Source organism: Bradysia coprophila, unplaced genomic scaffold, assembly GCF_014529535.1.
Source record: "Bradysia coprophila strain Holo2 unplaced genomic scaffold, BU_Bcop_v1 contig_87, whole genome shotgun sequence".
Lineage (NCBI taxonomy): Eukaryota > Metazoa > Arthropoda > Insecta > Diptera > Sciaridae > Bradysia > Bradysia coprophila.
Window position 1 is genome coordinate 619,352 of NW_023504014.1, and position 209,258 is coordinate 828,609.

At 37.1% G+C, this 209,258-nt stretch overlaps 10 protein-coding genes and 8 long non-coding RNA genes across 23 annotated transcripts; 8 read left to right on the forward strand and 10 right to left on the reverse strand.

Annotated features, from left to right (window-relative positions):
• Positions 1 to 1,207: 1,207 nt before the first annotated feature.
• LOC119084570 lies at positions 1,208 to 16,236 on the forward strand. 2 transcript variants are annotated; one of them, XM_037194609.1, is made up of 3 exons: positions 1,208 to 1,276; positions 13,960 to 14,662; positions 15,655 to 16,236. In XM_037194609.1, exons 1-3 carry the CDS (start codon positions 1,250 to 1,252, stop codon positions 16,170 to 16,172), a joined length of 1,248 nt encoding a protein of 415 aa, XP_037050504.1. In that variant the 5' UTR covers positions 1,208 to 1,249; the 3' UTR covers positions 16,173 to 16,236. The 2 variants fall into 2 exon arrangements, with proteins under 2 accessions (XP_037050504.1, XP_037050503.1); XM_037194608.1 differs by lacking the exon at positions 1,208 to 1,276 and having other exon boundaries at positions 13,849 to 14,662.
• On the forward strand, positions 6,342 to 7,419 carry LOC119084580. The gene is made up of 4 exons (XR_005089088.1): positions 6,342 to 6,381; positions 6,449 to 6,514; positions 6,595 to 6,963; positions 7,034 to 7,419. It is a non-coding gene; the product is annotated as an uncharacterized LOC119084580 (long non-coding RNA).
• A 3,186-nt stretch (positions 16,237 to 19,422) lies between the features above and the next one.
• On the forward strand, positions 19,423 to 20,197 carry LOC119084574 (ferritin subunit-like). The gene has a single exon (XM_037194629.1). The coding sequence runs from the start codon at positions 19,517 to 19,519 to the stop codon at positions 20,135 to 20,137; it is 621 nt and encodes a 206-aa protein (XP_037050524.1). The 5' UTR covers positions 19,423 to 19,516; the 3' UTR covers positions 20,138 to 20,197.
• A 3,230-nt stretch (positions 20,198 to 23,427) lies between these two features.
• LOC119084576 (guanylate cyclase 32E) lies at positions 23,428 to 52,351 on the reverse strand. The gene is given in 24 exon segments (XM_037194631.1): positions 23,428 to 23,972; positions 24,032 to 24,131; positions 24,191 to 24,349; positions 24,415 to 24,621; positions 24,723 to 24,915; positions 26,252 to 26,392; positions 26,449 to 26,499; positions 26,568 to 26,697; positions 26,761 to 26,930; positions 26,989 to 27,299; positions 27,474 to 27,571; positions 33,588 to 33,651; positions 33,724 to 33,835; positions 33,898 to 34,073; positions 34,143 to 34,283; positions 34,347 to 34,575; positions 34,643 to 34,751; positions 35,351 to 35,500; positions 35,570 to 35,687; positions 35,756 to 35,860; positions 35,930 to 35,960; positions 39,100 to 39,446; positions 39,883 to 40,383; positions 52,149 to 52,351. Coding segments are annotated over 23 exon segments (3,849 nt in total). The 5' UTR covers positions 40,117 to 40,383; positions 52,149 to 52,351; the 3' UTR covers positions 23,428 to 23,499.
• Positions 52,352 to 59,412: 7,061 nt separating this feature from the next.
• LOC119084573 (D-3-phosphoglycerate dehydrogenase) lies at positions 59,413 to 71,079 on the reverse strand. The gene is made up of 7 exons (XM_037194628.1): positions 70,776 to 71,079; positions 67,226 to 67,276; positions 66,876 to 67,030; positions 60,168 to 60,387; positions 59,970 to 60,102; positions 59,769 to 59,907; positions 59,413 to 59,705 (listed from the first exon to the last, which is right to left on the reverse strand). Exons 1-7 carry the CDS (start codon positions 70,857 to 70,859, stop codon positions 59,489 to 59,491), a joined length of 999 nt encoding a protein of 332 aa, XP_037050523.1. The 5' UTR covers positions 70,860 to 71,079; the 3' UTR covers positions 59,413 to 59,488.
• Positions 71,080 to 84,374: 13,295 nt separating this feature from the next.
• On the reverse strand, positions 84,375 to 104,256 carry LOC119084563 (E3 ubiquitin-protein ligase MIB2). Its single transcript, XM_037194577.1, has 11 exons — positions 103,782 to 104,256; positions 98,522 to 98,724; positions 87,928 to 88,095; positions 87,688 to 87,859; positions 87,521 to 87,615; positions 87,249 to 87,455; positions 86,991 to 87,186; positions 86,815 to 86,932; positions 86,701 to 86,745; positions 85,818 to 86,641; positions 84,375 to 85,761 (listed from the first exon to the last, which is right to left on the reverse strand). Exons 2-11 carry the CDS (start codon positions 98,577 to 98,579, stop codon positions 84,402 to 84,404), a joined length of 3,243 nt encoding a protein of 1,080 aa, XP_037050472.1. The 5' UTR covers positions 98,580 to 98,724; positions 103,782 to 104,256; the 3' UTR covers positions 84,375 to 84,401.
• Positions 104,257 to 107,097: 2,841 nt separating this feature from the next.
• Positions 107,098 to 110,492, forward strand: LOC119084565 (protein hook). The gene is made up of 8 exons (XM_037194582.1): positions 107,098 to 107,501; positions 107,566 to 107,772; positions 107,835 to 108,052; positions 108,130 to 108,253; positions 108,319 to 109,040; positions 109,097 to 109,235; positions 109,294 to 109,470; positions 109,535 to 110,492. Exons 1-8 carry the CDS (start codon positions 107,351 to 107,353, stop codon positions 109,762 to 109,764), a joined length of 1,968 nt encoding a protein of 655 aa, XP_037050477.1. The 5' UTR covers positions 107,098 to 107,350; the 3' UTR covers positions 109,765 to 110,492.
• Positions 110,493 to 120,620: 10,128 nt separating this feature from the next.
• On the reverse strand, positions 120,621 to 121,654 carry LOC119084582 (uncharacterized protein C1orf50 homolog). Its single transcript, XM_037194632.1, has 4 exons — positions 121,453 to 121,654; positions 121,129 to 121,389; positions 120,989 to 121,059; positions 120,621 to 120,921 (listed from the first exon to the last, which is right to left on the reverse strand). Exons 1-4 carry the CDS (start codon positions 121,514 to 121,516, stop codon positions 120,730 to 120,732), a joined length of 588 nt encoding a protein of 195 aa, XP_037050527.1. The 5' UTR covers positions 121,517 to 121,654; the 3' UTR covers positions 120,621 to 120,729.
• A 1,056-nt stretch (positions 121,655 to 122,710) lies between these two features.
• LOC119084584 lies at positions 122,711 to 139,990 on the reverse strand. Its single transcript, XR_005089089.1, has 3 exons — positions 139,883 to 139,990; positions 122,783 to 122,786; positions 122,711 to 122,722 (listed from the first exon to the last, which is right to left on the reverse strand). It is a non-coding gene; the product is annotated as an uncharacterized LOC119084584 (long non-coding RNA).
• On the reverse strand, positions 125,577 to 138,601 carry LOC119084583. Of its 3 annotated transcripts, none has more exons than XM_037194633.1 (7): positions 138,266 to 138,601; positions 129,259 to 129,471; positions 127,208 to 127,476; positions 127,094 to 127,142; positions 126,794 to 127,034; positions 126,589 to 126,733; positions 125,577 to 126,523 (listed from the first exon to the last, which is right to left on the reverse strand). In XM_037194633.1, exons 2-7 carry the CDS (start codon positions 129,314 to 129,316, stop codon positions 125,678 to 125,680), a joined length of 1,608 nt encoding a protein of 535 aa, XP_037050528.1. In that variant the 5' UTR covers positions 129,317 to 129,471; positions 138,266 to 138,601; the 3' UTR covers positions 125,577 to 125,677. The 3 variants fall into 3 exon arrangements, with proteins under 3 accessions (XP_037050528.1, XP_037050529.1, XP_037050530.1); XM_037194634.1 differs by having other exon boundaries at positions 125,583 to 126,523; positions 138,284 to 138,601; XM_037194635.1 differs by having other exon boundaries at positions 125,583 to 126,523; positions 138,512 to 138,560.
• A 6,816-nt stretch (positions 139,991 to 146,806) lies between the features above and the next one.
• LOC119084587 lies at positions 146,807 to 161,294 on the reverse strand. Its single transcript, XR_005089093.1, has 3 exons — positions 161,281 to 161,294; positions 156,325 to 156,330; positions 146,807 to 147,011 (listed from the first exon to the last, which is right to left on the reverse strand). It is a non-coding gene; the product is annotated as an uncharacterized LOC119084587 (long non-coding RNA).
• Positions 152,441 to 181,475, forward strand: LOC119084589. The gene is made up of 3 exons (XR_005089095.1): positions 152,441 to 152,582; positions 181,386 to 181,396; positions 181,465 to 181,475. It is a non-coding gene; the product is annotated as an uncharacterized LOC119084589 (long non-coding RNA).
• On the forward strand, positions 167,230 to 175,454 carry LOC119084588. Its single transcript, XR_005089094.1, has 3 exons — positions 167,230 to 167,242; positions 170,963 to 170,964; positions 175,279 to 175,454. It is a non-coding gene; the product is annotated as an uncharacterized LOC119084588 (long non-coding RNA).
• On the reverse strand, positions 175,345 to 185,600 carry LOC119084585. Of its 2 annotated transcripts, none has more exons than XR_005089091.1 (2): positions 185,590 to 185,600; positions 175,345 to 175,483 (listed from the first exon to the last, which is right to left on the reverse strand). It is a non-coding gene; the product is annotated as an uncharacterized LOC119084585 (long non-coding RNA). The 2 variants fall into 2 exon arrangements; XR_005089090.1 differs by lacking the exon at positions 185,590 to 185,600 and adding an exon at positions 177,761 to 177,771.
• Positions 176,547 to 177,031, forward strand: LOC119084586. The gene is made up of 2 exons (XR_005089092.1): positions 176,547 to 176,727; positions 176,796 to 177,031. It is a non-coding gene; the product is annotated as an uncharacterized LOC119084586 (long non-coding RNA).
• A 6,153-nt stretch (positions 185,601 to 191,753) lies between the features above and the next one.
• On the reverse strand, positions 191,754 to 192,409 carry LOC119084590. Its single transcript, XR_005089096.1, has 4 exons — positions 192,359 to 192,409; positions 192,202 to 192,301; positions 191,872 to 192,132; positions 191,754 to 191,808 (listed from the first exon to the last, which is right to left on the reverse strand). It is a non-coding gene; the product is annotated as an uncharacterized LOC119084590 (long non-coding RNA).
• Positions 192,410 to 198,934: 6,525 nt separating this feature from the next.
• LOC119084591 (COP9 signalosome complex subunit 8) lies at positions 198,935 to 199,928 on the reverse strand. The gene is made up of 4 exons (XM_037194637.1): positions 199,716 to 199,928; positions 199,579 to 199,646; positions 199,339 to 199,517; positions 198,935 to 199,262 (listed from the first exon to the last, which is right to left on the reverse strand). Exons 1-4 carry the CDS (start codon positions 199,782 to 199,784, stop codon positions 199,006 to 199,008), a joined length of 573 nt encoding a protein of 190 aa, XP_037050532.1. The 5' UTR covers positions 199,785 to 199,928; the 3' UTR covers positions 198,935 to 199,005.
• A 2,678-nt stretch (positions 199,929 to 202,606) lies between these two features.
• Positions 202,607 to 207,072, forward strand: LOC119084592 (MPN domain-containing protein CG4751). Of its 2 annotated transcripts, none has more exons than XM_037194638.1 (7): positions 202,607 to 203,019; positions 203,090 to 203,447; positions 203,512 to 203,614; positions 203,677 to 203,846; positions 203,903 to 203,993; positions 204,053 to 204,091; positions 204,150 to 207,072. In XM_037194638.1, the coding sequence occupies exons 1-7, from the start codon at positions 202,906 to 202,908 to the stop codon at positions 206,809 to 206,811; spliced, it is 3,537 nt and encodes a 1,178-aa protein (XP_037050533.1). In that variant the 5' UTR covers positions 202,607 to 202,905; the 3' UTR covers positions 206,812 to 207,072. The 2 variants fall into 2 exon arrangements, with proteins under 2 accessions (XP_037050533.1, XP_037050536.1); XM_037194641.1 differs by having other exon boundaries at positions 202,607 to 203,010.
• The last annotated feature ends 2,186 nt before the right edge of the window (positions 207,073 to 209,258 follow it).

Sequence of the window (209,258 nt, forward strand, 5' to 3'; positions counted from 1 at the left end):
ACGGGGCGAATCTGGCACAGTCATGACTTTTCGATGCATGTAGTAAAAGGGCGCATACTCTCATCGCATGTGCTAGATTCCCCGATGCCCCTTACAACCTAATCCAATGACACTAATTCCACTAAAAACAATTAATTCTTCGGCACGAATTTTATCTAAAAACATCCTCATTTTGCATCATTTTTCACCTTATATAGTTCTCTATAAGCATTGAATATTTCACTACTTCCAAAACAACATAATAAAGAACCGAATCAAGTAATACACAAAACCTAAACCGTAAGGAGTCGTAAGAATCGTTAAAAAATATGAAATCTGCTGACAACAAAACTTTGTATAACAAAATGGCTACTGACCGCACATAATGCTTTTTCAAGGAGCATCGTCACCAAAAATGCTGGTTCCCTCTAAGAACTAGCATTGCCATAGAAAAGCACCATCTTGCCAACTCTCGAATATAGATCTATGGTTGTAAGTATAAAGTCAACACACTTATAGCTTATAGCATTAGTGGTTCTCTAAATAGGGTACTGAAACTTGACAGTGTGTCCAAAAGCTGTAAAAACATTTTGATGTAAACTAAAGTACTTTCTGCAGCTGACAATTATGATCAGTTTTGCTTGAAGTGCGTTGATAAATAGGATAAAGGATTAGGATCCTAAGAGGGTAAAACTATGATTTGCACATTTTGAGAGAAGAATCATGTATGGCATAACCTGGTATATCATAACATTACTGTTTTTCTTCTAATTGAGTGATGTCAAAGTGATTCGGTGCTTGACAGTGCTATGGTAAAATACATCCTGGAGGTTTACTTTTTCGGGAAAATCACTTTCATTCTGCAGTTAGTACTACTTGTTTGCGAAGCTGAAGCTATGTACTGCTTTTCCAATATCAAAGACTGAGGTATTGGTTTGCTCATTTTTGTGGAGACAAACGTTTCAAGATAAGAAACAACTTCATTAATTCATTATGGTCTGAGAGTTTTGTTGACTCGTGAAATCAAACTAAGACGACTGACGGCAGAGTATATTAGAGTGGCTGTGAAGTCTACTCTAAACAAATCATGAACGCTGTTCTTTAAATTTAACATTTTTTATGAGTCCTAAAAAATGGTGTTAAGATAAGCTTAGAATTGATTATTTAAACAAGAACACTGACTGCATTCATTCAGTACGTGACCTGCTGTTGTATTACAACGTTCCCAGTGAAAAGTGCATGAAAGGTTTCCGAATCTTAATCATTAAGAATGAGCGAACAAAGAATTGACATTGTGGTTGAAGAACGTCAAATATTAACCACGTACGATTTCACCAAGAAGCTAGACGAATTCAGAAAATTTTTGATCGAAAAAAACTACATAACAATCGACGCGGACGACGGGGACACTTGGCGATTCGCCATAGTTGAAAATGGTAAAGTGACTGATACAGTTCGCCTGGACGCAGAACAATACATTCCGGTTAGCGCATACATCTACGACACTAACAAGATATTCGTGTTCAATCTCAAGAAAAAACTTGATGTGTTCGCTGACACACTTCGACAGTACGTCAGGTTCGATGTTAGTCATAATCTTGATGACTTACGTAAACTTTTGACCGAAAAAAAATTCATCGACGCTGATACGGACACGAGTGCTTGGCGATTCGTGTCACCAAGTGCAAAAGATTTGGAAGATATAACTGAGGCAATAATTGGGATAGAAAGTGAAGATCAGATGGTGGTCAAGAATTTCCTCTACGGCAGTAATAAAGTGCGTTTGGCAGACATTCAACGCAAGAAGAATCCGGACCTGATTGGTGTTGGTGCTGATTATTTCGAAAATGGAGATATTCAAGTCAGAATCCTACGGAATGATAAACTTTCATCAAATAAAATTGTGCCGATATTGATGAAAAATGTAAGACCGGCCAATAAACTTGGTGTGGTGGCGGATTTTGAAAACGCCGTTCTCTGCGAAAAGGAAACAGCTATAGGTATGTTTGCAATCTACACTGCCGTTTTCTGAAAACACACATGAGGGGACATTAACAAATTACGCATTCACCTAAGAGTAGGGGGTCAGAATAGCTGGTGGAAAAATGTTGTCTTCTCGGAATCAAAGAAAATGTAAAACTTCCCGTTTTGTAAGAAAAAATTTTGAATTTACCATCAAATACGTCGACAGCAGTGAGAGCTTCCCTCAATTTTTGGCATACATTGCGATTAGCTAGGTGTAGCTTCAGAGTTTTAGACCATCTATTTCGAGAATATGTTTTTACTTTGAACACTGGCCTATTTCTGACCTTTTATCTTTTACTGCACATGCTAAATTTGACTATACTCTTCAAGGGATTTAATGATTTCAAATTTAAACGAACATTTTCCTACAGTGAACGACATCTCAAATGTCTCACTGTCAAATTTTTCTGAGAATTTTATTGTGTCATTGCAAATTCACAATGACATTCTCTGAAAAAAATGACAGTGAGACATTTGAGATGTCGTTCACTGTAGCAAAGTTTCAATGTCAACAATCGCACTGTATCTAAGTTTTGGTTATAACCGAGAAGTTTCACTCTCTAATCAAAAGATTTAATTCATTTTCCGAAAAAGTGTTCACACACTTGTTGGCATTTGTCCATTAAATGTTTAAATTTTTTATTTAATAGGCTTCCGCATTAGCACCAAAACCCATGGAGGGTTTGGATACAGTATAACAGTGGACAAAGGAGATCCTATACAGGGATGGGACGTTATACCATTTACAGGATGGACGACGTGGACGATGGATTGTTGGTCGAAACATGCGATTGTAGTTACGTCGGCTAAAGACTTGGGCATTCCAACGCAAGAAGCAATCGGACATCGTCGTGTATATATTAAAGTTTGGAGATACATTTCATATAGAGATCAAAATGGTGTACACCAAGTGGACGAAAACGCGCCGAAACCGAAGGCGATGTCGATTCTGAGTGGCGGCATTGATGTTGCAGGTGGTGATGATGTAGAGAGTGGTGCATTTAAAGAAGGTGAAGATACAGATAATCCCATCGGGGGTGGTTGGATAGCTGATCAAGTGGAAGACAAAAATGAAATTTTGGGTGTATTTAACATTGATTTCTTTGTATTTAAAACGGTGGAAGCTGCACAAAATATGGTTGAATCAAGAATTAATCCAGTGTACGACTAAGGCAGATGCATCTTTAAATATCGAGAAATAGATGTGACCCTTTGAGAAATAAATAGAAAATTAGCCCAAAAAACCGATTTTTTAACATCATCCCATACTTAAGTATGGAAAAAGGAGAGTACGACTCGTACTGTACGAACCATGTTAGAGCTAAAAACTAGGCCCCACCTTATGGGTGGGTCAGGTCAAGAACTGTCAAGTTACAAATTCTTTAAAGTTACGAAAATACGACAATCTGCACTCTGGGCGCCGATTCTCGTGAATTTAAGAATTCCAGTTGTCACCTTAATGCGAATGTCCATACGATTCGTAACTTTTAAGATGTCAACTGTCAAGTTACGAAATCTTAAATTCACGAGAATCTGCGCGCTTCTTATTTTCTTATAAATTGCGCATTCGATTTATTATATTCCAATTTTTTTTCTTTCAGAAAGTCCCATTGTCTGCTATAAGCGGTGGTGAAAAGATTTCTTGATTATGTATTGAACAAAAATGAATTTTTTAATAACAGTATTTTACTTGCCACCCGAAGGTGACAAGAACACTCTTTTGAGAGACAAAAGATTGAATTTGCGTTCCTGATGCCATAAAACTGAATTTGGTTTCTTGATACCATTTTCAGCAGATCAGTACAAAAGATTGCTAAAGTCATTCTGACCATTCGCTCTGGCCGCAAAGTTCACACTCGTTGATATTTTTTTTCTAGCATATACAACAATAAATGACACATAAAAGTCTTTTCGGAATAAATAACAGATTATTACTTCAGTATTTTCCATTAACGAACTTAACCCGAGTTATTTCAGTACTTATCAAACAAAATTTTCTTGGAAAGTCGAAAATTACTCCGTGTGATAAGGAGACTATTATTTAGACAGATAATCTTTCTTTTTTTTTTTGAAATCCGTTGAGGATTACTTAAGTTATCGTGTTATCAAGACAAAAATTCTTTTGGGAATATCTCAGAGATCAGCCGTCCGTTATAACCCATCTTCGAACTTAACCTCAGGAATATAATTCCCCGTCGAGCAAAAAAAAGTTTTTGCAAATCCATTGAAAATTACTCGAGTTATCCTGTTATCAAGGAATGAACAAAGTGTGACAAACATTTTCTGTATTTAAGTTTTTCGGTCATAATTCATGTATTTTCAATCATAGTAGTGAACATTGTGTGACAAACATTTTAGAGTGTTTATCATCCGTAAGACCCATGACTTTCAGTCAAGGGAACAATGTGTGTTGAGAGATTTCTGTGAAATTTCTAATAAATTTTTGATTAGAGGGATTCTTTTGAATTTCGACTGGCCGAAATCGGCACTATTTTTTCCGGGACTTTTTTACATATGCCTAGTTAGGCCTTGGTGCCTATGCCCCAAAACCAGTCTCAGATATTTTTGATCTTCCATACCTGGTTGGTTGTAAGTGGCCAAAAGTCGAAAAATGGGGTTTCGTAGTTCGGATTTCATTTCCGTAAGGTGACGAGGACACGGGCGTGTGTGGGTTCGTTGGAAAGCTGAGGTCAAATACTCCTGGGGCAAATATTAATTTCATAAAATTTGCTGATTATCGGACGAAAATATGACTTCCGGAAAATTTCTCGAAATCGATGGAACCTCCGTGAACTTTGATGAGAGCTGTGACCTCACTAATGCAATTATTTGATTAAATTATTACTTATTATGAATGTGGAAGGCCTCAGCTTTACAGCGATACGCATTTTTAGTAGTTACAGCATTTTTACAGCCTTCTGTTGAATGATGTAATTAGCCATTGTCAAATTGTCTGATGCATAAATTCGGTTATGTGATTCCATGCCAACTTCGCTCAATTTCAACTCACGATGAGCGAAATATTGTGCCATGAATTCTCGTTTGAAGATAATGGATAAAAATTTCACGAGTATCGGTGCATTTGTGTCGGTCCCGAAACGGAATATATTGTTCACTGCCGATAGTTTAGCTCTAAAACCAATTGTCGTTGCGATTTGATCAAAAATAGAAATTAGGCTCTCGTTCTTCATTGTCGGGATGCCTCTCAGCAGCACATCGTTTAACTTCGCCAACCTGTCGGTGTTTTTTTTTTCAAAGTGTATTGCTTTGACTTGACCAAAATTGTTGAAAAAATTTCTTTTATTCAACGAAGGGCGAACGAAACGTTTTACCGTTTACAATCATAATGTGGACGAACAACAGGACAAAACAATGCTGATTTCGGCGTATCACGCCATCAGTGCACCTATGTCTTAATGATTTGCACGAAGACAATGGTGCAAAACATTAAGGTGAAACGATCGGTTTTAATGTTTTGCCCCATTGTCTTCGTGCAAAACATTAAAAGAAATCGATATATTTAATCGATACCATTAAAAGATGATACCAGAAAGTAATTTGTCTTGCGATGACTATGTGCATATCAGCACGACACAAACTGAAGTGAGCAATCACTTCAACTGTACGAGCATTATATACACTTTTTCGTCATTTGTTAAAACTCTTTGTTTTGTTTTTTGTGCTATATCTCTCACATACAGCTTTTGTGGATCTCTCACATCCGACAATTTGTTTTTCGGTAATTTTAGTGACAATAAATAAATTGTTACTAAAACCGCGCAGAGTATGGCAGCCGTGGCGCCACCCACAGCTGCGATGCCAAACTTCAAAAAGCATCGATACAATTATTAATAAAATTGTTGTATTGCTTGGTCAGTAATTCAACATTGACAAAGTGTTGTATTGCTTTGACTTGACCAAAATTGTTGAAAAAAATTCTTTTATTCAACGAAGGGCGAACGAAACGTGTTATACGATTCGTGACGAAACGATTATGATTGTAAACGGTAAAACGTTTCGTCACGAATCGTAAACGGTAACACGTTTCGTTCGCCCTTCGTTGAATAAAAGAAATTTTTTCAACAATTTTGGTCAAGTCAAAGCAATACAACACCTTGTCAATGTTGAATTACTGACCAAGCAATACAACAATTTTATTAATAGGTGTTTTTTTGTACTATTGATCGAGTGTCTCCAGGGTCTTCAGTCACATTTCAAAAATTCCTGCTAACAAATCACATTTTAAAAATGATGTCATTTAATGTTGTGAATTTTTCGCGCAAATCAGTCGTGCCAACCGCACCACTACACTAAGTAATTTGACAATTCGTATAAACAAACTTTTTTTTATAAACAAACAAACTAACTCGGTCATCGGTCTGTTATCATTTCAAAGAAAAATCGTATCGTAAAACTAGTGATTGATAATTTCAACTGTTTTCAGGCTACTTTTCCAGGTTAAAGAATAATGCCTGTCAGAGGTGATCAATTCAAACATGAAGGGGCTAATGTAAGTTTAAACATCGTTGACGCTCTGTGATGAATTCCATCAACAAGAACAACCACCAAAATTGTCTTTGTACTTTGCAGTTGCAATTCAATTCGATCAACAATATATCGACCATTGCATTGGAACTTGGAGAAGAAAGAACTCGTAACGAGTTGATCCCTCGCTTAACAAAAATCAGTTACGATGAGGACGAAGACTTGTTGGCTTTGACTGAACTGTTGGGAACATTCACAAGTGCGTAACCGGATGTTTTTGTCATGTTTTCCGATTTTTCGATCAAAAGCTATGCGGACTGTGTATTGGATGGTTGAAAAATAAAATATATCCGATTAGAGAGGGTGCCATTTTCAACATAGTGCAACTGGTTAAGGTCTTCGGTTCAGCCTGGGCCGAACTAGCAATTGTTCCGAAAATTCTGTTTATGGCAAACAACAAGAATTACATGCACAGTAAGTCTTGCATCACATAGATCTTATCGTTCGTTCTCTAATCGAATTTTTCTCCTTGCATACGCATCAGGGTTAACTTTTCTGTTATGCATCAGTGATGTCGCCCGAAGTTTGTGGCAAAGCAATCACCTCCACAATGCTCTTGCCAAAGATATTACTATTGGTTGACGATCCAGTTGGCAAAGTACGATTTCGAGTTGCCAGAACGCTACAGACGATAAGCCCGTTTGTAAATTCGTCCGTCGTGCGTTGGAAAGTTGAACCGGCGCTGGACATACTACAGGACTTTGTTGGTGACTAAAATTATGAGTGAAACAAGTTTGGATTTGGTGAATATGGACCGAAAATTCAAAAGTGTGACAGAAATGTACGAGAAGAGAATTAAACGACTGGAAACCTACGAGATCCTAACAACAGACTAAATTTTCCACACGAACAATAAATGTAAAATTGAAAAACCAAAAATCGTTTTGCTAACTTTTTCAAACATATTTCCATCAGACTTCAAGTGCAGCGATGTTGCCTCGTGAGAGATCAATGCACACTGAAACAAAAGCATAACTCCAATTACCTTTTATACACTGCTTTATTCTTGACTGGTTGAGGTATAGATCGGGAACCTGATTCATACTGGAAGGTAGTGTAAGAAAGTATAATTTCAAATACTTTTATACACTGATCCATGTTGAGCTGGTTCAAGTAGACAACCTGATTCATACTGAAAAGACAGTGTACGAATGTACTCATTCTTCAAATTTTTTCTCTCGGGTAAAAATATAATATTTCAAAATGTGGTGCACATGATTCTTCCTCCCAAACAAGGATTGAAATAGACAGAAGCATTAAAAATCAAAATTTCATTTTAAACCATTTCTTTTTTCAAGTGTGATCAATCACATTGATTTTGGTACCTGGCTGTACGTTACATTTTTAACGTTGCGGTTCTTGCAACGGACCGTCAGAGTACCAAATGAGTATGTGTAAATGATTGTAGTGTGCTTGTGGACATGTAATTTGAAATGATTGTATTTGGTACACCGCTGTACGTTTCATTTTTAACGTTGTCAATTTACAACGAACTAAAAGCATAATCAGCCGTTAAGCAACAGTCGTTCCAAATGAGTACTCTTATTAAAAGTTCCAGTAAAAGTAGGATTTGAACTTTAGTTCGAAATAAGACACCGCTGAGTCGATAGCTTCAATGAAATTTGTCAAATCATGGGCGCGCGTTAGCATAGCGGCCGTGACGCAAGTCACTAGAAAAAATTTCAAAAAAAATTTTTCTGTCGTAAACTGCAGAACCATATATACAACAAATATTGAAGTTCTACAATTCAAATACAAATGACTCCAAATTACCATTAAAAAAAACTAGGCGTCCGTACGAGTTCAACGAGCTATCACACGTTCTTGCAGCTTAAAATTTGGCCACGCAAAAAATCTTCCAAGAAGCCCCATTTCCATACATTTTGGTCAATTTCAGTACTTTAAACGAAATTAAAAAATCCTACGTTACTTTGTTAGTCCGTCCGTCCGTCCGTGTTTCCTATCTTCTAAAGTGGTCTTTAGATTTTGTTGAAATTTTGGGAGTAGATTTTAGTCGTCATTCTAAGACATTCCAGAAAAAGAAATTTGGGGGAACCGGCCTCGTTTCGGAGCTAGGGCTCCTCGAAGTTCCCATATAGGCCCCATATAAGAACAACTTTAAGTGTGTGTGTGTGGATGGGAACAAATTTGTTCGCTTTTGGTATTTGGTAAGCTCTGCTCGCCTCAATTTTTTTCCTAAATTTAAAATTTTTTACATTTTTTTAAATTTTTCAAATTTTTCAAATTTTTTAAATTTTTTTAAATTTTTCAAATTTTTCAAATTTTTTAAATTACCAAAATAAAAAAAATTTGTTTCTAGAATTTCTTTGGTCAAATTTTTGCTGGTTCAGTTTTTGCGTACAAGCGCAGAATGCGTCACCTCCAGCGATATCAGTTGTTTTGGAAGTATGCACAGGGACTTGCGTCACTTTTACTCTTTTGAGTGTTTTTGACTGATTAAAAGTTCCAGTAAAAGGAGGATTTGAACTTTAGTTCGAAATAAGACACCGCTGAGTCGATAGCTTAATCAATGAAATTTGTCAAATCGTTTATCACTGCAAAAACGAGTGTCGTTATAACACATACAGAGAGATGATAATATGGCGACTAGGATATCGCCTTATTATCTCTCTGAACCCATTCAAATTTCATTTCTCATGCGCTGCGAAGCGTGAATTTTCTTAACCACGTCAAACGTTTCTCTTCGAAACATACTCTGCCAACGTAATTGTCAAGGGCAGAGGCTTCACTCCATTTGTGTATTTTTTTAGCCGTTACGATGTCTTCCGAAGCGAAATGGACACTCAACACTTCATTTCAATTAAATTAAATTTAATTGATGAAACTCTCATCCCATCCATAAGACGTTTTGAGCGATAAAAAAGCCGAAAATAGTCTTCAACCAATTTTTGTTTACCTTAATGCACTAGTCTCAAATGTTTCGGTTATGCGATAAGATTATGTTTGTAACCTGTTACATGACACTTTTAGACCCGTACGAAGTCAAAGGCTTATAGGATTACTGTGCAGTATTTCATTTCATTTATTTTTCATAATAATAAAACATAACAAGTGACCTGCGTAGCTCCAGTTTGTAGACAATTCTAAGGAGCCACTTTACAAAAAATTGTAATTGTAATTGCTGGAATTCGATATCCGTCACGTCGATATATTGAGTAAATCAAATCCGATTGAAATAGTGAGGCTAAGTTCGAAGATGTTCGGGTCGGCCTCTACGTGAGTTTTTGGGGATATTTAGGGCAAAATAAACGATGGAAATGTTAATGAAACGGCAAATGATAGGTATTGCAGATACCGATCTAGAAAAAAACGTTTGTCGGGTAGAAGGTAATCGAACGCCAATTAGAATGTTGTTGAAAAATATATTAAATTTGAGTCTTTGGACTAAGGCCGCTACTCCGCCCCAAGTCTATTTTACATATAACTCAAGTAAATTTCATCAAATTTTCCTAATTTTTGTTTTATTTGTAAGGTAATCGAAGGCCGAATAGAATGTAGTTGAAAAAAAAAATAAATTTGGATCCTTGGATTGAGGCCGCTACTAGGCCCTATGTGTATTCGATAAATTAAAATTTTAGGTCAGTTTGAAGTTTGTGTTACATTTGAAAGGAACGTCGTACTGGGCTTCGTAATTACGCTATGCGAACGGGGCTCAGTCGCAGCAAATGCTCCGACTGTTCTGATGGCTCGTTTTTTCTCGAAATTGTTTCGAGACACAAGTCAAGAGATCACATCATCATAACTTTCACTATCTTTCATTCAGACCAGTGTGTCGCACAACTTTTCGGATTTTCGGTGGATCGAATTGAATCAAGGGAATCAAGAAGGCTGCTAGGAATTTCGCGCCACGTCATTCGCAATAATTGACAAAATGACACATTTTGTTTAAGGAAAATGTCACTTTGTGGGTTATTGTGAATGACACGGCGCGAAATTCCTCAACACAGATAGTTCAAAGTGTGTGAAGACGAAAGTAAATAACACATTTAAAGTCCCCGACGCTCGCTTTTGTCGTCACCACGGCAGAGTAAAATAAACCAGGCAGGAGCGGTTCATTTTCGAAACGTCAAATAAGGGACCTAATACACTGTACGAAAATGAACTCAAATTAACACTGACATAAATTGAAAAATTTTATTCGCAAAAAATATAGGGCTAATAGATTGTTCAGATCCCTAGTCAAACCAGCGCTCATGCCTGGTTAACTTTACTCTGTCGTGGTCGTCACCAACATTTTCTCAGTTTGGGCAAATGCTTCAAGGTAAGAAATAGTTTCTTTATTTCACTGAACTGAAATACGCTCAGTGCATTTGTTTTAAAATAGTTTTGTTGGTTCTTGAAGTGAAACTAACGACTGTCGGCAGAGTATATTGTATATATTTGTGTGGCTGTGAAAATTACTTTAAAAAAAATTAAATCAAAAATTCGAAAAGTTGATTAAAAGGGGCGATCATGCTGTTGCTTAAAATGAACATCTTTTATGAGGCATAAACAACATGATTCGGAGATAGTTGTGCATGGCCAGACCAGTATATAGATGTATATCGGAGCTTTGAGCGTCACTCTTTCTGATATCACTACTTTTGTAAGTGAAGGACTTCAATACGCTTCCTCTTCTAAGAGGTTCTTGTCTGATCCGATCCAGAATAGGGTGTGTCGATTTCACTTTTTTTAAGAGATTGCGGATTCCGACCTACAGCGATTCATCATCGCACTAGAAATAATAATCAGCAAAAAGTTTTTTTTAGTAAACAGTACAAGCTTGCACCGCTGCTCTTTTAAAAATTTTCGAGCTGGATTGTGGGTCCGAACCGAAAAAAAATCTACAGATGCTTTTGCACTCTGTACGGCATCTAGACATACAAAAATTAAAAAAGTTTAAAAACATAGCTAACGCCGACCCGTACGAAACACCTATTCGTATCAAAAGCCTTTAATGTGAAACTCTTCATTTCTCTTACTTCATTTTCTTCTCTGCTGAAAAACTATTCTCCCTTTAAAATCACTTACATTATCCACTCTTTGCCTTGTTATCATATACAACTAAATTGCCGGAGGCAATATACACAGCCCCGTACGAAGTCAACTTTCAAAAATTCCTATTTAAACAGCTATATACCGCTATATTTACCTATATTTCACTGTAAATAAACATTTCACAGATAAATATATGCTATTATATAGCTCTATATGCCTGTATATAGCTCAATATAGCTGTATATAGGTATATATAGATGTCCATGTATGGAATCCCTGAAACCCCTCACACTTAACACATTATTTCCATGTTAACAGAAACTCTCTAAGTACCATTTTTCCCACTTTATATCGTTTTACTAAAATCCAATATGGCCGCCGGCAGCCATTTTGTTAGGAGACCGGAAATAGTACCGACGCTTTACATTCGTTAATACCTTTCAAACAAAAAAAAAATCATGAAATTCGGTCAAAATTTACTCGAGATATTGTCAAAATACACCACGTTCACTGTACTTCCGAGTAGCCAGATAAGAGCTCACTCCAAGAGACCTAGCTCACGCTCCGGAGAACATAATTTCATAAAAAAAAATTCCCTGATTGGTACGGTCAATACCTATCTAATAAAGCTAAAACAGACGAAATATGTTCAAATGTGGCCGACCTACAAGCAAAAACTGCCCTTCGCCCTGTGCCTGTTCCACACCAAGGGGTCTAACTCACGAGTCGGTCATCCGATTTCCATAAACTTTTTTTTTGTCGATCGGTATTGTAAACACCTTTTATTTGACGTATCACTTACAAGTTTAACGTTTAAATGTCCGGAGATATCTTCGAAAAACCGTAAAGCACTTATTGGGCCACAGCTCGGGAGGGGTCGTTCCAAAATCACTCATCTTCGAACTTAGCCTGTCTTTTGACATTACCAAACGGGAAAAAAAGAATTTTCAAAATCGGATGCGTTTTACTCAAGTTATCGTGCAGACAGACGGACAGACGGACAGACGGACAGACGGACGGACAGACGGACAGACGGACGGACGGACAGACGGACATTTTTTTTTTCGCGGATTTGGCATCTCTAGACAACCACAATAGGTTTCCCCTTACTCAGGGAGTCCAATTCGACGTGTTACAAACGTATGCGTAAACCTATAAGACCCCAGTACTTCGTACGGGTCTAAAAAAAAAAATTTACCGTCGTTTTGGTATAGCACCAAGTTTCACCGAGGTGCAATTTTCAAGAATTTTATTACTAAAAAAATCATCTCTTTTGGGTGAATTTTTTTAAAGCTTTTGTTGTGATAGCTCATTTTGTAAGTATTTTAATGGCACATACGCAAACGTACAGTCGATAAGTAAATTAAAACATTTTTTGATTTTGCTGTTGGAAAGCCCGAAAATGGGGCATTTTTTCGAGTATGGAGACAGCCAACATTTTAAATACAGCGAGTAAATGAAAATTTTTGACAGAAATTCAAATATTATTCATGAATAACACTGAAGCTGAAAATAGTAAAACTTAGTTTTTTAAGAGAAGGTAATTTGATATTGTTTCGAGAATAAGGAAAATTTGGGCTAATGCTCAATAAATTGACATCTTAAAACTTGGTCAAGTAAATAACTTTATTTTACCTCGCTCGTAAAGTAAAATAACGTACTAGAGACGGGAAATAATTTGAAAATTTGGTAACACGATGAGTATATTTAGAAGCCCTCGGATACTTTTACTCTTCAGGATACGCCTTGATATAGTTATACTCTATATCAAAGACTTACAGGTCGAACTTGCAGTTTTGAGATTCTTCCTTAAAAACATTGTCAGCGGCAAATACTGTGAGCAATACGCAATAGCAAGCCATAAATGTTTACACCGCAATCTATACCACACGCGATTTATTGCCGACCTTTCTACGATGAGTTTGAGAGAATTTCGCGTGACCTGCCTTACCACAAAATTTGTGTTGAATGTTTTAAACTCTGAGCTTCGAACGGGCTTCGAAGTCGTCGCCGACATTTTTGAATATCGGTTCCGCCGTAATTTTTTGGCCAGCGCTCGGGTCTAACTCGAGGTCTAACTGAGACTTCAGTATATTTGGTTTAAGAGTTTTGTTGAAACTAAAACTACTGTCTCGGCAGAGTATACTTGAGTGGCTGTGAAGTCTACTCTCAACAAATCATGACCGCTGTTGTTTAAATTTAACATTTTTTATGAAACCTAAAAAATGGTGTTAAGATAAGCTTAGAATTGATTATATAAACAGGAACACTGACTACATTCATTCAGTACGTGACCTGCTGTTCTATTGCAAGGATCTCAGTTCTGTCTTCATCAGTGAAAAGTGCACGAAAGGTTCCTGAATCACCGAATTTTAATCATCAAGAATGAGCGAACAAAGAATTGACATTGTGGTTGAAGAACGTCAAATATTAACCACGTACGATTTCACCAAGAAACTAGCCGAATTCAGAAAATTTTTGATCGAAAAGAAATACATAACAATCGACGCCGACGACGGAGACACTTGGCGATTCTACGTAGTAGAAAATGGTAAGGCGACTGATACAGTTCGCCTGGACGAAGAACAATACATTCCGGTCAGCGTACACATCTACGACACTAACAAGATATTCGTGGGCAATCTCAAGAAAAAACTAGATGTGTTCGCTGACACACTTCGACAGTACTTCAGGTTCGATGTTAGTCATAATCTTGATGACTTGCGTAAACTTTTGACCGAAAAAAAATTCATCGACGCTGATACGGACACGAGTGCTTGGCGATTCGTGTCACCAAGTGCAAAAGATTTGAAGGATATAACTGAGGCAATAATTGGGATACAAAGTGAAGATCAGATGGTGGTCAAGAAGTTTCTCTACGGCAGCAATAAAGTGCGTTTGGCAGACATTAAACGCAAGAAGAATCCCGACCTAATTGGTGTCGCTGCGGATTATTTCGAAAATAAAGATATTCAAGTTACAATCCAACGGAATGATGGCCATTCATCAAACAAAATTGTGCCAATATTGATGACAAATGTAAGACCGGCCAATAAACTTGGTGTGAAGGCGGATTTTAGCAACGTCGTTCTGTGCGAAAAGGAAACAGAAATAGGTATGTTCGCAATCTACACTACCGTTTTCTGAAAACACCAACGCACTTCATGCATAAGCGTTACTCTAAATAGGAGTCATATAACTGTAAAAAACAATTTCATACAAAATAGTATTCTATTTGGCAGCTGCTGACTATGATCACTTTTGCTTTGTGCGCTATGTGTGTCTCATTACACAGGTGAACAATTCATTTCGACTTCGACGTCGAACTCACCACGACTCCATATTTAACCTTAAATCAAATGAATTTTTGGCATAGGTTTCTTCCAAGCAACGGTTAAGCCGAACAAAAAGAACCGAACACGAACCGTCACCCATAGAACCATAACCAAAACTTTTTTTTGTTATTTTGACAATTGCATTGTTAATAGTGTTGGCGTTATGGCTATATGGATGATGTTTTGGCATTTCATTTGACCTTGGACCTATACAGTACGATTAACTAGGTATACAGAGTTTCCGACAATCTATTTCGAGAATATGCTATGCTTTCACTTTTAACACCGTCTTTTTTCTGACCTTGTATCTTCTACTGTACATGCTAAATATGACTATACTCTTCAAGGCCTTATCAACGCAATTATGTGTAGAGTGTTGATTATGGGAACTACTAACACATCGGCTTTAATAAACGATTTTTTCTCTTCAAGGGATTTAATGATTTAAACTGTGACAAACTCTCTACATGACAGTCTTTTTCTAAATTTCTTATTTCTTCCATTCTTCTCTGATTTCTCTGTATATTCGTTATCCAAAAAAAAATGTAAAAACTTGCGTCACGCCCGCTTACTAACGTGCGGGAATGATGGATAAATAAAAGATTTAGAAAAATATGGTCATTTAGAGAGTTTATCACTGTTTTAATGTCAACAATGGCACTCTCGATATCTAAGTCTTTTGATTCTAACCGAGAATTTTAACTCTCTAGTCAAAAGATTTAATTGATCTTCTTCACTTCTCCATCAAATGTTTAAATTTTCTATTTAATAGGTATCCGCATTAACACCAAAACCCATGGAGGTTTTGGATACAGTATAACAGTGGAAGAAGGTGATCCTATACAGGGATGGAATTGTGTACCATTTACAGGATGGACGACGTGGACGATGGATTGGTCGAGACATGCGATTGTAGTTACGTCGGCTAAAGACTTGGGCATTCCAACCCAAGAAGCAGTCGGACATCGTCGTGTATATATTAAAGTTTGGAGATACCTTTCATATAAAGATAAAACTGGTGTACACCAAGTGGACGAAAACGCGCCGAAACCGAAGGCGATGTCGATTCTGAGTGGCGGCATTGATGTTGCAGGTGGTGATGATGTAGAGAGTGGTGCATTTAAAGAAGGTGAAGATACAGATAATCACGTCGGGGGTGGTTGGATAGCTGATCAAGTGGAAGACAAAAATGAAATTTTGGGTGCATTTGACATTGATTTCTTTGTATTTAAAACGGCGGAAGCTGCACAAAATATGGTTGAATCAAGAATTAATCCAGTGTACGACTAAGGCAGATGCATCTTTAAATATCGAGAAATAGATGTGACGCATTGAGAAATAAACACATAATTATCCTAAAAAACATTTTTTCATCCTGGATTATCAAAAACGTCACATTCACTCACCAAATTTAGTACCAAAAGAGCAACATTCTCCCCTACTCTTTTCTCTCAATTTTCATTCCCGCTTATGTCATTTTCGATCCTATGTTTATTATTTCCCTGATGTGTCAAGTCGTTGTATGCAAGGATTGCTTTCGGCATTCATACGGATTGCTTTCGGCATTTATACTTGCTTTTGCACTGCTACAATGTATTGTTCAGTTTTGTTCGGAATGTGACTTTGGTTCTTCAGGATGAAAAATAGTATGTTACATACCTCGGATAAAAACGGTGTTGTTTTCGACTACGGTGGTGAAAACCGTCCTCGGACTCCACACCGTTTTGATCCTTGGTATGTAACATACTATTTTTAACATCGCCCCATTCTTAACCTGTTACAGATAGATGGTATGACCAGTAATCGATGGAAGTACTAGACCCGATAATAGGGTCTACAAGATTTGAAATCAACCGATTAAAAATACTTTGATCGATGGAAGTACTAGACCCTATTATCGGGTCTAGTACTTCCATCGATCAAAGTATTTTTAATCGGTTGATTTCAAATCTTGTACTTCTATGTTTTTCACATCCGTTTTACCACAGGCTCTCTAGAAAGCCTTTGGTTTTACTATATTATAGAACACCATGTTACACAGAGCTTGTCATTATTTCTGTTATCGATAGCAGATGAATTGCCGTATATGATAGGCTAACTATGGAAAAAGAGAATACGAACCGTGTTAGACCTAAAAACAATGGATGTGGTGATAGATTTTTTGGAAGCTAACAGCGCGATTCTTCTCAGATTTCTAATATATTATTATCATCTTTTCACGGGGCTAGCTGTTCGTGTATATGGTAAAGGTGTCAATCGTCTTTAACAAAAAATACTTGCTTTGATCAAAAGATGGAGTGTGTGGTGTCGTTTGGAAACTGATGGTCCCAGCTTAGCGATACAAGTAATCTATTGCCGTCTGATACGTCTATACGTTGTAGGGGCATGACAAAGTTTGCCGAGGGCTGGAAATTCAAAGATTTTAGCAGATTTTGGGTCCTGAAATTTTTTTAACGAAAAACTGTTTTTTTATGGTTTTTAGACCATTTTCAGCAAACCCACTTTTTCTTCGATGAAAACTGAAACTAGTTGCTACAGTTACGGAAAACCAAAAAACTTTTACTTATTACTTGGTCAAAAGTTTGGAAACTGGATGCGGAACGATAATACAGAAAAAAAGAGTTTTGGAACAAATTTTAAAAAATATTTAATTTTAACCTCAAATTCAAAACTTTATTTTTAAGAAAAGTCGGAAAAACTATGAGAAAAACGGAAAAATCCGAAAATTTTTGTGCGCTAAACAAAACTTTAAACCTTTAGCTAGTGTTCCCATTCGTCCTCTTTTTAGAGGACATGCCCTCTTTTTTCGTCTCGTTCTTCTTTTTTACAAAAATTCTGAGAACATCACTTTTTTGTTGAAAACGTCCTCTATGTCCTCTTTTTTCAGGTCTTCTTCTTTTTTAAGTAAATTTGATGCAGCTCATACCTAAAGATCGAAAAATTTTCGCTGCGCGGCATTAACTATAAATCTTCTCTGTCAGATAATCTCTGAAAGGTAATACAACGAAATCTTAATCTCAAAAAAAAATTTCGCTCCGCTCGCATTACAAGAAATAAAATAGTGTAGCGTTGTGTAAGATACCAATGATCACGCAAGCAAGGTTAAGGTTAAACGAAGTCTGTATACAGGTAATATGGAGTGGATGTTATCACTGAGAAGGAATCCAAAAGAATATCAGGACGACTTCAGTGCATATTGAACAGAGCATTTTTGAATATTTCTGTTTTCAGCATGAACTGTGGTGTAAGTTACGCAATAGTTGCACAAAGTGCATGTACATGTACAGTCGTTGTAATTCCGCGTCATAACTGCACTTTTCGTCCTCTTTTTTGAATGTGAAAGCGTCCTCTTTTTTGACGCCGAAATGTCCTCTTTTTCAAAATTCAAAATGGGAACCCTACCTTTAGCTTTCATTTGAGCCCAATATCACCTATATGTAGCTTCTATGGACGCTTCACACAAATTCATCAAAGTTACCTCTGCATCGAAAACTTCAACCGGTCGTAGATGACGCTGGTGGTCACTTTTTCAAAGTCTCTTAATCGTTTTGGAATGCCCAAATGAGAGGATAAATAGGTTAAAAATTCACGCTTTTATACCAAAATGGACGAAAATACATTCGTAATTCCCTTGACTGAAAGTCAGGGTCTTATGAAAGAAAATAACCTGAAATGTCCGTAACGCTAAGTTCACTACGATATTTTGAAAACGTTCTACATTGGCAAAAAATACAGAAAATGTCCGTAGACTTGTTACCGCTATAACTCGAGCAATTCTTATCCGATTTTCAAAGTTGTTTTAATCGACGAAGATTGAAATTCTTGAGGTTGAACTCGTAGAAGTTTAATTTTAAAACAACGAGATGGGTCAAACTGAGCAACGGAAGGCATATTCCATCTTGTATATCTAATGCGCCTAAGTAAGTAGACACACACCAACACAAGTGCCTCTTATTTTTAGGTTTCGTGTCTTTGATTTACGCTCTATCTATGACCGATAAAATTATCATCTATACATTTCGTAATAGCTATATCGATGATTGCCATCTGAAACGTACACAAATCGTCTGCGTCTGACATGCCTGATATGACTCAGCAGACTTGCTATAACCGAATACACAATTTTCATGGTAGCGGGCGAAAAATCGCAATTCCAATGATCTGTTTACAGGGTTTACAGCCAGTGAATCTGCGTTACCATTTCACGAGTTCGTGCTTCGCAACAGGAGGGCAGATATATTTCGAATGAAGATTGTGACAATAACTATGACACGACGTTAGTAAATTGTCGCCTAGTAATTTGTCGAATTGTAGTGCTAGCACAATGCATGGCAAAAGTCTGCATGTACTTAGGTATATTAGATGACTGTAACAGAATTGGTTATCATTTCGAATCGCTGGCGAAAACAGAACTGATATGCTTCTACGCGAGCTTTTTACGTGACTTTCTTCAATATTGTTATTATCAATTTATCAAGCATGAGATTACTATCATTCTGAATGGGATGACGTTATTGTTGAAACCAAACATTTTGATTCAAAACAGTCGAGTCCAGTTCAGTGTGTCTCGATTGCTAGTGTAGTGCAGTACTATTCGAATTAATACCAAAAATTAATTCCTTTGAGCGTGAATCATGAAACCAATTATTCTCATCGTTATCGCATACGTGACCATTGCCAGCGGTAAACTGCAATGCGATATACGACCATTACGTCTGCCAACAGATTGGTTGGACATGGAGGGAGGCTGTGTAGGTGCTGTGAAACGACAAATTCAAGAAGAAATCGATGCTTCCATCAAGTACATGGCAATGGGTGTACATTTCTCTCAAGACGTGGTTAGTCGGCCTGGATTTGCTGAGTTTTTCTTTCAATCAGCTACGGAGAAGCGTGAACAGGCCGTCAAATTAATTGAATATTTGTTAATGCGCACACCACTTAGCCAAGTGGCCGATCTGATAAAGGTCAATGCACCGGAAGTAAAATACTGGAAAGGAACAATTGCCCTAGAAGACGCTTTGAAGACCGAGGCCGCCATTACGAAGAAGATCAAATATGTGATACAGAAATGTGAAGAAGACGATCGGAGTAACGATTATCATATGGTGGACTTTTTGACCGTGGAATTTTTGGACAAACAATATCATGACCAACGCAATTTGGCTGAGAAGATTTCCACATTGAAAAAGATGATGAAATCGGCAATCAACGATTCGATTGGAGAATTTTTATTCGACAAACAGTTTTTGGCTTAAAAATAAAAACGACGCGATGATCAGTGGATGTTGTCGTCCGATCAAATTGAGAGTAATAAACAAATTTTAAGAAATTTTGGTTTTCTCTGCTGTTAGCGAATTTCATCTAAACATTGTCAGCAGTAGTTGTTGATAATAACATGAAGACAATGCTCTCATAGCAACCGTCGAAGTGTCTCCGTCATTATCTCTTTTCGATGTTTGATAAACAGATTTGAAATCTCGTTGTTGGTGAGAATATCAGACAAAGTGAGTAGAGTCCAGCAATAATGAGAAAATAGTAATTTATGGAACCGAGTGATAATAGTTATCAGTCAAAAAATCCTTAAAGGGTAAATGTGACGCAAGTCCTTTATCTTACTTACAAAATAACTGATATCGCTGAGGGGTACGCATTGTACGCAAAAGTTTCATCAACAAAAATTAATCCAAAAAATTTGTGAAAGAAAATTTTACAACAAGAAATTTGCGTCACAAGTGGCAGATGATTCGGTTTTCTTCCGTTTAAATTCTTTCAGTACATTTTTTAACCATTTTCCTACTAATATGTTCCTCAACATCTGCCAGTTGTGACGCAAATTAATTTTTGTAAAATTTTCCTTCAAAACCCAAATCCATCGAAAAATCCGATAAGAGTTAGGAAGTTCCAGAGGAATCTGAAAATCTATAGAACCAACCTTGGAAAAACTCACTTATGTCGAAAATAACCCAAATCCATCAAAAAAACCGATGAAAGTTAGTAGGTGCCAGAGGAATCATCACTCATCCCAAATTTTAGGAACCAACCTTGAAACACTTCACTAATGTCGAAAATTACCCAAATCCATCAAAAAATTCGATGGAAGTAAGAAAGTGCCAGAGGAATCATCTGTCATCCCAAAATTTAAAGAACCAACCTTGAAACACCTCACTTATGTCGAAAATAACCCAAATCCATCAAAAAATCCGATGGAAGTTAGGAAGTGCCAGAGGAATCATCTGTCATCCCAAAATTTATAGAACCAACCTTGAAACACTTCACTAATGTCGAAAATTACCCAAATCCATCAAAAAATCCGATGGAAGTTAGGAAATGCCAGAGGAATCATCTGACATCCCAAAATTTAGGAACCAACCTTGGAACGCCTCACTTATGTCGAAAATAACCCAAATCCATCAAAAAATCCGATGGAAGTTAGGAAGTGCCAGAGGAATCATCTGTCATCCCAAAATTTATAGAACCAACCTTGAAACACTTCACTAATGTCGAAAATAACCCAAATCCATCAAAAAATCCGATGGAAGTTAGTAAGTGCCAGAGGAATCATCAGTCATCCCAAAATTTAGGATCCAACCTTGGAACACCTCACTCATGTCGAAAATAACTCAAATCCGTCAAAAAAACCGATGGAAGTTAGTAAGTGCCAGAGGAATCATCACTCATCCCAAATTTTAGGAACCGACCTAGTGTAAGTTAATGCTTAATGATCCCAACAATTTCCAACAACAAACACATCCCACAACAACACACACCATTCACCACATTACCATCCATATCATGCAACAAAATATACAACAAACACACACATATACACATACAAATTGGCTTTTATATGGCATTTGTATGGAGACTTTGGGGAGCTACAGCTCCCAAGATATGGGTTTTTTTCCAACTTTTGAAAATTCCATTCTTATTTTTGGGCCATTATTACCCTATAACCAAAATTTTAGGAAAATCTATAGAAACGTTTAGGAGTTGCTGGATCCACTTTTCCGTAGGAACTAACTAACGTAGGCGATTTGCATTATCTGAAAATTCGAGATTTTGCTTATTTTCATACAAAAATCAATATCAATCAAGCTGCAATAACGTGTGATAGCTCGTTGAACTCGTATGGATTCCTAGATTCCAGATATCTTAGTTTGGGGCCATTGGAGCCAAGGAAGGGGAAGAAGCCAAAAAGTTGCTGTAAATTGCTGTCCCCAATTTTTTTTTTAAATTTTTGTAGTGGACTTGCGTCACGCCCGCTTACTAATGTGCATGATTTCTGTAACGGTAAGCTGCTGAGAAAAGTGAACTTTCTCATGCCTGACTTGGGAATTGGAATTGGGATTGCGCTTATCCTATAGTATGTTGTACATATGCTAATTAAATGTGACGCAAGTCCTTTATCTCACTTACAAAACAACTGATATCGCTGAGGGTGACGCATTCTGCGCCTTTACGCAAAAGTTTTATCAACCAAATATTAACTCAAAAAATTTTATTGCCTGCCCCATGCGAAAATTGACTATTACACGGCTGTTTACCCTCTGCGAAAGTGATCCATTACACTAGGGATATTTGGGGTTTATTTCAAGCTGACAGTTCTTTCAAGTAAAATTTGCCTTGCTTTCATTTTATCTTTTTTGTTGAATGAATCGATCGATCGAAAAAGAATATAAGAAGTGTCGGTAAAATAAAAAATTTTTGGTAAAAATATTGATCGATGAACACAGTTATTTGAGAAAAACTTGTTGCGCAAGTAATCTGGTTACAACACACTTTTAGAAGAATTCGCAACACAGAATTGTCGGCCATATTTATTGTAACAATAAACACTTTATGGCCACACATTTCGTTGTAACACTTGTAACACTAAATGCTTTTGCTTTTAGTACAAACACTACACTTTGTTGCACATTTTTTTGAAAACATTAAAAAGGACTAACAAAATATTGCACAAACAATGCGTCTTCATCGATACTAACTGCGAAAAACTATTCAATGTCAACATGTCAACATGAGTGCTGTTTTCGGGATGAATTTTTTAGGAGACGTGTAGCGTGTGAGCCGATTTCGTCAGCACACTAGATTTGTTTGTAAACGTTTTATCGGAAGAACAGATTTATTTTTGTTTTGTTGGTGTTGGTTTGAGATACTGAATTTATGTGGAATTTCTGCAGAACAGCCGTGTAATAGTCAATTTTCGCATGAGCAGGCAATAAACCAGAATACGTTGGATGCTGCGACGTAATTCATTGCTCTCGGACACAATTTTGTAGAACTCGCAAACTCACTCGTGTTTTTGAGCAACAAGCTTCGGTAACTGTTTTCTCGCCTTTGGCTCGGATATGCAAACTCTACACTTGCCTCGAAAACAGTTACCGAAGCTTGTTGCTCAAAAACTTACTCGTGAGTTTGCTCGTATCACAAAATTGTGTCCTTGTGTATTGAATTACTTTCGCAGCATCCAACGTAATCTACTATTACAATCCACTCACCAACCCGCAAATATAGGCTTGAAATGAATGAAATAAAACAGTTGAATTGCAGGGATGTAAATAGTTGATTTTATTCGATGTGTAACAGCCATTCTACAAAAATTTAGTTAACATTTCCCTTAAACTTCCATAAATGTTATATGAGGCGCTGATCGAGGCCATCTGTTCACTTCATAGCAAACTTTCCTATTATGCTGACTGTTCCAAAAAGTCTGAAAATTGAACATACAAGTGCAATCGCTCTGTTCGTGCCCATCCAAATTGTCCAAGTTGTCCACATTTTCCTTCAATGATTGCAGCATGTTACAGTTTATCGACGCTGAGCCGAGTTTCGTCGATTTTCTGGAAAGTAGCGGCCTCATGTGAGAACTGCATAAAGCGCACGGTCGCTGAAAGTCTTGTCGTTGATATGTCAAAGTTAGCGGATCCATCCAGGCATTTTTGGGCAGATTATCGTTCAGCAGGCCAATATAGGATGATCGTGCCCGTTGTCGAATGAATTTGTGATTTTCAGCTGGTGCCCTATCTAGTTGTTCCGGTGACGAATCAGCGTTGACATTACTGCTGATCAGATCAGGAGCAACATTTTTTGCTGAAATGTTAAATAATTTTAGTTTGCTGAACGAGAGCTCAAAGACCGCAGAACCATACGCAAAGAGTTCTGCTGCATTTCGCTATTCGAACCGAATCTTCGTTGAATACGCTCGTCATCTTCACTTAACAGCCAGTATGTTCTCATGTCTCCTTTGCCCTGAAAGAGACGGAATCTTGCGACTCATCATTTCTCAATAGCTTCGTCACAGAACTCACTTTGATAAATGTTAGCCCGCGCTCTTTACACTTAAAACCACCAACCAGAGTGAGTAGATAGTGGGTCGTTTCAGATATGTGAATTTTTAACTCTTCACCAGAACTTTCCATACGCGATGCTGTGTTCACCGTGTCGCCAAATAAACAGTATCGTGGCATCTTGTGAAATGAAACGAAATTCGTCTTGATATATCCCCTCCAGTCCAACAACGCATTTCTATTACCTTCAATCCAACAACACCAGCAACACACTGGCCAGAATGTATTCCGATACGGATTTTCAGCAGTTCTCCCGGCCGGTGTTTTATTTCCAATTTGGCAACTTTATCTAAGATGTGCAAGGCCATCGAAGCAATTTCACTAACATGATCGTTGTCGTTCCGGATGGGCAATCCAGACACAACCATGTATGCGTCACCGATAGTTTCAACCTTCAAATGTTAAAGAAAAGCGTTACGGTAGATCAACGCACTGCAAACCAAGCACTATTTGCAGTGCGTTGGGTATAAGTGGATGAAGTGCGTCAGCTCACCTTGTAAACGTCATAATTCGAAATAATCGAATCGCAGCAAGTGTACAGATCGTTCAGCATTTCAACCACTTCAAACGGTGTACTCTGAACGCATAGTTCAGTAAAACCAACCAAATCACTGAAGAAGATGGTCACACAATCGAAATTTTCGGCTTCGACCTTTTCGCCTCGTTTCAGTGATTCAGCTACAGTTCTGTTCGGATTAGCATGTGAATGTGTGGGCTAGGGCGTATCGAATTTTGCAAATTTTATGGACCGCCATAGCCTGTGTGCGGAAAACGTAGATCATCGAAAACTGTGTCCGGGCATGTGGTTGATGGATCCGATGGAGCCCGGGAAGAAGTCCCCCCGGACGACTTTAAGTTTCCGATGGTCATAACTCGGAAAATTGAAAGCATTTTTGAAAACAATGTTCTAGTGAAATGTAGAGCTTTGAAAACTCTACAAAACTACCGAAGAAACCGATGGTCCAAAAGGTGCCACTGCCAAGATTGTCTAACATCGAAAATGTGACCTTTTGGTTTTTAGCTTATATTTCCTGAGAGACAAATGATTTTGTTTAGCCTGTGGTATGAGGTGGTAGAGGAGGTCGAGCACTGCCAGTACACTAGGCATGTCCCGATCGGATATACACTTGAAATCACTTTTTTACATTTTAGAATGGAATTTTTAAGAGTGGCCACGTCGCTTGTGATGTCGATGTGGCACACTTTGTACTACAAAATCTGAATAAAGTGAAATTTATGAGAAAAACGAGAAATAATCGATTTAATTAGTTATTTCACCCACGAATAGTACTAATAAGTCGATTTCGTTGCAAATACACAAATTATACACATTTTTCGATATATTTACGAAAAATTGAAGTTCGTAGCATATTGTTTCAATACAAGCGCCACATCGACATCACAATTATTTTGTGAAAGAGTTCAGCTACTGTCATGGAATATTATGTATACTTATTGGCCAAGGTGTCCTCGACTCAACAGCACCGGTTGCAGTGTCTGCACTTGCTTCGTGGGCGACGTGGCCACTCTTAAAAATTCCATTCTAAAATGTAAAAAAGTGATTTCAAGTGTATATCCGATCGGGACATGCCTAGTGTACTGGCAGTGCTCGACCTCCTCTACCACCTCATACCACAGGCTAAACAAAATCATTTGTCTCTCAGGAAATATAAGCTAAAAACCAAAAGGTCACATTTTCGATGTTAGACAATCTTGGCAGTGGCACCTTTTGGACCATCGGTTTCTTCGGTAGTTTTGTAGAGTTTTCAAAGCTCTACATTTCACTAGAACATTGTTTTCAAAAATGCTTTCAATTTTCCGAGTTATGACCATCGGAAACTTAAAGTCGTCCGGGGGGACTTCTTCCCGGGCTCCATCGGATCCATCAACCACATGCCCGGACACAGTTTTCGATGATCTACGTTTTCCGCACACAGGCTATGGCGGTCCATAAAATTTGCAAAATTCGATACGCCCTAGTGTGGGCACTCTGGCAGAAGTTTACTTTTGAATGCAACTCACTTTGGCAGCATTCGCAGGAGCAGCGTTTCCGTTTTCTTCTTTTCCTCGTACAGCAAATTCGTTCGCTCTTGAACGAGACCCTCGAGATTGTACGCATACTTTTCCATGATCGCCAGCATGTTGTCGAAAATATTTGGCTTTCTGAAAGCAAGAAGTAGATCAAAGCATCGGAATAATTGGTCAGTGGAACCACATACAGTCCTGACTGCATTTCCTTAAGTTTCACACGAATCAATCGAATATCGGGTCTGCGTTCCAAGAATTTCAATTTGCTTTTTAGTGGTCGATGAAATGATTTTTGACTAAAGAGTCTTACCGTTCGTCCGGCTCTTCTTCCCAGCAAAGTTTCAGACACTGTCGCACATAGTCCGGCATGTTAAGGTTCTTGATGGGTGGTCGAAAGAATCCTCCGACCAAAGATGGTGATTTCACCCGTTCAACGATTTCTGGTAATGGAATGGAATAAAGGAACAAAACAATTGGGACACAGACGGAAACAATTTCCTTACTTTCGTTTGATAGGCTGGTCACACCCCAGGGGCCATTTCGTCCGATAATTTCAAATAAGACAATGCCGAAAGAGTACACGTCCCCTTTTTGCGTACCCCTAGCTGGAGGATTAGCGAGTCTGAGTAATTCTGGTGATTTCCATAGGCTACGCTTGAATTCCATTTCATCCCTAACACACCATACAAACAGGAAATTATTCAGACATTTTTCATTCAAAATCCGATTACCTGTTCGGCTCCTCCTGACCGAACTTGAATTCATGAAGTCCAAAATCAGTCAATTGGCACACCCATCTGCTGTCGACCAAACAGTTACTGGATCTCAAATTACCATGCGAAACAATGTCACTGTCGTGCAGATAGATCAAACCCTTCAAGATGTCACTGACCAACGACGAAATAAACATTTGGTCTAAGTACAAATCGTCATTCATTAGGACATCCTCTAAGCTTCCACGTGCACAGTATGATGTTAGAACGGCTACCGAACCGTTATCAACTGATGCACCAATGAACGTAATGATGTTCTCATGATGAACCTTATGAGTAAAGGAGTCTTTGTTAACCGGAAACGGAAATACAAGAGCCAACATCCACAAGATTTCGATAGAAAGTTGAAAGACACACAGCACAGACAGTAAATTATAGTTCCACAACGATGTACAACGACTGTTATAATATTTAGACATTTAAGAATGATTTTGGGTTCAAACCTCTCGCATTTGTTTGAGTTCTTTACGTATTGTCCTTGTCAGGTCTACACATCGCTTTTGTATGCGCTTAACAGCAACAATATTTCCCCGATAAAGGCCTGTATTGTGATTTAAATGTAAGTAGAAATGAGATTGGAATAGTTGATTGAGTTTGGCTATTCCGTTTCGGGCAGTTTATAGAGCTCCGTCTCAATAACTAATAGACAACGTAACGTCTTCCTTTCCAAATTGCTGAATAGCCGAACTCAATCGTGGACATAGTTTACATTCAACCATTTAATTTTAGTCATTAACGATACATTTAAAACAAAATGTGGATGTGGACATCAAGTGGAACACAGTCGTCTTAAATCATCTTTTTCAGACGGACTTTATGTAGTCAGTTATCAACACCTATCTGACAAATAAAAGCAATGACCTGCAATAGGGTGGGTCGTATTTTATTAGACCCGTACGAAGTGCTGGGGTCTTATAGGTTTACGCATACGTTTGTAACACGTCGAATTGGACTCCCTGAGTAAGGGGAAACCTATTGTGGTTGTCTAGAGATGCCAAATCCGCGAAAAAAAAATGTCCGTCTGTCCGTCTGCACGATAACTTGAGTAAAACGCATCCGATTTTGAAAATTCTTTTTTTCCCCGTTTGGTAATGTCAAAAGACAGGCTAAGCTCGAAGATGAGTGATTTTGGATCGACCCCTCCCGAGCTGTGGCCCAATAAGTGCTTTACGGTTTTTCGAAGATATCTCCGGACATTTAAACGTTAAACTTGTAAGTGATACGTCAAATAAAAGGTATTTACAATACCGATCGACAAAAAAAAAGTTTATGGAAATCGGATGACCGACTCGTGAGTTAGACCCCTTGGTGTGGAACAGGCACAGGGCGGCAAGCAGTTTTTGCTTGTAGGTCGGCCACATTTGAACATATTTCGTTCGTTTTAGCTTTATTAGATAGGTATTGACCGTACCAATCAGGGAAAAAAAAGTTTATGAAATTATGTTCTCCGGAGCGTGAGCTAGGTCTCTTGGAGTGAGCTCTTATCTGCCTACTCGGAAGTACAGTGAACGTGGTGTATTTTGACAATATCTCGAGTAAATTTTGACCGAATTTCATGAATTTTTTTTGTTTGAAAGGTATTAACGAATGTAAAGCGTCGGTACTATTTCCGGTCTCCTAACAAAATGGCTGCCGGCGGCCATATTGGATTTTATTAAAAGTGATATATCTTGGGAAAAATGATACTTAGAAAGTTTCTGTTAACATGGAAATAATGTGTTAAGTGTGAGGGGTTTCAGGGATTCCATATATGGACATCTATATATACCTATATACAGCTATATTGAGCTATATACAGGCATATAGAGCTATATAATAGCATATTCATCTGTGAAATGTTTATTTATAGTGAAATATAGGTAAATATAGCGGTATATAGCTGTTTAAATAGGAATTTATGAAATTTGTCTTCGTACGGGGCTGTCTATATTGCCTCCGGCAATTTATTTGTATATGATAACAAGGCAAAGAGTGGATAATGTAAGTGATTTTAAAGGCTTTTGACACGAATAGGTGTTTCGTACGGGTCGGCGTTAGCTATGTTTTTTGTTTTTATTTTAAAAAGCCTGACCCCACGTTGTACGCAGAATTAACAGAGGAAGCTGAATCAGGAGAGAAACAAATTCATGCCTAACTCTTTAGCACTTGTATTTTTCGTATCGGCGTTCTTCTTGGAAAAAGTAGGACCATCGTTTTGTGTTAAAAAATGGTGGCTTTGAGTAATCCTTTTTGAAAAATGTACGACCGCAATAACGATCACGAATGTTTTGGCTGTCAAAAGAAAATAGATTTGGTTGTAGCAGTTTGACCAGCCCTGAGAACATGGAGCAGTTTATGAAAATTTCGATAAGAGCGCTCACCCCTTGGCAAAATTCTAGCCTCCATTTGTGCGCAAAAATATTCGTTTTTTGATGATTTCTCTGAACGAAAATCTTTTTTTGAAAAAGTAAAACCATTAAAGCATGCAAAAATGTGTTACGTTTAAAGGAAAAATTGGTTTGTTGGTGATAAGTTATCCCACTTGGAGAAACCTTTGCAAAATGTGTAAATCACACATTTTGCAAGGGTTTCTCCAAGTGGGTAACGTTATGACCTACAACCATTTTTTTCTTAAAAAGTAACACATTTTTGCATGCTTTAATGGTTTTAATTTTTCAAAAAAAGATTTTCGTTCAGAGAAATCATCAAAAAACGAATATTTTTGCGCACAAATGGAGGCTAGGATTTTGCCAAGGGGTGAGCGCTCTTAAACTGCTCACGTTTCTCAGACGACTACAACCAACGCACTTCAAGCAAAAGTGGTACTCTAAATAGGGTACTGAAACTTGACAGTGCTCCATACAAAATTTTACACTGTAAAAAGAGTGGGAATAAAATTTCATACAAAAAGTACTCTATTTGGCAGCTGTCAAAAATAGCACTTTTGCTTGAAGTGCGTTGCTACAACCAAAACTAATTTTTATTGAAAAGCTACCCAAGCTACCACATTCGTGGTCGTTATTGAAGTCGTATATTTTTGAAAAAGGTTTCTGATATCATCAAAAACGAGACACACAAATTTTCATAAACAGTTCAGTTTTCTCGTATCTGGTCAAACTGCTGCAACCAAATCTATTTTCTGTTAAAAGTTAAGAGGCGCCGATGCTTTGCTGAAAAGCATACATTTGGGCGTTTCTTAATACTGGATTCTAGTTTACTTTTGATGATATCTTTTCATCAGAATCCTTTTCGAAAAATGCACGAATGTATACGCAAATGTATGCAACAATTTCAGCTATGCACCGATGCCTCTTAACACATTCCAGGTCGTTATTGACGTCCTATATTTTTGAAAAAGTATTCTGGTGGAAAGATATCAAAAGTAAACTAAAATCCACTATTTGAAAAACGTCAAAATTTATGCTTTTCAGCAAAGCATCGACGCCTCTTAAACATGAGGGATGCTTTTGTGTAAAGCATACATTTGGGCGTTGTCAGGCCTCTCACACCTCTTTATTTCCTTATTTTTCCTTATTTTTATAAAAACCTCCTTATTCCTACTTATTTTATTAAAAAATCCTTATTTTCCTTATTTTTCGCAAATTTCATCGACGGAAATCAAAATTAAGAAAAAAAAAATCGCTGCGCGGCAAAAACAACAATTTTGATTATTTATCACAAAGAACTCTAATAAAAAGGTGGTGTTGTAGCTCATGATCGTTCCAACATGACTGGTTTAACATATATTTTTGTGGTTCCACGCCGCCTCTCGGCTCGAGAGTCTCGAGTAGAACTATTTGATTTAACATGTAAATCACCCTTAACATTGTCTCAAACATGCGTCCTTATTACAAACAATTGAAGGTTTTTAGCCTTATTTTTACATTTACTTCTTTCAAATTTATACTGTCACCAATTTATTATTCTTTCGAAATTCGAACGGGATAACAAACAACCGCTTTTGCTGTTAACGAGATCAAAATCTAATCCAGCAAGATTTTAAACTTGAGGGTGGGGCCACGTAAGAATTCACGCCGTAAGTATTACGTCTTAAATTTCAAAAATTTTGTCGCATCGAAAAATGATTAAAAACTGCCACCCTACAAAAACGATAAGTACGTCAAAATAAATTGTGACGCCTTTAAGCGTTTTATTTTGAATTTTGAATCGCACTTACAGTGATAATTGGTAAAGCTAAGCTTTGCTAAGAATCTAATTCAAGCCTTAAACGCGCCCAAAATATTCAAATTTTCATCGTGATAAAAGTGAATTTTACGATACAACTTTACAAAAACGATACGTCAAAATAAACAATAATGCGTTTTATTTTAAAGTTGAGGCGGACTTCCGATGTTAATTGCTGTATCTTAGAATAATTTCGATTTTTATCGAAAAATTTCTCCTCATTTTTCCTTATTTCTCCTTATTTTTGTGCTAAAACCTCCTTAATTCCTTAATAAGGAGTCCAAATTTAGAGTGAGAGGCCTACGTTTTTTAAATATTGGATTTTAGATTATTTTTGATGATATCTTAAAGGTAGTAAATTCGAAAGCCGCAAACCGTTATTGCGGTTGGAAATTTTTCACACAAATGTAGGCTACAATTTTAGCTAAGCATCCATGCCCTTTAAGAGTGATATCGCCAAAACTTAAACCAATTTGAAAACAATGGTTCGGCGATCCAGGCAAGCTATAGCTCGTTTGAATCGTCTTTCAATTCTAAGAAATAGGGATCTTTTAGTTTTTCTGTTAATTTCCCATTTTCGGAGTGAACACGTGAAAAGTCCTAGCATGTCAAGGGGTGGTGAAAACAGTTTTTTTTGTGATAGCTCAAGATAGAAATGTTTCTAAAAGTTGAAAATTTGTAGGAATATAGGCCTTTCGCAGACCTTCATAAAGAGTATAATCATCGGTATGGGCCGCCACCGGTTCTAGACTTATGACTGGTCTTAAAAAGTTTGCTTTCCTCCTACTTCGTAGTAGGTGGAAAACCTCATATCTTTGACTTCACAAAATGAACAGAAACTCATTTGCTTGCTACAAATATAGGTTTATTGTAAAGCAGAGATGCGCAGCGTTTGTTTACAGTCAATAAATGGCCACTCAAGATGTAATTTGTGCTTCACAAGAGGTCACACAATATGGAAATGTGTGTAAAATCACGTTTTTTATATGTAAATGGACGGTGCACATCTCTGCTTTACAATAAACCTATATTCGTAGCAAGCAATTGAGTTTCTGTTCATTTTGTGAAGTCAAAGAAATGAGGTTTTCCACCTTCTACGAAGAAGGAGGAAAGCAACATTTTCAAGACCAATGATCGCGCGGTTCAGGACAATTTCGAGCTGAGCATGTAATTTTGATTCAGTTTATTTCATTCCCTATCGCTCCAGGCTGTTTGAAGACCAAAAACAAGTTGACAACACTGAAAAATATGGGTCTCCTGGAGCGACATTTTATTTCAACTAACTTTATGGCTTTCAACAGAATTTATCTGGGGTTTTTTATATGTGGAATGAAAGAGGGTAAGTCCAGCTACAACACCCTATAGTCAGTTCCGCGGATGAATTCTGTTGCAAGCCAGTAGGACTGTCCAAACATTGACCATATTTTGAGTCATAAGTCTAGAACCGGTGGCGGCCCATACCGATGATTATACTCTTTATGAAGGTCTGCGAAAGGCCTATATTCCTACAAATTTTCAACTTTTACAAACATTTCTATCTTGAGCTATCACAAAAAAACTGTTTTCACCACCCCTTGACATGCTATGACTTTTCACGTGTTCACTCCGAAAATGGGAAATTAACAGAAAAACTAAAAGATCCCTATTTCTTAGAATTGAAAGACGATTCAAACGAGCTATAGCTTGCCTGGATCGCCGAACCATTGTATTTGTTTTCACCAAAATTGGTTCAAGTTTTGGCGATATCACTCTTAATAATTATTTTCTGGCCTATGCTAAAAGACTTTTTTTTTAGCAAATGTAAGGTTTCCAGTACGAGCCGAAGGCGAGATCTGGCCTCCCGTGCTTGTAACTATTTCACCCAAATATGAACGCTTTTGTTTGTATGAGTGGCAAGAAACGTTTTCCTGATTTTGCTTAATTTTCCCAAAAAATATTTTTGGGAAAATTTGGAAAAATATGCGACAGGTCACTGCATTGTTTATTTTGTCATCGGTGTCAATAAAAAATGACTAGCCATTTCTAAAAGGTTAATTCGTCGTGAATTTGCGGTCAATCTCAATTGCATGCTTGCAGTTGTTTTGTAGACGTTTCGATATTTAGTTTTGGATTTCGTTAACAACTTACTTTTGGCAACGCACCAATGCGTTGATTTTTGTTAAGCTAAACAGTTAGCTATTTTCAGGACACAGTGGAAATTATTCTCGACTATAAGTTTAGAAGAAAAGCTGTAGAGCAGAAATTACTTTTGTCGACGAAGGAGTCAAACGCAGAAATACTTTTGATGTAAATGACATCAAACGGTTGGATTTAACATTGCAGGAGTTTCGTTTCAATATATATTTTAACAACAAAGCCACAACAATTTCACACATTGAAAATTCTGAAATTACCGATACTCGTGTACGCTCTTTTCGAAGTTCCTTCCGAAATCAAACTAGGTCGGCATGTTTGAATCTTTAAAACGAAAAAAAAAATGAAATTGTTTTCCTCCCACTTTTCGTTTATTCAAAATTTAGTATAACTGACCAGGCTCTTTGTTCTAGTGGACGAATCCGATGTTTCGGTTGAAATGAGTGTCACTTCTTTCATATCAACTTTCCACAGCAGACAGGCCAATTTCTGTTCGTATCTGTAATGTCTGCAAAGCGAACAGTAATTTATATGATTTCGTCGCCAATTCATTGACCACAATAATTTTACTTGAACAGAAATGCTCCGACAATCAAGATAATAAATGCACTTCCACTACCAATAAGAGCGTATCGCCAAGTGTCGCTTTTGCATCCATCACCATGAAAGCCACATTCCGGCTCGGCTGCTGGTGGCATGGAATTAACCCATTGAATTTGTGTATCAGCATCGTTGTATTTGAATTCCTTAAATTATGAACGTCCATCGTCAATAAAATGTTCTTAGATGGACGAAAGTGCAGGAACGGTACATACGGGAATGATGGATGATTTGCTTGAATAGTAGAAATATCCAACAGATTTCATTTGAGGTGGTTCGCCTGGATCGTCGCTTACATCTTGCAGTGCAACCACAGTATAATTACCTTCTGCATCTCCCTTACTATCAATGTAGTCCTTTCAAGAAAGAAATTTTTTTATCAGAACTTAAATTTCATCGAAACTGTAGCTGCAACGTACATCAAAGCCCTGAATGGAACGAAATTTTCTGTTAAAGATTTCAGACATAATTGCTGTACCATTTCTGATATCGCCGCCCATTTTGATGACCTCCGTGACGGCCCGAGAATATATGATCACGGCGTCGTACAAATGTGCTGCTGATATCGGAACCGATACCGTAACACTTTTATGGATTGGCAGGCTGAAATTTTTGGCTGCATATCTCTTGATTTTCTCACAATCTTCACTGGTAACAAAGTGAAAATTATTGCTGTGCCCTTTGGGAATTGTATTTTGGTTGGGCTTTTGCGTACCTGAAAAACTTTTCCATCGGATATGTCATGCTTAGCTTCAATACAGAACGGAAAGAATTTAAATCCACCTGAAGCGTTGGCTTAGAGCTGAGGTATGGATCCAGGTAATCTGAAATTTGATTGAAAATCGATTAGTTGTACCAATAACCTTAGCCAAATTTGTGATGCAATTTGCAGGCCTCCCACGCTTTAAAAATCATCTTATTACAGGAGCTTGAAACGCCCAAATGTATGCTTTTCAGCAAAGCATCGATGCCTCTTAAGCTCGTATATAAACATGTGTAAGTCATTGAGATGGCACCAGCTGAAACAAATTGCGTCACAAAGGTTGGGACTAACTGTCGAGATTTTAGTAGTTCGGTTCAGTTAACCATCGCTGTCATTGTTGTTAGTTGGATTTAGCAACATAACAATGTTTAAAAGGCTTTTAATGCAAGCTCGTCATAGACGAATAAGAGCTTTCCATAAAGAAGCCACCCAAGCCACCATAAAGAAGCCAAGATTATATGAATAGTTAAATACAGAATGGGAACGTGTCACATTAGTGAATTGTAAGAAAAATGAAATTTCGTTTATTAGACCCCGTTCCGAAAAGGCTGACGATGTTTATTGTTTTAAACTCTTATAATTCACTAATATGTCCTATTTATACATTTATAACTATTTATATATTGAAAATTCTTCATCAATATTCGCATGCAAACCTACCTCGTCTCAATATGGTGTAATGTTTCCGTGGATTGTATATTTCGTCATCGACCGATATCACCATATATTCACCAGTTCGAAGTAAATTCCGATCTTGTAAACATTTAATAAAATCAATCATAGCAATGTGCTCTCCAATGAATACATAAACTAAACAGAATCAGAAATTCAGAATTTTTTACAAGAGAAAATAAAAATCCAATATTTATATCCACGCACTTCGTGTTGTCTTATAGGTTTTGTCGACAATATCTTCCATAACGGAAATCTGTGTTGGAATGTAATCGGAAAACTCTTTTAAAGCCGTCACTGTGAAATTCCTTTGTTCAGCCAATGTCTGAAATTAGATTTCAGATTTTCGTAAATAATTTTTGATCACATTGGTTGTTATGAATGACGACCGACTTTTACTGCATGGGCTACGTCCAATCCCCAAGCCCGATTATCAGCGACTATGGTAAATTTATTCCAATTAAATTCGTTGAGCAAGGATACGACACTTTTCGAAACCTACACAAAAAATTCGCGTTGTCTCATTTGCATATAAGGCTTTGTGATTCTGAATCTATCGTAAATTACCTTTGAAGCTGGTGCAAGTGTTCTAGCAAAACTGAAAGAGGACGTAAATTTATAAGTGGGTGCTTTTAGTGAACTTAGCGGGACAGGGACAAATCAATTTCCGGAACAGGTCAGGTCAACCAGAAATCTGATCCCACCTGAACTGTATCCCATCTGACCCGACCTGACACGATTTTTTCATGTTACGTTAAATTTTCCCAATTTTTTCAGTTAAGTTCAGGTCAGATCATTTCTGATGAATTCATATCAGGTACAGCCAAGGACAGTCAAAAAAGTGTATTTTTATGATTTTCGTGTTTATCGATTTCAGCTGTTTTAACAATACAAATTACAATGGCAAAACAGCTGAAACCGATGAAACACGTATAGAATAAAAATGCACTTTTTTGACTGTCCCAGGCTGTGAGTTTTCGATTTTAAAAAAATCAGGTCAGATCAGGTCAAATGTAATTGCAGGTTGAGATCAAGGAATACCTGAACTGTACCGTATCTTATTTATATATAAGAATTTAGAGGAATTTCTGAAATTAAAATGTGGATGTCTTCTTGGTTTGGGAAAGGTTTTCGTTAGAATAAAATCTTTCTGAGAATTTTGCAAAAAATACGAACATTTTTGGACAACTGTCGACTTTTCACGTTGAAAAATCTACAGTGGACGTCACTGAAATTTGGACGTGAATTTATTTCAGCTGGTCCATCCAAACAAACAAAACTGCTCATACGTCTTCATATGGTTTTAACACTATCACGTGCGTGCGTGTAACTATTTCAAACGGGAGGTGCGGTAAAACAGGAAAAGTCGGAAAATTTGCACCTTTGCTTGCTTCTTCGCCAATTGCTGCTGTTGTATATGCAAACCCGATTTTCTTAAAAAATTAAATATTTTGTTTCGTCTCGTCAATACCGAGGTCAATACCTTTCTTTTGACATACGTGGTATGCAATATGCGATACCCATTTTTGAGCGATAACATTCATTGCATGCTTTTAAAACAGGCCTTGTTTCGTTGTATGACCAACGCTTTCCATTAGAACGTGAGACTAAATCACCCAAGCGACGCTCTTCCGGAAATTCATCATCGTCCAATGAAGACAAGCCAACTCAACCGTCAACTTCGAAGACTTTCAAACCGGCTGACTGGACTCAACTGGCGGATAAGAAGGAAACGTCCACTGCATCGTCATCCAACACTTCTTCGTCATCATCGGACTCCGAAGCCGAAAAATGATTTCTTTTGCCTTCAGCGGCGTAGAAGTTTATCTCTTTTTGAATTTTTCATTATCTTTAAACCTCTGAAATTTATTTTATTTTTCTCATTTTGTTACAATGTCGAAACGTTCAAATTTTCATATTGTTCGAGATTACGCTAATACTTCGGGGGGAATCATGTGGAGGCATCTCCACCTTATATTATAATTATTTGCCTTATCGATTAAGATTAGCACTTGAATTGTCAAACAGCATTTGAGCTGTCACATTACGTCACATATAGACCGAATATATACAGCTAAGTTTCTTGAATAAAACCATTCATTCTGTGGACTCAAACCAAACAACTCGTTTTAGTTTCCCACACAGTTTTAGGATTATGTGGTTGGCAGATCAGTGGCTTTTGGCGATGAAGCAAGGAAAACAACGTGTTTTCCTTGTTTTGAATGTTTTCACTAGTTTTTCAAGCATATCTCTGGCTTTGCTTAAGAATGGTGTGCGATATTCGATGTTAACCAGTATTAAGATGATCGGTTCATCTTTGGTTTATACGGTGTTTAAGTAGAGTGAGATGGAAAATCAACTCGGGGTCTGCTGTCATCGATAATACAAAAGAATCTGACAGCAGACCCCGAGATGGAACAATAGGTTGTCATTTCGCCATCTCTCTCACTTAAACACTCTATAGATACACTGCACCCACGTTACATGTATACGTGTGACTTATGAAGTCTTGGAGAGAAAAAAACTTTCATAAGTTTCAGCACGTGTAACGATACTTGGTTTTTGAGGGATTCTTTTGAATTTCGACTGACTGAAATCGGCGCTATTTTTTCCGGGACTTTTTTATATATGTCTTGTTAGGCCTTGGTGCCTAGGCCCCAAAACCAGTCTCAGACATTTTTGATCTTCCATACCTGGCTGGTTGTAAGTGGCCAAAAGTCGAAAAATGAGGTTTCGTAGTTCGGATCTCATTTCAGTAAGGTGGCGAGGACACGGGCGTGTATGGGTTCGTTGGAAAGCTGAGGTCAAGTACTCCTGGGGCAAATATTAACTTCATAAAATTTGCTGATAATCGGCCGAAAATATGACTTCTGGGAAATTTCTCAGAATCGATGGAACCTCCGTGAACTTTGATGAGAGCTGTGACCTCACTAATGCAATTATTTGATTAAATTATTACTTATTATGAATGTGGAAGGCCTCAGCTTTACAGCGATACGCATATTTACTAGTTTGGCGGAGTGAAACACACAGTTTTCATCTGTTACGTAGTCACGTGCCAAACTACTAAATATGGGCATCGGTGTAAAGCTGAGGTCCTCCACATTCATAATAAGTAATAATTTAATCAAATAATTGCTTTAGTGAGGTCACAGCTCTCATCAAAGTTCACGGAGGTTCCATCGATTCTGAGAAATTTTCCGGAAGTCATATTTTCGGCCGATTATCATCAAATTTTATGAAGTTAATATTTGCCCCAGGAGTACTTGACCTCAGCTTTCCAACGAACCCATACATGCCCGTGTCCTCGCCACCTTACTGAAATGAAATCCGAACTACGAAACCTAATTTTTCGACTTTTGGCCACTTACAACCAGCCAGGTATGGAAGATCAAAAATGTCTGAGACTGGTTTTGGGGCCTAGGCACCAAGGCCTAACTAGACATATATAAAAAAGTCCCGGAAAAAATAGCGCCGATTTCGGTCAGTCGAAATTCAAAAGAATCCCTCTTTACGATTTGTCAAATGAAAGGTATTGATGAAACAAAATATTTAATTTTTAGGATGATCGGGTTTGTACATACAACAGCAGATATTGGCAAAAAAAGCAAGCAAAATTTCATGTTTTCCTGCACCTCCCCTGCACCAGCATTTTTGTTTGAATGAGTAGACCAACTGAAGGAAATTCATGTTTTTCACTGATGTCGACTGTATGATTGAAAGTCTTCCATATTCACCTGTGATAAATTGTCTTGTTGCTGACAACTGTATCGGTACACTTGTACGATATCATTGGCAGATTCCAAGCATCAGCAACCAATGCTTCCGATCTACAGTGTTCATCCGGTCCAATTATCGCGGCTACATCGTATTTCTCCCGCCATTCGGTCATTTTTCTAGAAATAAAAGCTTTGGTCTCCTTTCGTTTGGAATTTCAAAACGAGCTTTCTACACACTTGATGGCTATCGAGGACGTCAACTCCTTGCCAATATCGTAAGCAATATATCGTAATGTTCGTCCGGGCAGTAGCGTTGAATCGTCGTTTACATCGTCGACAGCCAACGGTAGCGCTCCTAGTATGACCTGTAACAGCACAGAGATTCGAGATTCAAACCAATTTTCATCGTTACTCCGAACTATGGGTGTGGTGTTGACCAAAATTCCAAATTGTTTCTTTTGTTTGAATGTTTTCTAAGAGTATGTCGTCGTTCGCACAAAAAATTTCCTTAGCAAAATGCAGTATATCGATAGGTCAACACTTTGACTAAATATTATCTTAAAAAAATTCAATTTAGATTATCGCCAATATAAAATGCCTGCCATTAATCAATCAATCAATTTACCAATCAAGGAAAAAACAATTTTCACTATGAAACGAAAAACAAACAAAACCGTTGCTAATTTGTCGGTTTATCACCCGGAATGTGAGAATAACTATACAACGACACACAGTATATGCGAGTTCATTTAGGCACCACAGATATAGTGTCTCTTTTTTTGTAAAAATAAATTCACCAACCTTTGCATTGCCATAACCAGCTAAAAAGCCAATCCAAATATCGTTGTCTGTTCGATTCACGCTGTGTTCAGGGTGATGGTACTTAGACGATGTCAATGGTAATGCCGAGGGTAATGGATCCAATGGATCTGAATTCGGTTGGCACGGCTGACAAGTGTTTCCGTTACAGCAAACAAAATATTGATAATTGAACCATGCGACACAACACCACCACTTAATTGAAGTTAATTTCATTTTATTTTATTTTTTGTTATTTACGTTTCGGTTTCTGCTATTTATTTTTTTATCCAAATTAAGTTGTTTTCTCGATAAAAATGGAACAAAAGTAATTACAGAATTGCTCGTGCTATCGGTAAACTCAACAATAATCACGCTCGTTGGATTTGTTTCGGTTTAACACCTTTCCGCAGAGTTCGTTTCTCACATTATCGCTGCGGTATATTAACACTTTAAGAGTTTTAGCACCACATTGAACGATCCTCAACAAGAGCCAGCGCGAAACTACAGAAATAAACAAAATTAAAAATTCAATATTTTTCGGCATAATGTTGTTGATCTTGAGGATGGCCTAACATCCATTCAATAGTCCGGTTGGTAAAGGTAAGAAATTCAATTCGGTCGAGAATATCTTCATGAATAATTAAATGTAGAAACGGGACATGTGACATTATAGCGAATTATAAAAAAAATGAAACTTAATTCATTGGGCTCCGTTTCAAATATGCTGACGATGTCAATTAGGAACGAAGCCCAATGTACTTCGTTTCATTTTTCTTATAATTCACTTTAATGTGACATGTCCCGTTTCTGCATTTAACTATCTCATATAGAAGTAATTAGATGCTCGTATGTGTTTTTGTAAGTAGCTTAAATATATGTCCCGCATTGGACTGAACGCAAATTTACTTTCATTTCGCTTATGATTCGCTATATTTGTTCGTGCAACAGGGTATGACTAGCCACTTGTCTTGTTGTTTCCTTGCCAATATAACTTTTGAGAAGTTATGAGATTGCATTGCGCTGTCTTTCAGATCGAAACGGATTAGATGAAATTACGATGATTTGTATCCAAAGCCCGGAAACTTATCAGTTCCAACAACAAAGAAAATTTAGCTTTATGGGTTGCATGAATACATTTGAATAATTCAATAAAAATAAGTGCATCAGAAGACAGAGAGAGAGAGCATACAACTAAAATTTAGTTCGAGGTTTGTCTGTGTGGACTTGTGGGTGGATGAGTGAACTTATTGAAAAATAAATATTAGACGAAACCACAGCATATACGTTGGCTCGAAACATACATATAAAGTGAACTCAAATTTTGTAGACTGTTGCCAAGTATACAAGACACTTGTTTACTACAATACACTTATTACACCGATAATATTTTGTAATGCAGACGCTAATATTCTGTAGAACTAAAATAATCAAACTTCCCGAAGTTACTTGTAATCGAAGAGGCTTAACTTAGCACCGACGATACACTGATTATACTTCAAAAAGACGAAGCTTTATAGTGTCCAACTTGGACTCGAAGTTATGGTACTACTTACGTTCCCGGACTGGACCCAGCGAAAATAGTTCCATAATTTCCGTTGGTGTAAAAATCTAATGTTCCTAATATCCTAATCAAATACATTTTGGCATCAGGCAATCGCTATGGCAATTATCGTCAGCATATTAAATATGTAACGAAATAAGCTTCCCAAATAAAAATGGTAAATAATTCTCATGGCATCGTGAACAGCAAGAAGCCAATTGAAATTATTATGAATACAATGATTCATCATTTCAATAAATAATTTTGTTTTTGAAATAAAAATATTTTTGACGCTTTTGATGCTATTTTGATATGTAGGTAAGTCAATAGCTTATTTATTTTAGATTGATTTTAAATTTTTTTTGGTCGTTGGTGTGGTGCGTATAGTAATTATAAAAAGCTAGACAGATTTACGCGTCGATTTTGCGTGAATAGCGGGTATATTGGAAATGACGAAATGTAAAGCTTACAGAAGGCACTCAAATTAAAATGAAATGACGGTTTGTTAACTGTTGTGCTACGAAGTTTTGGTATTGTAAATGTTGTTCTTCGTTGATAGAATTTTACTTCCTACTTCAACTATTATGCCTAACATATTTCAAAACAATTAGCTCTCGCATTATGATAAAACCTCGTAGTAAAGTGCTTATATCAAACGAAGTAATAGAATGCTGTCATATTAATTATGAAAGCTCTGGGGCTGTAGTTTATCATGTCCGGAGCGATAGCGGAGGACTTGACGCAGTCTAATTTCCAAAAAAAGAACGAAGAAATTTTTTTGAGACGCGGCAACTATATATAGGCGAGAATTTAAGTTTCTTTCCTTTGGCCTGTATCACCACAAATCCTATTCTATCTTATTCGCGCTTTAAATACGAGCAAAACGAGCTATCACTCGACTATGTAACTTTAAAATTGCCGGAGATACATCGTTTTGAAGTTGGTCATTTTGATAGAAAATGCACCAAATTGACTTTTCCCAAACAATCAAAATCTTTCAACTTACTCTGTATGTTTCTATCTATCTGTCTATCTATCGACGGTCGATCTCGGAAACTAGTCAGCCAATCTCCATGAAATTTTGCAGGAACCTCAGGGTGGGCATAAAAATGAAATTGTGATACGCCATTACCCCAGAAAAAACCAGAATTTTGTTTTATGGGCCTCGAAGTGGTTTCTGAGTGTGGTTTTCGAGGGTCGGGAACGCGTTTTCGGCTGTAGCTTAGCTGTATTGAAACCTACAGAGGCGTGCGACCCATCAAATGAAAGGTATTCGTAACACGATTCGAACAAAAAAATAATTAAAAAAATCGGGGCAGATTCGTTTGAGCTAGAGTGATTAGAGTGACCAAATTTTGAGCTACTCGAGCGTAGGATGAAAGGACTAATATTTTTGCGATTATGAGAGATAGAGAGTTACTTTCTTCGGCAAAGTCTCAGAGTTTTACGAGTAGAACATAGGGGCATATGTGAAAAATGTCGAAAGTTGGAAATGGGTGGGTCAATTATGTTTTTAGAGGTATTTCTTGAATGGTGACAGATAGAGAGTTACTTTCTTCGGCAAAGTCTCAGAGTTTTACGAGTAGAACAGAGGGGCATATGTGAAAAATGTCGAATTTTCGAATTTCGTCAAATTTTCGAATTTCGTCAAATTTTCGAATTTCGTCAAATTTCGTCAAATTTTCGAATTTCGTCAAATTTTCGATTTTCGTCAAATTTCGAATTTCGTCAAATTTTCGATTTTCGTCAAATTTTCGAATTTCGTCAAATTTTCGATTTTCGTCAAATTTCGAATTTCGTCAAATTTTCGATTTTCGTCAAATTTTCGAATTTCGTCAAATTTTCGATTTTCGTCAAATTTTCAAATTTCGCCAAATTTCCGAATTTCTGTTATAAACTGTTATAAAACGCAGTGTTCTAAAACTTCTAAAACGACTGATATCCCAACAAAAATCTCTTCGAGAAAAGTGTGACGCAGTCTTTGAAGTACAATTTCTAAAATGAATGATATCGCTAGAGTTGACGCATTCAGCTTCGTTACGCAAAAATTAAATTTTACACCCAATTTTTGTTCAAACAAGCTGGCTCTCATCATCTGCCAAATAATTTTTACCAAAAAAAATTTGACTGGAAACAACCAAAATTTTACCAAAAAAATCTGCGTCGCATGTGGCAGATAAATTTTCTTGCTGGTCTGTTCCTGAACATTTGCCACTTTGCGACGCAGATTTTTTTGGTAAAATTTTGGTTGTTTCCAGTCAATTTTTTTTTGGTAAAAATTATTTACTTACTCTGCTCTACAACCCTATGATGGTTCCAGACGTTTCGTATTATTATGCTATGCAGCATTTGTGCCCTCAGCATTTAAAATCCATAATATAAAACTCGGACTCGGATGCGTCTGAGATCAACAAAATTCACACGAAAATTCGACTTTTCAAATCTTCACCTCTTGGTTATTCATAGTTATTTATGCCACCGAGTGATAGAAGTTTTGTACTTCTCTCAACTCAGTGACGTAAAGTAAAAGTTTCGTTGGCCCTTTTGAGAAAACCTTGAATACAACTCGGTGATAATTGTTATTTCTGTATTTATCACTCGGTGGTACAAATAACTATTTCGACACTGAGTTGAGAAAATGACTATCTATATTTCCCGTAACCCGTGGCTTGTGTGTTGTTTGTATGGAGGTCATTTCATTAATAAATTCATTAGCAGTTTGGATTCCAAACTTTGGAAAGTACTATGTCTAGTTTGAGCATAAATTTGTGCACCGGACAACTGAAATACGACATATTTTGCCATGATTATTTGTTATGAAATGTCTGGTTTTCCCGGACGATACGTCGTGCGGGAAAAAATTTCATTTCTTTACGATTTATCGTGTGAGAATGGTTTCGAATGAATTTTTCCATGACTATTCGATTGAACAAATTTAATATGGTGAATGTGAAGTTTGTATGTTTTCAAGTAAATTGATCTGTTTTTGTCTATTTCAGTTGTCCGGTGCACAAAACGTTGTTCGTACCTCGACAGGAAATGGATTTTTTCAGCACAAGTCCTAATTTTCCTTGTAAGCGAAGCGAGGACTGGTGCTGAAAAAATCGTCATTTCCTGTCTTGGTACGAAAAATACTATTTTCCGTCTTGGTAAAAACAAAAACTTTTTAGGACAGATGAAAAGGTGATTTGAAATCATGTACTACTTGCGAGCTATTCGTTTCATATTACTCAGCAATTTTCATATTCTAGGCTTGCCAGTCTAGTTATATGCCAGCATGGCCTTGAATACACCCATAAGGTGGGATCAATGAAAAAAAAAAAAGGAAAAGGTAACTGTGGAAATTAATACCAATTGAAATTAGAGAAATTTGTCAGTTATTAAGAATAATGAAAATTTCAATGGTGGAAAAACAAAACTTTTTTTTTAACATCAATGAAACCATCGCAATTGATTATTCTTCATTGTGAATAAAAAGATCAAAATTGTAAACATTTTTCCACGTATAGCTCACGACTTTTTGTAGCAAATATTTTACGTGATTCCCAATGCAAGTTATTATGTTGCGTAATTTTATGTCTCTTAACAAAAGTATGAAATGTACATTGCTAGAATTTGAGAGTGATATCGCCAAATCTTCAGGTGATTTTTTTTAACTTTGGGAACAAGCGGTCTCCGATTTTAATGAGTGATAGCTCGTTGGATTCGTCTTTTAATTCTAAGAAACACGTATCTTCCACTTTTTCTTCAAAAAAAATTGTTTTCTGTGAAAAGCGTTCAAAAGTGAAGACATGTCAGAGTGTACCGAAAACAGTTTTTCGGCAATAACTCAAGAAAAAATTATTTTAAATTGTTGTAATGCTGTACGAATGTCGGCCTTGGAAAGACCTACAGGTAGAGTATACGCACTGGCTGGTGCTAGCAGATCCACGAGAGTTACGGCTACAAATATAGTGAATGTTCGGAGAGTCCGCCTTCTCTACAGCTTCGATGTTCCACGAAACTGAGTATGGAGTGTTGTAGCTGGCCTCATCCACTATCGTTGCACATATAAATGAACCCACTATTTTTGAGCTGCAAGCCTACAGAAGTCTTGGAAAAAAAGTTGGTGCCAAAATGTAGATTTTTTCCTACTTTCTGATGGCCCAATCGCCCAACTGCTGGAACAACATCTGGAACGGTACTACGGTACTCTCGTGGATCTACTAACACCAAGCGGTGCGTATACTCTACCTGTAGGTCTTTTCAAGGCCGACAATCGTACAACATTACAACAATTTAAAATAATTTTTTCTTGAGTTATTGCCGAAAAACTGTTTTCGTTATCTTCTGACATGTCTTCACTTTTCTTTCACAGAAAATAATTTTTTTTTAGAAAGTGAAAGATGCGTGTTTCCTAGAATTGGAAGACGAATCCAACGAGCTATCACTCATTAAAATCGGAGAACGCTAATCTTGGAGATGTTAATTGCATTTTTTATGGAAGTTAGAAAATTGTTTACTCTTTCCATAACACGTTAAAGAGAGCTGATAACAATGAAAATTAATTATAATCAAAGTGGATGCTAGAAGGTAGGTAAATATCTTCGTTTCAATTAGATATACGCGATACAATTTTAAACTTTAACGTAATTTGTACATACCTACGTTTCGCGAAAGACAAGTCAAATAAACAAACGTAAACGATGAATTACGATTCTATTATGACCAAAGCAATTTGAGTTTCAAATTGATATATTTTGGAACACTTATAATAATCAGTTGCGCGGTAAAATTTTATTTTATTTTTTCACTTGCATCGTAAATACCAACGTAATTTTAGACTAAGTTCCGAGAAACAGGTCGCTTACCAAACGTCTCTTTTTCGTCAACAACTTTTACGATAACGTCAATCCATCCGAATTAACCTTTAGATGTTTACTACTAACATTTTTGATTTGAAAAAAAATTTTGCTCGGGAAATTCCAAGTGGTTGTGAGATATTGTAGTCGATAAACAATGCAATAACAATTAGCTATTTTAGGGAAAAGTTTGGATTTTGAATGGGGCGGGAAGATGAAAATTTGGAAGTGGAATGGGTTGTAGGAAGGTCAAACTATCAATGAGATGGGTTGTTTTTTAGCGAAAAAGTGATGCTGTCATATGAGGAAACTTGTGGTCAGTAATCACGTGATAGCGCGGCTGTACATTTTTCTCAAGAAAGCCAACAAAAATTCTACTTTTCGTTACTGATCTGAGAAATACATACTTTCTCACCTGCGTTGCAAATAGTTATTGGTTTACCAAGGGAAGAAAAAAGAAGTTGGAAATTGCATTTCGAGTGGGTTGTGTCACCGGAGAAAATACAATCAGTCAAAAACACTCAAAAGAGTAAAAGTGACGCAAGTCCCTGTGCATACTTCCAAAACAACTGATATCGCTGGATGTGACGCATTCTGCGCTTGTACGCAAAAACTGTAACAGCAAAAATTTGACCAAAGAAATTCTAGAAACAAAATTTTACCAAAAAAAATTTTGCATCACAAAGTGGCAGATGATACGGACGTATTAGGACGTATTCTTGTCTATTTTAAAAAATTTCTTAAAAGTACTTTCCTCAACATCTGCCACTTGCGACGCAAAATTTTTTTGGTAAAATTTTGTTTCTAGAATTTCTTTGGTCAAATTTTTCCTGTTACATTTTTTGCGTACAAGCGCAGAATGCGTCACATCCAGCGATATCAGTTGTTTTGGAAGTATGCACAGGGACTTGCGTCACTTTTACTCTTTTGAGTGTTTTTGACTGATATCAGTTCTTTTGAAAGAATTAGTAGATTGAAAAAATTTAAAAAGTTTGAAAAATCAAAAAAATTTAAAAAATTTAAAAAATTTAAAATGAAAGCAAAATAAAATGATCGAGTCTGATTTTTGCTTTTACCTCAAAAAATTTAAAAAATTTTAAAAATGTAAAAAATTTTGAAAAATTAAAAAAAATATGAAAAATTTAAAAGATTTTGAAAAATTTTAAAAATTTGAAAAATTTAAAAAATTTAAAAAATTTAAAAAATTTGAAAAATTTGAAAAATTTGAAAAATTTAAAAAATTTGAAAAATTTAAAAAATTTGAAAAATTTAAAAAATTTGAAAAATTTAAAAAATTTGAAAAATTTAAAAATTTTAAAAAATTTGAAAAAAAATTTAAGTTTAGGAAAAAAAATGAGGCGAGCAGAGCTTACCAAAAGCGAAAAAATTTGTTCTACCATACCCATCCACACACACACACTTAAAGGTGTTCTTATATGCGGCCTATATGGGAACTTCGAGGAGCCCTAGCTCCGAAACGAGGCCGGTTCCCCCCAATTTTTTTTTCTGGAATGTCTTAGAATGACGACTAGAATCTACTCCCAAAATTTCAACAAAATCTAAAGAAGACTTTTGAAGATAGGAAACACGGACGGACGGACGGACGGACGGACGGACGGACGGACGGACGGACTAACAAAGTAACGTAGTTAATCAGGTTGTCGGATTAGCTCAATAAAGACAAATTTTTTACTTATTTTGCCAATATATTTCGTCTTCCAATTGAAGACATCATCAGGGCTGTAACAAAACAATTCATCAAAAATAACTTAAGTCATACAACATTCAAGAGAGAACAGTGTTACCTATATATCTCTTACATTCACATTAACATTGAAAAAATATAGCCCACAACAAAAGCTCTGTGTACGTTCTGCCTGTACGAACATTAAAAAACATTAGAAAATGCGACTTGAAATTACATTCTAATCACAAAATCACCTTACAAAAACATACACTTCGTCAAAAATCAATCAGAAAAATAATTTCAAAAACTTTTATCACTACTGCAATCTATTTGAATACAGAAAGAACAACTTCCTAGAAAAAGTATTGACATCCGTTACATAATAAGCACACGGCTAAACTAACTTCATTAGTCTACATTTAGCGCGACAATTCAAATGATGTTGACGCTGTTGACAGGAAAATTGATTCTTTTTGTTTGTTGATACAATTCGGGTTCTTCCTAATATGTACCATTTCTAAAACGCACCGTTTCTTCTTATTGTATTCGTAATCGAGGATTTCTACATCGTCCCACTTTGGTTCATGATTTAGTGTAACAGCATGTTCAGTAATAGCGCTATGATCGACGTTCTTGATCAATTTCTGTTTCGTTTGGCCAATATATATTTCACCACAAGAGCAAGTGACCTTGTAAATCACTTTAGACTGTTCCATCTTAACGGTCTTGTCCTTCAATTAAAGTAACGTAGGATTTTTTCATTTCGTTTAAAGTACTGAAATTGACTAAAATGTATGGAAATGGGGCTTCTTGGAAGATTTTTTGCGTGGCCAAATTTTAAGCTGCAAGAACGTGTGATAGCTCGTTGAACTCGTACGGACGCCTAGTTTTTTTTAATGGTAATTTGGAGTCATTTGTCTTTGAATTGTAGAACTTCAATAATATTTGCTGTATATATGGTTCTGCAGTCTACGACAAAAAAAAATTTTTTGAAATTTTTTCTAGTGACTTGCGTCACGGGCGCTATGCTACGGCGCGCCCATGATTTCTAACTTTATTCCCGAGGTAAACACAACAGTAAGTAAGTAAGTAAACACAGCGTTTCTCACAACATAGGCACCCGAAGTTTCAGCGGAGGAGAAGTGACTATTAAAGAATTCTTGTTCGTTGTCGTGACATAAGTTGAATAAGTGCAGTTCTAAAACACTTGTCTTAACTCTAATCGTCCAACTAAAGCTATCGTCAGAGCGACCCAACTTTTGACTGTGTATCTAATCAAATGAACAGAAGCCAAAGCACCTTATCAATGATTTGTGTTGATATCTGATTGTGCAACTTGTAATGACATTGTCATTTCCGAAAAAAGTTCGTGAAGTGAAAAGTGTTTGCAATTCTGAACGTATTTATATCGCCACTTCGTCTGCACGATAGGATACTGTAAATAATTAGTCTGTAAATTATTTCATTAAACCGCGACAACGATTGTATTCCACGAGTTTATTCTCTATGGAAACAGAATATAATTTTGTCACTAGAACGTGTGCGTTCTTATTTCATCTCAATCAGAAAAATTCTGCAGAATGTGCACTTATGCACAGCTTTTCAATGCATATTTTCAATGAACAAAGAGATTTTGATTATTTTGTTGCAATAATTGAAATGTAGTATAGGTATTTGTAGTGTCGCTGTGGTAATGAATGATATTTTTTTGTTTTTGTTCGGTTAATTCACAGCTCTAAACATTTTACTAATCACTATCGCAATCTCTCTTTCGGAGTTTTTGTAATTAATTCGAAAAAGTGCTGAGTTAGTAAATCAACATAAATATCAACCGATTGATTCTACGTCTATATCGCCCATATGATCACATTCGATTACATAGCGAAATTGTAAACAACTTTTTTTTTCCTTCGATTGGGAATTTACTGGTTTTTTGTGTTTCGATAATTGTGTTGATAAAAGTTCACCATACGAAACAAAAAGCTCAATTCATTCAATAATTTGAAACAATAAAAGAAATTGAGACACGAGATTTGCAAGAGATTTTCGTGATAAAATTTTACATTTATGCTTGGCGACCGATAATGAAAAGTTTTCTTTGTTATACTGAATATTTTCCAATCGTTTTCTCGTGATCTGGTTTCTTTTGATTGTTTACCAAACGCGAGTTTCTTCCTACTGAATTATTAATCCTTCCCACATTGCATCGAATTCAGGTTGAAGCTACATTTACGTACGTTATTTAATGGATACACGGTCTATTTCTCAAGGCTACAGACTATTGGTGAGGTCACGCTGACCCAAAGCTATTTCTGGCAATTTTTCTGATCAAAGACTGCACTGTTTCTATCGAATCTATTACTTCATTTGATCTAAATATTTTTATGATATTGACTCCAAATCTTTTACTTCATTTTTCTTGAACATTGGATTCTTTATATAAGACCGCACCGCATTAGTCAGAGCTTATTGTTTATTCCTAAATTCGTTGTCGATAACAGATGATAATGATAGCCATGCCATGTTTGAAAGTTTCCTAGATGATATGATGGAATTTAACGATTTTTCTGATTTTCCGTTCATATTAATGGTTCACTGACAAAAAGAAATCTAGTTTTAAACAGATTTCACACAACAGGTGGTTCATTCCAATGACCGAGCGTTGTATTGTGAATTGTCCCTGACAGTGTTGTCGCTTTTTAGGTCTTTTTTCCATAGGAAAAAAAGACCTATTGTGGGCACTTCATCTGTCCGTCCGTCCGTCAGTCCGTCTGTGTCACAAATCACATGTGATTGATAAAAGTTAGAATTGCAATGCTACTATGAGCAAACCAACACCAGGCAAATCAATTGTTATTTGTTATCTGGTAAACGATCGCTCATAGCAGACATTGCAATTTGGTAGTTGTTGGTAGTTGGACCCCCAAAATATTTAGCAGCAAAGATGTTTCTTACTCGATAGACGCACACCGACTGACGAAATTCTTCGGCCTGCTGGTCTATTTATAAATCGAGTATTTGGTAGTTGACTACCAAAGTGGTAGTTGACTACCAAAGTGGTAGTTGACTACCAAAGTGGTAGTTGACTACCAAAGTGGTAGTTGACTACCAAAGTGGTAGTTGACTACCAAAGTGGTAGTTGACTACCAAAGTGGTACTTGAATGAGTACCAAGCCAGTAGTAAACAGAAATTGAAAAAAAAAATGAAAAAAGACCTCACCAGGCTTCAGCCGGTCTATTCTTGTTTTAGTTTTTGTCGGCATAACTAGCGAATATTAAATATTTCTACGTAAAATTGATGACTCAAGAAGGCACTGCCTTCGAGTCAGTCTTTTGAGATACGAAATTTAAAAATCAAAATCATTTGTTAGGAAATTACATTTTTGATCTAATTTTCCATGAAAATATTGTTCGGTGAAGTGACAGAAGTGACCGACTTGCCGACAGCGTCAATCATTGAGAGCAGGGCTTACTTTAGAGAATTTTAATTCTGAAAATTCCGAAAATTCTGAAAAAGTTCCGAAAAAGTTCTGAAAAATTCCGAAAAATTATTTCAGAATTTTTCGGAACTTTTTCGGAATTTTTTCAGAATTTTCGGAATTTTCAGAATTAAAATTCTCTAAAGTAAGAGAGAGTCTTGAGGAACTTAGTCATCAGTTTTACCTAGGAAAATTTTCGAGAAATATTTAATGCGACAAGTAATACCCGCCAGTTTAATCGCCAAAATTTAACAAAAAACTTGATGAGAATTGGCAAGAAAATTGGTAGCTACTTCAGCCAGGTATCTGTAGAGGAACCAACCATTGACCTAAAGGTAATCATTTCAAATTCATTTAGCGAATGTACGTTACGATATTTCTCATGTAACAGTTACAGCTACGGACCTAGCCGTCTAGACAGATGAACCTAATTTCTAATATAACTGTAAATCATGTTTGAATATTAATTTAGGTTTATTGCATCCATCATAGATATCACAATCATTATTTATAGTTAGTCTCATTGATTCGAAACGAACATCATGTGTATATTGTGGGCAAACTAATTGTACTTTGTATTGGCATTCAAGCAATTAACTGAATCAATTTGTGTTGAGAAAAATTCACTAAACTTGTTCCTCCAACATTAGCGCAAAATAAACGTCTCTCACAGCGAAATTGAATAATTGAACTCAAAATCGGAATCAACTGAAACTCACTTTTTATTTCACTTTCCGGAAAGCCGAACTTTTTTATCAACTTAATGTGCAAACAAACGCTTCCTTTAGCATGTCACAGTTACACAAAACCAACGATATCCGATTATATTACCAACCAGAATCGGTAAAATTTAATTAAATTCCTGACTTTGTGCCCGATAGGTCTGAATTCAACGAAGTATGAAGCTAGACTGAACGACTGTTCAGTCAAATGGATATAACTCTATGAAGAGTGCTGTTTGCTTTTTTTTGTATTCATTTTCAAAATATCTTTTTCCTGAACCGCATATTATGCGCACAAAACGAATAAATCAACTTCATCAATGGACACCACGCACAATAAAACCTCATCGGGTTCAACCATACGCACATATAGTGCGAGAAAAGAAAAGTGTGAAAAGGCAAAGGAAAATTGAGAAGTAACTTGTTGCTGATTTTCACATGGGTGCTGATGTATCGGTTACGTGTAGTGTAACAAAAAAAAAAGAGTAAACACACACGTGCAAATAAAACACTCCACAGCCATGACGTACACCCGTACTGATGCGAGTAAATTTTTGTTAGATTTTTGGTTGTTTTTACTATACAGAAAAGAGAAAGGGAAAATCATATTTTATTAATGAAATGTTTGATTGTAAATGGAAAAATGCAAATTATCAGTTTTCTTGACCAGTTTTTCCTGTTGATTAGGCGCTATCAGTAATGAAGGTTTTTTTTTAATTAACAGATAAGACAGACAGATGTGTTGAGTCAAGCTAAAAGTAAATTGAAATAACGAGGTGTGGCGTATAGCCCCATTCGTATAGTTCAAGCGAGAGTTATGAAGATTATCGGATATGATAATCGATCTTATCTTGAGTGAACCTTTTAATTTTTGGAAAATTCTTCAAGGAAAGCCTTCATTCTAACGGGAAAACTCAGCTCGGAATTTCAATTTGTGTCATTGCCTTGTTTTTCAGCTCGTTAGTACCACGGGCTGTATACTCTGCCTCAAAGTATACAGCCTTTAATTGGTTACTAACTGCTACAGGACCTGCTGTCATTATTCCAAACGAAGTGACTATTCGCCCGCGCGGGCGAATAGCATATTATAGACTAATCGCCCGCAAATTCCTTTTTTTATTTTAAAATAGGTATTTTACTAACGCATGCTTTAAGGCTTTCTTAGCTTAGACACGTGGAATCGAATTCGCAAAAAAAAGCCTAGAGAAAATTATCGGTGACAGTTGTTTTCGTAGTAAAAAAACAACTTCTTTGTTTTCTTCCTTTTACAAAATATGATGCAAAGTGCTTACGATCTCTTTTACAAAATGTGACACATGGAGCTTCACGGAGAAAAAAGCCGAAACCGATTACTTTTGTGAAAAACGTTTTTGTTTTGTGAGAAACGTTTTTCTTTTGTGTAAAACGATTCTCGTTTACCTCAAAGAAATATCTTTTGTAGCAAAGGTAAATCTGTTCTCACAAAAATTTTCTCTTTTGGACTAGTTCTGTTGGCCATTTTCTTTTGTGATAACCGCGAATTAACGTTTTTCCCAAACGATTGCGTTTAAAAAAAATGTTGAAGGAATTTTTCTTGGGTTCAATACTTTCTTAAGCAAAAGTTGAATTCTCTTCTTTCTCGCTTTATTTTTATGTGCGACTAATTGTGCAAACAATTTCGAGATATTTTACAGTGATCTGCATCTAAAATGACCGTCGTGCTATGATTTCATTGTTTCTCATATTTCTATCATATCTTCACACTTTCGTTATGGAGAAATGAGGGAAGTAAGAGAAACGATGAAATCAATAACACAACGGTTATTTTAGGTGTAGATCGCTGTAACTTTCGAGATGAGTTGAATTTCCAAGTTTCGAAAATTAATTTCGGATCGAATATCGAAAAGCTACCTGCTTTTTATTCTGAACTAAAGGCCGCATCCTAGTCAATCTTTACGAAAACAATTAGTTTCAGTTTGACGATTGTCACAAAAGATTAACGTTTGTAACAAAAGAAATACTTCTGTACCAATTGTTCGAAATAAGCTGTCACTATTTGTATGACTAAACAACAACATTAGTAAGATCGTGGACTGAAGATCATGAGGTCGGGGGCTCAAAACCATTACAAGGTAAAACATTTTTAAATGAAAAAAAAATCTTTGAAATAAACCAAATATTCCACTGCATACAACACAGTCCGATAAATTGAAGAAAAAAAAATGTAGGAAGAAGTGCAGAAAAAATAATTATTTTTTCTTTCGCTTCGTACATGGGTCGTTTCGTACAAAGGTAAATCGTTTTTCACAAAAGACTTTCTCTGTTATCCCTAAATTACCTTTGTGATAAACACAAGATTTCTCTACGTGTTATGCTCCTTTTACAAAATGCGACGCAAGGAGCTTATGCCTCCTTTTACATAATGTGACGCAAGTAGACTATGCTCCCTTTTACATAATGTGGCGCACGCGCAAGGAGCTTATGCTCCCTTTTACATAATGTAACAGAAGGAGCTTATGCTACCCTTTACATAATATGACACATGTTGCTCATGCCGTGATTTACAAAAGTACTCCCTTTTACATTAAGTAACTTACGAATAGAAGGATGTCTTTTAGAAATTGTAATACAATAAACTGAAAGTGTGAAGTAATGTAACAGGCGGAACCATTGGCCGAAAAGAAAGACTAAAGTTTTTGACTTTTAAAAGAGCCACAAAATTTGACAATACTATGCTAACCTTGGAGTTTAGAATCAAACGTTTTTCAAACACCACTTTTTTCTTGATTCGTTCACATTTCATTTGTAACTCTTTCATCTGATCTGTATATTTCTACGCTATTTTCACACTTAATTAGCATCTTCACTAACTGTATATTATATGTTCATCGCGCAATAACTGTAATTTGCGGACGAATAGTCTATAAGATGCTATTCGCCCGCGCGGGCGATTAATCTATAAAATGCTATTCACCCGCGCGGGCGAATAGTCCATAAGATGCTATTCGCCCGCGAATTACTTCTTTTCCTCAAAGTGGCTTAGTGTTTGATACGAAATCTTTTACTTCATTTGTTGTTCCATTCGTTACACCATAAAATACTGTATTAGTCGGACATCTTCGCTTATTTTTGACATTGTTATCGATAACAGATGATTAGCAATTTCTGAAAGGTAGACGATGATTCAGGCTGTAATCAGTTAGAGTTACGTTTTATTGTCGTAGGAATTCCATGGAATTTTGTGTTATTTTTGAGGCTCCTTGAAAATTCGGTACTTATGTTTCCATACTATGTGATATCTACGTGACATTAGCTGATGTGATAAGCTTGCTGTCCTCTCACTTCGCTATTGTTTACAAAAGTATGGACAATCATGTTCAAATTGATGGAAGTCAAATAGTTATTTGTATCAAGTATGTCACATGTGAGAGCCAAGGTCAGAATTCGGAACAATCTGTCTGATACCTTTGAAGCCTTGGAAGGACTTAGACAAGGCGATGGACTGGCAGCTCTATTCTTCAGCATTGTGCTTGATAAGGTGATAAGAGAGAGCGGCGTGGAAACCAGCGGTACAATCTTCAGAAAGTTGAGTCAATTGTTAGGATATGCTGATGACCTAGACTTAATTGGACGGAACATTGACATCGTTAAAGAGAATTTCACGAAAATTGAAGATAGTGGTGCTGAGTTCGGTGTCAAGGTCAGTGAGAGGAAAACCAAGTTCATGACAACTTCATTGTCTGATGGCAGACCAACGGACCATACGCTGGAGGTGAATGGCAAATACTTCGAGACTGTCGACAGCTTTATTTACCTTGGGTCGCTGGTCAATAGTGATAATAGTATCGGAGAGGAAATACGTAGAAGGGTAACGCTTGTGGACAGTAGTTACTACAGTCTTCAAAAACTCATCCGGTCAAAAACACTCAACCGCAACCTTAAGTGCGAATGGTTGATTCGACCAGTTGTAGCATATGGATCGGAAGCTTGGTGCATGACACAAAGTGACGAACAGACATTTTTGGTTTTTGAAAAGAGAATTCTTCGATCAATTGTTGGAGGTGTCAAAGTGAACGGCAACTGGAGAAGAAGATACAACCATGAGCTGTATCAGCTTTACAAAAGGAGCCTGATATAGTCTAATTCATCAAAGTCAATCGATTAAGATGGCTAGGTCATGTAAAAAGAATGAACGAGGAACGTGTACCACTGCTAAATACAAATCCCGATGGAAGACGCAGACCAGGAAGACCAAGAGCGAGATGGAAAGATGCAAATGAGTCTGATCTAAAAGTACTAAGAGTGATGGACTGGAGAACGTTGGCGCGGAATAGGTCCAATTGGAGAAGATTGCTGGAAGAGGCCAAAACCAATAGTAGGTTGTAATGCCCGCCTAAGTAGTAAATACGTATGAGATAATACATTAAACAAAAGAAGTAGCAGAGTCAGGGATACGTCCTGGAGCTCAATTAATTGTTTAGAAGTTATTTACAACATTAATTGGACCAAGTGTTGTCGATAAAATTAGAAAGAAATTACGCCGTTGTTTATTTAGCCTTAAAACATTTCTCAATTCAGTTCTTTTCAGTTCATTCTTATCATAAAACTTCCACCAAATTTGAGTACGATTTAATAATTGTTTTTGTAAGTGGAATCCCAAGAAACAAAAGCTTAAAAATATAATTTGTGTAGGTCAGCAAAACCATATTTTACATTTTGCCAACAACATATTGATTGCTAGAAGAGGGATATTCAGTTACTAACTAGACGAGGCACTTCAGTCTACATGTTTCGTTATCATTTTTCGGTATTTTCATATGCTTAATGCTCATTCATAGGTATACGCGTAGTCTGATGTCTGAAAAATGATATTGATTGAATGGTAATCTTGCGTTTCCATGCGATATTACCAAAATTAACATTTTAATAGACACGTTTTTTGCTGCTGCTGTTGTTGTTGTTGAAAACTGAATCGCAAAGAGTAATTTTTATTGGAGCTTTTTTATCCACATTGAATAAGTGGGCTCATTGGCATTTACGTCTTCTTCCCCAGCCTACGAAAATGTACATGGTATTACATTAATCTCTTGTTTGAAAACGGTATAAAAATAAAGTTCTTAGACATAGTACCCTCATTCGGTCAATTAACTGATTCTACGCATTTTCTTTTGAATATTTTCGGAAAGTGAAAGTTAAGGATGAACAGTCGAGGTAGCACAATGTCACGGGTTCGACTCGCGTGTCAGACATAGTTCATAAGGTTATTACTAATCGAAAAGCATTATTCTCTGCTGTTAGTTAACACTAGTCACCTCTATCGGCCGTAATTTGTGTCAAAAGCCAATATTCTGAACACAGTTCTCCCATACGTCAACGTCACATTAGTAAGTCACTATCGTGATTCTAACTTATCAACTACTAGCGACACCTATGTTCTAATAGATCAATCATACGATTTACAATGGAAAACCTCTCTAAAATAGATCATTGTCAATGTCGTTTGAGCTGTCAAATAAGTTGTCAATTTCACAAAGCTAACCTCAAATCGAACAAAAAAAGTATTGGATGGTGAGACGTCACACAAATTTTCATACATTTCAAGGGGCGGCTCTATGAACGAAACATCTTTTGAGGTTAGCTTTGTGAAATTGACAACTCATTTGACACTTTTTGAGAGAAGAAACCGCTATTTGACACTGATCTATATGGGTGTGCATCAGAGCCTAAAGTTTGGGAAATAATTCCCTAAAATTTCCACGCATGTTCATAGCTTTTCTTGATGTTTTAATTACAGTTTGTAAAGCTGTTGTTGATTCTGCATAAGCCTTTGGTTTACAAACTGTATAGCTATATATGCACACAACAACCAGCCAAATCATCTGGTTCGAGTGAACTTTAGGACGCTATCAATGTACTTGCTAGTGGAACTTGTCTGACTCGGAAACCGAGCCCGAATCATTTTCGTGGAATACGTAGCCTCTTAGCCATTACGTCCGCCATGTTCAATGTTCCTAGCATACTACCAACAACGTCTGAGGTTCAACCCTTGTTGACAATTTTGCAACATGTGACGTATACCCAAGCGTTGACATTTCAAAATGTTTTAGTCATATGCTACGTACAACGACGAGAAAAGTAATGAATGATCTCCTTTGTCTTTTTGTGACGCAATTTGCTTCAGCTGTTTTTCAGCTGATCATACAACCTCACTCTCTTTCACGTGTTCCACGGTCTTCCACGGTTTTACCACTACCACGGGCGCGTATGACTCACACAAACATGTATAAAACTGTGAAACTGTATGACTGGACTAGCTAAAAAACAGCTGCCGTAACTTGCGTCACATGGACAGCCTCACAGCCATATCTTTGTAATATTATGTATTTGCTAGTTAAGTGCCAAAATCAGATAGGGTAATGTCGACATGTCACATACCCAAGTGACGCAAGTTACGACAGTTGAATCATATTGCGTCACAAATTTGTTTGGGGCTACCTATCTGTTTTTAGGCAGGTAAAGTGGGTTCTCGCATACGCAGATAAAGTACCTATCTGCTTCCAAGTTTTTATTTTGGCCAGTGGGACATTGTAGCCCGAGCCGAAGACAAGGGCTATAATTCCAAGTGCCAAAATAAAAATTTGGAAGTAGTTAGGTACTGTACAATTTAGAAACTCTTTGAACTAGTTCTTCATACAAAGACGCTACCTTCCCAACTCTCGAGTATAACTCTGTGAAGTAAACGATAATGGAAACAGAGAAGAAACTTAGCAGATGCCACATATTACACCGGGATACGCTTACCATTCGCATGAAAACCAAGGATTTCGTATATTAAACATAAAATTGGCCGAGTTGTACGTAAGGTTGCAAGTAAAACAGACTGCAAAATTTAATGAGAAAGTAAATAAGCAACAGAAAATGAAATGGTAAATCCCAGGGAATCATTTGCAATTCAAACAAAATTGATTTCCTTTCGTATACACGTACCGACACCGCTTTTGCTGCATCTGGTCGTCTATTTGTTTTAATTTAAGTAAATAGGTCGATTTGAACTATTTATGGATTTAATTCGCAAGGACATCCAGAGCTTGCTTCAATGTCGTGTGATTGATTCGATTTTTCGGATCATAATGATAATTGCATCGTTCCAGCAACATGGTATGGTATATAGCGATGGAAAAGAGAATTTACTTACCACGGTGTATGCAGTGGATTTGTTGGCGAGCTAAAAGCTCAGTTTCCATTAGCGGTTGTCGGACATACACATTAACGAACGAAGGGATTATGTATGACATGAGAATTTAAATCATTTTTATTTCAAATTCGAAAAAAAGCTTCACAGCGTCTCTGCTCCTCCCTTACAAATATGTTTTCAAAACATCACGGTTGATAACACCCGAATAATCGGTGTATTTGGCAGTTTTACCAGTCAATGCAACAAACTGTTCTGCTACTTCCACAGCAACACGAACCTGAGCCTCGCCAGTTGAAGCTCCCAAATGGGGTGTTGCAACTACTTTCGGATGTTTCACCAAATTTTTAGTTACCTCCGATTTTGGCGGCTCTTCAGGGTATCTACAACGAGATTTTTTGTTGTTGTAGAATAGACTTTAAAAACTCGACCGGAGAAACAATTACACATCAATCGCAGCACCACCACAATGTCCAGCTTCCAAACTGCCCAGTAAATCTGCTTCGTTAACTATCCCGCCGCGAGCGACGTTTATTATTTTAACTCCTTTCTTGCACTTCGATAGGGTTGCCGTGCATATTAAATCTGTTGACGGAAGCGGTAAGTTCGCGAAAATCTTTTCTCTAGCGATAATTTCACGTAACTACCTTTAGTTGATGGAATGAGTGGCGTATGCACGGTAATGTAATCAGCCAATGGCCAAATTTGCTCCAGTTCCATTTTCTCGATTCCGGCTGCTTTAGCTTCCGCTTCGGTTGTGATTGGATCGAAACCAATAATCTGCGAGAAATTATTGCGAATTAATTTCAAAAAATTTCAAATGCCATCCGATTAAAATGGTCTACCCTCATTCCCCATGCCCTCATTCGCAACGAAACCTCACGACCAATGCGACCCAAACCAAGAATGGCCAACGTTTTTCCGTACAATTCGGAGCCGGAATACAATTTACGATCCCACAAACCTTTTGTCATGCTCACAGCAGCAGGGACGACGGGTCGGGCTAGTGTGCCAATTAATATACAAGTTAATTCGCAAGCCGAAATTGAGTTTCCTCCTGGTGTACTGAAAAGTAATTTTTTTTGGATGTCATCAAATTGCACATAAATGCGTAAGAGACGGGAGGTCGAAATAAATGTATTCTGCAGGTGGGTGTAATGAACAAATTTAATTCAGCTGAGGGCGCTGATGAGTTAGGATTTCGATTTATTTGCACAGTTTCGTTTCCAAAAATCGAGACGAAACAATCGTAAAATGTGGCAATAAATGTTCTCTCACAAGATGAATCGCATGACTTGTGTCTCACATACCTACATTGCATTAAGTTTTCCTTTTCTTTTCATCTAACTTGAATGAATTTCATGTCATCATTTCATTTACGAAATAAATATTTTATTGAAATTGGATTTTACTACCGATCCCACCACAGGGACAGACGTGTAGGTGTATGAAATTAAAAGGATTCTAAAAACATTTATGTGGACAATTAAACAAATGACAAAATGTTCAATACCAAAAAATAAATGGAAAATTCGAAACAATTCCCTCTTTAGCTTGGTCACAGATCATAAAATTGTTAGGTAGGATTTAACCTTTCCCATCCGGCAAACATCTCAGCTATATAACTATCTGATCTATTCAGAGCCTAATATTTGGGAATTAATTCTCTAAATTCCCAAAATTCCCAAAAATTCCCTAAATTTCCAAAAATTCCCAAAAATTCCCAAAAATTCCCTAAATTTCCAAAAATTGCCAAAAATTCCCTAAATTTCCAAAAATTCCCAAAAATTCCCTAAATTTCCTAAAATTCCCAAAAATTCCCAAAAAACACAACAAATATTTCAGAACATATTGAATATAATATATTCAGTAAATTGAGCTTAAGCGGCATATCGCCAAAACTGGAGGTGATGGTGATAGGGGAACAAGTGGTCTCCGATTTTAATGAGTGATAGATTCGTCTTCAATTCTAGAGAATCATATCTTTCATTTTTTTCGAACATTTTTTTAAATTTTCGGTGAAAGTGTTCAAAGGTGAAAACATGTCAGAGGGTACCGAAAACCTTTTTGCGGCTATAACTCAAAAATATTTATTTTAAGAGCAGTCTACACTCCGACCTTCTATGAAAAACATTTTCGATGATAACTTCTTATTAGAATATTTTTTGAAAAAAGTGGTTTCATCGTTTGGAATTTAATTAAAAACATAGCTAACGCCGACCCGTACGAAACACCTATTCGTATCAAAAGCCTTTAATGTGAAACTCTTCATTTCTCTTACTTCATTTTCTTCTCTGCTGAAAAACTATTCTCCCTTTAAAATCACTTACATTATCCACTCTTTGCCTTGTTATCATATACAAATAAATTGCCGGAGGCAATATAGACAGCCCCGTACGAAGACAAATTTCATAAATTCCTATTTAAACAGCTATATACCGCTATATTTACCTATATTTCACTGTAAATAAACATTTCACAGAGGAATATATGCTATTATATAGCTCTATATGCCTGTATATAGCTCAATATAGCTGTATATAGGTATATATAGATGTCCATATATGGAATGCCTGAAACACTCCACACACATAACACATTATTTCCATGTTAACAGAAACTCTCTAAGTATCATTTTTCCCAAGATATTTCTATTTTACTAAAATCCAATATGGCCGCCGGCAGCCATTTTGTTAGGAGACCGGAAATAGTACCGACGCTTTACATTCGTTAATACCTTTCAAACAAAAAAAAATTCATGAAATTCGGTCAAAATTTACTCGAGATATTGTCAAAATACACCACGTTCACTGTACTTCCGAGTAGCCAGATAAGAGCTCACTCCAAGAGACCTAGCTCACGCTCCGGAGAACATAATTTCATAAATTTTTTTTTCCCTGATTGGTACGGTCAATACCTATCTAATAAAGCTAAAACAGACGAAATATGTTCAAATGTGGCCGACCTACAAGCAAAAACTGCTTGCCGCCCTGTGCCTGTTTCACACCTAGGGGTCTAACTCACGAGTCGGTCATCCGATTTCCATAAACTTTTTTTTTGTCGATCGGTAAATACCTTTCATTTGACGTATCACTTACAAGTTTAACGTTTAAATGTCCGGAGATATCTTCGAAAAACCGTAAAGCACTTATTGGGCCACAGCTCGGGAGGGGTCGATCCAAAATCACTCATCTTCGAACTTAGCCTGTCTTTTGACATTACCAAACGGGGAAAAAAAGAATTTTCAAAATCGGATGCGTTTTACTCAAGTTATCGTGCAGACAGACAGACGGACGGACGGACAGACGGACATTTTTTTTTCGCGGATTTGGCATCTCTAGACAACCACAATAGGTTTCCCCTTACTCAGGGAGTCCAATTCGACGTGTTACAAACGTATGCGTAAACCCATAAGACCCCAGTACTTCGTACGGGTCTAAAAATCACTGCCATGATGAACTCACGTACGGAAACTCTAAAGAATCGAAATGGGATATTAGGTATCTGCCAGCTGATAGGAATATTTTGTTTGTTTGTGTTGGTTTTTTGGTTATCTCGGTGATCACAATTAAAACAAACTGTCAACAAATAACACATCCCAATTTGCTAAGTCACGAAATTGTTTTTTTTTTCAAGCGCGAGATTTTTTGAAAATTGGAGCGGCTTTTTGAACTGAAATTAAGAATTTCAAATTCCACTTTTCCAATATCAATATACATTTTCAGTGTGTTTTTGATGTCTTCATTGAAATAAAAATAATTTGGACTAACGCTCGCGGTTTATTGTCAAAATTGATGCATTCTACGCCGAGAAAACTCAAAAGTCCAAAAAATATCACAAAAAACACAAATTTTAGGAGTTTTGAGTCTTTTCTCAGTATACTACATCAATCTGGACAATTCCAGTGGCTATCGAAACCTTATATGTTCTGGCACCAAACGATGAGGCCACTTTTTTCAAAAATGGGAATTTCAGGGAATTTTTGGGAATTAATTCCCAAAATTCCCAAAAATTAACTAAAACGATTCCCAAATATTAGGCTCTGGATCTATTACTTCATTTGATCTCAGTATTTTCAAGAGATTAATTTCAAATCTTTTACTTCATTTTCTTGAACATACTTTTTGCCATATAAGAGCTCATTACTCACAGCTTGGGGTTTATTGCTGAGGTCGTTATCAACAAGAAAGATTATAGCCATCCATAATAGGCTAAGTATCAGATACCAATAGAATTACTTCCGGCATGTACTTTCCAAATGGACAACTGACTTTTTTCCGATAATATTCCGTTTATAGAATTCGAAAAATAAAAAATTATCTTTTTTTTAGGTAATAGCAATCGTTATCGTGACAACTACCTTCTACCGTTTTCAAAATAAAGTCCGGTTATCAACAATTATTGTTGCAAAGAATTTTATCGCTTATTATATTGTTGAACAATATTATAGGCGATAAAATTCTTTGCTGAGATCATTGGGTTGACTGCATGAAGATTTCTGGAGGATTTATTTTTGATACGTCAATAATTGAATCACTCGAAATGGAATTTTAGAACTCCAAGGAATTTAGCTTGTTAAGTAGATCAGAATGTTTGACTCAGACCTGTAAAATCTATAATTGGTTGAACATTACTAACTTGGAAGATCTCATAAATAAAATTTCCTGGAATTTGAATTCAGTTCTTTCAATTCTTATGCACTTTATAGTAAAATAGATTGGACTGGACAGCAGGGCTTTTTTTGGGAATTTTAATTCTGAAAAATTCTGAAAAAAAATCCTAAAAAGATGCGGAATGTTTTTCAGAATCTTTCGGAATTCTCCGAGTTTTTCAGAAATAAATTTCCCAAAGAAGCCCAGCAATGAACTAAAATTTCAATTGACTTTCTCTGCCTAAGATCGAACATTATCTGCGTCACCTTCAACTGAAATTGTGCTCCGTTTGGCTGGTTTCTCTCATTTCGTATCTTATTTCCGATGGGGACACTGCTCCGGTAAGGCATGGTACAGGACCCAAAAAAGTCACTGTACAAATAGACGTAAAGTCAAAGTCGCTCGACGTACGCTCGACAACAAACTTCATACAAAGTCAGCGTTTTTCCCGCTAGGTATTTCAAATAGCATCTGAGAGAAAACAGCTGATTTAAAACACCCAAATTTTCAGAAAAAAATAATCTTTTGTATGTCAAAGAATGAGTGTAACCTGACCAATGACCAGTGACCATTCAGTTAAAAAGATGATTCCGCGACGTTTTACTTATCTTTCTGAAAATAAATCATTTGCGTGAATAGTCCAGCAGCTTGTGTCGTCGAAATCAGCGTCAAAACACTTTCTGTGTCTGTTCGTCAGGTAGCTCATTCAAACTAAGTTCGTATCCTCGCGCTCCTATATATCTTCCTCGTTTTAGAAACTGGACATTTTATAAGTTTTTGCCTATTTTTATGAATAACTCCAGGGTCTAGGACTTGTTCGAGGTCACCAGAGGTCTAGAAGTACTTGATGTCATCATGGTCCACAGTCTTCCCTGTTCTAGAGCTTTGGAACCATTATGAACTTAGCTAAATTTCTTGGTTCCCTTCTGGACTTCAGTGATAATAAGGGTAATAGTAGGTTAGTTCCTAAGAAAAAACGACTCCTGGACTAGTATTCTACCGACCGAAACAGAACGCATTTCATATTTTATAAAACTGTCCCTTCCACGTACCTAACCCAATTAAATTTTGAATTTCCCCTGTGCTACACTTTCCTATATATTCTCGCGGTAGTTTCATGGAGAGCAAACAGAACGAAACGAACCTTACCACGTACTGTGCATATAATATTATTTCGCTGGTTTATTTTTAAAACATTGAGAAATTGGCAAAAATGTTGGCATTTCCTTTTACGACGATTACTTTGAACAACAACAATATTTTAAGAATTTGTCAAAAATAAAGTGTGGGGTCAATAACCGTCATATGCATGGATTTTATATGAAAAAGTATTTTTTTATTAACAACCTGAAAAACAGTTGCGCATTGTGTGTATATGTTATATTTTTGGTGAACCAATTCATAAACGTATGTTTTTGTAAACATTTCAAACGAAACAAGAAAAACGATAAGCGATAACCTCTACGATACTTGTGTGCGAATGATGAACATGTTCATAACAAACAAACAAACAAACACTTTTCATGTATTAACTTTCTGCTGACAATAAAGGAAAAACAAATTTGTTTGGATTACGTCTAGTCTGACGAATGTGTTTTGTGTTAATTCATCTGCCGATTATTAAACCACAAAATTCAGCAGATGGAATTTTCTGTTTTCAGTTTTCGATTTAAAATCAACTATTTGATGCAACTGTAGTTACGGAATGGGACAGGGTGATAACCTTGGACCGTACTATAGTCTGATTTCACATAGTTTCCCTTCACAAATTTTCCTAGCGGCTCAGAACATTACCTCCTTACAGAACTAAGTTAAATAGCGAAATTGAATGCGATATTCCAATCACAGCACTGCTCCTAGCATGAACATTGAAAATATTCGGAGGCTGACTGCGTTTCTTTTGTAAATATCGATGACTTGTTTTCATAGAGTGTTATGATGAAAGAGAAGAAGATATTTTGACAAGTACCCCAAGGTTGCTAGGAATCTCGCGCCGCGTCATTCACAATAATTCACATTTTGACACATTTTGTATAAGGAAGATGTCACTTTGTGAGTTATTGTGAATGACGCGGCGCGAGATTCCCTAACACCGTACCCCAAGGCAAGTTAAAACGAACTGGTCTTCTGTCCTCTCGCTCTCAACGTACCACGTTGAAAGAGAATCAAATACTTTGACAAGTACCCCAAGACAAGTTATAATAACTAGTCTTCGGTTTTCTCGCTCTGATCATAACAGTCTATTGTATGAGTAAAGGCCGAGGTTAAGGCATACAACACAATCAATCCTAAGCGGTAGCTCTTATCGCAAAGCCTTCCAAATTTGACAGTTAACAATGCAGTGTTCATGCTATTTATGCTAGGAGCAGTTCTGTGCTTCAAGCAAAACTTTTTACCAAAATAAATGAAGTCGGGAAATTGATTCAAAATCGGAAAATTAGCTTAAAAATTTTCCTCCCTAGCTAAGTATTAGTATTTTGCATGACTAAAGGTTAAAAATATGAAAAGTGGAGTTTTCGTGTGAATTTTGTTTATCCGAGACGTAGACGAGGTCAATTATCCCGAGTTATGTAACGGATGCAATGTACTTAAAGGATGCGTCGAAAATCCTACTTTTCATGTTTCAAGCACTACTTTCGACGCCCTCAGCAAGTTAAAATAATTATCTAACCTTGGATAAAAATCAAAAGTATCGTTTTTGTGTGTTTATTGACCTCAGTTTCGCCTCGGGTTAACAAAATTCACACGAAAACTCTACTTTTATACTTTGTATCACTTGTTATAAAAATAACTATTATTTGTGTCGGTGAACCAATCGAGTCTTAACTTAGCAGAAGTCTACTACCTACGTCTCTAACTCACGCACTTAACTTTCTTGTAGACATTAATGATGAAACTTACTTCAAAACGACCACATTGTTTTTCGTTGCTGCATCGATATCAATATTATCCACTCCCGCTCCGGCTCGACCCACTACTTTAATGAATCCGGCTCCAGCCGCAAGTACTTCGGCGGTTATTTTTGTGTCCGAACGAACGATGAGAGCGTCATAATTCTGGAAAATAAAGATGTTTTAGAAGAAAAAGGAATGATTGGTCTGAATGGACAAGGCAAATAAATATCAGCTATTTGTGACAGTGACGCATATATTTAATAAAATAAAAACATTTTGCTTATCTCTTATATCAATCGATGTAAGTGTAGTAACCACAAATATAATGAAGGAAAATCTATTTCCGTTTTAACTTACTTTCACTTCTTTGCATAGTTCTTCCTTGCTTAGCTTTTGTTTCGTGTCCACCTATAACGAACAGAAAGAAATGCGTTAACAAAAACAAGTTCAAAATAAACTTCGAAATGGTCGGAGAGAATTTGATTGATTTTATCTCGGATTTTTTTGGGTTTTGGCTATTTTTACAAACTTTCTGGATAATTTGGCTGGAGATAAATGAAGGCTATTAGGATTGGGATATTATATTCTACCGATAAATTAACTCAAAACTACCGATAAAAAATAATAAATGACCGATAGCGAAATTCCCAAGTACCGATAAAAATATTCAAAACTACCGATAACTTTTTACCGATAAAAAGTACTAAAGTACCGATAAACTGGTCGTTTTATCGATCATTTATCATTTTCTATCGGTAGTTTATTACTTTCCATCGGTAATTCATTATTTTCTATCGGTAGTTTAATACTTTCTATCGATCATTAATTATTTTTTATCGGTAGTTCATCATTTTCTATCGGTACTTTAATTTTTCTATCGGCAGTTTATAATACTTAATGTTAATGGTCAATTGTTGTTATCGATTGGTCAAACATAAATTTTTAGTGCTCAAGATTTTTTAGACAAAACGAAAAATATAAAAAACGGAAGTAATAATAGAGAAATGAAAACACAACAAAAACCAATTTATAAATGTCGTAAATGTCGTTAGGCTCCCCGTCCAGGCTCGAACTGGCCATACTGGGCGTTCGGGCGATTCCCGGCAGGGCTTTTTTAAATTTCAACCATTTAGTGTTCAAACAAATGCAGCCCATTTTAGCGAACATATTGGAAATCCTACTGATTGGAAATCGAAGAAAAATCAACAGAAAGGCCTCAGTAGGAAAAATTTTGATTGGAAATTGAAAAAAGTTAACAGAAAGGTCTCAGTGGAAAAATTACGATTGGAAATCGAAAAAATTAAGAGAAAGGCCTCAATTGGAAAATTCTGATTTGAAATCGGGAAAAAATTAACAGAAAGGCCCTGAGTGGAAACATTTCGATTAGAAATCGAAAAAAAATTAAAAGAAAGGCCTCAGTAGAAGAAATTTGATTCTAAATCGAAGAAAAATTAACAGAAAGCTTGACAGAAAAGCCCCAGTTAAAAATTTCCATTTGAAATCGAAGAAAAATCAACAGAAAGGCCCAAGTGATGAACTACCGATAGAAAATGATGAACTACCAATAGAAAATAATGAACTACCGATAGAAAGTAATAAACTACCGATAGAAAATGGAATTTGACCGATAAATAGTCGCAAAATTAATAATTTATCGGTATTTTATCACTTCTTATCGGTAAAAAGTTATCGGTAGTTTTGAATATTTTTATCGGTACTTGTGAATTTGTCCATCGATAATTTATTATTTTCTATCGGTACCGTATTTATCGGTCATTTATTATTTTTTATCGGTAGTTTTGAATTAATTTATCGGTCGTTTATTAGTATCCATTAGGATTGAGTACGTTTGCAGAAAAAAATGGAAGACAAATATTTTCGTTAGTATTTTACAGAAATATTGAGTTAAGTTTGACTTCAGAAGGCTACGGATTTTTGTAGAAAGGAAACACTAAATTAGCTAGTTAAATACTTCAAAATGCTCTCCGAACTGCTTGGCACACGTAAAAAATCTCGCACTCTTTTATAAAAGCTGTTATTTTTGGTTTCTCTCATTTCTCATTCGAAAAAATTGGGACAGCAACAATATCTTAGACACAAAAGCGGGGATTTCTTACATGTTCAAAGCAGTATTTTTGCAATTAGAATCGAAAAAAACAGCCAGTCCCAAGTCGTTCTTTTGAATTGATATTATTGAAGATAATGAAACTCTCCGAAAAATCTCATTATTCACAGCACTGCTTCTAGCATAAACATAGAAAATATTTGGAGGCTGTTGAAATCAGAAGGAACCGCGTTTCTAAAGCGGCAGCTCTTATCACTAAAGCCTCCAGATTTGACACCAGACAATTCAGTGTTCACGCTAGGATCACTGCTGTGCATTACCTGTAGGTTTGACAGATGTCAAATAACCGATGAACATTTCCAAGCCCAACTAGTGTACTCTTTAAAAACAAAGTTTCTACCTAAGGCCGAAAGCAGACGACCAATTTCGCGTTGATGGAATCGACAATTATGCTGCGTTTTCCATTGTTTAGCCTGTGATCAATATCGACTTACAACGGAAAATGCAGCATAATTGTCGATCCCATCAATGCAAAATTGCTCGTGTGTTTTCCTCCTAAACGTTGTTCAGACCATTCGGATTCGGTTCGAATGATTGAAATGTTGGGAAAATGTGTAAATAATTACTTTTTGAGCCTCCGGAGGAAAGTTTGAATTTTTAACTATGAAAAACAGATAAAACTAGTAAAAACAGATTGACCATTAAACGGTAGCGATCCCAACTAGCGCGCTTGCTTTTGGAAATCACTAGCAAACGTAACTAGTCGGGTGCGAGTTGTCCAAAAAAGCAGTTTCGCTCATATTGAATGTGAAAACAGATTTTATGGTTGATTGTCGTAGATGGATCGACCAGTAACTCGAATCGCGATACTGGCAAGCTGGGATCGACCTGGTTTGGTCTAGGGAGCCGACGTTGCCTAACACTTCTTTTCGCTCTACGAAATTGTGATTTTTGAAAATTTATTTAAAAATATAAAATGAAAATTTTTTGTCATGGTTCCATGGGCGAAAATATTCCGAATGGTGTCTATTCTATGTTAAAAATAAAAAAACATTTTAATTACTTTAAAGAAAGCATTTTTCGGATTTTCCAGATTTGCACACTTTTTTGTATTGATGGGCGCCATCTTAAATTACAGCGCCACCTGCATACTTTTTCAATCACTTATATTTTTCTCGTATGCAGAAAGGTTCAAGGAACACAGGATTTTTTCCCCACTCAATTCGGATCCAAATTTAATTTTATAGAGCCGAAAGAAGTTTTAGCTAACGGCGGCTCCCTAGCCCAGACCAGGCCGATCCCAGCTTGACAACATTGCGATTCGAGTTCGTGGCCGACCCACCAACGATAATCAACCATAAAATCGCTTTTCACATTCAATATGAGCGAAAGGACAAATCGCACCCGACTATAACCTTGCTAAAGAACCACGATCAACGCAAATAAAAGACTGAAGACCGAGCGTATTTATTGGGACATATATTTGGTACTTATCGTCAAGAGCAGGGAATTAGCATGTCAACTCGGATTTCATGTGTAGAAAACCGCCCACTATCGAAGTTAATATGTCGAGACGATGTTATCTGTTATCAGATGTGTTGGTATTGTATGTTGTGTATACCGGAGAGAATAACAGACATTTAATATGGATGAAGATCTTTAATATCAGTCGCTAAATAATCAAAAATTAAATTTCCGAAGACGACACATAATTGAACAAAAAATAAAAATTTTATTGAAAGAGAAATTGATTCCTAGCAGTCTCTATATCAGACGAATCCCAAACGCAAACAAACAAAAACGAAATTCAAATTATCAATTCCAATGAAAAAGTATAATTACACTGATCCCATTTGATTCCAATAATTGAATGCACGCACTGTCGACAGCATCACAAACGAGAACTTTTTCAATGTTAACGACCATGTTTCCAGTGTGAAAATTAACTTTCAAGACTTTAATTCTACCCGAGCAACAGTCAAATTGAACAAATATTGAAAGATGTATCTTGACCTCACAAATAACCGAAATGTACTAAAGTCCAAGCCGGTTCATTAAAAACTTTTGATGCAAGAAACGAAACAAAAAGAGAGAAGAAATTTTCAATTGACCGCGTACACGTTTCAAACTCACCACAGTAACTGAAAAAAACGAATTGTAAATGTTCCCAAGTAAAAAAAAAACTTTCCAGAATTTCCTTTGTGGTTGAAATACACAAGCAGAACCAGCAGAACTTATTCAATTTTTTGATAGCCTACGAGTACATTCATACAAGGTTGTATAATATGCATTGAGAGTATGTGAATTTAACATATTACGAACAAACGCAATCACCTAAACCAACAACGCATCGTGTGTTTTTAATGTCTGGTGCCTTCTTAATACGAAAACAAGTATTGTTGTGAGTAAAGATATATATATGAGGTATCATGCATTGCCTCTTATCACTGTCTGGATGTTCAACAATATTGAGACCAAGTTCAACTGCATTTTATTGAAGAACGGAATAACAAATTAGTATCATGCATCGTGTTATGCATAATGTAATATTGTCGATTAGGATGGATCGTTCAGTTTTCCGGTATCATACGATTTGTTAAAAAATAAAAAAAAACGAGCCATCAGAACAGTCGGAGCGTTTGCTGCGACTGAGCCCCGTACAAACCCGTATATCTATTGCGTACGTGACCCTAGTGCGTCTGTCACCCTACTTTGACCGTTAGCCTATTGTGCCGGTTAATGTAGTTAAAGTAAAATTATTATGTAATGTGTACATCTTAGAAATTGCGCATAGCGCAATTACGAAGCCCCGTACGACGTTCCTTTCAAATAAAACAAAAATTTCAAATAGCCCTAAAATTTTAATTTATTGAGTATAAATACACATAGGGCCTAGTAGCGGCCTCAGTCCGAGGACCCAAATTTTTTTTTTCAACAACATTCTATTCGGCCTTTGATTACCTTCCAAATGAAACAAAAATTACGAAAAACGGATGAAATTTGCTCGAGTTATATGTAAAATACACATAGGGCCCTAGTAGCGGCCTTAGTCCAAGGACCCAAATTTAATTTTTTTTCAACAACTCTCTATTCGGCGTTCGATACCTTCCAAATGAAACAAAAATTACGAAAAACGGATGAAATTTGCTCGAGTTATATGTAAAATACACATAGGGCCCTAGTAGCGGCCTTAGTCCGAGGACCCAAATTTAATTTTTTTTTCAACAACATTCTATTCGGCCTTTGATTACCTTCCAAATGAAACAAAAATTACGAAAAACGGATGAAATTTACTCGAGTTGTATGTAAAATACGCATAGGGCCCTAGTAGCGGCCTTAGTCCGAGGACCCAAATTTGTGACGGGATGGCTCAGTGGTTACGTACTAGCCTTCCACCAAAATGATCCGGGTTCGATTCCCGTGACAGACAAATTCCGTATGGAATTTTTCTAGCGATTATATCGCATTGGTAACGTCCTTAGTTCACTCAAGCTTCATAATTTGGGTAGTTGCGGTGTGTTTGGTGGCTCCAACGATGTACACACTGAATGAATCGTATGACGTAACCCAAATACGATGAATTTGTGTACATATGTCTAGCCTACATTAAGGCGAGATATCAATTTCGCACCTAACTTTCCTCAGAGAGTAATTACATACTTCGAGGCGTGGTTCGGAAGTCACGTAAAGCCGGTGGTCCAGACTGAACTTGTTATTGGCTGTAAAAGGCTGTTAGAACGGTCTCAAAAACCAACAAATAAAACATTCTATTCGGCCTTTGATTACCTTCCAAATGAAACAAAAATTACGAAAAACGGATGAAATTTACTCGAGTTGTATGTAAAATACGCATAGGGCCCTAGTAGCGGCCTTAGTCCGAGGACCCAAATTTAATTTTTTTTCAACAACATTCTATTCGGCCTTTGATTACCTTCCAAATGACACAAAAATTACGAAAAACGAATGAAACTTACTCGAGTTCAATGTAAAATACACATAGGGCCCTAGTAGCCTTTCACTTCTAAGGCCCTAACTCACGGTCCACTCACCCGATTTTAAAAAACTTTTTTTTCCTGGATTGGTATTGACAATACCTATCATTTGCCGTGTCATTTACATTTCCATCGTTTATTTTGCCATAAATATCACCAAAAGACCTTAAATCACTTAGGTGGCCCTAACTCACGAAGGGCCGACCCAAATATGCCCATCTTCGAACTTAGCCTCACTATTTTGACTATCTTTCAGGGAAAAATTTTTTTTGAAATCGGATTTGATTTACTCAAGATATCGACGTGACAGACGGACAGACGGACAGACAAAATTTTTATTGCAGATTCGTCATCTATGAACATAGGCAAACACTTTGCCCTTACCGTCTGCTTCGAATTCCATCAATTACACACGGCATCGTAATCCTATAAGCCCCTTCGTACTTCGTACGGGGCTAAAAATTGTTAGGTGTACCAGTACCTAACGTTCGACTACCTGCATCTCAGTTATTCAGATTTTTGTGATCGCTCAAACTTTGACAGACGGTAACCGCAACATAATCACCAAATCTATTCCTTAATTTGTGCTACGTAATTTCAATATATTGAAATAGAATCTTTTACTTCATTTGTTTTATCATTCACATTGTTATATTAGGCCCCACCACTTGGGTGGGTCAGGTCCCTTGACTGCTTCTCTATTTATAAGATACATAATCCTAAAACGCTGCATTGAGTTAAAAGCAACTCTTAAACTAAACAATGAAATTGAATGCATATGTTAGTAGATAATACCAGAGAAGTGAACATCTTAAAATAGTAGACATTTTTAACTCTTCTGTAAAACAGTAAATTTAAGCATTGTGTCTACGGATGTAAATTGTATAGCTTTAAATGCATTAGATTAAACGGACTGCAATAAGAAAAAAAAATGGTAAAACAAACAATCCAATCAAAGGCATAAATTAGGAGACAATACCGTAGGAAGTAGGCAAACATCCAAAAAATAATTGGAATTTGTAACGACATTCTAGAAAAATAATTCTGTCATCTTGTCAGTCTGATCTCCCCAGAAAATAATTTTTATATCCTTAAAGACTGCAAGTGTTCTCCTCTAAAATAATTTCTTCTCATAAAATTGATATCCCAAAAAATATATTTGATGGCCTTAACAGCGCTCCCACAGTGTCCTACTTTTTCGAAATTTGTCCTGCTTGTCCTACTGTCCTACGGACTTTAATTAAGTAACAAACAAGCGGATTTTGAGCTCTAAAAGTAAATTAAAATAATTTTCGACCCAACTTCATATGATTATTGGCTTAGATTATCAGAGATGAAAGAAATTCTTTAACATATTAAATATCCAGTTATTTCGCGACTGGCAAAAGCGTGTTTTTATTTGAGCCACGCAAATGCTGTATTCAGCACAAACCTTCTGCAAAATAAAGAGTCGATACAAGGAACAACAGCCAGTGAAGGATGGTATTATCCATGCTCTATTAAACGCCGAGAATGGATTTTACAAAAGTCATCTGAATTGGACAATAATTGGAAAAGTTTATTTTCACCATCCCCGGCGAAATATGAACGCCTCTGTAATACACAGGTTGACCCTGTCTGCAACAAAACAATAATGCCTGATCAGCCTGCAGTCTAAGCTTTACAACGATACCACACTTGCCATACCAGCCTCACAATCAGTATCCGTTACGACATTTTGTTTGCAGCAGGTCACTCTACGACAAAATTTTCAATTTATCATCTATCTTTAAGTGCCCGTTCCTCAAGGATGAGTGGAATTGTCATTCATTCTACATAAATAAGTGGTTTAAGTTATTTGAAGCAGTTTTTACAATAATTACGTAAATTTGGAGTCGGTTAAAACTGATTTTGCTAGCCATTAGAGGAAATTTTAGCTTCAAACATTTGACGAAATTCGAAAATTTGACGAAATTCGAAAATTTGACGAAATTCGAAAATTTGACGAAATTCGAAAATTTGACGAAATTCGAAAATTTGACGAAATTCGAAAATTTGACGAAATTCGAAAATTTGACGAAATTCGAAAATTTGACGAAGAAAGTAACTCTATCTGCAACCATTCAAGAAATAGCTCTAAAACCCTAATTTACTATGGAAGAACCGCAATACTTACTAAAATTAAGAAAACCTCCGCTTGCATTCATTTTCTTTTTCAGTGAGCAATGAATTCCATAGTATTCCAAAACTGCTTAGGACAGGTCGCCAACAATTATAATATCAATGTGCACAACAGCCATGTGTTCTGTGCATCATTATAATTGCATTGTTTATGTCCGTAAAAGTAAAACCGCAGTAAAAGTATAAGATTGGGGATTTTTTTTTATTACTAAGTTTGCTTACAATTGATTCACATCGTCTTATACGTAATTTTAATTAGGAAATATTTAATTTCAAATTTTTAGTCAGTTGGTTCTTAATTTTATATTCGATTTGTCTTATTTTGTACTGGTATTAAGAGGGGTACACCTCGTTTGGTTGAGAAACATAGGAAGGCATTCACAAATTGCGCACTCTCAAAATTCAAAATTTTTGACCCCTTTCCCCCTTGCACTTTCTCGCACGCTTTTCAATAACCTCTCAATAATAATATTCTGCTGGAATATATACTTAAAGCTGGAAGATTAGTAGACTAATGATGAATTGTAATTGTAGGTATACCAGAACCAGAACGTATAATTCATTGGTTGTAACATTAGTAATTGAAAAATTGCGAAGACGCACAACTCTGATCGATATTTTACAATTTACGAAGAAGAATCAGTATCAAGAACAAGGTAAAACAAGATGAAAGCAGAGAAGGTATATTCAAGTTTCCTTTAAAGAAGTCCAAGTAGTGCAAGATTCAAACAATTTGAATTTGATTACGCAGAAGTTTCGGCGAGTTAAGAAACTGCGACAAAGGCGAATTTTAGAGGAAATGGCCAGTTTTAGAAGAAACGGCCAGTTTTAGAAGAAACGACGACTAGAAACGGCAATTTTTTGAAGTTCGCCGTTTTTTCTAAAATGTACCGTTTCTCCTCGCCGTTTTGAAATCGGTCACTTTTTAGCCCCGTACGAAGTACTGGGGGCTTATACGAATAATATGCCGTTTGTAACACGTCGAATTGGAAGCAGACAGTAAGGGCAAAGCATTTGCTCGAGTAAACCTCATCCGAATTTGCTAGTTTTTGATTTATATGGAAGGTAATTGAATACCAAAAAGAATGGTGAAAAAAGTTTCAAATTTGGGCCCTTGGACCGCTTTGTGGCCCTATGTGGTTTTTGCACATAAATCGAGAATATTTCATCAGATTTTGCTACTTTTTGTTTCGTTTGACAGATAATTCAATACCGAAAGAAAATTGGTAAAAAAAAGTTGTAAATTCGGATTCCTAAAATTACATCGTAAACTTTTGTTTTATATACTTGAGAAGTACTTCGTACGGGCTTTTGTAATTGCGCTGAGCACAATTTTAAAGATGAACGCTTACAGTTAATTTGCAAAAATAGACAATGATGTCAAGTACACAATAAGGTTACGGAAGCATTTTGATACCGGCTACGGGCTTATTAGGGCTACGGACGTATAATGGTTTCGGGCAAAATAAGTTTACGGGCGTTAGGGCCTCAGTCGCAGCAAACACTCCCACTGTTCTGATGTCTTGTTTTTGTAACATTTGCTTCTTCTCGCCGTTTTGTGTAACCGTTTCTTCTAAAATTTGCCGTTTCGTCTAAAAAATTCAAAAAACGAGTAATTTAATAAGAAACGGAGAGAAAAACGGCGAGTTTTAGAAGAAACGGCGAGAAAAACGGCGAGTTTTAGAAGAAACGGCGAGAAAAACGGCGAGTTTTAGAAGAAACGGCGAGAAAAACGGCGAGTTTTAAAAGAAACGACTAATTCTGGAGGAAACGATCTGACAAAACGGTGAATTTTAGAATAAACGACAAATTTCAGAAGAAACGTTGAAAAATTGGGCGTTTCTTCTAAAATTCGCCTTTCTCGCCGTTTCTCAACTCGCCGAAGCTTCTGAATAATCTGAATTTGTTTCACAAATGTAAAAAAAAAAGTTCGCACGCTTTCGGTCCAGTATCTCGCACATTTTTGAACGCTTTTCGTTAACCCCGCTCCCCCTTAGATGCTCGTGTAATCTGTAAAAAAGGGCCATCCTAAAAAATTAAAAAAAATCTTGAAAGTTCATTTTGATTTCGTAAAACAGCTGATTCTGTTAATTTAGTTTGCATCAACTGAACCTGTTGACGACAGCCTCTCGTTCAACTGATCAAAATATGTTGAACCAATAAACATCATATCATCAGATTTCTTGGATTTAAAAATTACCGATTTATCACTGTGCCATCGCAATGACGCATAATTACTGCTTCCTACAAAAAGCTCCAAAACAGACCGAACTACCGAATTCTTTGAGCTCTTTGCAAACAATTCAAGAACATTGAAAGCTATTCTTAGAGGTTTCACATATTCCATTTTTTCTTTATATTCAAAGCCACTTAAAGTGATTGCATTGCATATGTTTTGATATGATTCCTCGATCTGCCCTCTGATAAAAAATTTTTTTAGTTTTAAATTATTTTTGATAATGTCGAGGACTTTTTGCATTGGTAGATCATAAACGTAGTACAATCTGAACTCTTCAATATTTTGTAGAATATTTGTTACGTTTACTTGATGTAATATAATGGATTCCACTCGGAAATCAAGTGATGAAATGCTGGTGTTACTGTCCAAAAATTCAAGCATTATTTTTTCATCAAAGATGCACTGGGTGGCAGTGAAAGATTTGAGTTTTGCAAAAGTGAATGGATTCTTTGAAACTGGTCCTTCGTTTAACATTAGTAAGTGAAATTCTTCAACATTTTCGAAATGAATCAATGTCGGAGTACTTTCCAATACAGCCTTATTATGGACAAGTAACGTTAACTTTCGGAGTGATTGAAAATTCTCACTAATATATGTTAGCATCCTATGTCCATGATTTTCAAGCAAGTGTAAGTGCAGCACCTCTAAATATGGGTTAACTCTCAACAGATTGATAATATCGCTTTCGTTAATAATTTTCTCATTACTTTTCGACATATCGTGTGTGAAGGAAAGCCGTGAAAGGTTTGGCATATGACACACAACCAACGATTCATTAAAATAATTTTCCTTCAATTTCAGAAGTTTTAAATTCGGAAAAAGCTCCTGACTTAAGTGCCCATTCCACTTAAAAAAAAGTACTCCGTGAGAGAGCCGTTAGAGCGCCGTGAGAGAGCAAGCTGTCAAATAAACAAAGAAAAATTGAAAAAAATTCAATTTTGTCTCTCACACGGAGTACTTTTTTTGGTAAGAGGAAACTAAGCATTAGCGTTACAGGTTCGTAAAATTGACACGATACGATTTTAAGCGTTTTGACGTTATAAAATGTTTTTTTTATATCACTCAAATTGAAGCTGCATCCATAGATCAATAATTCCTCCGTTAGCTCGTAACAATATTCATTCACGTAATGCCAAAAGTCCCAGAAAACTAGATGCAAGTGCAAACTTGAAATCGTATGGCCAAAATTACGTAGCACTTTAAAGTACATCAGTCGAGACATAATCACCAAATTAGATTTCTTGCATTTCCTGTTAAATGAAAACATGAAGTATAATTGCATTCAGCTGTTTTAGCTCGAAAATAAAGGACAATGTAATAAAATATTTACTCTTTACCGCATCCTACTGCCACTCTCTTAGATCCGCTAAATTTTCGTTTGAAAACGTCACACGCAGCATCATTGAATAATTTACATGTCTCGACGACATTCACCAAGTCTTGCCACTCTAGATACTCAAAAATTTGTTGCATACAGTCAGTATTCAAAGATGTAAAGCTCAAACGCTCATAATTTCCCGGTCGAAACGATTCGGAGTCGTTCGCACACCATTTATTAGGCACCATTTCAGATATCATATCGATTTGATGGATGTGTCCTTTTCGTGAGTCTTTTTACACTAACAAGTAGACACTAAGCATATAGCCGTAATTTTCTGTCGACTCTAATATAGGCTGTTTAGGAGGAGAAACTGAGAGTTACTAATGTTTATGATTGTTCGTGTCGGGTTCACGCGTTCAAAATTCATTGTATTATTTTGAGAAATGACATCGAACAGTTGACGGTTCGTGTCCTTTGATGCGTCGAGATGTAAACAAAAACTACACAATAGGCTACTTCACGAGTAACTAAACGCACTCACTTGCTGTGGGGATAAACGGGATAAACAAAAAACATAACCGCAACTGGCGTTCTATACGAGATTCATCGATTCTTGGCGGTCATTTCAAAAATTTCGAAAATCAGAAAGCGGACATGGTGTAACATGCAGTGCTGTGATTTTGGTCGTTGTTGTCAATAACAGATGGTTACACGCCCGACGAGGCCTTTTTTGAATTTTTCCGCAATCTTTTTTTTTTTTGGGCCTGAGCCAAATGTCCAATGGTTCGTGTGTTGTGGCGGAACTGTGCGATTCACTTACGCTGCGTGACACATTATTAATCAGTCATACGAATCGAGGGCCTAATTGGAAAACGTCGCCCGAACGCAAGGGCCTTTTGACTTTTTCCCCGAAGAGCTTTTTCGGCCCTGCGTACATGTGAAATACATTATACCGCAAATGACGATTCTCTTGAACTTTGTTTCGCTGTAAAATTTGTACGACGTTTTTAAATACCACCAAATAGCGGTCTGTATGGAATTTCATATGAAATACCACAAATCACGATCACCATAACGCAACTCTCGATCCAATTAAAACATTAAACTTAATTAAAGAAGCTCATTAAATATTGATTAATTACGAAGCCAAATGTCCAATCTTCATAATACAGTTAGCCTGGATGTCAAAGAATTTCGAGAAAATGACGTGCAAAGTTAAAAATTGCCACGATACCACAAATCACGGTCAGGGTCCTTAGTTAATGAAATGGTTGATGCTGTTCAAGTTTGAGCCTACATTTCAACTGTCTTCTAAAGGAGCCGGGGGAATACTTGTGATGATGGACAGTCTTAGTGCACCAATCGAGCTCTGATGCCGAAACAGTGTCTCCGTTTCGATAGAAAATTCTACTCAAATCACTTATAACGTGAGGGTGAGAGAAGTGAGGAGAGAAGGGCCAAAATAGGCTCTGTTGACGATGAGAAGATGTGATGGGAGTGCTCATTCTGATAGCGAAAAATTCTAATTCTTTTCACAAATATTTCATTGGCACATTTTGTGGGTACAATATTACACGATATGAATCAGTGTATATCTTCAAAGAATAACACCGCTACTTGGCCTTATAAATTAAAGTTTTAGGTCAATTTAAAATTTGTGGTTCATTTGAAAAGAACGTCGTTCGGGACATTTCAAATTAATTATACTTTAATTCCATTTATGGGTGCAATAGGCTTTAAGCTATAGTGCTCACGGCGTTGAATGAACCCTTACAGTCAAAGTAGGGCGACAGACGCACAATTGTGACTTACGTAATAGATATACGGGTTCGTACGGGGCTCAGTCGCAGCAAACGTTCCGACTGTTCTGGTGGCTCGTTTTAAATTTAAAATGAGGTGAAAACGACTGCTAAAAGGATTACTACCACCGAAAGCATTGATTGCGAGATAATATCCCAAAAATAATAGGGAATTTTTAACCGATCTGTGAAACGTTCAATTTCTGCATTGTATCCCTACACTACTGATATGAATTTATCGGCTTATTGGCCGATGCTTACAAATTCTTTAATATTGTTACATTTAGGAATTATGGGAGTTAGAAGAATTCAATTCCAAAAAAATTTCGAAATTCGTTAAAAATCCTTAAAAATCTTGAAGTTCTTCAAAATTCTTAAATTAAAGAATTTTAAAGAACTTCAAGAAATTTAAAGAAATTATTCTCAAAACCCCTTAAGAGCAAATGACCCTTTGCAAATTTGTAGCCTACCGTTAGGCGAAAAAATATTCGTTTTTTGATGATTTACCCGAACCAAAATCTTCTTTTGTTTTAAAAAATTGAAACAATTGAAGCACGCACAAATGTGTTACTTTTAAAAGGTAAATTGGTTGGAGAGTCATAACTTATCAAACTTCGAGAAACCTGTGCAGATTACATAAATTTACACAATCTGCATCTCCAAGTGGCATAAGTTACGACTCTCAAACCAATTTACCATTAAAAAGTAACACATTTTTGAGTGCTTTATGGGTTTTACTTTTTCAAAAAAAGATTTTGGTTCAGAGAAATCATCAAAAAACGAATATTTCTCCACCTAAATGTAGGCTACAAATTTGGAAAGGGTCCATTGCTCTTAACAACATTGCCTAAAATATAAAGTGGACGATAAAGTGAAAAGAAAACATGTTCTTTTACAATTGAAACAAATAATTTATTAATTTTGTTTTTATAATCTCGATACTGCCTCTCATAGTTTGTCATATATTCTTGGTATTACAATAAGTTTCTTTTATAAATAAAGTACTGCGTGTCTACAGAATAATAATTAATAATGATGAATGTAATTTATAATCTTAATCGATAAAATTCCTTTGTTTTCAATTAAATTTTCTTTTCTTTTGATATGACAAATACAATTTTCTGCCTTTCTAAATTTATATCTCGGCCTTTTTCATTAATTAATGTATAATATCAAATACAAAATATATTAAAATTAAATAATTTATAAACTTTTTTTTCCATTATTCTTGCAATTTTCTTGTAATTTTAATTAATTTTTATTTCACAAACATATATATCCGTCGTGTGTGTGTTTCTGGGTGGTGTAGAGGTATTCGTACACTAAAAAATATTTCTTTTCCTTGATAAATAAATTGTTTATTTTGTTAGTTCTCTTTCTTGTGTTTGTTAAATATATTTTGTTAACTAATCAAAAAAAAAAAATTAAATGTGCGTAACGGTTACATCCATATTCCGTAAAAATATACATTTCGTTCGACTTGTTTTTATCTCATTGTTTTTCGAACTAAAATTTTATGAAGGAGAAAACAGTCAGAATAAAATCAATCGAACAATTTTCAACGTGATTCTACTTAAACACACCATTAACAAAACAAAACAAAACAAATTGCTTGATATTTTCGGTATAAACTATTTACATGTGAATCAGCAACGATTTTCACTTCATTCGGAGATGGAACATGGATATTGTTGACGTTTTCACCACTTGTCTGCAAAAATTCTTTAGCTGAATACGGCGCTGTTTTCAGGGTATAACTTCACGAAACAACCGTATTCAGCTATGAGAACAACAATGGTGCTTTTGTAGTTTTCAGGATAAACAAACTAGTATGTCATCCCATGCCCTACTTGATTGTATTCTAGTAAATGAATTCTAAAATTTTCCTTTCGTCTAAGTCTAGCTCAGATTACCCGGCTAAAGCATGTAATAAGACCTTAAGATTTTAAATTTCACATGATAGAATTAGGTAGTAAAGCCTCGATATTATGAACAGAGATTGGGTTTAATTTTGCTCGATCGATTTGATGTGGACTTCCTCGAGCAACAAAAATTTGGTCTGAAATTTTCATTTCAATTGTTTCACATCATTCCACACGTTGTCAACAAAAGACGCGTAAAGCCATTCGTTTCACTCAAATAAAGCAATCAATTAATTATGATGAGGTATGTTCAGCTTAATTGTCTATCTTAGCCACGCATGGGTTTTGGCTTGAATAATCTTTTAGTCAGCGAAAAAAGAAAGCGATGACCATCAGATACACTATGGTCTAACGTAATAACAAGCATAGAAAAACGAAAAAAGTAACAGATTGTGCATAAGGCCCATGGTTATAATTTAAACAAAAGAAGTAAAAGATTCAAACGATTGTTTTGCCTTGCCGTTTCTGAAGGGGACAATCAACTAAATGAGTTGTAGATCAACTGATTTCTGGCATGTGGATCAAGTGGGGAAAATCACTCTTTTAACCACCATACTTCAAGATTAATCGTAGTTTTGCGATGATTCACCCGGTTAAATGCTGGTTTATCACTAATTAGTCATCATGTTAATCACTGGTTGATCATATTAATCACGTCAATCAAAAAAGTGATTTCCTTCTCGGGTTTCACGCTCGACTGATTACAATAGGACATAATATTTGGATGTTATCTTGAATCACATCTAATCGATAATTGACGAGGTATTCGCGGTTGAACCTAACGAAAGTCTAGAAAATTAATATCTATTAGGATTTCACGAGCAAATTCACCAAATTTCACCAAAATATTCAATAAATTTCTCTAAAAAAATTCACCAAATTTCACTGTGAAATTCACCAAATTTCTTGTGGCAAATTCACCAAACAATGGGAAAGTCACCAATCAATGCGAAATTAACCGAATTTCATGTGGGAAATTCACTAAATTTCATATGGGAAATTCACTAAATTTCATATGGGAAATTCACCAAATTTTATGTGGGAAATTCACCAAATTTCAAGTGGGAAATTCACCAAATTTCATGTGAGAAATTCACCAAATTTCATGTGGGAAATTCACCAAATTTCATGTGGGAAATTCACTAAATTTCATGTGGGAAATTCACCAAATTTCATGTGGGAAATTCACCAAATTTCATGTGGGAAATTCACTAAATTTCATGTGGGAAATTCACCAAATTTCATGTGGGAAATTCACCAAATTTTATGTGGGAAATTCACCAAATTTTATGTGGGAAATTCACTAAATTTCATTTGGGAAATTCACCAAACTTCATTTGGGAAATTCACCAAATTTCATGTGGGAAATTCACCAAATTTCACTGGGAAATTCACCAAATTTCTTGTGGGAAATTCACCAAACAATGGTAAAGTCACCAATCAATGGGAAATTAACCAAATTTCATGTGGGAAATTCACCAAATTTCATGTGAGAAATTCACCAAATTTCATGTGAGAAATTCACCAAATTTCACTAGATCTAGTGGAGTTGAATTTTCCAGTGAAATTTGGTAATTTTCAATATTAGGTGGTGGTGAGTTACACAAATTTTACGATGGAAAAAGGAAATCCTGCACTTAGGTAAACCTTCGCTTACTTCTAATTACAATTTTATTTGCATTTGTAGTGGTCAATGCACTCATTCTATGACAGGATTGGGAGCTGTTTCGGATCATGAAATGTTACTTATCTTCTTGCCGGAAGACTGTTGGTTCACATCTCATTTATTTGGAAAAAAATCTGGGCTTAATTAAGGGTTGCGTAACTTTCTTTGCTTCTTTACGACAAACGAACATATTGCCTCGAATGAAAATCAAAAGTCCATCAGGACAATAGAATAAAACTGATGCATACAGAGAGCATCATCAGTGAGTGTAAAAAAAATGATTATCGTACCTTGTAACGTGGGACACACACAAACACAAAATATTCCAGTGAAAACCGCACCGCCGACGACGATGATCCACTCATCTTTTCAATATAAATTAATTTTCTTAACTATCGTCTTTCTACACATGTGACACGTTTTCAGTGTCTCTGAACACTTTGAACATGCACCGTGGCCGCACAAAAATGCCACATTACGTCTCCGTTCCATGCAAATGCTGCAGCAATGCGTCTCTTCAATTTCTAAGATTTTATTTTCCAAATAACGTAATCGATCCGCTGACGGTTGTCGTGGTTGTTGTTGCTGCTGCTGCTGTTGCTGCGGTAGAACTGGAACACCGCTCTGTGTGACACGCTTCTCGATGACCATTCCGCAGCTTAGACACTTTTTCATTCGCACCGAACATTCCTCACAGGATATTTGATGGCAGCACGGCTCGAATATGGTCAGAGGTAGTACTTCATTGCAAACAATGCATTCAAATGGCTGATTCGAGTCCTGATTGGTAATTTTGTTGGCTACGACAATCGTGTTGTTCAATTCCTTTCGGCTGACGTGCGACTGAGCATCTTGCAATACTTTTGGCGGCCACAAATTCGATCGCACGGACTCATTTTCGGTTAAATTCATGTCATTGGTTTGATTGGAAGTGGTAGGCGCCTCAGTGGGTAATGGAGGCGATAGGGTGTGATTTCGGTCGATGTTTGATTTCTTTGGTATCGTTGCTTCGGCATCACCGACATATTGAATGAATGGATTGGATGGCGATGGTGTGGAAATGTCTCGATTATTGGCTTGATGATGTCGGCGCAATGGAGTGGGTGGATTTGACGACGATGGTTGTTGGTCCGGATCAACCATGCTAGTGTTTGCACTGCTGTTATTGCTTCCGTTGCCACTTTCACTCAAATTAAGCGTTGACAATTGTACGTTTATGTATTCGGCACCATCGCTCGAACTGGATGGTTCACCGGACACCGTTGCAGCCGCTGATTTGTTCACATAGCTCAGAATTAAATCTTGAACGGTCTTGTCGCAGACCCAGTCCAGTATTCGTTTCCCCTTATTGTTGGCATCGATGTTGCAACCGTTTTTCGCCAAGTAACACAAGATGGCGCACATCAACCGGTTTTCGACGATGTGCTGTAAACTTTGGTAAATTGCCCAGATTTGCGGTGCGTCTTCTTGAGGTACTTCCTGAATTAAATTCGATTTCTTGATAACACATAAATGCATAGCGTTGTCGCCGTCCTCGTCCTTCGCTAATATGTCACAACCTAAATCGACCAATTTCTCAATTGCTGCTGCATGGCCCTGAGATACTGCCAGCAAGAACGGTGTTTGCCGCCGGTTGTTTCGTATATTTATATCGGCCTGACCGTCCTTTACCAACGCTTCCACCACATTCGCGTGTCCATTTAACGCAGCCAAATGTAATGCGGCAAATCTGCAAAATAAAAAGGTTTAGTTCACCGTCTCGCTGGTGATCCATCATCAACTCACCCATCGTCTTTTTTCACATCGACCAGCTGTCGGGCCAGTTGAAGAATTCTCCGGATTGCATTGCTGTTCCCTTTCAGCGACGAATGATGCAGAGCGTTGAAACCACGGTTATTCCGTACGGTAAGGTCTAAATTTGGTGCCGAGCATAACAAGTCAACAACCTCGACATTTTCCTTTCCAATGGCATCGTGCAGTGCCGTGTCTCCGTACGAATCTTGAATATTTACATCAGCTCCATACTCCAACAGAATCCGAACACATTGAGGCGGCTTTTTGTGTGCCGATATGTGCAGAGCCGAACAGTGACTCGAATTCAGGACATTAATTTCCGCTCCATGCATCAGCAACACCCGCATTATCTCCGGTTGATTGCCGAACGCTGCGTAATGTAACGTTGAATCACCCTCTTTGTCAACCACATTTACGTTGGCCCCTAACGACAGTAAATATTTCACCAACTGCATGTGGCCCTGATGAGCCGAGACCTGTAAGCACGTTTTCCCAGCGCTCATCACATCAACCTGTTCCGGATATTGTCCCAAATAGTGTTGCACGTAGTCGAGTCTTCCCTGTGCGGCTTCGCGTACCAGTTTATCGGCCGATGAACTTCCCGACAGGCCGGACAGTGGCATCATTACATGGTCAGCTCGCTGATGACTGAGGTCCATCATGCTATTTGATCGTTCCGTTGCGGTTGCCAATGGTGACCGCTCCAACTTGACACATTTCGGATTCAACGTCCACGCAAATCCATCTTCGATCTGTTGAATGCGTAAGTCGCCGTCAGCATACACTTTGATCACTTTCGCCGATTTGTTCAGAGCCTAATGCAATGGAATGAGGTGGTGAAAAGGTATGCGTTGGTTGAGTTGATTAAACTTACGTTTCGCATCGTTTCCACCCATTCACCGTGACCTTTTTGTAGTTGCTGGAATGAGAAACAAGAGTTTTATTGGCTGGAACTGGAACAAGTGTTACAGCTGTTGCGAATGTTTACCTGTACTTTGGCTGCATCGTTAATTATCGTAACCAGATCACCGACATGAAAAGTACAGACTTTGACAAGAGCCGCCGGATGGAAGGTCCATCTGTTTGCACAACCTTCGTATTGCACTCTGTGATGTAAAAAACGCTATTGAATCCAAGAAATCTCAATTTACGGCCGAAACTAACCGTATATCACCCTTGTCCGTAATTCTATGTACAGTTCCAACTTTCGTAAGATATTCAGTCATTCGAGGGTTCCATCCGCCATGTCCTTGTTGTAATTTCATTAATGCTTCTTTGTCTAAACAAACCTTAACTCTATCTCCCACCGAGTAACTAGGTCTGGTTGCCTGAACAACTGGTTGTTGCTCTTCGGGTTGTCCTGCGAAAACAAAATTAGAATCGGGCGATCGCTTGACGATCTTGTTGTTTCACCCAACTCACCTAGAACAGGCATATGGTCGCGATAATAGTGTCCACCAGCAGCCGGCTGAATATATTTTAAATCGACGTTTCCCTTATGACCCAATCGATACACGTTTGTCGACCCAGTCACCCAAGATACATTAGCTACACTACGACAGGATTCATTGTCCCAACCTCTAATTTCCATTACACGACCGGTCTTTCCTTCGCCACCATCCTGAAGGCCTGGAAGTGCAAAGAATAAGTTCACCTTTGTTCACACACAAAACTAGCATATGATGTTCAAGTACCCCACTCCCAATCGGGTCCGCGCACGACTTTGGCACCAACGAAAATACCTTTCAATTGAACTTTAACAGAGCTCTGGCGTGTTGGTACACGAACACTAAAACAGCAAACGGTGCGAATCAGATTTGATTATTGACGAATTTGTATACCATTCGGCCGTACTACTTACCCAACAGAATTCGTTGTTTGATATCTAATAAAGGGATGCTCTAGATCATGAACGTCTGATCCGTAACATGTGGCGCATAAATCGTAATTTGAACACTGCGCACAACGAAACCGGATACCAGCTATGCCAGCCTTTGAGCAACCATCACAAATAATATTAGGATGCTTAACACCTAAGACGGAAAAGATTTTCATTTTTTTTTTTAAATCCAAAATTTCCTTCCTTCAGTCTCCCACTTACCAATTTGTGCATTGTCTATTATGGTTAAATCGTATTGGCCTTGGTAGCCCACTCTGTAATTAGTACGATGACCTGAGTCCCAATTCACAACAACTGTTTTTTCCGGCGAATGCAACGATCCAAAACGTCCTATTTCACAAACTGTTCCTACGTGTCCTTCTCCGCCGTCTTGAATAAAACCAAATCGAAAATCGTTAGAATTTTATGTAACCGAAACTGAACTCAATATTTTGGAAAATTGTGTATCGTGTGCAAGAAGAAGAAGCGGACAAAATTGAATGCAGCACGTTGCACACAGCCGAAATTTCGTGTACGACTGATGAACGTTGGATGCACTTTTATTGTCTATGGCATGCGCCCTTTTCTCGTAAATGAAATTCAAAAATAGATTTCCACTGAGTGAATGGAAACACGGGTTTCGGGTCTTTCATTATGTTCGTTTTGTTTTGGTTTCAATGTGTTTAGTCTAGATACGCATAGACAAATTGGAATTAATATCCAGTGGATTTGTGTGTGCAATGTAAATATACCCAGGGTCAAAGACTTAAAACTGATGTACTTGAAACAATTAGAAATATCATCCGACTCGAAAACGTTCATTGTTCGTTCATTGCATTCTGAATCGCCATAAAATTCGATCAATAAAATTAGTTCGGCTATATGAATGTATCCAAACTTATAGAGAAAGAAAATTAGGGATTACAATATCCGGTGTCGGGCTGAAGTAACACATCTGTTTCGGTTATGTCGGACAACATTTTTTTTTACATTTTTTATTATGGATTTTTGAGTGTAGAGTAGAGAACCTCCATCATTTTCAATAAATTTTGAAAATATAGATTGAGAAGGGTCGGACCAAGTTTTACATTAAAATAGAAAAATACTCCAATCCAGCGCCAATTTCGATGAAAATGGTTTCAGATTCATAATTAAGTCCCGGAGAAACCTAAGCAGTCTCAGCACATAACAAGAATAGACCGGCTGAAGCCTGGTGAGGTCTTTTTTCATTTTTTTTCAATTTCTGTTTACTGCTAGCTTGGTACTCATTCAAGTACCACTTTGGTATTCAACTACCAAATTTTGGAATTATAAATAGGCAAGCAAGCCGATTAATTTCATCAGTCGGTGTGCAGCTCTCAAACAGTAAACATATCTACAACATCCGTATTAGTCAACTACCATGTTGGTAGTCAACTACCACTTTGGTAGTCAACTACCACTTTGGTAGTCAGTCAACTACCACTTTGGTAGTCAGTCAACTACCACTTTGGTAGTCAGTCAACTACCACTTTGGTAGTCAGTCAACTACCACTTTGGTAGTCAGTCAACTACCACTTTGGTAGTCAGTCAACTACCACTTTGGTAGTCAACTCAACTACCACTTTGGTAGTCAACTACCACTTTGGTAGTCAACTACCACTTTGGTAGTCAACTACCACTTTAGTAGTCAGTCAACTACCACTTTGGTAGTCAGTCAACTACCACTTTGGTAGTCAGTCAACTACCACTTTGGTAGTCAGTCAACTACCACTTTGGTTGTCAGTCAACTACCACTTTGGTAGTCAGTCAACTACCACTTTGGTAGTCAGTCAACTACCACTTTGGTAGTCAGTCAACTACCACTTTGGCAGTCAGTCAACTACCACTTTGGTAGTCAACTACCACTTTGACAGTCAACTACCACTTTGACAGTCAACTACCACTTTGGTAGTCAACTACCACTTTGGCAGTCAACTACCTCTTTGGTAGTCAACTACCACTTTGGTAGTCAACTACCAAATACTCTATTTATAAATAGACCAGCAGGCCGAATAATTTCGTCAGTCGGTGTGCGTCTCTCGAGTAAGAAACATCTTTGCTGCTATATAGTTTGGGCTTGAGTTTGGGGGTCTAACTACCAAACTTTCAAATTGCAATGTCTGCTATGAGCGATTGGTTACCAGATAACAAATAATAATTGATTTGCCTGGTGTTGGTTTGTTCATAGTAGCATTGCAATTTTAACTTTTATCAATCACATTTTATTTGTGACACAGACGGACAGACGGACGGACAGATGAAGTGCCCACAATAGGTCTTTTTTTCCTATGGAAAAAAGACCTAAAAATGTATGGCAGGGCCGAACTGGCTACCTGACAATCGATCGTGCGATCTCTGAAGTGACATCCAAAATATTTTTGGGGGACAGAGCTGCATGCAAAAAAGCGAACAATCCATCGTGCGGGCCTGATGTATGGAAATGTAAGCTCCACATCGTGAGCCAAGAGAATGGAGATTTTTTTTCTCATCCTGCGATTACAATATTTAAAAACAAAAACAAACGTGACTGTTTTATAGCTACTATGGAAGGACCCTATGGTCAAATGGACTAGATTTTTTTTAAACTGGCCAAACAAACGCTATATATAGAAAGCGATTTCAGCTGTTAACATTGTTTTATATAGCAAGATGTATGTTTAAACAATTGAAGTAAAAGATTTGTTTTGTTCATATTAACCTGTCACATACAGCTGTTATCGATAACGACGACAAAAATAAAGACAAGCTCTGTGTGATATTGTGATTTATACATGTTAAAAAAATTGAAGTACAAGATTTGAAATCAATTGATTAAAAAAAAAACATTGATCGATGGAAGTAATAGACCCGATAACACGTAACACGTTAAAGGAAGTAACAGATTCGGCAATCGCATTGATGTCATTCTTGCCTTCTGTACTTTCGTCATTCGTTATCCTACTACAGGTCTGTCCACTCTACACCAATCTTAGGTTTCGCACTTTCGGGTTTTATGAACTCCAATATGAGGATCAATAATCATCAGCCTTAACGACGTCTTATCGAAAACAGTGAAATTTGTCTGATAGGAATAGTGAACGAAGGATCTTTGATCTGGGTTCCTGCTTCTCAATTGAAGAAACCTCCCAACACTCTAATCTAATCTGTAGAGAGCAAAGATCGATTGATTGATTTTGACACAACTCGTATCAGCCTAAATTCTATTCAATTTTCGCCCCAGTAAACCTTTACCAAACGCTTCTTAACAATCTCCAATGTTAAAAGTTTTCCAATCCGATACCTTGTAGGGCTTCGTTATCTACCTTTCCGTTTTAGATTGATATTGTGTGTTAGCTGAGCTTATTGTTCAAGAAGTGTACACTGTCCATTAAACTAAATAACTGCAATGGATAGAATTTCGAAGGAATTTATTTTTCTAGGTAAATGGGTTACGTTTGTGCTACACAATGGTAATGGAAGAAAATAAGCTCTTAATTTGAAAGTGTGACTCAGTGAGAAATTGGATTGTGAATTCTCTTCTGTTCGTTTAAGAGCAATAACAGGTAACACAACCACATAAAATGTACATTTTTTTGCATTTTCAAATTGTTACCTAGTGATGATCTCTTTGCAAATTTGTAGCCTACATTTAGGCGGGAAAATATTCCTTTTTTGATGATTTCTCAGAACCAATTTTTTTTTTGGAAAAAGTAAAACCATTTAAGTAAGCAAAAGTGTTACTTTTAAAGGAAAAATTAGTTTGTGGTTGATAACTTATCCCACTTGGGGAAACTTTTACAGATTGTCTAAATTTATGTAATCTGCAAAGGTTTCTTCAAGTGGGATAAGTGGGATCCACAAGCCAATTTTTCCTTTAAAAGTGACACATGTTTCAATGGTTTTACTTCAAAAAAAAAAGATTTTGGTTCCGAGAAATCATCAAAAAAAACGAATATATTTCTGCCTAAATGTATGCTACAAATTTGCAAACGGCCCATTGCTCTTAAATGATTATTAAAGCTTTATCAGTTGACTAAACACAATCGAGTTAATTTATACGTGAACACTTTCACTCCAACCCTCACAAAACAGTTCATTGCCACCACATTGAGTCAAACAAGACAGTTTGACTTGCCGTTGTAATTCACACAGAAATTGTAAAACTAAAAGGAGTGTCTAAAATAGTAAAAATCCACTTTTTAGCCCCGTACGAAGTACTGGGGGCTTATAAGATTAATATGCCGTTTGTAACACGTCGAATTGGAAGCAGACAGTAAGGGCAAAGCATTTGGTTATGTTCATAGATGACGAATCCGCAATAAAAAAAATGTCCGTCCGTCCGTCCGTCCGTCTGTGACCCCTCTAGCTTGAGCAAATCACAACCTTTTTTCAAATTTTTTTTCCCCGATTGGTATTGACAAAAGTAAGGTCAAGTTCGAAAATGGGCATGGTAGGGTCGGCCCTTCCAGAGCTAGGGCCATATATGTGTTTTTCAGTCTTTCGACTATATCTACCGAAACACGCACGCAATAGCTGCTTGTGATATATCAAATGAAAGGTATTGGCGACAGGGGCGCCGACTTCTAGGGACAAGCGAGGCTCGAGCACCACTACTCGAATGATGAGCACCACTACTCGAATGATGAGCACCACTACATCTTTCCAGTTTTACTTGAAAGAGCACCACTACTCCCAGATTCGCTTGTTGTATGAGCACCACTACTCCCAAACACAAGTCGGCGTCCCTGATTGACGAGTAGAACAAAGTTGCTGAACATTGTTTTTGGGTAAGATGCAACGTGGGCTTGTTGGGAGGGCTCAAAGGTCGTTCCTCGGTCCTAAGTGTTTTTTGCACATAAATCGAGTAAATCTCATCCGATTTTGCTAGTTTTTGTTTCATTTGAGAGATAATTGAATGTCGAATAGAATGATGGCAAAAAAAGTTTCAAATTTGGGCCCTTGGACTAAGGCCGCTACTCGGCCCTAAGGGTTTCTTGCACATAAATCGAGTAAATCTCATCCGATTTTGCTAGTTTTTGTTTCATTTGAGAGATAATTGAATGCCAAATAGAATGATGGCAAAAAAAGTTTCAAATTTGGGCCCTTGGACTAAGGCCGCTACTCGGCCCTAAGTGTTTTTTGCACATAAATCGAGTAAATCTCATTCGATTTTGCTAGTTTTTGTTTTATTTGAGAGATAATTGAATGCCGAATAGAATGATGGCAAAAAAAGTTTCAAATTTGGGCCCTTGCACTAAGGCCGCTACTCGGCCCTAAATGCTCTTTGCACATAAATCGAGTAAATCTCAACCGATTTTGCTAGTTTTTGTTTCATTTGAGAGGTAATTGAATACCCAATGGAAAGTTGGCAAAAAATTTTGGGTTTCTAAAATAATGTCGTAAATTGTTGGTTTTATTTGAAAGGTACTTCGTACGGGCTTTCGTAATTGCGCTATGCGCAATTTTAAAAATGAACAGTTTCAGTAAATTTGACCATGCCCCACTTGACTTGCATTTTGGTAACAGACGCATTAGAGGGTTGTAGACGTATTAGGGTTCCGGGCGTATTACGTCTACGGACGTATTATGGTTATGGACGAAATAGGATTACGGGTCGTACGGGGCTAAGTCGCAGCAAACGCTCCGACTGTTCTGATGCCTTGTTTATGGTACATTCTAAAAATAGACGTAATCAATGAACGTTCAAAACGTGATTGCAAGCAAAACTCAACCAACTAAACAATAGCCAGAAGGAAGATTTTACAATGTTCTGACAAAGAACACTGTCATCACGATTACAGAGAAAGAATTTTTTTTTTTGTGGAATTTTCAATGTTTGTTTTACATTCCGTCGTAAAATTAGCATATATCCACTTGGATATGCCGATTTGTCTTCGGTTCTTTTCCGTACATTGTTGTTCGAAATATTGAAACCAAATTTATTGGTAAAACTGTTCTCTCCTGAGAATTGGTTAAATTGTGTGGGTATACCATGAAAATTGAAACGGAAGTGTAAAAGAGAACCCCATAAATTGAATAAATATTAGGGTCGGCTATTTTTGTATCTGTTTTCCCCTTTTAGCTTTAAAATAAATACAGACGTGAGTTGATGCTACAGACTAAGTATATTAGAATACGAAAATGTATTTTCTGTAAATTATACATTACAATGTGCCATGTTATATCCTATATAGTTGTCTAGCACATGTGGTTTTATCAACATATTCTCTGTGTATAAATATGGTTAGCGTGTCTTTAAACGTAATTAAAAACTCAGTCATTGCACTTTGAAATGATAAGAGATGTTATATGCTATCACACTCAAACAAACCATTTAATGAGATTTCGGTTGTAATAACCAGAATTACTACAATGAACTCGAGTAAACTACTCCACTTTTTCTCGGTCGATGAGAACCCCCCGCCGGGCAATTGAATGTAAACAAACAGAAAATGAGCCATCAGAACAGTCGGAGCGTTTGCTGCGACTGAGCCCCGTACAAACCCGTATATCTATTGCGTACGTGACCCTAGTGCGTCTGTCACCCTACTTTGACCGTAAGCCTATTGCGCCGGTTAATGTAGTTAAAGTAAAATTATTATGTAATGTGTACATCTTAGAAATTGCGCATAGCGCAATTACGAAGCCCCGTACGACGTTCCTTTCAAATAAAACAAAAATTTCAAATAGCCCTAAAATCTTAATTTATTGAGTATAAATACACATAGGGCCTAGTATCGGCCTCAGTCCGAGGATCCAATTTTTTTTTCAACTACATTCTATTCGGCCTTTGATTACCTTCCAAATGAAACAAAAACTACGGAAAACGGATGAAATTTGCTTGAGTTATATGTAAAATACACATAGGGCCCTAGTAGCGGCCTTAGTCCGAGGACCCAAATTTAATTTTTTTTCAACAACATTCTATTCGGCCTTTGATTACCTTCCAAATGAAACAAAAATTACGAAAAACGGATGAAATTTGCTCGAGTTATATGTAAAATACACATAGGGCCCTAGTAGCGGCCTTAGTCCAAGGACCCAAATTTAATTTTTTTTTCAACAACATTCTATTCGGCCTTTGATTACCTTCCAAATGACACACAAATTACGAAAAACGAATGAAATTTACTCGAGTTCAATGTAAAATACACATAGGGCCCTAGTAGTGGCCTTAGTCCAAGGACCCAAATTTAATTTTTTTTGAACAACATTCTATTCGGCCTTTGATTACCTTCCAAATGAAACAAAAATTACGAAAAACGGATGAAATTTGCTCGAGTTATATGTAAAATACACATAGGGCCCTAGTAGCGGCCTTAGTCCAAGGACCCAAATTTATTTTTTTTTGTACAACATTCTATTCGGCCTTTGATTACCTTCCAAATGAAACAAAAATTACGAAAAACGGATGAAATTTGCTCGAGTTATATGTAAAATACGCATAGGGCCCTAGTAGCGGCCTTAGTCCGAAAACCCAAATTAATTTTTTTTTTCAACAACATTCTATTCGGTGTTCGATTATCTTTCAAATGAAACAAAAATTACGAAAAACGGATGAAATTTACTCGAGTTGTATGTAGAATACGCATAGGGCCCTAGTAGCGGCCTTAGTCCGAGGACCCAAATTTTTTTTTTTTTTCAACAACATTCTATTCGGCCTTTGATTACCTTCCAAATGACACAAAAATTACGAAAAACGAATGAAATTTACTTGAGTTCTATGTAAAATACACATAGGGCCCTAGTAGATTTTCACTTCTAAGGCCCTAACTCACGGTCCACACACCCGATTTAAAAAAACTTTTTTTTCCTGGATTGATATTGACAATACCTATCATTTGCCGTGTCATTTACATTTCCATCGTTTATTTTGCCATAAATATCACCAAAAGACCTTAAATCACTTAGGTGGCCCTAACTCACGAAGGGCCGACCCGAATATGCCCATCTTCGAACTTAGCCTCACTATTTTGACTATCTTTCAGGGAAAAAAAAAATTTTTGAAATCGGATTTGATTTACTCAAGATATCGACGTGACGGACAGACGGACAGACGGACAGACGGACAGACGGCCCAAATTTTTATTGCGGATTCGTCATCTATGAACATAGGCAAACACTTTGCCCTTACCGTCTGCTTCGAATTCCATCAATTACACACGGCATCGTAATCCTATAAGCCCCTTCGTACTTCGTACGGGGCTAAAAATCAAATCGAAAACCACTGTAATTGATGCATAGCAACGGAATTGGTCTACTTTTTGTACGTACAATTGAAATTATACTTTTGCAACAATGAAGTGTAAATAAATTCATTTTTATTAATGGTCAATTAACTGTCGAAACAGGCCTGGGGCCATAGAACGTGTGTTATTGGGCTGAGTCATGTGTGGAAATACATTTCTTGCAAAACGTAAACAATCGGAAAATTTTGAAGTTAATTTTGGGATATTTCGGTGAACAACTGAGAGTTCATTCGTTAAAACACGTCGATTTACATTGCGATTTTCTTTCGTGCACATCAAATGTTTATTCAAAATGACCCGATTAGTCGAATTATAATTTAGAAACACTTTCACAATTGCGACAACACTGTAGACCCTTCGTTTAAACCGATTTTCGAAAGTTATATGATTTCTAAGCTTAATGATCATCTCCATAGAATCGATCGGTCCGACCCTATCTGTTCTTGTAGTCTGGCATCTGAGACTGGAACGTCCTATGATGCAGAAATATTTCGGTGTTTCTACATTAGAACCAAACACTCCACATGTACTAAGTACATTGTACTTGTGTGAGCGTTCGAAGTTTTGTTCTTCGTTCGTTCTTGCACAACACTCGTACGTGCTTTCGTTGGTATTTACCAGCTTTGTGGTAGCTCTTCCACATGTCTCTCATGTGACTGCATGGCTAGTGATGAAGCAGAATGAAAGTACATTTTCATTTTCCTTATGATTCGCTAGACTTGTACATGCAACAGGGTATGACTAGTCACTTGTGGTTAGTTGTTTCCTTACCACTGTCGTCATGGCCTGATGGGATGTTGGCAAAAATAATTCTTTAAAACTTTTGAGGAATTTTGAAATTGCATTGCACTGTCGTCTCTCAGATCGAAACAGTGGCAGAAACCATTCGCTAATTTGGAATGTCCTCTTTATACCAATCTCAGGTTTCGCAACTTCACGTATTATGACCTCCAAGATGAGTAAGAAGTAGTAAGGTCAGGGAGTAGAGAACACAGGATCTATGATCTGGGTACCTACATCCCAATTTAAGGAGCCTTCCAATCTCAAAACTCTAATCTATCAAAATATCAATGCTTTTGAGCTAGATCAGTGAATTTTCGGGCGGAATTTTTGAAACTATCTGGAATTTAATTCTCTAAAAGTCAGTCATCTCATTTTTGAAATTTTGTTGCAGATGTGTTGCAGTTGTATTTTCGGTGAACCGACCAATAATTTCCTAGAATTAAATATTTCGTTAGGCTTATACCGAGGCTATACCTTGAAGATAAAATTCATTTCGCTCTCTTCGTTCCAAAGTTTGGCCAGGGACTAGTGTATACCTTTGAAGCAAGTGCTACGGCATTTTCGGAGATGTCTTAAGCATCACATTTTCAATACCAGAACATTTCAATAAAGAGAAACAAACCGTCAAGGTCAAATAGAACCCTTTTCTTGCTAAGCCTTTTTGGTTTCCTACTCCGTTAAAATCACAATCACTTTCAGTACTCCAGTGGAACATGTTCATCCTCTGTCTTCTTACTCCTCGAGGGAGCATAGAGACTCTACAAATTTTCGCCATCGAATTCGGTTTGGTGCGAGCGCCTTGACTTCCGTCCATTCTTTCCCGGCAGTGGAACATGGTGCGAATATCTTAATACTCGTCTTTGGTCAATTAATGGAACAAGTTCTCTACATTACAGTACATGATGTACTTGATAGTCACATAGACTACAAGGAGGCAAATTTTAGTTGAAAAAGACCCAAGACCTAATGCAAAGGCATCCATATGTAAAGCATGTGATGTTAAATTGTTTTGAGAAAACGGAATCTCGAAGCACTCTTCTTCAGGCGAACTCTTACTACTATGACCTCTTACAAAAATCGCTGTCGATAGACGAAACTTTCCAAGCCAATATCCATCCACATAAGTTGACTACAAATTGTCGATAAATTTCGAATTAAATTACTGTTGTGGAGAAAGTAAGGGTTTATTCACATGTAACGTATCATAAGAGGGAAGAGGAGTCATCGAAAAATTGCTCATATATTTTTGCATGCGTTGGGAGCAGAGTGGGGAGCCGAAAAATAAACGCCGGCGGCGTCTAGCCGTCCAAAAAAGCGGCGGCGGCTACATACGGCTTAGCCGTTAAAAAAGTTCAGGCGGCGACTGGGCCTAGCCGCCGACCAAAAAGGTCGGCTGGCGGCGGCTGGATGTCAAATTTTTGTAATTTTCACGAATTTTTGCGATTTTTTACGAATTTTCTAGCTTTTTACGAATTTTCGCTCTGTTCACAAGTTTTCGCGGTTTTAACGAATTTTTGCGCTTTTCATGAAATTTCACATCTGTTACGATTTTCATAAAATTTGGGATTTTCACATACAAATGACCATGTCCATAGACCACAACTACCTTCACATTCTATCGTTACATTATTTGAGTAGATCTTTCTGAATTTAATGTCACCGGGAAAACTCTCACACACTAAACGGGCCCAATGGCAATCCTGGACCAAATGAACTCGATCCACCACTATCCTATCCTAAATCCTACCCAAAAATGGTTTTACATTGAAAACAAAATTGTTTACCTTGATTTTTCCAATTCCAATCGGGTCCACGAACCACCCTCACTCCTGGTGCAAACATAATTTTTCGTAGAAATTTCTATTCGTAAAGATGAAACCGTTCTGTGTTGAATTTGTGAGTTCTATTTAACAATGTGACTAAATTCGATCACTCCGTCGGACTTATTTTTTATGTGTTACATTTGGTTTTTACGTAATGACATCATCTGAAATTAAGAGAAATAAATTGGTTAAGTTATGAAAATCAATTCAATTTTTTTTTTATTCGGAATTTGTCCGGCTAATTTACAAAAATTATTTACTTGGTCAATGGAAAAAAGATGTCGATTTAAAAGTAAATAGGTAGGTCGTTAGTGAAGGTTTATTATACTGTATTTTAACCTATCTCATCTGTTACTAAATAAACTGAACAAAGAACAAGGTTTGACTAATGTGCTCTTATATACTAAAAAACATGTTCAATACAAATGAAGTAAAAGATTTGAAATCAATACATTGAAAATACTTAGATCAAATGAAGATATAGATCCGTTAATAAGCAACAATCAACATGCCTACCTAATTACCTAAAAAATAAAATAAAAATTGTAGTCTGATATAATGACACTGCACTGGGAAATTAAAATGCAGCTGTTTTACTAAGTAAAACACGCACGGGGAAATAAGATTACGTCTGACACGTATAAAGTGTGGTAAGGTAGTTATACACCAGTCACGTATGCGTACTTACACACGACACGTATTTCCATACATAGTCACTGTATAATATACGATGACTAAGGTAAGAAACATGTCACTCGTATTTTATACAAGATGTATGTATAACAATACGTATCGTACGTTAGCACGCATACGTGTCTGGCGTATAACTTCCTTACCACACTTTATACGTGTCAGACGTAATCTTTTTTCTCAGTGTGGACTACACTGCTGCAAACAAATTGTTCTCAGTGACATTATAATGGTTGTTGATCCTATTATCTCTTTTGTGACCTTTTCAAATTCTAATCAGTTAAAAAAATTGGTCGAAAAGACACAACTGTTTACATCGGAATAAAATCATCGGCGAATGTCCCACAACAAACCACAATAAATACAAATCGGGCTGAATTATGACAAATGTGACTCACCCAATAACTTTGGTTTATTTCACTTAACTTTATCTCTTTTTATGTAAATTCCAGAAAGTTTATTAATCATCTCCGATTTGCAATGGAAAACATTGTAACGATATATGCATAAAATAGTGAAAAAATTGTGTGTTCTGTATGGTGCGAATTTATCTTTGAATACTGACTGTGGAATGTGATTTGAAGTCGTATTTGAATGAGATGTTTGCATGGGAAGGCATGTCCAAATATTTTAATTGCTGATAAGTTGTTCATAGTTCATCGAATTGATAAATGTCTGATAGCATGAACGTTTTGAAAACGACAAACGTATCGTGTCGCAATATAAATCATTGAATCTATTACTTCACCGTCAAGTATGTTCGGTGAAATAGTACATTTCGTACCTAGGACTAAAAGTCTTTTTTAGCGTGTGAGAAGTTTCCAGACAGAGCCGAAGGCGAGGTCTGGAATCGAGTGCGCTAAAAAAGACTTTTAGTCCGTGGTACGAATAGTATTTTTCATATTGTGTTAATCCCAGACAAGTATGCTGACTGAAATGTATGCATCAAACTAGAGATCCTAAATGTAGGTATAGCTTCAGCATCGCATTCTCTTCGAAACGGATAGCCATCTGTTACCGAAATCCCTCGAATCGGACGCATTTTCCAGCGGAATTTTTTAAATGTGCCTAGAAAGGTATTCGACCCTATAGAAGCCAAAACCACTTTCAAAAAAATTCTTCGAAGTTTGTGTGGCTGGTGAAAGGTGATCAAAGACCGAAAACTTGCACTTTTCTTACAAAAATTTCTCCAGTTACACGAGCCGTACAGGGTCGTGTGGGGTGTCATAAGAAAGGTAATAACATGTACTATTGAGCCGAATACGGACTTATTGGGTTTAAAATTCATCGACACTGAAATACGTGCAGTTAAAGTTTTCAACCGAAGACTTACGCTGTTCTTACTGAAATTTCCCGAGGTACACAAAACGTACATGGTCGTGTGGGGTATCATTTGAAAGGTAATTTAATGTGCTTTTGGGCCAAATAGGGTCCTATGACGTTTGGATGCATCTATGATGAAATATGTACACCTAAACATTTCAACTTCTATTTCATCGTAGATGCATCCAAACCACATTTTTAAATAACGAAATCTTGTAGACCTCACATTCTATCGGTTCATTCTGTTGACTACAGTAACTCGTTTCCCCAGATTTATCTTTCAATTGACGATATATGTCCGTTGTCAAGTTGCTCACCACATGTTTCGAGTGGGTTTTGATTTCTCTGTCAGAGCATTGCTATTACACGTTGTCACATGTTGTTGACAAACTTAAGATTTTTTGATAAGAATGTTACACAGATTCCTTTGTCGAGAAGGACTTCACCTAACACAAATTAAAGACCTTGGACGTATAGTTGACATTGCAATGTGTTCAACATAAAGAAACTAAATTTGAAACCACACTGAAACTCCGTCCTTCCGCACCTTCCGAAACACTTACCGAACTAGGGCTAACTTTAATCTATGGAATTTATAGACTTAAAATCCAACAACTTAATGTGACCAGGATCAGCGATCAGTGACTTCATGATATTTCACTGAATGTGTCGCATACCCGGCTGTTTTCGTTTTATTGGTCAGACCTATACTTAGACTTAACATAGTCAGCGAACCGTAGTATTATTCGTTTCGTTGAACTCATTGAAATCATTCAACTTACAATCGCACGACAAACACACACCACTTCTAGTCACCCTAAAATATGTTTCGCTCTAATATTGTTAACCAAGCACAATAATAAACGATTCACCCTATGGGTAAATGTATTTGCATGTTGTTTGGGGGGGACACGGAAAAATTCTCGACAAATTTTCTATTTTCGGAACAGGCATGCAAAAGGGTAACATTTTTCCGACACAAAAGAGATAAAGAAAATTGTGTTCGTGGTTGAATCTGCATAAAATACAATGAAAATTCCGAATTATATTTGTGGGGAATATGAGAGACGAAAATTTTCTGTTTTGAAAGGAAATGGAAGTTTCTGTTGGAATTTATCAGGATTTGCGTATGAATTTGCAATTTATTGTGCAAACAACCAAACTGTCCTATTGTCCTGAAATTTCGACGACATGAGTATCGGTGACATCCTGAAGAAACGGTGACTTACTGAAAAAACAACGAGAAGAAATGGTGACTTCCTGAAGAAACGACGAGAAGAACCGGCCACTATAGTCGCCGTTTCTTCTCGTCATTTCTTCAGGAAGTTATCGTTTCTTCCGGTAGTCACCATTTCTATAGGATGTCACCGTTTCTTTAGGAAGTCACCGTTTCTTCTCACCGTTTCATCAGAAAATCTGAAGAGTCGTCATTACATGTCACCATTTTTTCAGAAAGTCACCGTTTCTTCGAAACCGTCGACTTCCTGAAGAAACGACGAGAAGAAACAACGACTTTCAGAAGCAACGCATCTCACCGTTCAATCTCTGATTGCAAGCAACTAAAACAAATAAAATAAAAAGCTTTGTATTTTATTTCAAATGAATAAAATCTACGTACAGTGGCTTATTCTTGATTTGAGATGAAATTTCGATTTCAAGAAATTCTTCAGTTGACAATCTCAACTCAAGATTACTAATTCAGCTGACATTGAGATCCCAAATCAACTCTAATTTTCGTCACGCCGTAAAGGCGTTTTGTTAGTTCCTATGGAATTCATCCTTTTACGAAATGTAACGTAAAGGAGTTTAGTTCATCACTACAGAATTCATCTTTTTACAACATGAAAACCAATTTTCATTGCACATAAAAAGCGTTTTAATACGCCGAGCGATCCGGCCCATTGCCCCGGAGCGAAGCGGAGGGCCGCAATGCGAGCCGGGCGCCGGAACGGTGTCGGTAACTTAGGAGTTAATTTTTTTTCTCTCGCATCGTGTCATAAATAGTCTGTGTCATTTTTTATACATACACGCTCTGAATTTTGAAAACCGACACATTTTCTGTTTTGTGCTTTACTGCCTTTTTCTTAATTTTACATACATTTTTATATGGAGAAATCAAAAAACTCAAGTACAACACAGAAACATATCGCTCGGTGTCTTAAAACACTTTTATGTGACTAATTATGACACGATGCGAGAGAAAAAAAAATTAACTCCTAAGTTACCGACACCGTTCCGGCGCCCGGCTCGCATTGCGGCCCTCCGCTTCGCTCCGGGGCAATGGGCCGGATCGCTCGGCGTGTTAAAACGCTGTTTATGTACAATGAAAATTCGTAAAGGGATTACTTCCTTATGGTTGGTATTCAATACAGAAAGATTATTACAGCAAGACTATTCAACAACCAAAAAGTTACTGCCAAAAAGATACCGCCAAATCGCTTATTATCGACTTTCTGTATAGAGACGATAGAATTTCTACTTCATATATAGAGACGATAGAATTTGGTTTTTGGCCTTATGAAGAAACGTTGACTTCCCGAAGAAACGATGAGAAGAAATGGTGAGTTCCTGAAAAAACGATTAGAACCTTCCGTCGCCGTTTCTTCAGGAACTTGTTATTTCTTATGAATTCACCGTTTCTTCTCGTTGTTTCTTCAGGAAGTCATCGTTTTCACAGAAAGTCAGCGCTTTTTACATAAAACGGCGACATCCTGAAGAAACTGTGACTTTCTGAAGAAACGACGAGAAGAAACGGCGAGTTCCTGAAGAAACGGCGACTTCCTGAAGAAACAGCGACTTCCTGAAGAAACAGCGACTTCCTGAAGACTACTCGCCGTTTCTTCAGGAAGTCGCCGATACTCATGTCGTCGAAATTTCAGGACAATAACTGTCCTAACAGATTCCAATACTTCTACAACACTGAGTGACGTAGAGTCGGCTGAAATTAATATATTTGATAAAAAAAATGACCACCACCCACTAATTGCTGTGTGTAAGTATATATAATAATCATATTGCTTGTGTGGCAAAACGGAAATAACTTCTCATAGAACTCATCTCATGCTAATCGGGTGAAATATTTCATAAATATTCTGCTTGAAATTCACACCGAAGTGTTCAGAAATACGAAAACATTTTTGTTCTTACAGTCACACAACCTCATAATCTCTCTTCAAAAGTGCAAAAGTTTTTTTTTTTGTTTATTTACCTAATTTAGTCAATGCGAAAAATCCTCTATTTATTCCCCATCGTAAGCACATTTAACACAACACAACCGAATGTATGGAATCAACATTTTCATATTATGATTCATACTCATATAGTGCACTGATAAAATGACGAATTAATTAATTATTTCTAGAATTCAACATTGACCATTTCTTTCAAACGCACTTTAGCACTTTTTTTTTCTTCTTATATATGTGTGTATTCCACTAGAACAATATAATGACTACTACTGATCTGTATACATCATTTTCTGTGATCAATCTTTTGTCATTTGTTTCACATTATGGCCAATTGATTTCGTATAATTTCACAGACACTTTCACTGCACCATCAGTTTTGTTATTTTTTGCGATTTTCGTGGATTGTCCAAAATAAATTCATCACCGAGAAAATTTCTGATGTTGAAGGCGGGATTGGCTCAAGAAAGTGTCAGTCGAACAAAAATTTATCACTGCCATTTTATTTACCGATTCGAACGGAGGGAGATGCGGGAAAGCGGTTACGTCGAATGTAGTAAAAAAAACGGTTCTTGTTGTAGACAGGCATGAGCGCCGAAGGAGAAACCTCGGCGGCGGCTAGCCGAAAAAAATTTCTCGGCGGCGACGAAAAAGTCAGCTTGAGCCGGCTTAAAACGGCTCGGCTGGAGGTTCCTTTTAACTTTTTTTCAAAATAAAAACGTTTCGATAAATTCATGGAAAATGAACTAGTAAGCATGAAAATGAAATTGTACGGAAAGCGAAAATGTAGGTAGATTAGGTTGTTCAAAGTGCAAGTGGAACTGGTCTTGTTACAAGCAAGTCTCTAAGTCTAAGGTTCACTAACACGTCAAGTTTTATTGCCTCAAAACTTGAACTAAATGGAAAATCATGCTCCGGTACACTCATTTAACTCATTAAGAAAATGGTTTTCGAGAAGAAATCGAAAGCTCACGAAAATCAAGTAAAAATTGAAAAGAAAAAAAATCGAGAAAATTCGCAAAGATCGATACAGCTTTCTCAAATTTGTGAATTAACTGATTGTGCGCCTTCGGCTCGTTCCGCGAAGGTCATACTTGTCAAAACAACAAACTTAGAAAGGAGGACGTAATATACCATTCTGGAAAATTCATGAAAATTCAAGAAAATTTTCAAAATTTTCTTAATTTTGAAAAAAAAATCAAAATGTACTTAAGCTGCTTAGGATCAACAGGAATCTCGGTTTTCCAAATTATTTCACCCATTCACCTTTCAAAATCTTTATTTCATTTTCCAGCCGTTTCAAGCCGGCTTGAGCCGTGTTTTTGGCACCGGCTCGGCTTGCTCAAAAATGGCCGGCGGCGGCTTAATCGGCGGCTTATTTTCGGCGGCGCTCATGCCTGATTGTAGAAAGGAAATGTTTCGTTCGCAAGCTAGGACTGGACCATTACTTCGAATTTTTGTAAAAATTATTTAACGTTTTAGAAATGGTAATGGTTCCATGTAGATCTGTCCCAAGTACAGGTGCAAAGCGCAGTTTACTATCAAACGTCATCCACATTTTATTTGTTCGTGAATCTTAAGAATGATCATTTAAAATTGTTTGACTGGCTTACGCATGGTCGGAAACAGCTAAAAAATTCAGAAGTCAATATGTGTCAAATAAGTCGAAGAAATGACTCAAAAGTTGAGGAATTTTAGAGAATTAATTCCTTTAAAATATGCCTTGCTTGCTATAGATAGCGAAATGTATGCAGAAAGTAATGAAGAATTAGATGTTGCATCTATAGGAGAATGGAGTTTAGAAACTAAGGGTAAAATCTATTCCAATTTAGTACTTTTCTTCATAAAAAGACTGCTGTCACTGAATTATTTTTTCATGAACAAACATCACTGCTGTGACATTTCATTGGAATGAATCAATGTGAAGTTGTTACACAAAAAAATAGTCCAGTGAGATTGAAGTACTATAAAAAATGTGGCGCCTCTGCAGGTCAACCGACTACTACTAGTGATTCACTAGACGATACTTTAACTGATATGACCATCTTAAAGCCAAACCACATCGAAAATTTCTGTCGTGAAGTGACAGTTTTGACATTGACATTTTTGACAATGTCATTTTTGACATCTGGAAATTTTCGTCATAACCTCAACTGAAAACGTGAACTGGGACACATAACTTGTCTCTAAACAATTAATTTTGAATAATATTACAGTGTTACAGTAGCCTATTGTAATATTTACGATAATACTGTAATATTATTCAAAATTAATTGTTTAGAGACAAGTTTTGTGTACAGTTCACGTTTTCAGTTGAGGTTATGACGGAATTTTTTAGGTTTAAAAAATGACAACGTCAAAAATGACAACGTCAAAAATGACAACGTCAAAAATGTCAATGTCAAAACTGTCACTTCACACGACAGAAAATTTCGATGTGGTTTGGCTTTTAGATACTCTCGTATTTGTTGTGCTGGTAAAGACAGCGAAACTAAATTTAGTTCTAATCAGAGAAATGATCAGCACAACACCACTTGTTATCATTTCTATGCCTCTAATGAAATTAATTCATATCGGCAGCAAGACTAACAACAAATTGTTATTCCTCCATAGATCGTTGCAATAAGTGATTGTGATAGAGTTTGACGAAAGAGGCGACCAGTGCCTTTCTCTGTGCTTACTATAGATCACTAAAATGACCGCTGGCGTGACGATCAACGGTTCGGTTTTGTGTGCAAACTAATGACAACCAACTTTGCTTCTATGGGAATTCCTCGTATTTAGTTCATTTGCATTCATTTCAAAGAATTGGACGCACTCACTTATTCATTACTATGTGAAATTGTGAAGTTGGTTTCGATTAGTTTGCACACTTTTTCCCCACCATTCCTCACGTTTCCGTCATCAGTTTCACCAAACGAAGAGATCTATAGGTCTGTTCCAAGGTTATTTGAGCTGTCAAAGCGTCATCCATAGAGGCATAGCCAAAAAATTATTGTTGAAAAATTGTTCGAAAAAGTGTTGAGGTTATGGCTCTGTGGATGCTCTCGTTCGTTTTCGGCTTGTCAAAAATCGTTTTTACCGTACGATGAAACAAACCTATAACGATCGGTACAATGAAACGAAATGACAAAAAACAGTTGTTACTTTGACTGTTCTTTCGTCTATTGTCACACGATCAATCATTTGTCTCGTTTTTTCAATCGTTCTGTTATAGCTAAAATACCCATCCTCAACTTGGTGGCCTTTTTCTTATGTGACGTTCTTCTCCTTTTTTTTCCCGTTTCACTTTGTTTCTTGGAAATTTAAAGGCGTTTCCCGCAACTCCCTTAGTATGACATTGTTATACCGTTTTCTGTCTCCGAAATAAACGCAATTTAGTTGGCCATTAGCGCACACAACGCCCCCTGTAAATAAAGCTATAGATCGTCGAGATTGTGAAAAGTGGATACGTTCAACGATTTTGACATTGATAAGCGGAGCAAAGTTAAATCAGTGACAGCTACAATATAAAGAAAGTTTTTTGTCATTCGACCACAGAGTTTCAATGAAAACACAGAACTAACATCACAAGAAATAGTTAACGAGAAAAATGGAATCGGAAAAATTGGCTGTGTGTGAAAGCCTGATCAAATGGTTCAAAATGTTGAACCTCACAGCGCCACATTCGAATGTAAAAGAACTATCCGATGGGGTTGCACTCAGCCAAGCACTACATCAAATTTCCAGCGATTCTTTCGATGGTAAAATTGTTTTCAATATGTTCATTGGCTGGGCCGTCAATAATGCTGGCGGTTTTGTTCACAGATGCCTGGTTGGCAAAAATTAAATTCGAAGTCGGCAGCAATTGGCGACTGAAAGTGAGCAATTTGAAAAAAGTGGTCGAATCAATTTTGGATTACTATGCCGATGTGTTGTCGTTGAGCTTATCAGACTTTCCGAAGCCTGACGTACTCAAAATAGCCGAAAAGAACGATCCGATTGAACTCGGACGTTTGCTTCAATTAATTTTAGGTAAATATTGATCGGGTCAGCAGCACTGAGTCGAACCATTAATGATAAGAGAATTCACATAGGATGTGCTATCAACTGCAGCCAGAAGCAGGAATATATCACACAAATTATCGAATCGGAAGAGTCGCTGCAACGGGACATTATGAAGGCTATACAGGAATTGGAAAACATTTGGCAAGGAACAGCAGCCTCTCGGCCATCCCTAAGTTTGTCTACTTTTGATGGTAAGGCCTTGCAAGATGAAAGGGACCATCTGGCGCAAAAATGCCATGAAGCTGAAGTAAGTGATTGCTGGAAATGACGGTTTCCTCGACCCGATTGGAAAATGAATTGTTTTTTTCGTGTTTGATTCATTAGCAACGAATCGCCTTACTGCTGGACGAGAAGTTTACGCTGCAACAAGAGTTCAATAAAATGCAACGAGCCCTGGACAAGTACGAAAATTCAACGACTTTGATTGGTGACGATGGCACGTCTCTGGGTAAGGAACTCAACCAGTCGAAACTTCCAACCAAACCTAAAAATATCTTTTCAACTGATCAACAGGTCCCGCACAACCAGGCTCAGCTCGATACACAGAACTACGGCGTCAGCACGATGCCTTGAAAGATGAACTAATTCAAGCCGAAACGACTCGTGACGATTTCAAAATAAAGTCTCTGCAGCAGCAGAAAGAAATCCTCGCGCTACAGACGAGGGTGGATGAATTGCAGCATGCCACCTCCGAGCTGGCAGTTTTGAAAGACGAAATTGATGTGTTGCGTGAAGCCAGTGAAAAGCTGAAAATATGTGAAGCCCAGCTGGTCACTTACAAAAAGAAATTGGAAGATCACAACGACCTGAAGCGGCAAATCAAAATGTTGGAAGACCGGAGCGCTGAGTACATTCAACAGAACGTGCAGCAGGAAGAAAATATCAAAAAACATTCGACGCTGAAGAGCCAGGTGGAGTTGTACAAGAAGGAAATCGAGGAATTGCACGCCAAATTGGATGCCGAAATGATGAAAAGTGTGAAGGTGGAGTTCGAACTGAACAACATCGGTGCGAAGTTTAGTGCTATTCAACGCGAAAAGGATACTCTTCTAGCCGAACGCGATGCATTGCGCGAAACATGCGACGAACTGCAATGCAATCAAATTTCGGGCGAACAGAAGAACGCGATGAGCAGGGAGATAATGTCACCGAACGGAATGAAAGAACGAATGGAACGATTGGAATCGGAAAATCGGGCCCTGCGTGAAGCTCAAGGAAATGAAACGGTGCTGGCAGTAAGTTAGCTGTGTTACTTGTTTGTTTACAGAACTTAATCGAAATTGTCGTTCAGCAATACATGGACGATTCCAACCAACGAATGGAAAAGTTGAGAGAGCAACTGAAGGCAGCCAATCAAAAGATTTTATCTTTGTCACATGGACAGACTGACGATACGAAAGCACAAGGCAACGAACAGAGCGAACCGAAAAGTAAGCTAAAATGTAATGTTGTCCGGAACGGTGAGACTAACCGGTGTTCTACTTACAGCTTCGACCACCGATGAAGCTCAAAGTCACATTGGTCAACTGCAAAGCAAAGTAAATCAGCTGGAAACAGCTCTATCGGCAAGGGATCAAGAACTAGCAGCTGCGGACGCTCGATACAGAAAGTCGGTTGAGAAAACGAAGGAAATTATCAAAACAATTGATCCCAAAGCACTAGCCGGTAAGTGTTACACCGTTCACCGATACTTTCAGCAACCGCCTCAAGCACTCAATTGTTCTCACAGCTGAAACAATCCTAACCGAAAAGTCGTCCGAACACGAACATGAAACGACCCGACCAATGGGACCGGTTGAGGAACGCCTAATGGCAACTGCATTTTATCGGCTCGGTTTGGCATGCCATCGGGATTCGGTCGATGCAAAGTTGTCGCTGATGAACGGTGCCGGACAGAGTTTTTTAACGAGACAACGACAGCCAGCTGGCCGCAAGGCTGTTGCATACAAACCGAAGTAGTTCAGTTTCACTGGGACGACGAGAAGTATGGGCCACTATTTGACGTTATTGTGCCTTACATGCCTAGAAGACCAAGGTTCCATTATATTGAACGAATGCGACATATCGAAAGTGAATAATTTTTGGTACTGAATTCGAAGGTGGTGTTGTGGCCGTTGATAGTGTTTGAGAGTATCCAATGGGTTTAGCTTTGTGTCTAATCCTTTAACAAGGTCCTAGCGACTTCTTGACTCTTTGTTTCTTCAAAGAGAACTTATGTTCACTTTCCACACTGCGACATGCAGATCCGGAAATTGTGTGTCTAAGGAGCAGTCAAGGCTGTTCATTTTTTTTAAAACTAATTGACATTTTAGTTTCGTCTCAGACGAATCACTTCGTAATTGCTTTAAATCATAATCGTCGCCTGAACAGTCAATAACTACTTCACATGACCTTTCCAAGTAGTTTTTTCTTTTCCTTTTTTTTGCGATACCTACGTGGATACCGGCAACTAACGAACCCGACGGATTCAGTACATTCTGTCACAAAATTAATTCTAAATTTAGTGTCAATTTACGTTGGATATTGAGTAGATTCTTTGAACGTCCGATTTTGCACTTTTCCACAGTTTTCTTTTTGAATCAAACTGCAACTATATGTCAACAGAGATGTTTCTATTTTTAACAAATTTTTTTTAATTTAATATTTTAGAGCACTAAGGAAAGTATTAAAAGTTATTTAACGATCTACTGCATCGACTTTTGTATTTTGTGCGCCCCTGGCTGTATGGACTTTGAACTAAGTGTCGTATTGTGTTTCAGCTGTTTTACACAACTAGAGATGAAAAGTTTAAAAGTAGAACTGAGGTGTGAATTTTGTTGATCCGAGGCGTAGCCGAACACACGAAAATTAGACTTTCATTTCAAAAGTGTAGTGCTTGAAACGTGAAAGGAACGGTTTTCGACACACACAGGTAGCAGTGACAATGGACGTCAGTGATGTTTGTATATGAATTTTATTCAGCTGTTTTTCAGCTGGTTCATCACTGACAAAAAAGAGTTGAAAATCTTACCTGCAGCAGTTAACTTTGTCTCCCGGTAATGTACATTATCTGCCACAACTGTATTTTTTGTATGAGGCACTACAGCTATTGTAGATTACCTGGAGACAAAGTTACCTGCTACAGGTAAGATGTTCAACTCTTGTTTGTCAGTGATTCGTACTAGCAAAAGTGTTCATAACTTTTTTTACGGTTTACCACTACTACTGTGTGTAACTATTCCACCCTTATAAATGAGTATAAGCAGTTTATAGGAGATGACCAGCTGGAAAACATCTGAATGTTATTCCTATACAAATATCACTGACGTGCAAGTAAAATTGATTATACGGGTGAAATAAAGGCCCAATCCATTGTTGGTAAAAAAATCTTTCGGAGAAATATCGGGGGGACGTCTCTTTTCGCTACTTAATTGCTTAAGAGCGCTCACCCCTTGGCAAATTTTTAGCCTACATTTGTGCGCAATAATATTCGTTTTTTGATGATTTCTCTGAACGAAAATCTTTTTTTGAAAAAGCAAAACCATTAAAGCATGCAAAAATATGTTACTTTTAAGAGAAAAATTGGTTTGTGGATGATAACGTATTCCACTTGAAGAAACCTTTGCAAATGTGTAAATTATACATTTTGCAATGTTTTCTCCCAGTAGGTAAAGCTTTGACTCACAAACCCAATTTTCCTTAAAAAGTAACACATTTTTGCATGCTTTCACTTTTTGATTTTCGTTCATAGATATCATCATCAAACGAACATTTTTGCGCAGAAATGTAGGCTAGAAATTTGCCAAGGGGTGAGCGCTCTTAATTGATTATTGTAAATCATGTCCGGAGCGATAGCGGATGACTTGACGCAGTCTAACTTCCAAAAAAAGAACGAAGAAATTTTTTTGAGACGCGGCAACTATATATAGGCGAGAATTTAAGTTTCTTTCCTTTGGCCTGTATCACCACAAATCCTATTCTATCTGATTCGCGCTTCAAATACGAGCAAAACGAGCTATCACTCGACTATGTAGCTTTAAAATTACCGGAGATACATCGTTTTGAAATTGGTCATTCACTGAAAGTCATGGGTCTTTCGGATGATAAACACCCTAAAATGTTTGTCACACAATGATCACTACTATGATTGAAAATGCATGAATGTATGACCAAAAACCTTAAATACAGAAAATGTTTGTCACACTTTGATGATTCGTTGATAACACGATAACTTGAGTAATTTTCAACGGATTTTCAAAAACTTTTTTTTAATCGACGGGGAATTAAATTCCTCAGGTTAAGTTCGAAGATGGGCTATTGCGGTCGGGTGTTCTTGGAGATATTCCCAAAAGAATTTTTGTCTCGTCCCTTGATTCCACGATAACTCGAGTAGTTTTCGACGGATTTCCAAAAACTTTTTTTTATTTGACGGGGAATTAAATTCCTCAGGTTAAGTTCGAAGATGGGTTATAACGGACGGGTGATCTTAGAGATATTCTCAGGAGAATTTTTGTCTGGTCGCTTGATTCCACGATAACTCGAGTAGTTTTCGACGAATTTCCAAAAAAAAAAATTTAATCGACGGGGAATTAAATTGCTGAGGCTAGATAACTCGTTCCTAGATAACACGATAGCTTGACGTAATCCTCAACGGATTTCAAAAACTTTTTTTATTCGACGGGGAATTCCATTCCCGATGATAAGTTCAAAGTTGGGCTATGACGGTCGGGGGATCTCAGAAATATTCCTAAAAGAATTTTTGTATCGTCCCGTGATATTATCGTGTTATTAGTTGAGTAATTGTTAATGGTCCACAAAAGACAATTATCCCACTAAGAAAGACATTTTTGGGTTAAGCTCGTTAATGGAATATACTGGAGTAATATTCTAGGATTCATTCCAAAATTTTGTGTGTGTAATATCTTTATATCGATGATAAGGAAAAAATTAAAGTTTGGACGAGTGTGAACTTTGCGGCCAGAGCGAAGCGAGGGCCGTAATCACACGAGTTTCATTTTTATTCAATATGTAAGCAAGAAATTCGCCTCTTTCCAGGGTCTGTATCTCGTGCTGCCTTTTTGATGGTATCTTTTCATCAGAATCCTTTTTTCAAAACACACGACCGCAATTCACGCCGTAAGTGTGCCTAAAATTTGAATTTTAAGTGAACGATTCGATGAAAAAGTGAACCGAAAAATACATTTCAACGCTTCATTGTATGAAAATGACGCTACGTTAGAAAGACCTCCGCACTTTCCATTTTGAATTTCGACCGCACTACCGGCGTGAATAACGACCACGAATGTATTAGCTTTCAACAGAAAGTAGATTTGGTTGTAGTCACTTGACCAGTTCTGTAAAAAGTGACCAGTGTACCGAAATTTTCATAAACTGCTCAGTTTTCTCAGGGTTGGTCAAACTGCTACAACCAAATCTATTTTATGTTGAAAGCTAACACATTCGTGGTCGTTATTGCGGTCGTACATACTTGAAAAATGATAATTTTGGTGGAAATATATCACCAAAAGACAGTATTTAAAAATCACCCAAATGTGTACTTTTCAGCAAATCATCGATGCCTCTTAAGTACTGAAAATACGTATGAGCCAGTATATGATCAAGTGCTGGAATTTCTCATATACGTGTTTTGTATCGAAAGTAGGGTACGCATACCCTGGTATACTTTTATATACTTTTAGAGTGATTTTTTTTTGCTCGGATTACAAAAATCTTCTTGAGAAAAGTAGTCAGTCAGTCAAGGGATCTGACCCATCCAAAAGATGGGGCCTAGTTCTGATAGAAAATGCACCAAATTAACGTTTTCCAAACAATCAAAATCTTTCAACTTACTCTGTATGTTTCTATCTATCTGTCTATCTGTCTATCTATCGACGGTCGATCTCGGAAACTAGTCAGCCAATCTCCATGAAATTTTGCAGGAACCTCAGGGTGGGCATAAAAATGAAAATGTGATACGCCATTACCCCAGGAAAAACCAGAATTTTGTTTTATTGGCCTCGAAGTGGTTTCTGAGTGTGGTTTTCGAGGGTCGGGAACGCGTTTTCGGCTGTAGCTTAGCTGTATTGAAACCTACAGAGGCGTGCGACCCATCAAATGAAAGGTATTCGTAACACGATTCGAACAAAAAAATAATTAAAAAAATCGGGGCAGATTCGTTTGAGCTAGAGTGATTAGAGTGACCAAATTTTGAGCTACTCGAGCGTAGGATGAAAGGACTAATATTTTTTTTGGGTTATGAGAGATAGAGAGTTACTTTCTTCGGCAAAGTCTCAGAGTTTTACGAGTAGAGGGGCATATGTGAAAAATGTCGAAAGTTGGAAATCGGTCGGTCAATTATGTTTTTAGAGGTATTTCTTGAATGGTGGCAGATAGAGAGTTACTTTCTTCGGCAAAGTCTCAGAGTTACGAGTAGAAAAGAAGGGAATTTGTGAAAAATGTCGAAAGTTGGAAATGGGTGGGTCAATTGGGGTTTTGAAGATATTTCTTGAATGTTGGCAGATAGAGAATTACTTTCGTCAAATTTTCGATTTTCGTCAAATTTTCTGAATTTAGTCAGATTTTGGAATTTCGTCAAATTTTCGAATTTCGTCAAATTTTCAAATTTCATCAAATTTTCAAATTTCGTCAAATTTTCGAATTTCGTCAAATTTTCGATTTTCGTCAAATTTTCAAATTTTCGAATTTCGTCAAATTTTCGAATTTCGTCAAATTTTTTAATTAAAACTGTAAACTGTTATAAAAAGCAGTGTTGACTACACTTCTAAAACGACTGATATCCCAACAAAAAACTCTTCGAGAATTGAAGTACAATTTCTAAAATGAATGATATCGCTAGAGTTGACGCTTTCAGCTTCGTTACGCAAAAATTAAATTTTACACCCAATTAGTTCAAACAAGCTGGCTTAGTTTTTCTCATCATCTGCCAAATAATTTTTACCAAAAAAAAAATTAGACTGGAAACAACCAAAATTTTACCAAAAAAATCTGCGTCGCATGTGGCAGATAAATTTTCTTGCAGATCTGTTCCTGAACATTTGCCACTTTGCGACGCAGATTTTTTTTGGTAAAATTTTGGTTGTTTCCAGTCAATTTTTTTTTGGTAAAAATTATTTGGCAGATGATCAGAAAAACTAAGCCAGCTTGTTTGAACTAAAATTGGATGTAAAATTTAATTTTTGCGTAACGAAGCTGAAAGCGTCAACTCTAGCGATATCATTCATTTTAGAAATTGTACTTCAATGACTGCGTCACACTTTTCTCGAAGAGATTTTTGTTGGGATATTTGTTTTTGAAAAAATCGTTTTTACTGGTTGCGCCTTGTAGCCTTTTTTCGCTTTTAAATAAAGATTTTGTCTTTCCTAATTGCGATCAAAAGCGTTCAGCAAGCAGACCCCAGATAAATTTAAAACTTCCCTCCCAACTTAAAACTGCAATAAACATCTGGACAATTTGTACCAACGAATTCGTGAATACTAAACGATATAGGAATTCGTGGATATGAGCCGATCGATGATTTTCGAAACTCGATCACTCCGAAACCCGACCATACTAGTTTGCGACCCTAAATTTCCTACTTCATTATGTAACTGTAGCAGGGCCTATTTTAGGGGAATTAAATTCCCGAAAATGCCTTAACTCTTCAGATGGTTTTTCGAAATTTTTGCCTCTGAGGCTTCTAAGGCCTCCTCAAAGGATTTTTAGTTGTTTTAGATAAAATTCAAGATTTTTTTGGGAATTTTGAAGAATTTAATTCCCTTAAAATAGGCCATCAACTGTAGCTACACATAGCAACACGAGTTTGACAAAGAATTCTTTTGTTTTCAGATCTTTTCCAATTGTTTTGAAATTTCGAACTTGTGAAAGTTACGCAATTTGGATGATTAAAACGAATCAATCGACCGAATTACGAGGCTTTCGTAAGTTTGACATTTCAAAACAAATGGAAAAGGTCTGAAAACAAAAGAATTTTATGTCAAACTCGCGTTGCAATGTGTAGCTACAGTAAATGATTAAAATTTAATTAAAACCCCGAACCTAACCCGAACTAAATTTTCGGAACCCGATAACCGAAAAGGCCGGTAAAATTAGATCAGTTCGGGTTCGGATCGGATTTTGTAACAGAGTATTTTTTTGACCGATTTCGAGTAGTCCGCCAATATATACCAAATACAAATCAGTTATTCGAAGATTGCTTACCCCAGAGCCTAATATTTGGGAATTAATCCTCTAAATTCCCAAAATTCCCAAAAATTCCCTAAAATTCTCAAAAATTCCCAAAAATTCCCTAAATTCCCAAAAATTCCCAAAATTCCCAAAAATTTCCTAAAATTCCCAAAAATTCGCAAAAAACACAACAAATATTTCAGAACATATTGAATATAATACAATCGCTAAACCGAACTGGTGTGCATACATTATTTTGCACCAGCTGGTCACATACAATTTCAAATGGGACCAGCTGGTGCAAAATAACGTATGCACACCAGTTCGGTTTAGCGATTGTATATTCAGTAAATTGAGCTTAAGCGTCATATCGCCAAAACTGGAGGTGATGGTGATAGGGAAACAAGTGGTCTCCGATTTTAAGGAGTGATAGATTCGTCTTCAATTCTAGAGAATCGTATCTTTCATTTTTTTCGAACATTTTTTTAAATTTTCGGTTAAAGTGTTCAAAGGTGGAAGCATGTACCGAAAACCTTTTTGCGGCTATAACTCAAAAATAATTATTTTAAGAGCAGTCTACACTCCGACCTTCTATGAAAAACATTTTCGATGATAACTTCTTATTAGAATATTTTTTGAAAAAAGTGGTTTCATCGTTTGGTGCCACAACATATAAAGTTTCGATAGCCACCAGAATAAACCGCGAGCCTTTTTTAATAAAAGTTTAGTTTTGTAATGAAAACTTTTTATATTTTTTTATAGAATTTAATTAAAAAAATCACTGCCATGATGAACTCACGTACGGAAACTCTAAAGAGTCGAAATGGGATATTAGGTATCTGTCAGCTGATAGGAATATTTTGTTTGTTAGAGTTAGGGATGAGCGGGTTGACCCGAAGATTCGGGTAACCCGCAAACCCGACCCGGTCCGTCGGGTTTTGGACGGGTGGGTTGTGAGTAGTTCGGGTTGGCTCTGAGTCGGGTTTCAAAAAATGAATTTCGGGTTGGGCCGGGTTTGGGCGGGTATTTGAAATCAAAGCCCGAATTAACCCGACGTATTTAAAATGACTATAAAAATGATTCGTTCAGTCATATTAGTTCACTTAGAACTCTCAACAGAGTTTTTCTTAAGTCGACTCGATTGTCGTTCGTTAAATTCTTTGTCATACAGAGTATAAAAGATTAAAAAAAAATAAAAGTGTAAGATACTGACAGAAGTGTCACTGAATGGTATTAGTATATCACGAGTTAAGTAAATTTAAATTTTTCAATCGTAGTTTGCGTGTCGAATCCGTCGAATTTCAGTCTTCAAGCCCAAAAATTAATCAAATTACGTTTATCACTAGTATAAGTCCGATTGAAAAATTAATTCACGCCATAAGTGCGCCTTCCATTTCAAAACATAGTGCATATCGGCAATGAAAGTATACTCTATGTACATTCATTGCATATCAGGACTTTTTAAAGCACAGTTTTTGACATTAGTTACAAGAAGTCAGCAGTATTTTGTCCAACTGTCAGTTGCCAAAATTTAAATTTTTGGAGGACCTATGGCGTGAATTACCTCTCACCGAAGTCCTGAGATCCCGCGCTAAAAATTAGCAGTTTGTTTTCGGTGACAGTCGACAAGTGATTCTTGCTTGTATGGAAAAAAGTTTTCTCGATATTTGGAAATTCCATACCCTACAAAATATTGTGTTGGTAAATGGAACATTTTTCTCTATGGACTACTAAGTTTGTATGGCTTACTATGGGAAAAAAAAATTCCAGACAAACTTGTGAGATTTTTAGTGAACACTAGAAATTTTTTTAAAAAATCGCGTCCATAGAGTAAATGTTCCATTTACCAACACAATATTTCGTAGGGTATGGAATTTCCAAATATCGAGAAATTTTTTTTTCTATTCAAGCAAGAATCACACCGGCGGCGACGGACACATTCGCCAAATTCTTAAAATTTCATTTTTTAGCCTTTTTAGCCTCGAGTATAAAAACTAAACTCGGTTCGGGAATACCCTTATTATCCCATTAGTGCGCTAAAAATGTAAATAATTACAAGTGACGTTTGGACGATGTTACGCTGATGTCTTGTAATAAATGTCAAACACTAAGCGTTAAAATGACCCGCTATACTGTATGTTTTAAATAGAAGGCGCACTTACGGCGTGAATATTTATTAAAGTTAGGTGTAATCCTGGTGTTTATGATACTCATAAATTTGTCTCTGATCAATTGGCGAAAAACTAACCCCAAAACTGAGTCGTTAATACGTTCAGCGATTTAACTTTATTTAACAATAGTTTGAAATCTGTCAGCGCAGCTAGAATTTTCTATACAGATTTTACTGGGCGGGCCGGTTTTTGGGCGGGTTTCATATATCTTTAACGGGTTGGGCCGGGTTCGGGCGGGTTAAAAATTTGTCGGGTTTCAAAAGTGTCGGGTTTCAGAAACGGATAACGGGCCGGGTCGGGTTAGGGCGGGTTTTGAAAAAACCTCAACCCGCTCATCCCTAAGAGTGTTGGTTTTTTGGATATCTCTCGGTGATCACAATTAAAACAAACTGTCAACAAATAAAACATCCCAATTTGTTAAGTCACGAAATTGTTTTTTTTTCAAGCGCGAAATTTTTTGAAAATTGGAGCGGCTTTTTAAACTGAAATTAAGAATTTCAAATTCCACTTTTCCAATATCAATATACATTTTCAGTGTGTTTTTGATGTGTTCATTGAAATAAAAATAATTTGGACTAAGGCTCGCGGTTTATTGTCAAAATTGATGCAGTCTACGCCGAGAAAACTCAAAAGTCCAAAAAATATCACAAAAAACACAAATTTTAAGAGTTTTGAGTCTTTTCTCAGTACACTACATCAATCTGGACAATTCCAGTGGCTATCGCAACCTTATATGTTCTGGCACCAAACAATGAGGCCACTTTTTTCAAAAATAATTCGAATAAAAAGTTATCATCAAAAATGTATTTCATAGGGGGTCGGAGTGTAGATTGCTCTTAAATTATTGTAGTGTTGTACTAATGTCGGCTTTGGAGAGACCTACGCCCTTCATAGCATAATATTTGGGAACCAATTCTCAAAAGTTCACTAAAATTCCAAAAAAAATCCAAATTTTTAGCCCCGTACGAAGTACAAAGGGGCTTATAGGATTACGATGCCGTGTGTAATTGATGGAATTCGAAGCAGACGGTAAGGGCAAAGTGTTTGCCTATGTTCATAGATGACGAATCCGCAATAAAAATTTTGTCTGTTTGTCTGTCCGTCACGTCGATATCTTGAGTAAATCCGATTTCAAATTTTTTTTTCCCTGAAAGATCAAAATAGTGAGGCTAAGTTCGAAGATGGGCATATTTGGGTAGGCCCTTCGTGAGTTAGGGCCGCCAAAGTGCTTTAAGGTCTTTTGGTGATATTTATGGCAAAATTAACGATGGAAATGTAAATGACACGGCAAATGATAGGTATTGTCAATACCAATCCAGGAAAAAAAAGTTTTTTTTTAAATCGGGTGAGTGGACCGTGAGTTAGGGCCTTAGAAGTGAAAAGCTACTAGGGCCCTATTTGAAAGGTAATCGAAGCCCGAATATAATGTGGCGAAGAACGTTTTAAATTTGGGTCCTTGGACTGAGGCCGCTCCTCGGCCCTAAGTGTATTTTGCATATAAATCGAGTAAATCTCATCCAATTTTGCTAGTTTTTGTCTTATATGAAAGGTAATTGAATACCGAATAGAATGTGGTGAGAAAAATGTTTGAAAATTTGGGTCCTTGGACTGAGGCCGCTCCTCGGCCCTCAGTGTATTTTGCATATAACTCGAGTAAATTTGATCCGATTTTCCTAAATTTTGTTTCATTTGAAAGGTAATCGAACACCAAATAGAATGTTGTTGGAAAAAAAATTAAATTTGGGTCCTTGGACTAAGCCCGCTACTCGGCCCTACGTGTATTTTGCATATATCTCGAGTAAATTTCGTCCGATTTTCCTAATTTTTGTTTCATTTGGAAGGTAATCGAAGGCCGAATATAATTATGTTGAAAAAGAATTAAATTTGGGTCGTTGGACTAAGGCCGTTAACTAGGCCTTAGGCCTCTCAATAAATTAAAATTTTAGGTCAACTTGAAATTTGTGTTACATTTGAAAGGAACGTCGTACGGGGCTTCGTAATTTGTAAGATGTACACATTTCATAATAATTTGACTTCAACTAGGGTGACAGACGCACTAGGGTCACGTGCGCAATAGATGTACGGGTTCGTACGGGGCTCAGTCGCAGCAAACGCTCCGACTGTTCTGACGGCTCGTTTTTTTGCTTGTTCATAGTTTTTAAAGGTTTTTGAACTGTTCCAGATCTTTTACGAGCATTTAATTATACAAATGCAAAGAAAAGAAATTTTTTGGGAATTTTAGGGAATTTTTGGGAATTAATTCCCAAAATTCCCTAAAATTCCCTAAATTCCCAAAAATTCTCAAAAACGATTCCCAAATATTAGGCTCTGCTTACCGCTACAGTAAACAAAAATCAAGAACGATCGAACAACATCAACATTCAAATTAGCGATCCAGGCTACGGAACTAATTCTGCAAATTCTTTTCTTACCTTTCTCAACCACCACACTAGCCTTCGATCAAGCAGAGAAATTGACATGAACATTCAACCTTCAGTGTATTCAAGAAATTCATGCATGTTGACCCGAATCATAAACAATATTGGTCCCGATCCGACAGAGATCTTAACAAATTAACCACGGCTCACTCTCATCCACTTTTGTCGTTCATCTGATCAATCGCTAAAAACGAACTGGAATTGATTGTGGTCGAATCTAAGATTCGGTGAGCCCAAGCATTTTTCATCGATATTTCACGGATCTTCTCTATCGGTGTCCATGACTGATCCATTTCGAGTCTATAGCTTCCTTCATACTTGTGTGTCAGTGATGGACCCCATTCCTGTCCGGACAAAGAGAAATCAAATTTTGATCTTCCCGCCATTGTAACTGACTCCATTTTCTCTTACCTCCGGCGATAGCATGCTCAGGTAATGTTGCCCAGATTCTCGTTCGTACAAGTGATAAATATTGCCAGGAACTGCAAGTGCAGAAAAACAATTTGTTGTTGAAAAACAGCTGAGTGAGGAACTGACCGCACAACACTTACCTTTACGAAAATTGCAAGCAGCCTTGTGCAAATTCATACTACTTTCCGATTCCTCTAAAATCTTCTGTGCCTGAGCTTGCAGGAATTTTATTTGATCCAAAATCATTGTCAATTTGCCAGTCGCCGCATTGCGTATGCTAACATCAGCTGTCTGTATTTGACTGGCCAGGCTAATTATATCGTTTTCATCGTGTCGACCAACGTTATAAGCGTTTAATAGCTTATAACCATTGGGCTGTGTATTACGTTCGACCAATGCCACTATTTAACGCATCGCATTTCACTTTACAACATTGATTTAAATAAAAAAAATTTTCGGTTTACCTCTTTTGGCAGCCTCTTGATACTCGTTATTAGCACTCATATCTGCCGTCGATCTACGTTTCATACTAAAATTGTGCGATCGAACGCAACACGATGACAGTGTGGAATATTTTTTGTCTCTTTCTGGAGCTATATTTAGCGATAGTAAATGAACTTAGAGATCACATAAAACTATAACCACAAAAACAATCCATAATAAAAGTTGTAAACAAGAAATGTTTGACATTGACGTTTCTAACACTTGTGTTTACCTTCAACGGTTTTTTTTACCGTTAATACACTGTAAATGTCACGTTAAGTATAGTTTCCACTTGAAAAGAGTACTCCGTTTAGCCTCCGTTTACATGACAGTTGTAAAATAGAACAAACGAACTGTCACGTAAACGGAGTAAAAAATTGAAATAAATTCAATTTCCACTCCGTTTGCGTGACAGTTCCTTTGTTCTATTTTACAACTGTCATGTAAACGAAGGCTAAACGGAGTGCTCTTTTTAAGTGGAAACTATACTTTAGTCGGCGGTATATTTTTCAGACGGAGCAAATCGAACGAATTTAAAAAATATCTGTGGAACGTCAGGAACAGCCATCATCTCATCTCTTCAGGCAACTGAACTTAAGAATCTGCCTAGAGTTGCTATTTTAGCTTAGTATCCTAGGGAATTCCGGAACGTTTCCAGATCAAATCATTTTATATTTGACTGCAGTCAAATTCGAATATTTTTTCACGCCGGAAGTGCGGTCGAAATTCCAAATGGAAAGTGCGGAGGTCTTTCTAACGTAGCGTCATTTTCATACAAATAGGTCTGTTCCAAGGCCATACGAATTGTCAAATTTCATCCATAGACAACATAGCCTAAACAATTTCTCAGGAAAAATGAGCTGCCGAAATTAGCGCGAAGCAGCTTCAATACGTAAAATTTTTTGAAAGCTGTCACTATAAGTATAGGTTTGTTCCAAGGTCATTTCGAAATGTTCATCCACAGAAGGCAACTTAACCTCAAATTTTAGGTTGACGAAAATTTTACCGAAAAACGTTCAAAGAAATTTTCATGCTTCGGGGCCGAAAATGAGGGCAATTTTTCGAATTTTCTCGGGTTTCCGGCCCTCTGCATGAAAACTTACATGTGCACCTGTTTGGGACGGTTGATTTAAGGCACTTTCGCTTGTAAGCCTCACTTCGTTCGGCCTACAATCCGCGAAATTGCCTGAAATCAATCGTCCAAAACAGGTACACAAATAACCATTGTTGACGATTAGGTTATGTTGACCTCTGTGGATGAAATCGTCGTCGTTCGTGTTGTCAAAATTCGCGTTTACAGTTGTTTGGAACAGACCTATGAAGCGTTGAAATGTATTTTTCGGTTTACTTGCTTTTTCATTGAATCGTTCACTTAAAATTCAAATTTTATGCGCACTTACGGCCTGAATTGAACCAGATTCTGAAAGGTTGCAGATTCTTTCACGCATTCATGAGAACACATTTTTTGCCGAAGTCCGGGAATTGATGGGATATTACAGCGAAAGTGTCTCGAAAAAAGTGCTATCTTTGAGAGTCATTTCCCTGGTCATTTCTTGATAAATTTTTACGAGTTTGTGTGTTTTTAAAAGGCGGTGGCATGTACGTACTTTGAACGCTAGAGCTGGCCGAGTTCTGATGCATCAAAGGGACAGGAACCTCATACCTTGGATGCGAAATACAATGAAAAGTTTGATCGATTTCTATCATTGTATCTCAAGACGTTATAAGAGGAAGAAGCCTTTTAATGAAATGATTCTTCGTAACTGCTCGTTACAAGCAACTTTAACAGTTTTTTTTAAACTCTCTCTGGGATTTGAGTAAAGTTGACGGTCTCTATTCGTCAGGTTCTATAATTCCATCACTTCAGGATTCTGAAGAGCCATCTTCTTCTCAACGCCAGAACTCAGGGATGACAAGCAATTCCATCAGTTTTTTTGGGCTCTCTTCCGTATCTAGAGAAAGAAAAGGATAAGTTCTTCAACTGTACATATCTCATCTCAGTGTAGATGAATTTCAAACCCAATAAGACCCTATTTGCCCCGGAAGTACATGCAATTACCTTTCTAATGACACCCCACACGATCCTGTACGACTCGTGTAACTGGAGAAATTTTTGTTTTCGGTTTTTGATCACCTTTCACCAGTCACACAAACTTCGAAGAATTTTTTTGAAAGTGGTTTGGCACCCAGTGTACGTATTAGACGCATTTTTTTAAAATTGCCACTGGATCCAAAAAGCTAAAAGACTGCCTTCTGAATTCGTACAGAACAGATGCGAAGATTTGTTTTCATCGAAACGTCCCAACCCGAATTCTACGACAGAAGAAGACAGACCAGTCGTTAGGAACGTAGGATCAGAAGATCTGCCTGACATACTTGTTGAAGAAGTAAAGGCTGCAGTCAACGAAATGAAAAACAAAAAGTCACCTGGTGAAGATGGTGTTCCCATCGAAGCCATTAAACTAGGTGGAGACTCCCTATTAAGTGCAATAACGGCTTTGTTCAATCAGTGCCTCCAATGGGAAAAAAATCCCGGAAGCATGGGAAAATGCAGAGATCACATTACTGCACAAAAAAGGGGACATAACAAAGCTAGAAAATTACCGGCCCATAAGTCTTTTATCAACACTGTACAAGCTATTCATGAAAATCATCACAAAAAGGAACACGAAAAAGTTCGACTTCTACCAACCAGTCGAACAAGGTGGATTTAGATCAGGTTTCAGCACGAACGATCATTTACAAGTGATGAGAACGTTGATTGAAAAATGCAACGAATACAAGATTAGCATAGTCTTGATATTCATTGACTTCGAAAAAGCTTTTGATTCAGTTGAAACATGGTCGATATGGGACTCATTGGACGAATGTAGAGTGGACTCAAGGTACTCCAAGGTGCTCCAATATGTGTACGAAAATGCTACGTCATGTATTAAACTTCATGAGAACACGACGAAATTCAGGCTAGGTCGAGGTGTAAGACAGGGTGACACCATCTCACCGAAACTGTTCACATCAGTCCTGGAGAGTGTTTTCAAGAAATTAGACTGGAGCAAAAAGGGAATTGACATAAAAGGAGAATTCCTTAGTCATCTCCGTTTCGCAGATGACATTGTCCTAGTCGCACTAAATCTATACCAAGCACAAGTCATGTTAGAAGAGTTAAATGAATAGGCTAACAAAGTTGGTCTCAAGATGAACTTATCTAAAACGAAAATCATGACAAACATTGACGACGACAGACAAATAAAAATTGGAGATACAGTTATTGAAAGAGTTGACAGCTATGTATACCTTGGTCACAAACTGAAATTAGGTCTAGACAACCAAACTGCAGAAATCAAGCGTAGAATTGGTCTTGGATGGGCAGCTTTCGGGAAACTCAGCCTGATTTTCAAAAGCAAAATGAATAATAGTCTAAAACGGAAAGTTTTCGATAGGTGTGTCCTTCCAGTGTTGACATATGGAGCAGAAACGTTAACATTAACCAAAGCATCTGAAAATAAGTTGAGAGTGGCACAAAGAGCCATGGAACGAAGTATGCTTGGAATTACACTCAGAGACAAAATGACAAACCAATGGATTCGCCAACAAACAAAAGTCGTTGATGTCATGGAAAGAATTGCGTCTCTAAAGTGGAGTTGGGCAGGACATATTGCAAGAAGGACAGATGACCGTTGGACCAAAGCCATCATGGACTGGAGGCCCCCCCACAACAAGACCTGTCGGAAGACCACCAGAGAGATGGACAAACGGAATAAAGAAATACATCAAAGGTACATATGGACACACGAACTGGCAACAAGTGGCAATGGATCGTACAACATGGAAAAATTTAGGGGAGGCCTTCATCCAGCAGTGGATACAAACAGGCTAAAGAAGAAGAAGAAGAAGAAAGATGCGAGCTGATCTAATTGCACCTTTTTAAAACGACGAGTCCTTTATTATCGACAAAGACGTCAACTGTAACAGATGAATCCGAAAGGTGTTGTCCTATATTGAAACCAATTTAGTCCAAGATTTCATTGCCATACTTTAAACAAATGAAGTAGCAGATTTAGTGAGGTGACCTTTTGATACGATTGTGTCAAAGTTTGTGTGAAAGTTTGTTATCGTTTGATTACATCCCTTTTAATAATACAAATAATTTAAACATTTACATCATCAGCGTAAACTACTTAATTCTGAAAATAAAATCCATCAATTCTACCATGGGCGCCACATATTTTCATCTCCTTGATTTCCATTGTTCATCAGATCACAGTTTTGATTTAAAATATTTTGATTCTCCTTCAAATTCGACTCGTATGCATAGCTTAAGAATGCCTTCTTCCCGAAGTGCTCGAATAACTTTTGCTTGTGACCCACAAATTTCTCATTAACCGGCTGTACACCTTCGTCGATATCCATCATTTGATTGCTGCAACTGTTGTTGCTACTGTTACTATCGATGTAATTCTGACGATTCAATTTGTTTTCGGTTAAATGGTCATGGGTTGCGTCTGTTTGCGATTTGGGTGACGCGCTCACTTTCTGGTAACAGTCCCAAGGAGTTTGCTTATGATTCGTAACATCCATGCAAACATTCGGCACATCCATTTTAACGCTGTCCGATGCCAATTTCCGTTGCATTTCAATTAAATTCTCGAAGTCGGTTGGTGTTGCTACCACACTTTCCATAATGCTTTGCGAATTTAGGCCGAGTGCTGCGGCCAATTGGGCATAATGAGGCGGAACTCGAAGTACGGCTTGATCGTCAGCTAACTTCATGTCATGAAATGTAGGTGCTTCCGGCAGTTTTTCTTGTGCGCCGTCAGGAATCTTCGAATTGTTCCTCTCGATGGCATTCAGGTAAGCGTCGTTGATTTTGCATATCACCTGACTACTTTCGTACTTCGTTCTAAATTGTTTGTTCGGGCTGTACGGTGACGGAATGCTGTTGATTGGCTTTTGTGCAAACGCTGACGATGGGAATGGCGTGGAGATCGGAATTGTTGTACTTACAGTTGATGCTACCTCCGTGCGATCTCCGTTGTTGTTCTCGTCTTGATTCTGAAAGACAGAAATCTTATTAAGACTCAGAACGTCAATCTGTTGAAATGGTGGTTGTATCTTACGACTGGTACTATACGCCTATCTAATTCGTCTTCGGCTGCGTGATGGCTACTGGGAACTTTGGTGTGCACTAAGTCTTTGTTACTCTTACTGAAATCTATCGGATTTGAGTCCTGGCTACTGTAGTCCATCGAATTATCATCAGATCTAAATGATCATCGTAATGAGTTCAGATTCGTAAATATTTCTTTGCTGGTAGAATCTTACGCTTTCTTGACTGCAAAAAATGGTTCGCCCTTAATGTCACTGGAGGGTAGTATGCTGGTCTTTGGACATATTTCAGTGTCAATCTCTATTATACATTGGTCTAAGTGACGAAGTAATCTCGCTTTACAACCGGGATCACTTATTGATGGAACACTGGGTAATGGTGGCGGTTCTGGCGTCGCGAGATACCGAGCTACTTCCCTGGCACAATCAGAATATCCTGCTCGGTATTTATCTGTTGCTGTTAAGAGAAAGATTATGACGACACAATAACGAACGTAATGTAACGGTCGAACATACCTGGGTTATCTAAATGTCGATGCTTCTGGAAATGTCGCACAGTCAACTCCTACAATAAATTGTTGTCATTTTTAATGAAATTGCGAACTCGACAATCAATTCTCTGTTATTTACCAATATGTCCGCCTTTTCCAGTTTCGTGTGCTTTGGTTGACCGTCCGCTGATTTGTTCGAATTTTTTGTCGATTCCAATATCAAAGCTTTAAGTATGGCAAGACTTTGATTGATTCGGGCTCGTCGACGCTTTTCCATCAATGGCTTGTTGGTTCGTTTTAGGGTTTCAGGAGTACCAACTGGAAGTAGGGGTGTTACTGCGGTCGGTAAAATTGTGGTGCATTGAGCAGTTGATGTGCTGCTGGATATTGATTTGGTTGATATTTGATCTGGAAATAAGAGGGAATTGACTACAGGATTGTTCCAATAAAATGTCGAAGGAACGATGTACAGGCGTGTATTTCCTTCCTTTAACCTATTAAAGGAACGACAGCAATGATAAACGACAAGCTCTGACTAATGAGGTCTTCTGAAATCAATTCCTGAAAATCTTCGATCAAATGAAGTAATAGATCAGATAGTAAAGCTGTTTATGCTTTCCGTCTGTGACAGGTTAAGGACCATTTTTAATCTAGTTGTATCAATAGCAGAATCTCTAAAGGCTTTTTCTCTGTGGATTTTCGAGAGTATTAATCTTTTCCAAGTAATGCACGACCAAAGCAGTCGTTTTAAACAATTTACAAGTACCCAGCGTATCCCACGTACCGAGATATTAGATTTCATTTTATTCGTTAAGCATCGTGTGGGCTTTTAGTTTGACAACAAATCTGTTACTTCAATTGTTTTAACATTAAATTTTGATATATCGAAGAACAATTGCCAGAGCAAATCAGACTTTGTATACTACAGATTACTAGCTCTTTATAAGAAGTTAACAAACAAGTTTCAAGAGATGAAATAACGCATGAACATGTTTGACGTATGCACATGTTTGACGCATGAACATGTTTGACGCATGAATATATTTGACTCATGAACATGTTTGACGTATCAACATGTTTGACGTATCAACATGTTTGACACATGAACATGTTTGACGCATGAACATGTTTGACTCATTAACATGTTTGACGCATGAACATGTTTGACGTATGAACATGTTTGACACATGAACATGTTTGACACATGAACATGTTTGACACATGAACATGTTTGACACATGAACATGTTTGACTCATGAACATGTTTGACTCATGAACATGTTTGACGCATGAACATGTTTGACGCATGAACATGTTTGACGCATGAGCATGTTTGACGCATGAGCATGTTTGACGCATGAACATGTTTGACTCATGAACATGTTTGACTCATTAACATGTTTGACTCATTAACATGTTTGACTCATTAACATGTTTGACGCATGAACATGTTTGACGCATGAACATGTTTGACGCATGAACATGTTTGACGCATGAACATGTTTGACTCATTAACATGTTTGACTCATTAACATGTTTGACTCATTAACATGTTTGACGCATGAACATGTTTGACGCATGAACATGTTTGACGCATGAACATGTTTGACGCATGAACATGTTTGACGCATGAACATGTTTGACGCATGAACATGTTTGACGCATGAACATGTTTGACTCATTAACATGTTTGACGCATGAACATGTTTGACGCATGAACATGTTTGACTCATGAACATGTTTGACTCATAAACATATTTGAAAGTAATTTCTAATAACTCAACTAGTTCCAATATAAATGTCCTCGCTTGCGTCCATATTAAAAGTAAGGAAAACATGTAACGGAACATGAACTTCGACCATATTTTCCTCAAAACTTTCAATGAAATATCTTGAAACAGTTCAAGGAAATTTACATTTCTCTTCATATCATCTATACAAATTGAATCTATCATAGCACAGAGATCTATTCACCCATAGACCGGGAAAAAAACGTAATTTTCTAAGAAAACTTTTTTCTTAGTCAACCATTTCGCTCCCTTCATCAGTTAAAATAAATACGACGCGTGAAAATGTGAAAATTCAGCTGTAAATGGGGGAGACACCAAAATGAAACAATAATCACCAGAAATTAAAAATTTGCATATTAAAATGTCGAGAGAAAAAAATGAATAGAATGCGGTTGGTTACCTGTTGAGTTTGAGACTTTGTTGCTTTTGGTGAAATCCTTTTCTCGTTTTGCAGTCATTTTACAGTGAATTTAACTGGTATACGACGGCGTTGTGTGTATTGTCTCCAGCTGTGATTGTTCTATATTTTTATTTACACTTTCTTATTCATTCATTCTTGCATTGAATATGTTTTTTTGGCTTTTCAGTTCTTTTTCTCATTCACAATGTTGTTCTGCCTGAATATGAAACAATGAGTGGGATTTCGTATTTGTGAGCACGGATTTACTTTTGATTAATGACTTGAGTCACTTGATTCTAGATTACAAAAAAAATTGAAAGTCTCCTAAAACGACTCAAGATCTTTATGCTACAACCAATCCTCCTTCATTTTCCATAAATATTTACTGAAAAACAACTCCAGAAAAAAAGTTCTTGGGATTCTTACGACATTTATCGTGATTTGAACTAATTAGTGGATATATTACGATGAATGTATTTCCGAGTAGACAGATTTGCAAATGAGAATATGAAGAGCTGTCATCCATTGTCTTGATTTTTCCAAATTTTCCTTAATTTTTTCAACTTTTGTAAATTTTCTCAAAATCAGGAAATTTTCAATTTTTCTCGTTTTTTCCATTTTAATAATTTTCTTGATTTCTAGGAAATTCAACAAAGTTTAAAAAGAAGTTAGGAAAATTAGGGAAAATGAAGAAAACTTTTCTCAAAGATACGCAGAAAGTCTAGGGCTTTGTCACTGAACCACTCAGCGCGTGACATTCTATTGCCTTATAGTGAATATAAGCTTCACTAACCGTCACAGCCAATAATGTACATTACATGTAACAGCTAACATTCGACAGGCACGTTATCTGTCGCATGTAAATTTTGACGGATTCTCTACGTAGAAAGCAAGAGAGCTTCAGAGCAAGTTACTGCTCACAGATGATTTATTTCTGGCACACTAATCAGGGGTAAAAACGTCTGTCAACATCGGCCCACGGGATCGATGATTACGGAGTCAGCGTAATTCGTGCTACTCGGCCGTACAATGATTGATATTCTTTTCACCTCTATAATTGAGTAATTCGTTTTCGCAACAAAGAATTCAAAGATCACCCCGTTTCGCGACGTTTGCAGTGTTAGCACACAAAATTGTGGATTGCGATCGAACTGCCAGTGGTCAAAATTTTTGATCCATAAAGCGAGTTGACCAAAAACAACGTTGGCCTTTAATTTGGTGGCTATGCGTTTCAGTTTGAATTTACAGCGGACTTTCGGCGTGAATTAGTGGGAAAACGTTGAAGCTTTTTCTGTTACTGAGAGATTGAGTTTTGCTTAAAACTTTGCTTTTATTTGGCTTTATCATGCAGTGCAGTTTATAAAGCTCATTCCATTGAATTTTTGACTTTGAATTTAATCATCGAACCAATAATCAATTTTCGTTGTGAACTTTGTAACCAAACAGGGATTTATTCGGGGGTACCCAGAGCCTAATATTTGGGAATTAATCCCAAAATTCCCAAAAATTCCCAAAAATTCCCAAAAATTCCCAAAAATTCCCTAAAATTCTCAAAAATTCCCAAAAACTCGCTAAAATTCCCAAAAATTCCCAAAAAAAACAAGAAATATTTCAGAACATATTGAATATAATATATTCAGTAAATTAAGCTTAAGCGGCATATCGCCAAAACTGGAGGTGATGGTGATAGGGGAACCTGTGGTCTCCGATTTTAAGGAGTGATAGATTCGTCTTCAATTCTAGAGAATCGTATCTTTCATTTTTTTCGAACATTTTTTTAAATTTTCGGTTAAAGTGTTCAAAACATGTCAGAGGGTACCGAAAACCTTTTTGCGGCTATAACTCAAAAATATTTATTTTAAGAGCAGTCTACACTCCGACCTTCTATGAAAAACATTTTCGATGATAACTTCTTATTAGAATATTTTTTGAAAAAATTGGTTTCATCGTTTGGTGCCAGAACATATAAAGTTTCGATAGCCACCAGAATAAACCGCGAGCCTTTTTAGACCCGTACGAAGTACTGGGGTCTTATAGGTTTACGCATACGTTTGTAACACGTCGAATTGGACTCCCTGAGTAAGGGGAAACCTATTGTGGTTGTCTAGAGATGCCAAATCCGCGAAAAAAAAGTCCGTCTGTCCGTCTGTCCGTCTGCACGATAACTTGAGTAAAACGCATCCGATTTTGAAAATTCTTTTTTTTCCCGTTTGGTAATGTCAAAAGACAGGATAAGTTCGAAGATGAGTGATTTTGGATCGACCCCTCCTGAGCTGGGGCCCAATAAGTGCTTTACGGTTTTTCGAAGATATCTCCGGACATTTAAACGCTATACTCGTAAATGATACATCGAATGAAAGATATTTACAATACCGATCGACAAAAAAAAAGTTTATGGAAATCGGATGTCCGACTCATGAGTTAGACCCCTTGGTGTGAAACAGGCACACGGCGGCAAGCAGTTTTTGCTTGTAGGTCGGCCACATTTGAACATATTTCGTCTGTTTTAGCTTTATTAGATAGGTATTGACCGTACCAATCAGGGAAAAAAAGTTTTTGAAATTATGTTCTCCGGAGCGTGAGCTAGGTCTCTTGGAGTGAGCTCTTATCTGGCTACTCGGAAGTACAGTGAACGTGGTGTATTTTGACAATGTCTCGAGTAAATTTTGACCGAATTTCATGAATTTTTTTTTGTTTGAAAGGTATTAACGAATGTAAAGCGTCGGTACTATTTCCGGTCTCCTAACAAAATGGCTGCCGGCGGCCATATTGGATTTTAGTAAAATAGAAATATCTTGGGAAAAATGATACTTAGAGAGTTTCTGTTAACTTGGAAATAATTTGTTATGTGTGTGGGGTGTTTCAGGGATTCCATATATGGACATCTATATATATCTATATTCACCTATATTGAGCTATATACAGGCATATAGAGCTATATAATAGCATATATTCCTCTGTGAAATGTTTATTTATAGTGAAATATAGGTAAATATGGCGGTATATAGCTGTTTAAATAGGAATTTATGAAATTTGTCTTCGTACGGGGCTGTCTATATTGCCTCCGGCAATTTAGTTGTATATGATAACAAGGCAAAGAGTGGATATTGTAAGTGATTTTAAAGGGAGAATAGTTTTTCAGCAGAGAAGAAAATGAAGTAAGAGAAATGAAGAGTTTCACATTAAAGGCTTTTGATACGAATAGGTGTTTCGTACGGGTCGGCGTTAGCTATGTTTTAATAAAAGTTTAGTTTTGTAATGAAAACTTTTTGTATTTTTTTATAGAAATAATTAAAAAAATCACTGCCATGATGAACTCATGTACGGAAACTCTAAAGAATCGAAATATGATATTAGGTATTTGTCAGCTGATAGGAATATTTTGTTTGTTCCTGATCTTTAATCTTTAATCTTTAATCTTTTACGAGCATTTAATTATAAAAATGCAAAGAAAAGAAATTTTTTGGGAATTTTTGGGAATTAATTCCCAAAATTCCCAAAAATTCTCTAAATTCCCAAAATTCCCTAAATTCCCAAAAATTCTCAAAAACGATTCCCAAATATTAGGCTCTGGTACCCGGTACCCAAAGCATGGCAATTGTGAATGAATTCTTCTTACAAACGCATTTATCATCTGTTAGCGACAGCTATGACAAAAAAGGGTGATGAGCTGTGCCTAATCTGGTCTAATATAGCAAATTTTACGTCAAAACTATTGAAGTAAAAGATTCTGTATCAAACACGCTAGACAATTCTTTCAACAAAAAGAAGTACCAGATTCGGTAACTTCTAATGTTTGCGATCTGTAAAATGTTAAATGTGGATTCATTTGTCCTTTTCCATTTGATTTACGAATTTAAAAGGTGAAAACTCCACACACAGCTGCCACATCAATGTTCACTATCGATGAAAGGATCCATGTCTAATTCAACTTAATTTCCACTTTTAATTCGTGTATACATGAAACGTGATGAACATCGGAAAACCGAAAGCCCACCAAGCCCACGGTAAAATGGAACAAAAAAAAGTTGTTTCATTGTTGTTGATTTTATTTCGGTGGCTCGGTTTTGCGGAGTGAAATGTTTTACAAAATCCCAAAAAACAAAAACGAATTTTACTTGTAAAACTATGACGCACATCAGTATACACATACAGAGTTCATGTAACGTGCTATAAATTGGATAGTCAATTTGTATTTTGGGAGTAGATTCGGTTATACATCCACAAACATTTGGTTTGGTGAAATATATTTTATGTTCGCCTGTAATTAAACGATTGATATCGATTGGACGACGTGATTAACTGCATAATATTAAATTAAGGGGACCACTGTGTGTACATTCATTGCACTGACGCGAATTGGGATTCATTTAATTTGGGAATGTGTTCACATTTTTGAATCACGTGACCCGGCACTTTTGGGGTACTCTGTAAAGGTGAATATTCACTGAATGGAAAGTGTTCGGAGGATATTAGGAAAATTCTATTGAGAACAGAAAAATTGAAATTTCTAAGTCTTCACAGGTTCGATTCTTTAAACTTTTAGTTTATGAAAATGCGTTCACTTCAGACGACTTCGTAATACATTTGAATTACCCACAATAAATTTGATTTAATTACAATACACAACGGCCCAAACGAACGTAAAGTTCTTTATATAGATACTTATGCTGGCTCGAAATCGTCAAAGGAAGTAAATTGGTCCTCAGAGAATTTTGTTGGTATAAGTCCGTTCTAGATTTGGACGATGTTATTTACATATTTTTAAAGAAAAAAAATGTTTTTTCTCATCATCATCATCGTCGTCGTCGTTCCGCATTATTATTTTCTGTAAAATTTCGTAATAACGTTGCGTTTGGGGTTTTCTTCTCCCATATAATTATTGGCCGCAAATTTTACTTTTAAAATGCGATAATTGGTGGAAAAAGTTTTTCTCCCGAATTTGAAACCGGTACCAGACGTTAAATATGGGTTATATGAATTATTGAGAAGAGGCCAGCTAATTGCTGTTCTAATTATTTTGTTCATTTTTGTCATTTTTTTCGGTTAGTAACGATGATTCAAATTTTTTTCTGTAGACACTGCAGGATCAAAATTTTAGAGGGGTGCAGTGAAAGTCTATTGAGAGGCTAAATATCCCCATGTTGAAATCAGTTGAAATTAAACAGCCACTTTGTGAAATTAACGAAATTGATATTCCTCCGAGTTGATAATACTTGGGGTCATGTGACATTCTTAATTAATTTACCATTTTCGCCAGTGGAAAAATGATTTTTGTGAAGAGAATCCTTCCGAACAAAATTTAATTAAACAATTTTGCACCTCTAATTTCTCTTCGTATTTCCCTTTTTTGTGGGTCATAACAAACAACTTCATGCAGTGGGCGCTTTTCGGAATAATGTCTGATTTCCATACAATGTACGTGAAAGTGACGATAATAAATGTCCCGCTCTCCATATACATCGAAATTCCATATTATGGAATCTGTTGATTGAATATTGTTAGTAGACATAAAACAGACACCTTTTTGTATGGAGACTCCAATGGGAAGCCGATAGATTTGGAATAATGCTTGATTTCCACTAACCAAAAAAGTCCTCCGTGTGAGAGACAAAATTGCATTTTTTTTCAATTTTAGCTTTGTTTACTTGACAGCATGGTCTCTCACGGCTCCTCTCACGGAGTACTTTTTGTTGAGTGGAAACCATACTTAAAGTCGCCTTCAAACACGTTCTGAACGTGAAACACGTCTACTTCAAAGGCGGTTATTTCGAAATCTATCCATTTCCCGTTGGAGTCTCCATGCAAAAAAGTGTCTGTTTCATGTTCATAGCCCCGAGTAAAAAATTTTTTTCAGTGAGCCTTTTCAAAAGTCTAAATCGAACGAATTAAGGCTTCTCAGTGAATTCTTCATACAAAATTGTCTTCACTGAGGTACTGAGAAGTCTGAATTGGAGTGATTTAGGCTTTGTGAGAACTTTTTTAGCCCCGTACGAAGTACAAAGGGGCTTATAGGATTACGATGCCGTGTGTAATTGATGGAATTCGAAGCAGACGGTAAGGGCAAAGTGTTTGCCTATGTTCATAGATGACGAATCTGCAATAAAAATTTTGTCTGTCCGTCTGTCCGTCTGTCACGTCGATATCTTGAGTAAATCAAATCCGATTTCAAAAATTTTTTTTTTCCCTGAAAGATAGTCGAAATAGTGAGGCTAAGTTCGAAGATGGGCATATTCGGGTCGGCCCTTCGTGAGTTAGGGCCACCTTAGTGATTTAAGGTCTTTTGGTGATATTTATGGCAAAATAAACGATAGAAATGTAAATGACACGGCAAATGATAGGTATTGTCAATACCAATCTAGGAAAAAAAAGTTTTTTAAAATCGGGTGAGTGGACCGTGAGTTAGGGCCTTAGAAGTGAAATGCTACTAGGGCCCTATGTGTATTTTACATATAACTCGAGTAAATTTCATTCGTTTTTCGTAATTTTTGTTTGATTTGGAAGGTAATCGAATGCCAAATAGAATGTTGTTGAAAAAAAATTAAATTAGGGTCCTTGGCCTAAGGCCGCTACTAGGGCCCTATGTGTATTTTACATATAACTCGAGCAAATTTCATTCGTTTTTCGTAATTTTTGTTTCATTTGGAAGATAATCAAAGGCCGAATAGAATGTTGTTGAAAAAAAATTAAATTTGGGTCCTTGGACTGAGGCCGATACTAGGGCCCTATGTGTATTTTACATATAACTCGAGCAAATTTCATTCGTTTTTCGTAATTTTTGTTTTATTTGGAAGATAATCAAAGGCCGAATAGAATGTTGTTGAAAAAAAATTAAATTTGGGTCCTTGGACTGAGGCCGATACTAGGGCCCTATGTGTATTTTACATATAACTCGAGCAAATTTCATTCGTTTTTCGTAATTTTTGTTTCATTTGGAAGATAATCAAAGGCCGAATAGAATGTTGTTGAAAAAAAAATTAAATTTGGGTCCTTGGACTGAGGCCGATACTAGGGCCCTATGTGTATTTTACATATAACTCGAGTATATTTCATCCGTTTTTCGTATTTTTTGTTTCATTTGGAAGGTAATCAAAGGCCGAATAGAATGTTGTTGTAAAAAAAATTAAATTTGGGTCCTCGGACTGAGGCCGATACTAGGGCCCTATGTGTATTTTACATATAACTCGAGCAAATTTCATTCGTTTTTCGTAATTTTTGTTTTATTTGGAAGATAATCAAAGGCCGAATAGAATGTTGTTGAAAAAAAATTAAATTTGGGTCCTTGGACTGAGGCCGATACTAGGGCCCTATGTGTATTTTACATATAACTCGAGCAAATTTCATTCGTTTTTCGTAATTTTTGTTTTATTTGGAAGATAATCAAAGGCCGAATAGAATGTTGTAGAAAAAAAAATTAAATTTGGGTCCTTGGACTAAGGCCGCTACTAGGGCCCTATGTGTATTTTACATATAACTCGAGCAAATTTCATTCGTTTTTCGTAATTTTTGTTTCATTTGGGAGGTAATCAAAGGCCGAATAGAATGTAGTTGAAAAAAAATTAAATTTGGGTCCTCGGACTGAGGCCGATACTAGGGCCCTATGTGTATTTTACATATAACTCGAGCAAATTTCATTCGTTTTTCGTAATTTTTGTTTCATTTGGAAGATAATCAAAGGCCGAATAGAATGTTGTAGAAAAAAAAAATTAAATTTGGGTCCTTGGACTAAGGCCGCTACTAGGGCCCTATGTGTATTTTACATATAACTCGAGCAAATTTCATCCGTTTTTCGTAATTTTTGTTTCATTTGGAAGGTAATCAAAGGCCGAATAGAATGTGGTTGAAAAAAATTTTAAATTTGGGTCCTCGGACTGAGGCCGATACTAGGCCCTTCAAAAAAATAAAATTTTTAGGGCGATTTGAAATTTTTGTTTCATTTGAAAGGAACGTCGTACGGGGCTTCGTAATTGCGCTATGCGCAATTTGTAAGATGTACACATTCCATAATAATTTTACTTTAACTACATTAACCGGCGCAATAGGCTTACGGTCAAAGTAGGGTGACAGACGCACTAGGGTCACGTACGCAATAGATATACGGGTTTGTACGGGGCTCAGTCGCAGCAAACGCTCCGACTGTTCTGATGGCTCGTTTTTACTCGGGAAACAATATTCAATCAACAGATTCCATATGGGAAGACTTATTTTCGTCACTTTTATGCACATACCTCGTGTAAATGTATGGAAATCGATGAAACAAACATGATTCTTTACATTATTTAGAAACGCGCCCGCTTTGCCACCCTAACGTTCGAACAAAAATGGTTTATTATGACCCAAAGAAGTGAAATACAAAGAGAAAGCAGAGGTGCAAGAAATGTGAATAAAATTTGGTTCAGGCACACCGTGCCTTATAATGCGAAACATAGTTCAAAGGTCTGACTAAGTCATGAATCGTTGGTTGGATCTTCGAGATATTTCTACTTGAAATTTGATTTCTAAATCCGAATTTTTGACTCAGTTTGATAAGAAATAAAATTAATTAGCCTGTGGGCATCACTATCCGAACTAAAAGCACTTATGATTTCATTTACCATTCAAGGTAATTTTCAATTCATTTCTACTAACGAAGAAGAGTAGAAATAGCAAAGTTTGATTCATGAACCAGGAGTTCTGGTGGCGTGTAAATTTTCTAAATATTCTTGAGAATAATGCTCTGGTGGTAGACCCATCATTTTAATATATTTCGTCTCAAAGTTCCTCAAGGATGATCTTCCAAATCTTTAAAGATTTTCAAATAATTTTTTCACCTGTCTCTTTAACAAAAGTAGTATTAACTTCTTTAATATTGACTCCAAACATATTAGAGTTCCAAATGAAATTGGTGGCTCAATCCTTTATGCTTGCTTAAAGCACACAAGTAAAAATGCCAAACATTTTCCCTTCTCATCTGAGACGAACTACAATCTATCTATCGCACTCCATAAAAAATAATTTGGTTCCGTACAAAATTGCCAAATCTCACAGTTGAATTCACCGTAAACAACATTATTATCCTTAAAAAACACCGCACCGCTTATAAAAATAATAATATCCCGACGCGAAATTACGATGTTCACATAAAAACCACCGTTCACCGAACAGCGCACTCATCCAACTGTCTCCCGAAACGTTCCTCTAACGACTGACGGTACACCAAAAATATATTGACTACCATACAAGCATCTCCAACACAGCCCACAGCATGTTTTACCCTCAATCCATACCGACATTCACGAAAATAACGATGTGGAAGAACCGTTTTCATTTACCATGTTCCATGCAATGTGCGCGCTTAAAGTTAACTGAATCGAAATATTCCTGTGGTATTAAAAGCGACGGATGACAACCGAGCAACCCAGAGAGAGCACTCAGAGAATTAACACTTTTTCACGCTTTTTCAAGCTGTACGACCGTATACACATTCGTTTTATTATCATATTCGAGCATAACTTCCACTGTGAATTGTGTATAAGGCATAATATAATAATAGCCCACACGAATATAATATAGAACGACGTATAACATCAACAACAAAAACAACAAAAAAAATCGTACACCACTGCAAGCTACACAAAATGTGGGTAAGCTTTGAGAGCAGGGTGGTTTCAATGGGACTGTTATCAACCGCTACATATTTATATAGATAAAAAATACCTTTTTTTCTGAGCTGTTGTGTTTTGACGATGTCGACTCGTGACGACGAGTTAGAAGACACCACACTAAACTGAGCAGTCATTTGAGTTTTTTTTTTCTGTCGCTATATACAGATAGGTATAGTATGCATAGTATAGAGACTATATAGAGACGTATCGGGTGTTATTTGCACAGCGTATAGACATTTTCTATATACAACAAAAAAAGCCAAAGTAGCTATACCGTCTATATGAAGTTATATCCGTATAGCGACACCAGCAGCAGCAAAAAAATGTCTTGTTTTTCACTTTATGCCTTTCTTGTTTAGAAGGTTTGGAGGGTTTTCGAATATAAAGATTCGATGGATATGAATGGAAAAATGCGTACTGTGTAAGGATGTGTCGTACTGGCAGTTGGGGACGGGGTGCTTTTTTTTATTATTGTCACTTTTTTTTGTGGGTTATCTTTTCATGGAATATAATGTAACATTAGAAAAAGTTTGTTTTTGTGAAGCACTTCTTATCTTCGTATTTTTAAATGTACAAAAACGACACTTTTATTTTTAGTACTATGCGGCGGGCATTGGTGGGTTGAAACTGGTGGAAATAAAACAATTTTTTTTTTGGCTCTGTGAACTTTTGCTTTGCTGTTGAGAGTATTTTAATTTGTTTGTGTAATAAAGGCATTTGACCTTTGCAGAATAGTCTTGTGAATTCAATTTTTACATTTTTTTTTGTTGTTAATTAAGAATGGATAGGATAGGCTACGAGTCGTAAAATTATTCCAAAATAATTCTTAGCGAGGAATAGAGAAATTTTCCAAAGATTTTGATTTTTAGTTTAGATCAGAAAAATTTTTCCGGATCACTGAATAGTTAAATTGGTCAGGTCCCCCTACTGAAAAGTATTAGCTGAATGTATTAGATTCCAAATTTGCGACAATGGTAAACTGAACTCATCATTAGATGTTATTTTCCGTGGTTTCGTTTGTTCCTTTCCTTCTATTCGTTCCACTTGCATTTCATCCCATAGTTGTAGCACTTGTCCTTACATTTCTTCAATTCTATATCTGCACGTGTGAGTGAAACGACTTTTTACGCTTCTTTTGTTGACGAAAATTTTACATTATGTAGGACGATGTGGGCCGATCAAAGAATTGTAAGGCAAAATGGTGTCTGTTGTCTCCTAGAACTTAGCTGTGTCTCGATCATCAGAGTCAGAAAACATGCATGTGTGTCATGGAGATTAAGATTAGCTCGTTTAGTATGTGTTTATTACGTAGGTGGAAGCACGGGTTTTAAGGGGTAATATACCAATGAACGTGTGCCAACCAGAGAAATGATAGGTTGGTACGCCTGTGGCGTAATAGAAAGAACATTTTCGCCACAATTCTCGTACTAATTTACCATTTCTCTGGTGCCAGCTTGTAAAAATGAAAATGAAAACCCACTGCTGACAGGTGACTCGATTGACGAACGAATATTGAAAGAACAAATGGGACATTGAACTTTTGACATTTTTTGTATTTTGATTAAGAATGTTATTGTAAACAAAAAATTGTTCTACACTATTACAGAATTTTCAAGTTTTGTACTTTTAATTCATATTTGAATTACGGCTACGACCCAAATTCAACCTAAAAGCAAACCTTTTTCGTGAGAGAATAAGAAAAAATGACATGAGAAGAAAAGAGAGGCATATAGAGACGTATAGTCTTTTTTATGTTTGACTGATCCTTGAAAATCAGAAAACAATTAATTAAAAATATAAATGTTTATAATTTTGCGATAGTTTAGAATAATTTGTTGCTTAGAATAATGTTGTCTATCGAAATTATTGAAACTTCAGTCCCCCATTCCTTACTCTATAGTTTGCTCATGTGATACTCCCAAGGAGTACTTTTAAGGAGTAATTTTACTAAATTTATGAAAAGTTGTGAAAATTTATGGAAAATTATGAAAATTAATGGAAAATTGTAAAAAACTGGAAATTTTAGAAAGTTTCTGAAAATTTTTGAAAATATTTGAAAAATTATGAAAACTAATGGAAATTTGTACAAAATGGAAATTTGTGAAAAATTATGGAAAATTATGAAAATTAATGGAAAATTGTAAAAAATGGAAATTTTTGAAAATTTATGAAAATTTTGAAAATATTAGGAAAATTTTGAAAATTAATAGAAATTTGTGAAAGTTTACCGAAATCTGTCAGAAAATGTATTCCAGCATACTCCACGTACCAGCTTTTACCATTCGCCATATAGTTCGTTGAAGCCATAAATTTTGTACAGTTTTCTAGATATTTTGGGTAAGCCGCACCTCACCTACCTCACCAACCAGTCGTTGCTTGTTGCAAAAGTCATTGCAAGGCGAAGGGCGAAAAAGGATCATTAAAAAAACTGATCTTCAGCTGTTAAATGGGGCTTCTGCACATTTCGTAATAAAGTAATTTACAGTCTACGATAGGATTTGGCTTGCTTTCTCCACATAAGGGTATAATGATCATATTGCTAGAAAAAGTTACAGGCAGTGATTCTGACAGTGTGGACATATTATACATTCATACAACGCACTTCAAGCACGAGTGGTACTTCAAATAGAGTACTGAAACGTGACAGTGTATCAAACAAATTTTGGCACTGTAAAAAAAGCTGGAAACATTTTTCATACGAAATACTACTCTATTTGACAGCTGTCACACGAAGCACTTTTGCTTGAAGTGCGTTGATTCATATCAACCGAAATACAGAAAGAAGCTAGATCCCCTCTTGTTCTTATTTTATAGTTTGTAATATTTATCAGTTATTTCAGTGATTCACTCAGATACTAAAATCCTTCTTGTCTTCTGCCTACGTTTACGATTTTTTTCCCTATACTTTTATGTCATCTCATTTTTACGAACTCATATTCTCTTGGCTGCTAACAATGCTTTATGTATAGACCTCTGTAACCACCTCCGCTGAAAGTGTATGTGAAAGAAACCAGAAACACAACATTTTGTTAGTAATGTGCCAAAGAATTACATTCAGAAAACGCTCAACGTTAAAAGGCATTACTTCAGGCAGATTGCTTTGGTTTCTTCTTAACGACGCCCGCTTGCGCTACGTGTTATATTCAGATTCTGAAGATTATGGGTTGATGTGTAATATACATATTTATACAGATAACTTGTTCGGAAAAACAATGTGTATATTATGCACGAATGTTGTATGTGATGCGTAGCATAAACACTTCTGAACGCTCTTACCTACAAAATGTGAACAAATTCGTATTTAAACTGCTGTTTTTGGAGAACGTTGGTTGTTTTATTTGCACGTTGTGTGGGTATATATAAATACATTTTCGGATACAAACGGGAGGAAGAGGCACGAAAAGACATGCGATGGGGAGCACGAACAAAGCATAGCTGCCACTTATGCGGATGGTATTATGTAAATTTAAAATTACAGGTTGAAATCGAGAATAATAATGATTTTAAAATCAAACTGTTGCAAATTAAACGTCTTGTCGGTGGGTCGGATTTTCTTTTGCCCTGGCATGGTTCGATGGTCATGGATCATTGAGCAGAAGAAAATTTTGTTTCGTCGGAATGAGGACGCAGGTATACCTGACGCTTTGACTTTGGCGATGCTGGAAAACGTTATTTATTTGTCTTTGCATAATATTAAAAAATAAAAGTTCATAGAACGCTGAGGGCTTGAAATATGTTCTTATTCAGAGGTTTATGATAACGAAAATTCTGAGAACATATAGTCGGCAACATGACTAAAGGGCATATCTCCGATATCTCAGGAACTACTGAACCCATTTTGAAAAGCTTTTTTTCCCTGAAAGGTAGTAACTAGTTATGAATTTTGAGCTTAAAAAAATTCAGTGAAATCAGCATTTTTCGTCTCTAAAGGCTTTTCAGTTTTTCCACAACAATTTCCGAACCGTATGGCCGATTGATTTCATGTCGAGCTCAAAACTCATAACTTTTGACTACCTTTCAGGGAAAAATAAAAAAATTTCAAAATCGGCTCAAATCGGCGCCCAGACGACGATAATATGGCCCGATAATATTATGATAATATTGTCCTGAAATTATCAGAGAAATGATAAGTTAGTACGCCTGTGGCGAGAAAGAAGGAACATATGAATGATAGTTGGCTCCTATGGGAGAGAATGTGGTAGAATTGCATACAAATTCTCTTCCATAGGAGCCAACTGTCATTCTCATGTTCTTTCTATCTCGCTACGGCCACAGGCGTACCAACTTATAATTTCTCTGCGCCCAGTACGTTTCTATTATCTTCTGGTCGATATTATTATGTTCCAGGCGATATTATTATCTTTCTGACGAAATTATCGTCGTCGGGCCAATATTATTGGCTTCAGACTGATGTTATCATCCAGTACGAAAAACGTCAATCGGCAAGGACAATAATGTCGGTTTGAAGTGGTTGTTATCGTGAAAAATCGGTGGCGGGACATTTCCGCACCGTCAATATCGTCAGGAACGATATTATCGTTTTTTAGACGATACTATCGTCCAAAAAAACGATATTATCGCCCAAAAAATTTTCATCCAGGACGATAATATCGTCTAAATTGAAAAATTCTAAAATATTGTCTGGACGATAGTATCGTTTTTTTGTCGAAATTATCGTTCAAAAAACGATATTATCATTTTCTGGACGATATTACCGTTCTAGAAAATCTAATGGTTATTTTCGTTTTCTGTACGATAATATCGTCCAAAACGATAATATCGTCCTGGGCGATATTATCGTTTAGTTTTGGGTGGTAATATTGTCCAGGACTCAATTTTACTCAGAGGTGCAGCAAGAACCGAATTCTCTTCCAAAATATCGAAAAACAATTGTCAGAGGAAATCACCTACACATCAGTGTTTAAAAAAGGCGTTTAGTTCGTCCCTAAATAATTCATCTTTTTACGAAATGAATACCAACTTTGATTGTACATAAAAAACGTTTTAACACGCCGAGCGATCCGGCCCATTGCCCCGGAGCGAAGCGGAGGGCCGCAATGCGAGCCGGGCGCCGGAACGGTGTCGGAACTTAGGAGTTAATTTTTTTTTCTCGCATCGTCTCATAATTAGTCTGCGTAATTTTTCTATATAAAATTTAAATTTACGGAACCAAATGAACCAATTTTTAATATATATTTGCCGTCTATAAAAAGGCGTTTATCTACAAGATTTTGTGTTTCGTCTTCAACAACCATCCAGAACGATAATATCGCCCAGGACGATATTATCGTCTAGAATTTTTATTTTAAATAAATTAAAAACGATATTACCGTCCTGGACGATATTATCATCTTAAATTTAAAAAAATTAATTAATTAAAAACGATATTATCGTCCCAAAAATTATCGCACAGGACGATAATATCGTCCAAAATAACGATAAATTTGTTCAGAAAAAGAAAATAACGATAATATCGTCCAGTGGATATTTTCATCCAGGACGATATTATCGCCAAAAAAACGATATTATCGTTTTTTGAACGATAATATCGTTTTTTAGACGACAGTATCATCAAAAAAACGATAGTATCGTCCAAAAAAACGATATTATCGTTTAAAAACGATATTATCGTTTAAAAACGATATTATCGTTTAAAAACGTAATTATCGTCTTTTTAAACGATAATATCGTCAAGAAAACGATAATATCGTCCTGAAAATATTTTAAAATTTATAATTTTAGACGATATTATCGTCCTGGATGAAATTTTTTTGGACGATAATATCGTTTTTTAGATACTAAAAAACGATAATATCGTTCCTGACGATATTAACCGTGTAGTTATGTCGCCTCATCGGTGATACTAACTTTAAGACGAAAATTTGCAGTTGAAAACGATATTATCGTCTGGAAGACGATATTATCATGCGAGTCGATAATGATTGTGTTGTTATGTCCCGTCCCTGAAAAATCTACTGAATGGACCTTTTTGCATTTTCAAATTCACTGATTGTCGGTTATTCAACAAAATTATTTGTGAAAGAGACAATTTTAAAGAGATTTAAAGAGACAATACGAGCTGCGGGAAAGTGTAAACAAACCATTGTCAGTTATAAAATTCCAAATGCTCATATTTTATTAAAAATTTAGTTAAAATCAGAGCCGTTAAAGCGTTTGATTTCAACAATATGTATGAAAAGTTTGCACATCAGAACAATTTTGAGAGTTTCCAGTAATTTTGCCATTTTTTTTAAACTCATTCAACGAATAATCAAAACGAATTTAAAATTTACCTCTAAGGTTGATTTAGCACGTTTTCAGGCTTTACAATGTAAAGAATCTAACGCCTGGCTACATTCAATTCCTTCTTCGAATATTGGAACTTTCATGGACAATAATTCTCTCAGAATAATTGGGTTGCGTCTAGGATGTAACATATGTTCAGTACATCATTGCATATGCGGATCTCTGGTGTCTCCAAAAGGCTTACACGGCCTCAGCTGCCAGAAAAGCGCCGGAAGATATCAACGTCACGCAGAGCTTAATGATATAATTAGTCGTGCTCTTTTATCATTGCATGTTCCTAACAAATTAGAACCAACAGGTTTATCTAGAAATGACGGTAAAAGACCAGATGGCGTGACGTTAACACCTTGGTTCAAAGGAAAACCCCTCGTTTGGGACGCTACTTGTGTAGACACCTTTGCCGACTCTTATCTATCGAAAACATCTAAAAAGGCTGGAGAACTCGCTAATACTGCAGCATTTAACAAACATAAACATTATTCTAATTTAACTTCTACTAATAATTATATTCTACTAGCTTTCGCGGTAGAAACCATGGGAAACCATAGAAAAAATTTGATCAAAATTACAAGAGATTAGCGGAGATAAAAAATCAAAATCATATCTGATACAAAAAATTTCTATGGCCATACAACGATACAACGCCAGTTGCATAATGGGAACCATCTCCGCAGAAAAGCCTTTGGAAGAAATTTTTTATTTGTAATTTGTTATCTGTACTTTAAAAAGATACAAGGTTTTACAGGTCGGAATGACGGCTAAGCCTGACCACCTTTCCTTGTCAAATAAATAGTCCTGTGGCGAAGTAGAAGGAGCATTTCGAAAAAATTGGCACCTCTCTTGAGAGAATTCGTATATAATTCTCTCCCATCTAAGGCTTACCACAGGTCAGGTCAGGTTGACCTGAAATAGAAATTGACTTTGACCTGACCTGACCTGAGTTTTCAGGTCATGACCTGAAATAACCCGAAATGACCTGATGACCTGAAATTGAATTTCCGAAAAAATCAAAGTCTTCAATAAAAGTCGTTAATCCGAAATACAGTTTCGTAATTACAAAAAATTAATCGTTTAACTCGTGATCTCTTGTCCTTTCATAAAAATATCAGTTACTGCAGAACTTGACAATTCGGCTGGAGCTGACATTCTAAAACTGACGTAGTAGCCATTGCAATCAAAGAGACTTTTGTCTGTGGCTTTTGACCTTATAATTTACTAACAGACCCACAGATTATACTTAAGTGAGTATAGCATGCAAGTTCGGAAATGTACTCTGATAGTGGGCATGGACTTTAGAATAATAAGTTGGGGCATAGGTGGGTCTTGAGCCCACAATATTCAACCTTTCCGGGGCAGTTCTCTAACCAATTTTTCTGTTATAGAAAGTGAACTTAAGGAACGATAACATAATTTGTTTCACGAATTAAGGCTCTGAATTAGTTGTTCGGAACGCAAAACAACCAGAAAAGTCACACAATCTTTATTGGGTTTAGTATCGACACTTTGAATACCTATTTTAAATTTTTATTTTGAGCTTTCAGCCCTAAAAGTTACTTACTGACCAATGAAAAATGTAAAATATACCACTTTCCGTTTCAATTTTATGTTAACTAAACTAATTCAGAAAAAACTTGAAAAATATCATGTCAACCTGATAATATTCAGGTCAAGTTATCAGGTCAAATTCAGGTTTCAGGTCATTTCAGGTCATGATTTTAATTGACCTGACCTGAAATTTTCAGGTTGACCTGACCCGATAGTAAGCCTTATACCCATACCGTACACAATTTTTAACATCAGATTCTTTCTACAATTTTTAACCTCAGATTTCTTCCATCTCGCCACAGGCATATCAACTTATCATTTCTCTGCATTCAACACTTCAAATTCAAATCAAATTTTCAGCATTCTCTATGTGAGCGGCCGATATTTTAGATAACTAAGTGTTATTTTTTGCACACTTTCCCGCAGCTTTCAGCGAACCAATCGTCGAAAAATGTATTAGACCTCTAGGCTAAAGGTATCGTTGATATCAAATAAGATTATTTTTTTTAACAAACAGAGTCTGACCCAATCTGTTTTCAAGGAAAAATTTTACGAAAAGGAAGACGCAGAAACTCTACTTTCATTTCTGATTCCTTAATGAAATATTACTTTCGCTATACAATTCGAAAACGTTCTCTATGCAGTCTACAATCGGCTGCTATACGCACACAGCCCATCAGGTTCAACATGTGAAACAAAATGTTTTCCATTGAAACATATTTTACAAACAACTAAATCGCTCCATTCAAGTGACTAATTATACCATCCGAACGTCGTCTAAAACATAAATGAAGACGATCCGGAGAATATTTATATACCCTCCCGCCGGCATGTATATATATCATTTTTACGAAACTTGACAACATATATTCCATCCTCAAAAAAAAAACCGAAGATGATATCTTCAAAATAAAAACACAAGAAGCTCCCCTTTCCTTGTCTTCCTTTTCACAAAATTTTTCCGAACGAGAAAAAAATGTGAATTTGTTACCCACTTTGTATATAATATCTATGAATTATACGTTTGAATATACATTCCGAAAGCATTATAATAGCTCTGTGAACGAACTACATAACAAAACTTTAGCACGCGCTGCTGTGTATGGCACGCTCACTGTCGACAATCCAAGGGGTGCCAGTACTGTCAACGTTATTTTTTGCGTTATTCTTTATGTGTATACGTTTAAACAGAGAGGTATACATGAAAATGCGAATGCTTTTTAAAGCTGCACTTTGGCTCACGAATTATTTAAAAAAAACGATGACAATTTCATGGGGGGATATTTTGACGTTATCTCCACATAATATTGTAAAATAAAAATGTTGCGGCAGTCAACCGGTCAACTATAGACATATTAGTATAGTAGTACGGTCAACACTATGGATATAACTCAACGTAATGTCACGTAACATTCGTATAAGGCTCATCGAAACATTTTAATTCGGTCGGACGTTTTAAAAGTAATCTGCCGATGTTTATACCTAACGTTACCTGCTATAAAATATTCACTCCCACTTGAGAAGCACACCGAAGCTTATCAACAATAATTCCGATTTTCTAATGTGATGTTGATGTCCAACATATATATATATAAAACGACGACACCCAGAGTCCGGGGCCAAAGTTTTGTCGAAAACAAAATGTGAAATAAAACAAAATGAAAGGAGAAAATAAGTGCTCTGGCTGGAAATTCCTTGCAGCCACATTCAATGTGTAAACACAATATCCCTTCATCCAGTTACATATTATCGTATAGATATAGACCGAGACACTCTCTCTCTCTCTCTGGTGGTGTGTGGTTTAGAAATATTTGCTATGGCATGAACGTACTTAATGGGATGAGACTTAAATGTATAGGGTTCAGAGAACAGCAGCAGTAGAAATTCAAGTGCCAACGGGCAAGAAATGGTGGTGTGAGGTTTTTAGCAGCAACCGGCTGGCTGGCAGGCAGGCAGAAAATACTGTACGTTGGGATGAAATTTATAGTGTGAGAGGAAAATGGTCTGATCTATATGTATTTTGACGATACTTCACAGTACTGTTAGAAAATGGTTATACGTATTTTCGGTTGAAAGTGTTTATATATAAAATGGTATCCTATACACGACGGGTATATCTATGTATATTCATCTGCAAAACCTTCACCTATACCTACAGTACCTAGTACCTACACGGGATGAATAAGGATTTGGATTTCAGAGTGGATAGAAAACGTGTTGTTATAGATTGATATACACACATATTTTTGCAGCTATATTTTCCATTCTTTGTATGGTCAGATTGCAGATAGATTTTGTTTGACATGTTCATGTGTAGAGGGTATACCATACTATTCGTATATATATATGCTGGCAAAGTTTATTGTATGTACAAGTAGCGGTCCGCATGTTACGTACGGATATATATATACTGTGAGGGATTATAAATGGTACCATCTACCAGCTATGTACCCACCATATCTATATACGTTCGGACAAAGCGAAAATTATTTGTATTAATTGATCGAACACAATCATTAGATCAATTGCATTATGGCTTCGTCTCGGTAAATGTAATTGGTTGTATATCTATGGATGTGTGTAAATAGCGTACGCACAGTTAATCTTATGGTAATTATCACGAAAGACACATCAATTTGTTTCGCTTGTAATCATATTTCAAATGCTATCTTGGCTCGTTATCCATCGTTGAAAGGCACACTCGTGCACCGCACACATGTTATAGATATATATATCAGTAATCAGATGGGTAGGAAGCTGTTACGAATATTTGTTCTAATTGGAACGAACAAGTTATTGTTGCAATAATTTCCGATTTGATATAGGCTTGCAAATTATTCTAACACAAGTAGGTGGCAATTAGTCATTAGTTTATTGAGTTAAGGATAGATAATGGTCAGTGGATCGATAGACCAAAAATTGAGTCGGTCGGCCGTGAGATAGCGGTCAAAAAAGTCTATTATCAGGTAAGAGTAATTATACCTCGGGAGGAAATTTCGAACAAAATTACGTAAAATATGTGGTCCCAACGTGAAATACGAAATGTTTATTGGTGTGTGTTTGCCCTCTCAATTAAGTGGGCAAATTGAACAATAAAAAGCGTCAACGCGTACGTCTATAGGTGTAAAATTGTACAAAATGTTTATCTTATACAGACTGATGTTGGGCACACATTTTATCGCACGAAATATCAGCCTGATAATTTGTCTATGAGTCTTATCAGAGTGGATTATGCACGCATATGGATTGGATTGGATTGGATTAGATGGGAAGGGGGTTAGCCTAGCACCTAAGCCTCTAGTGGGCCTGTTGTGCTATTGCACAAGTCACTTGATCATATGAATAGTGATTTTTCATCATATCTCTTCGGACTCAGATAGCTCACAAATCGACCGTGTAAACGTCCCATACGTTGTGAATTCTCTGAGCCACGAGTAGTATGCGAAGACCACAACCATCACTAATGACTCATGCATTTTCCCAATGAGCGACTAGTCGATCATAGATGGCGCTTATCCTACAGTCTGTTGTATATTGTGATGAATTGTGTCATTGACATTATGGCAATATGGCGTGATTGTTGCGAAGAAATCGAATATTGGATTTCTTTAAAATTTGCGACTTTGTTACGGTCGTACAGCCATTAGATAACTAATAGCGAGTGCTTAATCACCAAGTGATTAGAATAAAACCAGGCAAGCATTTTTGCACCGGGAGTCGAACCCGGGTCCTCTTGGGTATGAGTCCTATGCTCTACCGATTGAGCTACCTGGACCTTGAATGCACGCATATACACAGTATGCAATTAATACGCGTGTCGCAAGAAATTTTACGACCTTTCCCATGCGAAAGTTGGCCATTACATACCAATATGCCCTCGCGAAAACGATCCATAACACGTGGAGTATTTTCGGTTCGTTTTCTCATTTTCCTGTAACTCACCCGTGGGTTTTTGACCAAATTGATTAGGTAACAGTCTTTTCGACAAGTTAACAGTTACCGAAGGTTGTTGCTCAAAATATACTTGTGAGTTTTCTTTTACCACGAAATGGTCACCTCTATCTCAGGACTGTCGCTAAATAGTCTGGGGTCTTATGTTAAAAAATGTATGAAAAATGAGTATTTTTGAAAAAGACATATGTTTCATGACTTTTCAAGCCCAATCGCATGCTATAACTGAAAAACTCGGGAAACGCCTAGCGCGCAGATTGACATAAGAACCCCGACTAAAAGGTTTCATATAGGGAACTTTTTGACAATAAGGGAAGGACGGATCGATTTTTTTCGTGATTTCTTGTCACATATCAGCAGAAACACGAAAAATAAGAAACTCGTATATCCGTCACTCTTAAAATATTGTCTCATTTAAAAGATTTTACAAAAAGAAAATCTATGAAAATAGCACTTACTCAATCTCACACCCAAATCACGAACTTAGTCAAATGTGTTTTAACGAAGAAAATTGTCGTCAAAGTCGTTAATCGTATCGTAACATGAGTATTGTTTTTGAAACGTCAAATTACCAACACAAAAACTTAGTGTCGCGTGTGAAAATGGAAATAATTTCGGTGATTTCGATGTGATTTAATACAGATTTTGTGCGGAAATGTGCTTCTTGTGTTTTTTAACAGTTCGCTTAGCGGTTGCATTAAAATATTCGTCAAAGCGACCAAAATGCTGAGAAATTTATTATGGCCAATCATGTAAACAAACAACAATACATCATTTTCACGACCTTGTAAACGTCAGACACGATCCCAGCTGTCAGACATGTCGAAAAATATCGAATGAATTGAACGAACGATTTTCATATTAGGTTTTAGTAAATTGAACGCAGTTAACGTCAATTAATTGAGGTTAAGGATTACTTGACGAAAAATTAAGTGGGGTTACGTTGCGGAGTGAAAATGATCTATATTGTCGTTTGGTGGGATGTGAGGTTCAAAAGTGATGACCCAGTAGAAATAAAATGACGGCGGTAATCTTAAAAATTACGTTTTACCGGAAACGCTTTAGTTTAAATGTGTGTACGTTTCCGGTGAAATAAATTAGTGCGAAAGCATCCACTTTTGAGGAGCTTTACGAAAACACCCTTAGTTAGAGGGGTGTCACATCCCTTATTGATTCAAATTTTATTCAGAAGCGAGATCACTCTGACCAAGGCACAAAAATCAGCCATCATGGCTTTATAGAAGGAAAATGATTTAAGGAATGTCTTGGCCAAAAATATGTCACTTAGTGTGTCTTCATCTGTCGGCTTAGTTAAGTTAATTCATGAAGAAAGAGCATTCTAGCTGCTCCCTCTTTACTCCTTGCACTACTGGTGTCTACTGGCGTCATTGGTGTCTACTGGCGTCATTGGTGTCTACTGGCGTCATTGGTATCTATTGGCGTCTATTATTACCGATAGCAAATAGCACATGTCCCAGTATTTGCGCGCGTAATTTCCCGCTTGGGAAAAATAAAAAGTTTCAATTATAGCAAAAACTCATATAAATTGAAACTTTTTATTTTTTCCGAGCGGAAATTACGCGAGCATACACTGGAACGGGTGAAGTGAGTCAATAAAAATTTATCGTTAGGCTATATTAGCTCTTTGTTATTGCAGTATAACGGTAGACGTCAGTGAAATTTAGGCTGGTCCACTCATACAAACAAAAGTGCTTATGAAATATTTACATTTCAGTCCGGTGGTTCAGATCGTTGACCGCTTGCTTCATACACAAGAGGTCTCGGGTTCGAATCTCATTAGGGCGCGTGCAACAAAAATTTTATTTCCAAATTTCAATTTGATTTCTCATACTTTGCACTCTTCAATTTCAAAAATTAGTCTAACGATCGGTGTGTCCGAAGCAATACAACATCCAGAATAATTTACACGAACGTTTGTGACGGTGGTGAAACTGTATACCTACGTATGAACCAGTTCGTTTGAATGTGTGGCCTGCTAAAAAACAGCTGAAACAAATTCGTGCCTAAATTTCACTGACGTCCACTGTACTCCAAGCGTAATAGGCTTCTTCCAAGGTCGTTCAAAACGTCAATCGTCATCCACAGAGAAGCCAACACGCCCTCACTTTGAAGTTTTAACGAACAAATAGATCAGTGTCAAATAACTGTTCTTCTCTCAAAATAGTGTCAAATGAGTTGTCAATTTCACAAAGCTAACCTCAAACAATGACAGCTCCATATAAATTTTTGTAACATTTTGGTTAGCTTTGTGAAAATGACAGCTCATTTGACATCTCAAACGACATTGACAATGATCTATTTGTTTAAGTTGCGGTTATGTTTGCTTCTGTGGATGATGGTCGGGTGTTTTCGGTCTGTCAAAATTCGTTTTTATTGTACAATGGAAGAAACCTATGTCTTCTTCATAATTTTAGAGCAATAGAGCATTTAACCCAACCAATGGAGATGCTTTTAGCAAGCATTTCCATTGACCTTAAAAATGTATTGTCGTTCACTATACTGACTGTTGCACGAATACATCAAAATAAGATAAATGAAATGGATAGAAGCGGAAATAGCTCTTTGCATTTGATTCTAGGAAAAATGAGACCATCTAACCAATATCTGGTAGTGGTCATATCATTTTTACCAACAGTCCTATTGATATGTTTAACAGTATCCGCATTTTTTTCCCTCCCAGAAACCTTTTCTTTTGATAAATAACTCAACCACAAAAAAGATGTATTTACTCCTACGAAGCGAATACACGGGAAAATGTTCAACAAAAAAATCCCCCTAACAAGGCGAAAATCCGTTTTTGTTCGCTAGATATACGTTTCGTTTATGCGGACGAAAAAAAAAACATAGCTAACGCCGACCCGTACGAAACACCTATTCGTATCAAAAGCCTTTAATGTGAAACTCTTCATTTCTCTTACTTCATTTTCTTCTCTGCTGAAAAACTATTCTCCCTTTAAAATCACTTACATTATCCACTCTTTGCCTTGTTAGCATATACAAATAAATTGCCGGAGGCAATATAGACAGCCCCGTACGAAGACAAATTTCATAAATTCCTATTTAAACAGCTATATACCGCTATATTTACCTATATTTCACTGTAAATAAACATTTCACAGAGGAATATGCCTGTATATAGCTCAATATAGCTGTACATAGGTATATATAGCTGTATATAGATATATATAGATGTCCATATATGGAATGCCTGAAACACTCCACACACATAACACATTATTTCCATGTTAACAGAAACTCTCTAAGCATCATTTTTCCCACTTTATATCACTTTTACTAAAATCCAATATGGCCGCCGGCAGCCATTTTGTTAGTAGACCGGAAATAGTACCGACGCTTTACATTCGTTAATACCTTTCAAACAAAAAAAAATTCATGAAATTCGGTCAAAATTTACTCGAGATATTGTCAAAATACACCACGTTCACTGTACTTCCGAGTAGCCAGATAAGAGCTCACTTCAAGAGACCTAGCTCACGCTCCGGAGAACATAATTTCATAAACTTTTTCCCTGATTGGTATGGTCAATACCTATCTAAAAAAGCTAAAACGGACGAAATATGTTCAAATTTGGCCAACCTACAAGCAAAAACTGCTTGCCGCCGTGTGCCTGTTTCACACCAAGGGGTCTAACTCATGAGTCGGTCATCCGATTTCCATAAACTTTTTTTTTGTCGATCGGTATTGTAAATATCTTTCATTTGATGTATCATTTACGAGTATAGCGTTTAAATGTCCGGAGATATCTTCGAAAAACCGTAAAGCACTTATTGGGCCCCAGCTCAGGAGGGGTCGATCCAAAATCACTCATCTTCGAACTTAGCCTGTCTTTTGACATTACCAAACGGGGAAAAAAAGATTTTTCAAAATCGGATGCGTTTTACTCAAGTTATCGTGCAGACAGACAGACGGACGGACGGACGGACAGACGGACATTTTTTTTCTTGCTGATTTGGCATCTCTGGACAACCACAATAGGTTTCCCCTTACTCAGGGAGTCCAATTCGACGTGTTACAAACGTATGCATAAACCTATAAGACCCCAGTACTTCATACGGGTCTAAAAACGCCAACAATTTCTTCCACTCGTATAATATTCTCTAAAATAATCTTTAAACAGCTCGACCCTAACATTTATTTTTCGCTTTTATTTTTGGTATTTTTTCTTCTTCTCTACTCTTCTCCCAGTAGCCACACCATCTATACATTATGTACAAGCATAACTTATCAAAAAAAAACCCTCATATATGAGAACACAACAGCTCCACCGAGCACGATACATGTCCTTCAACCCAAAAAAAAAGAAGAAGCAAAAAAAAAATGAACACAAAACGTATAAGAATATATATTTATGGACAGTTTTTCACCCATCCAAATGTGCAGAAACGAAAAATAGACACTTATCCCTTTTCACATATAACAACGAAAACCATAAGTTCGACTGTGTGCTATACTGCCATTTATATATCTATCTATTCGCATACATCATGTGGAAAGCGTATATCTATATATATATCTCAATGTGATGTTCTTTGGTATCCCAAAAGCTCAAACCATAAAAGCCGTTTCCTTTCACACCCACCTATTTTTCCTACCACAGTCGCTAGCACCGAACAAGTATAATCTTGTGGCGCGAGGCACAACTCTCAGTGTGCTTTACCAGAGTTCACGTCTGTGTGTTATACACATTGATGTTACTTATAGCGTGATAGAACCAACATAAAACTGGTGGCAAAATGTGTTTTCGCCTTCCACCGTACAATATATGGTTTGGTTTTGTTATTATATACCCGTACGTTTTCCAACCGTACATATGCCTTTTATACAGTTAGACGAAAGGAATATAGGAAGGTGCCCATGTCCTACAATGCTATATGGCATTTCTCTGTTCGCTTGTATTAACGTTCTATGTTTGAACTTTCAACGTTTAAGCATCGCACATATAACTTACATTCACAACATTCACGGCAACGAATGTACAGATGATGGGTTGTTATGAGAGGTGGCATGTCTATATTTTCTATGTGGGATAAGATAAAGTTTCATGCAGAACTTTTCTGTGTGCACAAGAAAATATTCAATATCCGTTATATATATACGTATGGTGTATGTCATGTGTTGTTTGTGTATCCTATACGTATTGTATATCGTATATGTCCGGATGGCGAAACCTAGTGTTGGGTAAAATGCGTGAAAAAGGAGCTTTTAATGTTAGACATTTATATATTTAAGGTATTAGAGGCTGGTCAGCCGCAAGTAATATTCGGATTTTTGGACTTTCCTATTTGCGAAAGTTCATAAATTAAAAGTTTTCTAAATTGAAATCTGTTGCTCGTTTCAAAGATTTAATGTTCGCTTTGGCTGGCTGGTGCATTTCCAGTTTAAACAACCATACATATGTGTCGATGTGAACTAAGAAAATGCCTTGGTCGAAGATGCTAGAGCAATTTAGCGTTGACTGGACTGATCCTGAAAGAAGCGATCACCCGAGAAGTGATTTCAAAACATAGCTAACGCCGACCCGTACGAAACACCTATTCGTATCAAAAGCCTTTACTGTGAAACTCTTCATTTCTTTTACTTCATTCTCTACTGAAAAGCTATTCGCCCTTTAAAATCACTTACATTATCCACTCTTTGCCTTGTTATCATATACAATTAAATTGCCGGAGGCAATATAGACAGCCCCGTACGAAGTCAACTTTCATAAATTCCTGTTTAAACAGCTATATACCGCTATATTTACCTATATTTTCCTATAAATAAACATTTCACAGATGAATATGCTATTATATAGCTCTATATGCCTGTATATAGCTCAATATAGATGAATATAGGTATATATAGATGTCCATATATGGAATGCCTGAAATACCCCACACCACATAACAAATTATTTCCATGTTAACAGAAACTCTCTAAGCATCATTTTTCCCACTTTATATCACTTTTAATAAAATCCAATATGGCCGCCGGCAGCCATTTTGTTAGGAAACCGGAAATAGTACCGACGCTTTACATTCGTTAATACCTTTCAAACAAAAAAAAATTCATGAAATTCGGTCAAAATTTACTCGAGATATTGACAAAATACTCCACGTTCACTGTACGGCCGAGTAGCCAGATAAGAGCTCACTCCAAGAGACCTAGCTCACACTCCGGAGAACATAATTTCAAAAACTTTTTTTTCCCTGATGGTCAATACCTATCTAATAAAGCTAAAACGAACGAAATATGTTCAAATGTGGCCGACCTACAAGCAAAAACTGCTTGCCGCCCTGTGCCTGTTTCACACCAAGGGGTCTAACTCACGAGTCGGTCATCCGATTTCCATAAACTTTTTTTTTGTCGATCGGTATTGTAAATACCTTTTATTTGACGTATCAGTTACAAGTTTAACGTTTAAATGTCCGGAGATATCTTCGAAAAACCGTAAAGCACTTATTGGGCCACAGCTCGGGAGGGGTCGATCCAAAATCACTCATCTTCGAACTTAGCCTGTCTTTTGACATTACCAAACGGGAAAAAAAAGAATTTTCAAAATCGGATGCGTTTTACTCAAGTTATCGTGCAGACGGACAGACGGACATTTTTTTTTCACTGATTTGGCATCTCTAGACAACCACAATAGGTTTCCCCTTACTCAGGGAGTCCAATTCGACGTGTTACGGATGTATGCGTAAACGCATAAGACCCCAGTACTTCGTACGGGTCTAAAAACTTACCTGTCCTCTCTTACCTAACACGACATTATATGTCGTGATTTCTCAATTTTATTAAGCCGCAAGTGAAGTCGAAATCTTTTGTCGGAAGATAAAATGCCCGAATGGCGACCTCATATCCTATATGTTAGTGTCATTTCAAAGCTACATTTTCAGTTACTAACTATAGTAAATATAGTAATGGTTACACCTAAATCTAATGCATGTCAACCTCACTCTACTACACAGAAAATTAAAGTCGCTATTGAGGGGCACTGGAAAAAGATATTTAAAAAAAAAGTTTCTTACACAAAAGATTCTCTGGACCATCCTGAATGCAACCGTGGGTCAGAAATTTTAAAATAAAATAAAATGTAGATTCGACCAACCCTATGATGAATATAGAATTACCATGGAAAACGCCGCCTAACTGTCGATCCCATCAACTATGCCAAATGCAAACTTTACTGGTCTTAATCGGTACTTGTGTTCTGTTGCTTGGAATAGTACGTTGTGCTACTCGGATAATGTTAATGACGAAGTTACCGCCTTCTATGACGTCATCCTATCTGGATTGAGAACTTTCGTTCCTTACAAGCGTAACATTCCGATGAAAATGCTCCGTGGTAAGAGAGTTAGATCTTTAGAGAATCAGCGTAACAAGCTCACATTCAGTACAAGCAGAGTGGTCTTCAATCTGATAAATTGAAGTTTTTTGCGGTGCGCAAAGAATTCGAAACAGCACACGAGAATGCGTTTCTTGGATATCTTGAGAAGACACAGAATGATCTTGTGTCAAATAAGTCGAAGTTTTGGCAGTATGTCAAGTCTAAGAAGAACTCCTCTGACTATCCAGCAATCATGTCTTCAGGAACGCGGAGCTCATCTGATTCTGATGTGATCTGCAGTTACTTCGCCGATTTCTTCGAAAGCGTTTACCGTGCTGATGACCCTGACGACTCTGATACTTCACTTGTGGATAGTCAGGATGGGTGTTCACACAGGCTGAGCATACAGGAATGTGCTATTTTGAAATCTCTTGAATCTACAGACACGTCGAAGGGTAGTGGCCCTGATGACATTTCGCCGCAGTTTCTGAAAAACTACACAGAGGGACTGGAAGAAAATGGTAAATTACAACAAGAGCGAAAGCGAGGGTCGCAATTCTCTCGAGTTGGAATCTCCTATTTCTCCCCGAGGTGAACACACAATTTCTCATCTTGGAGTTGTTATGTCCACGAAACATCAATTTATTTCACCATTGTCAAAATCAATACAAAGTGACAGTTGGAACGAGAAATAATTCGTTACTTGCAGCACGTTGACACTTGCGATAATTTTCATTTTCGCAGGGCAAGTAAAATAGTCGGGCTACAAATCAAAAAGTTGAAAAGTAGAGTTTTCGGTCTTCGTGTGACACGAAAACGAGACTTTTCATTTTTATCCCGAGTTATGTAAGGGATTTTACATGCTTTTGCATCCTAAACCAATTTGCTTGTTTTCCCTAGGTGTGTAAGAAGTCACTTTCGACCCTAGGGAAAACAGAAGCATGAAAAAACTCGTGTTCAGCTCTTGAGAGCAACAAGAGGTGAGAAATAGTATTTTACATGACTAGGGATGAAAAGTTGAGTTTTCGTGTGAATTTTGTTGATCCGAGGCGAAGCCGAGGTCAATAAACACACAAAAACTAGACTTTTCATTTTTATCCCGAGTTATGTAATGGATTTTACATGCTGAGAGCGTCGAAAGTAGTGCTTGAAACATGAAAAGTACGGTTTTCGACGCATGTAGCATGTAAATAGACATTTTCTCATCTGAACTATCATAAGACAGAGCGTCAACAAAACGCCATCTTCTCCCCGCATTGAGTGGATGAAAAACGTTATTAACACGCGTTTGAACACCGCAACTCTTTACAAAAAAAAAAACGAGAATCAATCCAAGAGAGAAAATTATAATTTCGTTGCATAGCCTATTTTAGGAATTAAATTCCCGAAAATTCTTGAAATTCTCGAAAATTCTAGAAATTCCCGAAAATTCTCGAAATTCCCGAAAATTCTCTGAAATTCTCGAAAATTCTTGAAAATTCCCGAAATTCTTAAAAATTATTAAAACACTAGAAACTCGCTGCGTTTCGATTTTATTGTTCTTCAAAGTGTGGTAGTCGACCTCTATGGTGTGGCTTTACATATTTCAAGGGACAAAGAGCTATTTTTAAGATTTTTCGATTTTCCGATATTGGTGTCACCGCCTTCGTGATCAACTCAGAGGTGTCTTACCTGTTATTTCAGAACCTTAATAGAACTGACATGTATGAGGTAAAAGTAAAAATTTTAGTTCACAGTTCGTAGTTTTTACCAATGAATGTACATACGGGTTATGGCAGATTCTTCAAAATCTGTCGATTTATACTGAACGCACTCATTATTTTTGTCAAGATAAAAATAAGCGTTAAAATCCGTTTTGAAAATCGTTATTTCCTCCGAGGTGACATTAGACCGTACCTGGGTGATTTATCCTGCATTGGTTTTTACGCTAAGAGGGATTCTTTTGAAAAACAGCCTACCGAAATCGGACGCATTTTCCAGTCGACTTTTTTATATGTGCCTAGAAAGGTATTCGACCCTAGAAGCCAAAACCGTTTTCAAAGTCCACTGGAAAATGCGTCCGATTTCGGTAGGCTGTTTTTAAAAAGAATCCCTCTAATTCAATATTCGAGCTTTTTATTTTTCACTTCTTGCTGCGCTGTGGCATTATTTTCAAGTGATCAGCTTTCTTTTTCTACATGATTTACGTTATTGAAAGTAATAGGATAGCGCAAACAAATGAAGATCAGCTCAGCCCTCAAAGTAAGGTCTGTAGTTCTAAATGTTTCATTTTAGACTTCACCATTCATGTTTCCTATCAAAACAATTTCTTTTTGTAAATATTAGGTTTTAATACCCTGACGCGCGAATTGAAATTTTCCCTTTTAACTCATGGACTCTTGCACTCATCAAACTAAAAAATTTGGTACGTATTTTTTACGAGATTAGGCAATGTAAAGTTAATTCGCAAACTCTACATAGTTTTTATGATAGATTAAAATTTCTCTTCAGACAATAATTGTCCATTCAGTGACCGAGCTCAGCGCATATTTTTTCCAGCGCAATGGGCACGGTACCGAATTTCCCATAGGGTAATACGCCTCTGAGTGGTTTAAAGGTGTCTTCGAAGAAGCACCGGCAAAGAAAACTGTGAAACAAAGTCCGAAAATCAATTTTAATTTTTTTCACTTCCTAATGTCGATATCTTTTTTAGTTGCTTATTCTAGAATTGTTATCAGTATACTTAAATCGGAAATTAAAATCAACGAATTGTTGAGCGAAGGTATATTTTACTTGCAATGAAATTCTCGAAATTCCCGAAAATTCTCTAAAATTCCCGAAAATTCTCGAAATTCCCGAAAATTCTCGAAATTCTCTAAAATTCCCGAAAATTCTTTAAGAAATTACCTAAAATAGGCTATGTTTCGTTGATAAAGCCGCAACCAAAACTTTCTATGCCCGCTTGGCTGCACGTTTTATGCATCGAATTCGAAGAGAGAAAACTTTCAACTGATTGAGTATCAGTTTTACAGATTGAATGCGCTTTGGTATATATAAAGTATGAAGCAGAAAGTGCACGGGTGTACCACTTTACCATAAAAATTGTCGTAAAATACCATCGATGTTAGGCAATTGCCGAAGACAATTAAAAGTTACTATAACAGAAAGTCGTTGTTGCCGAAAACTATAACATTCAGAAAATTAAAAAACGATTCGATGTTTTTGAACGACATTCCACAGGGCTGGTACAAAAATCAAAAATTGTTCTAAGTTACACCCCTGTGAGAAAGTGTGATTTATGAATTTTCTTATTGCAACATTTATTGTGTGTACGAAGTCGATGCAATAGATGAAGCGTTTAATTTTGTCAATTTCAACGACTTAAAAGCACGTCGACCAACAAAGAAAAACCACAAAATCGAAAACTTTACGTTTTGACTTTGCAATTCCGAATGTTAAATCGAGATTTTGCGTCACCATATCAAGACTTCTGCACAGTTGTCAGCAACAAGCAAAGAAAATATACAATTTCCCAGATAGCTTGTCTTGCATTCGATTTTATATGTGGATCGAATATATACTGAAAACGTATTATCGTGGAAGCACGTTCAATACGGATTATGTTCTTGTAACATAGGACAGAAATAATACTGTCGTGTTCAATTTAATGGAATGCAAAACTTCCACCGCGATGCACAGCTGTAAAATACATCGTCGTACAGTGTTGTATGTGTGTGTGTCGAACGAAATGAAATTTATGTCGACTAAACTTGAGCTTTCCTTGTACATTTGATAATGTTCGCAGTAAGAAATTATGAACCAGAAATGAAAACAACATGGGTGTGTAATGCGGTGCATGCATTGCACGTCTGTTGTGTCGATAATTCTAGTTCAAATATTACCCTTTCACAGACACGGCTTAGCATCATGTTTATTGATACAAGTGTTTGCATGAAATTCGCTTCGTAAGATATCACAGTAACGTCGGTTCTTCCCTTATTTTACGGATGATCTTTATTGATGCGATGACTTTGGACGATTTGTGCAAGACTGACTAATTGTAGATGATACTATCTAGCGGAACATATATCTGTACACCCGCAAGGCCTTATTTCGGGAAAACGTTTTCCTAGATTTTCTCACGTTTTCCTTAATTTTGCCAAAATGAAATTGTTAGAAAACTCAAGAAAATGGTTTCCCAAAAATAGTCCCTGAATATCTAATTCAACATTTCTGAACTCCACCAATACCCTCTCTAGCAAACAAACTTCGTTTTAACGCTGTCAAAATACCACCTTATCCCTTTGTGTGTTTAATCATTCACCGTTGACTAATCTATAATTTTACATGTAAAGTACAAAGGCTTCGTTGCATTCTTACCACCTTAACAAATGTAGTTAGGTTCAAGGTTAGGTTGCTATTGCCTCCACCCACTTGACGTTTTTCAAGTCTAACCTTAAAAACCTTCTCACATTCATAGACTTTCCCCGCACTTCTGGTATGCACTGGCATACGAGCGACTGGAGAGGATATTAAAGTACTTAAAAACATTCACAGCTTTTTCAGATTATTGTTATCACGTCCGAAAATGTCTGGTGCTATAATCCGTTTTTAAATCAAAGATGTGTCTGGAATACATCGTGTCCAAAAGTAATTTAAAATGGGCTTGGATCGATAGCTTGTTTTATGACAGGTGGAGATTTACGTATGACTGATGTTATATAAAGTGTTACACTCTTTGTCGAACGCAAAAGTCCCCATGAAAATTCGGTTGGAAAACATTTTCCACCGCACAGTCCTCTCCGGTACCGCATTTATTATATGATCCTTCTTGTCTTATCACACCCATATACACAGCCAACGTAAAAGCTTAAAGACTTCCAAACAAAACATTAAAAAGAAAGAAATGTTTCCACCAAATTGCACATACATTCTGATGGAAACATTTAGAGCTCCATGGTGGCAACTGGCAACACATATAATCACTTCGTGAAAGAGGGACTTTCAACAAAATACATATTGCATGACAAGACAAACTCTCATCCGTTCCAACATAACAAACTGTCACCCAAACCACACAACCATTCATTTTATATAAAAGGTTGCCAACAGCATTTCATGCCCGAACATAATAGATGTGTCTACACTTTGAAAAACAGGTGATATGATGTGATATTCTACTCCCCATGAGAAATGTTCTGAAAAGTTTAGTTTTGTTGTTAAAATCAAGGGTTTCCAGCAGCTTATAGAATACGATTCTATAAAATGTGTGTAGAAGTGTGTATAGTTACCGTATATACCATCATATAATATACAGTTGATTGGCATTACGGAGTGATGCTGTGTAATATATAAAATAATATGGGAAAATGATTATGAAAATACTGTCTGTCTTAGGGAAATTAATATGAGTGTTCTGTAATAGTGTTTCGTTTAATTAATACACGCGAGTTAGTAATGGAAGTATAAACACTGCCGTGTTAGTTACATGGCAATCGTCTTAAATGCGCTAACACTTGACCTAATTTTTACAATAATCAAATTTAATTTCATTTTGTAACTGGTGCAGTACCACCGGCTTCACTCGAGATTACTATAATAACCTTAGTTATTTGTTTACCGAGAAAACAAAACAGGAAATTGCAAGTTTCGAAGCTTTGCGGTCAGGGCAGTGCCAGGGCCCCGAATAGTTCGAGTTGGTATTTCCTAATTTCTTCTAGAGGTGAACACAACATTTTTCATGAGAGGTTTGATTAACCGCTTTTCTCCACGAAATGAAAATATTTCAAAACAAAGCTGACAGTTCGGTGAATAAAAAATATATTCTTTCGCCTGTCGAAACAAGAGGGGAGAAAATAGACATTTTTCCACCCGAATTGTCATCAGACGAAGCGTCAACAAAACATCATTTTCTTATGACATTTTGACTGAAAATTTTTGAGTCTTGAAAATAAGGCTAATCACCCCGCACATATGAAAAATGTTTTCACCAAAACTGCTTTTACTCGTTTAAAAAAAATTGTCATAACACAGGTGAGAAAATATACTGATTTTCTCCACTCCGTTGAAACTTCGGAAGACTTTGTTGTGAAACTACGCCAAAAAATTAAATTGCATTTTCTCGGATGACTTGTGGCCCTCGTTAAGCTTTGGTCACCAACAACACCATCGAAATGCAATTTCCAACTTGTCTTACCTCGTTGAACTGTTGACGTGTCAAAAATATCTTCACCCGTTACAAAAATATTTCCCCGTTTAAAGAATACATCCACGGTGCAATTACGCTGCAAATAACTCGTGTTCTTCATAACTTTTCCTCAGTAGTCGAAATAGACGAAATAGAAGCAACATGTGAATGACAGGTGGCTCCTATGGGAGAGAATGTGATATAAATGCATACAACTGTCATTCACTCACATGCTCCTTTATATCGCCGCAGGCATACCAACTTATCATTTCTCTGCCAGTAGTGTAGATCCCAAGTTTTTACTTTAACTATCTTAGGCTTGTTTCATAAAAGCGATGAATGTCAATTCCTAAAATTCCACCACTTTACATGGTATGCCATGCTGTCAGTTTGAAGGATTTGTCAAGTTTTTCTGGGTTTCTTCTGAACTTTTTGGATTATAGAACTGGTCAGATCCTAAAATTTAACCATTATGGTACATCATCTGGATATTCAGGATTATTGTCAGTCATCTTAACAATCCTGTAAGTTCAAACGATATCCTAAGAAACCTCAAAATTCTAGAACTCAACAATCCCAAAAGTCCAGAAGGGAAATAATAATTTCGATGTATTTTTACATCAAGATCAAGCTGCCCGATCTCAATAAATAAAAAACGAAAACATAGCTCTTTTAAATTCTCTATAATTTTTTCCGCCATTTTGAATTCAAATGTCAAAAAATAAATTCGACCAAAAACGAGCCATCAGAACAGTCGGAGCGTTTGCTGCGACTGAGCCCCGTACAAACCCGTATATCTATTGCGTACGTGACCCTAGTGCGTCTGTCACCATACTTTGACCGTAAACCTATTGCGCCGGTTAATGTAGTTAAAGTAAAATTATTATGTAATTTGTACATCTTAGAAATTGCGCATAGCGCAATTACGAAGCCCCGTACGACGTTCCTTTCAAATGAAACAAAAATTTCAAATCGCCCTAAAATTTTATTCTTCTGAAGGGCCTAGTATCGGCCTCAGTCCGAGGACCCAAATTTAATTTTTTTTTCAACTACATTCTATTCGGCCTTTGATTACCTCCCAAATGAAACAAAAATTACGAAAAACGGATGAAATTTGCTCGAGTTATTTGTAAAATACACATAGGGCCCTAGTAGTGGCCTTAGTCCAAGGACCCAAATTTAATTTTTTTTCAACAACATTCTATTCGGCATTCGATTACCTTCCAAATCAAACAAAAATTACGAAAAACGAATGAAATTTACTCGAGTTCTAAGTAAAATACACATAGGGCCCTAGCAGCATTTCACTTCTAAGGCCCTAACTCACGGTCCACTCACCCGATTAAAAAAAAAAAATCCTGGATTGGTATTGACAATACCTATCATTTGCCGTGTCATTTACATTTCCATCGTTTAATTTGCCATAACACCAAAAGACCTTAAATCACTTAGGTGGCCCTAACTCACGAAGGGCCGACCCGAATATGCCCATCTTCAAACTTAGCCTCACTATCTTTCAGGGGAAAAAAAAATTTTGAAATCGGATTTGATTTACTCAAGATATCGACGTAACAGACGGACAGACGGACAGACAAAATTTTTATTGCAGATTCGTCATCTATGAACATAGGCAAACACTTTGCCCTTACCGTCTGCTTCGAATTCCATCAATTACACACGGCATCGTAATCCTATAAGCCCCTTTGTACTTCGTACGGGGCTAAAAATTTAGACTTTTCTCTATAACTTATCCTTTGGAAGTGAATTGATATCTCTTCTCGTTTACGAATGAAAAATCATAGAAATATAACGGCCGCTCACCAGAGAACCATTGAGCTGCCGTCTTGGCCCACATCAATTTAGAATAAGGAATCGATACGGAACAATCTACAATCATCGTTACAACGATTTTCTAAGATGCACGATTAAGCCCTTTTTTTCAGCCTAAGCAGGTCCACTATAGTCTAACAATTCAGCACCATTTCAAGCCATTTTTCTTAGACTTGTTGAACTGGTAAATAAAATCCAATTTAGTTGCAACGAGCTATGCCGATCTGGTATGTCTACATCTGTCTAGGAACATATACAAAACGTATTTTCCTTATCAGATCGAATATCGAAGACTATCCTTGCCACATGCCGTGCATGCCTGAATTGTGAATATTTTCATAGGTATCTTACCGGTTCACCCACTGTTATGTGTTCCAATCTATTAAATTATCACAAATAAGAACATTCAGATGGTGTTGGGATTTACATCAATTTTCACAACCTGTAGAAAATCAAACATGTGTGAGACATTAAAATAAATTCACGGTATACGGGGAACAGTCATTTGATTTACGATCTCCCGGTCTAATCGTAATGGTTTCAGATAAAAATGAGATAAATACCCACGGCTCAATCACAGTGCTGCTTTGTTGTAGCAGTGGGGGATAGATGTGCGAGCCGCCGATAAGCTTGTGGTGAGTGGCCGAAATTAAATTGTCAGCGATAACAGTATAGTAAGGCTGTTGGGACAGATTAACATAAGGTGTGAGTGGACTTTTAAGCAATCTGCCGTCGGATAGAGGGTTGACTTTGGTAAGACAAGGAGACCGTAATGGCGCCTGTTTCGTTTTGGAACTGTCATGTCTGGCATGAATTACAGTCACTGCCTTTCATATTTCAGATGCTTGTGTGGCGTAAATTGAACCTCTCAATCTACATACATCCTTTGTTTTTTTATGACCGTAATATACACATCTAATAAAATTTAACGATCATTTCCACATGCTCTTACCACCATAGTCTTGTTCACATACACATCAGCCAACCCATATTATGAAAGGCCTTCCATAACCCATTCTCACAATCTAAACCCCAAAGTAACTATATCCTGTTTTAAAACCCAAAGCGTTTCGGTTCACTCGAATGTCTGTTATTCACATTCACAATCGACCGACTATAGTCAAGATTTTAGATTCTATCCGTGGGTAGTCAGGATATACGGGTCGACAATTCGGAATATATATATATAAACTCGTAGCAGCATTGTGTATATAAAAGCGAGCAAATCCCATAGATACAGTGAAAATAATATACACATCGGTTGTAACGCTATGGGACTGTATTCAGTGGTTTTATGTGGCTCTATAACATTTGCTTTATACATTTCTTTTCATAATGGCAACCGCACACAGCATCTCTGAAGTACGGTATTGCAGGAATAAAAAAAGGAAACTTTGGCACAGAGTGAAAAAAAAGGAAAAATTACCAAAGGAATGGAAATGGGATGTGAAAACGACAAAAAAAAATCTTCAGTGTTTGGCAAAAAAAACCCGTTATAGTTGATGGTGAATGGAGAAAGCTAGAATCGTACAAGGAACGTGTAATTTTCTGTGAATACTTTTAATGAGACATGTTTTAATTGGCTATACAGAGCAGATTGTGTATAAGTGAACTATGTATCTCGAGATGATTCTTTTGTTTTGTTTTTTCGTACAGGACTTTTGTTTTAATTCCACAACTTGCAGTAATAGAACCACCAGACTTGTTTTAACCTACATTGTATTCTATCTTTTCATGTACTTACTTCCGCTTACCATTTCACTTTGACGCTTTAGATTAACATCCCAACAAAAATCTCTTCGAGAAAAGTGTGACGCAGTCTTTGAAATACAATTTCTAAAATGAATGATTTCGCTAGAGTTGACGCTTTCAGCTTCGTTACGCAAAAATTAAATTTTACACACAATTTTAGTTCAAACAAGCTGCCAAATAATTTTTACCAAAAAAAAATTTGACTGGAAACAACCAAAATTTTACCAAAAAAATCTGCGTCGCATGCGGCAGATAAATTTTCTTGCTGGTCTGTTCCTGAACATTTGCCACTTTGCGACGCAGATTTTTTTGGTAAAATTTTGGTTGTTTCCAGTCAAATTTTTTTTTGGTAAAAATTATTTGGCAGATGATGAGAAAAACTAAGCCAGCTTGTTTGAACTAAAATTGGGTGTAAAATTTAATTTTCGCGTAACGAAGCTGAAAGCGTCAACTCTAGCGATATCATTCATTTTAGAAATTGTACTTCAAAGACTGCGTCTCGAAGAGATTTTTGTTGGGATATCAGTCGTTTTAGAAGTTTTAGAACACTGCTTTTTATAACAGTTTATAACAGAAATTCTGAAATTTGGCGAAATTTGAAAACTTGACGAAAATCGAAAATTTGACGAAATTCGAAAATTTGACGAAATTTGACGAAATTCGAAAATTTGACGAAATTTGATGAAAATCGAAAATTTGACGAAATTCGAAAATTTGACGAAATTTGAAAATTTGACGAAAATCGAAAATTTGACGAAATTCGAAATTTGACCAAAAACTTCCCACAATTCAAGAAATATCTCTAAAACCCCAATCGACCCACCCATTTCCAACTTTCGACATTTTTCACAAATGCCCTTCTTTTCTACTCGTAAAACTCTGAGACTTTGCCGAAGAGAGTAACTCTCTATCTGCCACAATTCAAGAAATATCTCCAAAACCCCAATTGACCCACCCATTTCCAACTTTCGACATTTTTCACATATGCCCCTCTGTTCTACTCGTAAAACTCTGAGACTTTGCCGAAGAAAGTAATTCTCTATGTCTCATAACCAAAAAAAATATTAGTCCTTTCATCCTACGCTCGAGTAGCTCAAAATTTGGTCACTCTAATCACTCTAGCTCAAACGAATCTGACCCGATTTTTTTAATTATTTTTTTGTTCGAATCGTGTTACGAATACCTTTCATTTGATGGGTCGCACGCCTCTGTAGGTTTCAATACAGCTACAACCGGAACGCGACCCTCGAAAACCACACTCAGAAACCACTTCGAGGTCAATAAAACAAAATTTTGGTTTTTCCTGGGGTAATGGCGTATCACATTTTCATTTTTATGCCCACCCTGAGGTTCCTGCAAAATTTCATGGAGATTGGCTGACTAGTTTCCGAGATCGACCGTCGATAGATAGACAGACAGATAGACAGATAGATAGAAACATACAGAGTAAGTTGAAAGATTTTGATTGTTTGGAAAACGTTAATTTGCTGCATTTTCTATCAAAATGACCAACTTCAAAACGATGTATCTCCGGCAATTTAAAAGTTACATAGTCGAGTGATAGCTCGTTTTGCTCGTATTTGAAGCGAGAATAAGATAGGATTTGTGGTGATACAGGCCAAAGAAAAGAAACTTAAATTCTCGCCTATATATAGTTGCCGCGTCTCAAAAAAATTTCTTCGTTCTTTTTTTGGAAATTAGACTGCGTCAAGTCCTCCGCTATCGCTCCGGACATGATGCCGCGTCTCAAAAAAATTTCTTCGTTCTTTTTTTGGAAATTAGACTGCGTCAAGTCCTCCGCTATCGCTCCGGACATGATCAACGCTTATCGTCTCGGATTCATTGTAGGTTGAAGTTCTTGTTTATTTGCTAGAGTTAGTCACGCCACTTACTTTCTTACAACTTCTAAATGAACATCTAAATGCAGAAAGGATGTGTTCAATTAGCGAATTGTAAGAAAAATGAAATATCGTGGATTTAAGAGGCATCGGTACGTAGCTAAAATTGTAGCCTACATTTGCGTGTCTCGTATTTCATTTTTGATGATATCTTTTCATCAGAATCCTTTTCAAAAAATGTACGACCGCAATAACGACCACGAATGTCTTCTTCTTCTTCTTTAGCCTGTTTGTATCCACTGCTGGATGTAGGCCTCCCCTAAATTTTTCCATGTTGTACGATCCATTGCCACTTGTTGCCAGTTCGTGTGTCCATATGTACCTTTGATGTATTTCTTTATTCCGTTTGTCCATCTCTCTGGTGGTCTTCCGACAGGTCTTGTTGTGGGGGGTCTCCAGTCCATGATGGCTTTGGTCCAACGATCATCTGTCCTTCTTGCAATATGTCCTGCCCAACTCCACTTTAGAGACGCAATTCTTTCCATGACATCAACGACTTTTGTTTGTTGGCGAATCCATTGGTTTGTCATTTTGTCTCTGAGTGTAATTCCAAGCATACTTCGTTCCATGGCTCTTTGTGCCACTCTCAACTTATTTTCAGATGCTTTGGTTAATGTTAACGTTTCTGCTCCATACGTCAACACTGGAAGGACACACCTCTCGAAAACTTTCCGTTTTAGACTATTATTCATTTTGCTTTTGAAAATCAGGCTGAGTTTCCCGAAAGCTGCCCATCCAAGACCAATTCTACGCTTGATTTCTGCAGTTTGGTTGTCTAGACCTAATTTCAGTTTGTGACCAAGGTAAGGTATACATAGCTGTCGACTCTTTCAATAACTGTATCTCCAATTTTTATTTGTCTGTCGTCGTCAATGTTTGTCATGATTTTCGTTTTAGATAAGTTCATCTTGAGACCAACTTTGTTGAGCACAGAGGTTATCCTTTGTTGGGCCCATTGGCTTTTCCTCAGCCATTCCTCGTCCATCATTCTTACACCTAGTCATGTATTCTAGTTTGAATCCCATATCTTATCTACCCAATCTCACGCTTTCCATTGCAACTGTAATAGTATGCCAAATAAACCTCATATGCTGTCATATGCTGTCATCGATACATTCTCTTGTTCGTGCCACTACATCTCTATTCTCATAGTCCCAACTGAAGTAAATTGGTGTAGACTTAGAACTTTTCAGTCATATATCGGGTATGCTTAGTGAACCCTCTTGGAAAGCACACATACACATCTACATTCTACATCTTTTAGATGTATGTCACAACTTTATAGGTATACTAGAAGGACATTTGTGTGAGTAACCATAACCTATCTGTTAGGCCACATGCTTAAAGTGAATTCCGAACCACATGTGCACCTTTAGGATTTCTTCTGGTGCTCATTATATCTCCGTCTAAAGTTAGGCTTGAAAACTATCAAAAAAAGACTCAGTGTTGATTCAGACAACTGAATTTTTGCTTTGTACTTCACAGCTCGCTCTCTCGCGGCTCTCTCACGGAGTACTTGTTGTTGAGTGGAAACCATACTTTACACTTGAACCTCGGCTTTCTTGGAGAAAGGCTAGTATACTACCACTGAGCCAACCCGTCAACTTAAACAATTTCATTTTTCCTATAATTCGCTAATTGGACACATCTCTTTCTGCATTTAGATGTCCATATAAAACTGTTTTTTTGTGTTCGTATATGGATGGGATGGCTCAGTGGTTACGTATTGGCCTTCCACCAAAATGATCAGATTCCGTTTCAGACAATTACACATGGATCATGGATCTTTTCTAGCGATTACATTGCATTGATAACGTCCTAAAGTTCACTCAAGCTTCATTATTTGGGTGGTTGCAGTGTGTTTGGTGGCTGTAAGATGTACATGATGTAACGAATGAATTTGTGTGCATATGTCTAGCTAGACTATATTTAGGCGAGATATCATTTTACTTTCATCAGATATGCGTGGTTAGGAAGTCACGTTAAGCCGGTGGTCCAGACTGCACTTATTGGACGCAAAAGGGCTATCTAAACAATTCAAAAATATCGTTTGTTATAGTATAACAATGTTATACGCATTTCGCAGTCATATGTCTAGTCAGAAGTTATAAGATGATTTTTAACCAATCTTCTTAGCTTCCTTAACTTAGCAAATCACCAGCTAAGGCTATGACGAAAAACTGCCTATTTTCTGTCAAAAGGTTTGCTGAAACGATGAACAGAAACTCGTTCTGCATTTCTCCAAGATTTATCGAGAAAAATAATTTTTTAATCCATTAAAACAACCTAAACAGAAGCAATTACAGCGCATCATTGATGGGCCCGATGGACCGTTAATTAGTATCCAATAAAACAATTTGAAACACGAAGCGAGACGTTAAGATTTTCGCATAAAAATTTATGCATCGCGGATCGTTCCATTCGCTCTTGTTTTTTAACAAACAAAATAATGGCAAACAGAATTCAAAACGACGAAACAGAGACGTTGTAACGTACAGCATCCAACACCAAAGATCATCCAAATTATACACTTTGAACATGAAAATGGAACCTTTTAAGTCAAATTAATCTCAAATTTTAAATAAAATTAGCATTTTTGATGCAACCTTGTATGCAATCAATCAATGCTTAATTTGACTGCATAATAAAAGGGTTCATAAAGGAAGATAACGAGCACGAAGAAGGTAATAAAAGACTGAAATCAATGGTTCTCGTTTGAAGTGCGCTCATCAAAAAAAAAAAAGTTTTTTTACACATTTTGTTTCGTGCATTAAGCCACACCGCGCTTCATACGATTAATTCATTCGAGAAAAAAAATTTATTGCAAGGAGCGCATCATTTTTCTTTATTATGATCTACACTTCCCACAAGACACCTACCGTCGGCGATACACGTTACATGTTCGGTGGATATAAACCATCATTAGAGAGGTGAAAAAAATTCTCGTTTTTGATATCACCAAATTATTGTTTAGCGGCTTGTTAGGGAACAGAAACGCGTCGCAGGTATAATTACAAGTTTTTAATAAAATGTTGTAAAGAGATGACAAGATAAACGACGAAGCTCACAGTGCAAGGAGATGACGAGAATAAGTGAAATTGCTTCAGGAATCAATTAATTGTGTTTTGACTGTGAACAACTTTGTAATCTAGCGAGTGAAAACGATATTCTGAGAAATTCTATCAGTTTAAATATCTGGGATAACATCACTAAAGGGTATATCTCCGATATCTCAGAACCTACTGAACCGATTTTGAAAAACTTTTTTTCCCTGGAAAGTAAAAAAAAGTAGTGAATATTGAGCCCTCCAATCAAATCAATATCGCCCAAAAACCACTAACAGTGGAAATGTGACGCAAGTCTCTTCAGATGAGGCGACTTAACTGATGAGGCGACATAACTACACGGTCAATATCGTCAGGAACGATATTATCGTTTTTTGGACGATAGTATCGTTTTTTAGACGATAGTATCGTCCAAAAAACGAGAGTATCGTTTTTTAGACGATACTATCGTCTAAAAAACGATATTATCGTCCAAAAAAAATTCATCCAGGACGATAATATCGTCTAAAATTATAAATCTTAAAATATTTTCAGGACGATATTATCGTTTTCTTGACGATATTATCGTTTAAAAAAACGATAATATAGTTTTTAAACGATAATATCGTTTTTTTGATGATACTATCGTCTAAAAAACGATATTATCGTTCAAAAAACCATAATATCGTTTTTTTGACGATAATATCGTCCTGGATGAAAATATCCGCTGGACGATATTATCGTTATTTTCTTTTTCTGAACAAATTTATCGTTATTTTGGACGATATTATCGTCCTGGTCGATAATTTTTGGGACGATAATATCGTTTTTAATTAATTAATTTTTTTTAAATTGAAACGATAATATCGTCCAGGACGATAATATCGTTTTTAATTTATTTAAAATAAAAATTCTAGACGATAATATCGTCCTGGGCGATATTATCGTTCTGGATGGTTGTTGAAGACGAAACACAAAATCTTGTAGATACACACCTTTTTATAGACGGCAAATATATATTAAAAATTGGTTCATTTGGTTCCGTCAATTTAAATTTTATATATAGAAAAATTACACAGACTAATTATGAGACGATGCGAGAAAAAAAAATTAACTAAGTTCCGACACCGTTCCGGCGCCCGTCTCGCATTGCGGCCCTCCGCTTCGCTCCGGGGCAATGGGCCGGATCGCTCGGCGTGTTAAAACGCTTTTTATGTACAATCAAAGTTGGTATTCATTTCGTAAAAAGATGAATTATTTAGGGACGAACTAAACGCCTTTTTTAACACTGATGTGTAGGTGATTTCCTCTGACAATTGTTTTTCGATATTTTGGAAGAGAATTCGGTTCCTGCTGCACCTCTGAGTAAAATTGAGTCCTGGACAATATTACCACCCAAAACTAAACGATAATATCGTCCTGGGCGATATTATCGTTTTTTTAAACGATAATATCGTCCTGGACGATATTATCGTTTAAGAAAACGATAATATCGCCCAGGACGATATTATCGTACAGAAAACGAAAATATCCATTTTTGAACGATAATATCGTTTTTTGAACGATAATATCGTTTTTTGAACGATAATATCGTTTTTTGAACGATAATATCGACAAGAAAACGATACTATCGTCCAGACAATATTTTAGAATTTTTCAATTTAGACGATATTATCGTCCTGGATGAAAATTTTTTGGGCGATAACATCGTTTTTTTGGACGATAGTATCGTCTTAAAAACGATAATATCGATTTTGAGACGATACTATCGTCCAAAAAACGATATTATCGTTTTTTAGACGATAGTATCATTTTTTAGACGATAGTATCGTCCAAAAAAACGATAATATCGTTCCTGACGATATTGACGGTGTGGAAATGTCCCGCCACCGTCTCTTCATCCTCTTACAACAGATGTGATATCAGTGGGGGTGACGCTTACAGCTTCGACACGCAAAAGAATGCGTCACAGATGGTATATTATTAGTAGACTAGGACGATTGTATTCACCTGTTAAGCTCAGCCGAAAGATACGGCTAGCCACTTACAACGGTCATAGCTCCCAAATGGACGATTTTTGGGGAAAATACGTGTCGACTAGAATCTACAGGTAGAGAAAAGTGAAATTCGACAAGTTTTCTGATGTTGGAGTTGTGGTGGTTTGTGAATGATTCCACAAAAAATTTGTTTAGCAAATGAAAATCTAGATTTTACATTTTAGTATTTCATTCTTATTGCGAGCGCTTGCCTAACAAAAATTCAGAAAATAAAAATCTAGATTTTCACTTGTTCAACGAATTTCTTGTGGAATCAATTACAAACCACAACAACTCCTAAATCAGAAACACGTCAAATTTCGCTTTTCTCTCCATGTAGCTCACTACTGTCTTTTAAACGAACTTTTTATATGCCATATTTTCTGAGTTATGGGTCACATAGCTCAACAGCTTAACCTGTCACATACGGCTATTCATCTGTTATCGATAACGACGACAAAAATAATGACAAGCTCTGGATAATATGGTCCTTTATATAGTTTACATGCTTATGCACGGTAAAGCACTTTATATCACTGCTTGTGACAGGGAAAATGCACTTACCGTCCACAAACATGTAAAATGTGTTACGTCACTGCTTGCAAATGATTGTTTAGGCACGTGTAATTACTCCACTCGCCTTCGGCTCGTTCCGCAAACATCGCACTTGCCTAAACAAATATTTACAAACAGTGACGTAACATACTAAAAGTGCATGTAAAAAAATGAAGTACAAGATTTGAATTCAATAAAAATACTTATATCGATGGAAGTAATAGACCCGATAATACTGGTCAGATGCTTGCCGTCTGTAACAGGTTAAAACGCTCCGAAATTATAATTTTTTATGAACACTTTTTCAAATCAGTTCTTGACATACCCTAAAAATTTCAGACAAATTCACAGAAAACAGAATAATTCCATAGTTTCACTGTAACAAACTCACAAAGTTTGGTAAAATTCATTTAATTTCAAAACGTATGAAAATCCGTTTCTTCATACAAATTTCCAAATTTTGATATTTAATATCTCAGTCAAATCTTAACCTGTTTTGACTCAGGCTACGAATAAAATACTTTGGGAGTAGTAGGAGTCGTATGGAATTTTTTTTTTCATTAGTTGAATAGGACTTGCGTCACGGCCCTTCACTAACATAGGGCCACGATTAAAGCCAGTTTTAGAAGACCGATAAATGAATCGAAATGGTTATTTGTGTACCTGTTTTGGACGATTGATTTTAGGCAATTTCGCGGATTGTAGGCCGAACGAAGTGAGGCTTGTAAGCGAAAGTGCCTTAAATCAACCGTCCCAAACAGGTACACATGTAAGTTTTCATGCAGAGGGCCGGAAACCCGAGAAAATTCGAAAAATTGCCCTCATTTTCGCACCCGAAGCATGAAAATTAAATTTTTGATCTATAGAATGCGAACGCGTTTTGATTACTCCCCCCTTTTGACTATACGATTTTAAAAGGTATTGAAAACTCACTTCCTCCACTTGGTGCGTGCGCACTATTTGAATGACTCCTAAATTGTTGCATGCTGGTTGTTTTGCCCAATCCCTTCTTCTCTAAATACTCCTCCTATTTCGCAGGATCTCCTGCCAATGCCTTCAAAACTTCGTACATTTATGAAAATCGGTATATTTTGGATAAATTCCGGTGGGTCATATTATGGTTCACTAAAAATTGAAAAGGTATTCGAATCAAGGTTCAGAACCCTTGATTTGAATTCCTATTTTTGTTATAAATTATAACAGGCCATGCAGGTAGTTGACGTTTTTGCTAATGAAAAGATTAAATCAAATGCATTCGCGGAAAGATGGAAAAAATTAAAATTCTAAATGAATTCGGGAACGTATCTCAATCGGTAATCAAGAAACTAACAAAATATGCAAAGCCAAAATTTAGAGTTTTCATTCTACCCACCATTACCACAGCGCTAATGAAGGTAATATCGTAATGCATCATATCGCTCTTTGTATTATTATTTATGCTACTTGCTTCTAATCAAATTAGTCTTTCGTGCTTGGAGTTGTAATCTACGGCACCCATGAGGCAAAAGTTTGGGGAACGACCAATGAAACGGCTGATCTTTGGATGAAAATATTTAAATCACATAAGACGTAAAACAAGTACAAGACGATTTTCTGTAAGAATTTCTTTACATTGTCGAGATCGAAATAGAGTTTACGTGTTTCCATTAGAAAAAATGAATGTAGCCCCACGCATTGAATAAAAACTTTAAAGCAATAGAGCTTTCATTTTAGTTTTGAAATGTTTTATTTAGTTCCACTTTTTCATTTCTACTTTTTCCAATGAACTAAAACGAGCCATCAGAACAGTCGGAGCGTTTGCTGCGACTGAGCCCCGTACAAACCCGTATATCTATTGCGTACGTGACCCTAGTGCGTCTGTCACCCTACTTTGACCGTAAGCCTATTGCGCCGGTTAATGTAGTTAAAGTAAAATTATTATGTAATATGTACATCTTAGAAATTGCGCATAGCGCAATTACGAAGCCCCGTACGACGTTCCTTTCAAATAAAACAAAAATTTCAAATAGCCCTAAAATTTTAATTTATTGAGTATAAATACACATAGGGCCTAGTATCGGCCTCAGTCCGAGGATCCAAATTTTTTTTTCAACTACATTCTATTCGGCCTTTGATTACCTTCCAAATGAAACAAAAAATACGGAAAACGAATGAAATTTGCTCGAGTTATATGTAAAATACACATAGGGCCCTAGTAGCGGCCTTAGTCCGAGGACCCAAATTTAATTTTTTTTTCAACAACATTCTATTCGGATTTTGATTACCTTCCAAATGACACAAAAATTACGAAAAACGGATGAAATTTACTCGAGTTATATGTAAAATACACATAGGGCACTAGTAGCATTTCACTTCTAAGGCCCTAACTCACGATCCACTCACCCGATTTTAAAAAACTTTTTTTTCCTGGATTGGTATTGACAATACCTATCATTTGCCGTGTCATTTCCATCGTTTATTTTGCCATAAATATCACCAAAAGACCTTAAATCACTTAGGTGGCCCTAACTCACGAAGGGCCGACCCGAATATGCCCATCTTCGAACTTAGCCTCACTATTTTGACTATCTTTCAGGGAAAAAAAAAATTGAAATCGGATTTGATTTACTCAAGATATCGACGTGACAGACAGACGGACAGACAAAATTTTTATTGCAGATTCGTCATCTATGAACATAGGCAAACACTTTGCCCTTACCGTCTGCTTCGAATTCCATCAATTACACACGGCATCGTAATCCTATAAGCCCCTTCGTACTTCGTACGGGGCTAAAAAGGTGGAACTATCTTCCTTTTGAGAGTCTGCAGTGTGACAATAGTTCAACTTTTCAAAAAGTGGAACTATTGTCACACTGCACACACCCAATGGCAAGATAGTTCCACTCCTTTTTATTAAACTTTAAAAACTGGATCTACCTTCCCGTTGCACACACAAAGCGGAAAAAAAGTTCAACTTCTTTAATTTCAAAAAAAAAATGTTTGGTCTAATGTCCAATGAAAGTATAAACCAGGTATGGTCTGTTCATACAAACCGGAGGGCATAGCGATTTCATATAAACAAACTCACCTCTCATGAGAGGTGAGTTTCTTTATATGAAATCGCTATGTCCTCCGCTCCATACAAAGTTTGACATTCGACCATACCTTGTGTTGACGTTCATTGCTAATGTCAAGAATTGTATGGAACGGAGGAAATAGCGATTTCATACATATAAAGAAACTCACCTCTCAATGATTTTCATTGAAAGGTGAGTTTGTTTATATGAAATCGCTATTTTCCACGGTTTGTATGGACATACCATACCTGGTTTGTGCATTCATTGGAAACCGTAACCTACCAGTTTTACGATACGTATCAACCTTCGTATTTGGTATAAGAAATAGTTATTTGCATGTGTCGGGCGGAAAATGGGGGTTTTTTCAGCCACTTACATGAAAAGTTGTATACGCCACTTTGTTCGGGCCTTAGACGAATAATATATATAGTTCGTCTAAGCTTTCGTTTGTCGACGAATCAACTGATTTGTTATTTTATCTCGATATTAGTCATAATCTTAGTCTTTGATAGGTTCATTTTAGGGCCGACTTTGCTGGATTCTTCGTTTAGCATGTTATAACTGACCTGGGCTTCTTCCAGATCCAATGCCATCAAAACAATGTCATCTTCGAATCGAAGGTGAGGTGACTCGGGTATTTTCCGTTTATGTTAATTCCCATCTTGCTCCAATCCAACTTCGTTAAAATGTTGTCACGTGTCACTGCTTTTGCATTGAAATGGTGTATCACTATTTCTAACCTTAAAGTTACATTTCATTCAGTTATCGTCTCTTTTTCTGTTTTAAATATTTTTTTTAATTCAATTGAAGTTTCTTTTTAAAGTCTATTCTGCCTCAAGAATGATGATAATAAAATCACCTGAGTCACAAAAACTATGTCATAATATCAAGACATAAACAATAAATCTTTTAATCTTCTTACCTCGAAAAGCAACTGACTATTTGCTGAACACTAGCCTGATTAAGTAAATGTAAAATTAACCTGTCACAGAACAAGCTCTTCAAGAAAAGTAACAGAAAACATAATAAATCTTTTACTTCATTTGTTTTGAACATGCTTTTTGCTATATAAGACTTAACTAGTCAGAGTTTGTCGATAACAGATGACAGCTGTCTGTAGCAGGTTAATATACTTCGTAAAAACACTTTTTGAGTCGATGTAAATAATTTCGGCGAGATGATTTCTTACTGTATCTGAAAAACGGGACTCTTGTCCCACTGCACACACGAGTTGGAAAGATATTTCCACTTTTTTTAGTTTTATAAAAAAAGTGGGACTATTGTAACGTCGGTAATATGGAAGTGTCGTCTATATGATGCGAGTCTGTAGCTTCCGGTTCCAGTTTGTTAGCAATGATAAACCCATTGAAAATCTTGCTCTGATTCAATATTCGTTCATCTAACAACGCAACAATCATTGTCAGAAGCCCATAAACATTTAAAATTGCTGGATTAAATTGAATTTTGTTTTTTTCTCGTAATTATTAACACTGGCCTGTTGGTTTACATTTTTTTTTTGTATTTTTCAGTTTTGTCCGACGCTATAAGTGGCTTGTTTGTTTAAATGCAAATTATGAAATTTTAATTGTTTTGCAGTTTGTCCAATTCAATATACAGAAACAATTTATTTTTTTCATTTAAATGAACTCATTCCCCTTTTTTAATGAAAAAAAAACTCGCCAGAATAAATTGTTGAAGTGTGACAAAATAATATTTTCCAAATAACATTGACGATTGCATAACATTCTGGTGAGTGTAGAGATGATAAAATTCTACATTTTTTTTTATGAATGCATGTATTCCATCTCCACCATTCGAACCATCAAGAGAAAACCATTAAAAATGCTAGCAGAAAAGTTGGTGAGAATTCGCCGCAAAAAACTTAAAGAGCAAAAAATAAAAGAATGAACGCTGGAAAACCGTTCGGAAGAATCAAATGTGTACACACATATTCCCTTACCCGTAATTTGTGTTCAACCCGTTAAAAACCATAAGCACTCTGTGTGCACAATATAACCTCGATGTGACTCTGACTCCCGACAATCTATACATTTTATGTTCTAACATTATATTCCCACACATATATCCCTCTGCATGCGGGTTGTTAAAGAGCTTAACGCCGTGACAACTCCAATTCAACTCAACGGTATAACATTCACAAAAAAGCAACCTTTCTCATCCCACCCAATCACTGTGAATATTTTGTCAACCCCCCCGCACATATATATGCCCACACTGAACCCAAATCTACTCTCTAGAGGCGATAGATATACACACATTCCGCACGGTATATTCCCATCTATGCATATATATCCATACAGTGTACGTACGCTGTATGGAAGGCGCATAAAATTGACATGACTATACTACATAACCGTATACACTCAATTTCATACGTATCTCTCTCCACACGTCGGAAAATGTGTATCTCTAAACGAAATCATAGTTCAATGTTTGCACCACAATCATACCACATATACACAGAGCCCCCACATCATATCATAAATGGACTAGCTATGAGCTGACGGCACGTTCGCTAGGATTGTGTACCGTGTTTTATGCACCATACATAACTATTTGAAATGTGGAAGTTATATGCTCATTGTGTATATTATAACAGTGGATATTTGTCGGTATACTATGTAACCGTATAATATACATGAAGATTCGTGTTGGCAGTTTATACATGCTAACATTCAGAATTGGAATGGAATTCTATGGTATGTATAGTACACGGTATGGCGATATTTGTGCCACAATATAGTTCAGTTGTTCAGTATACTGTGGACTGGCGCTATATTGGGAATATCGAGGAGACGCAGATATTTTATTCGATGGTAACGAATTGTATACATACACGTTGTTGTTGTTCAAACGTTTTTACGGAATAATAAACATTCAGGAAGTATACAGTTTGCAATTTTAGTCTCGTATCGTGATGCCATTAAACGGTCACTTTCGACAATTGCGAAACAATAATTAATGCAGACAACAAGAACACATTTTCGTCTCAAATGTACAGATTCTACAACAATTTAAGTCTAAAACGAAAGCCTTCGTAACGAAAGGTATCAGAAAAACTATAACAATGGACAAATGTACGTTGATGCAAGACATCCATTTTGGCAGAGAAATGGTAACAGATGGCGTTGCTGCCGCCTCACCGGAGCGCCATCTATTATCTTTTCTCTGATTTTTTGAGCTTCTGACATGTATACCATTGTCACGATATACCAATGATCGTGGTATCCAGGACACCGGGAAATTTCTGAAATTTTTTTTAGGATACCGGGAAATCGAATTATAGCTGCAGAAACCAGCGGGAAATGTATGTAGCGGGAAGTCACTTTTACATTTTTGGATACCGGGAAATCCGGGAAAACTTGACTCGGATACCGGGAAGAAATAGTTATTTACGTATCGATTGAGTAGGCCGAAAGAGTTACGTATTAAGTTTTGTATGCTTGCTAAGAGGACCGAAAGTAAAGAAATGTCAATTCAAGGGGCGAAATCGAAAGCTTTCGCCCCGCGAATTGACAGCTTTACTTTCGGTCCTCTTAGCAAGTATACAAAATTAATTTGCACACGCGAACGCACTTCAAGCAAAAGTGCTTCGATTGAAAACTGTCAAATAGAGTTCTATTTTGTATGAAAAAATCTGATACACTGTCCCCTTTCCGTACTCTATTTAGAGTATCACTCAGGCTTGAAGTGCGTTGCAGTAATACCAGTATTTCTTCTTTTCTTTTGTCGCGCTATTTTTAAATTGGAGGAGACTATCAGGAGGTGCAATAACAAATTGTTTCTCTGTTTAGAGGGAAAAAGAACTGAAGTGGACTTTTCCGAAGTCGACAAAAAGAGGTGAAGGTAACAAATGTTGCAAACTTTGTGGAGTCAACGCAGTTACAGATTCGCTCGTTAGACACCAAACTTGACGAAAGTATGATAGTTTTGCAAGTAGCTTTAGGTCAAGTATATATAGGGTGTAGCCTTAGGGTTCCCATTTTTCAATTTTGAAAAAGGGGACATTTCGGCATCAAAAAAGAGGACAAAAAGAGGACGTTTTGACATTCAAAAAAGAGGACGTGAATTTCTGACACGGAATTACAGCACCTGTACATGCTCTTTGTGCAACTATTGTGTAATTTACACCAGTTGATGCTAAAAACGAAAAATTCTGTGTAGAATATGCATTGAAATCTTCCTGATATTCTTTTGGATTCCTTTTGGATCCACTCCATTTTACCTGAATACAGACTTCGTTTTACCTTATCCTTGCGTGATCTTTGGTATCTCACACAATGCTACACTGTTCTTGTAAAATGACTAACTTTTATTTTAATGTATGAAAAAATGAGATTGTAAAGAATACGAGCGGAGCGAGCGATTTTTTTTTTGTGATGAAGATTTCGTTGTATTACCGTTCAGAGATTTTCTGACAGAGAAGATTATTAGTTAAATACGCAAAATACGTAAAATTTTTCGTTCTTTAGGTGCTCAACACAGAAAATTTTGTACTGAACAATGCAATTCTGACAACATTTTTTCGCCATACATCATAGATGCAACATTATAGATCTTATATTAACCCGAATATCGGGATCCATTTTCTTGCTATTCCCTGAGCAGCTGGGAAATTTGACATTTATCTTTGGTATTTGACAAAAAGCTCAGATTTTGGTGCTGGAATGTTGTCGATGAAAGTACGATTACCTCAAATCAAACATTTTTAGCCCCGTACGAAGTACAAAGGGGCTTATAGGATTACGATGCCGTGTGTAATTGATGGAATTCGAAGCAGACGGTAAGGGCAAAGTGTTTGCCTATGTTCATAGATGACGAATCTGCAATAAAAATTTTGTCTGTCCGTCTGTCCGTCTGTCACGTCGATATCTTGAGTAAATCACATCCGATTTTTTCCCTGAAAGATAGTCGAAATAGTGAGGCTAAGTTCGAAGATGGACATATTCGGGTCGGCCCTTCCTGAGTTAGGGCCACCTAAGTGATTTAAGGTCTTTTGGTGATATTTATGGCAAAATAAACGATGGAAATGTAAATGACACGGCAAATGATAGGTATTGTCAATACCAATCCAGGATTTTTTTTTTTTTAAATCGGGTGAGTGGACCGTGAGTTAGGGCCTTAGAAGTGAAATGCTACTAGGGCCCTATGTGTATTTTACATAGAACTCGAGTAAATTTCATTCGTTTTTCGTAATTTTTGTTTGATTTGGAAGGTAATCGAATGCCGAATAGAATGTTGTTGAAAAAAAAATTAAATTTGGGTCCTTGGCCTAAGGCCACTACTAGGGCCCTATGTGTATTTTACATATAACTCGAGCAAATTTCATCCGTTTTTCGTAATTTTTGTTTCATTTGGGAGGTAATCAAAGGCCGAATAGAATGTAGTTGAAAAAAAAATTAAATTTGGGTCCTCGGACTGAGGCCGATACTAGGGCCCTATGTGTATTTTACATATAACTCGAGCAAATTTCATCCTTTTTTCGTAATTTTTGTTTCATTTGGAAGGTAATCAAAGGCCGAATAGAATGTCGTTGAAAAAAGAATTAAATTTGGGTCCTTGGCCTAAGGCCACTACTAGGGCCCTATGTGTATTTTACATATAACTCGAGCAAATTTCATCCGTTTTTCGTAATTTTTGTTTCATTTGGGAGGTAATCAAAGGCCGAATAGAATGTAGTTGAAAAAAAAAATTAAATTTGGGTCCTCGGACTGAGGCCGATACTAGGCCCTTCAAAAAAATAAAATTTTAGGGCGATTTGAAATTTTTATTTCATTTGAAAGGAACGTCGTACGGGGCTTCGTAATTGCGCTATGCGCAATTTGTTAGATGTACACATTTCATAATAATTTTACTTTAACTACATTAACCGGCGCAATAGGCTTACGGTCAAAGTAGGGTGACAGACGCACTAGGGTCACGTACGCAATAGATATACGGGTTTGTACGGGGCTCAGTCGCAGCAAACGCTCCGACTGTTCTGATGGCTCGTTTAGCTTAGAATGTATTCCAAATGTAACGAGACATATCCACTAGCACTAGAACGTGTCAACAGTGTGTTTTTTTAACTGAAAAGTTGATGAATTCTTTTTCATATTTCTAGCCTACATTTAGGCGAGATATCAATGAAGTACCTAACTTTCACCAGAGAGTATATTGGCCGTAAAAGGCTGTTAGTGAGATCTTTAAACAAATGAAAATTTAGTTGCAGAAGACTTTTAGAATGTTTTTCTCACAGGATGTAGGGCAAAGGAAAGCGTTAAGAATCCATCGAGTTTAAGATGTGTGTTGATTGAGAAGACGATATAAATTCAGAAACAATCAAAAATCGAAAATTATTTAATGAGAAAACCCTTAAATAAACGTTGCTTTCTATTAGTTCTTTCAACAGCAACGTTTACTGAAAGCTCCTCACCGAAATGTGCTACAAATTTGAATGTATATTCAAATAATCATTGAATTAATCCACCCAAAGGCGGACGAGAACACTTAAAAAATATTTTTATTTTTTTGAATATGCCCCGAAAGCAAGCAGACTCATTTTTATAGAATTTTCCCCACAGGAAATCCACCGCTATCATTGTGCTTATCGTCGCATCGCCTAGACATCGATGTAAAATTGAAACATCAGCTGCAACTTGCCCTTTTAACAACCCAAATGTATCCATATATGCGTTGAACGTGTCAATCTGTACAAGGGGTGAAATATTCACTCGCAACTGTTTGTGATTCCGTCGTGATGCCTAAAGCCATTTTAATAATATTCGGATGTGTAATAGCACAGAGAACATGTTTTCTCATTTTATGTATAAATTTTGTGCATGGAATCGCAGAAGAATAAAGGATATACGATGCTCCGATTATGTTTAAAGCTCTCTGATGTGTATGTATATATCATATATATACGTATAGTGGGGTGGTATGTAGCATGTGCGACGTTTGAACTGTTAAATGTGGATGCGTCGTCGTGTGGTGTTTACTTAGCATATCGCTCTTAATAGAGCCAAATATTTTGTTTCAATTCTGGAATGGGAAAGTTTATTGTGGTGGATGGATTAGATACAAATCTTGCGGAATGTTATTGTCACAAAATAAACTCCACTAAATCCTGGAAGAGTCAACGTTGCTGTGCTGCGAATAATTTATGTTTTGTTTAGTACGCTGTTGTTTGCGTGTAACCTTTTAAATTTTGACCAGTTTGACCAATGATCAATGTCAATGATTCAGAATTGATATATCCACTTACATCAGTAAGATTTACCAGAGATCGCGGAACTCAAAGCGGCATTGACCCTTAATAACGACTTCATTTCGACTTCATGAAATATCGGTAATGAGCCATACTTTCATATGAATGGCTTTTCCGGTCGGAAAAACGATTTTCCATTTTCCGGAAAATACAGTTACCCAATTATATTATGACTACGGTTGTGGGATTCATTACTTTTACATCCTACACACTTCCCACATTCAATTGAACCAACGAATTCAATTTCATTTTTGATTTTGTCGATTGGCACCATTGACATACAAGTGGTTAGTTCTCATTATCTGCTTGTGGTGGCACCATATACTTTGCGTGTCCAAGCAGTTAAAGAAGTACTAGGTAGCGTCAATCAAAATTCTGAAAGAACAGTTTAGATCACATCTGATTTGATCGCAAAGGCAGTAAGCAATTTAGAAGGTTTTTTTGTGCATTATATGTATTTTACATGCTACATGCGTCGGTTTTCTTCATGTAATTCGTTCCATTAATTCTACATGTATTTCATTAGGGTTTTACATGTCTCCCATTTCACACGAATTTCCTTCTCATGTTTGAAAGATCAGAAAAGCATTAGTATTTTACATGACTTGTGATAAAAAGATGAAAAGTATGGTTTTCGTGTAAATTTTGTTGATCCGAGGCGCAGCCGAGGTCAATAAACACAGTAAATCGAGACATTTCATCTTCCCTAGTGGATTTTACATGCTATGGGAGTCGAAAGTAGTGCGTGAAACATGAAAAGTACCGTTTTCGACGCATGTAGCATGTAAAATGCATATAGTACACAAAAAAACCTTCTAAATTGCTTACTCCCTTTGCGATCAAATCAGATGCGATCTAATCTGTTCTTTCAGAATTTTGATTGACGCTACCTAGTACTTCTTTAACTGCTTGGACACGCAAAGTATATGGTGCCACCACAAGCAGATAATGAGAACTAACCATTTGTATGTCAATGGTGCCAATCGACAAAATCAAAAATGAAATTGAATTCGTTGGTTCAATTGAATGTGGGAAGTGTGTAGGATGTAAAAGTAATGAATCCTACAATCCCATAGTCATAATATAATTGAGTACCTGTATTTTTGTTCCACAACTTTTCGTGGCAAACAACATGGAACAAAGAAAAATCTTAAAGAAGTTAATGCGCACGGAGTTACACAAGTACCCTGACTATTAACTCAACGTCAACACTACATTATGATTAAGCTCATTTGTGACTTTTCGAAACGTTTCAAACGTTCTTTTTCCTGAAAACACGTAGGAGAAATAGGCGTTGCGGTAACCTGTCACCGACGGCAAGCATATTGACAGTTTTACTATCTGATCTATTACTTCATTTGATCGAAGATTTTCAAGGATTGATTTCAGAAATCTTTTACTTCATTTGTTTTTAACACGCTTTTGGCTATATAAGACCTCATTAGTCGGAGCTTGTCTTTTATTATTGCTGTCATTGTTGGTAGCAGATGACAGCCATTTGAAACAGACTAAACTTAAACTTACGCACCGTGATTATTTTAAATGTTTTCATCTGTTTTCATTAGTTTTCAATTTCCGGTTTATTGCCGTTAAGTAGAGTGATTAAAGATACGTAGAGTTGTGAGATGGCGAAATCTGTGTTAATTTACGTTTGTTTCTGAGAGCTTGATTTTTTACTTTGGTTGAATGACTATTGGAAGCCCACAAATCTTGTATAACCGTTAGAGGCCCCTCGGCTTCTCGGATACTTGTGTGCTTATCTGCTCATATTCTTACTTGTAAGAATGTTGGAATACTATGACTAATGGGATACGTGACACGAAAGCTGGTCCAAACGCTCTGTCGAGAATGATCAGTTTTGACGAATCGATCGGGGATGTTTTTGGTATCGATGCATGAGAGCATTGGGTTGAATTTTTCGAGAGCAGAATGCCATAAATGCTTAATTGCAGCAAATGACACAGAATTACCTATTTCCAAATTTTCCGTTCATTCTTCGGCGAAGTCGCGTAAAATCACCTCGATCAAAGCATATATCGAGCATATGTTCCTTATTTGTTCCATTGTTGTAAAAAAATAAACATCGGAGCAGAAGCTTGTTTCCCTTTACTGAGGGAGTCGAATGTTACAAACGTATGTTCGAACGTATAACACCCCAGTACTTCGTACGGGTCTAAAACTTGATAATGGACACTCATTTTCGGCTGTTATACTGAAATAATAATGTATGGTGGCGACGCTGCGCCGCGAGGTGAAATTCGTAATTGGGAGTTGCATATTCCTAATAGATAATTCATGAAGTGAATCTACGATGTGTTTGTAACTGATGTGTAATGTCATCGCCATCCTTTACTTAATGTTTTTCTATTTTCAATAATAGCCATCCACAGGACAAACTTCGTAGACAATTTAAGGTAATTTGACATTGCATTTGAACCATTGTATCGTTCTGAATAGTAGAAACGACACGGAGAAGTTGACAAATTCATAAATTATTGAAGATCCTTAGTATATCGAGTACACGTGCGAAGAGAATGATAAATTGAGTGCATTTTATCGAATGTCAATCCAGACTTTAATCGATGCCACTTCATTTATCTGTTTTTATTTTTAGTAGTTAGCGAAATAATGAAAATGTCTTTTTCTGAACAACGATTTTCAGCAGAAAATTAGAAGCTGTCCCGAATAGTGTACCTAGGCATGGGATAATAATCAAAATAAAAAAATTCGATAATTATCATTACTGGTAAGCCAGCACATGAAAAGTGAACGCATCTAAAGCTCTCTCGTGAGAGAGATTTGTATTTTTTTCAATTTCTTCGTATTCGAATGAAAATGACGACTTCGCACTCTGTTGCGTACAATATTGAAATATCGATATTTTGATAATTATCAAGACATGAATCAAGACATCAATAAATTATCAACATTTAATCAATGGCAACATGCCCCCCGACTACTTATATTTTCATTCTTTCTTTACAATACAAGTTAGAAAGGACAATATTTATATAATACAAAAAATCAGAAAAACCATAACGTTTAAAAGCAGCAAGCAGTTCTGATTTGTACGACCAAGGAATAAGGACCAAGAAGTTGCGTTTTAGACCATCGAGCCACCTGAAAAAGAACGGATTAGCGAGAGCCAATCGACTGGATAGGCTCGGTTTTGCACATGTCGATGAGACTCGAAGTTTTACATTTGGAAGTCGTGAGACCAGATTAAACTAATCGATACAGATTAGAGAGAGAACCATTGGCCCATAATAATTTGATTAAAAAATTTTCAACATCTCTACAGTCGCTTTGAATGATTCACGTACCGAAGCTGTGATAAACGGTTAAATTCGTTGTCCACGTTGTCCTAAGTTCATTAACGATAAGAAAATCATCAGCACGAGTGGGGTAAGGTTTCAAAACAGCCTTCCTGACTATTTCCATTAAGAAGATCAAAAGTGAAAAAAACACACACATAGAGTGTTATGATGAAAGAGATATTTTGACAAGTACCCCAAGGCAAGTTATAATAAACTGGTCTTCGGTTTTCTCGCTCTCAACGTACCACGTTGAAAGAGAAAGCAATATTTTGACAAGTACCCCAAGGCAAGTTATAATAAACTGGTCTTCGGTTTTCTCGCTCTCAACGTACCACGTTGAAAGAGAAAGCAATATTTTGACAAGTACCCCAAGGCAAGTTATAATAAACTGGTCTTCGGTTTTCTCGCTCTCAACGTACCACGTTGAAAGAGAAAGCAATATTTTGACAAGTACCCCAAGGCAAGTTGTAATTAACTAGTCTTCGGTTTTCTCGATCTGATCATAACAGTCTGTTAACTCTATGTCGAGCTAGTGATTCTGTGTCAAACTTGCTTTATGAAACTTGGCCCGATGAGCATTTTAAACGTCAGGACAAAAGTTTTGTTACAAAATTGTTACGTCATTGTTTGGATACGGGATGCCCTATAGAGTGTTATGATGAAAGAGAAAGAAATATTTTGACAAGTACCCCAAGACAACTTATAATAGACTGGTCTGCGGTCCTCTCGCTCAAAACGTAACATGTTAAAAGAGAAAGCAATATTTTGACAAGTACCCCAAGGCAAGTTATAATAAACTGGTCTTCGGTTTTCTCGCTCTCAACGTACCACGTTGAAAGAGAAAGCAATATTTTGACAAGTACCCCAAGGCAAGTTATAATAAACTGGTCTTCGGTTTTCTCGCTCTCAACGTAGCACGTTGAAAGAGAAAGCAATATTTTGACAACTACCCCAAGGCAAGTTATAATAAGCTGGTCTTCGGTTTTCTCGCTCTCAACGTACCACGTTGAAAGAGAAAGCAATATTTTGACAAGTACCCCAAGGCAAGTTATAATAAACTGGTCTTCGGTTTTCTCGCTCTCAACGTACCACGTTGAAAGAGAAAGCAATATTTTGACAAGTACCCCAAGGCAAGTTATAATAAACTGGTCTTCGGTTTTCTCGCTCTCAACGTACCACGTTGAAAGAGAAAGCAATATTTTGACAAGTACCCCAAGGCAAGTTGTAATTAACTAGTCTTCGGTTTTCTCGATCTGATCATAACAGTCTGTTAACTCTATGTCGAGCTAGTGATTCTGTGTCAAACTTGCTTTATGAAACTTGGCCCGATGAGCATTTTAAACGTCAGGACAAAAGTTTTGTTACAAAATTGTTACGTCATTGTTTGGATACGGGATGCCCTATAGAGTGTTATGATGAAAGAGAAAGAAATATTTTGACAAGTACCCCAAGACAACTTATAATAGACTGGTCTGCGGTCCTCTCGCTCAAAACGTAACATGTTAAAAGAGAAAGCAATATTTTGACAAGTACCCCAAGGCAAGTTATAATAAACTGGTCTTCGGTTTTCTCGCTCTCAACGTACCACGTTGAAAGAGAAAGCAATATTTTGACAAGTACCCCAAGGCAAGTTATAATAAACTGGTCTTCGGTTTTCTCGCTCTCAACGTAGCACGTTGAAAGAGAAAGCAATATTTTGACAACTACCCCAAGGCAAGTTATAATAAGCTGGTCTTCGGTTTTCTCGCTCTCAACGTACCACGTTGAAAGAGAAAGCAATATTTTGACAAGTACCCCAAGGCAAGTTATAATAAACTGGTCTTCGGTTTTCTCGCTCTCAACGTACCACGTTGAAAGAGAAAGCAATATTTTGACAAGTACCCCAAGGCAAGTTATAATAAACTGGTCTTCGGTTTTCTCGCTCTCAACGTACCACGTTGAAAGAGAAAGCAATATTTTGACAAGTACCCCAAGGCAAGTTGTAATTAACTAGTCTTCGGTTTTCTCGATCTGATCATAACAGTCTGTTAACTCTATGTCGAGCTAGTGATTCTGTGTCAAACTTGCTTTATGAAACTTGGCCCGATGAGCATTTTAAACGTCAGGACAAAAGTTTTGTTACAAAATTGTTACGTCATTGTTTGGATACGGGATGCCCTATAGAGTGTTATGATGAAAGAGAAAGAAATATTTTGACAAGTACCCCAAGACAACTTATAATAGACTGGTCTGCGGTCCTCTCGCTCAAAACGTAACATGTTAAAAGAAAAAGCAATATTTTGACAAGTACCCCAAGGCAAGTTAGAATTAACTAGTCTTCGGTTTTCTCGCTCTGATCATAACAGTCTATATTGACACCTTTCTTGAAAATTAGACTTCAGTGAAACGTCAACTTTTTTCAAATTTTTGCGTTTTCGATTTCCAAGTTAACTTCCGTGCAGTTTGGAAACTTGCAAAAGCATCTGCAGATTCTTTGGTTGGCCACAAACTCGAAATTTTTTAGAAAAGCAGCGGTGCAAGCTTATGTGGACAAAAAGTTTTTCCTGATTACTAAATGCTCGTGCGAAGGTTAATCGCAGTAGATCGGAATCTGGAATTCCAAAAGTGTGACTTTATTGTTACTAAAAAGTAAGGTATGTAACGTATCATTGGAGAGGTCTAGGACCACATGAAAGTACCGCATAGCAGTACTCAAAACTAAAATGCATGATGCAGAGTTAGATTAGTCTCGGTGAGCAACTTATTCACATGCAAAGAACGGACAACTCGTCCATTGTCATTTCGCTAAAAACTTTTCAAAATATTGAACATGCTGTAGGCGCCGTTCATTATCTGTTTGTAATGAAGAAATTAACTTGAAGGAAAAATAAAATTCAAGGACAATATGTAACTCACCGTCAAAAACGTTTCCAAGCTCAATGGATATATCAAGATGACAAGTTGTTGCGGTTGCTTCAACACTTCGCCCATGATGAGAACCAATTTTTTACTTGATTCTGTCTGTTCAATCCAATTGGACTCAAATAAGCAGTAAGGTAGCAGATCACTCGCAAGGGTAATGTCGTTAGCCAGGTACATAACAAAAAAAATATCAAAAAATCCATAGACCAGAGTAGCAACATAAAATTCTGATTGACCCACATTTTGGTTCGACCCCTAAATTAAGATGGGACGGACGAGTTCAACATTTTGATGACTTTTTTTAAGTTTGAGAAGATAACTCACAACAGCTAAGTTGTAGACTGAAGCACAAATAACGATGCCACTGGTTGCGATTTGGACTAAAAATAATGTTGAGAAACAGGATCTGAACCGCTCGATGGTTCTGTTTTTCGAAAGGAAAATTAATTCGAAATCGATGTTCGAAAGTCCGAAATCGTACTCGGTCAAGTTGCGATGATCTTTTATCAAAACAATTAAATCTGTAACAAACCCACTTCGTTGTGGCAATTTGAAGTCATTCCATTTCGTGGCTCTGTCAACGTTTTTCTCCTCTACACCCAATCTTCTGAATTTATTTCCCAACAATTCGTACTCGACGGAATAATTCAACATTATGTACCAAATTACGGGTGTAAATAAGAAAACTACGACACACACGGTAGTTGACAATGTCACTAGCAAGTACGCCAACCAATAAATAATTTCTGAATCGTTCCACGCGAAACTGATAAAAAGAGGTAAAACTCTATCGGACGAGAACATTGGCAGTTTCATTATAACGAGCAAAAATGCAATGGTAGATAAGGCCGCCGTATATGGACGAATGAATTTCATAAAGTTTTTTATCTTGTTGCTTGATTCCACATAATCTTCACGATGTTCAATTGAGTGAACAACGTTCGGATCGCTTAAAAATGCAAGGATCTCTTCCTTCTTGAAAAGGAGGTACAACAATTTCACGTGTACAACTGCCGTTATAAATACAGCCTGTACGGAAAAAACAGTTTCACTTCGATCGGCACATAGAAATGAATTAATTGCAAAAAAGATTGGGAACAAAGCACCATAAAACGTGTAAAATAATTTCTTCCCGATCGTACGGTATTTGACTTCTTTGTCAATTTGCCATATTCCCATTCTGTAGAATATTTGCATAATTTGCCCAATCGTTTTGTCAATTTGAATCGAAAACATTTTATTTTCGACCGTTACAACCGCCTGTCAGAGTGAAACTGGATGTTGTATATATATAACATACACTTGAATCCATTATAAGACTGGTGCAGATCGACGTGCTTCGATGCATACAGTACACAGCCTATGAAAGGAATATCGATCTATTTTCATATCAGTGTGACCGTCCTATAGCTAAAAGCACGAATAAGTGGGGAAAATAATTCGTCCTAACATTTTGAAAACAACGTTTACGTTGATGAGTATATATGCACAAACTTGGTGTTTATTTGCAATGAAAGTAGATAAGTAGGTATGGCCAGTCCATACAAGTCGGAGCACATACGGATTTGCATGGCGCCACCTCAAACGAACTCATTTCTAGTGGAAATTTGCACTAGAAATGAGTTCGTTTGAGGTGGCGCCATGCAAATCCGTATGTGCTCCGGCTAGAACAACTTTGAACGTTTGGCCATACCTATCTATTTACTTTCATTGTTTATTTGGGGCTGTACAGCCCCCTTACACTTTTTCAAGCCTTACGTCATAATTTTTCTCCATTGGGGGATTGAAGTTGTGACCAAAACGTTATTCTAAGCAAACAAGGCATCAGAACAGTCGGAGCGTTTGCTGCGACTTAGCCCCGTACGACCCGTAATCCTATTTCGTCCGTAACCATAATAAGTCCGTAGCCCTAATACGCCCGTAACCCTAATACGTCTACAACCCTCTAATGCGTCTGTTACCAAAATGCTAGTGTTCATTTTTAAAATTGCGCATAGCGCAATTACGAAAGCCCGTACGAAGTACCTCTCAAAAAAAACCAACAATTCACGATATTATTTTAGAAACCCAAAATTTTTTGCCAACTTTCCATTGGGTATTCAATTACCTCTCAAATGAAACAAAAACTAGCAAAATCAGATGAGATTTACTCGATTTATGTGCAAAAAACACTGAGGGCCGAGTACCGGCCTTAGTCCAAGGGCCCAAATTTGAAACTTTTTTCGCCACGTTCTTTTCGGTATTCAATTATCTCTCAAATGAAACAAAAACTAGCAAAATCGGTTGAGATTTACTCGATTTATGTGCAAAAAACACTTAGGGCCGAGTAGCGGCATTAGACCAAGGGCCCAAATTTGAAACTTTTTTTGCCATCATTCTATTCGGCATTCAATTATCTTCCAAATGAAACAAAAACTAGCAAAATCGAATGAGATTTACTCGATTTATGTGCAAAAAACACTTAGGGCCGAGTAGCGGCCTTAGTCCAAGGGCCCAAATTTGAAACTTTTTTCGACACGTTCTTTTCGGCATTCAATTATCTCTCAAATGATACAAAAACTAGCAAAATCGGGTGAGATTTACTCGATCTATGTGCAAAAAACACTGAGGGCCGAGTACCGGCCTTAGTCCGAGGGCCCAAATTTGAAACTTTTTTCGCCACGTTCTTTTCGGTATTCAATTACCTTTCATAAAAAACTAAATCTGGCAAAATCGGGTGAGATTTACTCAATCTATGTGCAAAAAACACTTAGGGCCGAGTAGCGGCCTTTGAGCCTCCCAACAAGCCCACGTTGCATCTTACCCAAAAACAATGTTCAGCAACTTTGTTCTACTCGTCAATATCTTTCATTTGATATATCACAAGCAGCTATTGCGTGCGTATTTCGGTAGATATCGTCGAAATACTGAAAAACACCTATAAGGCCCTAGCTCTGGAAGGGCCGACCCTACCATGCCCATTTTCGAACTTGACCTTACTTTTGTCGATACCAATCGGGGAAAAAAAGAATTTTCAAAAAAGGTTGTGATTTACTCAAGCTAGAGGGGTCACAGACGGACGGACGGACGGACGGATGGACGGACGGACATTTTTTTTATTGCGGATTCGTCATCTATTAACATAACCAAATGCTTTGCCCTTACTGTCTGCTTCCAATTCGACGTGTTACAAACGGCATATTAATCTTATAAGCCCCCAGTACTTCGTACGGGGCTAAAAATTGTTCCACGGTATGCCTCTAAAATGCACAGATTTTCGTTATAAAATTAATTTTGTTTACAAAGTACGACCCAAAATCGAGCAAATTTTGTCAGCCGCCTAAAATGTACCGGAGGTCGTTTCCAATCTCGATGAGAATAAGTATGTGTAAGGTGTTCTACAAGCAAGAACTACATGGGTATCGAGTATCGACAATTCTGATCAAAAGAATTTCTAAAAACAGTGTAAAATCAGAAATATAGGACCGTCACTTTGTAATTTTCTTACGGGAGGTTGCACGTTTCGAAGTTTAGACGAACTTATAAAACGATCAGTGCATTTCAGAGACATAGTTTTCGGTTGACTTTTTCATCGAATCATTCACTTAAGTATAGTTTCCACTTAAAAAGAGCACTCCGTTTAGCCTCCGTTTACATGACAGTTGTAAAACACTCCGTTTGCGTGACAGTTCTTTTGTTCTATTTTACAACTGTCATGTAGACGGAGGCTAAACGGAGTGCTCTTTTTAAGTGGAAACTATACTTTAAAATACAAATTTTAGGCACACATACGGCGTGAATAAAAGAAATATAAAGGTTTTCCATGATATAGATAATATAACTTAGGGTGTGGTGATTAAAAATATATTTTTAAATTAAAATGTCACACCTTGCTGTTTTTTAAGAACCTTTATATAACCTAACTTCGTTGGATTTACTGATCCAAAATGCTGAAATATGGTTCTGGTGTTGCGGAAAGTTTCGTCAATGTCTAATTAACCCAGAATTTTTGAAATGAAAAATCAAATCGTTAAGTTTGAAAGTTCACTTGAATGGTAACTTAATAGCAGCCTTTGGGCTATCGTTCCTGTGAGGGCTTAAAATAAGACAGATTTTTTGACGCCACGACACAATTTTTAGTTTTTGTTATTACTTTGGATGCGTTCGCTCTTCTCTAAAAGGTTTTGGTATTTCAGAGAACTCATGCTGAAACATTTTCTGAAAATCGAAATCAGTTGTGTTCTACCTTTTTAAGTGTTCTCCCGAAACCTCAAGCAGCTCTCTAGCAAAGTCATGAAAGCTGTTGTTAAAATTAGAAGGCGACAAATAACCATGGCTGTATACTTTGGGGAGGTCACGCAGATCGCCATTTTATTAGATACGCGGGAACACATCTTTTCCATACAAACCAATTCACCAAAATTATTTTGTATGGCTTGGTGAATTTTTTGTATGAAACGTGGTGTGTAACCCGCGTATCTGCATCTGCGTGACCTCCCCAAAGTATTTATACAGCCTTGCAAATAACAGTATGCATTCGCAAATTCCTTATGTAGGTTAGGTCTTATGTAAAATTGACGTATGACTCTTTGCTGACTCTTTAAATTCATGTCAAAACTACTTGTGGAGATTCCATCTAGTGATTTCTTGCCAAAGTAGCGATGGCTCATTACCTTTCAAAAAAAAAAAGTTGTTCAGCCGTACCGTGGTACCTTTTCAAAACATAGCTAACGCCGACCCGTACGAAACACCTATTCGTATCAAAAGCCTTTACTGTGAAACTCTTCATTTCTCTTACTTCATTTTCTTCTCTGCTGAAAAACTATTCTTCCTTTCAAATCACTTACATTATCCACTCTTTGCCTTGTTATCATATACAATTAAATTGCCGGAGGCAATATAGACAGCCCCGTACGAAGTCAAATTTCATAAATTCCTATTTAAACAGCTGTATACCGCTATATTTAACTATATTTCACTATAAATAAACATTTCACAGATAAATATATGCTATTATATAGCTCTATATGCCTGTATATAGCTCAATATAGCTGTATATAGGTATATATAGATGTCCATATATGGAATCCCTGAAACCCCACACACATAACAAATTATTTCCATGTTAACAGAAACTCTCTAAGCCTCATTTTCCCCACTTTATATCACTTTTAATAAAATCCAATATGGCCGCCGGCAGCCATTTTGTTAGAAAACCGAAAATAGTACCGACGCTTTACATTCGTTAATACCTTTCAAACAAAAAAAAATTCATGAAATTCGGTCAAAATTTACTCGAGATATTGTCAAAATACACCACGTTCACTGTACTTCCGAGTAGCCAGATAAGAGCTCACTCCAAGAGACCTAGCTCACGCTCCGGAGAACATAATTTCATGAACTTTTTCCCTGATTGGTATGGTCAATACCTATCTAAAAAAGCTAAAACGGACGAAATATGTTCAAATTTGGCCAACCTACAAGCAAAAACTGCTTGCCGCCGTGTGCCTGTTTCACACCAAGGGGTCTAACTCATGAGTCGGTCATCCGATTTCCATAAACTTTTTTTTTGTCGATCGGTATTGTAAATTTCTTTTATTTGACGTATCACTTACAAGTGTAACGTTTGAATGTCCGGAGATATCTTCGAAAAACCGTAATGCACTTATTGGGCCACAGCTCGGGAAGGGTCGATCCAAAATCAGTCATCTTCGAACTTAGCCTGTCTTTTGACATTACCAAACGGGAAAAAAAAGAATTTTCAAAATCGGATGCGTTTTACTCAAGTTATCGTGCAGACAGACAGACGGACGGACGGACGGAGAGACGGACGGACAGACGGACATTTTTAGACCCGTACGAAGTACTGGGGTCTTATAGGTTTACGCATACGTTTGTAACACGTCGAATTGGACTCCCTGAGTAAGGGGAAACCTATTGTGGTTGTCTAGAGATGCCAGATCCGCGAAAAAAAAATGTCCATCTGTCTGTCTGCACGATAACTTGAGTAAAACGCATCCGATTTTGAAAATTCTTTTTTTTCCCGTGAATTTTATGAAATTATGTTCTCCGGAGCGTGAGCTAGGTCTCTTGGAGTGAGCTCTTATCTGGCTACTCGGAAGTACAGTGAACGTGGTGTATTTTGACAATATCTCGAGTAAATTTTGACCGAATTTCATGAATTTTTTTTTGTTTGAAAGGTATTAACGAATGTAAAGCGTCGGTACTATTTCCGGTCTCCTAACAAAATGGCTGCCGGCGGCCATATTGGATTTTAGTAAAATAGAAATATCTTGGGAAAAATGATACTTAGAGAGTTTCTGTTAACATGTGTTAATAATGTGTTAAGTGTGTGGGGTTTCAGGGATTCCATATACGGACATCTATATATACCTATATACAGCTATATTGAGCTATATACAGGCATATAGAGCTATATAATAGCATATTCCTCTGTGAAATGTTTATTTACGGTGAAATATAGGTAAATATAGCGGTATATAGCTGTTTAAATAGGAATTTATGAAATTTGACTTCGTACGGGGCTGTCTATATTGCCTCCGGCAATTTAATTGTATATGATAACAAGGCAAAGAGTGGATAATGTAAGTGATTTTAAAGGGAGAATAGTTTTTCAGCAGAGAAGAAAATGAAGTAAGAGAAATGAAGAGTTTCACATTAAAGGCTTTTGATACGAATAGGTGTTTCGTACGGGTCGGCGTTAGCTATGTTTTTTCTTGCTGATTTGGCATCTCTGGACAACCACAATAGGTTTCCCCTTACTCAGGGAGTCCAATTCGACGTGTTACAAACGTATGCGTAAACCTATAAGACCCCAGTACTTCGTACGGGTCTAAAAACTTTTTCTTGCTTTTGGACAACCGTGCCCTGGCCATTTATTTTCAGTTTATTCCAGTGTGAGAATAGCGAAGAGGAGGCTATTCGCACATTACTATTATGTAACGACTATTCGAACATGATGCTAAAGTGTACAATCGAACAACGATACTCAACATCAATTGGCGCACAGTTCCGCTATCCCCGTGCCAAGTGTTTCCAAAAATGAAACAACAAAATCTTCTGAATGCAAAGTATTTAATAAATCTTAAAGTTAAATTTAAACGCCAAGTGACGACGGTACAAAAATCTTTAGTTTTCCAAAAATGACACAAAATCCGTCAATTGTTGCAGTTGATCTTCGGCTGTAGCAGTGTCCACCTTTTCGCTAACTTTCTTCTTCGGAATAATTAGGCGCGGATACGAACCGCTTTGAATATCCCATCCGAGCGACACACATAGATCGTTCAGTGCCTCCGGTGTTTGATTCAGTAGATTCTGCAGATAGTCTTCGAAGATGGAACTGTATGCGACGGCAACTAAATTTACGGTTTCCTCCTGAATTTTATCTGTGAAGAAAATGGGGGGGGGGACGTATAGATCGAGCGTTCGACTCTTCGGTCACGTCGGACAGAATGAATTTACCTTTAAGTTGTGACATGATTCGGCCAACATTTGCTGACCATTCGAAGTTGATGTCTTTGAAAAACGAATTCAAATCATTGTCCCACAGATGATTGAATATGTTCCATATCTTTTCCAGCTCCACATTTCCCGCCTTAATCGCCTTAGGAATTCTCTTCCACAAAAATCGGGCTTTCGATCTGGGGAATGTGAAGTTTGAATTAAACAACTTGCGATATCGCGAGCATTTAGTCCACTTACAGTTCATTTCTGTACAGATAAGCAGCAAACAATTCTGCATACAATTGAGCGGACAATGCCATTGTGGCCTGAAGGATATTTTAAAGGAAATTTGGTCTAAATACACCGGAGTCATCCCTGACCTTAAAATAACTTACTTCGATTTCCTGCTTTTCCAGCAAGTCAATCAGTTGATCGATTTTCTCGGTCGGCATTTCCACCTCCATTTTTTTTTACTTTTTCAATTTATTTCAACTCAGAAACTCTAAATTAAAGGTTTATTCGCGACAAATCGGTATTGCGTGAACGAAAGACAAAATTTTTGATGTTTAGAACGACAATCAAGTTTGTCTCAGCTGTTCGTAAACAATGTCAATGAATGCCTGCCATGGTGTGGATTGGCGTTGATGCGTTCTTTTACTGTTCGTGGTGTTCGTGGATGTTTTAGAAGTTGAATTTAAAAAAAAATCGTTTGATAGATTCGATCGACCGTCACTCGGATGTTATTTCTAACAACTCACTCGCAGAAAATCTATGAAATTTGGTAAATGGAAGTAGAAACAACGAAAGCGAAGAGTTGTTTCAAAAGCAAAGTACGCTTCATGATCGCATATGGGTAATTCCATGGTTAGTTGCGTTACAAATTTCGTTAACTGTGAGTCATAAAGTTAATTGTGCTGGCTATGTTTTGCGGTAACAAATCAGTCTATAAATTTTCTAATACTCAGGAGACATAGTGCTTTCATACCAACAAGAATTGGAATTTTTAGCCTGCGAAGTCTGACTTGTATGATCGCAAAAGTCGGCGGTTAGTTGCGTTACACGTTTGTGACTTTTCGAAATATTTTCACCAAATAAAAACTGATTTCGGTAAACTTTTTTTTCCCTGAAAGCTATGGTCAAGACGCGCAGGTTAAGCCCAATATGAGGTTGGTAACCCAAAATTTGGGGGAGATATGTCTAAAAAAGTGATATTTTTCGGGGGTCATAAATAGCCAGAAATATTTTTTTTTCACAATTGGTGGTTGTTACCCTACAGAAAATGTTGTTTCGGCTCAAAACCGTTTAAAAACATAGCTAACGCCGACCCGTACGAAACACCTATTCGTATCAAAAGACTTTAATGTGAAACTCTTCATTTCTCTTACTTCATTTTCTTCTCTGCTGAAAAACTATTCTTCCTTTTAAATCACTTACATTATCCACTCTTTGCCTTGTTATCATATACAATTAAATTGCCGGAGGCAATATAGACAGCCCCGTACGAAGACAAATTTCATAAATTCCTATTTAAACAGCTATATACATAGCTATATACAACATTTCACAGAGGAATATGCTATTATATAGCTCTATATGCCTGTATATAGCTCAATATAGATGTATATAGGTATATATAGATGTCCATATATGGAATCCCTGAAACCCCTCACACTTAACACATTATTTCCATGTTAACAGAAACTCTCTAAGTACCATTTTTCCCAAGATATATCACTTTTAATAAAATCCAATATGGCCGCCGGCAGCCATTTTGTTAGGAAACCGAAAATAGTACCGACGCTTTACATTCGTTAATACCTTTCAAACAAAAAAAAATTCATGAAATTCGGTCAAAATTTACTCGAGATATTGTCAAAATACACCACGTTCACTGTACTTCCGAGTAGCCAGATAAGAGCTCACTCCAAGACCTAGCTCACGCTCCGGAGAACATAATTTCATAAAAAAAATTTTCCCTGATTGGTACGGTCAATACCTATCTAATAAAGCTAAAACAGACGAAATATGTTCAAATGTGGCCGACCTACAAGCAAAAACTGCTTGCCGCCCTGTGCCTGTTCCACACCAAGGGGTCTAACTCACGAGTCGGTCATCCGATTTCCATAAACTTTTTTTTTGTCGATCGGTATTGTAAATACCTTTTATTTGACGTATCACTTACAAGTTTAACGTTTAAATGTCCGGAGATATCTTCGAAAAACACTAAAGCACTTATTGGGCCACAGCTCGGGAGGGGTCGATCCAAAATCACTCATCTTCGAACTTAGCCTGTCTTTTGACATTACCAAACGGGAAAAAAAGAATTTTCAAAATCGGATGCGTTTTACTCAAGTTATCGTGCAGACAGACAGACGGACAGACGGACATTTTTTTTCGCGGATTTGGCATCTCTAGACAACCACAATAGGTTTCCCCTGACTCAGGGAGTCGAATTCGACGTGTTACAAACGTATGCGTAAACCTATAAGACCCCAGTACTTCGTACGGGTCTAAAAATGGTTACAAAATTTTTCGAGATAATCTCGACGAGTTAAAATTCGAGGATGACTTTTATCACCACTGGGAAGCTATTGTCACCTACTTTACTCACCCAACTAACCTGATTGGCTCAAATTACACCGATCTTCAGTTTTTATTTGAAAAAATGTAATTTCGGCAACGTTTGGGTCGAAGTGATTTTACCTTACTTCGAAGCAGAATGAACCAAAAATCTTCAAAAAATTTAATTTCGTGTCATTTGGAGCAATTGTGGAATTATTTGGTCCACATCTACAGGAAAACAAATTTACAAAAATCATTTGAGATTAATTGAGAATATCTCGGAATGTCGAATACAAACAAACACTTTTTGGTCATGTCTCCCCGAGACCACATTTTACAATGACCTCATATTGGTGTCGAACTACGCGTCTTGTCAATAGCTTTCAGCAAAAAAAAAGTTTAGTGAAATCGTTTCAGGTTTCGTGAAATAAACTAGAATTTTCAAAAATTTTCTGAAAACAAGCATACATTTTTATGGTGGTATCTCCCCGAGATTTTTGGCCAAAGACGTAATATGGGGCTTAAACGACGCGTCTGGTCAACAGCTTTCAAGGAAAAAAAAGCCGAAATCGCATTTCAATTGGTGAAAATATTTCGAACAGTCACAAATTAGCTGGAATTACCCATATACGCTCCATCCAATTTTCTATGCGATTTATGTCAAAAATGTCAAGTCTGTCAAGTCTATAAAAGCTGACCAACTTGACAAACAAAAATTCTATGTTTTGTCGGTCACTTCTCTGACAGTGTGTCAAGAAAATTCAACCTGGCAAACAAAAAAAAAGGAAACATTTCTGAGCGTTCGAATAAGAAAGGAACTTTTGTGCAGAAACTATGAGTGTTTTGAAAGAAAATAGACTCAGACGTTCGGCATACGCATTCAGTGAATTGTAACTATCGCAGGTGATTGAAATTGAAAAGCTAAAAACCAGTGGTCGGCACCCAAAAATCCCAATAAACATTTGAACAACAACAACAAAAACAATTGCATTGACAGTCACCGCTCATACACACACTCAAAAAATGAATGCAGAAATGTCAGTGAAACCGGGGGATGAAATTCTTGAGAAAGATCAGGAATCAGAAGTTCAGAAAACACCCGAAGTGGTTGATTCCGACGACGATGAGGTGGGAAACGTAAATATAAAATTGCTCTCCGACTAGGCCCTCAGCTATCACACAATTCAATCTGTAAACCGTTTTTTAGGATGACGCCAAGGCGGAAAACTTTGAAAACTATCAGGGAACGGGCAGAACGGTAACGTTGCAAATGTTACTCGCAGCCAAAATGCTTGAACCGGGCAAGTCAACGATGACCATCGAGTATCTGGGTCAGAAATTTGTGGGCGATCTCCTAGCAGATGGCAAGATCAAATCGCAAGAAACGGAAACGATTTTCTGTTCGCCTAGTGCTTGGGCCATGCATTGCAAACGGATTATCAATCCGGAAAAGAAATCCGGGTGCGGCTGGGCGTCGGTGAAGTATAAAGGCAAAAAGTTGGACGCCTACAAAGCACAATGGCTGAGAAAGTGCCAGTTGCACAAAGAGTCAACGCCAAGCGATGGTAAGTCATAGGAATTGCTCTTCAGTGAAGTTGAAACAGAGACCAGAGTCCATTTCAATTCCAGACGAAATCGACGGTGAACCGGATAAAAAGGAGATGAGCCCGGTGGCGATTGTGAAGAGAGTGGTTCTACCACACAATACGGTCAGCAATCGGAATGTTGTGCAGTAAGTGAATCGTTTGTAATGTGAATCGACCGAAATGATTTTTGTTTTGCATTTGAATGCAGCGACGCAAATACGTTGGTTGAGTCCGTCTCCTTTGCATCGTTGAACAAGATTCAACCATTTTTGGTATCCATATCGACATCTTCCGTGCTACTCATGGACTTTCACTGTCATTTAACCAAAACCGAAGTTTGTGGATACCTGGGCGGCTCATGGGATGTAAATTCACATAGTGAGCCCAATCCTTGGTTCTCATTGCAATTTTCCTAATTTCTATCATTCTTGCAGCACTGTCAATCACCCATGCATATCCGTGCCGCAACTCTCGACATGATCGTGAAACTGCTGCTCAGGCTGAGTTGGAAATCCAACGGGCAATGTAAGTATGCTGCCACTTGAAATTGATGGTTTCACCCTATTCTCTTCCGCATGATACAGGTTGAAAAATGGCCTGACGTTGGTTGGATGGTATCACAGGTAAGACTGAGAGCTAAGTTCTAAAAATTGAATTTCTCCCAACGACACACTTTTTCAGTCATCCTCGATGTGCAGCCCAGCCGACACTTCGAGACTGTGACGCTCAGCTGGAGTATCAAATAAAAATGCGTGGAGCATCGGAAGCAACGTATTCACCATGCATTGGATTGATCTGTGCGCCGTACAGTCCGGACAATCCTACCCAAGAGTCCAGCATCATGGCATTTTGGATTGTTCCGCCGCCAGAGAATCGCATCATGGAATATGGACGACCCATGCTGATGACATACTCTGTCACGCAAGACAACGAACTGTCCAAACAGATTATTGATGAAATGAAGGCCTGCGTGGCCTATTACAAGAAGTTCAAGTTCGATATGGTCGACTTTGATGCACAATTCAACGAGGACACGACATACATCGAGAAACTCAAGGTGACGTTGTACTCCAAGTTTCCGCGTAAGCAAAACGATCACGAATTTTGGAATTTTGTGCGTGAAGAGCTCGGAATGGAACCCGAATCTGAATTCACGCCACCACGATGGGCATCGTCGCCACAACCAGAACCGGAACCGAAGGAAGTCACCGACGAGGCCGGACAAGATCTGACCAACAAAAGTGAAAGCAAGCAATCGAAAGAGGATAAATTGCTGATACGCACTCTTCAAGAGCAACTGAGTCTACCATCCGGTTTGAACATGAATCCATCTCCAATATCATCAACGCTGCTTCCAAACGTAACCAACAGCATGTCCAGCAACAACAGTATTCAAACGTCATCGTCTTCCCCGCGAGACAGTCCAATTACGATTCCATCAAACTCGGCTAGCCCAGCGAAATTCGTTCGGGCAAGTCCATCGCCAGTTAAATCGGACACATCGTCGACACGAACGCGCAATTCACCAGCACCGAGTCCTCATAAATATTCGGTTGATCGTACCGATCTGACACGCAGTAGTCCCAGCGCAAATCTACACAAATACGAACAGTCTTTACTACCGTCAACAAGCACACCAAGCACTCAAGCGAGTCTCAGCGACTTTTATTCGGCCAATTTTTCGACGCTGGCGAAGAATCTTTCCAACTATTCCCCGAGTGACTACGCCATGCTATTTAACTCAAAGGACTACGGATTGTCTTCGCTGAATCAATTGGCGGTTAGCTCAGCTATGACAAACACAAGTTCGTCCAATTCGTCCAATAAACAGCAACAGTCTCAGTCGTCATCGTCGTCGTCAGCAGCAACAGCAACGGCTAACAACATGAAAGATTTCTTAGCGCAACTGGAAAAAACTACAGAGCTCAGCTATCTGATGCAATCGCAGTACAACTATCCAGGTATTAGTGGAGCCAGCAGCAAGTCATCCAACGATTATCATCCACCGAAAAGTTCAACGAAACATGAAAAGTCGAAGAGTTCACGCTCATCGTCAGCTCAACAGCAACAACAACAACAACGTCAAATGGAAGAAGACTACAAACGGGATGCCAGCAACATCAGTGAGTTTATGCGGTCACAGGAGTACGCCTCCTTACTCATGGAACAGGCAGAAGCACTGAGCAAAAGCTATCAACTACCAGAAATACCAAAGAAATCGAAGAAATCCCAACAACAGCAGCAACATCAACAACAACATGGACCATCGGCAGCTGATTTGACCAGTTTGTTGCAAGCATCTCCAAAAATCCACGAACTCAACTCACTGTTTCAAAGTGGCAAACAATCTTCCGATTTGACTTCACTGCTCCAGCAGCAATTATCAGCCGCAAGTTCGTCAGCATCATCGTCTCAAAAAAAGAATCAAAGCCAACAGCCCGACTACAGTTCCTTGTTTGCCCATTCAAAGATGGCAGATCTACAATCATTGATGGCCGGCCAAAGTGAACGCGACCGGCATATGACACCGTCTGCAGCTGATTTATCAGCTCTTTTTGGATCCGCTTTAGGGGGAAAGTCTTCCGTAGACATGCTGGGCAGCCTGTTGCAGTCAAACAAAGCTTCCGATCTGAGCTCTCTACTGTTTTCACAGGCCAATGCTGCTGAGCTCAGCAATCTATTTTCGCAAGCGGTGTCCTCTTCTTCCGCTAAAACAGCTGCAAATACCGCAGCTTATTACACTCAAGCTGCAATCGATAAAGCACAACAAGACATGGCCGCTCTCTATCAACAACATGGCAAATATTCATCGATTCCAGATCCACTATCAAAGTCCACACTTGCTGCAAACAATATGTTCATGAATCCATCAGCCGTGTATGCCAAAATGCAACAGGAAGCGTTGAGCGCAATGATCATGAAACCGCCGAAAGTCAGTTCGTCGTCATCAACATCATCATCGAAATCACGTGAGGCTTCAGCATCGCCCGCATTGGACAAATCCCATAAGAATCGTGACAGCCCAGCCAGCCTAAACAAATACAATTTCAGTGCAGCAGACCTAGCCATCTCTGCCGTTTCCAACGTTCCGAATGCCATGTCGTCACCGATCATTCCGTCAACCGATCATGCCCGAAAGTTAAATGAATTTTCCCAAATGGACATTTCGATGAGCGAAGCATCGCAACTGGAATCGCGTTTGAAGAAACGAATGGAATTTTCATCCATTGCCGATCTTGTGTCGACTCCATCGAAAATGCAAAAGCTCGAAGAGTTGGCCAACATGCACATGCAAGAAAGTGAGTCCGAATCTGCTGCTCTCAATTTGTCGTCAAATGATTAAGCCTCGGTTTAGACGATCGCCAATGTGTTTCGAGTTCGAGTTCCAGAATAAAATGACAAAATCTCATACTTAGACGTTAGGCGTGCATTTCAAGCATTTTGTGCAACTTAAAGTATTATATTGAGCTGCTTCGAATGTAACACTTTGGACAGACAATTAACAATATGCTTACTATAGATTCCCCTAATAACCATTTTACTAATCACTTTAGTACTTAATCGATCGATGTCATTGTTTGCATTACATTTTTTGTGTAAAAAAGTTGGTTCGTTGTTTTCATTCGATTCACGGAACGTACAACAAAATCCGCCAAAAAACCCTAAAGGGTAAAAGTGTGACGCAAGTCCTTGTTTCTACTTACAAAATAACTGATATCGCTGAGGGTGACGCATTTTTCGCATCAACGCAAAAGTGTTATCAACAAAAAATTGAACCAAAAAATTTAAGATAGAAAATTTTAGAAAAAAATTGCGTCACAAGTGGCAGATGATTCAGGACATATTTTTCTCTATTTGAACTATTTTCCTAACAGTAGTTTCCTCAACATCTGCCACTTGTGACGCAATTTTTTTCTAAAATTTTCTATCTTAAATTTTTTGGTTCCATTTTTTGTTGATAACACTTTTGCGTTGATGCGAAAAATGCGTCACCCTCAGCGATATCAGTTATTTTGTAAGTAGAAACAAGGACTTGCGTCACACTTTTACCCTTTAGGGTTTTTTGGCGGATATCAGTTCTTTTGGAAGTTTAGGTGTAAGGGTACCTAGTTTTGTAGGCAACTCATGTCGACAACAGCTGAAATCCAACAAAAAATCCGATGGAAGTTTGGAAGTGCCAGAGGAATCATCTTTCATCCCAAAATTTAGGAACCAATAACACGAATCCATCGAAAAATCTGATGGAAGTTAGGAAATGCCAGAGAAATCATCTGTCATCCCAAAATTTAGGAACCAGCCTCGGAACACTTCACTTATATCAAAAATAACCCAAATCCATCGAAAAATCCGATGGAAGTTAGGTAGTGCCAGAGAAATCACCTGTCATCCCAAAATTTAGTAACCAACCTCGGAACATCTCACTTATATCGAAAATAACCCAAATCCATGGAAAAATCCGATGGAAGCTAGGAAGTGCCAGAGGAATCATCTCTCATCCCAAAATTTAGGAACCAACTTTGGAACACCTTACTTATATCGAAAATATCCCAAATCCATCGAAAAATCCGATGGAAGTTAGGAAGTTCCAGATTATCTCTCATTCCAAAATTTAGGAACCAGCCTTGGAACACCTCACCTATATCGGAAATAACCCAAATCCATCGAAAAATCCAATGGAAGTTAGGAAGTGCCAGAGGAATCATCTCTCATCCCGAAATTTAGGAACCAACCTCGGAACACCTCACTTATATCGAAAATAACCCAAATCCATCGAAAAATCCAATGGAAGTTAGGAAGTGCCAGAGGAATCATCTCTCATCCCGAAATTTAGGAACCAACCTCGGAACACCTCACTTATATCGAAAATAACCCAAATCCATCGAAAAATCCGATGGAAGTTAAGAAGTGCCAGAGGAATCATCTGTCATCCCAAAATTTAGGAACCAACCTCGGAACACCTCAATTATATCGAAAATAACCCAAAATCCATCGAAAAATCCAATGGAAGTTAGGAAGTGGCAGAGGAATCATCTCTCATCCCGAAATTTAGGAACCAACCTCGGAACACCTCACTTATATCGAAAATAACCCAAATCCATCGATAAATCCGATGGAAGTAAGGAAGCGCCAGAGGAATCATCTGTCATCCAAAAATCTAGGAACCAACCTTGGAACACCTCATTTATATCGAAAATAACTCAAATCCATTGAAAAATCCAATGGAAGTTAGGAAGTACCAGAGGAATCATCTCTCATCCCAAAATTTAGGAACCAACCTTGGAACACATCATTTATGACGAAAATAACCAAAATCCATCAAAATACTTTTTCCAACATTCATAATTATTAGCTGAAAAAAAATTATTTCTTTTCACACACACACACACAACACACGCTGTTATATGGCATTGTATGGAAACTTCCAGGAGTCCTAGCTCCCAAAAACGCTTGCATAGGGCCCGAGATTGACCTATAACCAAAATTTCAGGAAAATCGTAAGAAACGTTTAGGAGTTACGAAATCGTCCTTTTTCATGGGAACTAACTAACTAACGTAGGCGATTTTCATTACATGAAAATTCGAGATTTTGCTTATTTTCATACAAACATCAATATTTCGAAGTTCAATATCTCAGCCAATTTTGAAGCTGTAGTAACGTGTGATAGCTCGTTGAACTCGTATTGATGCCCAGATTCCAAATATCTAAGTTTGGGGGTCATTGGAGTTAAGAGGGAGAACTAAAAAAGTTGCTGTAAATATGCTCCGCCGTCCTCAAAAAAATTTTGTTAA

What these genes read in the sequence shown, in the direction of transcription:
- LOC119084570 (XM_037194609.1), top strand. Translation starts at nt 1,250, where the DNA reads ATGAGCGAACAAAGAATTGACATTGTG. An exon ending in AACAAAGAATTGACATTGTG is followed by an intron (nt 1,277 to 13,959) that starts GTTGAAGAACGT and finishes ATTGACATTGTG; the next exon opens with GTTGAAGAACGTCAAATATT. An exon ending in CGAAAAGGAAACAGAAATAG is followed by an intron (nt 14,663 to 15,654) that starts GTATGTTCGCAA and finishes TCTATTTAATAG; the next exon opens with GTATCCGCATTAACACCAAA.
- LOC119084574 (XM_037194629.1), top strand. Translation starts at nt 19,517, where the DNA reads ATGAAACCAATTATTCTCATCGTTATCGCATACGTGACCATTGCCAGC.
- LOC119084573 (XM_037194628.1), bottom strand. Translation starts at nt 70,859, where the DNA reads ATGGTCGTTAACATTGAAAAAGTTCTCGTTTGTGATGCTGTCGACAGT. An exon ending in TGGAATCAAATGGGATCAGT is followed by an intron (nt 67,277 to 70,775) that starts GTAATTATACTT and finishes TGTTCGTTATAG; the next exon opens with GTGGACACGAAACAAAAGCT. An exon ending in ACTCATTCCATCAACTAAAG is followed by an intron (nt 59,908 to 59,969) that starts GTAGTTACGTGA and finishes TTCCGTCAACAG; the next exon opens with ATTTAATATGCACGGCAACC.
- LOC119084563 (XM_037194577.1), bottom strand. Translation starts at nt 98,579, where the DNA reads ATGTTTGCACCAGGAGTGAGGGTGGTTCGTGGACCCGATTGGAATTGG. An exon ending in AATAGACAATGCACAAATTG is followed by an intron (nt 87,860 to 87,927) that starts GTAAGTGGGAGA and finishes TTTCCGTCTTAG; the next exon opens with GTGTTAAGCATCCTAATATT. An exon ending in GATGTGAAAAAAGACGATGG is followed by an intron (nt 85,762 to 85,817) that starts GTGAGTTGATGA and finishes TTTATTTTGCAG; the next exon opens with ATTTGCCGCATTACATTTGG.
- LOC119084565 (XM_037194582.1), top strand. Translation starts at nt 107,351, where the DNA reads ATGGAATCGGAAAAATTGGCTGTGTGTGAAAGCCTGATCAAATGGTTC. An exon ending in TTTGCTTCAATTAATTTTAG is followed by an intron (nt 107,773 to 107,834) that starts GTAAATATTGAT and finishes GAATTCACATAG; the next exon opens with GATGTGCTATCAACTGCAGC. An exon ending in TGATCCCAAAGCACTAGCCG is followed by an intron (nt 109,471 to 109,534) that starts GTAAGTGTTACA and finishes TTGTTCTCACAG; the next exon opens with CTGAAACAATCCTAACCGAA.
- LOC119084582 (XM_037194632.1), bottom strand. Translation starts at nt 121,516, where the DNA reads ATGAAACGTAGATCGACGGCAGATATGAGTGCTAATAACGAGTATCAA. An exon ending in TGCTTGCAATTTTCGTAAAG is followed by an intron (nt 121,060 to 121,128) that starts GTAAGTGTTGTG and finishes CTGCACTTGCAG; the next exon opens with TTCCTGGCAATATTTATCAC. An exon ending in TGAGCATGCTATCGCCGGAG is followed by an intron (nt 120,922 to 120,988) that starts GTAAGAGAAAAT and finishes TTGTCCGGACAG; the next exon opens with GAATGGGGTCCATCACTGAC.
- LOC119084583 (XM_037194633.1), bottom strand. Translation starts at nt 129,316, where the DNA reads ATGACTGCAAAACGAGAAAAGGATTTCACCAAAAGCAACAAAGTCTCA. An exon ending in TGGAAAAGGCGGACATATTG is followed by an intron (nt 127,143 to 127,207) that starts GTAAATAACAGA and finishes AATTTATTGTAG; the next exon opens with GAGTTGACTGTGCGACATTT. An exon ending in TCGACATTTAGATAACCCAG is followed by an intron (nt 127,035 to 127,093) that starts GTATGTTCGACC and finishes TTCTCTTAACAG; the next exon opens with CAACAGATAAATACCGAGCA.
- LOC119084591 (XM_037194637.1), bottom strand. Translation starts at nt 199,784, where the DNA reads ATGGAGGTGGAAATGCCGACCGAGAAAATCGATCAACTGATTGACTTG. An exon ending in TGGAAAAGCAGGAAATCGAA is followed by an intron (nt 199,647 to 199,715) that starts GTAAGTTATTTT and finishes AATATCCTTCAG; the next exon opens with GCCACAATGGCATTGTCCGC. An exon ending in AATCATGTCACAACTTAAAG is followed by an intron (nt 199,263 to 199,338) that starts GTAAATTCATTC and finishes TTTTCTTCACAG; the next exon opens with ATAAAATTCAGGAGGAAACC.
- LOC119084592 (XM_037194638.1), top strand. Translation starts at nt 202,906, where the DNA reads ATGAATGCAGAAATGTCAGTGAAACCGGGGGATGAAATTCTTGAGAAA. An exon ending in AGCAATCGGAATGTTGTGCA is followed by an intron (nt 203,615 to 203,676) that starts GTAAGTGAATCG and finishes ATTTGAATGCAG; the next exon opens with CGACGCAAATACGTTGGTTG. An exon ending in TTGGTTGGATGGTATCACAG is followed by an intron (nt 204,092 to 204,149) that starts GTAAGACTGAGA and finishes ACACTTTTTCAG; the next exon opens with TCATCCTCGATGTGCAGCCC.